Source organism: Oryctolagus cuniculus, chromosome 1, assembly GCF_051225735.1.
Source record: "Oryctolagus cuniculus isolate XC-2025 breed Fujian yellow rabbit chromosome 1, ASM5122573v1, whole genome shotgun sequence".
NCBI lineage: Eukaryota > Metazoa > Chordata > Mammalia > Lagomorpha > Leporidae > Oryctolagus > Oryctolagus cuniculus.
In genome coordinates this window covers 11,339,304-11,609,658 of record NC_142867.1, presented here as the reverse complement: position 1 = coordinate 11,609,658, position 270,355 = coordinate 11,339,304, and the positions used below count along the sequence as shown (strand labels likewise).

Here is a 270,355-nt window from a genome sequence, read left to right as displayed (position 1 = left end):
GTAAGAACATGTGAGTCAGGCCTGATGGGGACGATAACAAACCAAGCTTGCTGACCTGCGGCAGGAAGCAGAGCTGCTCAGGCTCCATAGGTTTTATCTCTTCCTGCCCCTTGAGCTACAGATACATGAGAGCCAAGGGGATACCTACCTCTGCACCCTCCACCCCCTACTCCCACACATTCACACATCAGATCAAGCTAAGTCTAGGTGCTGTGCCTCACATCAAGGGGGAAGTATACTTCTCAGCCTGTTACTTCGGCTTAAGCAAAACTTAACTCCTTAAAGTGTGGCTCCATATCCAAGTGTTTCTGAAAGAGCATTTCATTGCAGAAGTGCCACTTCCAATCTCCCAGCAGGAGGATTAGCTACTTGGATCAATCTTCTGAAACAATTCAAATACCAGATTATAAATCACAAAAGTATATTTAAATTATTGCTGAATGTGGGAGAGGAAGGGAGTGTGGGGAGCAACTCGGACTAGACTAAGTTACTGGAATTAAGACTTATTCTATGCATCTGCTCTCCCACAATATGGCGCTGGGAGAGGAGTAAACAACTTTTACACAGCTGCCTCCAGTTCAACCAATAACCTGCAGGAGCTGATCCTGCTCCTGATTGGAGGAGAGCAGCGTACTCGGCGTGTGGGTAGTAGAGTTGGGATTGGTGGAAGAGGACTATAAAGGAGGAGAGAGACAACATGCACCAGGAACATCCAGATAACATCTGAGCAGCCCCCGAGAGCCGGCAGGCGGTGTGCCGCTCCCCCGCGGAAGTGGGGAAAGTGGCAGGGGGAGCCGCCCTTCCACGGAGGTGGAAGGATCGGCAGCCAACCAGGGAAGGACCAGCAGCAAACCCGGGAAGGGCCGAGCAGACAAAAGAACAGCGCAGGGTCCTGTGTCGTTCCTCCGCGAATGGGGGAGCGACAAGGGAGAGGAATGCAGATAAGCCAAAAATGAAGTAAGAGCCAAAACTCTCAGGGGTTCTGGGAACTTCTATAGAATCCTGCAGCCCATGAGTTTCTGCTCCAATGAGTACAGGGCACTGCAAATCAAGCCCAGAGCATGCCAACGGCAGGAAGTCTAGATGCAGGCCTCCTAACAAGCCCGGGACCCAGAGGGCTCAGTCCTTGGTGTGAGGGTGAAGCACAAATAAACCCACTGTAGGAGACAGGCAGCAATGAATTCCGCCTCCCTTGATCTTGGATAAAGATCACCCCCGAGAACTCAAAGTGCAGTCCCTCTGTGTACTGTGTCCAACTTTGTAGACTAAGAGGAGGAAGAAAGAGGAACCCTCAAAAGCTCAATGTGGGAGAAAAATCTTCCAGGGCTGAATCTAACTGAAAGTAGCCCCCAGCTTAAGGCCAGAGCAGACACAAATCCTGTCTGAGAATGATTTCAGCCAAGGTCTCAAACAATTCTCACAGATAAAGTTACAACTAAAATGAGCACCTCACAGCCAGAAATCACAAAGGCAAGAACGGGGAGAATTACAACACATCACTGACAGAGAATTACACACACACACATGCACAAACACAAACACGTATTTAAAACTGCTAATAATCAGGAAAAAGACAGCATAAACAGAAAATCAAGCAAAGGCACAGACATGTCCCAAAAACTGCGATGGCCTGGAAGCGACTTCAACAGTAACCATGGATGTGAAGTCAGACTTCAGGATACTATTCTGTACCCACCAGATGGGCAAGAACTAAAAGGTCTGAAAACATGAAGTGTTGGCGAGGGGGCGGGGCCGGGAGCTCTCACCCAGTTCATCAGAAGGTAAACTGGGACACCCATGTTGAAGCACAGTATGCCACTGCCTGATACCATTACATAGGAAGTCCTGCTCTGGGCCAGCGCCCTAGGAAAACCTTTGCATCAGCACAGGTTATGTTCTTCAGTCATGAAAGTGGGCCGGCTTCTCCAAGGTCTGTTCCTCGCAGGGACGTCCCAGAAAAGCAGTCAGCCTCTTCAAAGGGCTCTATGGAACCCAGCCATAGTTCCAGGCTTGGGGCCTAGCCCCTAACTGTGTCTAGCAAGGGCTGGCGCTTCTGCAATCATGAACACATGGTGGAGGTGGACCCTGCTGCTGGCTGGCCCAGTTCCGGGATCACAGCAGGGGGCAGACAGGCTTCCCAATCTTGTAGCTTAAAAGCCCCACGGCCCCCTGGCAGGGATTCCCTTTCCCAGTATGCACTGCCCTGGAATGAGTGGGCTGTGCAGGACCAGCACATTGGTGACCGTGCCCACCCCTCACGAACACTGTCCCAGCAGCCTGGTGTGAGTTGTTTGGCCATTTGTTTTTGTTTATGTCAATTACAGGAAAACCTCAAGAAAAATACAGAAGGGACAAGCCTTTGGCACAGTGTTTAAAATGCTGCATGAGATGCCTGCATCTCCCACCAGAGTTCCTGGGTTTGAGTCCTGGCTCTGCTCTTAATTCCAACTTCCCACTAACAGAACCTGGGAGGAAGCAAGTGGTGGGTCAAGCACTTGGATCCCTGCCACACATGTGGGAGACCCGCACCAAGCTCACAACTCTTAGCTTCAGCCTGGCCCAGCACTGGCTGTTGCAGGCATTTGGGGAGAGAATAAACAGATGGAAATCTCTTTATCTGCCTTCCAAATAAGTAATTAAAAAAGGTAATTCATAAAAAAACCTAATATTGATCAAGTGAAGTCAAACAAAGCAGACTGAATTATTTCATCATTAAACAGAAAACAGTTCCAATGCAATACAAAAATTACATTAAAAAAAAAAAATGAAGGAATGACCATGCCCCAATTTCCCAGTTTTCTCTGTGTGGGAGAGGGAGGGATGCCTTTGTGGGAGACACAGAGACGACCCTACTCTCCTCTGTCTTCAGCTAACTGGTGGCTGGGATGGTTATCATTCTTCACATGGTACCATATGTTTAGACACTTCTGAGTGGTTATTTCACACAAAAAAATTTAAAATGCTGGTTAAGAGATCTGTCCCAGGCTAGTGCTGCGGCTCAATAGGCTAATCCTCCGCCTGCGCCGGCACACTGGGTTCTAGTCCCTGTCAGGGCGCTAGATTCTGTCCTGAATGCCCGGCTTCCAGTCCAGCTCTCTGCTGTGGCCCAAGAGTGCAGTGGAGGATGGCCCAAGTGCTTGGGCCCTGCACTCCATGGGAGACCAGGAGAAGCACCTGGCTCCTGCCTTCGGATCAACGTGGTGCGCCTGCTGCAGTAGCCATTGGAGGGTAAACCAACAGTAAAGGAAGACCTTTCTCTTTGTCTCTCTCTCACTGTCCACTCTGTCAAAAAAAAAAAAAAAAAAATAGAGAGAGAGAGAGAGAGAGAGATCTGTCCCAAACTTTGAGTCTAATTGTGAGAGCTTAGACTTCCTGCTCCTGGCCCGCTGCAGGTACTCTGCTGGGTGCTCCTCCACACACCTCACTGCCCTACTTCCTACAGAGCCCATGTGCCCCTGAACCTGCCCTCAGCCCTCTTACTGCGCCATGGGCTGTGGGACCGTCAGTAGCTCTTCTGGACACCATTCACCCTGTTCCATTTCTGTCTGGAGAACTTCTGCTGCTTCAAATGCTGTTGTCTCCTCTCCTGTCCCCTGATTTCCTCTATTTTCAAAGCACCTGCAAGACTGTCAACACTTGTCAGAACTCCAGACCTTTGCTGCATTTTATCTGCAGACTCCTGTTTCTCTGTCTAAATTAAGGTCCAGCCAATTTCTGTCATCAGAGCCCACTGACGAAGGCAGTCAGTCCAAACCTTTGTCATGGATGTCAAGCATTGCAGGCCACCAGGACCTCACAGTACTGGGGGCTACCAGGAGCCAGAAGCTGGGAGAACAGTAGTCAACATGTGCCAATAGCCTCTCTGCATCTGTTAGTTCATGCAGTCCTCAGCAGGCCTATGAAGCAGGCCCCTGAGCTCTTTTCCAGGTGTGGAGAGACACACATGATAGCGAGTTGCAGGGCAGGGCTTGTCCAGATCCCACGCATAACCCTGACACTCCTAGAAAGCTGTGGGGTGGCTCATCAGCGGCCCATGCTGGTCTTAGCAGATGATGGGGTAATCAGCTAGGTTTCAGAAACCAAACAGCTTAAAGCACCAGTCTGTGACTTACTGGGTGGCAATTAGCCACAGCACTTTTCTGAGCCCGTTTCCTCAACCACAGAATGCAGAGAGCACCCATGTGGCAGCATCATCCTGTGTACAGGGAAGAGCTTCACCACTGTGCCTCTATCGGGGAGACAAGTGTAACCACACTGCCCCCAAGGGACCTCCTGGGTTAGTGCTCCAAGGTCAAGCACAACAGTGTAGATGCCCTCTCGCCTTCAACAGTGGAGCAGCGACATGAAGTTGGCTCATCAGAAGGCCCGAGTTCACACAGGACGCCATTAACCCCTGGTTAAATCACCACCAAACACTTTGCCTTTGGACACCCAGGACTACTGACTGCTCTTGAACCCTAAATACAAAACTTATAAGCCTGACAATATAGATAAAAAAAAAAAGGTGAGCCTTTTAGAATCTACCAACCCGCCGGCGCTGCGGCTCACTAGACTAATCCTCTGCCTTATGGCGCCGGCACACCGGGTTCTAGTCCCGGTTGGGGCACCAGATTCTGTCCTGGTTGCCCCTCTTCCAGACCAGCTCTCTGCTGTGGCCAGGGAGTGCAGTAGAGGATGGCCCGAGTACTTGGGCCCTGTACCCCATGGGAGACCAGGAGAAGCACCTGGTTCCTGCCATCAGATCAGCGCGGTGCGCCGGCCGCAGCGCACCAGCCGCGGCGGCCATTGGAGGGTGAACCAACAGCAAAAGGAAGACCTTTCTCTCTGTCTCTCTCTCTCACTGTCCACTCTGCCTGTCGGGAAAAAAAAAAAAAAAATCTACCAACCCCAGGGGTCTGGGTTGTGGTACAGTGGGTTAAGCTGCCACCTGTGACAACAGCATCCTGCATGGATGAGAATTCCAGTCCTAGCTGCTCCAGTTGATTTGGCTCCCTGATAATGCACCTGGGAAAGACATGAAGATGCCCACATCCTTGGGCCCCTGCCACTTACACGGGAAACTGGGATGGAGTTCCAGGCTCCCAGCTTCGGTCCAGTCCAGCCCTGGCCCTTGAGGCCATTTGTGGAGTGAATCAGAAGTTGGAAGATCTCTCTCTCTCTCTCTAACTCTACCTTTCAAATAAGTAAATAAATATTTAATAATAAAAAACTACCAATTTCACCAAGAAATGGATACAACCTAAGTGTCCAATCACTGATGAATGACCAAAAAAAAAAAAAAAAAGTGGCATGTATACACAATGGAAACTTCTCGGTCATAAAAAGGATGAAATCTTGTCATTTGAACTGAAGGTCACTGAGTGAATAAGCCAAGCACAGAAAGACAAGTGTCACATGATCTCACTCACATGTGGAGTCTACAAAAACAGGTGCTCTCATAGAAGTTAAAAAATAATGGTTACTAGAGGCTAGGGAGTGAAGGGAGGAGAGAGGAGGATGGAGGGAAGGGGCAAGGTTGACTGACTGTAACTAGGTTAACAGCCAAGTTCTGGGGTTCTATTGCACAGCTGCACCACAGCACCGCAGGGTGACTACAGGTGCTGTTCAGGTACTGCGGACTTCTCTATTATGGGTGTTTTTACTACAAAGAAATGTTAAATGTTTGAAGTGATAAACACATTTATCATGACTGGACATTACACAATACATATGTACAACAACGTACTCTATCAATAGGTACAATGTTTATATCTGTTAAAATCTTTAAAAAAAAAAACCTCTGCCTCTAGAAAAACACGTTTATGTATGGACACATCATGTGCTTCACTCACCTTCAGGGAGACAACAGCGTCCCTAATCCAAATCACCCAAGAGCTTCGGTCCCTAAATATCTCCTTCCTAATTTTCCTGCAAAGGCAGATCTGAAAAATGCCTGCTAAAATGCACCCAATCGAGGCCGGCGCTGTGGCATAGTGGGTAAAGCCACTGCCTACGGTTCCAGCATCCCATATGGGTGCCAGTTCGAGTCCTGGCTGCCCAGTTCCCTGCTAATGTGCCTGGAAAAGCAGCAGAGGATGGCCCAAGTGCTTGGGTCCTTGCACCCACATGGGAGACCCAATGGGCTTCAGGCTGGCCCAGCTCTGGCCACTGTGGCCATCTGGGGATGGAAGGCCTCTCTCAGTCTCCCGCTCCCTCTCCCTCTGTTAACTCTGCCTTTCAAATAATCTTAAAAAAAAAAAAAATGGCACCTAACTCAGAGGCCATTAGATAATTTCAGTGCTCTGCTAGCCCTGGAGTCTGACAGTCCCCACATCATGCCCAGGCCTCCCCCACCTCTAATCACACCTCCCCCCACCCATAGAGTACCCTCAGCCCGCCTCTCCTCAGCAGGAGTCCCCACTCCTTTTCCTCCTGACTCGGAGGGACTGCATGACAGGTCTTTTCTTAAAACTAGTACTTTAGAAATATATCAGAATACCTAAAACTAGTTGAGATTATATAAACTAGTATAGTCATAAGGGGCGGGGGCCTAGGAAATAGTGTTGTGGCGAGGTGGATTGAGGCACTGCCAACACCAGCATTCAATACTGGAGTGTCAGTTTGAGTCCTCATTGCTCCACTTCTGATCCAGCTCCTTCCTAATGCACCTGGGACAGGAGCAGAAGATGGTCCAAGTACTTGGAGTTTCTGGCTCCTGGCTTCAGCCTGGCCCAGCCTCAGCCACTGCAGCCATGTGGGGAGTGAACCAGTAGATGAAAGATTTATATCACTTTGTCTTTCAAATAAATTAAATTTTTTTTCAAAAAAACAAAACTGTATAGTGTACCCTGAACCCTAGCTTCAAACTGGTAGAGTAGGCTGGTTGGAAATCTGTTAGTGTCCCAACAGCGCCTCGTAAGCCCACTCTGCGACAGTCGCCCATTGGCCCCAAGCCAAACAAGAGTTACGCACTCCATGCTGTTCAGTGAAGCAGTTTACGAATAAACCTGTGGCATGGAAAAAGGGTGCATTCCAGGGAAATGTGCACACACAAGGAAGGTTCGCCTGTTAAACAGCTGAGGAGACTGGGTTAACCAGCTGAGGAGACTGGGTTAAACAGCTGAGGAGACTGGGTTAAACAGTTAAATGGTTTCTTTACTGCAGGCTTCTCTAGGGCTTTGGATACTGAGCACCCTGACTCCCAAGGGAAACACCACCCAAACTTCCTTGACCACGGAACCCTGACCGGCACAACACCCTGTACCACACCCACAAATGCACGACACCTCACCCCAACCCCTCCCGAGCTCCCCTCCCAGTACTGCTTCCAACCTGTTATCACCAACTGCCTCTTTCTGACCTCGTTCTCTCAACCAACACCAAGCAGGCTTCCAGCTCCAGCATCCCACCAGCACAGCCTCGTCAGGTGTACTTTTTATCTCCCTGGGCAGCACCCAGTCACCCACCCTTGGCCAGCACTTTAGCTACTTGGGCCTCTCTGTTCCTCTCCACACCGTTCACCCTGGCCTTGGAACCTCCTGTGCCAGCAAGCCCCCTCCCCACTTGTTGTCTGACTGTTCACTGCCTGGGGCACCCGGGAGTCAGCTCTACTTCACATTTTCAGCAGCCAGTCAATAAAATCTTCCTGAGTTTGGTCAGCTGGGGACCAGTTTTCCAACAGCTACAGCTGAAGAACCCCACTGACAGGCCCACAGGTCCTCACAGCAAGGTGCAGTTCACCTTCCCTGCTCTCCTCCCTCTCACCCTCCCTCCCAGGCTGTGTGAGAAGCTAAGCCCACGAGGCGCGTGGCAGCACAAAGGACTTGAAGCCCTCTCTGGAGCACAGGATCGAGGCCGGTAGATGTGTTGTTTCTGCAGTGCAATTTAAAAAAAAAAAAAGTGAGAGCACTGTGAGGGGAAAGGAGTGATGGGCTTCCCGGCAGTGCCAATGCCCCCTGAGCACCGCACGCCCCGCCCCGACCTCAGAGAGACACAGGGAGGTGGTTCCATTTATTGTCGTCTTTTTTTAATGAAACTAGATCACCGTTTACAAAAACCTGTACGGGCCCTCATGCCCGTCCCCTTCACAGTTCCCTTGGGTCAGCCTCTCCCAGCTCACAGGAACCGAAACAAAGTATATGTGGAACGGCCACCACCTTGAGGGGAGAGGCTCTGGGCTCCGACCCTGAGCCTTCGCAGGGTGACAGTTCTTGCTCTCAGGTCCGTTCCGGTAGAGCCTGGAGGTTGCACGGCTGAGGGTGGTCCCTGCCACCATGGCCCTCGGGCCACCACCCAGACCAGAGTGAAATGATGTGAATGTCCCACCCCAGAGATGCCCCCCTCCCACAGCAGCCGCCCCCCACCCCCGATCCTAACTCTACCCCGCTACTGAGATGAGGCCACTTCCATCAGAAGGGACAGGGCCTACAGGCTGTAGAACTTGAGGCTCCTGTCCATGCCTGTAGAAGCGATGAACTTGGCGTGGTGCCCGAAGGCCACCCCTGTGGTCAGGCCGCTGTGCTCTGAGGAGGGAGACAAGAGGCAGCTGTGAGAAGGCTTCCCCTCCTGAACACCCAAACACTGACCCCTGACAACACGCTCACAGCGAAGCAGTTTGCCTTGCCCAGCAGTGTGGACCTGCTCATCTGTGTGCTTTCCCTGGGGGCTCACACCCACCGTCCTGCTCACCGTTCAGCCCCAGAGCCTTCCGCAGTGCCTGGCACACAGCAGGCACGCCATCACTCGTGGGCGGGATGAGCGAAGACAGGGCTGTCAGCCTCGCGTCTCACTTCAGCTTTCTGGGCAAACGCACTCCAGCTCAGCTGAAAACCTCAGTGGTCAGTTTGCTGGTCTGCTTGGTTCTCACTACTAGCTTGTAACTTAGTTCGTCCTAGCTCAAGGAGTCCTACCTCCAGGGCCCCTGGGCCCCTGACATGGTGCAGAGAAGACCAATGGCAGAGAGGTGAGACAACACTGTTCATGGGACTTGGGGAATCCATGAACGTCAAGGCACGCTGCTTCTCGAGTGAGGATCACACTGGCGCCAACCAGCTCCCCTGCTACAAGCTGCCCTGTGCTGCCAGGCGGCTACTCTACCCAACTCAGCTCCAAATCCAAACACCAGGTCCCATGCCGGGTAAAACCAGCGGACCTCGTGAGGAGGCTCAGGAGAAGAGGGGTGTGGGAGCAGTGTTCGCATCCCGCCCGCAACACTACGAGGACGGCAATTCAACAATTTCCCCAACACAGACCCAGCAGCCACCACTCCCTCAGCAGCTAAGTGAGAGCCAGGCACCCTGCCTGCTCCCTCCGCTCCTGGCCGGCACGCTCTGCTAAGCACTGCCGACAGTCCCACTTTGAAGATGAAGGAGCTAAGGCTCTGGAAAGGAAAGGAAGGTACCCAGGGCCACACAACACGAGGCAGCAGCCCTGCCGCCCACTGCCTTCTGCAGCTCACACTTTTCCTCTCTAGCCTGCTTAGCTGCAACTAAGGCAGCAGTCGAGAAGTCATCCCTCATGTGCCTTCCACTAGTGCAAAGACAGGGTGTGTCTTACCTGCTGAATGGGCTAAGATGTGGTACTGAATAGTAAAAGACTGCAAATGTCTGCTATGTGCTAGGCACCAATCTAATCTATAAATGCTGTCACCTGAATCTTACAACAATACCTCTAGGGATGTGCTATTATCATTCTCATTTTTCTGAACCACCAGAAAGGTTAGGTAATTTGCCCAATGTCACACAGCCTAGGAGTGGTAAAGTCAGTACTAACTAGCATTTACCGCCACACAGTCTAACTCCCAAGTCTGTTTCCTAAGTCACACATGCTCTTGCCCCTGGCAGTGACTAAATGCTGCCTACACAAATCCATGCCCAGCCCTGGAGATTCCTAAGCGGGTAGGCTTCCCCACTTCCCTCAGCCTGAGAGCCCAAAGACCTCAGGATCCAGGGCCAGCCTCTACCTGTGAAGTGAAGAATCTCTGTCCATTGTTTACAGATGTAGATCTGGACATCTGTGCCCCCTAGGGCCAGGTAGGTACCGCTCTGGTCGAAGATCAGCGACTTCACCTGCCAGAACCACAGAGTGGGTCACACGGGCACAGGAACTGTGGGGGCCCAGGGGAGAGGGATCCCACGAAGCAGCGGCCAGTGGGGAGGGGGAGCAGCTGCGAGGTGGGGAGGGGCACACCTCAAAGTTGTTATCCAGCTGCAGCGTCTTGAAGTTCTTCAGTTTGCGCAGATCCCAGAGCTTGACAGAAGAGTCGTCAGCTGCCGTAGCCAGGTAGTAGCCGTTCTCGGAGAAGGCGATGCTGGTGATGGGGCCTGAGTGGCCAGGGAAGTTGGCCACGTTGGTGCGCTCCTACAGGAGGGAGATGGGCAGTAAACTGCAACACCTACTGGTCAAGGGAGGAAAGAAAACGGGGCTCACCCAACTCCCACCTCTGAGATGCCCTCCTTTGTCCTCAGGGAAGGACAGCCAGCAGGAGCAGCAGGGATGGCAGGCCCAGGGGCCCCAGCCACACCAGAGCCAGGCTCTCTTTGGCCTTGGACACCCCAGGGACCAGGCCATCAGCATTGCAGCAGCACTGCGGAGTCATAGGAATGTACACCAACCCTGGGCCTCAGCTGGAGGTCATGTCCTCCTACCTTCAAGTCCCAGATCTTGATCTGAGAGTCCATAGTTCCTGTTCCAAAAATGAGTCCATCAGGGTGGAACTGCGCACAGGTGAGAGCTGTAGAGGAGGGAGATGGACCTAAGGCCAGCGCCCAGCAGCAAGGAGAGCTGCTCTGTTCCTCACCTTCCTCACTGAGCCCAGCACAAGGCCAGGCCCCAAGAGTGGCTGGTGCTAAATATTCTCTTTCACGTGGACAAACAAGCAAAGGACTTGAACGTGAACAAATAATAAACAGGAAACAGGAGCTCAGCAGCCCTGAGGCAACTCACAGCAGCCAGAGGTCTCATCCGTCACCTTGGTGAGCACGCGCCCCGTCTGGATGTCAGAGAAGGCCCAGTACTGAAGAAAGAAACAGAGCCAGTGAGAAAGTGGGTCCCCAGGCTCTGGCGGCCCTTCGAGAGGCAGAGAGCCTGGCTCAGCAAACCCCAGCAAGGCTGCCTCCCCAGGCATAACAGCCATTCTCCTGTGCTGGGGCACTGGCTGCACTTGGTAAGACGTCCCCTCCACCCCTGATGTTCATGCTTGGGGACCAGCAGGCCTCTTCAGGGCCCTGGCTTGGCCCGCACCTGGTCATCTGAAGAGCTCAGGAGGTAGTCCCCAGTGGCATGGAGGCTGAGGCCTGTCACAGCGCTCTCATGGGCCCGAACAACCTGGACACAAGAGGCGTTCGGGACCGACCAAATCCTGATAGTGGCATCTGGAGAGGCAGAAAACACCAAGTCCTGAAAGGAAAAGCAAAGAGGCCAAAGATCAGGGCCCAAGAAGACGAGAATGGCAATCTTACAAAAGCAGACAGGACGGGCCACGGCTAGTCACACTTGCTTCTGTCAGCCCTGCCCTGCCTGGAACTACCTACCCACCCAATGATACCTGAGACAGCCACCTGTAACTGCTGTTACAATGGTCAAAGCATCAGGAAGAGGAGGAAGAGAAAGAAGAGGAGGAGGAGGAGAAGGAGGAGGCAGCCTCGCCACCTCAGAGTAATAAGGATAACCGCAACAGCAACTATTTCCCACGCTATCTCCAGGACCAAAGAAAGAAGTAAATGCGGCTGGCCCGAATGAGGAACCAGATCTTTTAAATTCAAACTCAAAGAGCCACATGTAGTTAATGGCCATAAAATTGCATGAAGCAGGTCTAAACAGTACTGGGGCTGAAGTCATGTTCTAGTGCATCCCACACTGAGGAATTTCAGAGGCAAGTGAATTCTCCCAAAGCCTGGGCAGGGCAAGAATTCACACAGCATTGCCAACCAACGATTCTGGCTAAGCAGGACATTAAAAGCCATAAGCTAAAAATAATTGCCATCCATTTCTCATAAAAGACCTATTAACACCAAGTGAGAAGGAAAACAGTGCTTTTGAGTGTTGTGAAAAATTTTAAATGCATTTTATGAGAAAGTCCATGTTATTCTTAAGGTTCAAGGAAAAGGCTATCTCTCTGGAAAACGGATCCAGCCGCTGTCCTGCAGTCCCAGACACAAGCTGTCCTAGCCTGCTTAGAAGTCACAACTCATTAAAGCATTCATCTGGCCTACTGCGTTACCTTCTAGACCCACTATCTAATCCAACCCAAACTGCTTTCAAGAGTCAACATGCGGTTTTGACCCCCTCCCCCAGACAGTCACAGGAACGTAAACACTTCTGTCTCCATCAGGTATCTGTGGGTGAGGAAGGTGTGGTTCTGTACTGTCCATCATGAACACTGTAACATGCTTTGTCAAACTACACTTCCTTTCTCCCGCTGGGCTGAAGAACATAGTTTTGAAGGCCCTATGTAAAGGGTAATGCCCACGACACCCACTCTGCAGAGTCAGCTCTTTCTCAACCCGACCTTACCAAGGAGACCGGGGCTGGAGAGATTTATTCTAGGGTCCTAATCCACTGAAACAGGGCTCAGGAAAGAGGGTCAAGGGTGCTAGGAGGAACCCCTTACCTGGGAAGGGTGAAACACCACACTGGTGACCTTCTTGGTATGGCCTTTGAGGGTGGCCAGGATTTGCTCAGAACTCTTGTCAAAGACGACAACATTTTTATCCGCCCCACCTGGAGAAGACCCAAACCAAAACCAAAAAAAAAAAACAAGTCAGGCCTACCTGGGTCCCCATGCGCCCTCCCCTGCTTGCCCCCAGGCTGGGCCTGCTGGGCAGGCCCAGACTCTTACCAGTGAGGATCTTGTTGGTGTCGGAGGGACAGAGATCCAGGGCGAGGATCCCGGGAATGCTGGCACTGTGCAACCCCTTTGCAGAGAGAGCCACACCAAACCAGTCACGGTCAATTGAAGGCAGGCCACAAAGCCTGACAACGTCCCCAGTCACCCTCCCTCCATGCCCCAGGAGAACAAGGGTGACTTCTCCTCAACCATTCTGCTTGGCTTTCTGCCCGGATGCGGCAGCTCCCTCACTGTACTACTGGGAAACCCTGAGCTGGGCAGGAAGAACAGCTCCGATGAACTCTGTAGCCAGGGCAGGATACAAGGCCACAGGCACTTCCACCCCGGGAGGAAGGGGACCCAGCCACTTACCACGTGGGATGCCACCTGCCGGTATTTGCTGAGCTCTTCCGGCTTCACCAGCTCCTCAGGCACAGTCTTCCCTCTCTGAGCAAATGAACAAGGCCCAAAGGAAGGCAGCGATGAGTGCAAGATTCAGTCACCCAAAGCTCCTAGTGTCAGCCGCCTCACTCCAGCCCAACGCTCTCTCCTGGCTCTAGGACAGGACTCACCTTCTTACGCTCCGTGGTCAGCACAGTGGCCTTGTCTTGAAGCTGGGGAAGAGAGAGGGGAAACAGGCTCAGTGTGAGACAATCATCTTGCCAGGACAATGGCCCGCTGGACGCTGGCATGCCGAGTGAGCTTTCACAACCATCACTGAGAACTTGTTCCCTGCCAAGTTCCACGCTAAAGGCTACTGTGTACCATCTCTCATTAGTTTCACCCCAACCTTATAAGGTGGGTGTTGGTGACCTTACTTCACAGCTGAGCCTCAGAGAAGTGAAATCTCTTGCTCGAGTCACAGAGGTGACAAAGTGCAGGGCAAGGACACGAACCAGGTAGGCAGAGTTCCAGACCAAGCTATGACACTAAGAGGAGAGCTCAGATGCATGGTGACAAGCTAAGTCACTTGGGAAGACACCAACAAGCCCCCAAAACGAGGATTCCATGTGTAAAACAGAGCATTGAACTCGCAAGCGAAAGCCCAGCTTTGCTTCATGGGAGCTGGCTCTTTGAACCTGAGCCTCAAATCCTTCATCTATAAAATAATAACTCCTGTCCTACCTCCCTTATAGGAAAAAAAACATAAAAACATGGAGCAAAATGGCTTAACATCTGCAAAACATTCCAATAGCAAGAGCTCAGTTGTTCTTATCAGTAAAGAGATCTTTTAAAATCCTATGTGTCTAGGAAGTAGGTGCTACTATTCTCAGTTTAAACGCAAGGTGGATGCCAATAGAAAGGATTCCTAAGCCAAGGTCACAAAGCTTGTAAGTGATGGCAACAAAACACAAGCCCTGACAGTCTCGTTCTGGAGTTGACATTGTGCACCGCTCAGTTCCAGTCCCAAAAAGATGGAATTTTACACACACTGGACTCAAGGTGGCTTGTGACAGGTGAGGGGGCACGTATTCCTGCCATGTGAGGGAACAACTTACCTTCTGGATAATTTCGGGAGTCATTCCCACCAGCTCACCCAAATCCATGGGTTCGCCTGCACCCTAGAAAGAAAAGGTGAGGGTTACAGGCAAAGAATGGCAGCAATACTCGCAAGAGAGCTGGGCAGGCCACTGTACACAAATGCACCGCCGGCAAGGAACAGGGACACTCACCACCACACTTGGCTGTGAACTTGGCACAGCTTGGGGCACGATGAGACCAGCCTGTGGTTTCAGGGTAGCCAGAGCTGAGAGAGAAGATCACATTAGAAAAGGGCTGTGACACAGCAGCAGCAGCCACAAGTCGGGGAAGGCAGGCAGAGACTGTACCTTCTCGGGCGGCAGTGACTTCCTTGGTGAGACGGGCAATGACACGGCAGGCGGCATCGTGCTGGTACAGAGCGTGGGACAGCTCCTGGCGGGTTGTCTGCAGCTGCTGACGCAGAGTGAAGCTGTGCAGCATGACGGCATCCTGGGAGAGGGAAGCACCACCGTGAGGCTGGGCGGACGGGGAACACAGCACACCTGGCAGAGGGGGCCTTTGAGAAGGGACGCCGCCTCCAAGCCCCACAGCTACAACACCAATAGTGACCCTGAATGTGCTGGCAGCACTCCTGGGCTCCTGCCCTCTGCCAAGTGCTGGGCACACACACACGAGTGGCAGCCAGCTCTTTCCCATCACCATACTCTCTAATTTACTGGTCAGTCATGGACGTCACACTGTTGTCTCTCTAAAGGAGAAAATGCTACTGCTGTGGATTGACCACCTTCATCGTGTGAGACAACGTGCCCGTCCCAAGATGCACGCACGCATTCCTTCACTCACTGGGATTTACCGAGTACCTACCATGTCCCAGACACTGCTCTCGGTGCTGGCAAAACACTGATGAAAAAAAGTACTCCCCTGATGTCACTAAGTGGACACTCTAGTTTTATTCTACGCCTCAGAAACTCTAAGCCAGGCACCAATCTATGTGATACAGTCAGGAAAATCAGGGCTCAGAGCAATAAATCCAAAGTCACACTGCTCATGAGCGCGAGAGAGAAGCGTGGGATCCAGGTTGTGTGACTTCAGCACCAAGCTCCCCCTGTGCTGCCTTCCCCCACCCCACGTCCTAGTCCAGGGATATACTCTCTCTGAGTGGGGGAGACATCAGCTTTCTCCCAGGAACTTACCCACTCATCCTGCAAGGCTTTCAGGATGGCTGGGATGCTGGTGGCTGAGGGGGGCTTGGGCCGGATTGGGTGGGCAACTGCCAAGAGAGGAAAGTCAGGTGTGAAAACCTGTAACCCAGGCAACCCCCCTACCCCAACCTCAGGTTCTGAGCCAAGAGGCCCACACTGAGGCCGACCAACGGGCACCTTTGATGTCGATGAGCTGCTCCTCGGAGAGAGGCTGGTTGTTAATGGGGTCTGTACCATTCTCAGCAATGTACTTCTCTATGAGCCGCCGCTCGTAGACGTGATTAGAGACGGGGGACACGCACGGGTGCTCTGGCACTTCATTGGAGACTGCAGAGAAAGGCAGGCAGTAGGCTTGGGATGAAAGACAATCTGGGGCCGAGGGGATTCCTCACTGCCACCAGCCCAACAAGTCCCCACATCCACTCAACTCAGGGGAAGCACATGATGCCAAGGCAGCTTTAGGCTAGCCCCTAAATGTTCTCCAGCTACCTATCTAGCTTCTCCATTGGTCTCTTGAAAGTCTGGGTGGTCAAAAATTAACTACTACACAGCTCCTATGCACTGGGCACCCAGCATGCAGTCAATAAGCCCTGCCATCTCATTTTCAACAGGTAGTTGGGGACTCACACCAGAGAGTTACTCTCCACACCCTGGAGAGCGTGTGAAGCCATTCAGGCAGCTGCCATCCACCTCAGTCACAACCCTAACTGGATCAGGAGACACAGGGACTACACAGCAGCATGACAGACACCAGGGTACCAGAACCATTTACACGGTGCTCACTCCGTGCCGGCCAGGATGCTAAGCACTTCACACAGGCGCACCTGTCCCCCCAACATCCTCCAAGCAGTTCTCATACACATTCTTGCCCTGGGAGACAGTGCCCCCCTGAAGGGCAGTGAGCACAGCCCGTCTGGGACTTCAGTCCAACGCAGACGCCTGCAGCACCCAACAAATTGGGGGGATGAGCGCACGCGGGCCGGGGCTCAGGAGGGGGCACCTCCAGGTGTGGCAGTCCGGCATGGGCAACACTTTGGACTAACCAGAAGCAGGCTGAGGCTCAGTGTCTCTTGCCCCCTCTCTCTCTGCACCCCCAACCCAAGCGTGGTGGCAATGGAGGTATCGCTGAATTCCTTATCTATCCCAACACAGGCTCTCCAAGAGAAATACATGGATCACGGATGCGTCCTCTGGAATCTCATCACTCAGGGGAGACTGGCTCACGTCGGGAGAGGCCGAAGGTCTCCGGGCAGAGGAGGTCACTTAATCTCTTCAAGGCAGCTCTGCGACACTGTTCACTGTGACTACCTGGGCCTAGTCGTCTGCACCAGACAATAATCGGTCCGCTGTCAGTCTGGCCCCATCAACCAGCTCTCGCGGGCACTGGCTGTGCCCCTCCACAGGAGCCCCACTCCTCCCGAGCCCTACAGTCCCATTTGTACGCCTCCCGCAGGGAATTCCTGCGAGGACAAAACGAGATCGTGGGCTTGGAAGCGTGCTGTAAACCAATGTGTGTGCTCTTTTTATCAGTCATGCACAGCGCGCGGCTGGGAGTCGGACACCTGGCTTCCAGCCCCGTCGGCCTCTCGCTCCCTGCGTGACCTTCGCAAACTGCAGAGGCTCCAACTATCCGTGCGAGACCTCCGACGAGACCCAACGCAATGCTCTCAGTCTCGCAGACGGGGAAACTGAGGCCCAGCGTCTCGCGCCACATCGCAAGGCCGATCGAAGGCTGCTGCTGGACAAATCCTCAGGTTTCCTGGCTCCTACACCACGGCGGCTTCCCCTGCACCAGCTCCTCTGCCCAGGCCTGCCCAGTGGGCCCAAGTGACCCCTGCGACAATAAACCTGAGGTGATAAGTAAACTGCGCCAACACTGCGCCAAATACACGCCGCCGTAAGGGGCAGAGCACCCCGTGCTGACAGGCGGCCCGTTCCCGCCTCCGCCCGACCCCGGCGCCGCAGCGGCCTGCACACTCGCCCTCTCCTCTCTCCCGCCTCCTGCGACCTGAGATCGCCAGCGGCCAGTACTCACTAGAGCAGATCAGGGACATGGCGCCGACGCAGCGCTCTGAGGCGCCTTACTCCGGGCTCCGGGTCTACCTTCGGCGTCTCTGCGGGCTACTTCCGGTTCCCCCGCTGCTTCCGGACGCTCCGCGGTAAGCAGGGAGCTACCCCGCGGAGCGATGCCCGCGTAGCGTTTCACGTGGGAGTGTGGCCGGTCGCGCGCCTCAGCCTTCAGCACCTAACGGAAACTGCCCTTTCCCAGAATGCAACGGCACAGGAAAGAGCCCGCCCCGGGACAATCGGCTATCTCCGGATTCACTCGGCTTCTTCCGTGAAGCCTTCAGGGGCGGGGCAAGCAGCGTAGAGGCGATCCGAAACTACACTTCCCATAGTGCAATGGGAACTTAAAGGGCTAGTCGTTCTGTACTGAGCTATTGGAATGCAGTCTTTTCGAATCTCCTCATGTAGATTTCTCGGGTCTGCCTTAGAAAGTCTGAAAGTGCCTCACGTAATTCTGAGGCAGGTGTTTTCTGGGCTGCCCTTTGAGAGACACTGCTGGCCGACCTGGTGAAGAAAGCACAGGGAGAGGAACACTGTCCAAGAAATTGTCTGACCCTACTCCTACCACAGTTTGCTCGGTGGTCTTAGACAAGTTGCCGGCTTCACCGCCCCTTCGTCCTTGTAGGTCCCTTGCAGTTCGGATAGTGTCTGGTTCTTCGTGGGGATCAGTAAGATGGGATATTCTCGAGATTCACGTAGGGAAGCAGACAAAGGTGTAGGACGTAGGACGGACAGGTGTGGTCAGCGAAGACTTCTGCAGGTGGGCATTGTCAGAGAAGAAGGAGAATGGAGTATTCTAGAAGGGGCAACAGCGTGAGCACAGGCTTGGGGAGAAGAATTAATGGTGGAGGGGCCAAGAGCGTGGACTCGACAGTCAAACTGTGCCCAAATGCCAGCTCCACACAGGTGGTCCACGGTACGGACTCTACGCCTCTGTTTCTTCGGCTGTAAATAGAGGAAGTGATAACCAGGGTGTTTCTTTTCTTCCTGATTTTATATTTTTACTGAAAAGGGTATATTTAACATGAAGACCACAGAGGCTTCTGCTCTGCACCCTGACGGACCAGGTCAGATGGAAGCCCTTACGATGAGGCTGTTCATGTTGCCAAACCCAAACTGAATTGTTATCTGATCTTTCAAGCAGTTGCTAAACCGAGATAACAGCTATGTTCCCTAAACAACCCAGTGTGGTCCCTAAACAGGGCAAGTTCCCTAAGCAGGCATAATGACGGTTCTGATAAGCTCTCTGCTTTAGTCCTTACAAACAGTGACCTGAAGTCACCTGGTGCTGATGAATCCATCATTTTTTACCTTATTCAGTCTCCCTGTCCCCGCCCTCCAAGGAAAGTGGGTTACCAATTCACATTTTGTTCTTTCTGTTTTGTTTTCAACTCCATGAAGCCAACCTCCTCTGCCCAAACCCTTGGACACTTCCTTTGTTCTGTTGGTGGGAGTGTTGCCTGACTCTAATGGAAATCAAAGCCAATTAAGATCTTTAAGTGACATTGTACTTTTGTCCTTAGGCAGAACCAAATCCCTGGGTTTCCGATGAGTTAGTATAGGAAAAGTGCATCTCTTCCCTACACAAATGAAATAGCATCCTGATGAGTCTCCTTGCTTGCAGCCTGGTCTCCTTCTAATCCACTCAGAGAAAAATCTATTCACATCTTTCCCCAGACTTTTCATTCATTCAACACATATTGATTAGGGGCCACCTGTGTGCCAGGCCCTGTTTTGATAAATGGAGACAGAAAAGGTGAATCAACAAAGTTCCTCTCTCTTGAAGCTTACATGATACGGGGGGAAGAGGGGCCACCCAGACAATCAGAAAGTGTTGTGAATAAAACTGATTTGAGGAGGCAGCATTGTGGTGTAGCAGGTTAAGCTGCTTCTTGCGATACCACATTCCATATTGGAGGTCAGTTCGAGACCTGGCTGTTCCACTTCAGATCCAACTCCCTGCTAAACACACTTGGCAAGGCAGCAGAAGATGGCCAAATTGCTTGGGTCCCTGCCATCCATGTGAGGGACCCAGATGAAGATCCTGGCTTTAACCTTGGCCCAGACCTGGATGTTACAGCTACGTGGGGCGTCAGCCAGGAGAATTCTCTCTCTCTCTCTCTCTCTCTCTCTCTCTCTGTGTGTGTGTGTGTGTGTGTTGCTCTGCCTTTTAAATAAGTAAATCTTAAAACATAAATAATACTAATTAGAGTAAGGTAGGTAGGAAGTACTGGGATTGGCGCCTTTTTTTTTTTTTTTTTTTTTTTTTTTTTTTTTTTTTTGACAGGCAGAGTGGACAGTGAGAGAGAGACAGAGAGAAAGGTCTTCCTTTTTGCCGTTGGTTCACCCTCCATTGGCCGCCGCTGCCGGCGGGCTGCGGCCGGTGCATCGCGCTGATCCGATGGCAGGAGCCAGGTGCTTCTCCTGGTCTCCCATACGGGTGCAGGGCCCAAGCACTTGGGCCATCCTCCACTGCACTCCTGGGCCACAGCAGAGAGCTGGCCTGGAAGAAGGGCAACCGGGATAGCATCCGGCGCCCCGACGGGGACTAGAACCTGGTGTGCCGGTGCCGCATTAGCCTATTGAGCCGCAGCGCCAGCCGGTACTGGGATTGGAAGGATGGTTACTTTAGGCAGAGTGTTGAGGAGTTGCATCTCTGAGGAAGTAACGTTTTTGCTGAGACCCACATCAGAGACAGGAGTCAGTCCTGAAACCATGAGTGAGGGAGAGCGTTCCTGGAGAGGAAACCTGCCCCCAAGTCTGTCTGCATCTGGCTTATCTTACCTCTCTAGCCACATTAGCCTTTCAGGCCCCCACACATACCCCCTCTGGCGAATTCCAGAACTTTTGCCTGGAACACTTTCTTTAACTCCCTTTCTTTGCTCCCTACCCTGCTGAAGTGTCTGATGCCAATTTTGGTCTCACCTTAAATGTCACTTCCTAAGGAGCCCCTTTTTTGACCCCTGAGGTTTAGTTCTCATAACATCCTGTAATTCTCCTTCAAGCCAGTTTGAAAACAATGAGCAACCATTCAGTGATTTACTGACAAGTGTCTGTTCTGTGTCTGAGTTCTCAGCTAGACTATGAGTTCCACGGTGGCATGTTCTGGTCACTCTCACTCTCACTCTCACACAGAGCCTGGCACACAGCAGGAACTTCCTAATAGTGCTGCTTGTTGACAGACTGGCAGGCCAGGCATCTCAAGCCACTGGATGTGTGGCAGGAAATAAGATGAATTGGTTTAGGTGGAGCCTTGAACCTGACGTGGTTAGACTTGATTGGGCTGACAGCAGAACACTATTTGCTTTCACTGAAACTATGAAATGATAACCACACTTCCAGAAGTCTCCCCTGGAAGATGCTGGCTGGGTTAGAATGGTAGAATACAGTCCACAAAGCTGCGGTGTTGAGAGGTGGGACTTGGGGGGTTCTGTCCACATGAATAGATAAATCAGGTCATGGGTTAATGGATCAACAGGCTAATGTCATAAAAGCAGTCTTGTGCCCTCTTGCTCTTGCTGGCATGCTTACTCTGTCTTGCCATGTGATGACCTCTACCTTGTCATCATGCAGCCCTCATCAAGCTCTTGAACTTCCCAGCCTCAGAAAAAATCTCTGTAAGTTACCCAGTCTGTGTATTGTTATGGAAACAGAAAACACAGCTGCCCAGTAACTAGTTATTGGACAAGTCTTTACTGAGTAGCTTTGTATGCCAGGTAGCCACTAGGCATTGGTGAGACCACAGTGAGCAAAGCCAGGTGTGTCCCTATACTGGGGATCTTATGGCTATGACAGAAGAATACAAGAAAAAGAGGATCCTATCCAGGTTTTCAGTTTCCAGCCCCTCAGGGAATAGAAAGGTTTCAGGGTGTAGAGGAGAAAAAAACTTTCTCTGTATCCTCCGAAGGTAAAATAATTGAGTCTAAGAAATAAATCAACAGTAGATTAACAGGAGAAAAACCATGTTAATTACACAGAGCCCTGCACTGAGAGTGCCTCTACCATCCAGATGAAAAATAGAGTTGCAAAGAATTTGTCACAGAAAAAAGTGACATTTCTCACACAGAGAGTGTGTGACCTGAGATTGGAATCAGGAATGATGTCGTATGCAAATATAAAGTTGTGACTGTTAGAAAAGCTGGAAGGTGAGACCCAGGTTGCTACCCAAGCCAGTTCTGGAAGATTCTTAGCTTGTAGACAGGAAGTAGTAAGCCCAGATGAAGATGGATGAGCCTGAGAAACATCTGAAGGAAAGAAACAACTGGGAAAGGTGACAGACTGGGAGCTGCTAGAGTGTGTGCTCTGGGAGGAAGGCAGAATTAGAAGGCTGATGGGGTTGGGGGAGGCGAGTTTCCTTTTAGAGGGTTCAGTTTGAGGATGGCTCTTAAGATTAAAGGGAAGCTGTCCTGTGGCAGCCAGCAATGGTAATCAGAAAACATTCAGCATATTAGTCAATTTTCCATGGCTATAACAAAATACCTGAGGCATCATTAACTTTAAAAAAGAAAGGGGTTTGTTTGTTTTGGCTCACGGTTTTGTAGGTTCGCAGGCCAAGATCAGGCGGGCCCCATTGGTTCGGCCTCTGGGGATGTATTCTTTCTTGCGGGGTCCAGAAAGGGCACAGGGCATCAATGGCAGGAGACTGTGAGGGAGCATGTGTGCCTATCTCTCTGTCTCTATCCATATAAAGTCACCAGGACTAGCAATCATGGGTGCTGTGCCATGACCAAACACGCCACTTCCCAAAGGCCCTGCGAGCCCACTCTCTAAATGCCATTAACATATGACTTTGGGATTTAAAGACCCGCATGGGTTCTGGTACCAAATCAATTCAAACTAGAATAGACAACAAGTTAGTTTTTTTTTGTTGCTGTTGCCATTAGTCTCTGAAACGTCACATCTTAGCGTGAAAGTCGCTGCTGGTCTCTCGGACACGTCACATTTTAGTATGAAGTGGCATTTTTGGTGCCTGACAGCTCTTTAAAGCCCAGTAACTCGGGCCTATAGAGGTGAAGCGACGTGGCCAGGATCACAAAGAGGGCGAGTCATCAGCTTATTCCATATCCCTGGTGGGTCCCCCTTTATGGTGCTGCCCCTGTGGAGAAAACGGGGTGAAGGGCGCCAGTTCCCTTCCTTCTAAAACTCGGAGCACGCATTTCAGAGCCATCTGCAGAGTGATGGAGAGGGTCTGCGCTCTTGAGGTAGCACACGCGTTTTCCAGCTTCCTGTGCCTCTATCTGATCCTCCAACATCTTTTCCCTTTATGCTTTTAGCGCGAAAAGTTTCTAGGAAGACCGGGTGCCCCGGCGCGTCCTTGCTGAGAACTACATTTCCCACAGTGCCCTGGGGCGGGGGGCGGAGACCATCCGCAGCTCCGGAGGGCTCAAAATGACGAGCACTGGAAGAGGCGGAGTGGCTTCCACTCCATTTCAAAGATCCAGTTTACCCACTCTATAGGCCATAGTGGCCTCCTTTCCCTTTCCTGCCGGGGACTTCCGTCCCCACCTTAAACTTCCGATCGCATTCTTTTCTCTGTAGCTGTGCTTGGCGGGGGTGACGGGGCCGGCGCATGCGCCCACGACACCAGCTCAGGCTGCGAGGGAGGCCGGCCCGTCTCCTGGCTCATCCCGCCTTTTGCGCACGCGCAGACCGTAACCAACGCCCCGGAGTTGAGGCGCGGTTTTGGTGGCGCGTTGTAGCGAAGTCGCACGTGAAGGGTAGCGGTGGCCAGAGCCCGGTGAGTCCAGGCCGAGATTGGGACTGCGGGGGCTGCACGCGGGGCCGGGAGGCGGCAGCTGCTGCAGGCGTGGTCACGGTTGAGCAGCGAGGCCTGACGAGTCAGCTTGGGGAGGGGTCCGACGTCGCGCGGCGGGCCGAGAAAACTGGGGACCCGGATCTCGTTGCTACGCAACCGGGGGCGTCGTTACTAGGTAACCCGGGAAGCGCGCGTTTCCGAGGAGAAGAGGGTTCGGCCGCGGCTCGGAGGTCCAGTGCAGGCAGAGCAGCTGCCGGGCTGGGGCGAGGAGGTCGGCGGTGAACCTGAGCGTCTGCGGCCGCTGCCCCACGGCCGAGCCCCCCGCGGCTTTGGTTCGAGCCCCTCGGGGTACCCCAGACTCGCGGGCCGCGCCACGTCCCTGGCCAGCGACGACGCCACCCTGCAGCGCTTGGCAGGGGACGCGCTGTTGGAAATAGCACATGCGACTGACACCCTGTCTCGGGGAGGCCGCGGCGCGCCTGGGAAGCTGCCCCCTTTGCCGCCGCCCTGCCCCCAGACAGTTGCCGGGCGGCAGCTGTCAGGGGCTTAGCGGCGGCTGCCCCCGACCTGCCAGGGCGCTGACTTCGTTCTCCTCCGGGGCGGCTTCGCCCGGTTTAGGGGCTTCCTCTGCACTCAGCTGTGCTTCTCCAGTGACTGCTGGGTATTTGGATCAGCTGTTAAAATAACCGCCCCTCTCCCCGCCTCTTCATGTCTCTTTATTTTTTACTCTCGCAGCTTCTTGGCGGGCCTCGAATATTCATTTAACAAACATTTATTAGTCATCTTTCTGTGCTGGGCGCTGGGGATTGCAAGAAGAGTTAGCTGTCAAGTCTGGGAGGTGCTCAGTGCCAACAAACTGCTAAATTGTGCTACGCCATAGTGAGTGTGTTGCTGCGATGCCTCTGTAGATGTTTCCAGTTGACCAGGTGCCTGCGGGGACATCTTCACCTTGTAGCAATTCTTGCCTTGCCTGCGCCCCGTTTTACGGTCCAGGCGTCCCGGGTTGTCTAATAACAGGCAGCATAAAGGTAGTGGTTTGCCGTTTGTGGCAGAACTGAGCCTGGGACGGAAGTCTGGAGTCCTTTGTTCACTGCTGTGCTTTGGCGGCTTTGCCCAGAATAGACCCTCCCTGCCATGCTGATCATTTGTGGCAGCTGTCAGGTTATGCATTGGAAATCCCCGAGGTGCTTTAAAAATGGAAGGCCGAGCCCCTCTCTCTGGGACAGTGTGAGTGAGTCGCCCTGGGTGCAGCAGACACAGGCTCGTGTCTGCAGAGGCAGTTCTGGTGGGCATCTGGGATGAGAGCGCCGGCTGCACGGGAACAGCTGGGAGCAGCGGTGGGACCATCAGGTCCAGCAGAGGGCACTAGGTCATCGCCCCTCCTGCTGTGGGGTGATTCATAGCCAGAAAGCAAAGCGGAGGAAGGAGGCAGGCTGGGCGGGGGTGGTGTGGACTGCCCCACCCTAGCCTTGTAGCAAACCACAGCTAAACATATAGTGCCTTTTCGAAAGCAGCCGGTTCTTCTGGCCCTGCCTGAGCCATATTGCCACCCAGCAGGTGGGGCATCTCCTGGGATGTGTGGGCATCCTCCCACTTTGCACTTGTTGGTATTGAGCAGAATTTTAAGCTCCTCCAGGGTAGGGACTGTGTCTTAACCTGGGCAGTGTGCAGGTGCAGGATGAGCTAAAAGACAAGGTTCAGATCCTGGGAGTTCGGGAGTTAACTGGCTGACCTTGGTGAAGTCCCTTGGTCTCTCTGAGCCATACTTTTCTAGTAAAATAGAGTAATAATACCCTACACAATTGTTGTAAGAGTTCAAGAGAGGTGGTGAAGAAACAAGCACTTTGTTAATTAGAAAGCACCCCACCAAAATTACAACTTGCGTATATGAGGGTACTTCCAAAAATTCCTGGAAAATGGAGTTTAAAATATGAGTTTATTTTGCTGCAGGAACTCTTCTAAAATCCATATGTAGTTTTTTTTTTTCATAACACACATCCCCCCCCCTTTTTTTTTTTAAGAAAAAAGAGTTATTTATTTATTTGAAAGTCAGTTACACAGAGAGAAGGAAAGGCATAGAGAGAGAGAGGTTTGCCATCCTCTGGTTCACTCCCTAATTGGCAACAAAGGCCGGAGCTGTGTCTATCCAAAACCAGGAGCCAGGAGCTTCCGCCAGGTCTCCCACACAGGTGCAAGGACCTGAGGACTTGGGCAGTCTTCTGCTTTTCCAGGCCATAGTAGAGAGCTGGACAAGAAGTGGAGCAGCCAGGACTTGAACCGGCGCCCATATGGGATGCTGGCACTGCCGGCATATTTTTTTCCCTTGTAAATTTCCACATATTATTAAAAAACATTTTTCACCAAAAAGCTTTTTGCTTTAATTCCATTGCCTGTAAGGTTTTTGAAGTATCCGTGTGTGTGTGTGTGTGTGTTACTGGTTGTTGTTGAGTGTCCGTTGTTTGGGGCCAGGCATCACAGGAGGTGAGAAAGGGTGAGACATGCTTCCTCGGACTCTCACAAGTCAAAGCTGCTTTTGCTTGATTGCCACGGCCTCTTTTCTTTATTAAAAGCGATTGATGTGGCTCAGGTGCGGAGGCATCCGTGGTGGGTCGGATTTCACACTACATGGGATTAACCTGTAAGAAATGAGAAGGAGTCCTGCTAAGGGAAGTGATTTGAAGAAACAAACCAGCTGGTCATCCGCACGTGCCTTCTCCCCGCTCCTGAATCCTGCATTTGGTTTCTGATGCACTAAAGACAGTCAGCGGCTCCGCCCATGCCAGCCTCGCTGTGGAGGGTTTATTTCAAGGTCCCCCTGCCCCTTGGGAGTTGAAGCTGGCCCGGAATGCAGCAGGCTGCCGTGGGAGGAGGCGCACACGTCACCCTGACCTTCCAGGAGGGAGGACACGACACCCGATTCCTCCTGGTGGAGGTCCCTGGATGAGGGATCCAACCCAAGATAGCAGCCCTGCTCTTTAAGGCTCGGCGCGGTTGTGACCCAGATAGCTCAGGAACTGACCACGCCTTCACCCTTCTCCCACCACTGGCAGGCAAGAACCGTCTGGTTCTGCATTTGTGCCAGAAAGAGTGGCTGGCTGGCCCTGCCTGAGCTCTTTCCACCATGCACTGTATGTCTCACAGCCGTGCTCGGTCCCGTAGGCCTCAGGAGCGGCTGGAAGCAGCTGTTTCAGGGCCAGAAAGTAGCCCCAAAGTCGTATTTTTAGAACTCTTTCTTGGACCCTCCTCCTTTCCACTAAGCAAAAAGGAGAAGCTATTTCTCTTCCCTCTCCCTCTTCTGCCATCCCAATGGCTCTGGATTTCTGCCCAACTCCCTGTGTGCCTTGGAAACTGCAAAAACTTCGAGCACCTGGCGGCCCCTGCTTCAGAGGCGTGGCTTCAAGCTCCGGGTCTGAGTCGTGGGAACTCCTTGGAGCGAGCCTGGAGGAGGACAGGGATTTGCCGGTGCTGTATGATGTTTCTCAAGCGTGGAGGCAGATGGAGGTGGACCTGCAAACGCTGTTCTTGGCAGAGCCTCACCTCCTTCAATGGGTCGGTACTTGTCGGGTCTTAACTCACAGCTTCGCGTTGCCCAGGAGACCAGAACACAGGGTGGGGAGGTGACTTTCCACCAGTAAGTCGCTAGTTGTCAAGTTCATGTTATTTTTTTTTTTAAAGATTTATGTATTTGAAAGTCAGAGTTATACAGAGAGAGAGGGAGAGGCAGAGAGAGAGGTTTTCCATCCGCTGGTTCACTCCCCAGATGGCTGCAATGGCCAGAGCTGTGCCAATCCAAAGCCAGGATTCAGGAGCTTTTTCTGGGTCTCCCAGCAGGTGCAGGGGTCCAAGGACTTGGGCCATCTTCTACTGCTTTCCCAGGCCATAGCAGAGAACTGGATCAGAAGTGGAGCACCCAGGATTCAAATCGGCGCCCATATGGGATGCCGGTACTGCAGGCGGCGGCTTTATCTGCTATGCCACAGCACCAGCAGCAAGTGTTACCTTTCATAGCATCTTTTTTAAGCCTTTGCCTGCACTGGGAGTGGGCAGTTGAGAACATTTGTCTGTGGTTGTGATATTATATATATGTATGTACATACACAGACACACATATACACTCACAGCTTTTTGGATTTCATCCACAGTTCCTGGCTCACAGTTCCCATAGCCTATTTCCTAAGTGAATAAAACAATAAGGGTGTCTTTTGTTAAAATATTTGTTCTTTGTCCTTGTGGCTTGCAACAGCTGCAGAGCAGTGATGAAAGAGTCCAAAGCAAGCCCTTTCAAACACTCCTGAGCTTAGGTTAATGAGGCAATTTTTGGAACCAATCTGGGCTGGGGGTGGGGTGGGGATTGGAACTTCCAGCCCCACTCCCTAACCTCCAAGGTGAAGAGGTGGGTTCAGGGTCGAGTTGATTGCCAGTGGCCAATGACTTGGTTGATCATGCTTACACACAGCAGCTTCTATGCAAATCCAGACAGCACTGTATTCAGCAAGCTTCCAGAGGGCCAGTCCCATGGAGATTCCTGAAGGGTAGCCCTTTGGAGAGTCCCTTGTCCCACACTTCAGTATCCTTTGTACTATCTTCATAACAAACCGGTGAATGTAAGTACATGTTTGCCTAAGTTTGGTGAGCTGCTCTAGCAAACTAGTCCAATCCCAGGAGGGGACTGTGGGAACCCCAGCTTCCAGCCAGTGGGTCAGAAACACAGGCAAAGCAACCTGGGGAGCGGCGATTGGCATCTGAAGTTGGGGGGTGGTGTGTGTCGTCTTGGGCACCGAGTCTTCGGCTTGCCATCGGGATGTGACATTATCTCCAGGTGGATGGTGTCTGAAGTGAACTGAGAGGACTCCCAGCTGGTCTCCATGGCACACTGCCTGCTTGGTGTGTGCAGGAACCTCCCAACACATTTGGTCACACAAGTCTTCTGGGTTGTTGAGTGAGAGTGTAGGAGAAGCTGAGTTTGTTTTCCTGTGCCCTCAGAGTGGGTCTCGACTTTGTACAGTGGAAGCCCTGGAGAGTTTTTGCTGGGCTGAGCCTAGCCCACCCCCAGTCATGCCAACACCTCTGGGTTTGGGATGGAGACATCAGTACAGTTGGCCTCACGTTCATGGGTTTCACATCAGTGGATTCAACGAACTACTAATAAAAAGATTTGAGAAAACTGTGTCCGTACTGTCCAAGTATAAGCTTTTTTCTTGTCATTTGTCCCTAAACAACGCAGTATAACAACTATTTATGTAGCGTTTGCATTGCATTAGGCATTATAAGAAATGCGAAGATGATGTGAAGGAGCTAGGCGGATGTGCATAGGCTGTGTGTTAATTCTATGCCATTCTGTGCAAGAGACTTGAATGAATGTGGATTTTGGTATGGGGTCCGAGACCCAGTGCCTCGTAGACGCTGGGGAGTGGCTATCTGAGAACTTTGTGACGCTGCTAGGTGATCCCAGTGAGCAGCCCCTTGTACCTTGACTTCCAGTGAGTTTGGGATTTGGAAGCTAAAGCTTGGATTCCAATCTTGGCCTTTCTACTTCTTAGCCCAGTGACCTTAATGTCTAAGGCTCAGTTTTCTTATTTGGACCAATTGGGTGAGGAGGATAACAGCCACCTCGGGTGACGGTCCTGCGGGGGCCACCGGCACATGCCCAGTTATTCTCGTTTGAGCACACAGCCGAGCACTTTTCTTTACCCCATTGTACGGTGATAATCCTACCTTGTGCTGGTCCAAGTGGCTTTTTATATCAGCTTTATCTTAAGTAGATTATGCGCCTCCTTGGGAGAGAGTCTTAGAGGCTTATAAAATTCTTGCATGCCCATAGCACCTAACGCAGAGGCCTTCAGATTGTTAGAACTGGAATATGCCATAGAGAGATCTTAGCGTGCCTTTGAAGGCATTGACTAATGCCCCCTAGCTGCGTGAGTGGCAGGGAATGTGAAAGAGGAACCTGCGAATCAGATGACTGTGCCCCTCTGAAGCTAGAAGTCCCAGTGCTTCCTTTCTCAGCTAACAGCCCCTCCCTTCTAGCTTTAGCTTAGGTGCTTGCTGGGTAGGGGTGGAGGAGGGTGCGGGGGTGAATCGGAGCCAGGGGAGTGGGTGTGTTTGCCAGGTCTGGCTTCAGCTCCCCCTCTGTCTCTTTCCTGACAGACCCAGTATGGCAGGCTCGGGCAGCAGCGCGCCATGGGGCAAGCATCTGCTCCACGCCGTCCTGATGGTGCTAGTGGCCCTCGTCCTCCTTCACTCAGCACTGGCCCAGTCCCATCGAGACTTTGCACCTCCAGGTCAGCAGAGGAGGGAGGCCCCAGTTGACCTCCTGACCCAGATAGGTCGGTCTGTGCGGGAAACACTGGATACCTGGATTGGGCCAGAAACCATGCACCTGATTTCAGAGGTAAGGAAAGTAGTCCCTGCTGTGACTGCCCATTAGGGAAAGGTAGAGAGATGTGGTGAATGACCTCACAGCCTTCCTGCGTCATAATCCCTGCTACAGAGAGCCCCAGATTCACACTAGAGGCAGCCGACACCACCTGTCTTTCGCCTCCTTATTGTTTGATTCCTACCCTTGGGCCCATCTTTCTCTGGCTCCTGGCCTTTCTTTGTAAGCCCGTGTCCCTGGGTGACTGCAGGGTCTGACTTTGCTCTAAAGCTGTAGGTTTATTTATTTATTTGAAAGGCAGAGTCAGAGAGACAGGGAGAGGGAGAGAGAGATATCTTCCATCCTCTGGTTTACTCCCCACATGGCTGGGTCAGGCCGAAGCCAGAAGCCCAGAGCTCCATCCTGTCTCCTGTGTTGGTTGGCAGGGGCCCAAGTACATGGGCAACCAGCTGCTGCTTCCCCAGGTACATTATTAGGCGGCTGGATCAGAAGTGGAGCAGCCAGGACCAAATCCGCTCTCTCTACGGGATGCTGGCATCACAGACAGCAGCTGAACCTGCTGACTGCAGTGCCGGCGCCCTGTCCCTGTTCTGAGTCATGAGGAGGCAAAAATATCAAGAACTGAGTTCATTCCTTCACCTGTAGATGTGGGCTGATCAGGGCGTCACTCAGGGTTATCTCCTAACTAACGGCATCACAAACCTGGTGCCATGTCCTTTTGGTTGATCGTACTGAGGGACTGAGATAATCAACTGTAAAATCCTTAATAAGGGACTAACGAGAGACCCCTGTTTTATTGCAGTGTCTTAGCCCTTTGCAGATGCTTTTCTTTCTTTTAAGATTTTTTAAAATTTATTAAAAAGGCAGACTTACAGAGAGGCAGAGGTAGAGAGAGAGAGGTGTTCCATCTACTGGTTCACTCCCAAATAGCCGCAATGGCTGGAGCTGAGCAGATCTGAAGAAAGAAGCCTAGAGCTTTTTCTGGGTCTCCCATGTGGGTGCAGGGGTCCAAGCACTTGGACCATCTTCTACTGCTTTCCCCAGCCATAGCAGAGAGCTGGATCGGAAGTGGAACAGCCAGGACTCAAACCGGCACTCATATGGGATGCTGGCACTGCAGGCAGTGGCTTTACCCACTACGCCACAGTGCTGGCCCTGCAGATGTCTTTCACACTCCTTCCTGATTCCCTGGAAGACTAAGAGGACCCCAGTTTTGTAGGGTGACTCTTAAAGGGATTTGTTGACACCCCTTGGCCCTGTTTACACACAGGTGACACAAGTATACCTACTGCTACCTTCAAATTATCCAGCAGATTGGTTGTGTAGGTCCCACATGTCCTGTGATCTAGCTCAGGAAGAAGAAATGCCGGTTGTCCATCCCTGTGTACGGGAAGGTGGATGTGGAAGGGCCCCTTCAGCCAGGCCCAGGGCCTCCAAACCTCTGACCCAGGCCCATCACCACTGGTCACGAAACAGACCGGACACATTCCCGCAGCCTGGCCTGGGCAGTGGTGGCCTGGCTTGGAGGAAAGAAGTGTTGTTGGTTCTGGACTCGTCTCACCTGTGCTGTTTCCCCAGACCCTGTCTCAGGTGATGTGGGCCATCTCATCAGCCATCTCCGTGGCCTTCTTTGCCCTGTCTGGGATCGCTGCCCAGCTGCTGACTGCCCTGGGGCTCGACGGTGAGTGGCAGAGAACTGGCCGGCCAGCCAGGGCTTCCCTGCACTTTCTTGTTTGTGGGAGTTCATCTTTGCCAGGGCCTAGATCTTTGCCCCAGCTGCCTGACACCACCCAGGTTCCCCCAGAGGTGTGACTTAAGGGCTGGCCAACGACTACCACCATAGGGGTTTGTTTATTCATGGCAGACATCATGCGAAGCCATGGCAGCTCCTTTAGCTGTTACCACAGCCCAGGGGAACAGGTCGAATTGACCCCACTTAATGAATGAAACTGAGCCTCAACACAGAGAAATATTGTCCCCACAGAGAAATATTGTCCCCACAACCAGCAAGTAGCAGAGCTAAGATTCAAACCCAAGTCCCTGGGAGTCTGGGAGAACAAGATCATCCTTTGCCAGGGGCTCAGTGCCTCCTTCTTAGCCTCCTGCTCCCCTTCCCCCTGTCTCGCCTCTCCAGGTTGCCTGATGCTGTGATTCTCCTCTCTTCCAGGTGATCACCTCACTCAGGGCCTGAAGCTCAGCCCTAGCCAGGTCCAGACCTTCCTGCTGTGGGGAGCAGGGGCCCTGGTCGTCTACTGGCTGCTGTCCCTGCTCCTCGGCTTGGTCTTGGCCGTGCTGGGGCGCATCCTGGGGGGCCTGAAGCTTGTCATCTTCCTGGCCGGCTTTGTGGCCCTGGTGAGGTCAGTGCCCGATCCTTCCACCCGGGCCTTGCTCCTCCTGGCCTTGCTGACCCTGTACGCCTTGCTAAGCCGGCTCACCGGCAGCCGGGCTTCGGGGGCCCAACTGGAGGCCAAGGTGCGAGGGCTGGAGCGCCAGGTGGACGAGCTGCGCTGGAGGCAGCGGCGAGCTGCCAAGGGTGCCCGGAGCGTGGAGGAGGAATGAGACGGATGCCTCACAGCGCCACCTTCGTCATACCAAAGAGCAGAGCTGCTCCTGGCTCGCCTGCCTGCCCTCCGCCCTCTGCCCCATTCTGTCTCTGAGCCCCCTGAGAAGGGAAGAGCATTCCTGTGTCTTCCGAGGTTCTCTGTCTGGGGCTGGCTCTCTCCACCCCTTCTCTGCTTCCAGCCCGTCTCAGCCAGGGCAGGTTGTAGTGGCCTCCCCCTCTGGCTTCTGCATCTGCTCTCAGCTGACATCACTGCCATTAGTCTCTGGTGATTTAACCAGCTGCCCCTGCTGCTGCCTGGCTTCCTCCTTCCACTCTGGCTCCCGGGCCTTCTGCAGCTCCTCCTCTGCCAAGCCCCAGCCTGTTCCCATTGTTCTCTTCCTTCCAGCCCTGAACGTCCTGAAGGCCTGCTCCCGTCCTCCTCATTGCCCAGCTGTGGGGGAGAGGCAGAGGCCATGGGTAGAGGAAGGGGGAAACAGGCCCCCCGAGGCCTGTGGGACTCTGGGAGGACGCACAGGGAGTCTGTTACAAGTGCCTTAATCCGAGCCAGCAGGGCCCTCTTCTGCTTGCCTGCTCCATGCTGAGTGCAGGAGAGTGCACGGGGCTGCTCTGTGCTGAGAAGAGAGCAGCCCCTCAGCGTCGCGACTCCCCCTCAGCTGCTTCCCAGGCCTGTGTGCAGGAAGGAGGCCTGAGCTCCTGCTCCGAGGGCAGTCGCTGATCAGTGCCCACCCCAGCAGCCCGGGAAGAGCAGCAGGGCCAGCCTGCTGGCTGACACCTCTCCACCAGGGCCTTGCTGTCGTTAGAGCCCACTGCTTCCTTTGAGGCTCCTGTGGAGGGGGGTGTCCTCTGCCCAGCCTGGCACGCAGAGGGAAGAAGAAATGCCCCGTTCTGACTGTTAGGGTTTGATGCGGAATCACAGCTGCAGTGATGCATATTTTTTTCAGCGCTTGGTTGGTTTTAAATAAAGTGCACGCTATTTTATTATCTTGTTCTGAATAAAATGTATTTACTCAAAGTCTGGATTGCCCTGAGGTCTCCCTCTACTGCTGAATCCATTTCCGTAGTGCAGCTCTGCCTTCTGGCCCCGTGCCTGTAGAGGCAGTGTGAAGCCGGTAGACCTGGAGGGAGCCAGGAGCCCGAAGGGCAGGCAGGCCTGGGTACCTTCTCGCCAGGAGTGAGCAATCCTGCTTACAGCACTTCTGCTGTGTTTAGGGCTGGGGGAGGGTGCTGGAGTGCTGCAGCTCGGGCGAGGTTTCTCATACCAGGCTTCTCAACGGGCCCAGGGGTTGGAGCAGTTTTTCGGGCACGCACGCATGATTCTTGTCTCTACAGTACCACAGTGTGCCAGTGTGCAGCCACAGCCCTTGCTCAGGACTTCTCCCAGTGCTGCCTGGCAGGGCCCCTGCTGCAGGCCTTCCCGGGGGGGGGGGGGGGGGGGGCTGGACCAGCCCTCACTCTTGCAGAACCCCCAGGCCTCTTCCCCGCCTGGGTGCAGCTGGGAAACTGGAGTGGCTGCGCCTGGGGCCTTTCCTCCCAGAGGTGGCCCAGCGCTCTGTCTGGGCAGGCCCGGTGGTGTCATCTGGCCCTGTTTAACCCCCTCCCACCCCCCTTCTGCTCCCTTCCCATGGGTCTGAATTCTGGTAGTCAGATGCCTCTACAGGTGAGCTGCTTGTGGAGCGGCAGTGAGGCGGAGGAAGCGGCTTTTCCCTCCGTGGTCGAGAGCTTCCGAGAGGGAGCCCCCGCAGCAGGAGCACCCCGTGTCCCTCCTGGCTGAGGCGAGTCCGTCCCCTGGGAAGAGCGGCTTTCTTCCCGACCTCGGACCAGGTGGCGCTCTGGGGTTTGGGATCCGCAGGGCACTAGGACCCGGCGGGGCGGAGGGGGCAGCCCATGTGCTGCGCGGCGCTCCCTCCCTCCACACAGCTCCCGCTCCATTGTCTGGGAACTGCAGCCGCGGGGCGGGCGCGCGGGCGGGCGGCGGCAGGGACCCAGCTGGCCGCGCAGGGCCCGCGCGGAGCGGGCGTGAGAGATGCCCGGCAGGACCGCGGCCACCTGAGCCGCCCGCCCAGTCCCCGCCTTCCGTGGGAAGGATGTGCACCGCGATGGCGGGGCGCGCAGCAGCGGCCCCCCGGGGGCCCTACGGTCCCTGGCTCTGCCTCCTGGTGGCCCTGGCCCTGGACGTTCTGAGAGGTCAGCGGGAGGGGAGGAGGGGGGCGGGGCGAGGGGCGGCCGGGCCCGGGCCGAGGCCGGGCGGGAGTGCTGTCCGGGAGCCGGGCGCCTGCGGGGTCTCTGGCTGAACCGAGCGCGAAGTCACCTCGCAGCGTACCCCGAGGGCTGTCGAGGTCCGACCCCGGTAACTTGACCCGGGCCGCTTGCCTCTATGGCTTCCTTCACTTTGCACACCCCGACAACTCCTGACGGAGGCCAGCTTGGCTCAGGGGCTTTCCTCCGGTCCCCGCACCTTCCGCGAGCGCCCGCTCCAGCCGGGGCACCCAGCGGCGCGTCCCCTGTCCCGGGCGCGCCAGCGTCTCCACTGCCCGCTCGTCTGTGGTGTGCAGGACTCGCTTCCGTGGCCCCATCCCTCCTGCCCTCACTAGCCCACCCTCCTCCGGAATGGAACGCAGTCCCTGTGCGGGGGGACTTGCAAGAGAGGCAGCCCCCGCCCCCTGCCCCAAGAGCTCTCCGACCTTGGAGTCTCCAGGGACGGCCTCATTCTTGCCTTCCTCAGACCTGGCGGGGGTTCCTGTCACTGGGGGAAGGGGACACAGCACCTCCCCTGTGCCTGGGGGTGAGGGTCGGCCCTGGGGGTGGCATGGGTGGGAGCAAAGGGAATGATGCTAAGGAACAGGGGGGCTTGTGAGACGTGCTCTGCCGTCCTTCCCCCATCCGCCGGAGCTGAGCTCTGGGTGATGGGAGTCCGTGGGAGTCGCGCTGCAGAGCCTCTGGTAATTATAGAGGCAATGGAGTAGGAGGACGGGAGGCCAGGGGCTACCCCAGGGAGCAGGAGTCACTCACTTGTTAGGCTCTACGGGGACGGGGCAGAGGGAGCATCTCAGACGCAGACTCCTTGGGGGAGAGCCAGGGAGGAGATTGAAACCCAGTTCCCATCCCACCCGCAGTCCAGCTGTGGGGCCGGCTCTGGGGTTGCTTTCAGCCACCTGCTCTCCACCCCGGGGACCCGACGGGAGCCCTGATAACCCCTGCCATAAAGAGGAGGAGCGCCTGGGCACATCCATTAGGCAACTGCGGTAATCTCTCCTCCAGGCAGCCTGTGCAGAGCCCTCCCTGCCACAGGGTCTCCAGGGGCCTGTCCTACAGGTGAGGAGACAGGCTCCCAGGTGACAATGAGTGGCCAGAGCTAGGACTTAAACTCAGGTCCAGCCTGAGGAATTCCAGGATGAGTAAGCTGAGGTCCCTAGTTGATAGACAGGGAGATAATTAATCCAGAGGCGGCAACCTGAGTGGCAAGGACCCAGGGGACTGGGGTGGTGGGGGGTGGTGCATCACCAGAAGGGGCTTCCTGGAGGACAAAGACCCAGGGGACTGGGGAAGTGCATCACCAAGAGGGGCTTCCTGGAGGAGGCAGCATTCACTCTTGGACTTGAAGGAGGAGGGAGGCGCAGTAGAAGGGTGAAGCCTGCAGGGTGGAGAGAGAGGTGGTGGAGGAAGAGGCAGGGTAGTCTAGTGGTTAATTCCTGGCTCCCAGCCTCCATGCTCACAGCAGCTACCCTGTCTGACAGCCTCAGAGGGATTAACAGAAGTGGAACCTGGTTCACTGAGTTAATAGGAAAAAGAGAAGAGCCAACACATGTGAAATGTTTCAAATAGTACCTGCCTACAGTTAGTTTTCAAAAAAGGCCTGTTTTTATGATTAGGGCTAATGGTTAGTACTGACCAGTGCAGCCAGCTGTTCCTCTGGGGAGGGACTATTTTGACTCCCTCCTGGGACTGGCAGTTCCCACCCCAAACCCAGGACAGGCAAGTGACTTTGCAGACCTCTCCTGCACCCCTCCCATCCCACTCCTGGACTCCACTACCCAGTCAGGGCAGGGAAGAAGGGGTGGGTTGCTATGGTGATGCCATGGGGGGAGGAAGAGAGGATGCCCAGCCAAGTCAGATCGGGGACCCAGGTGCAGAGAAAGGGTGTCTGCTTCTACGAAGCCCACTTCCTCGCCATCTTTTCCTGCATAGACCCTGCCCCAGGGAGAGAACCAGAGACAGGTGGGAAGGGGGCAGGAATGGGGAGGAGCAGACGCCGAGAAGGCTCTGCTGGAGGGAGGAGGCCCAGGTCTGTGGATGGCAGAAGCAGTGGCTCGGAAGCTTGCATCCAGTCCTGGACTCAGATCCAAACCCTGACTGTGTCACATGCTAGCCACATGAGGCTCTGCGATCTTCAGTTACATCACCTGTGAAACGCGAGTGTCACCTCCCACCACCACCACATCCTGGGGGCTTGGGACACACGGTCCTTTTCCTCCGCCGTCCACCGTCACTGCCCCAGGACGAAGCTCAGTGCAGCCCCTGCCAGCTCTGGAACTGTCACCCTGTCTCTACCCCTTATCCCCCTCAGTGGGCTGTGACCAGGACCCCCCAGACCCAGTGTACCTGCCAGCAGCCCTGGAGCTCCTGGACGCCCCTGAGCACTTCCGTGTGCAGCAGCTGGGCCGCTACCCACCTGCCAACTCCTCTCTGGGCTCCCGATCTGAGACCTTTCTGCTCCTACAGCCCTGGCCCAGGGCCCAGCCACTTCTCCGGGCCTCCTACCCGCCGTTTGCCACTCAGCAGGTAAAAGGGGAGGGGCTCCCAGGGTCACCCGTGCTCCCACTACCCAGAAGGGGAAGCTGGCACCCATAGAGGTTCTCTCCTGCCCACCTGGGGTTAGAAGCCTGGCATCCCATTTTCCCAGATCTCACTCCTGTCTCCTGCTGCTTGGTCACGCCTCACTCTCCCTCCAGGTGGTCCCTCCTCGGGTCACTGAACCTCATCAACGGCCAGTTCCGTGGGACGTGCGGGCCATTTCAGTGGAAGCGGCCGTGACTCCAGCGCAGCCCTGTGCGCGGGTCCTGTTCCACCTCAGAGGGCAGGATTGGCCGCCGGGGCCTGGCAGCCTGCCCTGTGCCCGGCTGCATGCCACACACGTGGCAGGCACTGCCCACCGAGCCTGCCGCTTCCAGGTAAGTGGGCTGGCCCTGCTGCTGAGGGCAATTTCGGGGATGGAGAGGAGCAGGCACCCCACTCCTGGGAACTCCGGGGGTGCTGGGCCACCTGACTGCATTCCTGCTCCACCTGCTTTCAGTCCTGGGAAAGCCCACCTGTGTGATTTTGGGCAAGGAAAGTAATCTCTGAGACTCAGCTTCCTCATCTGCAAAATGGCCCAATAACGCTCCAATAACGGTGTTGGAATAAGGAGTGAAAGAGATGAATGTAAGAACAGTTTATAGCCGGGGAATCACTCCACAAGAGTTTGCTTTATTGTTAGTATTACTTCTACAATTGCTCTCCCCACTCTCTTGGAGCCCAGCACAGCAAGCCACAGGAGAGAAGTGTTTCTTGGGCTCTAGGACTCCAAGAAGCCTGAGTTCTTGCTAGGCCGGTCCTGGGTTCTAGCAGGGTTAGGGTGAGGCATTGAGCTGGCTTGCTGTGTCACCTGGTGTATGTTTCGGTCCTGCTTGTGCTGAGATTCCTGGAATTCTCCCGCTCCACTCTGTACCAACCCCGGGCACTGTGTCTTTGCAGCCATCCCTGGGCGCCTGCGTGGTGGAGTTGGAGCTCCCCTCGCACTGGTTCTCCCAGGGCTCCACCACGCGGGCCGAGCTGGCCTACACACTGGAGCCGGCCAGCGAGGGCCCCGGGGGCTGTGGTCCCGGTGGGGAGGAGGACACCCGGGAGCAGGCTCTCCCAGTGGGCGGCGTGGAGCTGCGGGCAGCAGACCCCCCACAGTACCAGGAGGTACCTCTGGATGAAGCGGTGACTCTGCGGGTGCCGGATGTGCCAGTGCGGCCCAACCAGCTCTTCAGGGCCACCGTCCTGCTTCGGCACAACTTCACAGCCAGCCTCCTGGCCCTGCGGTGAGCACCGGGCCCTGGGGCATGGGGAGGGCTGGGAACTTCTGCAGCAGGACCAAGCGGGCACCTCCTCTTCTTGGCAGCCTCGCTGGAGTCCTTGACCTCTGCAACACAGGCATCCACCAGACCCTGATGTGGGAAGCCTCCCCTCTCTCTGGCACCTCCATAAGACTCCTGTGTCCAATAGGGCTGCCCATTCTCTAGGGCCGCTGCTGGGCTCCAAGCAAGGGTAGCAGCAAAGGAAAAGGCTTGGAAAAGGGAAGATGCAGTATCTTGCTCTCATGCCCCCTAGAGGGATGTTTCTCCCTGTCATTCATCTGCAGGTCCTCCCCCCTTGCCACCCTTGCCACATTTGCCCAGCCTGTGGACAGAGCCCCTGCCTGCCCGCTAGGGAGGCCCTCATGCCGTGTGCACACTCCCCCACCTCCCATCTTCCTGGTCCAAATGACCAGGATTTGCAGTGTGATTTGCCCTTCCTGTGTGTGGGTTTGTGGGGTCCTGTCTCTGGGGGTCTCCCTGTCTCTCGTGCCCTCCTCTACTCACTGGCATACTCATGAACCAGATCTTTCCTGGACACTTACCTCATGTCCAGCCCTGGGTCCCCATTCTGAGTGTCTATACTCCGTGTAGGTGGGGCAGGCAGAGTTTTGGTGTGGCAAATGGACAGATGTCACAGCCCAAGGTGAGGTTGGACCAGAACCCGGAGGGCCTTGAATGCCAGCTTAGAGTTGACCTTGTGGGCAGTGGGGAGTCAGAAGTTGTCGCTGGATGGAGAAGATCTATCAGTATGAATGGCATTGAGGCAGGGTCCTCCTGTGTTGAAGGATAGCCAGGAGGGGCTCGGACCACAGCCACGGATCTATCCCACAGTTCAGCACCCCCCTTGACAAACTGGACCTGTCACCTCTCCCCAGGATCAAGGTGAAGAAGGGGCTGCATGTGACAGCTGCCCGCCCAGCCCAGCCCACCCTCTGGACTGCCAAGCTGGACCGTTTCAAGGGCTCTAAGCACCACACCACCCTGATCACCTGCCACCGCGTGGAGCCCACCGGGCCAGACTCCAGGTGGGCAGTTCCCTGGCCCTGGGGGCAGAGGAGGGACAGCTGGTTCTGTAGCACTAGTGGGCAGGGGCGGCAGGTGGCCATGCACACTGTATCCATATCCCCATGCGAAGCACAAGAACAAGCTCTTCTAAGGAAGCTGAATAAAGCAGGTGTAGCATTCATTCATTCATTCATTCAGCCACCATTTGTGCAGATCCCACCACATGCCAGGTACAAGTGCCTGTGAGTCTTGTAGGTGATGGCAGCCTATCCTAGCCACCCAGTTCCTGCCACACAGCTGCTACCTCCACCCCACCCCCCAACCTAATGAGCTACTTCCTCTGGGCCGTTAGTGGGTTCTTAACATTTACAAACTCTTCTTAGTCATGCCTTGTGCCTGGGTCAGGGTCGTGGATGTCACAACCCCCCATGATTCTGACACTTTTCTGATGAATAACCCTGGGCAAGCCAGACACCATGCCTGACCCCCAGCATTCAGCTCCCTCACTTGCAAAATGGGGACAATGATGCATCACATCCGGTTTGTGCAAATGAAGTCAGATGCTGCACATCAAGCACCCAGGGCAGCTCCTGCCACATAGTAGGTGCTTAATCAAAAGGCACTCCATGGGTTCCTATTCAGAGGGTCAAGTGCCCAGTCCTGGGACTTGGGAGTGAATTTCCCTCCTTGGTGGAAAGTGACACCAGGTGCTTTATGCCACCCCCATGGCTTGTGGAAAGCAGAGGTCTGAGGGGAGGGGACCAGCCAGACAGGGGAGCCAGCAAGAGCCCCTGGAGGTGGCTGAGTGACTGCATGGATCAGAGAGGGTCACCAGTGGATAAGGGCTTGGACTCTGGAGCCAGGATGCCTGACTTTAGATAATCACCCTGTCATTTTCTACTTGTGACCATAGGAGAGTTCCCCATCCTCTGGGCCTCAGTTTTGTCGTCTATAAAATGGGGATGATCATAGTGCCTACCTCATGATTCCAGGAAGTGCTTAGCACAGTGTCTGGCAGCTGCAAGCACTCAGTTCCTCTCTCTTCTGGCCAGCAGTCCCCTTGAACTGTCCGAGTTCCTGTGGGTAGAATTTGTGGTGGAGAATGGCACTGGTGGGGGCGTGGCGGTCACTCGCCCTGTCACGTGGCAGCTGGAGTACCCGGGCCAGGCCCCCGAGGCAGAGAAGGACAAAATGGTGTGGGAAGTCCTGGTTTCGGAGCGGGACATCAGAGCCCTTGTCCCACTGGCCAAGGTAAGGAGCCTCTGTCTCTGGCAGGCTGGGGGCCAACTCCCAGGGAGCTCTGTGAGCTGGGGGGCTTGGGGCTGAGTTTCTCCTGCCCCTCCACCCCAGGCTGAGGAGCTGGTGAACACGGCAGTGCTGACTGGGGTGCCCCGGCGTGTCCCTGTGCGCCTCGTCACCGTGGAAGCCGGGGGTGCCCTGGTGGAGGTGACGGAGCACATCGGCTGCGAGTCTGCCAACACACAGGTCTTGCAGGTGAGTGGCAGGTGCCCAGCGCGTGTGAGCACGTGTTTGCGAGTGCACAGCCATGCACCCTCGGTGCGTGGGCTGAAACTGAATTTCAGCTATAGCTCTTTCCTCCTGCCCTATCCGGGCCCAGGAGAAACAGCTTCTGGAGACCAGAAAGCTTAGGGGAGAGGGCGAGACCACAGCTTCAGCTTGCGCCCCAACCACCTCTCCATCGCAGTCAAGTGGGGGTCGTGGAAGCCCCGCCTCAGGCCCCTGCCTTGGCAAATGAGCTGAGCTAGGGGAGTTAACAGCATCTCCCTTGGGGTCAGCAAGTTCTAGTTTGAAGCCCATCTTTGTCCCCCAGCTAGTTGTGTGATCACGGGCAGGTCTCTAACTTCCCTGAGCCTAGGCATGCTAAATGTGAAAGAGGGATATGTCTTTGGGTTGTTGGAAGAATGACAAGCATCTAAGCCAGGATCCAGCAGAGAGCAGGAGGTGAGACCACAGCAGCTGCTGCTGTTAAGATAATAATATCATAATTACATGACGGTGAAAATTACTGTCATTATTGGAGCCTCATAATGACCTGTGAGGTTAGAATGGGGAGGGGGAGTGGCACAGCTTTCTCCCTGTTGAAGATCTAAGTGGGGAGGCACAGAGCCCGCACTTACACGAATCCTGGCCACCTGCATGGAGAAGGTGTCTTTCCCCAATTGTGGCAGCACTTGGCTCCCACTCCTGTGTTCTGCCTGAGGGCTCTTGTGTGGGGAGGTCTGTCCTGCCTCTCCCACCTCTGCCTACCTAGCTGGTTGTCAAAGGGCCCCAGCACCAGTGTCAGAGGCTGGCACGTGCCAACAGCCAGCTTTCCCAGATGAGCCCTAGGTGAACAAAAAAGTGGCCCAGTTCCTCCAGAGCGGGTAGATCTTGCATGTATGGTGAAAATCTTCAACCGAGGGCAGCTGGAGTAATTGGCGAGGTTACCACATTGAGCATTACAGAGAAATAACTGAATTTCAGCTATAGCCCTTTTTTGTTTATTTATTTTCATCTATTTAAAATGGAGAGAGAGAGAGAGAATCTTCCACCTGCTGGTTCACCCCCAAATGCTCACGACAGCCAGGACTGGGCCAGGCTGTAAGCTAGGAGCCTGGAACTCCATCCGGGTCTCCCACAGGGTGGCAGGGATCCAAGTACTTGAGCCACCACCTGCTGCTGATCAGAAGCAGAGGAGCCAGAAACTGATCCAGGCACTGGGATGTGGCATGCAGGCAGCCCAAGCTGTGGCTTAACCTGCCCCCAACCCGCGGTCCATCTTAAAGCTCACACCTGAGTCATAGCTTTGCCCACACCTGCGCTCCACTCTCCCACAGGTGTCTGAGGCCTGCGATGCTGTATTTGTGGCTGGCACAGAGAGCCGGGGAGCGCGGGGCGTGCGGGTGGACTTCTGGTGGCGCCGGCTCCGGGCCTCGCTGCAGCTGACGGTGTGGGCCCCGCTGCTGCCCCTGCGCATAGAGCTCAGCGACACCACCCTGGAGCAGGTCCGCGGCTGGAGGGTGCCCGGCCCGGCTGAAGGGTGAGTGGAGGCTTGCGGAAGCCATGGGACTGAGAGGGCCCCGGTGACCCAGCCAGGCGACCCAGCTGAGGTCTGAAGAACACCTGCCCAGGTGTTCCTGCCCCTCTGCACCGTCCAACCTCCAGCCACTTTGAGAATGGCCCCTCCAAGCTGTCCCTGGTGGCCTGCAGTCACCACACAGTGTCTCTGGCTCCTCCCCCGAGAATGGAAGTCCCTTGAGGTTTCTGTCCATTATCTTCACTGCTATATCCTCTTGAAGATTCTAGGGGACGGGGTGGAGGTGACGCCCTGGCCCCGGCCACCCCTCTGTAGGGATCCGGAGCCCGAGGCCGCGGTGGCCACGGAGGAGGCAGAGAGGCGCGCCCGCAGCTGCCGCCTGCAGTACCAGCGTGCCAGCGTGCGCTTCCTTGCCCCCTTCGCGGCCCACCCGCTGGACGGCGGCCGCCACCTCACGTACCTGCTCGGCCCGGACTGGCTGCTGGACGTGTCCCACCTCGTGGCGCCGCACGCCCGCGTGCAGGACCCACGTGTCGCCGCACTGGAGGGCGGCCGCATCCTGGTTGGCCGGGAACCCGGTGTCACCTCCATCGAGGTGAGCCAGCAGGGGGCGTTGGAGAGCATACCCTGCCCAGACCCCACTGCTGAGAAGGGTGTGGGTGGCCTCCAAAGGGTTCCTGCGTGAGTGGGAGAGGCCAGGGTGTCCCTGGGGAGAGGAGCTGTGAGCACAGTGGGGCTGGGGACTAGGTGAGAATGCTAGGTAGGAGGAGCTGGGCTGTGGGTATCTCAGGGCCATCTGGAGGGAGGAGGGAACGTTCCCCCCCAGGTGTGAGGTTGGGATCCAGGTGTGTCTGGATCATAGAGTCGGGGTGCAGAGGGTGGGTGGAGGAGGGCAAGCTGTGGGGACAGAAACTGAATGCCTTTGGGTGGGGGGCTGTGTGTATAGGAGCCCCCCCACTTCCAGCTCCTTCTCACACCCTCAGGTGCGCTCCCCGCTGTCTGACTCCATCCTGGGGGAGCAGGCACTGGCTGTGACAGATGACAAGGTCTCGGTGCTGGAGCTACGGGTGCAGCCGGTGATGGGCATCTCGCTGGCCCTGAGCCGGGGCACTGCCCATCCTGGGGAAGTCACAGCCACGTGCTGGGCACAGTCAGCCTTTCCCGCCCCAAAGCAGGTGACAGCTGGAGGGTCAGGGGGATGAGGTCAACACCTCCAGCTGGGGGACGATGGCCGAAGGGGATGGGAGGAAGGGGCCTGGGACCTTGACCCCTAACCTGGGGGCATTCAGAATGAGGACTGACTTCCCTGAGAGGTAGTGAGCTCTCTGTGGCTGGAGGTGATCAAGCAGTGGCTGGCTGGAGTGTGGCAGTGGGAGGTTGACTAGTTGGCTCTTACTGAGGCCCCTCCTGATGACTCAGACTCCAGGGCTAAGTGGCAGACAGGTGATTGACGCACGTCCCCTCTCTCCCTGTGTTTTGTCCACCTGCCTGTGTCTCTGTTTTCTCTCTGATCTCCTCCTCCGTGTGGCCTGTCTCTGTGGGAGTGGTCTGTGTGCATGCGTGCGTGCCCTCGCGTGTCTCTGCTTGTGTCCGTGTGCCCTGCAGGAGGTGGCCCTCTCCCTGTGGCTGGCCTTCTCCGACCACACACTGGCCCCTGCCGAGCTCTACGACCGCCGGGACCTGGGACTGTCCGTCTCAGCTGAGGAGCCCAGTGCCATCCTGCCAGCCGAGGAGCAGGGCGCCCGGCTCGGGGTGGTGGTGAGTGGGGCAGGCGCCGAGGGGCTGCCCCTGCACGTGGCTCTACACCCGCCCGAGCCCTGTCGGCGGGGCCGCCACCGTGTGCCCCTGGCCTCTGGCACTGCCTGGCTGGGGCTGCCCCCTGCCCCCACTCCGGCCCCAGCTCTCCCATCTGGCCCCATCCAGGGCCCACCAGCCACAAAGCCCAGCATAGGTAGTGAGCGGCGGGCAGCAGGCAGTGCAGGGGGCAGTATGGATGTGAGGGGCAAGTTTGAACGGGCAGAAGAGGGGGCCAGGGAGGAGGAGGAGGGGGAAGAGGAGGAAGAGGAAGAGATGGTCCCTGCGCCTCAGCGCGTCACAGACCTAGAGCTGGGCATGTACGCCCTGCTGGGAATTTTCTGCCTGGCCATCCTCATCTTCCTCGTCAATGGCATTGTCTTCGTGCTGCGCTATCAGCGCAAAGAGCCCCCCGACAACGCCACCGACCCCGCCTCCCCCCAGCCCCACAACTGGGTCTGGCTGGGCACTGACCAGGAGGAGCTGAGCCGCCAGCTGGACCGGCGGCCCCCTGGCCCGTCCAAGGCGGAGGGGAGCTGCCCCTGTGAGAGCGGGGGAGGAGGGGAGGCCCCAACCCCAGCCCCAGGCCCTCCCGGGGGCACTGCCAACTCCTCCAGCACCCTGGCCCGCAAGGAGGCTGGGGGGCGGCGGAAGCGCGTGGAGTTTGTGACGTTTGCACCAGTGCCCCCAGCCCAGCTGCCCGAGGAGCCCGTCGGGGCCCCTGCTGTGCAGTCCATCCTGGTGGCGGGCGAGGAGGACATCCGCTGGGTGTGTGAGGACATGGGGCTGAAGGACCCAGAGGAGCTTCGGAACTACATGGAGAGGATCCGGGGCAGCTCCTGACCCTGCCCAGCCTGCGAGGTCCAGCGAGGTCGGCCGCCAGCCGGGGCAGCAGGGACAGGGGTCCCGTCAAGGCCCTGGCTGCTCCTCCTGCTCCTTCTCTGGTGCTTGTTGATCCAAGTCCCCTGCCCGGTCCCCTCTGCCCTGCCCCTTGTCATGGACCAGATTGTGAGGAAGGGCTCAGACCCCTTATTTATGGAAACCATTTCATGCTAATGTTGGGTACAGAATAAACCGAGAGGGAAACCACAGCCGGGCCTGCTGCTGTCTGCATCCAGGAGAGATGCGCGGAGGGGAGGGAGGAGGGAGGGCCGCGGGTTCAGCCCCTGTCCCTGCTGGAGCCACTCTGGGAGGCTGGGCCCTGAGCTGCCCTCTCATAGCGGCCAGCGATCCAGATGAACAGGAGCGCTGTGACGGCCTGGATGGCGGCCAGCAGGAAGAAGTAGAGGTCCATCCGGCAGTTGTTGATGTTCCCTGGGGAAGGGGATCGGCACGGGTCAGGGGTGGGGTCTGAGGACACTGGGTGGCTCTCTCCAGCTCCCAAGGGTCCCCCGAGGTGTGTGCAATCCCCCATCAGGAAGCTGTGCATCCCAGATTCAAAACACACAAATGCCTCGTGCAAGATGATCCTCCAGCCAGAGGGGCAGAGTTCCAGCAGCAGGAAGGAACCTCTCGGAGGGCCACTGGGGAAACTGAGACCCAAGGAAGAGAGGCCATGCTGTGGGCAACTGGCTGAGCTTGGGCCAGCATCTCTTCTCCTCAAGGGTCCAGCCCACCACTTCACTCTGCCCATGGTCAAAGCAGGTAGCAGCTGCCCACCTCCGCTCCAAGCCTCCCTTCCACCGTGTCCCGCTCCTGGGGAGACCCCCACACTCACCAAAGTCCTCGGGGCAGTGCATCCAGCCCCCGGGCAAGGACAGCAGTGCCACCAGGCTGGAGCCCAGCAGGGAGCCCACCCCTGACAGGCAGAAGAAGATGCCCATGATGGCGCCCTGCATGGAGCGTGGGGCCTCCGAGTAGGCAAACTCCAAGCCTGTGGGGAACGAGGAGGAGGGGCCGCTGGAGGAGCAGATCAGGCCCCCGGCCCCGGACGCTTCCACTCCAGCTTCCCTGGATGACAGTCTGGGTAGCCACGGCCATGCCCCCCACCCCACCCCCCGCCTGCTTCTTTCTCCAGACACCTTTCTGGATGCTGCACACCTGGCCCCAGAGCTCTGTGTCCCCTCCCTGATTGCTCCTGGGCTCCCCATTTCAGCGACAGCTCCTCCAGGCCTGCACCACCCTCACTCCCACTCTCCAGGCCCCTTCCGCCCACCTTCAGCCTCATCCCCCAAATCTTTTGCATTCAGCCTCTTCCATCTCTTCTAAATGTGCCCAGCCCCCCGGGGGCTTCCTGCGTGGTCCCAGCGAATGCTGCTCCTCCTGCCCTCTTGGCACAGCCAGATGGGTCCATCTTTCCCCTGCCAAACTCCTTGAGCAGTATGGGTAGGGAGCACCGTTGCCCTCAGGAGAAACCCCAACTTCCAGGTCTAGCCCCCCCTCCACGCCTCCACCCTCCCTTCCCCCATCCTGAGGCCTGGGGCTTGGCTTATGCTGACCCCTCTGCCCCAAAGGTCCTTCCTGCCACCTGCTGAATTCGCCTCCCCTGAAACCCAGCTGTGGCCTGGGTGAAGGCCTCACCAGACTCTGTCCCTGATGATCGCAAGGGCGGGGGCGGGGATCCAGGGTACCTGGGATGCTGGCAAAGATCTCACTGATCCCGATGAGCAGGTACTGCGGGATCTGCCACCAGATGGACAGTGGTGCTGCGTAGTAGAGGTCCTTTCCGATCAGCTGGGACACTGTCTCGTTGTGGTGGATGTAGTTCAAGCGCTCTCTCTCCAGGCATCCTGCTCAGGAGCGAGTGGGGGGTGGGGAGAATTTGAGCCGGGCCCATCCCAGGCAGCTTAGCCCATGGCACAGCTTGCTTTGTGATGGGCATTATTAAGTAGCCAATGATGGACTGAAGAGCAGGCAAAGAAAAGAATACCAGCCTAGGCGGACCGCGGGTCAGGATTTCAGTGCCAACCCCTCCCTTTTTGCCCTGGCTGTTAGGAAGCTCAGAGTTAGGTTTTGAGCTCAGTAAGAAAAAGTCTCATCAATGACTCTTGTTCATTGAGGGTCTGTTATGTGCTAAGCGCTTAGTGTGCACGCTTGGAACTGAAGAAAGTGAAACAGGCCAGAGCCGCAGAACTGATAAGCAGATGGGACTGGGTTTGAGGCGCCGCATGTTTGGCTTCCCCGCCGGTTCCTTTCATGGCCTCACTGACGGTGAGGTGCCTCTAACCTGGCAGCCAAGTTTAGCCGTTTTATCTCCTTGTCTCCGTTGCTCAGGAGATAGTTGAACTCCCAGTGGAACAGAATGAACCTTCAGCGTGGAGTTAGAGGACTTGGGCTGCAGTCCTGCCCCAGCCACCGGCTAAGCTGTGTGACCTTGGACAAATCACTGCACTTCTCTGAGACCCAATTCCCTTATGCAAGAAGCGGGAAACAAAGTCCCAGGATTTTTTTTTTTTGACAGGCAGAGTTAGAGAGACAGAGGGAAAGGTCTTCCTTCCGTTGGTTCACCCCCCAGATGGCTGCCACAGCCAGCGCGCTGCGCTGATCCGAAGCCAGGAGCCAGGTGCTTCCTCCTGGTCTCCCATGCGGGTGCAGGGCCCAAGGACCTGGGCCATCCTCCACTGCCTTCCCGGGCCACAGCAGAGAGCTGGACTGGAAGAGGAGCAACCGGGACAGAACCCGGAGTGCCGGTGCTACAGGCAGAGGATTAGCCTAGTGATCCAGGGTGCCGGCCCCCAGGATTCTTGTAAGGATGAAATAGGGTGAAACACACAGCTGAAAAAGCATCTCGCTTGGTTTTCACACTTTAGGACAATGGTGTTTATTGAGCTTTCATTTCTGGCTCTGGGCATATTCCGGGTGCCTTACAGACCTCACTCACTTCCTTTAATCCTCACCTCGCCTCCTGTGAGGCTGAACTCCCTTGGGATCCTAAAGTCACTAAGTGAAAAACATGAGACTTAGTGAGCGGAGCCCTTTTGCCTTACAAATGACCTCAAATCCTTTTGAAATGAAAGAAGGGAGGACATTTTAAAAACAAAAAGCCCCAGAGCTCACACTGTGGCGCAGTGGGTTAAACCACTGTCTGCAGTGCCGGTATCCCACCTGGGCACCGGTTCAAGTCCCGGCTGCTCCACTTCCCATTCAGCTCCCTGCTGAATGTACATGGGAAAGCAGCGGAGAATGGCTCAAGTTCTTGGGTCTCTGCACCCACGTGGGAGACTCGGAGGAGGCTCCTGGCTCCTGGCTTCAGCCTGACCCAGCCCCAGCAGTTGTGGCCATTTGGGGGAGTGAACCAACAGATGCAAGACCTCTCTCCCTCTTTTCTCTCTCTCTGTAACTCTACCTCTCAAGTCAATAAATGATTAAATCTTTAAAAAGAAAAGAAAAAGTCCTCAGTTACCACTAAGTGGCTACTTGTCTTCTTTGGAAAGTTCATTCCACACATTTGTTGAGGGCCTGCTACTTACTGCAGTGACCAAGAAAGACAGAAATCCCTGCCTTCAAGGGGCTTACAGCCCACTGGGGGAAAGATGTGCCCCTACCCCTGCCAGCATTTTTCCCTGTCTGTCAAAAGAAAGGCTGGCCCCTCTGGGGAGCTTTCTGGAGCAGGGCAGCCCATGCCCCCTGGGGAAGCCGGGACTGACCTCACTGGTGCAGGGGCAGAGACATCAGCCTGGAGCAGAGCCGCCCCCGCTCCCCACCCCCCGCCCCGCATCCTGCACACACCTGCCACGATGACAGAGGTAAAACCAAAGAACATCCCCAGTGCCATCTTCTGCAGAGACGAGGGAAGCAGCTTGCACCGCAGCAGTAAGGGGTCGATCAGGTGGTCCTTCAGAGGGACCAGAATCAACACCACCACCACGTTGGCCAGAAGGAGCCAGGCTTCCGGGATCTGGGCAGGAGGGAGCCAAGAGGGGCAGGCTAGCAGAGGGGAAGGGGCTCTGGGCTGCAGTCAGGGGCCCTCCACTTCAGACTGACCCTCAGTGGCCCAGGGCCAGCCCATTCCCCTCTCTGGGACTACCCTCCTCAGCTGCATAACCAGGGGGGCGGGACCAGATCAGGGAGGATCTCGAATTCTAACTTTTGTCAACTGGTAGTAGCTGCTTGGAACACTTACAAGGCTCAGCATGAAAAAAAAAAATGGCTTGATTGATTAATGATGTCTGCCACTGTCAAGGACGGGGCGTTTAATGGCAACTATGTCATTTATCTGCCATTGCTGAAGAACACCAAGGAACTGGCTTTAGAAAGTTCTTGTGAAAAGTAAGGCTGTAGGTAGTCAAGGGCCTCAAGGGAAGAGGGAACAGGTGGAGTTGAAGGGGGACGTGGGGGTGTGCAGTGGGCAGTGGGGTCTGCTTCAGGGCAGCACTGTAGGGCAGTGATGCTGGCCCGAGTTCTTGGGGGTTGCGGAGCAGGGTATCTCACTGTAGCACATGTGGGCTCGCCTCCACGTGCTTTTCCTGTAGCTGAGGTCACCCTGCAGCAGGAGGCAGGACGTGGAGAAAAGAGGACGCCCATGGCCTGTTATGAACCCAGGGCTGAACGCACACTTGGTCTCTCACCCTGTAGCTGCTGTCCTGGGCTCTCAGAGCCGTGGAGCTGTTGGTGGGGCTGGACGGGAAAATGTTCGGGATGTGGAGGTGAAGACCTTGCAGGACGTACGTGGACTGCATCTGCCAGGACAGAGGGAGGTGAGGATGGAACAGAACCGGCATGGAGCTGGCCGCCTTGTCTCCAGTCCCAGGGGCTCCCAGCTCCCAGGAGCACAGGGCAGCTGGGCAGCTGTCCCCTCTCCAAGCTTTGGGCGACAGCCACCTTCCCACCCACCACCCTCCACCCGGCCAGGCAGGGTGTGGCCTTCACTCTGCTCTCAGCTGCTGCGTCATCCCAGAGCCCGGGCCCAGCAAGACTGACCCCTATGTGTCTCTGGAGTAGGCGTGGATAAACAGTTCTGAACCAGGGACGGGAATGACATGGCTGCACCCACAGGGAGTTCTCAGCTGACCCTGAAGCCAGGCTGAGTCCCACAGGTTGACACAGCCAGGAGCCAAACAGGCACTGCCACTCCAGCACGGCTCTTGACTTGGCTGCGAGACCAGGGCCTGGGGGCCCCCTGCCATACCAGTCATCGCCCTTGTAGTGATTACATAACAGAGAGGGTCTGGGACACTCCCACAAGAGGGGCCAGCCTAGGGGAGAACACTTGGGCCACTCAGAGCATTTAGCAACTGGATAGTGGGATGTCAATATTCCTACAACCAGCATGACAGAATTGACCATGGGGGCACCCACAGCCCCCATGTACCTGTCCCATCACGGACACCTTCTGTGCCACCCCTAAGAAGGTGGCAAGCTGGCAGCTCCAGCCAATGGGCCTATGGAGGGAGTGACCGTGACTTTCTCTTCCCACCCCCACCAAACACCCCCCCCCCCCCAACACACACACACACATACTGCAGTAACTTTTCCTTTGAGAAGTGGTATGGGGGGGTGGGAGGGAGCTCTCAAACCGGAGAAGTTTATTAAACTAGAGACTTCCCCAGCAATTCTGACTTGTAGTCTGCTGATTCTGAGGCACAGCCAGGCTGGGGAACCATGGTTGCAAAGTGCCCAGTGTACTGGGCTTGCCTCTGACCTGCTGTGGGGCCTTGGGCAACTAACACGCCCTTTCAGCCTCAGCTGCCAAGTTGGAGAGTCTGTACGCTGTGGACACATAAGGAAACTGAGGCCCAGACAGGTGGGATGACTTATTCAAGGAGCTGGGCCTCAGGCCTCTCTCCAGAATTCCTCCTGCTCTACCACCCAGGGGACTATAAAGGGATGGTGTGTGGCAGGTCCCACATAAGCTGGAACATAGCAGCAATTCCCTTTGCTCCTCCTCTTCCTGCATGCCCTGAGCTTCTATGGTGAGAATTGAGACCCATTCAGGGTTTGGGGAGCCAGGTGCCCCCAAGGCAAAAGGGCAGGTGTGGGGAGCAACTGAGACTAGACTAAATTACTGGAACTAGGACTAATTCTATGCATCTGATCTCCCACAATATGGCGCTGAGAGAGAGCAAACAACTTCTACGCAGCTGCCTCGCCAATTTGACTAACAAGTGGCAGGAGCTGATCCTGCTCCTGATTGGAGGAGAGCAGCGTGCTCGGCGTGTGGGCAGCAGAGCATGGGTTGGTGGAAGAGGACTATAAAGGAGGAGAGAGACAGTATGCACCAGGGAACATCTGAGGAACATCTGAGCAGCCCTCGAGAGAGCCGGCCGGCGGTGTGCCGCCCCTCCACGGAGGCGGGGGGGGGGGCTGGCAGCTAACCCGGGACGGCGTCGTCCCTCCGCGAGTGAGGGACCGGCAGCAAACCCAGGAAGGGCCGGGCAAAGAGAACAGCGCAGGGTCCAGTGTCGTTCCTCTGCGAGAGGGGGAGCGACAGGCAGGGTGCTTACCTGGAAGTACACCATCCAGTAGGGCACCAAGGTCACCAAGACCGGCAAGATCTTCACCAGCACCTGGAAGTTGGCAATGTCCTCTTCGTGGGAGGGACCAGGCTGGGGAAACCTCCGGTCAGGCACCAGGTGGGTGCTTTGGGAGTTTCTGTGAGGCCACAGTGACAGCAAATAAAATAGCAGCCACCATCATCATCATTCCCACCACCAGGGCCACCGTTTTCACCTCCACCACCGTCTTTTCAGTTATTCCTACTTCCACTGTCACCATTAATCACAGCCACCGTCGCTGCCCTCCTCACCTCATCTCCTCCAATGCTAATGTCACCATCACCACCACCAGCAAGGCCAGCACCCCTACTTTCATCACCTTCAGAGAGCAACCATCATCCTCTCCAGGGGTTTCCATCACTGCCCCATCACACATTTTCACTGCTGGCACCACCACTGTCGGTAGGATCATTATCCCCTCTTTCTTTGGTAGCAAAGGAGGCTGATGGAGAGCTATTCCACTCTAGAGCTGTGGCCCCATTGAGTCCTGGGGGAAGTAAGACCAGGGATTGTGGCAAGCAGTCTTAAGGGATTTTTTTGGACTCATGGCATCAGCTTCCCACAGAACCAGGGGAGTTCCAGCCCAGGCCCGACACAAGGAGAAGCTATCACAGATCTGATATGCCCAAACTCTCCAAGTCTGTCTTCCTCAACAGTCGACATCAGAGCCTCCTCCTCTGTGACAAGGAGGTCAGCCGTAGAGAAGCAGGGGTAGAGGAAACATCATTACGAGGCAGGATAGGTCAACCACTGCTATAACCTTTGCCCTTTGCCCTTCATTCTGAGGGGTCTCTGATCCCTTGTTGCCCAAGAGCCTTGCATTATCCTCTGAGATTTCAGAAGAAGCAACATTATGATCATCTCCAAAGAGAGCCACCGTCAACTCCTCCCCGCCCAGGATGTAATGTCATTTCTCCACCAACCAGTACATTTCTTTTCTCCTGCCACCGATTCCTGAACGGCCCTGTGATTGCTTTGACCAAGAGAAGGAGGCAGCGTGGTGCTCTGGGACTTCCAAGCCACTCACTTAAGAAGACCTGTGGCTTCTGCATCCTTCCCTCTGGGACAGTCCTTCTTGGAATGCCCCCTCCTCTTGCTACACGAACACCATGCTGAGAGAAGCTCAAGCCACAAGAAGGGGCACCAAGGAGCTCTGGCTGACCCTCCCAGTTGGGATTACACCAACTCCAGCCATGTGTGAGCCAACGTGGATGTTCTAGACCTTCCAAGCCCTCAAGTGATGGCAGTGACATAATGAATAGCAGAACTGCTCCGCTGAGCCCAGTCACACACAGAACCATGAGAGGGGATCAAAAGGTTGCCTAAGCCAGTCAGTTTGGGTGTGGTTTGTTAGGCAGCAGTATGTAATTAAAGTAACCAGACTACTTGGTACCTGATGACTCCTCACCAATTCTCCAGCAATATGTCAGGTTGGGGGAAGCATGTTCCACACCTTTTCCATCTAGATCCTGTTGTTAGTACTAACCAGCTACAAGGTCTGCAGACAAATGTGTTTAGCTTTAATAGTCAATTAAATAAGGAAGGAGAAGGCAGAAAGAACCTACTGCACATAGGCAAGGCCATTAAGAACCTCCCTCTTGGACATCAGCCTATGGTGGGCAGAGCAATGTTGGCTGATTTCTTAAGACTCTGTTATACTTAATAACAGGGAGTGTAGAATTGTGTTATATCTCAGTGACCTTTGTTGGTCCCATCATCTCCATCATTGCCATTGCCATTCCCATTACTAGTGTTTGCCTTTATCACAGACACCAACACCATCATCCCATCAATATCACCACCATCACTGTCAAGATCATGACCATGGGGCCAGCACCCTGGCACAGTAGGTAAAGTCACTGCCACTGCTTGCAGTGCTGGCGTCCCATATGGGCATTGGTTCGAGTCCCAGCTGCTCCACTTCTGTCCAGCTCTCTGCTTGGCCTGGGATGGCAGTGGAAGATGGCCTGAGTGTTTGGGCCCCTACACTCACGTGGGAGACCTGGAAGAAGCTACTGGCTCCTGGCTTCAGATTGGCACAGCTCCAGCTATTGTGGCCATCTGGAGAGTGAACCAGAAGATGGAAGACCAACCTCTCTCTCTCTATCTCTGCCTCTCTTTAACTCTGCCTTTAAAATAAATAAATTTTTTTTTTAAAAAAAGACTATGACCATTCTCACAGTTATTACAGCTAGAGAGTCACCAGCAATGACACCAACACCGGCACCACCTTGACTTCCACTGTTATCCTCAGTTGATCATGAAGGGCTGTCCACTGGGGCTGACCACAGTGTCTGCCGTCTGGACCAACCCTCCCAAGAGGAAGTACAGTGCTTCTCCAGGCCTGGGGTCCCCCTTCACCCAGAACCCACTCCTTGCCTGGCAGCATGTCGTTGCCACAGCCGAGGACAGCAGTTCTGGAGCGCCAGCTTAAGCATGGAGGACACTTGGCTGCCTGTGGGGGGCTTGGTGATGAAGACAGGCGTGGCAAAGAGGAAGATGAAGAAGGCCAGGCCCACACAGGCCACGGGGATGCTGTAGCCCAGCAGGAAGCTGATATTCTGCTGGACAAAGGCCACTACCAGCAGTGACAGCACAGCACCCAGGTTGATGCTCCAATAAAACCAGTTGAAGAAGCGGCGAGTGGCATCACGGCCGAGATCCATCACCTGCCAGCCAGATAGGGTTGAGAGTGAGGGCGATGCACGTCCAGGGGAACTCTCTGTCCTGCACCCCTCCCTCCCAGAGAGACACTTCTGGGGTCAGTGGATGGGCATTCTGGCATTTTCCTAGTCTCCGATCACTAAGTAGACGCTCAATAAACTGTTGAATGAGTGAGCAAACCCTTCCCTTGGGAGTCACTTGTTAATGAGCAGGACATTTGGGCACAGCTGTTTTTGCATGCTCATGACACACATTGCTTTTTTTATTGTCACCAAGTGGCGTGCACAACAGATGTCTCTGATGCCACTCTGTTCATTTCTGCTTGATTTATTCCTTTGTCTTTGACTGAGCAACCTGCACTCTACATTACTTTTATAGCCAGGAAAAAAGCCAATAAAGATCTCAGTTGTGTTCCACACTATTAAATATGAGGTATGCATATTACTGAAAGAACAGTTACAAGTCTCATTGAGAATTTTCTCTGCAGTTTGGAGATGCAAACATTGCATTGTACGGTGGCCCATCCCTTCTCCCAACTTGCCGCCCTCTGCTATATGCCCAGTCAGATAAGGTTGGCATAATCAGGGGACACAGAGGTGGCTTTGGACACTGCCTGAGAGCAAGTCTGGCCTGGTGAAAAAAAAAATGCCTCTTTGAAGCCCCCTAGCAAGGACAAATGGGGAGAAAATCTTTACCCAGGATTTGGATCAATCTGCAACAATCAGGCCCCAGGCCCCCTTCTGGTCTACTGGTGTGGGCCAGCTGCACTGGCTGTCCCCCTCCCCATGACCCTGGTCACAGTTTCCAACTCAGCAGACTGGGGTACGGCCCGGGCATCTGTATTTCTACAAAGCAGTGGAGACTCAGAGTCATTTCTCTAGATAAACAGTTCTGCACATTGTTAAACTGACCCCCCTTCCAATAACTCCCCAAATATCAGCACTCATTACCATCCCCCACACAGAGCACATATTCCCACTAGCTAAGAAGGTTTTATCAAGCTTTCTTTTCTGCAGTTGCGTTGATGAGAGAGATACATACTTCGCCCCCTTTGCCAAATGTAAAACTACAATCCATATGGATGTGTTTAAAATTGCTTTGCCTTGGAGACTCTGAGGATTCCTCTTGGTGATGGGAGACGGGGGGCATGCTGACATACCGCAAGTCCTTGCTCTAGACTTTCAAGCAGAAAATCGAAGGAGTCCCACTATGAGAAGCCCCTTCCATTTATTAATTGGAAGTAAATGAATATGACAGTTGTAAAGCCGAGGGGGAGGACAGGTAGCCCATGCAGGACATAAATGAGTTCTTCCAGAATGAGCAGACACACTTTGTTCAGAATGATGGATGGCCCTTTCTGAAATCAGCAAGTGTGTTAAACACACGGCTCCTGGGTACAGCAGTCTACCAGATGGTGCCAGCCCCTCACACCCTATCCGCTAACTGACTGCCCCTCCCCTGAATCTGCAGCACCCTCCTCTCTGTGCTGGTGCCCCCACTCCTGTTGGCTCATCTTTCTACACTGCAGTCAAGCCATTTTTAAGGAACTCAAATCCAGCAATGTCTATCCCTGCCTAAATTAACAATGTTTCCACAATGTGTAGGGGTCAGGTTCCCGACCTTCTAAGGCAGCTTGTGAACTCAGTTTTTCTCTGCCCAAAGTCCATTATCTCAATCAATGGAAGAATCTTGGGGTTCTATTAATGCTATGATAGGCTCTGCTCAGAGCCCTGGCTTCCAGTTCTGCCACCAGGAGGAGGGAGAGATGGGGGACACTGGATGGTTGACACTCCTCCTGATCAATGAGGTCAAGGGCACAGGTTAAGGGCACCACCCAGGGGGAAGGGTAGTGGGATGTCAATGAAAGACGAGAATTAAGGAAAGATGGGAGATGTCTATTGGAAAATATTGAGGAACTCCCAGTCTGGAAAAATGTCATCGTTGGTGGGTGAGAAACAGCCAGGGCTGGCCTGGCAGCACACAGACCGCCATCCTCAGAGGAATGAAACCAGGCTGGATCAGTGACTCCTTGGCAAGGACACTGGACACCGCTTGGTGCTGGACCATGGATGCCAGCTGGATGAAATGGTTCTTTAAAATACAAACCCAGGATGGCCATTTGGCCTAGCAGGTGTGCTGCTGGTGGGATGCCCACATCCCACATCAAAGTGCCTGGGTTTGATTCCTACCTCCACTTCCTGACTCCAGCTTTCTGTCAGTGCAGACCTTGGGAGGTAGTGGTGACGGCTCAAATAACTAGTTCCTGCTACCCACATGGGAGACCTGGATCGAGCACCCAGCTCCCGGCTTTGGCTACCCCAGCTGCTGCAGGCATTTAGAGAGTGATCCAGCTAATGGGAGCTCTCTCTATGTCATTAAATATTTGCATACATAAATACATGAACAAAAATTGTGAGTGTAATATGCCCAATTAAAGAAAAACAGAGACAGGGGCAAAGTGCAATTCGTCCAGTGACCTGGTCATACTACTGCTAGAAAGCTTTTCCCTGGAGCCAGCTTTGTGGTGCGGTGGGTTAAGCAGCCACTTGTGATACCCACATCCCATATTCAAGTCCCAGCTGTTCTGCTGCCACCCAGCTTCCTGTTAATGCACCTGGGAAAAGCAGTGCAAGATGACCCTAGCACTTGGGGGCCGCTGCCACCTACATGGGAGACCCAGTTGGAGTTCCTGGCTCCTGGCTTCAGCCTGGCTCAGCCTGGCAGTTGCAACCATTTGGGGAGTGAACCAAGAGATGGAAGACTAGCTCTTTCTCTCTGTCTCCCCCCCTTTCAGATAAACAAAATCCTTTTTCATGAAAAGGCATTTTTTCCCAGTTCCCCCTTTGGCTGGCGCCTGCTCTCTTGCCATGGCTGTGCTCATACTGTGCGTGCCATTCTGCCTCCTGTTTTTGCTCATCCACACCATCTGTGATTGCTTCAATAATATTCCACATTAGTTTTAATTATTGTCTAATATCCCACTGGGAAGAGCTATCAACATATAACCATGTTGGTAGGCATTCACTCATTCTTTTAGCAAATATTTACTGCATTTCTCCTGTGTGCCATGCTCTGGCCAAGGAAAATGGAAAAGTTCAGAGGTGAGGACACTTTCCCAAGGGCCCTCGGACCCTGATGGGCAGAGCTGGGTTCCAACAAGTCTCCCTGACAACCTGGTGAGAAGGAACTGGCTGGTCCTACCCCAACCCATCCCTATGCTACAGAGAGGTGGGGTTCTGGCGGGACCTACGACCCTGTTGCTCTTAGCAGGCTGTTTGACCTGCTCTTTTTGCCATCTTGGACAAGATGATGGAGGTCACGAAATTTCAGTGTCCTTATCTGTAAAACGGCCATAATACTACCCACCTCTTGGGTAGTTAAAACACTTGAAGTGCTTAGCATGGGGCTTGCACACAGACCAAAGGCATCCAACTGTGGCTTTCTCACTAGTCTGGGTTGGGCTAGCACCTCATCTTCTTTCAAATAAGGAAACTGGGTGCAAAGAGGGGAAGCGGTTTGTTCAAGGTCAGGCTTGGGGCCAGAGCCTCCTGACTCCTGGGTTTCAATGTTCTGTCCATTGCTTTCCATTCACAGCCCCTGGGCCTCCCATCATCCCGGCAGGCCCTCCCGCCACTCACCTGGTCGGCTCCGAAGGAGGTGAGGTTGCTCCTGACTGAGCTGGCCGCCAGCGCGAGGAGCAGCAGCCCCGCGTAGAGGGTGGGCGCGCAGTACGGGCTGGGCGAGGTGCGGCTGCACCCGGCCGAGGGGCAGGCGGGCCGCAGCTCGGGCGCGGGCATCTCGCCGCAGAAGGAACGGCGGCCATCGGGGAAGGCGGTGGCGGGCAGCAGGCCCGAGGCGATCAGATAGACCACCAGGCTGAGCGCCACGGCGCCGTGGCGCCCCAGGTACACGTCGGCCAGCCAGCCGCCCACTGGCGCCAGCAGGTAGGAGGCGCCCAGGAAGACGAGCGCAGCGCGGGACGCCTGCTCGCCGGCCCAGTTGAAGTTCTTGCTGTTGAGGTAGAGCACGAGGTTGGCGGCGACGCCGAAGAAGGCCGCGCGCTCCAGCATCTGCACCAGCAGCACCGCCGCTCCCGCTGCCCGCCGCCCCCGTCGGGGGCCCGGCGCTCCGCGAGCCAGCAGCGGCCGCCGCTCCTCCGGGGCGCGCGGCCCGGGCATGGTGGGCCGCCCGGAGCCCGCCCCCGAAGCTCTGCTCTACCCCCGACTTCCGGGTCCCCTCCTCTCCCCCTCCCCCAAACTGGCGGGCCCCCCTTGCTGCCCCCGATCACCCCGGTCACCCCGACCCCTCGCTCTTTCCTTCCCTGCGCTCGGTCGCTCTCTCACTCTACTCCTCCATCATCCTCAGCTCCCAGCTCGCCCCTCCTCCCACCTCCAAGTCTTCTCTCCGCGTCCCCCTTACCCCTTGCTCCCTGTCCCCTTTCCCTTCCTCTCTCTGCTGCGCCGGGCCCTTGACCCTTCCTCCCCCTCCCCCTTTCCCGCTGCCCACCCTTCCTCCCTGCCCTTCTCTGCCCCTCCCCCTCTCTCCTGGATGGTCCCCCTTTCTCAGCTGTTTTCCCCCTCTCCTGGTGACACCTAGGAGGGCAAGGGCCCAGTGGCCCTGCTGTCCCTAAGCCCCGACTGCCTGCTAGCCCCTGCCACTCCCTTCTCTGATCTGCCCCTCCCTCGGTCCCCCGGCTCAGCTTCTCTCCCTCTCTCTGTGTTTCTTGCGAAACTCTGGGCTCCCCTTGGCTTCCCCTTTCCCTGGCCCCCGTGGCCCGCTAAGTCACATGGTGTTTAGTGAGGAGAAGTGAAAGCCGGGGTCACAGGGCTCCTGCCTGCCCAGCTTTCTAAAAACCTCCCTTCCTCCTCTGTCTGCTACCTCCCTTCCCACCTCTGCCAGCCTCCCTGGAGCCTGTGGGAATCTTTCCTTTCACTTTCATTTCTCTCCAGGATCCCACTCGGGCTTAATCCTCTCCCAATCAGAATCCACGGCTAGACTGTCGGCTTGCAAAGGTCAGATGTGCCAAACGGTGGCACCGGCCCACTTGGCAGATGTGCAGACTGAGACCAGCGGAGCGTGGGGCAGCGGCAGGGGCGGGGACGGCTGGTTCTTGGTAACTGAACCAGGCTGAGCTAGAGGAAACCCCTACTCCGGCTCCTGAGTGACGGGGCAAGCTCTCGCAATGCAGCTGGGATTGTGCAAGTGCGACCCCAAGGAAGGAAGTGAGGGCACCTTCAAGAAGCCTGTGGCACAGCAGAGGACCCACAAGTGAGTTGAGATTGCGAGGGACGCAGACCTCAGACCAAATCACTGCTGGGTCCTAGCACGGCTCCACTCAGGGCCCTCTGAGCGGCTGAGATTTAGAGCCTGCCCTCACCCTGACCTCTACGCCCAGCGACATCTGGCCCCCACCCTCCTCTGACCTCATCTCAGCCCAAGGTCCCGCAGTCCAGCCCACTGGGCAAGTGTCCCCCTCGCCACTGAGCTCCTTCCTGCTTCAGGGCCGTGTGCTCTCCCAGAACCCCTCCCCCGGATCTCCGCATGGCTGCTGCCTTCTCAGTGTTTAGGGTTCAGCTGAAATGCCCCCTCTTCACAGGAACCTTCTCTGATCACTGTCTACGTAGTTGTCCACGGGGCTCGCAGCATCCTGTCACCTTGTCCTGTCTGCAGGTCACACCCCACTTGCTCAGTCACTGGCTTAGCATCCCCCTGGCCGAGCAGTGCAAACACGTGTCTAACACCGCCCCGGCTGATTTGCAGTAAATGCCCCCTGCTTGGGATAGCAGCAGACACTCTGCAAGTTTTAGTTGAATAAATGAATGGAGAAAATGCCGCAAGGCAGGACTGGTAAGAAAGAAAAAATGATTCTTTTTTTTTTTTTTGACAGGCAGAGTGGATAGTGAGAGAGAGAGAGAAAGGTCTTCCTTTGCCGTTGGTTCACCCTCCAATGGCCGCTGCGGCCAGCGCGCTGCAGCCGGCGCACCGCGCTGATCCGATGGCAGGAGCCAGGTGCCCCCTCCTGGTCTCCCATGGGGTGCAGGGCCCAAGCACTTGGGCCATCCTCCACTGCACTCCCTGGCCACAGCAGAGAGCTGGCCTGGAAGAGGGGCAACCAGGACAGAATCCGGCACCCTGACCGGGACTAGAACCCGTTGTGCCGGCGCCGCAAGGCGGAGGATTAGCCTAGTGAGCCGCGGCGCTGGCTCAAGAAAAAAATGAAAGCTAGAATAAACCAAGTCTTGCAAAAGCTGTAAGTATCAGGGCTGGCGCTGTGGTGTAGCAGGTAAAGCCACAGCCTGTAGTGCCAGCATCCCATATGGGCACCGGTTTGAGACCTGGCTGCTCCTCTTCATATCCAGCTCTCTGCTGTGACCTGGGGAGCAGTGAATGATGGCCCAAGTTGGGCCCCTGCACCCACGTGGGAGACCTGGAGGAGGCTCCTGGCTCTTGGCTGTTGTGGCCATTTGGGGAGTGAGTCAGCGGATGGAAGACTCTTTCTCTCTCTCTCTCTCTCCCTTTCTCCCTCTCTCCCTCTCTCCCTCTGCCTCTCTGTAACTCTGCCTTTCAAATAAAAAATAAATCTTTTTTTAAATGCAACTATATAGATAATAGACCATTTATAAATTTAGTAATTAACTTTAAAAATAAAGATTACAACTTAAGATTCCTAATAGATATAGGAAACCAAGTAACCATAATTAAAGACATAGATGCCAAAAGTAAAAAAAAAAAGCTGTAAATACTACCAATAACTTTTTTATACGATCTGAAGAGAAACCAGAGTATATACCAATAACTTTTTTTAAGCATCAAAAAGATTTTAATTTGTTTTCTTCTACTTGAAAGGCAGAGTGAGAGGGAGGGAGGGAGAGAGAGAAAGAGGGGGGATAGTCCGTGTACTGGTTTACTCCTCAAATGCCCACAACATGCAGGGCTGGACCAGGCTGAAGCCAGGAGTCCAGAATTCCATCTGGGTCTCCCGCGTGGATGCCAGGGGCCGAAGCACTTGAGCCATCATCTGCTGACTCTGAGGATACATTAGCAGGGAGCTGGATCAGAAGTGGAAGGGCCAGGACTCAAGCAAGCACTCGGATACAGGATGTGGACATTGCAAGAGGCTGCACCTCAGTGTCCTCCCCTTGTTAACATTTTACATCAGGAAAGGAGCCAAGCCATGATGGAGAAGACTAGCCCATGGCACTATGGGACTCGGATGTGATGGTGAAAAAACAGAGCTGTGCACCCCAGATTCTGTTTCAGTTCCGGTGTTCCAGACAGTGTGCTTTGGATGCAGCAGGCAGAGCCCGGAGGAGGGAAGGTACCTGGGCTCTGATTGGGCCACTGCTACAGAAGCCAGGATTGCCAGCCAGGGGGCTGCACTGATGACACACAGGTCACATCAGCACCAGCTCCTTCCTCTCTTGGCAAGGTCACTGGGCTGGCCGAAGTGACAGGTGCCATCCCAGAAGACGGAGCCTTACAAAGAAGAGTACTGACCTCCCCTCGGAGGTCTTCAGGGGCTGAGGGATGAAGGGAAAGGTTTCCCCAAACAGTGAGACCTGCAGAGGGAAACCAGCAAAGGACAGAGTCGCAGTTTCTTCTGCTCTGCCCAGTCTCTGTCCCCTAGGTGTGTAGGAGCCAGTGACCAGGGTGGACTCCCTGGAGCGAGCCCTGGGACGTGCTTAGCTGGGGAGATTTGCCCTTCACAGACAGGGGCAGCAGACGTGACTGTCACTCAGGGCATGCATGACTACACTAAATGTAGTGTAAGGAGCTGGAGAGGGAAGTTTTAGAACTGCAGAGACCCGGAACTGGGGCGGGGGTGCATAGCTGTATCCCACAAACCTGGGAGGCTTGGCCCACATAGTGTTTAGCCACTCAATATCAGGCTTTTGTTTTTTTTGTTTTTTAAATTTTTTTAAATTTATTTGACAGGCAGAGTTAGACAGTGTGAGAGAGAGAGACAGAGGGAAAGGTCTTCCTTCCATTGGTTCACCACACAAATGGCCGCTACGGCTGGCACGCTGCACCAACCCGAAGCCAGGAGCCAGGTGCCTCCTCCTGGTCTCCCATGCGGGTGCAGGGGCCCAGGCAGAGGATTAATTAGCCTTGTGAGCCGCGGCGCTGGCTTAACTAAAGTTTTTAAAACTTATTAAAAACCAAAAACCTGGGGCCAGCGCCATGGGGCACTAGGCTAATCCTCTGCCTGTGGCGCCGGTACCCCGGGTTCTAGTCCCTGTTGGGGCACCGGTTCTGTCCCGGTTGCTCCTCTTCCAGTCTAGCTCTCTGCTGTGGCCCCGGGAAGGCAGTGGAGGATGGCCCAAGTGCCTGGGCCCCTGCACCCACATGGGAGACCAGGAGGAGGCACCTGGCTCCTGGCTTCAGATTGGCGCAGCGTGCCGGCCGTAGCGGCCATTTGGGGGGTGAACCAACGGAAGGAAGACCTTTCCTTCTGTCTCTCTCACTGTCTAACTCTGCCTGTCAAAACAACAACAACAACAACAAAAACTTTAGTTAGCTCAACAGTTCAGAAGTATTCACATGAAAATTCAGATTTTTGGCTACTCTTGAAGTTGCCCAAGGTCTGGCAGTGCTGGGACTACGTGGCACAGACAGCTGAGTGGTAGCCGCCCAGTCCAGTGTGGGGACATACTTGAAGTGGCCTGGTAGATGCCTTGGTGACCTGGAGGCTGGTGATCTAAGGATGGGACCATCATTGTGCGGACACTGCAGTGTGTACACAAACCCAGATGGGATGGCTCTAGGTAGAGCCTGTCCCTCCTGTGCTACACACCTGTAAGGCGTGTGACTTAAACTAGACACTGTGGGAAGTTGTAACCAAATGGTAAGTACAGTCGAAACACTCAGTGGTGGGAAGTTTTCAGTTCCATTATAACCTTAAGGGACCACTGTTACCCGTGGGCCAAAATGAAGCACCTGACTGCACATCCAGCCACAGGTGCCCTGAGTGTGAGCCTTGCAGAAGCTGTGCTGACCATGAGCGTCCAGAGCAGGACCACACGGAGGATGGCAGGTGCGAATGCATTCTCCAGTCCCAGTTCCTCCTGATGGCTCTCGGCCAGGCCAGCGTGAAGATGTCAGGTTTGGGGAAGTTTAAATGTGGGATTTGGTCAACTTCTTAGGCAGCCCCAACTTGTTCCCACCTTCTAAAACCCAACACAACTATTTTATGTGGTTGCAAAAAATGAAGCAATAAAACTCCTCTCTAAGTTCAGTGCCAGGGTACAATTTTTTGGTAACACCTGTTGAGTGTCATTGCACTACCCAGAGGTTGCATAGTCCCAGGAGAGCATCAGGTAGGCAAATCCTCACTGTGACTCTGTAAAGACGCCCAGGAAGCAGCCACTGCAGCTGGAGGCAGTTATTTCCCAGGTCTATCCCACGCCTGCCTCATATATGCAGAACAATTTGGGTTTCTTTTATACCTGGCCAACCTGCACCCCTACCCACAGAGGATCCTGGGCTTGAGGATAGGCAGAAACCTCAAAACTGAGCCACCTGGATAAAAGCACAGTAGCCATGGAGCCAGAAAGGGCAGAGCAGAGGGAAGGACGGTGAAGTCCTTGGGAAGTCCTGGACTGCTCTGCAGGCGTCCGTCCACAGTAGCTTCATATGCTATGGGTAGTCCATCCCGACATGCCCTGGTGTGAAGCAGGTGCACTAGGAATTGCACTCACCCTGTGCAGAGTTGTCCACACAGCACTCCCACTTTTTTTTTTTTTTTTTTTGACAGGCAGAGTGGACAGTGAGAGAGAGAGACAGAGAGAAAGGTCTTCCTTTGCCGCTGGTTCACCCTCCAATGGCTGCCGCGGCCGGTGCGCTGCAGCCGGCGCACCGCACCTATCTGAAGGCAGGAGCCAGGTGCCCCCTCCTGGTCTCCCATGGGGTGCAGGGCCCAAGCACTCGGGCCATCCTCCATTGCACTCCCGGGCCACAGCAGAGAGCTGGCCTGGAAGAGGGGCAACCGGGAGAGAATCCGGCGCCCCGACCAAGACTAGAACCCGGTGTGCCGGCGCTGCAAGGTGGAGGATTAGCCTAGTGAGCCGTGGCGCCGGCCAGCACTCCCACTTTCAACGAAGGCACACAGCTGCTCACAGCACGCCATCACTTAATTGTGTCGGTGCCGGGTAAGGTGAGAACTGCCGTCTTACTCCATTTATGGGAGCATCAGGAGAGCCAAGCGCTTCTGAAGGAGTCAAACAGAGCGGAGCCTTGTCTAAGCCTACGGGGACAGACCAAGCAGGGCTTTCCCAGGGCTGCAGCTGAGAACGGGGCTCAGACTGTGGCCTGGCCCTGGAGGATGACAGCAAGGACACATCCTCTTGGTTCCTTCTCTGCCCCCTAGCATCCAGGCACGGACCATCCACAGAGAGCTTTGAAGGGAGCTGCAAGAGTTCACCAATGACTTTGTTTCCATTATAGCCTTTTATTGAACGTCCATGCTTGTCGCTCCCCCTCTTCACAGAGGAACGACACAGGACCCTGCGCTGTTCTTTTGTCTGCTCGGCCCTCCCCGGGTTTGCTGCTGGTTCTTCCCGGGTTGACTACCGACCCTTCCACCTCCGTGGAAGGGCGGTTCCCCCTGCCACTTTCCCCACTTCCGCGGGGGAGTGGCACACCGCCAGCCGGCTCTCTCGGGGGCTGCTCAGGTGTTCCTTCAGATAGGTGTTCCTGGTGCATGTTGTCTCTCTCCTCCTTTATAGTCCTCTTCCACCAATCCCAACTCTGCTACCCACACGCCGAGTACGCTGCTCTCCTCCAATCAGGAGCAGGATCAGCTCCTGCAGGTCATCACTCAAGTTGGTGAGAGGCAGCTGCGTAGAAGTTGTTACTCCCTTCTCAGCGCCATATTGTGGGAGAGCAGATGCATAGAATAAGTCTTAATTCCAGTAACAGTCTAGTCCGAGTTGCTCCCCACACATGCTCACTGACATTGTATTGTAGAAAACTGATTGGCTGTCATGCCTGTCCCCTGGGTCCTGCCCACCAGCTCCACTGACATGGTCGGTTTCCTGTCCACACACTTATCTGCCTGCTCCACAGTACTTGCCCCAGCGTGCCATGCTTGGACCACTGCAGTAACAGCTTTCCGTCCATGTCCAGCACTGTGGGCAGCCAGCATGCTTGGCACCCTGCAAGGGCTCTCTCATTCTCAGGATAAAGTCCCAACTCCATTGTCCAACTTTTTAGGATTATTCCTTAGGATTACTTCCTCATAGGCCATCACCCACATTCCGCCTGCTGCTGCTCTCTCTGCATGCCTCCTGCCTCGACTCTGCCCTTGAGTCATCTTCCATCACTTTCTCATCTGGGGTTTGGCACTTGCTACTCCTCCAGCTTAGAACACTCCATGACCATTCGTATTGGACTTGATTCCAGGTGTCACCTCTTTTGAGCAGTCTCCCCTGATTTTCTCTGCAATGACTGTTGTCATAATCACCTGCTTACTTGTCTGCTTCCTTCACCACACTAGAGACTCTCTGAAAACAAGGGTTGTGTTTTCTTCATTCTGCGCCAATGGGCAGTGGTGTGGGCACCAGGCCTGGTGCACGGTAAGCGCCTTCTCTCCAAGGGAACTGACTCCGGGCTTGGGCATCTGAGGGGACCTCTTAGCAGCTGTATGGTCTTCAGCAAATTGCTTAACCTCGTCAGTGTCTTCGTCTGAGAAATGGAGAATAGTAACAGCTTAGAGGTGATTTCGTGAGGATCCAAATGAGCTAGCCCAGCACTGTGACTCATATATATGAAATGTGGGGGAGTCTTCAAAAAGTTAATGGAAAATACATATCATGAAAAAGCTAAGCATGAATATAGAAATTTTTTGTACCAAAATAAACTTAGCTTTTAATTCCATATTTAATATCGCATCTCATAAAGGCTAGAATGAGAAATAAAGTTGGAGGAAGAACTGAAGGTGATAGTGGATACATTTTAAGGTAGATGGTCACACCATCGTCTGCTCGTGTAAACTGGAGCTCTTGGCACCTAGCAGCAGGTCAGTTTTGTTGGGGAGAGGGGCCGTCCTTCACGCTGTCGGCTGCTCACCATTATCTGTGGCCTGTATTCACACGATGCTACCTATATCCTCTTCCCCTTGGCTGCGACAACTGAAAATGTCTCCAGATGTTACCACATGTCCTCTGGAGGCAAATTCATCCCTGGATGAGACCTGCTGGTTTAAATAAATGTCTGCTGAGTGGTAACCCCCCACCATAGGTCCATATCCTAATCCCTGGAACCTATGAATATGGGGAGGGGGGAGAGATTACATTAAGAATCTTGAGGGGAGGAGCTTATCCTGGCTCATCAAGGGGTCCCTGACTGCACCCCAGGGTCCTGGTAGGAGAGAGAAGGAGGGGCATCACACAGACCATGCAGAAGGGCAGGTGCTGTGGAAATGCCCTGGCCACCAGCCCAGGAGTGCCAGGGACTCCCTGCTTCCACCAGAGGTGGATGAGGCAAGAGACAGATCTGCCCTGGGGACCCTGGAGGGAGGGCAGGCCTGCGACACGTTCACTGCGGACCCCTGGCCTCCAGGACTGCAAGAGAAGTCCCTGAGAGTTTGTGGTGATTTCTTAAGGCAGCCGAGCAAATCCACACAGAAGGAATACCTCCTCCATAGGCGTGGCTTCACTGCCGACAGGTGTAATCCAAAACTCTCATTCCCCCCACGCCGGAGGAGCCAACAGGCTGCAGCCCCTCTGTATTGATGTGCAGCTGTTTGTGGATAGAGTGGACAGATCTGAATATCAGGTACTCTGCCGGGGCCCTCTGACTCAAATGGGAGGGGCCGGGGTGATGTGGCTTAGAGGCAGAGCAGGCAAAAATAAAAAAATAAAAAGCCTCGGGAACTTCGATCAGAGATGAGTTGTTTGGAGCCAGCTTAGGCCACAGCCTAACAATAGCGGTCAAGGTGATGTGACTACAGAAGATTGCTTTCCTTTTCTGATTTCCCACAGTTCCTCCAGTGTGGTCCCCTAGCTTTGATTATGACACAAAGGTCAAGTTTCATATGGGGGTGGGGTTGGAGGAGGCATCTCTCTGTTGACCCCAGCCTGCTCAGGCCCTCCGTGGAGTGTTGGGTTCCGTGGGAACCACCTTACAGGTTCAATGGGAACTGACCAGGGGGAAGAATCCCACGCATGGGATGGAAGAGACGCCGGGCTGTCCTTGAAGAGAGTTTTCATGTCTCGGGCGGTGCTCAGGGAAGAAACAAGGGTATTGGAGACGCTGAGTTCTGGCTCTGAGCGCTGTGGTTCTTCCACAGAACCAGCAGTTCTCACTGCGAGGTTTCCGGGCTCCCTGAGACCCTTTCAGAATTCTCTTCATGATACCGTCCAGATGATGTGAGCTGCCTAGAACAAAAGCAGCAAAGGGCAAAATTGCCGGTGCCTGGCATGATTTATAGCTGGGGCACCCAACTGTGCTGGTAGCCAGTGGGTTCTTCAGCCCTATGCACTTGGAGAAAAACTAGGGGGAGCTACTGCTGGGGTACTCCACAATGCCCTCAGTGCAATACGATGAACTCACAATCCCTCAGCACACGTCTTTTTAATATTCTCTGTGTCAGGGAGAAATGGACACAGAACGCTTCTGCTTGCCTCCAGCAAAAGCACTTGTGCAAGTCTTTGATCTGCCAGCTGAACTCACTGGCTTTTTTTATTTTTCTTCATGAAACACCATTTGCACTTTGAAACGATGGTTATCAAGACTTAAGGATTTGGCAGACAATTTTTGAAAATGAACGAAGTGAGCCTTTTCCCTCAAGGAAAGCCACCGACAGTACTCATTGCCAGTGGTGAAATTGGAGCTTTCGAGTGAAAATTAGAATTTTAGGAAACCAGGCTCTGCCACCAGGGTCTTCGCATCTTTCCCACGCTGGAAGCTTCCTGATGGGATCACAGATGATGTCAATGACTGATTTCTTGATACCGTGAGTAAAATGTGTGACTGTGGGGAAGATGTGCCCACCTCTCTGTACGAGCGTGTTCCAGAATGAGTGCTGCATGTTATTGCAAAATCATGCCTCCCTAGGAGAGCCTTTCCAAGTGCAAACTAGACCGGTGGATTTCCGTTTCCCAGTGTAACAAAGGTCATTATAAGATTTCAGATTCCATATTGCAGCTAACCTTTAGAAACTCTCACTTGTCAAGTCTTGCTGTCATATGAGAGAAGAATATCTATAATTATCTTTAAAAGGCAATTACAATAGTCCTTTCTCCAACTGCATATGTGAGACCAGATTTTTCTATATTCTCCAACCAAAACAACAAGTTTCAACAGATTGAATGAAGAGGCAGCTATGAAGATTCAAGTATCCTCTATAAAGCCAGACATTCAAGAGCTGCCAAATTATGAAACAAAGCCACCGTTCCTCATAATCATGGGGTTTGGAATATATAGTAATTGTTCATAAAAACCATTATTTGTGTTGACATATAATCAGTTTATTTTTGCTCTTTTCAATGGATTAAAATATTTTGAATTTTTCAATTTTAATCTCTAATGTGGCAAATATCAATAGACAGAATCCACATCAACAGAAGCTCTTTGGAATCCTTCATGATTTTAAGAAAATAAAAGGGTCTTCTGATCAGAAAGCTTGAGAACTGCTACCCTCTGTTTTCTAAAAGGTGGGACATAAGCCCAGCAAACACGTGGTGGCTGCCATATTAGGGGTGATGTCAGGTGTTCCGGGGTCTAGGATGTGCTGGGACCTTGCCCCTGGGATACAGAATAAGCTTTTTCTTCACATCCCCTACCACTAAGAATGAGCCACAGAGCACGGTGGGCCTCTTCCAGTTGTAGAGCAGATACTAATCTGGGGATTCTGTCTGACTCGCTTGCCACGTGCCTTGAAGGGCTGCCAGTTCTCAGTGGGGATCCACAGCCAGAGAAGGAAGGCTCTGCAGCAGGTGCAGGCAGTGGTGCAAGCCGCTGCACTGCCCTGGCTATCAGACCCACAGATCCAGTCTGCCGGAGACACCCACGTGCAGCGAGTCTCTGGAAGTTTCCACAGGAAGAGCGTTTGCAGCATGAAGCTCTGGTGTGCAGGACCAAAGCTGCGTCTGCTGTAGCAGAGAACCTCTGGGCATTTGCAAACCATCAGCCAGGGTGCTATGGGCTCTGAGAGGCTGTGCTTGGGGATGAGCTGGCAATGACTGGGTAACCTGAGGGTCCACTGTAAACTGGCTAGTATCTTACACAGCAGGTTATGAGATCTGGGGAGAGGGGCAGCCACAATCCAGTGGACAGTATCCTGACTCAGGCCCAAATAGGTTCCAAAGGCACAAGTAGGTTACATGGACAGACGGCATCTTCTACTACAACCATATTTCTCTTTCAACTCATACCTATGACCTCTAGGAAGGTCCCCTTGACAGAGGAGGGGGACCTTGAGCTTAGTTCTCAAGTGGGGTAGCACAACAGAGTGGTGCCAGAAACAGACAGAAGCTGCGTTACAGCCTCACTGGGCCACTCTGAAGGACAATGACAAAAGGAAATCCTTGTAGTGGGTAGAGATGTGTGAGTGCATTTGGTCTTCCACTCTATATAGGACAAGTGGCTTGAGGTAGGGATACCTGTGGACTCTTGGGCAGAGGCCCAGAAGGAGCAAGACTAAGTAATCCAAGACAGGGACACCCAGGGTGGAGGCGTGGATGGCTACATGGAGGTGGGCACAAAGTGTGAGCCCAGCAGAGGAGCTCTACCCCAAGGCACGCCTACACCAACACAGTGAACAGGGTGCCCCTTCCTGTGGCTATGAGCCGGCCTCTCTCTCGGTCACGCCAGTGCACGTGCAGTGGGTGGCAGGAATGGAGGCTCATGGGGAGCAGACATTCCCAGGAATGTCAGGAGCTACTTCCTAAGTCTGTGGTGGGGAACTTGTTTCCCAGAGTGTGACCAGTTCCACGATGCATCCTTTAATTGACTTACCTTCTTTTCTTATTTCATGCGTCCTGTTCTTCACTTCTGTCCCCCTGGGATCACATTCCCAGAAAACCTAACTCTCGCCCCCAGGTTCTAGTTAGTGGAGAATCAGGCTAAGAGTCTCCCCTATTTAACATTGCAACCCCTTCCTACTGCTCTTAACCCCCTTCACTCTGCTCTCTTCTCCATGAGCTTTGCTCTTATGTCTGGTGTTCATAATGTCTGGTGTTCAGAGTCTGCCACTAAAAGGCAGACTCTGTGAGAATAGAAATGTTGGTCTGCTTGGGTCGATGTGGCTTCCCCAGTACCTAGGACAGGTGAATGAATGACTAAGTGGTTAAAGGCAATGCATTCACATTTAAGAATCGAATATTTGGACCATGATTGACAAACTCTGGGTGTCAGGAAAGACAAGGGTTGGCTGTCGCTGGTTTGGGGGTTGTGGTCAGGACTAAGGAGTTTCAAAACTCAAGAGACTGAGGAGTAGGCCTGCCTTTGGCTGAGGGCAGGACCAGTCTAGAGTCCCATAGCACCAGAGCCTTTCCTGGTAGGGGAGCCATGTATCAGCCTAAACCTTAGGCTTAGGCAGCCACCCCCATCTCCCACAAGGGCTGGATCACCTGTAGTTGAGATCTCAGGGTCTTGGGTCCAGCGGATTTCAATTTGGAGTGTGGCCTGGCTCCTTCTTGGCTGCGGGATGTTGAGCAAGCCACCCCTATCCTCAGCATCATTATCTGCAAGGATGTGCTAAGGAGAGCCCGGATTTAGCAGGGTTGCTGTGAGAACGGAGGGGGAGATTCCACGTCGGTGTTTGACACATCAGACGTGCTCACTGAGTATGAGTGCGACACTCGCCCCTCTGTCACGTGGTGGGGGTGGGATGCTGTTCTCTGGCCTTTCCTCCTTCCGGCCAGAGTCAGGCTTCTCTCAAGGATGCTGCTTATTGCATTTTTGGCCGGGTCAAGGTCAGGAGAAAACCGGGAAGAAAAATGCCTGAGTTCTTCAAGAACGGTGAGCTGCTAGGTATCTTCTGCAAATTGAGTTCAAAAGGTCCTGGTTGCAAGAATTATAAATGAATGTGAATTCAGCTGAGTGCATCTTCCAGCTCCTGTGCCAATGTGGGCTGTTGGGAAGGGGGCCAATCATTCAGTGCAGCCCCAGAAACACTCATCCTGCGCCCCCTGCCAGGAGCCCCTTCCCACCCCTGCACTGAGCTCCTTGGTGAAAACTGCCCATCCTCTCACCTGTCCTCTTCTTCCTGTTTCCTTTCTTTCTTTTCTTTTCTGTCTTCTTTTGGGTCTATAGAAGAATCCCCTCCCCCCTCCTCCATGCCATTTTGTTTCTCCTAGTTGTGCATGCACACTGAAGTTAACAAAGTCAAAACAGTCAGTGTTTGTCTTTCTCCCCAAATAATAACTTCCTTTTTAAAAATTTATTTATTTAAAAAATCAAAGTCACACAGAGAGAAGGAAAGGGAGGGAGGGAGAGAGAGAGAGAGAGAGAGAGAGAGAGAGAGAGAGAGAGAGAAAGTCTTCTATCTGCTGGTTCACTCCCCAATTGGCTGCAACAGCTGGAGCTGATCCTATCTGAAGCCAGGAGCTTCTTCCGGGTCTCCCACGTGGGTGCAGGGGCCCAAGGACTTGGGTCATCTTCTACTGCTTTCCCAGGTCATAGTAGAGAGCTGGATCAGAAGTGGAGCAGCTGGGACTCGAACCAGTGCCCATATGGGATGCCAGTGCTTCAGGCCAGGGCATTAACCCGCTGCATCACAGCACCGGCCCCTACTTGGGCCATCTTTCTCTGCCTTCCCAGGCACATTAGCAGGAGCTGAATCAGAAGTGGAGCTGCCAGGACCTGACAGGCACTCCATTATGGGATTCTGGCTCCATAAGTGGCAGCTTAAGATTGCCCCACAACACTGGCCCCCAGTTAGTGCTCTGTCACCTACTTCTGTGCTTATGTGTTTCTTTTCTGTCATTCCTATTTGAGTCTTAGACTTTCTTTCTGGGATTATTTTCCTTGTTCTTGAAGAACATCCGTTAGAATTCCCTTAGTGAGAGTCCATTCATTGTAATGGTCTCATTTTTTAAATCTTTTTTGTTTTAAAATTTATTTTATTTATTTGAAAGGCAGAGTTACAGAGAGAGAATGAGAGGGAGTGATAGAGAGAGATCTTTCATCCATTGGTTCACTCCCCAAATGGCCTCAGTGACTGGGCCAGGCCAGGCTAGAGTCAGGAGCCAGGAGCTTCATCCAGGTCTCCCATGTGGGTCAGGGGCCCAAACGCTTGGGCCATCCTCCATTGCTTTCCCAGGTGCATTAGCAGGGAGCTGGATCAGAAGTGGAGTGTCTGGGACTTGAACCAATGCCCATATGAGATGTTGGTGCTGCAGATGGCAGCTTAACCTGTTATGCCACAACACCAGCCCCTCACTTTTTTTTTTTATCTTGTGAAGGTGTCTGTCCTAGTCTTTTATATTTCTGTCACAAAAGACCACAGACAATATAACTTATAGAAACAATGTATTTATCAGATTTCTGAAGGCTTGAGATGTCCAGTGTCAAGCTGGCAGCACCTGGGGAGGCATCCTTTTCTGCTGTGTTAGAACCTAAGGGAGGACACCACGTGATGAGGGCCAGGGAGCGCAGGAACCTGCAACTCAGATCTTTCTTCTTTCTCCTCCTCCTCTTATTCTTCTGATTTACTTGTTTGAAAGGCAGAACAACAGAGAGAGAGAGAGAGAGAGAGAGAGAGGGAGAGGGAGAGGGAGAGGGAGAGGGAGAGGGAGAGGGAGAGGGAGAGGGAGAGGGAGAGGGAGAGGGAGAGAGGGAGAGAGAATCTTCCACCTGGTTGTTCATTCCCAAAATGTCTGCAATGGTCAGGGCTGGGCAGGCTGAAGCCAGGGGCCTGGAACTCCATCCAGATCTCCCACATGTAGCAAGGGCCCAAGTACCTGGGCCATCTCCACTGCCTTTTCAGGTACGTTAGCAGGGAGTCGGAATGGAACCAGAGCAGCTGGGACTCAAATTGGTGCTCCAGTATGGGATGCTGGCCTTGCAAGTGGCAGCCTAACCTGCTGTGCCACAACACCGGCTCCTCTCTTCCGCTTCTCACAAAACCACTAATCCTGATGTTGGGGTTCACCCCCATGGCATCATCTAACCCTGATGACCTCCCATAGGCCATGCCTCCATCAACATAAAGGAGATTAAGTTTCCAACACATGAACTTTGGGGAAGCCATTCTAACTATGGCTTCATCTTTTCAATCTCATTCTTGAAAACTATTCAAGGTAGACAGTCATAGTTCCTCAGCACTTCTTTATTTATTTGACACTTTTCCAGTGAATTTTTGCTAATAGTAAATCATGATTCAGGGTCTCAGAATGGATATCATCATGACTTGGGATCCTCTCCACCACCTGGGAGAAGGACGATCCTCTCCACCACTTGGGAGAAGGACAGAGGAGAGGTGGGAGCTCAGATCTTTCCAGGAAATGTGTCTTCTGTCTGGTGATTGGCCCAGGGACTCGGACACACAATGGCACCATTTGCACTGGCCATCGTCCCCTTTCATGGTCATTGCCTTCTTCAGAAGTGGAAGACCAGGTGGTTCTACCAGCAGTTCGTGGTCTGGTTTGGGTTTGAAGAAGTCTGTAGTTCTTGCTGTGGTCTTGAGATGTCTTCTGCCGTGGTGCCGACTCCTGGAGTGGGTATTGGCAGGGGTTCTCAGAGGCCTAGAAACTCCCCAGAAGTACCTTGCTGTTTGATGTGACCCTTGGCCTCTGAGCTGTCTTCTGGCTTCCATTGTTGGTATTGGGACAGTCACTACCAGCACCTTTAATAACTCATCTTCTCTCTACTGATCAGCAGTTTAGCTAAATACTTGGTAAAGGTTTTTTTCTCATTTTCTTGGGTTAGAGGAGCTTCCAGAATCTGAGGACTGCATATTTCACCAACATTGGAAATCTTCCATTTCCTCCTAGAACTCTACGTGAACATATTCAAGTCCTTGTTCCATCTTCTATGTCTCTTAACCTTTTACACATTTCCCATCTCTTTATCTCTGTGTGCTGTATTCTGAGTGAGTTCTCCAAACCTGTTGTCCAGGTCACTAATTCTCCCTTCAGCTATGTTAATCTGCTGTGTAATCTGTCCACTGAAATTCCAGTTTCAAAACATTATGTTTTTTATAAGTACTACTTGATTTTTTTCAAATCCTTCTGGTCATTTCTTGGTAGTCTCTTGTTATTACCAACTTTATCTCTTTAAACACATGAATCATCCTTATTTTATATTACATACACTATCTTTATAAGTCTAAAGTTTTTAAACATCTGACTCTATGGTTTACTGCTTTGTGCCACTCTCCAAAATTCCTTGTGACTTGACTTTTAGGATTTAATGCTTGCATGTGAGCTCATGTTCCTGGTGACTTTTTCTGTGGGAATCCTTCCAGGCCTGAGTTTAAGGTGAATTACACCAGGGGTGATTTGCATCTTCCTGCCATGTGCCTAGGGAAATGTCAGAAAAACACCTTCACTTTTTATATTGCTTGTTTATTGTTGTTGCTGTATGGCATATTGCTGCTTGGTTATTGATGCTGTAAATCCCACTTCCAGACCCATCATGGGCCAGCGAGCAGTTAGGAGCATTTGGAGCTGAAATGTTTTTTCCCTCACCTGCAAGTCATGGCTGAGCCAGGCCAGCTCTGTGTCCACTCCATTTGTGTTGCGTTGTGGTGGTCTTTGCTGTGGTGGCGGTGGGGGTTCTTCTGATTCTGTTTTTGATTTTTCTCGAGCTCTGGGTTTTGTCCAGGCCCGCTGAACTGGAGTTCTTGGCCAGCAGGCTCCTCAGGGAAGCCTTTGCTCCTGCTGTCTTTGGACTTGGACTTGTCACTTCCGACAGCTGATGATTCGTCCTCACTTCTCGCCGCCACAGCGGTGCGTTTTTAAGGATGACGTGAACTGGTTTTGTTGGACTCTCTTTCTCCGGTGTTTTGCATCAGAGACGCCTCAGCTTATGCTGTCTATCAAATTGTCAGCAACCATGTCTGGCCATCTTTCCCAGCCCCTCTTAATCACGTTTCGCTCAGGACCAGAAGACCGCGTATTGTGGTCGTCTCACCCTGGCTTGTGGTTTGGTCGCTGTTTGTGAATTGCATGCTCCTTGCCCACAGAATTCCACACACGGATGTCTGGGTAAATGCAAATGGAATTCCAGCAGGGAACCCAACACACCCGTGCACCGCCCTGTGCTGCTACACACCATCCACTAGGGGGCAGCCTCAGCTGATGGCAGAGACCATTCTGCCCCCTCCGCTCCACAGGGTCTCAGGGTGGGAGGAGCCTGGCTCCCTGTGGCCCCAAAACCTCTTGCATCAAACCACCCCTTGAGCAGGACTTGATGGAGGAGGACCCCCCCCCCAATAAGTGAGGAAACAAAGATGAGGATGTGGGGAGTGGACGGGGAGTGGCCGGCCAGGAGAGGTGACCTGAGAGGGGTCACAACCAACCCTCTTCTGGGCTAATTCAGGGTTCTGTTTGGACATCTAAAGAATTTATTGGTTCATTTACTCAGCAAAACTTTATTCAGCACCTACTGTATGCCCACAGGGGAATTAAACACTCTTAGTCCCTGTTTTCTTCCTTTGGTGCCCAGCTGCTGCCATCCACCTAGACAGCTCAGCATTCCCCAGCCTGCCCCGACCCTCTTCCTCCAGCCTTCTCCTTTTGCTGTTCCTTCCAGCCCTTAGCCTCCGCCATCACTGCCTGTTGAATCCCTCCTCATTCCTCCAGGGCTCATCGCCATGCTGGAATCCTGAACCCAGAGGTGAGGGGAGCTGGACCCCTCTGTACCATCTCAGGGGGCAGCCCCCACTTGGGCCAGGGCTCTTTCTCTGCAGAAGGAGGTGAGAGATGTCTCCTCCCAGGCTCACCCCAGTTTACGTTTCTCTGAGGAAGACTTGCGCTCTTGGCTCTCAAAGAAGTGCATCAAGGGGCAGGAACTGTGGTACAGAGGATCAAGCCACCACCTGCAATGCCAGCACCCTACGTGGGCGCCAGTTCAAGTCCCAGCTGCTCCACTTTGATCCAGCTCCCTGCTAATGAGCCTGGGAAAGCACTGGAAGATGGTCTAAGTACTTGGGCCCCTGCCACTCACATGACAGACCCAGATAGAGCTCCAGGCTCCCAGCTTCCACCTGGCCCAGCCCTGGCCATTGCAGACATTTGGAGAGTGAACCAGCAGATAGAAGATTTCTCTGCCTCTCTCTGTCTCTGTCGCTCTCTTCCTTTCAAATAAATGAAATCTGTAAATATGCCTTTCAAGTAAATGAAATCAGTCTTTAAAAAAAAGTGCATTGAGGGGCGGTGTCGCGGCATAGCAGGTTTAGCTGCCACTTGGGACACCTGCATCCCATATCAGAGGCCTGCCTCTGCTGCTGACCCAGCTTCCTCTGAGTGTGCCCAGGGAACAGTAGATGATGGCTTAGGCACTGAGTTTCTGCCGCCCACCCAGGAGACCTGGGTTAAGTTCTGGGCTCCTGGCTTTAAGCCTGGCTGTGATTGGCATCTGGGGACTGAAGCAATGATAGAAGATACCACTTTGCCTTGCCCTCTTTCTCTGTCATTCTGCCTTTCAAAAAAAAAAAGTGCTTCCTGTTTCCCAGCTACCTTTGAACTAAAGGACATGGTAAACTTGGGATGTGACCCTATGAGAGCAGAATCCATGGAATGGGACATACAATGGATCATTCATTCCCCTTCCAATGTGTGTTAATTGAACATCTACTATGTGCCATTGGACACAGTCCCTCCGTTTCCCTCTTCATTAGAGGATCCTGGGGAAGTGTGTGTCCACACGTGTGTGTCCATGTAGTCTGACTCCATGACTCTTGGGGTTCACTCAGGCCTGGGGCAGAGGCAGCTGCACCCACTCAGCTTGCAGCTGTACCAGCTTGGCTTCCTGGAGACCGAAACCACAAGCAGAAGAGAGAGGCGTGAGAGGCACTCACAGGCTGGGTTTGGTTGTCTGCGTGTCAGAGAGCAGCAGAGAGAAAGGCACACGTAGGACCAGCAAAGGGCAGGGCAGGCAAGAGGGGTGCACCTGCTGGCCCCAGGATGGCGCTTCCCACTGGTGGACACGCATAGTGACAAGATGGCCCCGGACATACGGCTCCTCGTCGTGATGGCTGGATTGCTGAGGGCAGCTTTCCCAGGTAACCAACGCCTTTGTTACCTCTGCTGCTTGTGCTAAGAACCTGGGTCTTGTCCTTGGAGCCCGCCTCCTGGTTGTTTCCCGGAGCCGTTTAGCCAAGACTGTATTCTCGTAGCAGGGGGGCCCTGGCCATGCCAACAGCAGCCAGGGCTGGGAGAGGCACCAGGGCTGTGCCTGGACAGTGTTCCAGTCCCGAGAGGTGCCGGGAGTGAGACGGTGTGAGCACAGTGCTGTGTGTCGCACCAAGGGCTCCCTGGTGCTGCTGCTCTCCAGGGGGAACAGGAACTCCCCCCACGTCTTTCTCGCCACCTTGCAGGAAGCAGCCATTCCCCTTCCCAAAGGCAGGGCCTCTGCTGGTCGGATTTTCAACACCAAAGCTGAGCTCAGGGCTCACCAGCCTTGTGCCAGAAACAGCTCTGGAAGGCCCAGGAGACTGAGTGACTGGCGGCCTCAGCTCCGCCAGCTGGGGTGGTCCAGGGCACATTTAAGTGGCAGGCTCTTGAGGGCCACCCTGCTCTCCCACACCGGGGGGTGGCCAGAGCACACTTGCGACCTGCGCAGGGTGAACAGGTGGCTACAGACCTGTGCTCACCACACATGCAGGCCCCTGTCAAAGAGTATGTAGAAGTCTAACTGGTCAGGGGTGGGCAGAGGTCCAGAGAGCCTGCCCCGGGGGCCAGGAGACTGGTATGGAGACAATACTGTGGACACAGGGAGCCTGGGTCCACCCTGCAGTGGGGAGCCAAGTGCTTTCAGTTTGTAGTGAGGGCAGCCTGGGAGGCCCCATCAGGACGGGACATGGGAAGCAGGTGCACACGCTCCTGCCCAGGGCTCCTCTCTGCCCCTCTCTGCAGGCACGTGCTCTGAGCCTCTGGGCTGCTCTGCTCATAGCTCTGGGAGTGTGAACTGGTGTGCCCCGGGCTCTGTGGGGTCGACCCTCGGCTTCACCTCCTTCCTTGCGCTACCAGAAGTTACCAACCCAGGAGCCCATGGGGACAGACAGACGGGCTCCCTCCCCATCTCCCTTCTCGCCACTCCCTCTGCTCTTCCCTAGGAGGCTCAGGGTTCAGCTGGAGTGGGCAGGCCCTCCAGCGGGAATGAGGGCTGAGCCGGGTGCCGGGCTCCAGGCTCTGCTGGCCTGTGCTGGACCCTGGGGAACCAGCCTTGAATGGCGCCCAAAGGGGAAGCAGGAACCCGGGAGCCCGGGCAGAGCCCCAGCCTGGCCTGCTTCGTTCCTAGCACAACACTCACTTCTTGTTTTTGAAACTGCATTTATAGTTGACTCACTTTTTGTTCCTAATATCAACTGAGTTTTGAAAGGAAACTGTACGTCACGATTGTAACTGGAAAGGTGGTATCATTTGTCCTAAGCAAAAGGGAAGGGATGCATAAAAATAAATGGTGGCAAAAAAAAAAAAAAAAAAAAAAAAGCCAGTCTATGTTCTGTCCGGCCCCTCGCTGGGCGCTGCACCGGCATTCAAGGCCCTTGCGGGGGTCGGCAGCTGTGTAAATGCGCCCCAGAAGGAAGGACTTTCCAGGCAGAAGGGGAATTGCACCCCAGGGAGGCTGGGCCCCTGTGCCCAGCCTGAGTCTTTCTTCCCCTGCACCTCGACCGCGCAGGCCCAAACCCCAGCAAGCCCCCAGAGGGGAAAGAAAGAAAAAAAGATGGAGGAGAGAGAGGGAGGAGAAGGAGCCCGGAGAATGAGGGCTGGGGTAGGGTTCCAAGGCCTCCGCCTGTGTCTGAAGCCTAGGTTGGGCTGCCTGGCCCTGCCCTGAGGAGCACGGTGTGGGGGAGCCTGGCCCACCTGGGGACTGGCAGACCTGGCCATGGCCCTCCGATGCCGGAGCAGACCTCCCCAAGGAGGTTCCCGGCTCTCTGCCCTGGACCTCACACGGCTACATCCTTGGCCAGGTGGGCCGGATCCTGGGCTGGCTTCTCCCCAGTGCCTGGTTTGTGTTGGTGAATGACCAGCACTTAGAGGATTGGGTCCAAGTTTCCCTTGGGCTCCCTGTAGGCCTGGGTCCAGGAGCCTCCGCTTCTGTGCCTCTGGGGACGAAGATGTAGGGAGAATGAACTAGAAGTCTTTGATGAGGGAGGGTCCTGCTCTGACTCCCATGTGGCTGTGCTCCTCTCCTTCTTCTGTCCTCAGTTTTCCTGTCAGTGGAATGGGGGTGCTTTGGGGAGATACAGGGGTGCCTCCGGGTCTGACCCTCCAACGCTGTAACAAGGGCTTTTGCACCGGGGCAGTGCCAAGGTCCTGACTCGAATCCCACTGGTGCTGCCATTTGGCGTGGAAACAGGGGCTTGTGGTTGCTTTGAAAGTATTTCAATTCTTTAACAAATTTAAAAACCTGTTTCTTCCTTAACTTGGAAGTTTAGCATACAAATCCCATTTTATTTATCAGCTCAGTAATTTTTAACAATGACTTTCAAGGGGCCTTTGATTAATATTTCAGCAAATCAGTTGGACAGTGTAAGCTTCCTTAAATAATAAATGTTCTCAACAAGGGAAGCCAATTAAGTTCCCTTAGATCTGTGCTGTTCAATGCTGTAGCCCCTGGAAACGTTCATTTAAAACGTCGCGGCTCAAATGGAGATATGTAAAGTGTAAAATGTACAATAGATTGTGAAGGTGAGTTCCAAAAAGAACATAATGTGTCTCATTAATAAACATTAAGTGAATTGCATGTTGAAATGATAATACCTGGGATATTTTATATTAAACAAATTTTATTATGTCCCCTTTTACTTTTTAACAATGTCACTATTGGAAAATTTTAAATTATGTATGAAAAGGCTTCAAAAAGTTCATTGAAAAAATGTGTATTTTGGAAACACCATGCAAGGATTTCTTTTTTTTTTTTTTTTGGCACCAAATTTGGTTTTCCATAAAACGTTTTGAAATCCCCTCGCATGTAGGTTGTGTTGTATTTATATGGGGTAGCACAACCTTTGGCATCCTAAACTCCAATTACAAGTATAATGGATTCCATTCTTGGGGAAACAACCTTCCCAAGGATTTCAGAGAATGCCTTCAGATCTAAAAACTCTGCTATTTAAAAATATGAACTGAAATCAATTACCACATCACATCACATACATGAGAAACTCCACTGGCCAAATATTCCGAAACATCCCAGGTAGGAGCTTGCAAATGTAAGGGGATACTTCAGTGTGCGGAAAATAGAATTAAAAGATAAGCTTATTTGGGTGTGAAAACAAGTTTGAAATTCACACGTAGTTTTGTCAGCACACACATTTTCCGCAGACTTCGGAAGCACCCTCGTAGAAGCATCAGGGGTTTTTGTTTCTTTAGTCATCTTTATTTTCTAAATTCTAATCTCCCTGTGCTGAAAAGTCACTGGCCCACGACCCCTGGATCCAAACTGTATAAACGTAGCCTTCGGTGCCTGCCCTCACCAAGGGGGCATCGCCACTGGCTTGCACTCCATCAAACACACGCGTCACCTTTCCTATTCTGATTTCTTTCCACGTTCTCCACGCCTGGCCAGCTCCATCTTGTAGATGTCTAAGTGACATAGGACTGGTGTCTACACTTTCTGCCTTAGTCTGTTCAAAAAGGTGGGTGACTAACACGCGGAGCCAGCAAGCTCATAGCAGAGGTGGTGGTGGTGGTGAGGATCGGGGCAGCTCCTAAGGTTCATTTAACCAACCACGGATGACTACGGAAGGATCTAGAATGAGTGAGAAACACCTCCACGGCCTCCCTCACTTGGTCTCCGTTCACTGGTGGCACCATCCCCATTTCCTTCCAGGAAAGCTGGGAACTCAGTTGGGCCCAGCTGTTGGGAGTCTGAGGTGAAGGAGCTGGCCTTCTCCTTGGGACAGGGAGGAACCAGCAGGTGACTCTGTCTGAGGCCCTGGGACAGTGGCTGGGAGAAACTCTGACTGCCTGCTAGGAAAAGGCACCTGTCCAGCCGTCCAGCCTCCCAGCCTGGGCCATAAACCTGAAACCGGCCACTTCACTGCCCAGGCCAGGTGCTTGGGCTGCACTGAGCAGACCTCACGGAGCTGGCGTCCCGAGCGCCACCCTTTCCCGCTCCCCAGCACCTGTCCCTCTGCCTAGGGTCTCTGGTACATTCTTTAGTGCTGGGTTTCCTGGGCCCCACATTCCAGTCCACCTTCCTGGGGTTTGCTAAAATCAGCCTGGCCATTGCCATTTGGTTTTCTCTTAATCAATGCCTTAAGGTGAAAATGAATTTCTTTTAGAAGAAAGCTTACAGCACTCCCTTAAAGGGAAAGCCACTGAAAATTGCTGTAATAATAACGGTGGAAATAAGACTCACGGAAACAAATGACATCATGAAATCCCAGCTGGTCCCATTACTGCTTTCCCCTGCTGAAAATGGAGGGCTGTGGGTATCAGAGAGGCAGGAGCCCTGGGTCCTGCCGGGAGCTTTCTCTTCCAAGTCATTGGAAAGGCTGACGGGGAAGCAGAGGGGCACAACCTCCTTAGCAGGTGACTTGGTGGCACACAGGGCCATGTCCGTGACCCCGAGTCATCGTGCAGACGTCTGGCTGCGTGCCCTGCTCTTTGGAAATGTGGACGCCCTCCTTACGGGCCCGAGCCAAGAGAGGCTGCATGCTCAGTTTCCTGCTCAGAAAGCCCCGGATCAGGTGGTCCTCTAGCCCCTTGGGCAGCCCCTGGATTTCCCTGGGGAACCTTGAAGTTGGGGAGTGACACCCAAACTCAAGTCGCCGACTCAGCTCTGGGAAACTCAGCACCTGCAGCATGGCTGGCGGAGGCTGGGGGAGAAGGAGCCTTTGACAGGGAGAGGTGGTGGTGCATGTTTGCAGCTCTGGCCCTGCCTTGCTGGGTCATCTCAGTCAAGTGGCCTCCTTTCTCTGGCCCTGGTTTCCTCCCTGGAAAAAGGGGCCCATTGAACACTGAGGACACAGCCTATCCGTTCTGGTACTTTCTGTTCACTCCTCCAGTAGGGCTGCAGCTGCCAGGAGCAGAGGTCCAGCCACCAGAAATTTAGCACCCTGTCACACCGGATCCTGTGCCATATGGGATACCGTGTTGCATGGACTAGCATCACAGCTCCAGCCAGCACCCTGCCATGTGGATTCAGAGACCCTGCAGTCAGGCAGACTCGGGCACCCCACTCCAGCTCAGCACAGGTTGTCCCTGTGCCTGCGTGCTAGAACTAAAAACATCTAGCTCACCAACACGTGGTACTTTACTTTATTTGTATAACATATCTGAAAATAAGCAAACAAAATACAGTGCTCAGAAACTTGAGAGTATAATGTCATGTGGCATGCCAAAGATAATCCCTTGTATTTAATATAGGATCTGATGGTTAACGTAGCAATGTTCGCACGATGAGCTCAGTTACCCACATGACAACCCCATTTCATAGATGAGGAAGTGGAGGTTTAGCGAGGCTCAAAGACTTGTCCTAAATCTCTACTAGACTTGGGCGGGCAGCCCAGGGGTCTTTCCTCCTTGAAAGAGTGACCCCACCTGGCTGCAGGCTGGCTTCCATCCTGGTCTGAGGTTTCTCCCTCAACGCCACCTCTCAGGGTTGCAGCCCCATCACTGCGTCCCAGGACAGCCTGGAGGTTCCTCTGAGTTCCTGGTGTCCCCCGGAAGGCATCTGAGTGACAGACACCTTCCTCCTTATGGCACAGCCTCATGGGGCTGCCCGGCAGGTGTTGTGCACATCAGGGCCAAGAATGAAGATAAAGTTGCAGTGGCACCGTGTTCCATGGGAAAGCTGGCAGGCTCTGTCAGCTCACATCTATTCAGCACCTGCTGTATGCCATGTCCTGTGCTGGCATTGAGCTACAAGATGTGGAGGCTTGCCCTTGAACACTTTCTAGTGTTGTCAGGAAGGTGCTGGAACACACCAGGGTCAGCCTGGGGTAGGTGTTACAGCAACAGGTATAATCCAACGATGACTGTTAACGACCATCTGGTGTACGGGACTTGCCATACTTGAAGCTCAGTGTGGAGCACACAGCCTGTCCCACTCTGACAACACTGGGAAAATCACCCCCACTTCACGGTCAGGGGAAACAGGCTCAGAAAGCATTGTCCATAGCGGAGGCTAATGCTTTTTTAAAGATTTGTTTATTTGAAAGGCAGAGTTATAGCAAGAAAGATGGAGACAGGGAAAGAAGGAGGGAGGCGTCAGGGAGAGCGAGAGTAATCTACCAGCCGGCTTGGGGCTCCATCCTAGCTGTGCCTGGCCAAAGCCAGGAGCTCAGGGCCCCATCTGGTTCTTCCTGGGGCCCTGGCACATTCTCCACTGCCTACCCAGGCACATTATCAGGGAGCTGGATTGAAAGTGGAGCAGCCAGGACTCAAACCAGAGCTCCGACACAGGATGCTGGCATCACAGGTGGCGGCCGGCCCACTGCACCGTAATGCTGTTTCGATGCTGACTTTAAATCCATGTTGTTAAGTCTCCAAAATCCATGGTCTTAACCACTCAGCTGGGAGGGTCAAGGGAGGAAGAGTGTGAGAAGGGGCGGCTTCCTAGAAAGGGGGCATCACTGTCTCAGAGGGACTGCCCAGTGGGGACAAGGAGGCCTTTGTGAATCAGGAAGAACGGCACAAGCATTGGAGGTGCCGTCATCTAGTGACTCGGCTGTGCCAGCACCAGCTTCCTGGTCTTGGTGATGCACTCTAGTTACAAAACACATCGCCCCGTCTGCCGAACTTCTCTGTGCCAATTCTGTTATTTTTTTTTAGTTTGTATTTTTTTAAATACTTTTAAAAATTATATATTTAATTGAAAGGCAGAGAGACAGAAAGAAAGGGAGCGCCTGAAACACAGACAGATCTTCCATCTGCTGGTTCACAGTGGCCCAGGGCTGGTCCAGGCTGAAGGCAGGAGCCTGGAATTCTATCCAGGTATCCCATGTGGGGGACAGGGGCCCAAGTCTTGGGCCATCATCCACTACCGTCCCAGGCTTACTAGCAGGGGAACAGCCAGGACACGAATCAACGCTACCAAACGGGATGCTGGCATGGCAAGAGGTGGCTTAACCCAATGTGCTACCATGCCCTGTTCAAAATGAAAAGTTAAGGGAACAAAAGGATCTCAGGCAGAAGGGCCCACTTGTGCAGAAACCTGCAGGTGAGGTGGCCACATGGAAGCTGCTGACCGCCTGCCCTGCTGGTCCCAGAGGCTCTGTTGGGTGGGAGTGGCCACAGTTCCCACAGGAGCAGAGGCCCAGGCTGGTAGCTTTCTCCTGGCTCATCCTGGTGTGTGGTGAGGACCCCATGAGTATAACAACATCAAGCACAGGGAGTGGCTGGCAGAAGGGGTACACACTACAAGCACCTGCCCCGCAGGCGAGGGCCTCCAGCGCAGTGCTCTCTCCATACTTGAAACCTGCCTGCCCAGCCCAGCGCTGTGAGGTGGGAGCTGCTGTCCTCACTTTGCTGATAAGTGGCTGAGGTCTGGAGAGGGGAAGAGACTATTCCCAGGTCGCACCACTCAGAGATGACCTATGCTCGTAGATGACTTGTCCTTATGACTTGTAAGTGGGAAATGGACCGAGTTGGGGAGAGGACTCCCACTCACCTCAAGGTTTCTGTCCATCCCTCGTTCGCTGGGACTTTGCATCAAAACCACCTCCATCCGGGTGGCCACAGGACCACGTGGAGTCTGAGCTCCGTCACTTTTGTCCATGCTGAACCTCAGTTTCCCCTGCGGAAAGGCAGGGTCCCAGCAACCCTCCCGGCCCAGGGCTGAGCTGGGGCTCCATGAGATGTTGACTGTGATGGACTTGGAGAAACAGCAGGCTTCAGGGATGCCAGGAGAGTCCTATGGCCACAACTGCTGCTGGGGCTGGGGACCAGCCAGGACCCAGGAGGACAGCAGAGGGAAGGCAGAGGGAATCCAAGTTTTCGCCCACCATTTCCTGGGCTCCTGCTGCCCCACTGACTTCTGCCCCACGGGAGAGGCTGTGCAGGAGATGCCCCCGGGTCTTCACCATGTGCCGGAGGTAGGGGCATGTTAGAAGGGCCAGCCTGTAAGTTTCCAAGCCACCCCGACCTCCATCATGACCCCGAGCTGTACTGGGGTGCCTGGGAGCTGCCAGCAGATGCCAGGGTGTCCGTGCTGGGGGCTGAAGTCAGGGCCAGGAAAGGGCCAGGCTGTGAGAGTGAGGAGGAGCCTCAGGGCTGGGAGTTTCTCGGGGTATCCTGGGGGCGTCTACTTCCAGTTGGAAGTCACTTGGTGAACCCTGTGCCAAAGAGGATGGGGAGGTGAAGCCCCTGTGTCCTTAGAGCCAGGTACGCAGCTGAGCATGGCTCTGTCCATTTTACAGAAGGGCAAACTGGGTGTCAGAGAGCTTGACCAATGCCCCCAGTTGCTGTCGGCACTGGGGCCAGGGCCATTCTCTGTTGCCAGTCCACCCCCATCCAAATGGGGCTTGGGGAAGGGATTTTATCTGGACGTCAGGATATTTTTTTTTTACCAGGGTAGTCACCTCTTCTGGGAGGGGTGCCTGGGAGCAGAGGTGGGAAGCATCCCTGGGCTAGGGGGAGGCCCAGTCTTCCCTCTGTTCTGTACGCTTTCTTTTCCCCCTTCCTTCCACGGCACTCAAGTATACACAGTTGCTGCGTGGATTGAGTGCTCCCTCAGGGTGCGCCTCTGATGGCCGCCATCTTGCCCAACCTCTCATTTTGGAGTTTGACTCAGATCCTGTCCACCCCAGCGTCAGTTCTTCCTGCAGCCTGACAATTTTTGTCATTCATTTGTTGCATTCCTACAACTGGGGTACTGGTCACTGGGTTCAGTCACTGAAGATACATAACAAAGCCCTTGTCTTCAAAGAGCTTATAGTCTAGCAGACTGAACAGACAAGCAAGTAAACGCAGTTTTCAAACAGTATCATTTCAGAAAGGTATTTCAAACCATTTGCGGGGAAAAAATGGAATTAAAACATAAACTTGGGTGCAGTTTTGAAAGCCATGCATAACTTTTACATACTACCCGTTTTCCACAAATCTATTGAAGACCCCTTGTTTGCACGGATTTCAAGACTTTTCGCATTGAAAGGAACTTATCTTTTACTTTCATTTTCCACAAACATTTTGAAGGACCTTTGTATGTGCAACAAGGGAAACAAGGCAAGTTAAAAGGACCAACAATGACAAGAGCTCCAGGGAAGGCTCCTGAGGGCCTCAGAGCAGAGACCTCAATGATGAGACAGGTGGAAAGCCAAGATCAGGGAGAAGGCCACTGCAGACAGCAGGTGCAACAGCCCGAAGGCAAAAATGCAGCTGACATTCCGGGGATTTCAGAGAGGTAGGGAGTGAAGAAGCTGCAATTGGAGAGGCAGGGCTTGGGGCACATAGCGAGGGATATGGGAAATCACAGGAGAATTCTAAGCATGGGAGGATCAGATCTGATATATCCTTTATCCCTATACAATTAAGACTTTTTTTTTTAACATCAAATCCCTTTTAAAAACTAAGTTAATTTAAACCTAGAAATCGTCTATCACCACCATTTATTTTGAACCAGTGTTACTTCAGTAAATAGAATATATCCATAGGAGCCCATAAAACATAGAGAACAGGGGCAGGGGTTGGCCTGGCAGTATAGACGTGGCTTGGGATACCTGCATCCCATATCCCAGTACCGTGGGTTTGAGTCCCAGCCTCCTGCTAATTCAGACCCTGGGAGGCAGCAGTGGGACTTTCCCCTTGTGTCGTGAGAAGGCTGCCGGATTGGAAAAGGAATACTTGGCTTACGATGAGCCTCGTACTATTCGATCCACTATCTCCCATCCCCTTCTGAACCATGCCTGGTTGGGGAAACATTTCCCTACCTGGTGGAAGAACTCAGTGGGTGGGGGGAGTGGGGACCGTGGGAGGCTGCGTTGGAGGGAGGGAAACACAACTTACAACAGAGGGGACAAGCCAGAGGGTGCCCCCAGGCTCTTGCCGTCAGACCCTCCCTGGCCCAACACACACCTTTGACCATCCAGGGGGCAGGGACGAACCCAAGGTCCTGATACCACCTGGTCTCAGCTCCACCCGGTGCTAGATGACTATTCCCACAGGACAGTTCTCACGGACTCATGTGACAGCAGCCACATTAGATGACATGCACAGGGAGGAAAGACGTTTCCAAAAGTCCCCAGGCCAAAGCCGGAAGCCCAGGGACTCAATCCAGGTCCCTCACGGTGGGGCACCAGGGACCGGGCGACTTACTGAGCTGTCACCACTGCCTGCCAGCACCCTGCTCCTCACACAGCACAGCCTTTCATTCTTGAAAGAGGTTTTTAGGGCTCTGCAGTCTTGAAGGCGTTTAGTCAGAACAGAGGTGGGCGTGCTGCTGGGCGTCACGTCCACCATGTCCGGGGCTGTGAGGCCAGCTTTGACTCCGGGGCCCGCCACTTCCGCTGTGGGCGTAGGCGAGTTCCTCCACCCCTCTGCGGTAAAGTGGGTCAGCTCCTACGCTCGGGGCCTCCAGAGAGACCCAGGCCCGCCCTGGAGCCCGGCGGGGATAAGTTTTAGTCACCTGCGAATGCGGGGGTTTTGTCGGCCCTCGCCCCGTCAAGTGCAGTCTCAAAGCTGAGTCTCATGAAGCCCTTGTGGGCCGGAAGTGAATGAGGGCTCATCCTCCAACTTGCGGCCTCCTCTCTGCTCCCGGAATCCCTCGGAAGCAACTGCGCTCCCCACCAGAAGCCAACCCCCTCACAGGTCTGGAGTCCAAGGTCAAGGCGTCAGCAGGGCTGTTTCCCTCTGTTCCTGTCTGTTTCCTGGCTCCTGGTGGGGCCCTGGCACCGTCGTACACGCTTCCCCCAGACCTCAGTCTTCGTCCTAATTGGGGAGGAGGGGGGGTCTTCCCAGGCGTGCGCAGGCACAGTGGCCTCTGCCTGTCACCTTTGCAGGCGGAGGTCAGGCCTGTTGCGTTAAGGCCCGCCCTCCTGACTGCATTGGAACTTGGTGACTTCCAAAACCTTCAAATCAGGCACTGGGAGTCAGGAGTTCATTTATTTGCAGCTCACAGCAGTGGGGTGTGGGTGTGTCCTGTAGTGGATCATTTGTTAACACGCAGTCAGAAAGAAAGCCCTGGATTACTTGGGTGATACGGCGTCTCTGTCTGTGGTCTTTGCATCTCTCCTCTCGCTACGGGGACGTCTCGTGTTTGTGGGTCCCTCTCATTTCCTCAGTGGGCCATGCCGGTTTCTGAGGGCTGCTATTTTGTTTGCCTTTCCCCAGTTCGTTTACAGAAGAAATCCTCTTCCCAGGAAGGGGTCGGTTTGGGGCTGGTGAAGGGAGAGGCAGTGGAAGGGAAGTTGGGCCAGCTTTTCCAGCCTGGTGTTTTTACTGAGAACTGAGCGTCCTGGCTGGTCCTCTGGGGAAGAGACAGGAAACCATTCATGGTCCACCATCACTTCCTGGAATCTCTAGGGCTGAGCAGCTCAGAGCTGATAAAGGTTTGCGTTTTTGGAAGGTGAGATGGGGTATGCACAAATGCACTTGAAAGAGTTGGGAAAATGGTATTCAAATATAAGCTTAATTTGATGCAAAACCAGTTTTGAAATCCATATGTAGTTTGTTCAAAAGTCACATTTTCCATGAACTTTTTGAAGACTCGCTGTGCTGTCCATTACGTGAAGGATTGAAATCGCCTGTCTTTACATCTCTGCAGCAAAGCACGTGGTCCTTTTCACACCACGTGGAATAAGTGAGCAGCCGCGTGTGAGCTCAGGTCACGTCTTGCCTTTGGCAGAGTCTCTGGGCGTCAAGAGTCACGAGGGGTTGTGCGAAGGTGGTACTAGAAAGACTACAGAGATTTAGCCCGGAGAGCCCATTCCTCTCTTACTCTCCTGACAGCCCGAGGAGGTTGGGGCTAACACCACCATTGAGGTTGGCAAGGATCACTAAGGCCTCAAGAGGCTAAGGAATCCACGTTCTGGTATTAAGAGGAAGAGCTGGGATTTGAACACACAGGATCCTGGCTTCAAAACCCACACACATCCAACTCTCCCGTGTCCTGTGCTCTGCCTTGTCTTGAGGAGGCTGGCTTCTCTGCTCCCCCGGACTGCAGAGTTTGGAAATAAAATTACCAGCTGGTGGAGTAGAATGAAGGGCACACCAGGAGTGAGTAGGTGGGAAGCCACCTGGCTGAGCCAGGCTCTCACCCCAATGCAGTAGGTGCCAGTTGCGGGAACCTGGGATGCCAACTCTAACTCCTTGGAAGTTCCAAACATCCGTCCAACTTTGGCATTGGCCAGGCCTCTTCTTGCCCGGGTTGGAAGGTCTGAAGACTTTGTGGCAGTGAGGGTTGATGGGAAGAGGCATTGACAATGACGTTAGTCATCACTGAGATTCAAGGGTGAGAAGCAGCCAGGTATCCCCAGCATTAAGGTCAGGGCTTGCATCGCTTTGCGTAAAAGGATGGAGGATCCCTGGTGCCAGGTCACTGGCAGGAGGAGGAGGTGTGCTGAGACCGGAAGGCCACTGCCCTGTGTAATTCTCCTCCCAGCCCGCTCGCTTCTGGGAAGATGCGAATCCAGTATCACAGGTCCTCTGGCCAAGACCCAGATATCCACTCCTCTCAGTGAGTTTTCCATCCTCGAGAAATCCTGCTCTTCCATGGAGGTCCCTCCCAAGTGTCCCCTGCTCTTTGGAGTCACAGTTATTCCCTCCCACTTCTGAGTCTCCCCCAGTGCACTTTCTGAACCCTGAGACAGCACGTACATGGGGCCAGAATCAGCCGCAAGTACTGGTGCATCCTGCACTGGAGTGTGGGCCTGGCACACAGCCCAGCTGAGAGTAATGAAACAAGAAAGGAAAGAAGGAATGGTGCCTCCCTGACCAAGGGTTGAGAGAGGTGAGAGATCAGGGCAGGCACTAGACCTGGAAGTTAGAGGCCATTTGGGACGCCTGCATCCCATTTGGAGTGCCTGGGTTTGAGTGTCGGCTCTGCTTCAGATCCAGCTTCCTGCTAATGCACATCCTGGGAGGCAGCAGGTGGAGTCACTGCTGGGAGGTCTGGGTTGAATTCCTGGCTCTCAGCTTTGGCCTGACCCAGCCCCAGCTGTTGCTGAACCAGTGGATGAAACAGGCGCCTTTCTCTCTCTCTCTCTCTGCTCCCTCCCCCCAAATAAAAGCAAATGAATTAATAGAGCTGAGAGCCCAAGAGAACCTCAGGGCAATTGTGTGGCCTGACAACCAAGAGTGTGGGTCCTGCTATGGAGCAACCTGAAGTCAGTCCCCACTCCACCCCTTAGTTACTGCAACCCTGGGCAAGTCCATTTCATGCCCCCTGAGCCTCCATTTTCTCATGGGGGAAACTCGTGGGCCTCCGTGGAGATAAATAAGAGCATGTGCTATATATGCAGATCAGGGTACACATGGTGAGCCTCAGATGCTACCTCCCACCTTTATGTCATGAACTTGAATCCCGGGACCAGTTGGAACCTGAGACACGTAGATTCCCATGGCCACTGGCTGCTGCCAGCCCCCAGCTGTTAATGACAGAAGGTGGCCACAGGACATTGGTCTGAACATCCCCAGTGCTGTCCCAGCTTCTCTTTGTACTTGCTTCTGAACCTGGATTTATTGAAAGAGAGCAGGGGGGCAGTGGATGGGAAGATGACTGTGGGCCCATGGGGCGTGCCAGGTGTCCCTAAGAGCCACTCTGGTCCCAGCCCTGCCTGCTTGAGAAAGGCTGGGTCCTTCCTACGATGCCTTAGCACCAGGGCACCTTCTCTTGGGGGTCTTTAGGGCCCCAGAAAGGTCTCAGCACCCTCCTGAGTTGGGGGACTTTTGTCCCTCACCCACGCTCAACTTAATTCACCAAAAACTGCTGGTCCAGCAGCTCAGGAGATGGTGAACAGGGCCCCTCTTGAGAGCCAGTGGGTGGGGCAAAACCTCCGGGAAATCCTGCACAACCCAGCACTTTCGGCCGCCACTCCTGCCGAGACCCAGGTCAACCTTTGCACAAAGGGCCAGACTCCCCGGGGCTTTCATTCGTCGATTTTCTATCTTGAGCCTGGAGCCCAGCACGCCAGGTCCTGCCCAGGCTCCAAGCCTCTGCCCAGGTTCTCCTGTGCTTTGTCTCGCCTGCTGAGCCTGCCTGATAAAATGGAAAGAGTAAATTAGGGAACAAACCTGGATTCAAATTCTGGTTCTGTCCACTCCAAAGCTGGTGACCTTGGGCTAGTAACTTCCCTTCTCTGAACCTCTTTGTGCAACGGGTTTTATAGGAAAAGCAAGGAAGTCCTCGGACATTCCAGATCCTCTCTCTGGGCCCCAGTGACATGCTCCTTGACCTTCAAGTCCTGACCCAAAGGTCACCTCCTGAGGTAACTTCCTAGACTCACCAGCCACCCCCACCAGTCTTTGTCCTCTGCATTCTTGGAGCAGGTTATTTGTGCCTCTGTGTGTGAGCAGGTTATTTGTGCCTTGAAGAGACAGGATTTGAGGCAGCTCCTGACACCTGGGCCTCCCTCACCTCTCCACCTTCCCCCAGCAGAGCCCAGCGTGGGCCTGGCCCCGGGCATGGCTCCCGGGCATGCTGGAGGAGGTGACAATGCTGTGTAGAGTCCCCCTTGATAGGAAGGGCAGCCAGAACTGGTTGAGCCCAGGAGAGCCTCTGTCTGGAAGCAAATCCCTGCTCTGTCTCTTACGAGCTCTTTGGTCTCAGGAACTTCTGATTTCTTAGCCCCTGAGTGCCCCCTGTGAAGGGGCAGTAATGGGGGTGCCCACCTGCGGCACTGTCAAGATCAGAGACACACAGCTTTGGTACCCACAGAAGAGCAGGGCACGTGGCTGTGACTCGGACAGTTCACAAAGGATTTTCACATATGCTTTCTTTGTTGGTTATTTTTAAATTTTAGAGATTTTATTTATTTGAAAGTCAAAATTACAGACAGGGAGAAAGAGATCTGTTCACTGGTTCACTCCTGAATGGCTACCAGAAGCCAGGAACTTTGTCCAGGTCTCCCACGTGCATAGCGGGGTCCCAGGCACTTGGGCCATCCTCCACTGCTTTTCCCAGGCTATTAGCAGGGCACTGGATCAGAAGTGGAGCAGCCGGGACACAAACTGGCACCCATGTGGGATGCCAGTGTTGCAGATGACGGCTTTACCTATACGTCACAATGCCAGCCCCTAAATTTTTTTAAAGAATTTATTTATTTGAAAGGCAGAGTTACAGATGGAGAGAGACAGAGGGAGAGAGAGAGAGAGCGCTCTTCCATTTGCTGGTTCACCCCCCAAATATCCACAAGAGCCAGGGCTGGAGCAGGCTGAGGCCAGAAGCCAGGAATTCCATCCTAGTCTCCCACATTGATAGAAGCGGCCCAAGCACTTGAGCCATCTTCCACTGCTTTCCAAGGCACTTTAGCAGGCAGCTGGATCAGAAATGGAGCAGCCAGAACTTGGATGGAATGCCGGTGTTGCAGGTGGTGGCTTCACCTGCTGTGCCACAATGCTGGCCCCTGCTTTCATTTTTTTTTTTTAAAGTTTTTGTTTTTATTTTGATCACTAAAGTTGTATACAGTAAAAATGTTACAGACTTTAGAAAATACAGAAAAAAATAAGCTTACCAGTATGCCTACTTTCAAAGAAAACTGTTACGGAATCTTCTAGGCATTTTGTTAGAAACACTGCAAGCAGAGAAAATGTTCTAACAAACCCCAGGCATTGCCATCACTCAGATTTAAGAAATGTTTACATTTTTGCCATGTTTGTTCAGAGCCACAGCCATCAAACAGAAGCCAAGATGCTGTAGAAATACTCCCGTTCCTACCCTCCCAGACACTCACTGTCTACAGCATAGCCTGAGCCGCCTTTCCTTCTACCTTTCATTACACAGTAATGCACCCACAATGCGAGCAGGGTCCTGGGACGTGTGTCACATCATATATAAACAATATCCCGGCTGGCGCCGCGGCTCACTAGGCTAATCCTCCGCCTAGCGGCGCCGGCACACCGGGTTCTAGTCCCGGTTGGGGCACCGGATTCTGTCCTGGTTGCCCCTCTTCCAGGCCAGCCCTCTGCTGTGGCCAGGGAGTGCAGTGGAGGATGGCCCAGGTGCTTGGGCCCTGCACCCCAAGGGAGACCAGGAAAAGCACCTGGCTCCTGGCTCCTGCCATCGGATCAGCGCGGTGCGCCGGCCGCAGCGCGCCAGCCGCGGCGGCCATTGGAGGGTGAATCAACGGCAAAAGGAAGACCTTTCTGTCTCTCTCTCTCTCTCACTGTCCACTCTGCCTGTCAAAAAAAATAATAATAATAAAAAAAAAAAACAATATCCCACCGGAAAGATTGCACTACACCTCACTTTCTCTTTGTTTTCAAGCCCCATCCAAGTGGAGACTGTGGACCTGGCTCATTCATCTACCTGAGTCATCCAGGCTGGGACACAGCACAGCATCTCTGCTTCCACTGGTGGGCTGTTGTCTCATGTTTGTTCCCCCTGATTTCTTTCCTATCACGAGCAAGAATGCCTGCAACAGCAAGACTGAGCCAGGCTGCAGCTAGGAGCTAAAGCCAGGAACTCAGTCCAGGTCTCCCATATGGGTGGCAGGCACCCTACTATTTCAGCCATCACTGCTGCCTGCTGAGGTCTGCATCAACAGGAAGCTGGAATTGGGTGTGAAGCTGGGACTTGAATCCAAGTTCTCTGATATGGGACACAAGTGTCCTAACCGCCACAGCAAGTGCCCACGCCTAGGCACTATATTTAAAAGAGTACGCTCATTCTGCTCACTTTGTAGTCTGCTTTGCCAGCTATGCAGACGCACACACACATCCATCACACTGACGCAGCTGCATTCCCTTGTGACCTTATGTCAGTCCTGGGAGGTCTTCGCAGCTGTGAGGTGAGAGAGGCAGGCTGGGATAGGAAGGGGACCTGCCCAAGGTCACGTGATAGGAAAGAACAAGCTGGGTCTCCACCCAGGCACGTTGGGAGCCTAACACCTGGCAGATGGTTTGCCCCGGACCTGATGAGCGGCTCCTTCCAAGACCCACAGAATGGGAGCTCCAGAGTCAGGGAGTGGACGTCCTCCTCTCCCACTCAGCGGCCTGAAATTCTACAGGGGACTGAGAAGAAGGGGCACGCGAAAGGCCAGTATCTCTGGAGCCAGTTCCTTGCTGTTGTTCCCTGGGGTGTTTCCTGCACTGCTTCCCTGCCTGTGTGCTCACTGTGTCTGCTCTTACATCCCGAGCTGCAGAGAAGGTGTTGTCTGGCCTGGGAGCCTGAGCGAGCCTGAGACCTTGAGGCCAAGACCACAAGTGCCTTTTCTTTTAGAGGAACTCCTGTTACTATGGCAACTGCAGCCTGCCTCCCCTCTCCAGGAAAGTGGATGCCAGGTTTGCAGAGCCAAGGCTGGGAGCAACCAAATTGTGGATTTGAGGGAGCTCAGATAAGGGTCAGCAGAAAATTAGGGAGAGAGGAGCAAAGACCGCAGCCTGGGGGGACCTGGAATCGCCTCTTTGGAGAGAAGGCTGCAGGGCCCTTGGTCATCCGGCTGCCTGGGGCAGAAGCACAGGGGTCTTCTGAAAGTTCATGGAAAATGGAAGTAAACATGTTTATTTGGGGACCAATTTTTTTTTTTAAATCTGTGCATGCAAGGAGACTTCAGAAGTTTATAAAAATGTGCATTATACATTTCAAAACATTTGGCACCAAAATGAACGCACCTGTTAGCTCCATTTCCCGGGAGCTTTAGGAAGTGGCCTGGTATGCTTATGGCCAGCTGCCTTCCCACATCCACAGTGGTCCTGTGTGGCCAGGGTGTTGGGTCCAGGGCCAGGTTACAGCTGGCACCAGCTGGGCTTAGTGGCTTCCTCAGGGTCACAAAGCAGCTTCCCTCAGGGTCAGCAGTGATGGGTTCAGCCCACTGGTCTGTCTGTCCCCGAAGTCCCTGTCCTACACTGTGGACAAAGAATTTCCCAAGAGTGGACGCTGTGACGCAGGTGAATCGGTGCCTGTCCTGCTGCCTCCATCACCCCCTTTCCACTTCTCTCCCTGCCCAGGTCCCCTGCACGGGCAACAAGCTCAGCAAATGCTAGTGGAACTGAGTGCAGGCTGGCAACACAGTTCTCAGCCTTCAGAGGAATGGGGCCACCTGCTTTCACTTTCAGGAGCAAGAGAGAAAGAGGGGGAAATGGCGCCTACCCCAAGGCCAGGCGTGCCTCATTGCTCTCAGCTGTCAAATTCCTTTCAGCAGAGACCACGGATTACCCTTCACTTCTCCTTGGATTCAGGGCTGGGAGAGGAGAGGATTTAAAATCGGGGCATGCACAGAGGGTGTCACGCACGGCCACATCCTCTGTGCTGTGACATGGTGACAAAGGAGAGATAAAAAGACTGCATTTCTTTGACCTGAGTGACTGCAGCCCCTTGGGTCCCGGACTCTTTGAGACTTTGCTGTCCATCTCTCTTTGTCAATCAAGTGGGCAGAGTTGTCTTTGCATCCCCAAGCCCTCCCTGGGTGTGATGGGGCAATGGGAGGACAAAGGAACAAAAACCTTGTAAAGTGATAATCAACACATCAAACCAAGGGGGAACCAAGGGAGAGAAGCAGCTGTAACCTTTCTGGGCATGGAGTGCTGCCTTGGGGACATTCCGGTCTTTCTGCTGCAGGCTGTCACCTGGGCTGGCGAGGAAGACACTGTCCCAAGGAGCCTCTGCACAGCTTTGGTTTCTAGAAATAAAGGGAACTCCAAGTCCCCCTCTCCCAGTCAGATGCTGCTGCTTGTGTGACCCAGGGCTGTGCTTTCCGATGGTAATAGATTCCCATCCCTTTCTGGAATGTTCTCCCTTAACAGCACCCAGGGAACTCTGGCAAGAAAAGTCCACCACAACCCCAGGACACTCCCACTCGGGGACCCTCCGCGACTCCGCTGGTTGTGGGTTCCCCTTTGCCTCCTGGCCTCTGGAACAAGGGGGTTTCTGACAGTGAAGGAGCCAGCGGGGCAGGGGCGGGTGGCTCCCAGCTGAAAGGCCAGACTTGATCCTGTCCATGCTATGAGGACTGTGGGACAACAGTCACCTCTGACCCCTGCCCCAGGAGAGGACGGGCTGCTCCCTGCTGCTCATCTTTGGAGTCAGGGGCCCTTTTGGAAGTTAGTCCCTGGGGCTTGAATCGTGTCCCTGTTAGGAGTCCATGCTTGATCATTTCCAAGTTCAGGGCTGAGTTGGGTATAGTTTGAAAATCCCCCAGGTTGTAAGCCTCTTACCCTCTATGTTGTCACTGACATGTCCCAACCTGGTGGAGAAGAGTGGTTAAAAATGTGGCCTCTTGCCACCAGTGTTGTGACACAGCAGGTTAAACCGCCCCTTGCGACACCAGTATCCCCTATCAGAGCACCAGTTCAAGTCCTGGCTGCTCTGCTTCCCATCTGGCTTCCTGTTAATGTGCCCCGGAAAGCAGCAGAGAAGAGTCAGAGTGCTGGGTACCTGCCACCCACGTGGGAGACCAGGATGGAGTTCCTGGCTCCTGGTTTCGGCTTGGCCCAGCTCTGAGCATTTCAGCCATTTGGATGTGAACTAGCAGTTGGAAGATTCTGTCTCTCTTCTTGTCTCTGATAAATTAATTAATTAATTTTTGAAAAAAGAATGTGGGTTTTGAAATCAGGACAAGCTGGATTCGAATCTCTAGGCTGCCATTTTCTTTTCCATTTTTTTAAAGATTTATTTATTTATTTGAAAGTCAGAGTTACACAGAGAGAGAGAGAGGTCTTCCATCTGCTGGTTCACTCCCCAGACGGCCGCAACGGCCGGAGCTGCGCCAATCCGAAGCCAGGAGCCAGGAGCTTCTTCCGGGTCTCCTACATGGGCACAGGGGCCCAAGCACTTGGGCCATCTTCTACTGCTTTCCCAGGCCATAGTAGGGAGCTGGATTGGAAGTGGAGCAGCCGGACCTTGAACCGGCGCCCATATGGGATGCCGGCGCTTCAGGCCAGGGCATTAACCTGCTGTGCCACAGCACCGGCCCCTAGGCTGCTGTTCTCAAGCTGTATAATCTTGGAGAAATTACTAAGCACCTCTGTGTTTCAATTTCCCCACTTCGTGTGAGAATTAAAGCAGCTAATTCATCTGCAGTACTTTGGTGCAGGGCCTGTGTGTAGAACGCGTGGAGGGCGCTTTCTCAGCTTTTATCACTGAGCTGCTCCGGGAGCTTTGGGATGGGAGCCTGGTGGGTCCCCGTCAGAGCCATGGGAAGCATCCGTGCCCTTCCCTCATCTGTCTGCATCCTGCACTCAGGATACCTGAGATCCTAACCGCTCCCGCCGGGGTGGGTGGAAAGAATATTAGGTGCCCACATGGCTGCCTCTCCACCTGCAAACCGGAGCCACCTGTGCTGCCGCCCATGGAGTTTCCGGACAGTCCTCTGACAGTGCTGTTCCTTTTAAACACTGGAGCCTGAGCCAGGGCCTGGGAGGCAGCCAGGCAACCTCACTTAGGGCACAAAAGGCTGCTGCGTGTAAACTAGGATGTGTTGTGATCTCCTGAGGCTCAGGGACCACGTGCCAGTGCCTCCGAGGGACACGCCCAAGCCGTGCCCCAGCAGTGCCCCAGGGCAGCGGCCGGGAGGACCTCCTGGGTCCCAGGAGATCACTGCCTCCCTGAGGCTTCGGGGTCTGCTTCCCCGGGTCTCCAATTTTGTGATTATTCAGCAAGATCATTAGCCTGGGCGGTGACCATCACCACATTTGCCTGGTCTCAACAGTTGACAGCACAGTGGTTCACAAACAGCCTTCCAAAAGAAGCATCGTGCACTCCAGCTTGTGGATCAGAGGCTGCAGGGCCCAGGCTGGCAGGGTGCTCGGCTGCCAGTCACCCAGCTCAGAAGAGAGCGAGGGCTCCAGCCCAAGCCTGCGGGTACAAGGCCCCTGTTCTCTTCCCCCAGGCAATGCTATTTTCTACAAACATGATGTAAGCCACAGTGTGATGTTAAATTTTCTAGTAGCCGTATTAAAAAAGGAAAACGAAACAGGTGAAGTCAATTAATTTATTCATTCATGTAAATTTCTAATTATTTATTTGAAAGGCAGAGATATACAGATGGGCAAGACAGAAAGACAGATCCCCATTTCTTGGTTCACTTCCCAAATGCCTGCAACAGTCAGGGCTGGGCCAGGCAAAGCCAGGAGCCCAGAACTCAACCTCAGTCTTGCACAGGACCCCAAGTACCTGAGCCATCACCTGCTGCCGACCAGGGTTCACATTAGCAGGAAGTGGGAGCAGAGCCAATACTTGAACCTGGTTGCTGTAGTATGGGATTGCAGGCATCACAAGCAGAGTCCAAATTGCCTTGCCAAACACCGCCCCTGAAGTTAATTTAATAATGTTTCATTAATCCAATATATCCAAAATATTATCATTTCAATTTGCTATCACCATAAAATTATTAATGAGACGTCTCATGTCTTTTTTTCTCAGTACATCTTCAAAACACAGTGTACACTTTACATTTAAAGCACATGTCAACTTGGAACCTAAAATTCCTCCAGAAATAGTCATCCGTGGAAAAAAGGAAACTCATGTAATCCAAGTTGTTCAAAACATTTTTTAAAGTTTTCGAATGATGGAGCTGAGCATCAGTCTTTAAACCGAAGTGAACTGAATGAAGTGGAATGGAATGTTCAGTTCTTCATTTACTGCTGGCTCCCGCGTTGGGCAGCACAGCACCTCTGCGTTAGCAGGATGATCTCCCCCATTCCGAGCTTCATGCTGCTCTGTTGCCTGACCTGTTGGTCTATGATGACAATGGCCCAACCCCTGCACTGATAGACAAGAGGCAGCAGCTAATTTTCTGTCTGTAACAGCAGAATGTTGGAAGCCATGCACTGTAGTGCTCGAAAGAGTAGCTTTTAGAGCTGGACGGCCCAGGTTCAGATCTGGCCTCTCTAATCGATCGGCTCATGGGGTAGTTGTGAGGATTCAAACCAGTCCTACATGTAAAGCACACAGATAACGGTTGTCATCTAGGGGGCAGACAGCACGTGCTCAAGTGATGTTGCCTTTCACTCTCTATGTTGTCTAATTATGATCAAAGAAGGTAAGGGTTGGAAGAGGTCAAAAGCTCATTAATCTGTTGTTATGCAAGTGAGAAAACTGGTCCAGAGAAGGCCAAGGTCTCATCCAAGGTCACACAGCAAGTTAAACACCTGCTAATGCTCTATCCAGCAGTCCCTCCACTGGGTCAGCCACGTGATGTTTTCAGAAGTACCTTGAACCCTCCAGCCACATGACATCTTCATTTTCTCCCTAGTGTTGAGAGTGACTTTGGCCAACAGGGCCATGTTGTCTGCCAGGCCCTCTCCGTAGCTCAGGTGAGCAGAATGGTGGGGTAGTTGGGAAAACTCACTGAGTGAGTCCTGCAGCCCAGCCACCCTTCCCAGGGGTTGTGCATTTATCTGGAGGCCTTTAACGTTCACTTTAATGTAGAATATTTGGAATAACACAAAGCAGAAGGGAAACAGGAGGAGACTTGCCTATCAGAGACATGTCGTATTGTTCCTACGATCTTCTTGAAGTAGAGGTTGAGGTTATTTATGTTCTTTTAGCTCCTCTTCTGGGTGAGGCATTGTATCAGGGACCAGGTACACAGCGGTGAACAGAGCAAATGCAATAGCCTGCCCGTGTGACACTCGGAACCTGGTGGGACTGATGGCTACTCAGCAGCCGTGATCAGAAGGACTGTGTGATTGCACACGGCTGGGCCCACAAAGGAAACTCCAGGGCACAGTGAGGGGCTTGCACTTGACCTCTCCCTGGGTCCTTGAAGTGGTGGACGGCAGGGGCTGGATGGGAGAGCACAGACCCTCTATATAACTCCGCATTTTGCTCCTACCACTTGCCATTGTGTTGGTCACTGCCTCCTCCTACATCCTGCAAAACTCATTGTAAAGAAAAAAACTTTTTTGGCAAATACTTCTGCTATGCTGCCTTTTCTTAATCAGTGCCTCAATCACTTTGAGGTGATTCAGCTGCCTCCAGTTTGGGGGTTTTGCTTCTTTTTCTTTTCTTGTTGGGGTTTTTGTTTGTTTTCTATCAGAAGCGGAAGCTTTTTGTCTCTAACAGCTCTGCACCGCAGAGCACTCTGGAGGGCCTCGGTGGAGCGGCTTATTCAGTCCTCATGACAGGCCGGCAACATGGGCACATCTTGTTCCCATTGTAGAGAGGAGAAACCCGAGGCTCAGAGAGGTTAATGATTTGTCTGAGCCATGCAGTTCGAAAGGCTGGGCCTGGGCCAGGCCAAAGCCAAGAGCCAGGAACTCCATCCAGATCTCCCACGTGAGTGCCAGGGGCCGAAGTACCTGGGCCATTGTCCACTGCTTTCCCAGGCCATTGGCAGACAGCTGGATCAGAAGCAGCCAGGACTCAAATAGGACTCTTGGCAGGAGATGCCAGCATCAGAGTTGGCAGCTTAACCTGCTGCACCACCACGCCGGCCCCCAGGATGTGTTCTTTCAAGGGCCCAGAGGACCCTTAACAACAACTTTTGGTGTAAAGACTGCTGACATTTGTGCTTGCAAACACTTTTCCACTAATTTTTTTTTTTTTGAGTGTGCCACACTTCCCACACTGGTTCTTCTTGTAGATTCCTCCTGCAGAGTTCTGTAGTCCACGGCATTTCATCATCTGTCATCCACTCAGCTGTGTTCCCACGCATTTCTCAGCACGTGTGATGGAGCCACGGGGCAGCAGGTGCACCCACTTGTAGCCGGCATATACCCATCACCTGCAGCTGAGGCCGATGTTCTGGTGAACCTTGAGGGGGCCAATGCTCAGAGTCTCCCTGGCTGTGCTTCCCTGCAGTCTTCCCTGGGGGCCTGTCCCATGTTGGGGCTTCCGTGTGAAACTGGCCTGAAAAGGCCACCTGCCTCCTTCCTGTGCTGTGCGGAGCTCTCTCAGCCTCTCTGTTCACCTCTGCTGAAACTGCTCCTGTCCATTCCTTCCCCATCTTGCTCCATGGCCTTCCAGAATTTGGGGCCCAACTCAATATGACAATGGGGAGTACACAGATAATTCCAGGTGGCAACTGACCTGAGTGTAACGGTGAGTCACACGGCAATAAAAGTTTAAATAATTATTCTATTTCAATGTTCTGTCATTCTTTCTGATAGAAGCAGCCCCTTTTTTATTTTTTTAACTTTTATTTAATGAATATAAATTTCCAAAGTACGGCTTATGGATTACAATGGCTTCCCCCCCATAACGTCCCTCCCACCCGCAACCCTCCCCTTTCCCACTCCCTCTCCCCTTCCATTCACATCAAGATTCATTTTCTATTCTCTTTATATACAGAAGATCAGTTTAGCATACATTAAGTAAAGATTTCAACAGTTGAAGCAGTCCCTTTTTAAAGATAATTTTATGTATTTAATTTATTTGAAAAACAGAGAGAGAGAGAAAGAATCTCCCATTTGCTGGTTCATTCCCCAAATGCCCACAATGGCTGGGGCTGGGTCAGGCCAAAACTAGGAGCTGGGAACTCAATCCAGGTCTACCCTGTGGGTGCTAGGGACTCAACACTTGTGCCATTGCCTGCTGCTTCCCAGGGTCACATTAGCAGGAAGCTGGAGTTGGAGATGGAGCTGGAACTCACGCACAGGTGCTCTGATTCGGGTTGCAGACTTCCCAAATGACACCTGAACCACTCGGCCGAACGCCTCCCCAAAGAGACAGCCTATTTGATGATGATGCATCTTTTAACGTGTCTAATATGGTTTCATTGTTAGTATACCTATTGTTATAATGACCTTCTATTTCAAGCAAGCAATATAAAAGTCCCCTTATATGTTTTAATGCTTTCTCAGTTTTTTGTATGTCAACACATGTGCCTAACTTTGTTAGTGGGGATGGTGGAATGGAGGTTCTTGTCTTCCCATAAGAATTTCAGACACGAGACGAAGCAGTGGTAAGCAAGGTGGCAAGATATCACGAGTTAGAACATCCTTCAGAATGAATGGCTATCTCTTCAGACGAGCTGCAGAGACTGCCAGCAATTCAGGCTGGGGTGAGCAAGGTTACACGGTTTTATGGAGAGAGCACACAGGATAGGCCAGGCGGGTGGCCTGAGAGCTGGGGGTGCAGTCTGCATTCAGACTGGGGTTTCTAAGGGTATAGGGCCCAATTCTTCCCACCGTTTCCCCCTCCCCCTCCTCCAGACAAAAGGTTTGCTGGGTGTGAAATGGGTGAAATTTCTCCCAAGTTTTTATTACCCAGCGCAATCAGACTGGGCAGAGAGGATTCTCCTGGGAAGGTTTCCTGATGGGGAAGACCAGGGGGCCCCCTGTAAAGTTACTGGGGTGTGGGCAGGACTTTGTAGTGTAAAATACTGGGCTGTGCCTTCTCACGGGTGCTTTGTTTTCCCAGGCCCCTTTCACACACCTGGGCTAATTTCTACCTGCCTGCCTGCCTAAGGACTTCACATAAATGCGATTCTATCCTACCGGAGCTTTATACATACAGCCTTTAAAAATCGCTCTCTTTCATTGCGTCTTGCTTTTCTGACTCAGCGCAGCATGGCAATCCTCCAGCCAGGGTGGGTCTCTTTCCTTCTTAAGGGCTGTGCAAGGTGCCCCCCTGAATGGGTGTGATTTACTCCGCGGTTCTCCCACGGATGGCCGTTCACTCTATTTCCAATTTTTTGTTGTTTGACAAACTACAGTGAACGTTTTTTTATGTTCAGACATCTGGGGGCTATAAAGTGAACTCACAGGAAAAGGCTAACGGTTCCTTTTCAAATGGATTTTGTTGCAACAAAAGAGAGGACCGATTTAAAGGAAATGTGAAACACAGGGCCAGGCAAAGTGGTAGCTGCGTGTGCTAACACGGATCCTGCTCTGGGGCCGCTGTGAACCCAGGCCTGGCTGCAAGGGGGCAGGGAGGGGCCTGCTACCAGTTTCTGCTTTTGGCCCTGCAGTTCGGAAGTCAGAATACAAGGGTCGGGCTCTCTTCTTGGGATAGGGGATGGGAGATCCAGAGGGAGCTAACGCAGAGCTGAGCTGGAGCCCTCCACATGCACACGCACACACCCACACCCACACCCACGCAGTCACAATCACCTCCTAACACACGCAGTCACTCCCACGCACACTCACCTACACCCTGCCGCCCGCCTCCCAATCCTGCCTCCTCCCCCTCCCCCTCCCCCCAGCACTGAAAACGACAGCGGAGCCCTGGGACCGTTGCTGTGGGAACCAGGATTCTGAAATCCTAACTTGTGGGCATCTGAATTCTTGCTCTGAATATTCCATTAGCTGCAGAGTTTGTGCTCGGAATCCTGAGTGATCTCCCCTCCAGGGGGTCAGGCTGGGCAGCGGACCAGGGAGCTGCTGAGGATGGGCAATTACAGCCCTCGTTCCTTGCTGTCTGGGTGATGGAGTGGCCCAGATGGAAGCGCGGAGGAGGGCAGCGCCTGCAGGGGCCGTGTGCATGTGTGCGTGCGTGCGTGGGTGCGTGCTCATCTGGGTGTGAGTCTACGGAACCTTCTCGGGTGAAGCTGTGAGAATGCTTAGCATTGGTGCTTGGGTCTTCAGCCTCTGTCAGTCAAGCCAGGTCAGGTGAGGCTGTGATAACAAGTGCGCCCCCAAGTCTTCCTGGCAAAGCCCAAGGCAGGTCGGCACCTCCCTCCGTCTTCTGGTTGCTTCTGGATGTCAGGGCCTCTGACATCTTGCAACAGGCAAGACACCAATGGGGGTGGGGCGCTGGCTCTCTCCTCCCTGCCTTGGCCAGGAGCAAATGTGCATTCTTCTGTGTGGACTTCAACAGCCCCGGCATCACCGCAGGAGAGACCAGGAAAGGCAGAGAAGTCAGGCCCTGCCGCAGCCCTCCCTTTGCACTTGGCAAACCAGAACAGCTCAGTGCAGCGCGGGGTCCATTCCGTGGGGACAGTTCAAAGCCTGGCTCTGCTGCTCGCTAGCTGGTGGCCTCGGGCCACTCATCAGTCAGGCTTCCCACAGGAAACAGGCGGCACACTCAGGAGTTTGAAGGAGGCTTATTCTCCAAAGCACTACTTGAAAAGGAAAATGCAGTCACCAGGGGCACAGCTGGGCTGATTCCACTCTGGGCCCGAAGAGACAGGCCCAGGGGTCAGTAGGACCCTGAAGAAGGTCAAGGGAAGGACAAGGGACAGCCTCTGCAAGGGACCTCACGGGCAGGAGGCAGGCAGAAGCACCCCAGCTTCACTCTCCTGTCTCCTTCCTGTCTCTGCTGGGGCTCCCCACTGGCTGAACTCAATGAAAGCATTAAAAGGCCTAAGAAGATTTCATCCGAATAGCTCAAACTCATGGGGCAGAGTGGACGGTGATTCTGCAGGGACAAACGGATGTTGTCTGGCATGGGCAAGCGATGTACTAACTAGACCTCCCTTTCCCGCCGTGTAGAATGGGAGTGCTAACGCTTGCCTCACTGTGTGTGCAATACATTGCACTTGGGTTTGCATGCACAAGGACTTGACTCTTAGCGAACGTTCGTTTCTCAGGGTCTGAAAGCACTTAGTCCGCCATGTGCTAGTTAGCCTCAAGCCGGGCAGAGATGTCTCAGAACAAGTCCTCCACACAAAAGTTGTTCCTAAACCACTCCCGTTTTTGAGCTTCTTCCATATGGCAAGGGTTTCACAGGTGTTATCTCATTTCAATCTCACAGCATTTTCCTAAGTGTCGCAAACAATGAACTGGAGTAGGCAGGGAGAGAGGGGCTAAGCCACCTATCCATGGTCACCCGGTCAGGAGGTGGGCCTGCCTCAATGCCCACTGTCATTCCTCCCTGCTCTGTTTTTGTTTGTTTGTTTGTTTGTTTGATAGAGTGGACAGTGAGAGAGAGAGACAGACAGAGAGAAAGGTCTTCCTTTTGCCGTTGGTTCACCCTCCAATGGCCGCCGTGGCCAGTGCGCTGCAGCCGGCATACTGCGCTGATCCGAAGCCAGGAGCCAGGTGCTTCTCCTGGTCTCCCATGGGGTGCAGGGCCCAAGCACTTGGTCCCTCCTCCACTGCCCTCCTGGGCCACAGCAGAGAGCTGGCCTGGAAGAGGGGCAACCGGGACAGAATCCGGCACCCTGACTGGGACTAGAACCTGGTGTGCCGGCGCCGCAAGGCAGAGGATTAGCCTAGTGAGCCGTGGCGCCGGCCTCCTGCTCTGTTTTGATTTCTGAGATGTGTATGTGGTTCCTAGATAAAGCAGAGGACGCAGCAGTGTGGCCAAGGTCAAGGACCATGTCCTTCCAAAGGCTTCCAGGACATGGCCATGGCGGGTTCCAGCACATGCCCCCTGTGCTTCTGGCTATCCCCATGCCCTCCCTGCACATCTGGCCTCACTCACCCACCACGGCTGTTGCTGGTTCATTTCAGGTCCTTTTACAGCCCCGTCTGGCCAGCCCGATGCCAGCCACACACAGAGCAAGCTCTCGGAGCCAGGTGAGCCAACCACCTCTCTGGGGCTTCCCAGGTCAGCTCCCGGAGACGGAGCTGCTGGAAGAGGGAAAGGGACTTTTCAGGCACCCAGGAGGCTCCCTGACCCCAGACAATGCTTCTTCCCCCCTCGACGGTCAAAGCGTTGCCATTATAGATCCACTCTCAAAAGCCACGTGTCTGAGAGACCACCAAGAGGTCACACACACGTGGGCAAGGTTGCCACAGAGCAGTCTCAAGGGATTTGTGGAGAACAGTTGAAGAGCTCTTGGTGGCATGGCAGACGCCACCAGACCACTCTTCATTTACTCAGCAGAGAGGTTCATTAAGAACTTGCCTCCTCGGAGCAAAGCTACAAGCTAGTGCTGGAGGCCCAGTCCCATGCAAAAATGGAGGATGGCTCCCCAGGAGGGACCCTGGCGGAGGGAGGAGCCCACCTTCGAGCCCACAGCCAACCCCAAGTCTGTCCTCCAGTGCAACACTGTGGAAGCCCCCAGGACAGGACCCCCAGAGCCGCAGAGGCAGCCCCTGAACCAGGGCCCCTGAGCCCAGAACTCTGCCCTGGAGTTAGGGACAAGGGGAGGGGGGCCAGCTTGTGGGGACAGGATCTCTGGTCCTCTGTTGCCCTAAGCCTAACTCGCCCTCATCTCTAGGGTCCCTGCTGAGCCCCACCTCCTCCTGACTCTAAGGAGAACCACCGGATCAGGCCCTCGAGCGGCCTTGGGATGGGCCAGCTCAGCCGCATGTTGCAGACTGGAAAGCGGAGGCTCCCAGTAGCAGGGCAGGGATCAGGGGTGGCGGTCCAGGCGACCACGCCTGCGATAGCCACAGTCGGATTCCGGCGATCTCAGCTCGTGTCCTGCACTTCCAGGGCTCCGCCTGGTGAGCGGGAGCAGTCGCTGCAGCGGGACCGTGGAGGTCTGGTTCGGCGAGGCCTGGAAGGCGGCATGCGGGGCGCTGTGGGATGGCCGCGCTGCCGAGGCCGCGTGCCGCGTGCTGGGCTGTGGCGGGGCAGAGGCGGCTGTGCAACCGGCCCCGTCTTCCCCGACGCTGCCCCCGAGACCTGCCGTGGGAAACTCCAGCCAGACTGCGAACGCCACTTTGCCGGTCGTCCAGTGCTCCGGCGCCGAGTGGCGGCTCTGCGAGGTGGTGAGCCAGGCGTGCAGCAGCGACGGGAGGCCGGCCCAGGTCACCTGTGCAGGTACGGAGCACCCTGCAGCCTCGGCTTCTCGCTCGGGTCCCCATCCCGGCGGCTCTGCACTCTTCCATGCCCCCTTCCCCAGGGCAAACACCGGTGGTGCCCACGCCGGAGGGCCTTTCCCGCCCCGCCCACAACTCTCCCGCCAGACCCCCAGGCTCCCGCTCCGCCCCCCACAAAGTCCTCCCTCCCCCAGAGCACCGTGCGCTGCGCTTGGTGGACGGCGGCAGCCCCTGTGCAGGGCGCGTGGAGATGCTGGAGTACGGCAGGTGGGGGTCCGTGTGCGATGACACCTGGGACCTGGAGGACGCCCACGTGGTGTGCAGGCAACTGGGCTGCGGCTGGGCAGTCCAGGCCCTACCCGGCCTGCACTTCGCTCCTGGCCAAGGGCCCATCCACCGCGACCAGGTGAATTGCTCCGGCGACGAGACCTACCTGTGGGACTGCCCGGGGACGCCAGGAGAGCACTATTGCGGCCACAAGGAGGACGCGGGCGTCGTGTGCTCAGGTCAGTGGGAGCCCGGCCCAAGTGTCTCAGCCGCCAATGCTTCTCCACCTGTTGGGTGCTCGGCCTGGGGTTGGTGCTTCAGAGAGCATCCCTGCCCTTGGATGATCACAGCCCGGACAGCGAGATGAGACCTGGGGGGGTCATAATTCAGGGGCAGGAAGTAGTGGATGCCCCAAGGAAGTCGGGTGGAGTTTAGAGGGGGCACATAACCCAGGAGGGGTAAGCCTGTCCACTTGCTGAGGGAGGGGACGCTGGAGGTGAGCCTTTTTCCAAGAGGGAGTCTCCCCTGGTTTCCAACTGCAAGAGGAGACCAAAGCCATTAGGCCGTCCAGGCTCTTGTCCCACGAGACTCAGGGGGGTGGGGTGGGTATTAAGGCAGATTCTGATTCTGCAGGTCTGAGCAAGGCTCTGTGTTCTGCATCTTTGTAAGATCCCAGGTACTGCTGATGCTGCTGGTCGTTGGACCACACATTGAGCAGCCGGGATCTAGGGTCAGCCAGAAGAGATGAGAGGGTACAGAAGCAGGAGGGAGACCCTGTGAAGTCTGGGGACTGACTGGCTGCAGTGGTCTCTGCGTGGGTGCTGTACCGGGGTGTGAGGGAACGTGGCCACAAAGGACCTCCTTCTCCTCCCCACAGAGCACCAGTCCTGGCGCCTGACTGGAGGCGCTGACCGCTGCGAGGGGCAGGTGGAAGTGCATTTCCGAGGGGTGTGGAGCACGGTGTGTGACAGTGAGTGGTACTCACCGGAAGCCAGCGTGCTGTGCCGGGCCTTGGGCTGCGGAACCCTTGTGGACAGGCCCAGGGGGCGGCCGCACTCGCTCTCGGGCAGGATGTACTACTCCTGCGAGGGAGGGGAGCCCACCCTCTCCAACTGCTCCTGGCGATTCAACAACTCCAACCTCTGCAGCCAGTCCCACGCCGCCAGGGTCCTCTGCTCAGGTATCTCGACCCCCAGCCACCCCTCTCTACCTCCTGAGTTGACCCAGGAATTTCACCTGAATCTGTCCTAAGCTTGAAGCCCGAGGGCTCCGCTGGAATGGATAGTGAGAGAGAGAGACAGAGAGAAAGGTCTTCCTTTTGCAGTTGGTTCACCCTCCAATGGCCGCCATGGCGGGGGCACTGCGCTGATCCGAAGGCAGGAGCCAGGTGCTTCTCCTGGTCTCCCATGGGGTGCAGGGCCCAAGCACTTGGGCCATCCTCTACTGCCTTCCTGGGCCATAGCAGAGACCTGGCCTGGAAGAGGGGCAACCGGGACAGAATCCGGCACCCTGACCGGGACTAGAACCCGGTGTGCTGGCGCCGCTAGGTGGAGGATTAGCCTAGTGAGCCGCGGCGCCGGCCTGCTCCGCTGGAATTGATCAACATGAAAGGAATCTTGGCCTTTGCTGTGCTGAGCTGAGGAATCAAGGCGATCTTTGCTATAGATGCTCAACTCAGCCCCAGTCACAAATCCAATATTGCCGAAGGCACTGTAGTGTGCTAAGAAGTGGTCTGCGCTCCCGGGAATTGGCTCAGGAGGTGGTATCAGTTTGCCATCCCAGGGCTGGTGATCACAGTACAAATTAAACTAAGAGACACTGATAACAGCAGCAGCGGCAGCTTCGGGCCTCATAGTGGCCAGGCATTGCCAAGCACTCAGGGGCACTTGCTGCAGCTGGGTCCTCTGCCCCCCATGATTTGGGTTCTAGTGTATGGCACTGATGGTAATCACACCACTAGTATTGCACAAAGCATAAAGGAAAACAGATGCTGGCAAAGTGAACTCCTCAGACGCCAGCCAACCTTTCCATTGAGCGCATTTTCCCCACTTCAGAGGTGTCAAAGAGTGAACAAGTAGGTTAGACCCGAAGACACGTGGTGTGCTGGCATCCCTGTGGAGTGTAGATACCTGGTCATGAGCTCCAGCCCTGCCTTGGACCAGCTGGGTGGCTTCACACAGCCCCGCCCCCTACCCCAGGCGTTAGTTTCGTGAACATGTGCATGCTGGTGCGAGGCACCTCCCAGGGTACCTAGGAAGCCAGTCAACATCTGCTGAGAGACTTTGTAAGCTCATCTCTCTGTAAGCACGCCTGTCAAATGGGGATGCTGATTATGATAATGAAGACAATAGATGAATAAAACCAAAGCCCAACCAGCAAAGGGATTTGTGGTCTGTAGCAGATGATACAGAAATGAGGATAATTCTTCTGTTAAGCCTCTTTTTCTAACCAAAGAACCTCCCAGCATTGAACCCCTGACCTCCTCCTTTTTGAGAGGGGTGGGAAAGGAGAGACTCCTTAGCTCTGTGCCCCAGCTCCGGGTCACGGGTCTGCCTTGTTCAGTGTCTAGCACGAGGCCCAGCACACAGTAGGTGCTCAGTGGAGTGAAGAGGCGGTGCTTTCTGCAGGTTCCCGGAGTTTGCACAATCTGTCCACTCCCGAGGTCCCTGCGAGTGTCCAGCCGGCCTCTGTAGGTGAGTGTTGCCGGGGCATAGTCGCTCTGGCACACAGGGGCTGTGTGCACGTGCAAGCTTGCTTGTGTGCTGTGTGTGTGCCTGTCTGGGGTGGACGATGGCTCCCAGCCCCAGCCCAAGCCCCAGCCAGCGGACTCCCTGGGCTCTTTGTGCTGCTTCCCTCTCTGCCCCGGCAGGCGTCTCCTTTCCTGCTCTCCTGTGCGTTCCTATAGGCTACTGCTGGAGAGAGGCTGGGTGGTCCTGGGTTGCTGCTGGCTCCTGGGGACCAGCTGGTGTTTCTGGGAACTGGGCCTTGTGCTCTTCAGCCACTATTCCCAGCCCTTTCCTCCTGAGACCTGGGGCAGAAGTGACAGCCAGCGGGGCTTGGCCAGAGTTAGCACCCAAAGCCTTACCTCCAGACCCACATTTGCTCGTCTGCCAGCATCAAGGCAGATTCCTGGGGCTTGGGTCCTTGTTGTGCCTCTTGCTAGCTGTGTGATAGTGGGCACCCCTGAACCTCTCTGGGCCTCCGATTTCTCAGCTATAAAATGGGGATGATGATCCTAGCATTGCGGCAGATTTTTGGGTTATCTGATCCAGGCATAGAGTCCCTCACAGCCCTGGCACAGCCATGGGGCTGGCCCCAGTTCCTTTGTCCTGCCTCCTGACTCCCTCTCACCTGTCTCAGCCACTCCAGAGGGGGGAGGGCACAGAGAGGGACTAAACCCCAGGCAACTGCACAGGTTGTAGGGTGGGCTCCTGCCTAGACCCACAGGCAAGCCTTGAACACTGTCCCTTGCTGAGGTTGGGATGGGGAGCCCCACCCTTCCAGGACAGCAAAGAGGGACCTGGCCTCCCAGCTCTTGGTCTATGAAGCCCTGCCTCGGCCCAGCCCCGCAGAGCCCACACTCACTGGGCTCTCTGTAACCCCATCACCTGTCCTCTTCCTTACTCCTGCTTCCCTCAGCCAAATCCAGCTTCCCACCCCTGCGTAGGGAAAGGAGAGGGGAAATTGAGAACAGGAAGAAGGCAGGCGGGGGGAAGGGCTAGCCCCCTCCTGTCCCTGTCCCTGTGATCTGCACACGGCAGGGCCTCTGCACCCAGCCAGGTGGACGTGGGTCTTTCAAGCAGGGGTGAGGCTGCAAGGGCAGTGCATTGTCGCAGCAGAGCAGGGGCTGCGGGGTGGGGAGGCCTCTACCCACAGACCACACTCCCTCCCCCATGGAGGGTTTGTGTGGCAGGGAGGAGTGTCTTGGCACAGACCAGAGACCCACCCTCCTGATGTTGGCTTCACAGCCAGGGTGGCTCAGGGTCACCTTCGCTGGAACACCAGCCGTGTTCCTCATCTGTGGAGAGTAAGATGCCCCTTGAAGGCCTCAGGTCCCCAAGTCCCTGTGAAACGACCCATCAGCGGGTGTCTCCCACACTGCTTGTCTGCCCCTGAGGCCCCTGATACTGCTGTCATAGTTGTGTTTCCAGGGTGCCCGGCATACAGTCGGTGCTCAATAATTGCCTGTGGAACAGAGACCAAGTATTGAAGGGCTAGCAGAGGTCCCAGTGGGCTTATAGCCATGGGGAAGTTTCAAGCAATCACCCTTTCACTAGATATGCATTTATTGAGCACCTGCTGTATTCCAGGTACCCAAAAGCAGATGTGGAAATCTTTTTAAAGAAAAGGAGAGAATAAGTTAAAAAGGGAAGGGATTCAGCTCTAAAGAGAATGGCAAATCAGAAAGAAAAGTGAGAATTCTGTCCATTCTTCTTTCTCTCTAAATTGAGGTTCTTGTTTCCAGAACCTTCTGTGACAGTGAAAATGGAGGACAAGGAATCCCGGGAGCTGGCACTCCTCATCCCCTGCATCGTCCTGGGAGTTCTCCTCCTTGCCTCTCTCATCTCCATAGCCTTCATCCTCTTCAGAATCAAAGGAAAATATGGTAAGTGCAGGGTTTGGTGAGGCACTGGGAAGGCACAGGGACGGGAGGCCGCAGATGCAGGGTGCAGCCCTCCCCAGGCGATGTGAGCCTCCGAGGAATCCCAGCAGGAGTGGCATGATCCAGCAACACCCCTCAGCCCCGGGGACACCCAAAGTGAAGGGAAGGACTTTCCCAGCATGGCCAGCAGAGGCGGACCCAATGATGTGGGTCCCACAGGAAGAGCAGCCGGTGTCTGTGTGTGTGTGTGTCTGTGTGTGTGTCTGTGTGTGTGTGTTTGGGAGTGAGGAAGCAGGTGGCTGGATGACAGCAGCCAGGTAGACTGGGCAGGGCAAAATGATGACCTGTAGACTCTCTGCCTCCCCTCCTTCAGCCCTCCCTGTTACCATGAACCACCAGCACCTGCCCACCACCATCCCAGCAGGGACCAATAGCTACAAAGCGGTCCCCATCACCATCCCCAAAGAAGAAGGTAGGACGTCCCCTACCCTGGGTGAGGGGGGTGGGGAGGACAGCAAGGGTAGGCTTTCTGCTTAGGTCAGAGCAGTGCCAGCCCCCCGGAGGTGAGACCCCAGCCGGCTCTGGGACCTGGAGCAGCCAAGTCCCTCTTGAGCTTGATGGGCAAATGACCTCCAAGTTCAATCACCCCTGGACCCTGGGCTCGTGAGGTCCCCACAAATACAGGCCAAGGGCATTGTGGATCTTGGTTCTCATGGAAAGCTGCCCACCCTGTTCATAGAACATAGTTTTAGTTCATATTTTCCAAGTTAAAAAGAAACTGGGTCAGTCATCCATCTCTTATAAGAACTAAAAGCTCTTGGAAGTCATGCCTAAGAGTTGGAGTTTAATCAGCTTGTATTATGAATATATTTAATCACCTTTATCAAAGAGTCCAAAGACGTGAAAACCAATGCAGTACTCGGCCAGATTTTACATATATTCTTTGCACTCCATATCTATATATTTGAGAAGAGAATAGGAATCTAGCATCCAGAGCAAGGCCACACACCACGAAGTCACGGAAGGGTCTAGGGGTTTAGAGCCGGGCCACCTGCCTCTGGGCAAGGTGAGAACCTCTGTGGACCTCGGCTGTAAAGTGGGGATAAGAATGAACCTACTTCACAGAGTGAGTGAAGGTCAGATGGGGCCAGATAGTGCCTGGCACCTAGAAAAAGCTCCATGAAGTGTTTGCTAAGTAAATAAAGAAATGGCTATTGTTAAGCTGTTTAGAATGGACGAGGCGAGTTAGGAAAACCCACACTGGATGGTCCTGCACAAGACGGGCTACCTGGTGCTCTCCTGCCTTGTCTGCTGTCCCCACTACCCTCTCTCTTTTCACCTCTCCCTATACCTTTCTGTCCTCCACTTTGCCATATTCCCCTCCTCTCCTCTCTCCCCAGTTCCCAAGCTGCCCATCCAGGTCCGGGCCCAGCCTGCCGAGGACTCAGATTCCAGCTCGGACTCAGACTATGAGCACTATGACTTCAGCGCCCAGCCTCCTGTGGCCCTGACCACCTTCTACAGTGAGTGCCTGGGCCGGGCTCCCCAGGACTCAACTGCCCCCATCACAAGTCCCACCTGGGACCCCTGCAGGGTATAGGCAGAATCCCCCCTTGTCACCTACTGCATTGGCTGAAATGGGCCGACACTGAAGTTTCAAAGCTCTCTGTGACCCAGGAGCCAGCTCCATGTCTTGAGGTGTTTCCGCTCTGACCCTTATCTTGTTTCTGGCCAGGTAGGGTCTGATGGCCTGCATGAGCCAGCTTTTCTGTATTGTAACAGAATGCCTGGTGAAGCTCCCTGGGAAGGAAAGAAGTTTTTTCTGGCTCACAGTTGTGGAGGTTCACAGTCCAAGATCAGGCAGGCCCCATGGTTGAACCACTGGGTAAGGCTGGAGAATGGTAACAACAGGAGCAGAGGGAGAATGGCTGGGCCTACCTCGGGCCTCTTTTTTTCTTTTCAATTTGAAAAGCAGAGAGAGAGAGAGAGAGAGAGAGAGAGAGCTCCCATCTGCTGGTTCACTCCCCATGTACCTGCAGCTGTTCAGTTAGGGCCAGACCAAAGCCAGGAGCCAGGAATTTCATTGTGGTCTCCCGTGTGGGTGGCAGGGATCCAAGTCTTGAGCCATCATTGAGTCTGCAGGACTCACTCATGTTTTGTTTTTAAAATTCATTCATTTAGGCTGGTGCCGTGGCTCACTAGGCTAATCCTCCGCCTTGTGGCACCAGCACACCGGGTTCTAGTCCCGGTCGGGGCGCCGGATTCTCTCCCGGTTGCCCCTCTTCCAGGCCAGCTCTCTGCTGTGGCCCGGGAAGGCAGTGGAGGATGGCCCAAGTGCTTGGGCCCTGCACCCCATGGGAGACCAGTAGAAGCACCTGGCTCCTGCCTTCGAATCAGCACGGTGCGCCGGCCACAGCAGCCATTGGAGGGTGAACCAATGGCAAAAAAGGAAGACCTTTCTCTCTGTCTCTCTCTCTCTCTCACTGTCCACTCTGCCTGTCCAAAAAAAAAAAAAAAAAAGATTCATTCATTTATTTATTTGAAAGGCAAAATTACAAAGAGAGAGGAAGAGACAGAGAAGAGAGATCTTCCATCCCGTGGTTTATTTCCCAAATGACCAGAGCAGCCACGTGTGGGCCATCATCCACCGCCTTTCCAAGTGCATTAGCAGGAAGCTGGATCAGAAGTGGAGTAGCCATGGGATGCCGTGCCAGTATCCCAAGTGGCGGCTTAACCTGCTGCACCATAACGCTGGCCTCCTCACCCCAACTCAGGGTTTTAGAACTCTCTGGGGGGAGGTGCCTTCCAAAGACACGCTCCCAGTAGCTGAAGGCCCACCCACTGGGCCCACTTCCTAAACGCTTAAGTTTAAGATACGAGGGATCCAGGCAAGAGACACAGTTGGGATGGTCTGGGATGGTTTCTTGTGCAGCCACACCTCTGTGTCCCATGTGGACCTCCCCACGCACCTCCCCCCCACCTCTGCTCCCCACCGTTACATAGCTCAGACCTGTGCGCCGCTTCCCTCTGCCTGCCAGGGGTAGGGAAGGGTAGATGGAGCTTCCAGTGGGGGCCTGGGCTGTGCTGGGAGGCTGGAGCAGGCCAGAGAAGCCCCCACCTGTGTGGAACCAATTCTCTAGCCTCTCCCACACCCACTGTGTGTGTCAGGATGTGTGTGGCAAACACCCCTGGAATGCCTGGAGCTTTGTCCACGTGATCTGGAGTGGCTCACACATACCTCCCCTCCATTGGCCCCACTGGCCCCCAACCACAACCCCGTCCACGTCCCAGACAGCAGGGAAGACAGGACGCTGGAGCTGCCGGCATCAGCCCCACTCCCGGGCCGCCACCCAGGAAGACAAAGCCCGTGGCCTAGGCAGCTCCGTGTCCAGCACAGGCTGGGGCTGACACCAACATCCTGGACCCTCAGGTCCTGCAGACTCTAGGAATCTCCGTCTCTCTGATTCTCAAACTCGAAGGAGCCACGGAGGCTGTGATGCAATGATCCTAGACCCCTTGCGCGAGTCTCCTCGGAGGGGCAGGCACCAGCGCTGTGCCTGCCCTGAGCTGCTAGCACACAGGGAGAGACGCCAGGCCTCTTGCTAGGTCCTTAGGTCTCAGGAGGCTCAGCTGGGGCGCAGGGCACCAGGGTTCCCGGCCCGAAGCAGCCGTGCTGGTGTCAGGGTAAACCGCAGTCAGCCCCAGTTTGAAGTCCAGGGTCTGCCTGGGTGAGGGGGAAAGGCCAAGCCCCCTCTACCTCTTGGGGTGTCCCCCTGCCCTGGGCTCCTGGGACCAGGAGGCAGGGACTTCGCCTTCCCCACCGCCTGCTCTGCCTGCAGATTCCCAGCGGCACCGGGTCACAGAGGACGAGGCCCAGCAGAGAAGGTTCCAGATGCCCCCGCTAGAGGAAGGTGAGTCAGGCTGGGGAGGGAGACAAGATGACAGCTTTGCCTCCAGCTCAGCTCCCCTGGAGACACAGCAGTCACCGCCCGCCGTGGGTCCTCCCCGATGTTAACCGTCCCCGTAGGCAGCAAGTTCTTCCCAGAGTCTGACTGGAAGCCCTCTTGCTGCATTGCTTCCTGTTTCCTCAGGACTTGAAGAGCTGCATACCTCCCCCATCCCGGCTGCCAACCCCATCGCAGACGCCCCCTCCCTGGGCCCTCAGCGTCAGCACAGGAGCCAGAGCGAGTCCAGCACCTCCTCCGGGGAGGACTACTGCAACAGCCCCAGCAGCAAGCCCCCCGCCTGGAGTCTCCAGGGCTTTCCTTCAGAGAGGAGTCCGCTCCTGGAGCAGCCCCCAAACCTGGAGCTGGCGGGCCCCCAGGCGGCTTGCCCGGGTAAGCCGTGCAACCCCGAAACCTCCCCTGCTCCATCCTGATGCACCCCAGCCTGGTTGGAGCCAGGCTGAGTTCAGGGTTCTAGTCCCAGCCCCGCGGCCCCTGGCTGTGGCACCTGGGGCAAGTCTGCCGCCTCTCCGGGTGTCACTTTTTACTTTGTGAAGCCCAGGCCTGGGCTGCCCTGAGTGGCGAGGGCCTCCCGGCTCCGGCAGAGGCTGACTGGCCCCACGGGTCTCCAGCAGGACCCCTGGCTGACGACAGCTCCAGCACCTCGTCCGGGGAGTGGTACCAGAACTTCCAGCCGCCGCCCCAGCCGCCTCCGGTGGAGCAGTTTGGGTGTCCAGGTGCCAAGGGCAGGGCGGGGGGAACCGGGGACGGACTGGGGTGTGGAGGAGCGGGGAGGCTCTGGATCCACTGGATGCATCAGCTCAAGGCAAAAACAGAGACAGGAACGGGAACAGAGGAGGGAAGGGTTCGTTTTTAAAACAAAGCAAGCGTAAGAGGGGGTGAGGAAAATGAGTTGGACTGGATGGGGAAATAGTCAGATGTGGCTTTGAGAGGGAGTGAGCTCCCCGTCCATGAAGGCATGCAAGCAGAAGCAGCTGGTTGGCCCCTTTGGGGGAGGTTGTGGCAGCAGGGGGGCTCCCAGCACTCAGTCATCCACCAGGCACCCTGTGCCAGCACGGTGACCTGAGCCAGCCAGGCGAGGCCTTGGCGGTGAGCAAGGGGCTTTCACACAGCACAGCAGGGGAGGGGAGGGGGACTCAGGCCTGCTCTGCTCTGTCCCCTGGGGCAGCAGGAGCTGTGACTGGGCCTCCTGCTGACCTGAGCCTCCCGGCCCCCCACAGGGCCCCCCAGCCCCCAGGCTGACTCCACCTCCGAGGACGACTATGATGACATCGGAGCAGCCTAGACCGGGTCCAGTCCGGGCTCCTGAGTGGCTCTCCAGCGCTGGCCGCCTGCTCTGCCTACTCCTGCCCCGCCCCGCCCTCCCAACCCAAGTCCCGCAGGGCTGAGATACCCACCCCCCCTTCCCCGGTCCCACCTCCCGGCCCGACCCCCAACCCTTGGCCCGAGAGCAGGAAGGGAATTCCCAAGGCAGCCCCAGGGTGGGGAGACCCTGCAAGCCGTGGCTCAGGCATGAGCTTGCAGAGTCCGGGCCGCCTCCCGCAGCTGCTGGGGGTTCCGGGGGACGACGCCTAGGCCCCTTCCCGTCCTCACTGGAGTCCCTGAGTCTCAGACAGCTCAGCACCCAGAGGTCCCGAGAAGGGCAGCCGTGTGCTCGGGGCTGCTGGCTGGTGTCACTCTGTAGGGGGTCCTGGGGAACGCTGGTCCAGGTCTTTGTCCAGGGTGCCAACGGCACAGGCAGCTGACAGCGAGCAGGGTGACTGCAGGCCCCCACGCAGGAGCTGGGGTCTGAGGGCAGTCTCGTCTCTAGGGACCTTCTGAATCCACAGGCCTGTACCCTGGGAATGGTCCCGGACAGCCAATCCTTATTTTAAGCTTCCTACAGTTTACAAAGATTAACCCAGCCCAGAGCCCCCATAGACCTCAGGGTCAGGGGCCCAGGCCCTGCAGGGGACAGGAAGGACGGAGACATCTGCCAGAGAGCAGCCCTGGGGCTGCACTGGTCCCCTGGGTCTCCCTGCATTGCTCCTGGGTGAGCACGCAGGGCTGCCCGGAGAGCTGAGGCCCAGTGAGGCCCGAGGATTTCCATCCTGAATAGCTGGGATTAAACTGCTGAGTGAAACCAGGACGCGGAGTGACAAGTCCTTGAATTATCATCGAACCCAGGCATGAGTGCAAGTGTGTGTGCGTGCAAGTCACACGTGTGTGCCTGTGTGTGAGGCGTGCCTTGGGTTCCCTCAGCAGCAGATGGGACAAGCAGTTGAGCTCAAGTCCTTTGTTTGGGAATCGATCCCAGGGAGCACTGGTGAGAAAATGAGGAAGAGTGGGGGAGGGAAGACAGGACGGGAGCTGGTGAGCCGGCTGTGACCTTGGGCCACTGGGGCTCCATCCTGCTGCGGGCTCTGGGAGGCGCGCCTGACGGCTGTCCCACTAAGTAAGGGACAAGGGGACGGGAGGTGGATGGGCCGACCTCTGCCTGACACTGGTTGAGACCATGACCCCCAACCCCAGTGCCATGGAGTTGCTTTGTGAGTGGCTGATCACTCACAGAGATTGACACGTGGAGAGCCACAGGCATTGTCAAGGGGATAGGTCCAGGCGGAGTGTGGCCAGGGCCTGCTCTGTGTGTCTGTGTACATGCGTGTGTGCGTGTACTCATGTGGGCCAGGGTTGCTGCACTGGATGAGCTCCTGCCTGGACCCCAGACAAAGCTTCCAAGACAGGACAAGTGCGGAGGGGCTTTCTGTCCAGTCCAGGAGCATCAGAGAGGGAGGGGGCCGTGGCGCGGACTCACGTGGAAGAATTGGGGCCCTTCCTCCGGGGCTCTGCCCGCCCAGGAGCTGCAATGGCCGGTGCCCAGCTCTGCCTGCCTGCCTGCAGGGTCAGGTGTCCCAGCCCTCCTGGGAAGGGGATGGAGGGGGAGGTGGGTTCTGGATGCCACCCTCTGGGGCAGGACGGGCCTGTTTTCTGTTCACCTGTCCCAGGGGTGGAGAAAAAGCAGGCGCTCCCCAGGGCAACCGTCACAGGATGTGGTTGCCTCGCGTTGGTGGTGGGGCCCCCTCCTCGGCCCTCCTGAGCTCCTTCCTCCAGGGTCTGCGGGGGATTCCTAGGGGAGGAGCCACTGCGGGGGTGGGTGGGGCACGCTCCCAGGACCAGCCCAGGGAGGGGGAGCGGGGGGTGTGGTCTATGAAAGCCTTTTTTGATGGACATCAGGCCTTCACCTCCCAGCTCCCTCCATCCTGGCTGTGTGGCCTCAGACAAGGCGCTCAGCGTCTCTGAGCCCTTGCCATAAGGTTGCCTGGAGAGTGGGCGTGGCAGTGGGGGGCACCTAGGAGGTGGTGGGGAGGGGCCAAGGCTTGGCGAGGAAAGCTCCCTCATTGGTAGGTTAATGACTGCAGGCAGAGATCTCTGGAAACCAGGAAGGGCTGGGGAAGAGAAGGGCCCTGCCACTCACACAGTGCTGGGGGAGGGGCGTGGGTTCGTCTATGCCACTCTCGCTTGGTCACTGACACTTGGGGTCAGAAAGATCAAGTCCCACGTCAGGGAGCTAGGAGTGCAGTCCCAGAGAGGGTGACACATTCTGAGTCCTTTCAACTCCCCACCCCCACCCCTCCCCCTGCTCGGCTCTTGCCTCCGACAAACACGCCACAGAGGACAACTGCCCCGGAAAGCCCAGGACACGCCGTCCTGCCTTCCCCCAGCCCCGGGAAGCCTGCCTGATGTCCAGAGATGACCATACTGCCCAGGGAAGGTGCTGGGAGCTGGTCACAGAGGCCCTCCTCCTGAAGTCTCCCAGAGCTTTGGGTTAAAGTCAAGTGGACGGTGCACAGTGGACGTGGCAGCTGAATCCTGACTCCAGAAACTGTGGGGGAGGGGCCGCTGAGGATGAGGCGCAGGGCGGCGGTGGGGTGGGGGCTCAGCAGGGGAGGCGGCCGGGAAGGCTTCCTGGAGACTGTGTCTGCGCTGAGTGGGATGAGTAGGCGTGTCCTCGGGTGGGGTCAAGTCGGTGGAACGGCCCCAGGAGACCCAGCAAGGAACTGCACCGCTGTCTAAGGAAGAGTCGAGTCTCACACCAAACCCACCTTGTGGACCAGCAAACTGAGCCCCAGAGAGGTCAATGCCCAAGGTCACAGCCCTGAGAGGTGACGGCACTGGGATTCAAATATGAGGCGGCTACGATGGTGCTCCCCAGGGGTTGGGGGAGACTCATTCAGTCCCTGCGACTCCGGAGCCCCCGCCCGGCTTTGGGATCAGCCCAGGCACCGGCTGTGTGCAGAGATGTGAACTATTCACGGCCTGGGCACCCATTTAGAGCCAGGCTCTGTGCCGGGCGCAGGGGCAGAGGGGAGTGAGACCTGGTCCTGGCCTCTGGGGAGGTTGCAGTCTCTGGAGCTCTGCCCTGCGGTGCACAGCCGTGGGTGGGCGGTGCTGATGGCGATAATGGTGAGCAGCATTTCCTGGGTGGCAAGCAGATGTTATTTCATAGAATCCTCACACGGGCACACTGAGATATCCTTCCTGATTTTTAAATAAAATTAAGGCCCAGAGAGGTTAAGCGACTAGCCAGAAGTCACACAGCGTGTCGTGGCACACAACACCAAAGCCCCAGTGTGAAACCGCCACCCTGCACAGAGGGGCCAGATCACGGGTGCCTGTAGCCCACGTGAAGTGGAGCGCATCTGTTCAGCAGCAACCAGGACAGAAAACCCCCCCTGAGCCCACCAACGTCCTCCGTGACGAACATCCAGGAGAGAGGCGGGAGCCCGCGCCTGTTCCCTCGGACTCCGAGACCGTTTGCCATGTGGGCATCTTGCCACACTGGGTGGCATTTGGGTTATTAAACAGTCCCACTTTTCACAGAGACAGACCCGCCAGGGCTGGGGCAGACGAGGCTCAGATCCAGGTGCCTTCCTAAGGGGGCGCTCTCCTCCCTCCCTCCCTCCCTCCCTCCCTCCCTCCCTCCCCCTCTTGCCTTCAGCAATTTTAAATTATGCATCTACTTTATTTAAAATGGACAGAGGGACAGAGCTGCTATCCACTGGTTCACTCGCCAAATGCCCAGAACAGCCAGTGCTGGGCCAGACGGGAGCCAAGAGCCTGGAACTAAATCGGGTTGTCCCACGGGGGCAGCAGGGACTCAAGCACTTGAGCCGTCACCTGCAGCCTCTCAGAGTGAGCATGAGCAGCAAGCTGGACCCCAAAGCAGATCCAGGCACTTCTGCACGGAATGTAGGTGACCCAAGCGGCAGCTTAACTCCTGCACCAAAAGCCTGCCTCTGCCCTTCTTTTCTTAGTCTTTCTTTTAAATGGGGAATATTTTTTCTTAAAGATTTATTGATTTATTTAAAAGACAGAGTTACAAAGAGGCAGAGGCAGAGAGAGAGAGAGAGACAGAGAGACAGAGACAGAGAGAAGGAGTCTTCCATCCACTGGTTCACTCCCCAAATGGCTGCAACAGTAGGAGCTGGGCCAATCCGAACCCAGGAGCTTCTTCCGTAACTCCCAGGTGGGTGCCGGGGCCCAAGCACTTGGGCTGTCTCCCACTGCTTTTCCAGGTCATAGGAGAGAGCTAGATTGAAAGTGGAGTAGCTGGGACTCCAACCGGTGACCATATGGGATGCCAGCCCTGCAGGCGGCAGCTTTACCCACTCTGCCACAGTGCCAGCTAAATAAGGAATATTTTTACATTGTTTGAAACTCCCGCCACATAAATTCATGTCAGTAAGACCTCGTCCATCCTGTCCTGCCCCACTGCAAGTGAACAGTGTTGCTCAGATGTGAATTCCACCTGCTGTGCACCTCCCTTCTCATACAGAGAGCGTCTTCTCTCTTCCAGCCTGGGCGCCTGGCTCATTTCACTTCTTACGGGATTCCAGAGAAATTCCCAAGACAGTAACGTTTCTCCCCACACGCTGCCCCTCCGTAACCCCCACGTCCTGTGAGACCCACACAAGCTGCGCAGGAAGAGGTGAAGACGCCACTGACTCTGCCCGGGTTTGTTGGGAGAAAGGATGACAAAGAGGGGACAACAGAATGGGCCTTTGAAGCATGTGCAGGAGTTGGCTGGACAGGGAGCGAAGGGCATTCTTACTGGTGACAAGTGTGATGCTTGCTGCCTGGAGCTGGGGTGGGGCGGGGGTTTGGTCATTGTCCTAGGGCACTGGGGAGTCGGAGCAGTGTCTAAGGCAGGGAGGTGCACTGGTGCCTAGGTTGCTCTAGAAAGACAGGTGGCCACAGGCCTGTGACTGGGCGTGGAGCAGGACTCCGGGGTTTGCAAAGCAAACGCAGACCTGGAAGAGGACTTTCCAGCCCAGCAGCCTCCGGGCGCAGCGATGATGACGACAGTGACACTGATGACATCAGCTTCCATTCCCGAGCTCTCGGCTCCCCCCGGGCGGCCCTGTTCTGGGCGCATCTGTGCCCCACGAGGCACTAGCATTGCCCGTCTTACTCAGGAGGAAGAAACGGGCTCAGGAAGGTTCAGGGCTTTTCCCAGAGCCATCAGCACCTCACAGTGTGGCCAGGCCTTGGCTGCCTCTCCCCGAGGCCTCCCAGGGTGCTGAAGTCCACACCAAAGGCTCCTGTCCCTGCCTGTTGATCTTCCTGCCCCGGGAGCACCACACCCACTCTGCATCCTCCAGAGGACTGCAAAGACAGAGGGGAGGAGGCCAGGGCAGGGTTCTGGCAGGATGACCCCCACCCCAGGGTCCAGGGACAGGGCTCCGAGGCTCCCAGGCCACCCCCAGGGAGCACGGCCTTGAGCCTCCCTTCACTGGCGGGGCACTGCCTGGTGGTCCCCAGCCTTCCCCACTGGAGACCTGGCTTGGCAGGTACACCTGCTGCTCAGCCTCTCCATCCCTCCCTATCACCCCCATCTGTGGTTTCCACTTCCGTCCCCCCCGGAAGAGACCCTCTCGGCAGGGCCGGAGATGGGCAGATAGGATTGGAGCCCATGTGGCCCCTCGTGGACCCCTGTGGCTGTGGGGGCCGCGTCCTGGCTTCTCGCAGATGGGCTAGGGTCTCCACAGCAGGAGGAGCAGGGGAGACCCAATAAGGAAGGGACAAGTTCAAAGCCGCCTCAATGGAAAGTTCATCTCCCGCCACATCCTTCAGCTGTTTACCAGTTTGACGGGGTTCAGGCATCCGGAGATGAAAAGAGGCTCACCCCTATCGTCGAGGAAGGACCGAAATAGCAACAGAGGAAGACAACGGGCAGGGGGCAACGAGGCAGAGGGAAAGAGGAAGACGGGGCGGGGAACGGCGGGACGGGAGCAGACTGCAGGAGAGGCAGCAAAGCCAGGCAACACCGCTTACCCTGCCCCGAAGCCACCATGGGGCTCCGTCCGCCCGCCCACCACCACCCAGGGCCACAGGGGCATCTTAATCTCCACGGACTTCCATGAAAGAGATGTGAAGTCCCAAGAAATCATGGAACTAGTTCAAGGCCACCAGGCTAGGATGTTGGAGGAAAAGAAAAAAAAATGGAAAGCTACAAGGATCCGGAGCAAGAGGGTTGGACTGGGGGCTGAGGGAGGGCATTGATCCCCCATCCCAAAGACCCCAGCCTCTTCCTGGCCCCCTTTCCCCAGGCCCGCCTCCCTCCAGCCCCTGCCTGGGCCACCCACAGTGCAAGGGCAGGCAAGGAGTGGTCCCCCGGGACCATGAGATTCATTTTCCTTCTGGGTGAGCAGCTCACAGACCAGACGCCTCCCCCTCGCTACCTGGGGGTACCCTGCCTTCTCTGCCACCCCTGATGCCAGGCTAGGCCCACCCATGCCTCCCCTCCACTCTCCTGCACAGCAGAGAGAGAAAAATGACCCAGTCCACACACTCACAGTCACGTTCCTCCTCTGGCCTTCAGGCCACCCGGCACTTCTCCCTGGAGATGGCAGCGTCCCTCTCAGCCTCCCCGGCATGGGCCCGGCTCTGCCCCCCAGTCCAGCACCGAGGCAGAGGGAGGCTGCTCTGGTCTGAGACTCTCATGTAAGAGGGCTCTGTCACCCCCAACATGTCTGCATGGCTGAGACCCGGCACTGCTCTGGGTCACGTGACTGCCCGCCACCCTCTTCTCCCCCAAACCCGTGGTCCTTCTGTGGCCGGTGCCGCAGTTTTGAAAGTCCACTCCCTACTCTTGCCCTCATTCCTCCTACCTTCTTGGTAACCTGAGAGGCAGGCAGGTGCAGGAGAGGCTGAGTCCCAGTTAGAGGCAAACAGCAGCCCCAACAGAGGGGTCTGTCTCTGGGAAGGACCCCCAGCTCAGCCCACCCTCACCCTCAGACAGGAAGGAACCAACGCTCTGGGGTCTAGGGTCAGATGAAGCCACCCAGATGGCCTTCTGTCCCCAGGCCTTCTACCCCGAGGGTAGCTGATGCAGGGCCATTAGTGGCCAGCCAGGTCACCTGCTAATGTCGAGCACCCTTCCTCTCACCGGTTCTGGGGAGCCCTGAGGAGAACGGGGGTGATGACAGCAGCACTAACTCTGGCCACTGCCCCCTGAAGTCCCTGGGATCCCCGTCCCCTGTTCTGGCTCCAGCAGCCTCACCTCGTGGGCTGCCCATGCTCGAGTCTTGCTCCAGCTGAGCCAGGCTTCCTGCTCCGTTCCTGGACTCGATGCCCCTCCCCCCTTTTTTGCTGACCCACACTGGGATCTGCATGCACCATGCACCCACCTAGAAGCCTGCCTTCGACCCTACCCCTCACTAGCAGCCAGGACGGGACGCAGCACTAGACGCCCTGGCCCCAGAGGGTGAGCACCCTGCTCCACGTCTGGGACGACCTGTGTGTCACCCCTTTATCCTCAGTCCTCAGCCCAGTGTCCCCAGTGTCCCCAACCACACCAGTGGGGTGGAGACCCAGGGGTAGAGTGAAGCGGATTTAAAGCAACATTCCTCACACTGTCAAACTGCACATTTATTGGGAAAGGAACCTTCGGACATTTACGCACTCTCTTGCAGGGACTTTTCAAAAATGCCAGCGTCACAAAGCACAGAGACTCAGGACCCGCTCCGCAGGAAAGCAGCCCAAGACAGGAGCGTGAGGCACGCCTGGGCTGTCTTTAGCGCTGACGGACGTCACGGGGGACAGGTGGAGAAGTGGGACTGAGGTATGAGGAGTTGGCAGTGTTCCACGCGTGCTGACTCCCTCACGTGGAAAGCGTGCTTTAGTAGGGTGAGAGAATATCCTTGCTCTTCAGTGAATGAAGCCTGACATGTTTAGGGGTAGGAGGCAGCAGACTTGTAAATGGCTCTGAAAAAACTGATCTGTTTGTGGTGTGTGTGTGTGTGTGTGTGGTGTGGTATGTGTGTGATATGTGTGTGTGTGTGGTATGGTGTGTGTGTGTGGTGTGTGTGTGTGTAATGTGTGTGTGTGGTGTGTATGTGTATGTGTGTGGTGTGTGTGTGTGTATGATGTGTGGTGTGATGCATGTGCTGCGTGTGGTGTGTGTGGTGTGTGTGTGTATGTGGAGTGGTGTGTGTGTGATGTGTGTGTGTGATGTGTGTGTGGTGTGTGTGATATGTGTGTGTGATGCGTGTGCTGTGTGTGTGCTGAGTGTGGTGTGTGTGTGGTGTGGTGTGTGTGTGCTGTGTATGTGTGTGATGTGTATGTGGTGTGGTGTGTGTGTGGTGTGTGTGTGTGATGTGTGTGTGGTGTGGTGTGTGTGTGGTGTGTGTGATGTGGTGTGTGTGGTGTGTGTGTGGTGTGTTTGTGTGGTGTGTGTGGTGTGGTGTGTGTGTGTGATGTGTGTGGTGTGGTTTGTATGTGTGTGGTGTGGTGTGTATGTGTGTGGTGTGTGTGTGGTGTGTGTGTGGTGTGGTGTGTGTGATGTGTGTGTGCATGTGTGGTGTGTATGTGTGTGATGTGTGTGTGGTGTGTGTGTGGTGTGGTGTGTGTGTGATGTGTGTGTGTGGTGTGTATGTGTGTGATGTGTGTGTGGTGTATGTGTGTGTGGTGTGGTGTGTGTATGTGATGTGTGTGTGTGGTGTGTATGTGTGTGATGTGTGTGCATGTGATGTGTGTGTGGTGTGTATATGTGTGATGTGTGTGTGGTGTGTGTGGAGTGTATGTGGTATGTGTGTGTGATGTGTGTGGTGTGTGTGATGTGTGTGTGATGCGTGTGCTGTGTGTGTGCTGTGTGTGGTGTGGCGTGTATGTATGATGTGTGTGTGTGTGGTGTGTGTGGTATGGTGTGTGTATGGTGTATGTGTGTGCAATGTGTGTGTGGTGTGTGTGGTGTGGTGTGTGTGTGTGATGTGTGTGGTGTGGTGTGTGTGTGTGTGGTGTGTGTGTGGTGTGTATGTGTGTGGTGTGTGTGGTGTGGTGTGTGTGTGGTGTGTATGTGTGTGATGTGTGTGTATGTGATGTGTGTGTGGTGTGTGGTGTATGTGTGTGATGTTTATGTGGTATGTGTGTGGTGTGTATATGTGTGTGGTGTGGTGTGTGTGGTGTATGTGTGTGTGGTGTGGTGTGTGTGATGTGTGTGTATATGATGTGTGTGTGGTGTGTGTGTGTGGTGTATGTGTGTGATGTGTATGTGGTATGTGTGGTGTGTATGTGTGTGCATGTGTGGTGTGTGTGGTGTGTGCGTGTGTGGTGTGGTGTGTGTGTGGTGTGTGTGTGGTGTGTGTGGTGTATGTGTGTGATGTGTGTGTGTGGTGTGTGTGTGTGGTGTGTGGTATGTGTGTGGTGTGTGTGGTTTGTGTGTGTGGTGTGTTGTGTGTGTGTGATGTGTATGTGGTATGTGTGTGGTGTGTGTGTTTGTGGTGTGTGTGTGTGTGGTGTGTGTGGTGTGTATGTGTGTGATATATGTGGGGTATGGTGTGTGGTGTGTGGTGTGGTGTGTGTGTGGTGTGTGTGTGGTGTGTGTGGTGTATGTGTGTGATGTGTGTGTGTGGTGTGTGTGTGTGGTGTGTGGTATGTGTGTGGTGTGTGTGTGATGTGTGTGTGGTTTGTGTGTGTGGTGTGTTGTGTGTGTGTGATGTGTATGTGGTATGTGTGTGGTGTGTGTGTTTGTGGTGTGTGTGTGTGTGGTGTGTGTGGTGTGTATGTGTGTGATATATGTGGGGTATGGTGTGTGGTGTGTGGCGTGGTGTGTGTGTGATGTGTGTGTGGTTTGTGTGTGTGGTGTGTTGTATGTGTGGTGTGTGTGTGGTGTGTGTGGTGTGTGTGGTGTGGTGTGTGTGATGTGTGTGTGGTTTGTGTGTGTGGTGTGTATGTGTGGTGTGTATGTGTGTGATGTGTGTGTGGTGTGTGTGTGGTGTGTGTGTGTGATATATGTGGAGTGTGGGGTGTGTTTGTGGTGTGTGTGGTGTGTGTGTGTGGTGTGTGTGTGGTGTGTGTGTGTGTAGGCAGGTGGGGTGGTAGATGGGTAGCAGTTTGGGGGAAAGAAAATTATCACATGGGAAACCTCGGTGAGGAGCATCCAGGAATTCTTTGTATTATCTTTGCAACTTTCTCTATGTCTGAAATTGTATTAAAATTTAAAACAAATTCAAAGGAAACTTTGTGTTGCTGTTATAAGTGAAAAGTCTGGCTCCCTTGCTATAAATGAGGGTAATTCTAGAACAAAGCCATGCTATCCATCTCATGTGCTGCCTCAGCACATGGGTGTCCTTGGTCATGTGCAGAGATGGGCAAGAGTGAGAGAGACACTAGGGTCCTTGCGCCCACCAGGGACCACCTTGCAGTCATGAGAAGGCTTGGTGGAGGTGCAGAGGGAGGCACCTTCTCGCGACGTGATTGGTGGTATTTGGAGTCCTGTGGCTCTGAATCCTGCAGCATTCATGGCGTGAAAGTTGAGGGAATGCCCTTAGGAGCCTGGCACCCACACAACAGGGCCCTGCTCTCAGGACGCTCACTTCCGTGCAGTCCAGGGCCGTACTGGGATGGAGGAGGGGCCAGGGCAGAGCTGGCTTCTCTGGGTCCAACGTTCCTGGGGTCCCCCGAGTCCGAGGTGGTGGCCCTGAGGCTAGCACATGCCGCAGGTGCAGACGCAGAGCCGGGGCAGGTCAAGGCTGCGGCAGAAAGGAGAACTCCATCAGTGGTGAGCGAGAGTGGGGCAGGACTGCGCACCGCGACTCCTGTCCCTTCAGGGTCTGTGCCCTTCCTCGTGCCCCTGCCCACTCTGCTCCCTCTGACTGGCAGTGAGCTCTTCTCCCCATCTTTCTGAGGACACATTTCATTTCTAAAAAGGCCTCTTTAACAGGAACATCACGTCGCTAGGCCAGAGTCCCCTGCCACCCCACGGTTGGCGCCGTTAGTGAGCCAATGTTGATCCTTTATTAACTAAACTCCAGATGTTATTCTGATTTCTTTAGTTTTACCTAATCTCCCACATTAATCCTCCTGCCTCCCCAGACTCCTCTTGGCTGTGCTAGATTCTCACTCTTTATTTTTGGCAACAATGATAGCTTTTTAAAACTTTTTTCTTTTTATTTGAAAGGCAGAGAGACACAGAGAGATCTTCCATCTGCAGATGCACTCCCCAAATGCCTGCAACAGCCAGGTCTGGACCAAGCTTCAGCCAGGGAGCTTGGAACTCCATGCTGGTCTCCCACACAGGTGACAGGGGCCCTGGTACCTGAGCCATCATCTGCTGCCTCCCAGGGTGGGCATTAGCGGGGCCTCGAGAGGAGACGGAACTCAAAACAGGTGCTCCAACAGGGGGTGGGGCCATCCCCAGCAGCTACTTCTCCACTGCATCCACACTCACCCGACGATGGTTTTGAGAAGCATTTGGGCAGGTGTTTCGTCAAATGGCCCTCACCTGCGGTTTGCCAGCTGTTTGTCTCATGCTCACACGGGGGCTAAAGGTGTAGAGGAGGATGGCCAGAGAGGTGAAGTGCCATTGTCTCAGATCATCCAGATCACGTACTTGTTGTTACCACGACCCATGGCGCCAGTGTCGCCCCTGAGTGGCTCCTGGTTTTCCCCTCTTTCGCATGCTGTGTGGCCAGAAGGGAGTCACTAGGTACAGCCCCAATTTCAGGAGCAGGGAATTCCGCCCCATCGCAAATCACCTGGAAGTTTTCTTCGTGGGAGGTTTGCTCATCATCATTTACTGATATCAGCACGAGCTCATGGGCTGTCTGCTTCGGGTTCTGGCCCAATACTACCCTCTGCCGTTGCTCCAGCTGTTCCAGCTGCTCCAGCTTCGGCCGTCAGGAGCTCCTTCCATGGACCTCCATGACAGTTCCACATACCCCTACCAAGGCAGGCTCATCTGAGCCCTTCCTGACCCTTCTCGCACTGCAAGGTGCTCCAAGCATCACAAAGGAAGGAGATTCTGACGTGCGCCATAATGTGGATGAGCCTGGAAGACGTCAGGCTTTTATCACAGCGACAAAGTGCAGGGGGCTGGTGTTGTGGGGCAGCTAGTTAAGCCCATGTGTGGGAGTGCTGGTTCAAATCCTGGCCGCTCCACTTCTGATCCAGCTCCTTGGTAATGCACCTGGGAAAACAGCACATGATGGCCCAAATACGTGGGCCCCTGCCACCCATGTGGGAGACCCAGATGGAGTTCCTGGCTCCTGACTTCAGCCTGGCCCAGCCCCAGACATTGTGGGCATTTGTGGACTAAACCAGTGAATAGAAGATAACTTTCTCTCCCTCTCCCTCTCCCTCTCCCTCTCCCTCTCCCTCTCCCTCTCCCTCTCCCTCTCCCTCTCCCTCTCCCTCTCCCTCTCCCTCTCCCTCTCCCTCTTTCCCTCTCTCTCCCTCTGCCACTCTGCCTTTTAAATAAATAAATAACATTTCTTAAAAAAGTTGAAAAAGGGGCTAGTGTTGTGGCATAGAAGGTTAAGTTGCTACTTGGGACACCGGCATCCCATATGGGCACCAGTCTGTGTCCTGGTTGCTCCACTTCTGATCCAGCTCCCTGCTAATGGCCTGGGAAAAGCAGTACAAGACAGCCCAAGTGTTTGGGCCCCTGCTACCCATGTGGGAGACCCAGATGAAGCTCTTGGCCCCTGGTTTTGGTCTGACCCAGCCCCGGCCATTGTGGCCACCTGGGGAGTGAACCAGTGGATGAAAACTCTCTCTGTCTCTCCTTCTCTCTGTAGAAGTCTGACTTTCAAATACACAAATAAATATATTTTTTAAAAAGCTGAAAAAAAGATGCTATGGACTCCTCTGGTCTATTCCCAGCTCTGATCTTAAAATCAGTCATTTCTCAGGGGAGTCCTGGCTTTTCATAATATTTGAAAACAAGATCCAGGTGCTACGTGACCTTGCCCTTACTGGGGTGTGGTTGTTTCCGAGCCGTCTCAGTTGACGTGGCCAGGAGCTGTAAGTGTGCACAGTAACCTGTGTACATGGGCAAATCCATAAACACTTCTCCATCTGGTGCATGAATGCCTCCCGCTCCACATGGGTCCTAACAGCCTTCTCTCGCCCACCAATAGCCCCCCACTCCAACTGTGAGAAACCTGTCTCCCACCAGCCCCCAACCATGTACTGAAGTTTCCAGCCTAGACGCCGTTTCTCTGTCTCATAGTTTTCCTGTCTTCTCCATCAAGGTTCTAAGTTCCTCAAAGCCAAGGTCTGAGCTTGTTTTTCTCTTTTGGTCTCCGCCCTCTCCCCCACCGACATCTAGAAGAATGTTTTGTAACATGAGTCACGTTTGCATTCTATTTTTCCATGACTTTTTTAAAAAAGATTTATCTTATTTATTTGAAAGTCAAAGTTATAGAGAGAGAGAGAGAGGAAGAGAGAGAGAGCTTCTGTCTGTTGGTTCACTCTCCCAAAAGGCTGTATCGGCCAGGGCAGGGCCAGGCCCAAGCCAGGATCCAGGAACTTCATTCTGTCTTTCAAACCCCTTGTGATTTGCTTCTCACACCGTCAGCCCTGAATGCCCTTCTGCAGTACATGTCAGGCACATCCACTGGTGGAGAAACGAAACGCGGAGCTGCTGCTGCAAGGCCCCTCCTTCCTAGCTGCGTTTGCTTGTGCATCGTTCCGAGACCTCGCGAGGCAGAGATGAATGGGAATGGAAACCCCAAAGGGCCAGCTCCAGTGAGAACAAGGACTCACGAAGCTAACTCCATTAGGGCCCAGCGCAATCTCTCCGGCCTGCTCTCCGGAGAGCTCTCAGGAAAATCTCTGAGCCTGGCTCTGAGCTCCACCTTGCTACCCTCTGTACAGGGCCGGGAAGCCCCACTTGGCTTCCACTGGCTCGCGCACCCTGCCAGGAGTGGATTGCACAGCCCAGCGCAGGCAGGTCTCTGGTTAATTGCCTCTCTCTCTCTCTTTGAGAAGCAGGCTTGCTGGCGCCTTTGATGAGTGTTTCTATAAATAGGTTATGCTGTAACCTGAACATCTGTGTCCCACAAAGGCTTTAAAAGTTGTAAATCGTTGCCACTGTCGTCATCCGGCACTCTGCTCCGATTTCTTTCATTATGCTTTTAAAAAGCCGATGCTAACAATTTTCTGGCTTATTTTTTACAAAGAAATTACTCACTGATTTATTTGAAAGGCACAGTGACAGAGACAGAAGAATCTTGCATCTGCTGGTTCATCCCCTAAATGGCTGCAACAGCCAGGACTGGGTCACGCTGAAGCCAGGAGCCAGGAACTCCATCCTGGTCTCCCACGTGGGTGGCAGAGGTCCAAGCACTTGGGTCATCATCTGCTGCCTCCCAGGCACATCAGCAGGGAGCTGGATGGGAAGCAGAGTAGCCAGACTCAAGGAGCACTCAGACAGGGGATGTGGGTGCTACATCACCCCCAGCCCCGATTACAACAATGGCAGGACTCAGCTTCACTCCTGCCGCTCCACCCTCACCGCAGGACAGTTCCAGGTTTTCTGGAGGCTTCAGATACGACTGTGGGAAGCTTTCCAGTGCCCAGCTGTGGGAGCCCAGGCCCTGCCGCAGGAGAGTGGAAGACCCCCTGCTCCCAGCACAGAGTCCTGCCAGAGACACGTGTGCCCCTTCTCAACACCAAAGCTCAACAATTAGGCCAAATGCAAAGATGAAAGGCAATTAGCAAGCCGGCTTTTCAAGCGTGGTGAGAATCCCAATGTTACCCAAAGGCAGAGGGCTAGTTGGCTCCCATGAGTCCCTTCACTTGTTTCTGTTTCGGTTCCAATTATGCACATTCCTCGTGCTCCTACTGGGCGGCGCCTCCACTTTTCCTACTGTGCACTTGCTCAGCGCCGGGAGCTTTGCAGGCACCATGACCATGGCTTTAACTCCAGCCACCCTCCGTGCCGGCTACTAGTGTTATACTCATAGACATACACATGATTCAAACGCCTGCCGTCCCAGGTCTGCCCTGCACCACGTCGCACTGGTCTCCGGGATCTGGCCAGTGCCACGGTGTGAACTGGAGGGAGGAGACAATGGACTCCGCTCCTACATCAACAAAAGGACATCTGAATTTCCTCTACGAGGAAAACGCCCACACGAAGCCCTGAGAGAAGCCTCACAGGACGAGCGACAAGTTTATCGGCGCCATCTCAGCAGCCACCCCCTCCCCAGGGTCTCCTTCCGTGGGGTGTGGGGCACCTCCGGTCTGAGCAGCTTCCTCGGGTGGGTGGAGGGGCTGCAGGATGGGCCTCTGGCAGCACCGTCAAGGACAAATGAGGGCACTGGCTGGCATGGGAGCCAGGGAAGCCTCGTCCCGCCTTCCGGAAGGAACTGAGCGCACCAGCTAACCGCTCCACCTGCTCGTCTCTTACCAGAAATCACTCCCCAGTTGTCAAACGAGGAAAGGGGTGACACCTGTGAGGACTCCCGTGGGGACAGGCGCTCGGCCTCAGGACTGCCAGACAAGTCCACGGCCATACCCTGACTTTGCAGACATCGAGGCTCAGGGGCCATCAGCGACAAGTTCATGGGCCACACAGTCAGTGCCAGGGCTGACACACAACTGCCACCTCCCAGGTCCAAAGTTCACGCTTTTCCCTCTCCGACTGGCAGCCAGGGCACCAAAGATGATAAGTTGTTTTTTTTTTTTTTTTTTTTTTTTGTTTTTTTTTTTTTTTTTTTTTTTGACGAATCACCATTATTTGATCCAGAGAGTTCACATAGAATTGCAGATTCTTAATTTTTTTTTTTAATTAGAAACTTTGGGGGCAGGCATTTGGTCCAGTGGTTAAGAGGCCACGTAGGATGCCTGTTAGTATTGGAGTGTCTGGGTTCAGGTCCTGGATCCACTTCTAATTCCAGCTTCCTGCTAACCCCTGGGAGGCAGCAGGTGATGGTTCAAATATTTGGATCCCCATCACCCATGTGGGAGATCTGGGTTGAGTTCTGGGCTCCTGGACACCGCCTGGCCCAGCTGTGACTGTTGCAGGCATTTGAGGAATAAGCTAGCACATCTTGGAAGATCTCTATTTCCGTCCCTCTGTCAAATAAACAAAAAAAAGCTTCAAAACAGGAAAATTGGAGCCCTTGGCAACCCCAGATCTGGAGCCTCAGCAGTCGGCTACAATGGGCTGAGATGGGCTTGGGATCCTGTCGGCACTGGGCTTACCACACCGTCCCCTGCTCACAGCCTCTCCCGTCACAAAACCCAGCTCAGGCACACTGGGCTCACGGAGAAGCCGAGCAGGGCAGCACCCGCCCGGAATAAGCAGGAGGAGGGCACAGGAGACCACGAACACCCAGCCTCCTCCCCCACAGCACAGCCCAGCGGAGTGGGTGGCAGGTTGCGGGGGCTCCTCCCAGAGGGCCCAGGGCAGCAGGGACGCAGGGTGTGGCCTGTCGCTGGTCTGCCTGGCACTCACGTGACACCTCCCACCGCACCTTGCAAGCCCTGCCTGAGAAGCGAGCATTTCCCAGGCTAAGACCAGGGGCGTGAACGCCGCCCCCGTCCTGCGGGGCTGAGCAGGCACCAGCGGTGCGACGCATGCGCACGGAGAGCAGGGCGGTTTTCCGGTGATCTCCATGCCTGGCCTTCTCCAAGGCTACTACAGAGCCTGGGAATGTTGTGTGCTTGGAATGGTTAGCCTCTAGGGTTGGCCTCTAGGGCCCACTGATGGATGCCTGTTTTAGGACAGATTAACTCCTCCGACGTTCATCTGCTCACTGCAGACTGTGAAACTGACGGCTGCTGCAGAGCCCATCACCAAATTTGCCACCGCCAACCCATGCGAGTGTCTGAGATTCTGCTCCTCGCACCTCGCTCCTTTGCGTGGGGTCACTTGTAAAGCGGGTGTACCTGGGAGGTAGCGGCCAGGAACACCTGAATATGAATTGCTTCCTAGACCACTCAACATTTGGAGAGAGCTCAGAGGTCACTTCGTCCAAACGGCATTGTTATTTTTTAGATTTCTCCACGGTCAAGCGCAGAGGCGGAGCCTCTCAGGGTTTCCTGGGCTTGGCCAAACTGTGACTATTATAGGATCTCCTGGCCTTTGGATTGCTGTCCGAGCTCTCGGCTATGCCGCTGTCCCACAAAACACAGCCCCTGGCTATATCCAAAAGGTGAGTGTCACTGTGTCCTAGCCAAACTTCATCTCTGGAGGCGGAAACTTGAACTTCACATAATTTGTGTGTGTCATGAAATATTCTTCTTTTTCCCTATCCCCCCTCCCCAGCCATTTATACATGTAAAAACCACTGATCGTTCCAGCAATGCAAAACCAAGCACTGGGTCCCTTTGGGCTGCTGTGGTGGTCATGGTTTGCTTATTCTGGGTCTAGAGGAATAGTTTTAAGAAAGCTGGTTTAGGGGCCAGCGTTGTGGCATAGTGGGGCTAAGCCTCAACCTGCAGCGCTGGCATCCCATATGGGCACCAATCTGTATCCCGGCTGCTCCTCTTCCAATCCAACTCTCTGGGGAAGCAGTAGAAGGTGGCCCAAGAGCATGGGCCCCTGCACCCGCTTGGGAGACCCGGAAGAAGCTCCTGGCTCCTGGCTTTGGATTGGCCCAACTCTGGCCATTTGTGGCCATTTAGGGAGTTAATGAGCAGATGGAAGATCTGTGTGTGTGTGTGTGTGTGTGTAACTCTACCTCTGAAATAAATAAATAAATCTAAAAAAAAAAAAAAAAAAGCTGCCTTAGAGGCCCTCACACGTTTTGAAGTTGTTTTCTGAAATATTTCATCAAAGGTTTGATGAGGCAGGATATGATTCATGTCATATTTTCAATGCTGACATTTGCAAAGAAAACTCACAGCATCCTTTTAAATAAAGTCGAGTGATATCGATATCACCACCACCCGTCGTCGAAACACACGAGTGAGCCGTTCTTCACAGCAGGTGCCCTCCCACTATCCCGTGGTCTCCTTGACCTCCTGGTCCACTCTTTCCACACAATTTTATGCTAATGCGTTCTCATGCCTTTACGTCTTTGGCTTATAGAAATCATCTTAAGAGTCTCTGAAGCCGGCGCCGTGACTCAATAGGCTAATCCTCTGCCTTGCGGTGCCAGCACAACGGGTTCTAGTCCCGGTCGGGGTGCCGGATTCTGTCCCGGTTGCCCCTCTTCCAGGCCAGCTCTCTGCTGTGGCCCGGGAGTGCAGTGGAGGATGGCCCTAGTCCTTGGGCCCTGCACCCCATGGGAGACCAGAAGCACCTGGCTCCTGCCATCAGATCAGCGCGTTATGCCGGCCGCAGTGCGCCAGCCGTGGCGGCCATTGGAGGGTGAACCAACGGCAAAAGGAAGACCTTTCTCTCTGTCTCTCTCTCACTGTCCACTCTGCCTGTCAAAAAAAAAAAAAAAGTCTCTGAAACAAAGCTGTACACAAATCAAAAATCCCAACACTTCATCATTCCCTGTGATCATCAGGCTCTGATAAAATATTGCCCAGAGATTATACTGTTGTTACAATCATGATTAGTACACAAAGTGAAATAACATGGACACTATGAATTTTGAATCAATTTATAATATCCCTATACATGATTTTCAGCCACAAAAACTTGTGTACTGTAAGTGTATCTAACAAGATGTTTACACTGTCCCCCCATTCATGGCGGAATCCATAGGTGGATATTTATGTATTTCTAGAATGAGGCAGGAATTAGCATCACGTTTTCCATTTTTATAGCTGTGAGCACTGAGGACATGGAACTAGAAATTCTATGGTGATGTCACTCAATTTTTTTCAGCCTTGTCCAAGTTAGATGCCAAAAAAAAATCACGATGTATACTAGAATAGATGATTTTTTAATTTTTGAAATGTCATGTTGAAAATAAAAATTGGAAGCCATCTGCCTTGCCAGAGGCCCTGGGCCCCTCCCTGTCTGAAGACCGCCAGCAAAGGTGAAGAGAGTCGAACACTCTGCATTGAGAACTGCAAAACTCTTAGCAAGAAAACAGCGGCCAGCCTCCTGCAGGGAGACACCACCGAGCCCCAGTCAAGCTTCTAGCCGCCTCGTGCTGTCCCTGGGATCACCCAGGCCCCCTGAGGTCCTGTCTGGAAAAGCTCAGGGCTGCCTGGTCTGAAGACAGGCCCCCAACCTTCTTTTTCGTGGAGCAATTATTCTACTAAAATTTTTTAAATTGTAATTTTAGTTGTACGTGTTTATGGGGAACGTGTGATAATTCGGTACGTGCACACAGTGTGTGAGGACCACATCTGGTGAGTTAGTGTTTCCATCTCCTTCAACATTTTTTATAAAATTTTATTTATTTATTCGAAAGGCAGAGAGACAGAGATCTCTCCTCTGCTGGTTCACTCCCTCAGTGTGCTCTACAGGAGCTGAATCCCTCCCATGTGGTGGCAGGGACCCAACTGACCGGGCCACCACCTGCTGCCTGTGCACATTAGGAGGAAGCTGGCATCAGAGGCAGAGCTGGGACTTGAACCCAGGTCCTCGAATAGGAGATACCAGAGTTCCAAGTGGCGTCTAAACTGCTGCGCCCAGCACCCACCCCTTTTTTCTTTCTCTTTTGCTTATCTGAAAGGCAGAGAGAGCGAGGAGAGATAACATTTTGATTGACACTTAACAGCTATACGTATTTGCAGGGTACAGCAGTGTGTGCAGCCCAATGGGAGCTGATCAGCTCAGAGTACTGAGCGCGTCTCTCACTGTGTTCACCTTGAAACCCTTGCGTTGTTGATCCTCCGGGACGCTCGCGTAGCTCTGTGCACCAAGCTGTCTTCTCTGGGAGCCCAGAGCCCCTCTGGAATGTCACCATCTGGGAGGTCAGGGCCTGGGTCTCAGCCCCCACGGGAGGCAGGAGCCTCCCAGGGACGAGTGTGAGGCAGCCACCACTGGGCCTGCAGCCCCTCCCCGCTCCCCCACCCTCCCTCTAAAACTCCTCATCCCCTCTGTGAAAACTGAAAACCTCGCGCTGGCCTCTCCTCCCTGCGAAGTCTGCCCCTGTCCCTGGCAGAACCACTGAGGATGAGGCCCCGGGGAGCCAAGCGGGGCAGTCACAGCACAGATCACAGAGGCTCAGGGAGGCCCCCAGCTGCCTGCCCAGCAGCCGCCATTGCTGCTCCTCCCCGCCCTGTCCCCTCCCCCTCCCTCTCCTCCTCTCCCCCTCCCCTTCCTCAGCCAGTCCTCTCTACGGGGGATCCATTTGCTGGGTTCAGGTATGCCCAGGTTGGCGGTGGAGGACGAGGAGCCAGGGCTGGAAGAAACCTTCCAGACCCCTGATGCCCTGCAAAGGTGGAAGGGGCGGGGGCCCACAGAGCTGGACAGAGGCCCTTGTTCTCACTTCTCATGAGCCTGCGTGGCCTGACGGGTGACTGATGTGGCGAAAGAAACGTCTGATTGACAGAGGGTCAATCCCAAGTCCCTTGTACTGCACACATCACTTTTCACCTCTGCAGGTCCTAAAAGCCAGTGGCAGGAGGCCCAAGAGTCCATGCTGGGTGTGGGACACCAACATCAAGCTGCGCTGAAGCCGACCAAAGTGCAGAGGGAGAGTTCCGTCTGGAAAGTGGCAGTGTCCCTGCCCGTCCCATCCCTTTGGCAGGGTACAAAGGTGGCCTCATGGTGGACACAGTCCTGAGGCTGGGAGCCCTCCGCAGGGTGCGGCAGAGCTTCACAGGGATCCCACCCTGCTGCAGCAGGGGCATGGACTCCTTGACCCCCATCCAGCCCCGGGAGCAGCCTGTGCATAATTCTATGTGAGAGGTCAGGTCCCACCGGCCCCGGAGGGAGGGTGCTGGCAGCACAAGGCATATGCTCCTAGAGCTTCATCACCGGAAAGGCAGGTGGGCAGGAAACCTGCAGGCCACCGCCTCTGAGCCACGCTGGGAGTGGCAGCTGCCAGGACCCAGGACGGGGTGGGGGTGAGTGCTGCTCGCTGTGGGGGGCTCTGTGCAGCGGGAGGGGAGCAGGCTCACTGCCTGGAGAGGAGCCCCAGCTAGGACTGAGCGAAAAACACACTTGAAGACAGCTTCTATAGTAAAACCCCATTTACGTAAAGTAGTCTGCCCCCAGCGTCTTACACACACACACACACACACACACACATAGCTGAAGGTACCGGAGAAGTGAGGAGGTAACCACAGGACCAGCTCCCAGGGCACAGCACCCTCTGCCTCTTAATTCCTAGTTAGGAGTTGACGCCAAATGGAGCAACGCTCTTAAAAAAAATCCACTTCCCTGAGATATAATTTATAGACAATAAAATGCATTCATTTCAAGTGGACAAATAAATGTACCTGTGCAACCACCACAGTCAAGTTCTGGAACACCTCCTTCACCCCACAGTTCTTCACGCCCCCAACCCTACAACTGGCCATCAGCTTTTCCCCTGTAGCTTAGTTTTGTTGTGTTCAGGATTTGCTAAATCTGTAATAACATACACACACACACACATACACAAACAGTCACTTCTCTGGTACCTTCAGTTACGTGTGTGTGTGTGTGTGTGTGTGTGTATGAGGATTCTTCCCAAAAGTTCATGGAAAAATAGGATTAAAAGATAAATTTAGAGGCCAGCATTGTGGCAAAGTGGGTTATGCCGCCACCTGCAGTGCTGGCATCCCATACTGGAGTGCTGGCTCAAGTCCCCGTTACATCCCATGTGGGAAACCCAGATGGAGTTCCTGGCTCCAGGCTTTAGCCTGGCCCAGCCCTGGCCATTGAGGCCATTTAGAGAGTGAATCAGCAGATGGAAGCTCTCTTTCTTTCTCTCTGTCATTTTGCCTTTCGAATAAATAAATCTCCAAAATAATTTTATTTTGGTGCAAAATGTGTTTGAAATCCATACAAAGTTTTTTTCATAATACACACTTTCTGTGAACTTGAAGATGTGTGTGTGTGTGTGTGTGACCTTGTCCTTTTCCCATTACTGAACATTTGGGTGGTTTCCAATTTGAGGCTGTTTTGAAAAATGCTGTCAGGATCATCCAGGTTCAAGCCACGTAGGGACTTGCTTTCATTTCTCTGAGGCAAAAATCCAGGAGTGGATTGATAGCGGTGTGGGTAGGTGTAGGTTTAATTACATAAGAAAACTGTCAAACCAGTTTCCAACGTGGTTGGACCACATTTACACAAATGGGACATTGCATTTTCAAAGATTCTGCCTAGTGTTTGTCTTTGACTTCCAGTGCAATTACGGAGTATCCAGAAGGCCTGGAAACAAAAATTAAATCGTGATTGTTAACAACTGGGCCACTTGCTTGGTATTTAAAGGCAATTCACGTGAAACAGGTTGAAGAAAATATATTGAGCCTAGTATTTAGAAGCATAACCAATAAAATGTTTTCAAATAAATGCAACCCCTGTTTAGTGGGTTTGGGGCTACCCTCAGCATGGGAAGAGCAGGGTCACCTCAATATTTTAGGCATTTATAATAATAGGGGTGCTTTGCTTTCCAGCTATAACAGCTGCATTGTTTGCAGAAGAGAGCTTAGACCAAGCAAAGGAGGAAGATACCGTTTAAAGTCCTAATCACCACAATGCTACTTTCCCCCGTGTGTGCTCATTGGTATTAACTGTACTTTTTTTTAATCTTATGTTGACTTCCTACAGTATCACCTAATAAGGGAACTTCACAAAAGTGTGTGGCAATGGAATTAAATGATAGATTTATTTTAATGCAAGAAATTTTAAATCCATGCATGTTTTTATCATAACATGTGTTCTCCACGAACTTTTTGAAGTAGCCTGCATTTGTAAAAGCAGTATTTCCTCAGAGCAAATCGTTTTTGAGTCACATGTAATAATCGTACATATTTGTGGGGTACTGGGTGATTTTTTAAGGATTTACTTATTTATTTGAAAGGCAGAATTACAGAGAGGCAAAGGCAGAGAGAGAGAGAGAGGTCTTCCATCCACTGGTTCACTCCCCAAATGGCTGCAAAGACCGAAGCTAGGCTGATCTGAAACTAGGAACAAGGAGCTTCTTCTGGGTCTCCTACGCGGGTGCAGGGCCCAAGCACTTGGGCCATCTTCCACTGCTTTCCCAGGCCACAGCAGAGAGCTGGATCAGAAGTGGAGCAGCCGGGACATGAACTGGTGCCCATATGGGATGCCGGCACTGCAGGTGGCGGCTTTACCATCTACACCACAGCACCATCCCCCCCCACGCCCCCCCCACCCCGTGATATTTTAACACAGGTACACAGCACGTGCTGATCCAGTCAGGGTGAGTAACGTGTCTGTCTTCTAATTTCATTGTTTGGAAGCTTCAAGCGCTTCCGTTATTCATAAGCTGTAGATTGGTTATGGTGGACTGCAGCCTCCCACGGAGCTGGCCGGCTGGAACTGACCCTTCTGCCTGTGTTTTGGTGCTATTGTCCAACTCCCGCCCCCACGGCAAACATTTAAAAACCAAATGTTAATCATTACAAATCGAAAACAGGAATAGGAAGCCCCTCCCCCAAGTGAGCATCCTTCCAGACAAGTTCACGTCTGTCCAGGCCTCTCTGCACATGCGCAGGGTGGACGCTGGGGGCTTAGGAGCACATTTCCTTCTTTCACCTGGTAATACGGCGTTTCACATTCTTGAAAGAACAAGGCTTCTCACGTCCACCTAATAGTCTGTTGCACAAGCGGACCTTAGTTCATTTAACTATCATCCGAGAGTAGGTGTTGAGCCTCGTGGATAAGACACCCATTTCCCACGTCGGAGTCCCTGAGTTTGATTCCGGGCTCCAGTTCCTGATCCTGGAGTCCTGCCAACGTGCACTCTGGGAGTAATAGCTCAAGTGATTGGGTTCCTGCCACCCGGGAGAGAGACTTGCCTTGCACTCCTGGCTCCAGGCGTTTGCGGAATGAACAATGCATGGACGTGAGCCCTCCTTTTCCCTTGTTTGTGTCTCAAAGAAACAAAATTAAAAAAATTTTTTTTTCAAACTGTTACTTGAATGTTGAACACTTCACCTGAGTCTCTGTGTGTGTGTGTGTGTGTGTGTGTGTGTGAATGAGAGAGGGGAGAGAGAGAGAGAGAGAGAGAGAGAGAGAGAGAATATACCATGAAAGATATCCTTGCTGATAAAGCTTACCTGCATCTCTGACCCCATGTTTAGGATAAAGTCTTAGAGCTAATAATTATTTAAAATCATTACACATCGTCTCTAAAATGTTTTAATTTATTTACCATTCAATGGGTCAAAATTCAGTTGAACTTCTCTCAATTTTTAAAGCCATTTTAGAATGACAGAATACTTCTCATGGAAGCATCAATTTGTATGGCCACGATTGTAAGAGAGTTTTTTTTTTTTTAATATGCTTGTTGACCATTTCTATCTTTTCTTTTGGAAACTGCTTCTATCTTCACCTATTTTTCTTTTGGGTTCTATAATTTTCCTATGAAAGTGTAAACATATTTGGTTTCGCTTTAAACATATTTAATTTAGTTTTGAATCCCTGGCACTTATTACAGTGCCTCAACCTTTGTAAACACTCAATAAATAGTCACTGAATGGAGAAATGCCAGTGGTGTTAATGTGTTTTCCTGAATGTTGCTAATATGTGTCCCTGGTTCTCAAGTGGCTTAAACTTTTGCTTATGGTGCTTTGTGATCTACGGAACTTAAAAATCTGTTTGTGTTTTCCTTCTTTCTGGGATTTCTTCATTATTTAGTAAATCTTTGCTTCATTTTTTTTTAAAGATTTATTTATTTATTTGAAAGGCAGAGTGACAGAGAGGCAAAGAGAGAGAGAGAGGTCTTCCATCCACTGGTTCACTCCCCAAATGGCTGCAATGGTCAGAGCAGGGCCAATCCGAAGCCAGGAGCCAGGAGGTTCTTTCTGGGTCTCCCACGTGGGTGCAGGGGCCCAAGGACTTGGGCCAACTTCTACTGTTTTCCTAGGCCATAGCAGAGAGCTGGATCAGAAGAGGAACAGCCAGGACTTGAACCAACACCCATATGGGATGCCGGCACTGCAGGCAGTGGCTTTACCAGCTATGCCACAGTGCCAGCCCCTTTCTTTCATTAAATCAGATCAACACTGGCCTGCAAGATTATCTTCTGACTCTATCGTTATAAAGCACTTAATATCTGGAAGGGCAAATGCCATTGTTGTACCTGAGCAAGTGTGAACAAAGGAGCACCACACGTTGATAAAATCTGATGGTCCTTTATTGCCGGCGGTGGAGAGTGGGCTCATGCCCTAAAGAACTGCCAACCCTGAAGCCCAAAGCAACAGGGTTTATAAAGGCAAAAACCACAAAATCAGGAGGGGAATACATGGTTGCTAGGATCGGGGGAATACATGGTTACTGGGGTCAAGCTGACCTAAAACCTATGCAAAACTAGTATCAATTATAATCTTGACAATACCAGTTACAGTCTTAAAAATCTTAATTATAATCCTGACATTAATCCAGGTATTGTTTTTTTTGTTTTTTGTTTTTTTTGGTTTTTTTTTTTTTTTGACAGGCAGAGTGGACAGTGAGAGAGAGAGAGAGAAAGAGAGAAAGGTCTTCCTCCAATGGCCGCCGCGGCTGGCTTGCTGTGGCTGGCGCACTGCGCTGATCCGAAGGCAGGAGCCAGGTGCTTCTCCTGGTCTCCCATGGGGTGCAGGGCCCAAGGACTTGGGCCATCCTCCACTGCACTCCCTGGCCACAGCAGAGAGCTGGCCTGGAAGAGGGGCAACCGGGACAGAATCCGGCGCCCCGACCGGGACTAGAACCCAGTGTGCCGGCGCTACAAGGCAGAGGATAGCCTGTTGAGCCGCGGCGCCGGCCAGGTATTGGTTTTAATCATATGTAGGACATAGACAAATTACATTTTTATCACTAACCCAGGTGCAGCCTATCCACTTCCAAACTTGAGCTATCATGCTAGGGGGTTTCTATGCTCTGCCAAGTGTGGTGTAGTGGACTGCTATTGCCCGACTGTTTTAGATCATAGTTTCAGACCAGAGTCTCACAGTGTAGGGGGGCACCTTCCCAGAATGGAGTCTTAGGTTCTCCAAAATGGAGTCCCTACTGTCAAGGTGTTACTTCACCATTTCACCACTCCTATTGTTCAAGACTTCTTGCTGCTTTCTCCAGTAGTTGAACTTTAAAATGACTTAAACACATCATCATCACAACCCTTCCCCCAACACACACACACACACACACACACACTCACCCACGAATGGTCTGGGTTCAGGAGGAGCTGCCTCTAACCTGTACGTGTTACCATCCTTACTCTTTCCATCAAGGTGGTCAGGTGCCCTCGCTCCAAACCTCTGCTCACAGCCCCAGTTTCTCTGTTGGAGGGAGGTGGAGGGGACACGAGAGAATGTGAAGCCAGCGCTGATGCCACCCATAGCCCCCCCAGAGCTCTGTGCCAGCCTCCCGGTTTTCAGCCAGATGTGCTCAGAGATGCTTAATTGGAAATATTTGTGAAAGGCAGGCGCCAAGCGGATGAGATGGGGGTCAGAGAGGCTGGAAGGCAAACTGCCCGTCTTTCACGGCGACTGGGAACTGTGTGCCGAGGGCTGCAGCACGGCCTGACTCAGGAGTCCCACACTTCAGATCCGCGAAGGAAACAGTATGGACCCACAGATGCGTCATAAGGAAAAACTAGAACTCGATGTCTAACATCTAGAAACCCATTTAGTAAATTCTGGTGTGCACTGCAGAGAAATTTACCCCGTGTTCAGAAGGGCTGCTTTTCTGTAAATCCCGGTGAGACGTACAGCAAACAAAACTCAACGGTTGCTTGCGCGGGTGGAAGTTGGTTGGGACTTTTTGGTTTCTTTCTAGTTTTTAAAAATCGTTTTCCAAGGTCTGCATCACGAGTATACACTTCCTTGATAACTGTTTGAAGCCTGTTTTTAAGTGGACAATTAACATTGTTTTCAAACTAATTAATCAATGTGTTGTTTTTTTTTTTTTTAAGATTTTATTTTATTTGAGAGGTAGAGTCACAGAAAGTGAGAGGGAAAGACAGAGAGAAAGGTCTTCTGTTAGTTCACGCCCCAAATGGCCACAATGGCCAGAGCTGCGCCGATCAGAAGCCAGGAGCCCGGAGCTTCTTCCCAGTCTCCCACGCAGGTGCAGGACTTGGGCCATCTTCTACTGCTTTTCCAAGCCATAGCAGAGAGCTGGATTGGAAGACGAGCAGCTGGGACTAGAACCGGTGCCCAAATGGGATGGTGGCACCGCAGGTGGAAGATTAACCTACTGCGCCACCGTGCCAGCCCCAATGTGTTATATTATTTATTTATTAATTATGACAAACCCACTTTCACTGAGAGGAAAAAGGAAAAAGACTAAACACTAAACACAGCACAATACCTAAAGGAGAAAGTAAACATAATCTAAAACCCTGCCACTTCTAACATTTTGCTTTGCAACAAATAATAAGGAACTTCAAAAAGTTTATAGAAAAATTGAATTAAGGGGCCACCGCTGTGGCACAGCAGGTTAAAGACCCAGCCTGCAACCCCAGTATTTCATATCGGCACAAGTTTAAGTCCCGGCTGCTCTACTTCTGATCCAGCTCCCTGATAATGAGCCTGGGGAAGCAGTGGAAGATGCCCAAGGACTTGCACCCACGTGGGAGACACAGAAGAAGCTCCTGGCTCCTGGCTTCGATCATTCCAGCTCCAGCCGTTGAGGCCATTTGGAGAGTGAACCAGCGATTGGAAGACCTTTCTCTCTGCCTGTAACTCTACCTCTCAAATAAATAAAAAATGTTTTAAAAAATGGAATTAAAAGATAACTTTATTGTGGTGCAAAAATCTTTGAAATCTATGAATAGCTTTTTCATAATAGGCATTTTCCAAGAACTTTTTCACAACCCCTCACGTGCATGGATTTCAAAACGTTTTGTGCCAAAAGAATCTTTGGTTTTAATTTCGTGTTTTTCTGCAAACCTTTTGAGGTGCCTTTGTGTATACCCGTGTGCGGAGACACAGGCACACTGTTCTGCAAAGTGCCTCTTCCACTCATCATTGTCAGTTTCCTTTCACATCAGTACAAGGCCATCCACCCCGCTCTTTTTAATGGTCTGCATTAAAATATCTCCACCCATACATCTTGTTGTATGATGTACTGCTGCTTACTGTGCTGATGTCTGGCTGATGCACACGGAGGGAATGTGTAGGATTCCACTTAGTCGTTAAGGTGACAGCAAGTGAGCTAGACCAGGAGCCCCCCTCTATGGTAATGTCCTATCTCCTGTTAATTCACCCGCCAGGTTGGAGCCTCAGTTTCCCTCTTTGTAAGGTGAGGACCTGGGGAACATCGGGTGGTTCCTGAGATGCCTCTGGCTGTAGCATTCTCTGATTTCTTTTCTTTCTTTTCTTTTCTTTTTGGGTTTTTTTTTTTTTTTTTGGTTGCTTTTATTTACTTGAAAAGAAAAGGTGAGAGAGAGAGAGAGAGAGACCTTCCTCTGGTTCACTCCCCAAATGCTGGCAACAGCCAGGGCTGGAACTCCACATAGGTTGGCAGATTCCCAAGTGCTTGGGCCATCCCCTGCTGCCTCCCAGGGTGCACATTAGCAGGAAGCTGGAATCGGGACCAGAGCCAGGGCGCAAACCCAGGTGCTCCCGTATGGATATCTTAACTGCTGCACCAAACACTCGCCCCTCTGATTCCGACGTGGCAGCCGAGTTCTCAAGACTATAAAGTGCACAGTGTAATTTTAACAGCACAGCCCTGACTAGTGCTCCCTGTGAATGACACTGTGGAAGCCCTCAGATACCTGTGTTTATTTTCCAGTTAGGAAATACACAGGTGGCCAGAGGGTGACTTCCAACGCTGTGATCACACCAGGGTACAGGTCTGTCCTCCGCCAGGCCAGCATCGTGCACAGGCTGAGCCGCCTGCCCGTCTCCCAGGCACCGACTTCTTTTCTGGAGCTACTCTGAGTCCCGCCTGTTGTCTTGACGGGCATTGCTTTGAATCCCCCCCACCCCCGACACACACACACACACACACACACACACACACAGATGCCTTGAGCTCTGTGTGTAACTGGAATGAATCTGTCTTCCTTCCCTTCCACACTCTGATTGACAGCAGCTAGCTGCTGATTTTGTGACTGCCTGGAGTGTCTGTTCAGCCCAACAGGCACCTAGTGCTTGCTTGAGAATTACAAAAAGTGGCCTTGAGCCAGCCAGCTGAGGCTGCGCAGTGATCAGACCCAGGACCAGAGGACTGGATTTGTCACTGCAGGGTGACAGTAGCCACTGTGACCCGGACGAGCCCCCTACCGCCTGGCCAGAGGCCAGTGTGCCGCTGGCCCTGTCCTTTGTTCCCCTTGTTCCTGACGGCCCCCCTCCTTTCTGCTCCCTTCAACAGCACACATATGCTAACTGGAAAGCAGTTTTAAGCCTGGGAAGAGCTGTCTTGTCCTCAAGATTGCACACCCGTGTTTTCTTGCATCAGCTCTCATCGCAGGTGAATTGGGCATCCAGCCTCCAGCAAGCCCGGCCCACTTCTAACATCTTTAACATCGCGGTTTGTTCTGAAGCAAGTATCTCAGTGATCTGCCTGCCTCCGACACTCCCACCCCCGCAAATGCTTCTGCAGGGGGGCCTCTGCTCAGCCCAGTGCTTTCGATACTGTGTAGCAAGCCCAGGGGTGGGGAGCAGGTCCTAAGCTGGTCCTAATTCGACATCAAGGGAGCACCTGCTGTGTGCCCCTGACACTGAGCCAAGCGCATTTCATGCATCACTGCACCTGTGAGGGCTGGGCAGTAGCTGACAGCAGCCATGGAACACTCGTCAAGAACCTCAGCTTTAACCAGCGTCTGGTTCCAGAAGCCTGGCTTAGGAAGACCCAGTCCTCTGATGCTCACATAGCTCCCTGCTTTGACAGGAGTCATGTTTACCAGTTTCTAAATCTCTCTCACAAGCATTAACCTGCTTTAGTCCCTGAAGAACTCTTGTCTTTGAACTGTGCTTTTGGACAGACCTGGCAGTGAGAGGTTTTATAAGAAAAAGCCCCCATAAGACTTGCTACTTATTGCTTACAAAGATGCACACTGTCTTTTGAGACAGTGGAGAGTGCTCCGGTTTCTGAGTTTGCCTCTTTGCTTTGGCCACATGGAAGCCCAGAAGCAAACCAGCGTCCCACCACCTGTGAGATGGACAGATGCTTTGGTGGGATGAAGCATACAGGTTCTCTTCAGACCAAATTCAACTATGAGTTTTTCCCATCACCCAGATTTTTCTTTTTCTTTTTTAAAATCCTGTTCCATTTGACCCACTGTTGCCTCGTATCCATGTAGGAATCAGAGGGGAGTAGATAAATGTTAGAAGTCAGATACAGGGGCCGGCACTGTGGCACAGCAGGTAAAGCCACCACCTGCAGTGCCGGCATCCCTTATGGGTACCGGTTCAAGACCTGGCTGCTCCACTTCCGATCCAGCTCTCTGCTATGGCCTGGGAAAGCAGTAGAAGATGGCCCAAGTCCTTGGGCCCTTGTACCCATGTGGGAGACTGGGAAGAAGCTCCTGGCTCCTGGCTTCGGATCGGTGCAGCTCTGGCCATTGCAGCCAACTGGGGAGTGAACCAACGGATGGAAGATCTCTCTCTCTCTCTGCCTCTCTAACTCTACCCTTCAAATAAAATAAAATAAAATAAAATAAAATAAAATAAAATATTTTTTTAAAAAAGCCAGAAGACAGGACAGAGAGCTGCCTCGGGGGCCCTATCCCCTTCCTCAGCTTTGATGGCTGGGTCCCTCGGGTGGGCTGATACCAGCGACTCCTGCCAGGGGCTGCCACTTCAGAACAACCTGCACTGTGGTCCCTCCCTGCGTCCTCTCTAGCCTCGCCAGTGAAACCGACCTATTCTCCTGCTGGCCCACCAGGTGATGGTAGCAAAGTCAACTAAAGTTACCCTTGAAAGGTTGTCCCGTGGAGCTAGAACTCCAGGAAGCAGCAGCCTGCCAGGTTCTAAGATGACCAAGAAGAAGCTTGAAGTTTTTGAAAAACAAAACAGAAACCCAAGAAGCCCTCACCGTTAAAAGTCCTACAACGTGGCACAGGCACTAGGAAGATGCCTGCACCAGGTGTCCCTGCACACCAGACTGCAGCAACGGCACCCTCCTCCCAGCAGCCCACCAAGCCTGCGTGCTCGTCCTCTCCCACTGCCTGGCCTCCTTCCCTCCTCCGGTCCATCTCCCAAGTGCCACAGAGTGCCCCCCCACCCAGGCCCCGGAGGGATCCATTCGAAACGCTGAAACACGGGCCTGCTTTCAAGTGGGAGCACAGAAAGCTGCCTGCTTGGTCACTGTCCTTGTTAACGAAGTCAGCCAAAGCTGCATTTAAGACCCAGTCTCAGTTAGAGAGTGATGGGATGGGCCGGCGCCGTGGCTCACTTGGTTAATCCTCCGCCTGCGGCACCAGCATCCCATGTGGGCACCGGGTTCTAGTCCCGGTTGCTCCTCTTCCAGTCTGGCTTTCTGCTGTGGCCCAGGAAGGCAGTGGAGGATGGTCCAAGTGCTTGGGCCCCTGCACCAGCATGGGAGACCAGGAGGAGGCACCTGGTTCCTGGCTTTGGATCAGCGTAGCTCCAGCCGTAGCGGCCATCTGGGGGATGAACCAATGGAAGGAAGACCTCTTTCTCACTGTCTAACTCTGTCAAATAAATAAATAAAAGAGTGATGGGAAATCTCCATGTTACGAGGCTCAAATTAAGTCCCAGTACTCGGCCAGCGCGTGAGACAAAGGTTCTAAAGACACATTCACTGTATCGGCATTAGTGTGTGTGAATTAGTGGCTTTGTCGCCCTTTAATGTCTTTGGGGCAGTCTGCAGAACGGTGCTGTCCACCCCACAGGTGTAGGGACTCCAGTTCTTTACTTCCCTTCTCTGTGTCTCAGCTCCCTCCTCTGTGGGCTGTTGTGAGGGTAAGTGAGCTAAGACAAGAAAGGCGCTTAGCAGCTGAGCACACGCGTGCCAGGCACTCATGGGGATGCTGCCATCACATCGCTGTGACACCGTGACACTGCCAGCACGTTGCCTGGCACACGGCAGGTGCTCAGCAAAGCCTAGCTGACAACGCTGTGTGGTTATTCTTACTTCTCGGTTTTCAGAGCCCTTCGCACCCGTTTCGCACACACTGTCACAGCACATTCTGCCAAAGTCTGTTCTCTTCGTAGGCCACCAAAGTTTCACTACTGTGGGAAGAGATTGCTTTTTCTTTTCCTTTCTGTTCTGTTTTGCAATGAAACAATGCTTTGTGATGGCAAATCATTCATGCAGCTTGGTTTTCTGTTCTTAAAATGAATTGCCCTTTTTTTCCCTCTTTGACTGCTCCAAGTTTTTTTTTTTTTTTTTTAGATTTAGTTTTATTTATTTGAAAGACAGAGTTACACAGAGAGAGCAAGCCTCCATCAGCTGGTTCACTCCCCAAATGGCTGCAACGGCCGGAGCTGAGCTGATACAAAACCAGGAGCCAGGAACTTACTCTGGATCTCCCACTTGGGTGCAGGGGCCCAAGGACTTGGGCCATCCTCTGCTGCTCTCCCAGGCCATAACAGAGAGCTGGATGTGAAGAGGAGCAGCTGGGACTCGAACTGGCGTACATATGGAAAGCCAGCGCTTTAACCCACTGTGCCACAGTGACGGCCCCATCCTCCAAGTTTTAAATTGGCACAAATGAGACATCCACCACCAGAGTCCAAAGGAGAGCAAAGCTACCCACACCCCCACACTGGCCCTCACCACCGTACCCCGACCTGGGCCCCTCTAGCCTACCCCATGTGACTCTGCGTACCCGTGACCTCACAGGTTCCGTCTCAGGACTTCCCAGGGCTGCTCTGTCAACTCCCAGCCTGTCATCTCTGTGGCTGTCTGATCAGAACGGCTTTCTAGTCCTTTCCTTAGTCACATCTTTAGCGGCACATTGGCTTGCTGCTCGAGAGAGAGAGAGAGAAGCCTGCAGAAGATATTTTAATCGCACAGATCTTTCTCCTGCAAACCGAATCCATAAAATTGGTACATTTAAAGCAAGAAATGTAATCACATTTTTCCTGCTTTAAAAGTAGCGTACAGTTGAAGGGGATCAGAGCATGATACCTGCAGACAAGTCACTTTGGCGGGAGAATTGTTTGGAGCAGAAAGCAATAAGCTTCCTACCCCTTCCCTTCCTGTCGAGAACCAGGCCATGCAGTTCCCTTTGTGAAAGTTACATAAACTTCCATTTGTAAAGCATCTTCTCCTGGACTAGGACAACTCTTAATCCCTGGAGATGTGAATGACTCTTTTTAAAAAAAGATTTATCGGCCAGCAACGCGGCTCAATAGGCTAATCCTCTGCCTGCGGCGCCAGCACACCGGGTTCTAGTCCCGGTCAGGGCACCGGATTCTGTCCCGGTTGCCCCTCTTCCAGGCCAGCTCTCTGCTGTGGCCAGGGAGTGCAGTGGAGGATGGCCCAAGTGCTTGGGCCCTGCACCCCATGGGAGACCAGGAGAAGCACCTGGCTCCTGCCTTCGGATCAGCGCGGTGTGCCGGCCGCGGCGGCCATTGGAGGGTGAACCAACAGCAAAAGGAAGACCTTTCTCTCTGTCTCTCTCTCTCACTGTCCACTCTGCCTGTCAAAAAATAAAATAAAATAAATGTATCTATTTATTTGAAAGACAGAGGTATGGTGAGAGAGCTACACACACACAGAGGTCTTCCATCTGCTGGTTCCCTCTCCAAATGGCCACAGTGTGCAGGCCTGGGGCCAGGCTGAAGCCAGGAGCCAGGAGCTTCATCCACATGGGTCCGGGGGCCCAAGCACTTGAGCCATCCTTCCCTGCTTCCCAGGCACACTAGCAGGGAGCTGGATTGGAAGTAGAGTAGCCAGGACTTGAACCGGCACACACAGGCAGCAGCTTAACCCCACCATTCCAAACGCCGTCCCGGTGAGTGACTCTTAGCAACAGAGAAGGCACCACCTGAGTCTGCATAACCAAGCTTACCTCAAGATCCTGTCTCCCACTAGTTTCTGCCACATATTTGCCTTCTCACACAATCTGCTGTCTGTAGAAGCCCTAACTGCCTCCTCTTTCTTTGTCTAGTTACTTCTCCACAATTGATCACCCCTTGTTTGGATGGTATATAAGCCCTCGGTTCTGACCCACTTCTTGCTTGTGAAGCTCCCATTTGCATGTAAAATAAGCCTTTCCTCCTGTGACTTCTGTCGGTTTGATTCATGGGCCACAGCCACTGAGCCAAAAGGGTAAAAGGAAAGTCTTGCTACCTCCCCTATGCAGCATAAACAGCTGAAGAAAGCATTTAAATTGCCATGAACAACTTCTCCATGCCTGTGACATGAATACCTTCATTCAGGCATCAGTTTTCGGGGCTCCCACCACCTTTCTGCAAAGACAGGTGTGAAGTGTGTGTCTGCACTCAGCCTGAAGAGCAGGACTCACAGAGACCTGGGCGGAGCTGCAGCTGCTTCACCTCCCAGTCCTGTGACCTTGGGCATATCCTTTGACCTTCCTCAGCCTTGCTTCTTCACCTGTGAAATGGGGAGAAGACGGTGATCTGTGTCACAAGGTTGTTGTGAGGATTCTATAAGACACACAAAGGCTGTCTGCAGCACCTAGCGTGGTCAGTGCTTGCAAGGTGGTAACTATTGAAGTTGAAGCTTTGGGGCAGGCATTTAGCCTAGCAGTTAAGGTGCCAGCTGGGGGCCGGCGCTGTGGCATAGTAGGTAAAGCCACCGTCTGCAATGCTGGCATCCCATATGGGCACCAGTTTGAATCCTGGCTGCTCCACTTCTGATTCAACTCTCTGCTTTGGCTTGGAAAAGCAATGGAAGATGGCCCAAGTCCTTAGGTCCCTGCACTCCCGTGGGAGACCTGGAAGAAGCTCCTAGCTCCTGGCTTCAGATCGGCACAGCTCTGGCCATTGCAGCATTTGGGGAGTGACCCAGTGCATGGAAGACTTCCCTTTCTCTCCCTCTCTCCCTCTGCCTTTCAAATACATACATACATAAATGCCAGCTGGGACAGCATGTCCTATATCGGAACACCCGAGTTTGATGCTTGGCTCCGGCCCCCGCCTGCAGCTTCCTGCTATTGCACACTTAGGAGGCAGCAGTGATGGCTCAAGTTGGTTGGGTTCCTGCCACCCAGATGGGAGATGCTGACTGAATTCCTGACTCCCAGCTTCAGCCCAGCCCAGTCCTGGCCTTCACAGGCAGTTAGGGATTAAACCAGCGGATGGGATGGGAACACACACATACACACACACACACACACTCTCTCTCTATCTCTCTCTCTTTCTAAAGATAAAAAGAAAATACATAAACTTACATCAAATATTAGTAATCAATATTTTATACATTAAATTATATTTATGCATGACATATTCACTGCTTTACAAATTCAGAACTACAAAGCTACACATCACAAGCTAAAATAAATATAAATAAAAAATACTCTGCTGTAAATCGCAGAGTACGCTGATGGCTATACTTCACACCCTATTAGCAGCATTTCCTGTCATTACAAGCCGTGCTATCATCTTCAATGGCTGCACAATACTCACTCTGCTCTCTCTTTTACTTTTAACAAAACCAGCTACTCATCTCCGTGCTGTAAGGCACAGCCGGAGTAGGAGCATCAAGAAGATTCCCTATTCCAGGCCTCCCTTGGGCATCATTACCAACCCTGTAAAAGCGTCTTCCTGTGCTTTCGGCTTTTGATTTACAACTAATACGAGCACGTCCGCTCTGGAGAAAAGAAACGGCCAACGATTCAAGTCCTCGTGCTCCAACAAAGCTCTTCTCTCGCTTGTGTGCAGGAGCCAGCAGTTCCTGCTGCCTGGGGGCTGGGACAGAAGCCAGACACACCAGGGACCTTTGCACCCAGAGCAGGTCACGCTGAGACCACGGGACCGCTAAAGCCTGGGCTCAGGTCACAGAGCATTTTCCTCTGGCTTTCGAATTCTTGAAACACACCCGGTAGAAGGAGGGCAGGACTCAGGGCCTCCCTGCTGCAGGTGCGCACACTGGGGTTCGGAAAGGTTGTTGGGGTCCCCACTGCCCCCACCCCCAGCCTTCCTCTCTGAGTTCTGACTGAAAATCACAGCACCTCCAGCACTTGCAGACTCGAGCCCATGGCAGGGCGCCGATGAAGGTGTTTAGGTTGTGGCCCAAAGCACCGGGAGAAACTGGCCCTGGTCTTGAACCACATCGCGTACAGCCTCAGGAAGCCCCCACGCCGACCTCCTCGCTGTGACAACCCCAGCTGGCAGAGCATCCCTGCCCACGGCAAGGATGTGCTCCCTCTGTGAGTCCCCCCAGGAAACCCACCGGGCTCCTGGGATCTGTGCTGGAATCCCAGCCTCCCATCTCGGGCAGTTTGGGGCGCTCCCTTGCGGAAACCCCCCTGCCACTACTTCAGGGTGACTGCAGCAGGAGGCCTGAACACGCTGTCTGTGTGCCCGCAGCGGCTCATTTCTGGGTCCAGATGCTCAGCACCCAGGAGCCCCGTTAATTAACAGCAAAGGGGCCCGGTGTTCTGTGCGCTCCCAGCTCCCCTACCCGAGGGAGCCGGGCCAAATCACTCATCGCTGTCTTCCCTCCTGCGGCAGGAAATCAGCCGTGTCCCTCGGCACGGAGGGAGCTGCCATTCCATTTAAATTGATTTCCAGGCCTCTGCAGCCTCAGGAAGTTCTCCCTGGCTGGCTGGCGGCTGCATCTCTCCAGGGAAGTGGCCTGGTCTGCGTTCTGGGCTCCAGGCTTCATTCTGGCCCAGCCCCGGGGCCAATGCAGACCTTTGGGGAACGAACAGTGGATGGAAGACCTCTCTTTGTCTCTTGTCTCTCTGTCTTTCAAATAAATTTAAAAAAAATTTTTTTTAGGTAGCTGGGAAGATAGCTGCTGAGGTCTGCTGCTAAAGCCTGCAGGGGGTCGTGGGAGGGGCCCGAGGGAGGGGCTCGAGGGAGGGGCTCGAGGGGCTCGGGTCTGGCTCTGGTGCTTCATGACAGGGAAACCAGCAAGGGATATCAGCAATAAAATGGGAGCAGTAGTCATTTTCAGGCCTCAATTTCTTCAGCTGTAAAATGGAGAGAATCTGGTAGGGAAAAACTAGAAATGACTAAAATGTCCATCAACAGGTGAGCTGAAGACCCAAAAGCGGTATATCCACAAGATGAGATACTATCCAGCAATGTTTGAAAATTTGCTGCAGGGGCCAGTGTGGTGGCGCAGTGGGTTAACTGCCACCGGCAACACTGACATTCAACATGAGCACCAGTTCATGTTCTGGCTGCTCCACTTCTGATCCAGCTCCCTGCTAATGCACCTTGGGAAGCAGAGGAAGATGGATGGGTTCCTGGCTCCTGGCTTCTGTCTGGCCCAGTTCTGGCCATTGCAACCATTTGGGGGAGTAAACCAGCAGATGGATGTGTCTCCCTTGCTTTCTGTCACTCTGCTTTCCAAATAAATACAAAAATTAATTGGGGCTGGCACTGTGGCATAGTAGGTTAAGCATCCGTCTGCAGTGCCAGCATCCCATAGGGCACAGGTTCAAGTCCTGGCTGCTTCACTTCCAATCCAGCTCTCTGCTGTGCCTGGGAAAGCAGTAGAAGATGGTCCAGGTCCTTGGGCCTCTGAACCCGAGTGTGAGAACCGAAAGAAGCTCCTGCCTCCTGGCTTCATATTGGCACAGCTTTGACCATTGTGGCTACTTGGGGAGTGAAACAGTGGTTAGAAGACCTGTTTTTCTCTTTCTAACTCTGCCTCTCTGTCACTCTGCCCTTCAAATAAATAATTATGTTAAAAAAAGATGTTCACCAGCATTGTGGCATAGTGGGTAAAAGCACTGCCTGTGATGCCAGCATCCCATATGGGCACCAGTTGGAGTCCTGGCTGCATCCAGCTCCCTGCTAATGCTCTTGGGAAACCAACAAGAGATGGCCGAGGTGCTTGGGCCCCTGCACCCACATGGGGGACCCAGAGGAAGTTCTTGGCTCCTAGCTTTAGATCGTCCCACCTCTGGCCGCTGCAGCCATTTGGGGAGTGAACCCAGGGATGGAAATCTCTCTCTGCCTCCTTCTCTCTCTGTAACTCTGCCTTTCAAAAAAAAAAAAAAAAAAAAAAAAAGATCTGGGGCCTTGGGACTGTACAACATCTGGAACATACATTTGGGGCAAGTTTCAGATTCACCCCATCCTCATCCCACCTGCCTCCCACCAGAGCTCCTGGATATTACAAACACTCTGCCAGGACCCCACACAGAGAAAGTCCCAGGTCATAGCTGTGTTAGAGTAATGGAAAGTGAAAGATGGAAACGCCTCCATCGCTCCAGCCAGGCCTCGCCAGGACTTCACTGTGCTCCCACGGAGGGAGGCAGCTTCCGGCAAGCGCCTGTCGGTACACCCAGCGAGAAACAGCACTGGTGCGGATCTCAATGTCCTAACCACACTCGATCAGTTCTCTTATGACGCTGGGCAGCTCAGCTGAGTTTCACAGCATCCCCAAAACGTGCCGGAGTGGGCTGGGTGCGACTCTCGGGGCACAGAGTCTGTCATCACATCTTTTGTCGCAACCACACAGGGTTTTTTTTTTTTTTTTTTTTTTCTTCAGGGCAGATGAATCAGCCGGGGCTCAGAGGTTCCAGGTCGATACTGTACGGGACCATAACATCACTGTACGGCCCCCACAGCCCAGCCACCAACCTCACTCGGATCAGAGAAAACTCCCAGGTACTTTACCAGACACAGACAGCGCCGTCTGGCTCGGGACACAGTCATTCTACGCTCCACGTCCTCAACCCATAGCAACAGTGCTTCATGCTTTTGAAAGTGAGAAACGCATCCAAAACATCTCGATGACACATAGTGACTCACATCCCTGCCAAACCCCCGGGACCGTGCAGGGGAACTCATCCCCTCTCACACACCTGACCTGAAACCAGCTCACTTCCTGTCCCTGCTTGCAGCAGAGAGGGGAGCGGTGGGAGAAGGCATGTCGGATTCCCATGGGAACAGCCCAGCTCACTCTGCTGTGCCTTCAGGACAAGCACACCCTCAGCCTTCCTGGTAAAAGTAAAAATCGCATTGAGATAACCAGTGGTGAGGCCAACGCTGTGGTGTGGTGGGCTAAGCCTCCACCTGCAGCGCTGGCATCCTATATGGGAGCCGGTTCATGTCCCAGCTGCTCCTCTTCCAATCCAGCTCCCTGCTATAGCCTGGGAAAGCAGTAGAAGATGGCCCAAGTGTTTTGGCTTCTGCACCTGCATGGGAGACCTGGAAGAAGCTCCTGGCTCCTGACTTCAGATTGGCTCATCTCCAGCCATTGAGGCCATCTGGAGAGTGAACCAGCGGAGAGAAGAACTCTCTGCCTCTGCCTCTCTCTGTAACTCTACCTCTCAAATAAATAAATAAAAATCTTTAAAAAAATCCATCCAGTGGTCCCAGGCTCACAGGCCAGCATCCATTCAAAACCCATTTGCTCCGTTAGCCCCTACAGAGGCTGAGTGCCTGCGGGGAGTTGGGCATCAGAAGAAAGACACAGGTGCTTCACCCAGGGCACCCACAGTCAACACAATCCACATAGTGAGGAGGGCACTGGGGATCAGGGTCCTCAAGGGGTCTAGGCAGGCTTCTCAGAGGAGGTGACAGCCAAGCCCAGAAGGATGACAACAATGATGGTGACGATGAGGACGGCAATGATGTCAGCACACTGGCTTGGCACCTGCGACACTTCCCATTAATCTGCCCCTATAACGTTCCTAGACACACTTGGAAGTGGGCACCGTTGTCATTCCCACTGGACAGGGGAGGGAGAAGAGGGAAGAGATGGCCAGTATCTGGCCCCAAGTCCCCCAGCAGGCGTGAGCAGCACTGAGGCCGAGCTGAGCTGCCCAGTACAGTGAAGGGGCCAGGAAGGAGGGGAGCATCATGGCTGCGGAGGAGGCTGGCGGTTGCAGAGCCAGTGTCTCCGAGCACACAGCGTAGGGCTGGGGTGGTCACATGTGTGGGGGTGACGCCCACAGAAAGGCTATGTGGGTGGTTCAAGTGGTGTTTTGTAAAAAATATACACCAGCATTGGGAAATTGGATGATTCCATATAAAATCCAATTTCTAGGAGAGTGTGGAACACTCAAGTTCTGAAAACATGGAGCCCACGTTATTCCATTGCAACCAGGCGAGTCTGGATGGTTCTTGTCTGATTGGCACAGCTCTCGCCTGGCTCACTGTAGCTCCCCACACTCCCTGCTGCCCCCTCTGCCCTGTCCAGCAGGTTCTCTGCCTGGCGTGTGTGATGGGGACAGCACAGAGCGGGAGATGTGGACCCACAGCAATGGAGGACAGTGGGAACAGGAGCAGATTTCTGTCTGACTTGGAAAGCTCCCAAGCTGCGGTATAGAGGGATGGGGGCGGGGTCAGGGCATAAGATTGGCAGTGGGAAAATGATGGACACACAGTCCTGTCCACTGCGGGAAACAGAGACCTCCTCCGTGGGTGCTGGTTTTATGGGAAACATTTTCTGTATTCCATTGCTGGGGTGCAGAACATAAAAGGACACGTAGCAAGCAGTATGTGTCTCCTGAAAGTTCAAGGCCGTGGAACCTCTGTTAAGATAATTTACCAAGAGCAACACAGAAAATAAGGAAGCTGCTCTCAGGGGGTTAACTTGGCACCGCAGCATTTCCTACACTGATTCCGCTTCACTGTTGAACCAAACCAGCCTCAGGATTGTAAAAACCTGGGGCCAGTTGCGGCGCCGGCACCCCGGGTTCTAGTCCCGGTCGGGGCACCAGTTTCTGTCCCGGTTGCCCCTCTTCCAGGCCAGCTCTCTGCTGTGGCCAGGGAGTGCAGTGGAGGATGGCCCAAGTACTTGGGCCCTGTACCCCATGGGAGACCAGGAGAAGCACCTGGCTCCTGGCTTCAGATCAGTGCGGTGCGCTGGCTGCAGTGTGCTGGCCGCGGCAGCCATTGGAGGGTGAACCAACGGCAAAAGGAAGACCTTTCTCTCTTTCTCTCTCTCTCTCTCTCTCTCACTGTCTACTCTGCCTGTCAAAAAAAAAAAAAAAAAAAAAAAAAAAAGAAAGAAAGAAAAAAAAAAGAAACCTGGGGCCAGACTGACAGCGTGCCCAACCACCTGCCTCTGCTCCCTGCCCAAAACCTCTTCTGCCTGCCCGGTGTTCAGCTGGAAGCCCTGTAAGGAAGCCTGGAGTGGGTAAGCGCCAGATCATGTTCCACGAGGAGCTGGGGGAGATGGGGCGGAACCCCACGAGACACAGATCATGTCTCCTTTTTACCTGTGCAGTTCATGAGCTTGATTCGGGGACACAGCCAGCAGACGGGGCAGCGGGCAAAGGTGTGCCGATGGCAGGAGTGGATAGCACACAGGAAAGGAGTTTGAGAACCGGGAGATGGATGAGGACCCCTCACTGGTGCTGGGGTGGCCCAGCATGGTTTGGCACGTTAGCTGTGTGGCGCTGCGTTTGTCACTGACCTTCTCTGTATCCATCGCCCTGGGTTTATTTATTTATTTATTTTATTTTTTGACAGGCAGAGTTAGACAGTGAGAGAGAGACAGAGACAGAGAGACAGAGAGAAAGGTCTTCCTTTTTCCGTTGGTTCACCCCCCCAAGTGGCCACTACGGCCAGTGCATTTCGGCCGCTGATAGGAAGCCAGGAGCCAGGTGCTTCTCCTGGTCTCCCATGCGGGTGCACGGCCCAAGCACTTGGGCCATCCTCCACTGTACTCCTGGGCCACAGCAGAGAGCTGGACTGGAAAAGGAGCAACTGGGACAGAATCCGGCGCCCTGACCAGGACTAGAACCCGGGGTGCCGGTGCCACAGGCGGAGGATTAGCCTACTAAGCCTCGGCGCAGGCCCCGCCCTGGGTTTAAAATGTGGATAACATCCGCCTGCGGCACCAGCACACCGGGTTCTAGTCCCGGTTGGGGCGCCGGATTCTGTCCTGGTTGCCCCTCTTCCAGGCCAGCTCTCTGCTGTGGCCAGGGAGTGCAGTGGAGGATGGCCCAAGTGCTTGGGCCCTGCACCCCATGGGAGACCAGGATAAGTACCTGGCTCCTGCCGGATCAGCGCGGTGTGCCGGCCGCAGCGCGCCGGCCGTGGCAGCCATTGGAGGGTGAACCAACGGCAAAAGGAAGACCTTTCTCTCTGTCTCTCTCTCTCACTGTCCACTCTGCCTGTCAAAAAAAAAAATGTGGATAACAATACGTACGTCCAAGGGCAGGAGGGTGAAAGGCGTGAATGTTTGTGAGGAAAGGTGGGACATGGCCTGCAGCTGTGAGATGCCTTGTTGCTGTTCTGCTATTGATATCGTTTTTGAACCTAGGGCCACTTCCGACCCAAAAGAAAATAAGCCAAAGAGCCAGGTCCCCTATCTCTCTCTTTCTCCTGCCCAAAGCTCCCAGCTCTCATGCTCTCCCCAGACCCTGCCCAGCTATGAAGCCCACGCAGAGGCGCTCTGCGGAGCCCCGCCCACTCCCTCCCTCCCGGGGGTGCTGCTCGGAAGGACCCAGCAGTGCTATTTTGGGCCACGTTTGGTGGCCCTTTCTCGAGCTCTCAGAATCCACCATGTGAGCCTCTGGGTTAAGGGGAGCCAAAGACCTGGATAAAAGCTAAAGAACCCAGGCCCCACGCAAACATCCGCAGCTTTTCATACTGCTCTGCTCTGGGTGGACCAGAGTTAACATCCAGGTTTCAATCCACATACCAGATCCGGAGGTATTAAAACACCAACTGCATTGAGAATGACTCTGAGCTGTGTCTGAACTCAGCAGAAAAGACTGCTGGTATTGATTAGTGATGTCTGTCGAGAGCACAGGCGTGCAGTGGTCATCTGCGTGCTATTCATTTGTTACTAAACATGCAGACCCTCTGCCTCATTTCATTGGTTTCACTCAGATGTTTAGTCAGGTGCATGAAGGCAGAAGAGCCAGGTTTTCACATTCCCATCACCCATCTCTCACTGTTTTCTATTGAAAGCACCTGGTCACATGCACTCAGGAAACACCAACCATGGTCAGAAGAAAGATCAAGATCTCCTTTGCCTTGATGGACTCATTTTGATACAACTTCACTCAACAGCCAGCCGCTTCCTGATTTCACACTTTACCATCAAAGACCAGGCCTAGGCGGAGCTGGGGGCGGGGCCTTAGCAGCAGCACATGGAGCTGAGCCACTGCTTTGTGCCTGGAGCAGCAGCAGTTCTAGGGTGGCAGCTCGGGGGCCCCCGGAGCCCAGCCCAGCGGCCAACAGAGGAGAGACATCCTGAATCCTGGCACGCCTGCTCCAGCCCACAGGCTCCCACGGTTTACCAAAGCCCCGAGAGAGCCTGAAAGGAGCCAGAGCCAAACGCTGTGGACAGATGAGGGGAGCAAGGGCCAGAAGGGCCGTGGTGTGGCCGCTGTCACGCAGCAAGGCTCCGGGTCCTGGCTCCCCACCCTGGCTGGAGCTCTTCAGCTCTGCAGTTTGCACTGCCTAGGGTGTGTCCCCACCTCTTTCACCAGCAGGGGTCGGGGCAGGGGGTGGGCAATGAGGGGATCACATCGGGGCTCAGGCAACCCTGGAACCAGCACTGGAGCCAGTTGCTGGTCTGGGGGCTGGTGCTGTGATGCAGCAGGTTAAACCACACCCTGCAATGCCAGCATCCTACATGGGCGCTGGCTCAAATCCTAGCTGCTCCACTTCCAATCCAGCTCCCTGCTAATGCACCTGGGAAAGCAGCAGAGGGTAGCCCAACGCCCTGAATCCCTGCACCCACGTGGGAGACCTGGATGGAGTTCCAGGCTCCTGGCTTTGGCCTGGCCCAGCCCCAGCTATTGTGGCCATTTGGGCATGACTTAGAGGGTAGAAGATCTTGCTAGCTCTCCCTCTCTGTGCAACTCTGTCTTTCACATAAATAAATCTTTTAAAAAATAAAAAAGATGCTGGTCTGCTCTGAACCTGTGGACTCTGGGTCTTTGCTGGAAAACCCCAGAACTTGATGTGGTGACCACTGTGTGAACAGAATCCAGCCCCGACTGCAGGCCACTGAAGGTCAGAACAACGATCACTCATTCATTCAACAAACTGTGCCGGCTCCAGGCCCGGCTCTGGGGTGCCACCCTGAAGGATGTGCGGCCCCTCTGGTGCCATGTTGCTTTGAGACAGCATGAGACACAACGCGATAGTCACGCAACAGATCTGGGTCAGCAATCCAAAAGTGCAAACCGCGGCTACTGTGCAACCTGCAGGTGGATGCCGTGGCCTGATGATGACCCAAGGGGCAGGCGCAGAAGAGAGCACACCTATAGGTGCTCTTGAGCCAGGTGTCAGTTATATGGGTGCGCATATGCACGGGCGTGTGTGTGTGTGTGAGACCCGAAAAAATGTTTGCTTTTTGAAATCATTGGCAGTGTCTGTCAACACATCTGTTTTCAGAGCTAACTTTGTATTCACTGGAGGAAAGGAAGCAGTCTCAGCCAGAGAGTTCTGCTTGGGTTGTGAGTCCTTCCTGTGAAACACGTGGCCGGGGACCCTGCACAACCATGCATAGATCCTTGATCCTGGTGGACAGGCTGGTAACGGGAGTGCAGGAGCAAGCAAGGCCCCTTTCTGTGGTCATGCTTGGAACCAGCACAGGAGACGGCTCAGAGGGGCCTTGGGGGGACATAGCCGTGTGCTGCCCAGACGGTGCCCCCCGCCCCGAGGTGCAGGGACACATGAGTCACAGATCCATGCAAGACTTGGCCGGAGCTGGGGCCTGGAAGACCTGGGCTTCAGGGTGACCTGTTTTTCGAGCCAGTTAGGGCTGGCGTCAATGGCCTCTGGGCTCTTTCTCTGTCACGGCATGATTATCGAGTTGTGTCTCAGTGGGGTGGGGGCGGGGGTCCAGAATAGCAGCCCCTCTTCCAACAGGCACATGGACCACAGCAAAGACTGGAGGGGAGGACAGTGGCTGGGCTGCAGGAGATAGCATGCAAAGTCTTTAAAAAAAAAACTCCTACAAAATATGCTTTATGAAAAAACTACACATGCATTTCAAACTTTTTTTTAAAAATACCAAAAATAGACTTCTCATTCCATTTTCCACGGCCTTTTCACCTGGGGCAGGGACCTCTCATACTCCCTCCCCCGCTCCCACTTCCACCCCCATCTCAGATCCTGTCTGTGTGTGCTGCCCCCTGACATGCAGCAGACATCTTTACTTGTTTATTTTATCGACCGCAAGAAACAGGAGAGCAGGGATGTGTTGGTCCTGCTTTATTGATGGCATTAAGTCCTCCACGCCAAGAACAGTGCCTGCCATGAGTTAGTAACTCAGTAAGTGCCAGAACACAGCAGATGGGTTCACGATGCGCTGCCCCACCCCCACTCTGGCCCACACCTCAGCAAGGCTCGGCCCCTTCCTCCCGGCCCCCCCGGGACAAGGGATTATGCTGTGCCGATGCCTCAGGATGCCTTCATCTCTTTGGTGGCTCCTGTGCTGTCTGTGGCAATGTACAAGGAGCTTTGTCATCACGGCCTCAGCTGGACCCTCCCTCAGCCCTGCTGGAGGCCTCAGCACCCTTGCTGCACAGACCGGAGACCCAGGCAAAGGCTCCAAGTCACAAAGCCCAGACAGAAAGACAGCAAGCCTGGGACTCCCTGGCCCTGCTTCCTCCAGACCAGCGCTGGAGGCGCAGTGATGGTGACGATGAGCCGCCCACAGACACGGGCAGAATCTAAGAGGCTCGCATCTCAGGGGAGTGCGAATCAGGTGGAAACTGGGACACTGGGACACTGGGACTGGGGAGGGCCTGCCTGAAGGATGGAGGGAGACCCCCAAGGAAGGGCGTTGGGCATTCTCTCCCCCCCCCCCCCCAGCTAAAGCAGATCCTGCTCAAAACCCAGGAGGCAACTTTGCCCACAGCCCTACACCTGGTGATCTTGCTGCGGAGCCGCGTGGAGGCTGTGCTTGTGGGAACTCCACAGAGGCGCCCATCAGAGCTGCAGTGTGCAGAGAACAGTGGGGACAATCTGAGCGTTCACAGACAAGGAGCGGGACTTCCTCGCGACAGTGAACGTGCGTCAGCATCTCCTCACATAAAGTCAGCTTCGCCTTCAAGCAGAAAACGGTGCACTGCTCTAACCCATTGTTTTAAAATAACATTGATTTATTTATTTGAAAGTCATTGTGACAGCAAGCAGGAGAGAGAGAGCTTCCATCTGCTGGTTCACTCCCCAGATGGCCATAACGGCCGAGGCTGAGCCAGGCAGGAGCCAGGAGCCTGGAACTCGGTGCAGTTCTCACACACGGGTGCAAGACTCAGGCACTTGGGCCACCTTCTGCTGCTTTCCCAGGCACGGTAGCCGGGAGCTGGATGGGAAGAGGAGCAGCTGGGACTTGAACTGCTGCCTATAAGGGATGCTGGCATTAACCCACTTGACCCACTGGCATTAGCCCGGCTAAACCCACTATGCCACAGCACCGGCTCCTCAACACCATTCTTGTGGCTTCACAGAAGTCTATGAGCTGGCACTGAGAAGTGCATACGCAGGTTCCCATCGGCAGCACTCACAGGGGTTGTCTGTGGCCACAGCACCTAGAAGCAACTCTGCTTTCTTCCTTTCCCCAGCCTACAAGCAAATTCCCAGCCACCGATCGATGCACTTAGTAAATGAGACCGCAGAGGTGCCGCCCCAGGGCAGCCTCCTGGGATCCCGCAGCCAGACCTCCGCCCTGCCCGTTGAGAACGTTGTTGGCCTCTGAAGCTGACAGCCTGGCACCTCCGGCCAAGCTCCCATGCACGCGTGTGACTGAGGGGGAGAGACAGAGAGAACAGAACCACTTCCTGCGGAGCTGGTGGGGTGGCAGCTCTGGAGGAGAGACGCCCACCTGAGCAAACACCCAGGGGCTCCCGGGCAGAATGCGACCTCCACAGTACACAGGGCTTGGCAGCACTGTCCCTGCCACTGACCGAGGGCCAGGGACTGCAGGCCGACCAGGCCTGCAGGTGAGTTATGCCAGCCACATGCTGGGCCCGTGGGAATGTGGTTTGCCCCGGGGAGCAGACGCTGGCACAAGAGTGAGCCCAAGGCCTCAGGCCGTGGACCCCGGGTGGCCTCCAGAGCCACCTCCATGCCAGGGCCTTGGGGTCAGGATCTGGTCCCTTGTGTCCCTGCGATGTTAGCCAAGCAGTCCCCAGGGGAAAGCTGTACAGCCAGGCAGACTCAGAATCCCTAAATTAGACTGGGTCCCCTTTGTACGCGGGCTACTGAGCCAGGCCAAGCACTCACAAGATGAAGGGATGAATGAGTGAATGAGCCATCTACAGGGCGGCCACCTCACTGCTCTGAAAAGATACATCCCAGGGCCTGCGCGTGGTGCAGACAGCTCAGAAGTCACTTGCGGGGCCCGCACTTGTGGTGTGGGAGACCCGGAAGAAGCTCCTGGCTCCTGGCTTTGGACTGGCCCAGTTCCAGCCATTTTGGCCATTTGGAGAGTGAACCAGCCATGGAAGACCTTTCTGTCTCTCCCTCTCTCTGTCTGCAACTCCAACTCTCAAATAAATAAAATCTTAAAAGAAAAAAAAAAAGTCACTTGCAACGCCATGTCCAAGCTGCTCTACTTCTGATCCAGCTCCCTGCTAATGCCCCTGGGAAAGCAGCAGATGGTGGCCTGACAGCTTGGGCCCCTGCACCCGTGTGGGAGACCCAGAAGAAGCTGCTGGCTCCTGGCTTCAGCCTGGCCCAGCCCTGGCTGTTGGGGCCATTTGGGGAATGGACCAGCAGTGGAAGATCTCTCTCCCCCTCTCTCTGTCACTCTGCCTTTCAAATAAATAAATAAATCTTTTTTAAAATAGAAAAGAGACCTCTGGGTGAGCAGCTTCACCCCGAAGAAAGATGCTGTTTGTAAAGAGAGCAAAGGGAAGCCCAGGGCAGGAGGGCAGGGGGCCTGGTTACGGGAATGGGGCGGAGGACCCCACCCTGTTGCACAGAGGAGGGGGGGTCGGCTTCTGGGAAGAAGCGAGGCCTCGCCGGGGGGGCAGCCCCACGGGACGGAGGTGACGGTGACACTGCAGGGCCTCAGTTTCCTGCCTTTAGCTGGGTGGGGAGCCTTTTTTCTGCCAAGGGCCATTTGGAAGTTTGTATCATCATTCACAGGCCATACAAAATTGTCAGTTTAAACACTAAGCTGCTACAGGTTTATTGGATTTCAAAGCCTGCCTGTGGTTGCCCCAGCAGGCCCAGAACACAATGGCTTTGTGGAGCACATATGGCCCGCGGGCCAGACATTCCCCACCCCTGCTTTGGAGGGTGGGGACCAGTCCAAGCAGGGTTGGGGGTCCTGAGACCCCCATCCCTCTGTCAGCTTCCTGCTGACCTGATGAGGATGCCAGCCAGGTGACGTGGGGGGGGGGTTTCAGGCTTTCAGTGGGGCTGTGTCCAGGGTCATGGGCATGGGCACAGACAGACGCCTGGTGCTGGGGCACAGGCTGACCCTAGGGGCCTGGTGCTGGCAGAGAGGTGGGCCATGCTGTGAGTCAAGATGGCCTCGCAGTGAGCGGGTGTGAGCGTGACACCGTTGCACCCCTCCACCGGCTCTCCCACCGCCTTGGGGACCCACGTCGGCCACTGCCGCCCACCATCACCCCAACCTGCTCTGCACATCTAGCTGCACGGGTGCACAGGCCCACAGACCCAACCTACAGATCACACGCTATGAAGCACACACGAGCCAGCTGTGGCTGGTGGGGGGTCCCCAGAGGGACTTGGAAACCACCAGCTCTGCTCTACTCCCTCTTTGGGCCCCAAAGCCCCTTGCCATGCACCGCAGGCAGTTCTCCAGATGGAAGCCGGGCCTTCCCAAGGGGCCTGAATCACAGGATGTGATACCCACCTACCCCCCGGAGGGCAGTCCCCAGACTCCACCCGCAGTGGTGGTAGGGGTCGGGTCTCATAGGGTGGACAGGGTTGCGATGGCCCCCACTGAGGAGAGTTGAGTTCCCAATCCCCAGAAGGCCAGAGGGAAGCAGGAAGAACCCCGAGGCACCCACAGAGCCTGCTGGAATTCTCGGGGGCTCTAATCCGCGGTGTGACTTCGGGCAAGTGCCCGCCCCCTCCCGTCCTGTACAATCATTTGGTGTGAGAGTCCAGCACTGTAGTGGTCCCACCCGGGCCGCGTTCTAACCGTGTTGGAGACAAGCTATCACAGCCGGCTGGTTACTAAAAGGGCTTGTCTGGGAATTTAGATATGGGCACCATTGTTATTTTTACATTTGCTAAATTTATTTTCCTTCTTAAAACTATTTTTGGTCAGCTAAAGTGAGTGAAAAATTGTGCCATCAGCCAAGCGTTCCTGCTGATGCTGGCTAGGCTGACGGCTGCCGCTCCATTTATTTGTGTATTTATTTATTTTTCTCACCCAGGAATCTGGGATGCATCAAGCAGACATTTTGGCCATAAATTCTTGTATGTGTTCCGTCCCCTCTTCGATGGGAAGTCCCTGGAGGATGGGGATGGTGTCCTCTGTGTCATTGTCCCTTGTGCCCAGCTTACTGCATTAGGCCCCGGCACAGTGAAGACAGTTTCTGGGAACGGTGGTGTTTTCAATTACAGAGCTTCGACCCGAATCTCCTACACACACACACACACACACACACACAGGGTACCTGTGGCATAATACACACATTAATCTGCTTCACTGTAGGAACCATTTTACTATCTACAGCAATCCTATGACATTAGACATAATAGTAAAATATTATTTGAAAGATTTATTTATTTATTAAAGAGGAGAGTGACAAAGAGAGAGGGAGAGGGAGGGAGATAATCTTTCATCCATTGGCTCAACGGCCAGGGCTGGTCCAGACCAAAGCCAGGAGCCAGGATCTGCATTTGGGTCTCCTGTGTGGGTGGCAGAGTGAGGATAACTAAGGAATGTTTTTAGAAAGGGAACAATGTCTCTCCACATATTGAGAGTATAAATAAATCTAAATACTTTTGGAAATTAAAACTGGGTGGACCATTTTAATAATAGATGAGTTAATGGAAATTAAGGTAGGATCTGAAGAAAGGAAATTTATATAATTGATAAGGAAATTCAATAATGCCAGTAATGAGATATTCCTAATCAGAGACAAAAACACTGAATTTTCAAAAGGTAGTAGTTTTTCTCAAAGAGTTTTTTTTTCCTTTCTTTTTGGAGAAAAATAATTGAAAAGTAGACATTTTAAAGAAGACTCTTAAATAATTAAAAGAAAAAGTCACATTTCAAAAAAAGTCACATTAAAAGTCACATTTCATATCATCCTCAAAATAAAATCAGCCGGATGGAAGATTTCTGTACAATAAAAAAATAACAAATGTACTATAAAAATGGTAGGGAAAGCAAAATTTACAACCTCAGTGTGGCAAAGGTTTTCCTAAGCACAATACAAAATTGAGAGCCCACAAACAGAAAGAGAATTTTAACCACATAAAAATCTAAAACTTATGAACAGTGAAAGACATCATAAAATAAATAGTAACAAACAAATGACAGGCTGAGAAAATATTTGTCACATGGGACAAGGAATTACTCTCCCTCACATAGGGGCCCCGATGTGACACGGCAGGTGCAGTTGCTTCACACGACACTTGCGTCCCATGGAAGAGCACGGATTCGAGGCCCGGCTGCTCCTCTCCCCACCCAGCTCCCCACTACTGTGCCTAGGGAAGCAGCAGACGATGGCTCAAGTACTCGGAGGACCTCTGCCACCCACGGGGGAGACCTGGATGGACTTCCAAGCTCCTGGCTTCGGCCTGGCCCAGCCCAAGCCATTCTGGCTATTTAGGGAGTGAACCAACAGATGGAAGATCTCTTTTTCTCTCTGCCTCTCCCTCTCTCTGTCACTCTGCCTTCCAAACAAATAAATAAACTTTTTTTTAAATCTGGTATACATAAAGAGTTTCTATAAATCAACCAGGAAGGAACAGACAACCCAAAAGAAAAACACACAAACAATACGAGCAGATAATTAACCAATAAAGAAATACATAAATGTCCACAAAAGATATGAAAAGTGTTCAATCGCCTTGAAACACGATTAGATATCTGATACCTCTTATGTCGGAAAATGTTAGAGATGCTGGGGACATCTGGATTTGAGAAGATGGCGGTAACCAGAGACTTCCTACCCTGACAGCAGGAATGACAGCTGGCTCTACTGTTGTCAGAGAACCCCTTACAAATCCTCTCTCAAATTTTGTAAAGCTCAAATGCACACAGCCACTCACATCAGGATGGTCATCCCAGGAGACACTGAACACCGGAGCCCAAAGGGACGGCCCCGAGCCGAGCCGAGCCGTTCTCACAATGAGGGGAGCGGCCCCGTCCCTGCCGGGCCGATAGATAAAATCAGCCACGGCACAGTCCTAGGATGCCCAACTGTGCAGGCTGAAGAAGGAGAAATGGCACGAATCCCCGGGGACTACCACCGACAGATGTGCAGCGATTTATGGAAGGTGGCGGTGAGGGGAGGGAGGCCACGGTAAAACACTAAGCATAGCAGGGTTCCGTTTTGTAAAATAAACAAGTAGTAAATAAAGGTTCAGACCGACTGTTTATGGAGGTGACATCTGAGGAGTGGGGTTGGCGGGGAGTGGTAGGGACAAGGGAACGCTACTTTTTAAAACTGTCAGGCCGGTGTTCCCTGAATGCATTTTGTTGATCCATGCAATTCTGCACATCAAACAGTTCATGGGAAATCCGATTAAACATAAGTTCATTTGATCTGATAAATTTGGAAACCCAAGTGTGTTTTTTTAATAATATGAATTTCCCCTGAACTGTCTGAATGCCGCTTGTACACATGAGTTTCAGCTTGTTTTTTTTTGCACAAAAATCAATTTATCTTTCCTTCAATTTTTCCGTGACCAATGCCCCCTCCTATATTCTGTGTGTGTGTGTGTGTGTGTGTGTACTTGTGTTATAAACACCAAAGTAATATATCCTCACTGGCCCTATGCAAAGTCGTTTTATTTTTTGTTAACTTGCTTGCTGGAGAGACTCACGCTGTGCGTGACTAAGAAGGAACTCCAGGCCCAGCCCCAACCTAAAGGCAGGGAGGACCCTCCCCCACAGCCCGCTGGTCTGGGGCGCTGAGCACAGAGCCTGCAGGCCCAGTACATGAAAGCGGTGGGCAGACAGCAGTTGGAACCGGTGACGAGTTGTGTCCCCCAGTTCTGCAATATGGCTGAGCATGAAAGGACTGTGTAGTCGGCCGGGGAAGTGTAGGAGAAAAATCCCAGCCACCTGCAGACAATTGCTACAGATATTTTAGAAAATCCCTCCCAATGCTTTCGTTGTGTTTTAAACCTGGTGGCTACTACATTGTAGGCATGATTTTGTGTCTTCCTTTGGAAGCATTATCTGGGTGTCATGTTCTTTTGTCATTAAAATCTCCATAAACATAAAAACGTTCAAACCTCTGTTTCTTAGAAGTATATTTTACCTACTATGTAATCCCATGCTGCATACCCACCGCCCGACTCAGGCTAACGGGCAGGGCCTGAGACACAAGGCATTGAGTCGGACGCCAGCACAGCAATGACTAAGAAATGTCACACTTCACACCACACAGCAAAATTAATTCTGGGTGGATTAAAGGGTTAAAGGAGAAAAAAAAATCACAGAGAGATTCAAATAAAGTTGATGAGAGAATTTATCAGACCTCAGTGTGGGGGAGGACCTTGTAACCCTAAAACTATGGGAGAAACCACAAAAAAAAAAAGAAAGAAAAGAAAAAAGAAGAGAGAGATCACTAGACGTGGCTCCCTAACATTTTGATGCTCTGTAAACAACATGAAAGAAGAAGTAAAGGTCAAATGGCAGGCTGGAGAACATATCAGCACCGAGTATGACAAAGAGATTGAGAGCCTTCATAAATAAAGAGCTTGTACAAATCAATTCAAATTAACCACTGAGATTCCAGGTAGAAAGTCTTAGGAATACACTATCTGATATAGTAGCTGCTAGTGACTCATTGCACATGTCTACTTAAGTTAATTTAGATCTAAATGAAAACTTTAATGAAGTCAAATCCAAACGTAAATATGATTAAATTACCAGTTGAGTTACTCAGTGCTCAGTAGCAACATGTGGTGGGTGTGCAGATGGAGGGTACTTCTATCATGGAAGAAGGTTTGATGGCAAAGCAGTTTATACACAAAAAGGTCACACAGGTGCCTGATAAAAATTTAACTTCAATAGAAATAAAAGGAATGCAAATCAAAACAAGGTAATAGTTCATAGCCCTCTAATCAGCCATAAACAGGATGCTGCTTATTGAAGAATGGAGTCATTGACCACCTGGAAAATCTTCTGGCAATATAAATTAAAAGCTACAAAAACCCTAGGCCCAGGAGTTCAGTCTCTGGGACAATATCCTACTCAGAAATCAGAAGCAGCTGGGTGTGGAAACGTATTTGTCCCGGAATCATTTTCAGACTCAGAAAGAGAGCCCTGCTGGAGCAGTCCAGCCTCGGGACCTTGACATCGCCCACTGCATGCACAGCTAAACCATCAATAAAGACTGTGTTTCCCCAAGGGGGTCTAATGATGTGGATGACGACCTCCGAGTATGAGATCAGCCATAAAACACCACGAGCTCATTCAAAACCGAACAGGACAACGTGAACAAAAAATACCGGTGCTCTCTGCAGGGGCTTCAGATGGAATTCAAAGACGGGCTTGTTTCGGTGCAAAGGGAATTTGAAATCCAAGCATCTTCCCCATAGCATGTATTTTCCACGAATGTTTTGAACACCCTGTATAGGAGTGGATTTTTTCTTTTTTCTTTTTTTTTTTTTTTTTTGCACCAAAATAAACTCACCTTTTAACCCCATTTTCCACTAAAGTTTTGAAGTCCCCCAGCATACGCACAAAATGTTGTCGGGCATCAGGATAAACACCATTGGCGAATAGGATCCAACGGTCATTTGCTGTTGTTACATAAAACCAGGAGATCATTAAGCACACGGAAGAGACGTAAGGTGAGGAGGAGGAGCAGGGACCTTGGAGGCCGGCGGGCTGAGGCCACCGCACCGCTAGTCTGTTGCTGCTCTGGGGCTCGTGGCTCTCAGACCTCGGCCAAGCTCAGGCCACTTCCTCTGTGTGCAAAATTAATAACAGCACCTGTCCCATACGGTTGCAAGAAAATAAATGCACAGCTCAGTGTGCACAGAACAGACCACACGGTGGGCTGGGGGCTTTTATTAACGTGGGGAATGCCTACGCTGCACCGCTGCATAGCAAACCACAGCCCAGGGTCCCCTAAATAGCAGGCTCTCAGCCGCCGAAAGACAGCTTTTGCAAAAGCTCACAAAGGAGCCGAAGCCGGCGACCACGGTGACAGCACGGTGACAGCACGGGGGTCGCCTGGAGGAGGTGGGGGCATGGGGCCTGTCTTGGCTTGAAGAAGCAAGAAAATGTCTTCCTGTGCTTCCCAGATGTTCTGCACTGAGCCTGCTACTTTTGCAAAGAGCAAACACAATGTTTTCAAAAGAAAGAGCAAAACTGAAATAAATAAACATTGAACTGTGGGGCTAAAGAGGTGAGGAATAAGACCAGGAAGTAGTCAGCACACAGAGTGGCCACTGCCAGAGGCTGGCTGTGGGGGCCTCCAGGTGGGGATTTCTGGGGGTGATTTATGTTTTCCCATAAACAAGGGCATGCCAACAAATTTACAACAACGGCGTTAAAAGATAGGATTGGGAGCACACATTTGGCTTAGTGGTTAGGACACCCTGCATCTCAGAGAGCCTGGGTTTGGTGCCCACGCCTGCTGCTACCTCCACCTTCCTGCTAACACAGACCCTGACAGGTGGCAGACAACGGCTCAGGTATCTGGGGTCCTGCCACCCACGCGGGAGACCTGGGTTGGGTTCCCAGCCCGGCCCTGCCCACTGTCATCTGAACGAGTAGGAGAGGAACTGGCATGGGTGACAACAGGTCTCTCACGCCTCTGCTACTTAGGGAGTCTATTTTTCTTCCAAGAACCTGGGGTGGTCATTTCCCATCCTGGCCCGATGGAGCTCCCAGGCCGGTCCTGGTCAGAACAAACATCCCCAAACTCACAGCTGGAGGCCAGGGCTTCATCCAGCCTTGGGACAGAAGGGCAGGGCCCAACATCCACGAGGCCACCACCTCCTGGGGTGCGGCTGGGCAGGCCAGGCCTCCTTGTGTGCATTTCTGCGCCTGACCTCCGAGCTCCTCGAGCTCCCCAGGACCTACAGCAGAACCGGACGGCATGACGCCTCCTTGTCAACCACAAGCCAGGACCACCGGGGTCAGCATCAGCCCGGCAGGCCCACTGCTGCCAAGCTGCTGGGTTGGCGATTTTCTGCAGGAAACGCAGGGGCTGTGCCTAGACTGTGAGAGGCCCAGAGTGATGCAGAAAGAAACCATGAAAAATCGAGAAAATGGGACAATGTGGTGGGACATAAAGGGACTTTGGGGTCAGCCAACAGAACCACGGCCCGGTGACTCATCCCCTCGGGGCTGCAGCCAGAGAGAGAATGGGCAAGGCTCCTGCAATCGCACCGTGGCTGCGAACAGTGGACTAAACGCCAGGGAACCTGCTGGCGCAGGTGAACTCCTCGGGCTCCTACGGCAGGGAGGGTCCTGAGGTTGGGGACTCACGGGATGAAAGGGCCCAGGATTGGGACTGGAAGTCGCAGACATCACTCAGGACAGCCATGGGGACCTGCTCGGGTCCCTTGAGTTTCGGGGGCCTCCGTTTGCTTCTCTGTACGATCTATGAATGGGACAGACCCCAGCAGCCAGAGCAGGGACCTCCTTATCACAGAACGTGGGGAGACCATGGACACACAAATGAGCCTGAAGCTATGGCAGGTCACACGGAGCTGGCTGTACAAAGATCGAAAGCCCAGGTCCGGCCAGCGCCACGGCTCAATAGGCTAATCCTCCACCTTGCGGCGCCGGCACACCGGGTTCTAGTCCCAGTTGGGGCACCGGATTCTGTCCCGGTTGCCCCTCTTCCAGGCCAGCTCTCTGCTGTGGCCCACGAGTGCAGTGGAGGATGGCCCAGGTCCTTGGGCCCTGCACCCCATGGGAGACCAGGAGAAGCACCTGGCTCCTGCCTTTGGATCAGCGCGGTGCACCAGCCGTGGCGGCTATTGGAGGGTGAACCAACGGCAAAGGAAGACCTTTCTCTCTGTCTCTCTCACTGTCCACTCTGCCTGTCAAAAAAAAAAAAAAAAAAAAAGCCCAGGTCGCCCCACAGTGGTTTTCTAGGTGGTGAGAAGTTGCATTCTCCGCAGTAAGACCCAGCAAGCCAACAGTGCACGAAGCCACACTGCCAGCTTGTTCGGCCTCGTCCTGTGGGGGCCGGGAGGGAACGGCTGGCTAGAACCCTCTGCAGGTGCCAAGGAGACCTTGAGACCCGGACTCAAAGGCTGGGCACAAAGGCACAGCCCTGGCCCCAGGGTCAGCATGCTTGTTCCACCCTGGGCTCAGGCTGCCTGCAGACGTTTTCGTGGGCCAGGAGCAGCCCTGGGAAGGAGCAGCAGCTGCCCGGGAGACCTGGCAGCTCCACGGCCAGCTCTGGGGCCCCACTGCCCGTCCTGGGTGCTGTCATTCTGGCTGGGGCTAGGATGCCTCATCCCTACCCCTGGGGGGTCCCCAAGCCCTGATCAGATCAAGCAAGAGCCTTAGCTGGGCCCCAAAGGCCACCCAATGGATAACAAGAAGTGAGAAAAATGCAGCCATACCCAAGACCTTTGCACATCCCTTGGCTGGAAGATAATCAGGCAGAGTTAGACAGTGAGAGAGAGAGACAGAGAGAAAGGTCTTCCTTCCGTAGGTTCACCCCCCCACAAATGGCCACTACAGCCAGCGCGCTGCTGCTCCTGGTCTCCCATGGGGTGCAGGGCCCAAGCACTTGGGCCATCCTCCACTGCACTCCCTGGCCACAGCAGAGAGCTGGCCTGGAAGAGGGGCAACCAGGACAGAATCCAGTGCCCCGACTGGGACTAGAACCCGGGATGCCGGCACCGCAGGTGGAGGATTAGCCTAGTGAGCTGTGGGGCCAGCCTGATGCTGGCCTGGAAGATTCTGCTCCTAGACGTGCCCTGCACCATTCTGGGCCTCACCCAGGTGGGGGCACCCTGTGACCCCTGACATCAGCCCTCTCTCTTCAGTCATCCAGGCCCTGGAAAGGCTTCTAGCAAAGCGGCAGGCCCTGCATGAGAAACCCTCCCTCAGGTGATAAACACCCTGTCCTCCCCAGAGATCTGAACTCAGAATTTGCTCCAGAACCTCTTTGTACAACCTATGGCCACACTGGCTTTTAGCAGAGGAATAGCCCAGGAGCACAGAATTCTAGACTTTTTGCTTTTCTGTCCAGCTGCTTTGTCAGAGATGGGGTGCCAGAAGGGAGCAGAGAGGAGAGAGAAAATGGGGGAAAAATTGATGCAGAGTGGAACCCAGGAGAGCTACCTGGGGGAGGAAGTCTCCTGGCTGAGAGTGAAGGCAGGACCACCTCCAACTTCCTTCCAGCCCACACTCTCCTTCCCATGCCCCACCCAGACCTCACCACTGAGTGCACTGCCCTGGCATCAAGCCCAGGACTTCCTGCCATGCCCATCTCATCAAGGGACCTGTGGTTGGACTACACTCCAAGGAGCATGGAGCGGGAGCAGTCCCCCTGGACACCAGAGCCCACAGAGGGGCTTCCCTGCCTCCCCTGCCCCCAGCAGTGTGGAGATGAATGCCCTGAGGGGCAGGGTTTGCTGCCCAGCTGTGAACGCCTGGCAGGGTGGTCTTGCTACAGAATCAAGGGAACAGCAAAGCTTCCACGGTTGCCACGTTGCATGCTCTAGCTCCCTCTGCTCTGACAGCTGGCTTGTGTTTCTCTGTTACAAACACCTTTCTCTCGGGAATCACATGTGCATGTGCGTGTGTGTGTGTGCGCGTGTGTGTTCAGTTCCCTGCCCTAACACAAGGCAGTGCCATTCCTAAGCTGTCCTCATTAGCAGGGCTTGTGGGGTGGCAGGCGGTGGGCTCCAGGCACTGGGGTCATGTCGACCTGCCTCATCTCAGTTACTGCTCCTGACCAGAGAGAGAGCAGGTGCTGGGATCACTCCCACAGCACCAGGGAAGTGAGTGCTGGAGTTCTGGGGATAAAGGGGTCTCTCTGTCCCCGGGGAGAAAGCCCCCTTGGGACCAGTCTGTCGGGGGGGTCCTCTGCAGACCCCCACATCCAGCCCCGACTGTGGAAGGTGGGACGTGGGAGTCGTGGGCTTCTGACCCTTCTTGCTCTGTCCCGGGTAAGCCCCCAACTGTGCTGGGCCTCCGTGTCCCTGCCTTGTAGTTCCCAAGCCCTCGGAGTGGGGTGTGTCCTGGCCTTAGGCCTCCCCTAGTGGACACCATGCAGTGGAGCCTGGGGTGCCTGGGGTGCCTTCACCTGCAGCGTGGCCACGGGCGGTCACTCCGCCTCTCTGGGGCACTCGCTACCAGCACCGTCTGCCTCCAGCTGCTGCGGGAAGATGACCACGCTGCCACACAGTCGGGGTGGTTCACAATAACCAGACCACGCCCCCATTTTGCAAATAAACACAGTGCAGCTCAAGGGAAGGTAGGTTTTCACTTCCCCAAACCCAGAGACATGTGTTGCTTAAAATCCTGCTCGGAAGGGGGCTCAGAATCCCAGCCCACAGCATCCTCACAGGGACAGCAAGGGTCGCCTAGGCCCTGCAGCCCCAGCCCCTGGATTTTACCAAGCAGCTGGAACAAAATACAAACAGCCCAGAACGTGGTATCAGGAGACGTGATTCAGATCCTGTTTCTGTTTCTGTTTCATTTCACCATGGGGGACTGGAGTGACGTCCCCTATCCCCAGTTTCCTCCTGATGGTACGGGGAAGGCACCCGTGCCCTGATGGAGCCGTCAGGGATATGAGCTGCGGTGCTTCTGGGTGGGGGGCACTCTATAAAGTGTCAGCCCCCAGGGGAGCATCCAGTCGGCCCCGCCTCCCCCCACCTCAAGGCCACTCTGCAGCTAGGAAAGCACCTGTCTCTGAAGTTGTGGCTTTGAGTGTTTCACACCCTCCCTGGCCTCCGGCTCTTTGAAAGCCCTGTTCACCCTGTGACGTGCAGATATCTGTGGGTGGCAGTAGAGCTTCAAGGTTAAAAAACATAGGCTCTGTACAACCAAATCAATCGCAGCACAGTTGTACATGGAATACTATGCAGCAAGGAAAAAGAGCGGACCCCTGCTGGGCACAATGGCATGGATGAATCTCCCAAGCACAATGGAGAGAGAGAGAGAGAGAGAGAGAGAGAGAGAGAGAGAGAAGCATGAACTGTATGATATCACATCCATACAATTCAAGAATAGGCAAAAGCAAGCTACGCCCATAAACGTCAGAAGGGTAGGCAGTTGGGTTGGGAGCAGCAAGAGGAAAGAGGAACAAGAAGGGATTTATGGGTTCTGTTTATGAAAAGTGTGCTCAGTTTGGGAAAGCACTGAGGCTATGAATGTATATACGTTTTGGTGTGTGTCCTATACTTAACTGAAATGGTTTCTTTAGAATTACATTTAATGGGGCCAGTACTGGGGACTAAGCCTCCGCCTGCAGTGCCAGCATCCCTCATGGGTGCCAGTTCAAGTCCCGGCTGCTCCACTTCTGATCCAGCTCTCTGCTGTAGCCCGGGAGGGCAGTGGAGGATGGCCCTTGCACCCAGCATGGGAGACCCAGAGGAGGCTCCTGGCTCCTGGCTTTGGATCAGCCTGGCTCCAGCTGTTGTGGCCATTTGGGAAGTGAACCAATGAATAGAAGACCACCTCCCCCATGACTCTGCCTCTTGCTGTGACTCTGCCTCTCAAATAAATAAAAAATAAATAAATATAAAATTAAATTTGTGAGTTCAAGTCCCAGTTCTGCCACTTGCACATTGTGTAATCACAGCCATTAAATTCTCTGAGCTTCTGTTCTGTCTTTTGCAAAGTAGGGATAATAACGGAATCTGCCTCAAACGGCCCTGAAAGTCAGCTGCTTAGAGTTCCCCTCCTGATGTCTCTCTGGTCCAAGTATCAGATTGTTGTTCACCTCACGTCTTCCCTTCAAGCCAGCTCAGTGGTTTTCCTTAAACAATCTAAAAGTGACACATTATATCATTCTCATAAATCATGGGTTTGGTTTGCTAATTATGTATGTCTTAGTACACAGATTAATATAAATGAAAGCAAACATGTAATTATTAAGAAAAATGTTCATCTGTGAACCACCTCGTGTCATCACCCATATCTGTGAAGGCAGCATGCTAACTGGAGCAATAGAGTCATGCCGTTACCTAGAGCCCCTCACACTGTGTGTTAGCAAGGGGAAACCACTGTCATCAACACCACCACCATCATCACTGCTGTCATCCTCATCATCGTTACTGACATCACTGCCAACATCACCACCATCATCATCACTGTTGTCGCCACCATCATCATTACTGACATCATCATCACCATCACTGTTGTCATCACCACCATCATTATTGATGTCATCACCATCATCGTCATCATTAGTGACATCATCATCACCATCACTGTTGTCATCACCACCATCATTATTGATGTCATCACTGTCATCGTCATCACTGTTGTCATCATCATTATCAATGTCATCACCACCATCGTCATCACTGTTGTCATCACCACCATCATTATTGATGTCATCACCATCATCGTCATCATTAGTGACATCATCATCACCATCACTGTTGTCATCACCACCATCATTATTGATGTCATCACTGTCATCATCATCACTGTTGTCATCATCATTATCAATGTCATCACCACCATCGTCATCACTGTTGTCATCACCACCATCATTATTGATGTCATCACCATCATCATCATCATTACTGACATCATCATCATCACGATTGTCATCAACATTGTTACTGATGTCATCACCATCAGCATCATTACTGACATCATCATCACCATCACTATTGTCATCACCACCGTCATTATTGATGTCATCACTGTCATCGTCATCACTGTTGTCATCACCACCATCATTATTGATGTCATCACCATCATCGTCATCATTAGTGACATCATCATCACCATCACTGTTGTCATCACCACCGTCATTATTGATGTCATCACTGTCATCGTCATCACTGTTGTCATCATCATTACCGATGTTATCACCATCATCGTCATCATGACTGGCATCATCATCAACATCACCATCATCATCATTACTGACATCATCACCACCATCATTATCAATGTCATCACCACCATCGTCATCACTGTTGTCATCACCACCATCATTATTGATGTCATCACCATCATCATCATCATTACTGACATCATCATCATCACGATTGTCATCAACATTGTTACTGATGTCATCACCATCAGCATCATTACTGACATCATCATCATCTCCATCATCATCATCATCACTGTTGTCATCACCACCATCATTATTGATGCCATCACCATCATCATCGCTGTTGTCATCACCATCGTCATTACTGACATCATCATCACCATCATCATCATCACTGTTGTCATCACCATCATCACTGATGTCATCACCATCATTACTGATGTCATCACCATCATCGTCATTACTGACATCATCATCACCATCATCATCATTACTGCTGTCATCACCATCAGCATCATTACTGACATCATCATCACCATCATCATCATCACTGTTGTCATCATCATCATTTCTGACATCATCATCATCACCGCCATCACTGTTATCACCACACACAAAGCCAATACTTGCTTCCAGGCCATCCCATGGGGTCAACTCCACATGGCCCTGCCCTCAGCAGAAATTAAAGGATTAAGAGCATGGGACCCATTCCTGGACGTTTCAAGGTGCACCTCCCCTTCTCCACCTCAGACAGAGAGAGACCCGTCTCCAGACTGTCTGTGTGGACCTGCCCTTCCCCTAGACCATGCTGATTGTACCGGGGCCTGTCCCCTGGAACCTCAGCCTGATCTCTAATACAGCCTTGAACTTGAACTTCAACCTGATCTCTAACAGCGCTGGTGGCCTTGGTTTCTCAGAACCTCCACCAGGGGCCCAGCATACACAAATTAAAGACAGACACAAGTCAGAAGGAGAGCCCTGGATACTCAGTAAATCATTAAGTATGTGTCCTATCTCAGATCTCCCCCTTGGGGTGGCCTGGGACCCTCCCTCCCTGGCTGCCCCAGGTACCTGGAATGCCTGTCACAAGAAAGGAAAAGCCGGTCCCTAAGGTGGTCATACATCTCTTCAGGGGCACCTCTCTAAGCAACCTCAGTGTCTCAGCATTTACATCTGCACAGCTGAACGGGGTGAGGATTACTCATTCAGTGTTTATAAAGGACTTCGGCGTCAGGCAGACATTTGGCCTTGTGGTTAAGATGCTGGTGCGGCTCCCTTGTCCCCTCTCAGAGTGCGTGGGTTCAATGCCCAGCCCTGCTCTTGACTCCGGCTTCCTGCCAGTGCAGACCCTGGGAGGCAGCAGGTGGCCATGACTTGAGTGAGTGAGCTCCTGCCTCCCACAAAGGAGATCTGCACTGGGTTCTGGCTCTGGCCTCGGCCTCAGTCAGGGCTGCGCTATGGAGGGCGCTTGGAGAGTGAATCAGCAGGTGACAGCTTTTTCTCTCTCTGCCTTCTGCCTCTCAAATAAAAAAATAAGGAGAAGTAAAGAAAATGATTTATTAAAAAAGAAAACAAAAATTCTACTTAAAGGAAATAAGGTAATAGAGAAAAGACTATATAAAAATATTCATCACCCATCTTTTTAACTAGCAAAAAAAGTAAATAACAACAATGTTCAATACTGGGGATTAAAGAAATATCCAGATGTTTATGTATTAGTTATTATGGAGTCACTTTTTTTAAAGATTTATTTTATTTATTTGAAATACCGAGTTACAGAGAGAGGTAGAGACAGAGAGAGAGGTCTTCCATCCTCTGGTTCACTCCCACAATGGCCAGAGCTGTGCTGATCCAAAGCCAGGAGCCAGGAACTTCCTCCTGGTCTCCCACGTGGGTGCAGGGGCCAAAGCACTTGGGCCATCTTTTACTGCTTTCCCAGGCCATAGCAGAGAGCTGGATCGGAGGAGGAACAGCCAGGACTTAAACCAGCGCCCTTATGGGATGGTGGCACTGCAGGCCAGGGCTCTAACCCACTGCGCCACAGCGCCGGCCCCATGGAGTCAATTTTTAAGCAATGTCATATAAGCCTGTGACATGAGAAGATTCTCAAGATATGTTTTAAGAGAGAAAAAGGCAGTTTTCAAAGATTATACATACACATATATTTGTGTATATTTATATCTTTATCATTTATAGGTATACACAGACATAGATAAATGTTAGATCTCATATAAATATACATCTTAAATATATACTAATTTTGAAACAGTATAATTAGTGTGATTATAAACAGAAAAAAAATAAAAGAACACCTGCTAATATGTCAACAGTAGCCATGTTGGAAGGGAGGAGTGAAGGTGGCAGAACTTTTCTCATTACTCTGCTGTACGCATGGATTTTTCTCAATAAATATGTATTATTTTTATTCTTAAGAAAAATCGTACTATAAAAATGTTCTATGTTACACATAACAACACAAATACATAGGACATTTTTCCTAAAAAGATTTTCTGCACACCTTTTCCATGTTATTTTAAACTTAGTCGTAAGATCATAATACACACTTTGTGAAAACAATTAATGCAATAGAGCATAAATAAAAAGCAAAGCCCAGGCAACCTCACTCTGCATCCCTGCCGAATGCCACCCCCATTATCACTCGGGTGAACATTCTGAAAAATCGCCTCTGGAAGTGTAGAAACATCTTACCCACCTATTCAAGTCACCCATTTTTATTTTAGAAAAATAAAGTTGCAATATATAAATGTTCTGAAATTCAGTTTTTTTCATTGAGCAGGCTGCCATGAGCACTGGGACCTAGCTCCTCCTCCTCCTCCTTGACTGCATAGTGTTCTACCGTGCAGCTGGCTTGGAACTCACCTGCCCTTAGCCCTGTCTGTTCATTTTCTCTACCCTCCCCAGGTGAATGCCCTCTGTGTATACCACCTCTCAGCCTGGTGAGCATCGGACAGCTCTCAAAACGTGATTTTGTGTGTGAGCATTAAAAAAAGAAGCTATAGTTTTTGCCATCTCATTCTTTAAAAAACGCTGCATGTTGTGGCCAGTGCTGTAACATAGCAGCCTCTGCGTGTGGCACTGGCATCCCATAGGAACGCTGATTCGAATCCCGGCTGCTCCACTTCCAATCCAGCTCTCTGCTGTGGCCTGGGAAAGCAGTGGGAGATGGCCTGAGTGCTTGGGCCCCTGCACCCACGTGGGAGACCTGGAGGAAGCTTCTGGCTCCTGGATTCGGACTGGTTCAGCCCAGGCTGTTGCGGCCATTTGGGAGTGAACCAGTGGATGGAAGACATCTCTCTCTCTCTCTCTCTCTCTCTCTCTCTCTCTCTCTGCTTTGTTTCTTTGTAGCTCTGCCTTTCAAATAAATAAAATAACATTTTTAAAAAAAGACTGTGTCAAGTGTTCGGGCTCTGGTCAATAGTATTCTTTTTAAAAGACCCCAAGCCTCACATTAGCGATTGAGGACTGCCAGATAAACCAAGTCCTTGGGGGAGACCCAGGATGGCCGTGCCAGGACTCACGCCAGGTCCCCCAACTTCTAGACCCTCTCACGGTAGCAGCACAGCTTCGGCCTTCACAGGACCCGGGAGCCTGGGCCCTGCCTCTTCCCTCAGCCTGGAAACCCATCCCACTACCCAGCTGGCACACTCCCATCCATGCTTCAGGCCTCTGCCTGGCTGTCACCCCCACCAGGACGCCTTCCCAGATTGTCTCAGAGGTGGGAACGGGCACACTTCCTCCCCCCGGCTCCCTCAGGCCTAACTATAGACGGGAAACTCGGGGCAGGGGTGGGGGTGCCAGCCTGTTTCCTGTGCCCACGCTGAAAGTTTCTCTGTCATTTACGCGTTCGTTTGTTCATGAGATGGCTTTGTGCTGGGTGCTGAGTGCTGGGAGAAGGCTTGGGTGGCATAATAAAAGAAAAGGGGAGGGGGTGATTTCTGACTAGCGTTGTGGGTCTCAGAAACACGGCCCCTTCTCTGACGGGCTGGGGGGCAGTCGCTGGTCTCCCCACCCTGCTGACGCCCACTGTGTATGCTCAGGACACCCTGCAAAACAGGCTCTGCTCCCCTCCCCTTCCAGAGAGAGCTGGGGCTCCGGAGCCGAGGCAACCTGACTGGGAACAGAGCTGGGTCTGCTGTCCCCCGCGGCTGACCCGGTACAACCCCGTCAAGGCCAGAGGGGCCTCTGCCTGAGACGAGAGGGGGCTGTGCCTTGGGAATTCACCTACCCTCTCTGTTCCTCACGTGCTACCTTGGAAACAGGGGCTTGGCTACCACCCGTCTATACTACTAGGTGGCCTCACTTTCTCAGCCAAAACCTATGCCCTGTGGCTGACCAAGTCCAATCTCACTTACAGGAACAACAGTGGGGAGACCCCCGAGGCTGAGGCCTCAGGGCCGTGGGCTATGGGACATGTGATTGGCATACACTGGCTGGGGAGCCGGCTGGGGCCTGGTGGGCGTGGGAGTGGAGAGGGTCTCAAGGCACAAGGCACCTGCTAGGGAAAGGTGAGTAGGGCCCACGAGGCCGGGGGGCGCGGGGGGGGGGCAGGCCTTCACACTCAGGTGTGCTAGGGTTTACCAGTCTGTCACATTGTTGTCATAGAACCTTCCAGAAGCCCTGCAGTTCAGTACAGGAAGATGATGACTGTCAGCACGAGGAAGTGACTTGCCCACGGTCACCCAGCTAGTCGGGATGTAAAGCCAGCTTCTGGACCCCCAAATCCTACACTCCTCCTTCCCCCACCCTGAAAACCATCATCACACGCCGAGAGCCACGGCTCCCCAAGGCAGGGCCGGGCCTCATGCTGCCCACAGCTCGCTCTGCTTCAGTGTCAACAACCAGCTCACTGGCGAGCGACTGAGCAGATCCGCAGAGGAACTTACTCACGGCTTCACCCCCCGGACCTGAAACCAGGCTTGTTAGGGACGGCTTGGTCCCTGACCTGTCCCTGTGGCTGGGACGGCCACCCTGAGCCGCCGCCTGAGCCAGCTCACGCCCTCCGCCCTTCCCGCAGAGCCCCGCCCTTGACACCTTCTCACGCAAGCCCAGGAGTCAGACCAGCCAGGTCCCAGGAATCCCCCACCCCGGCCGACTTGGCCTGCACCCCACCCCCCACAGCCACCGGCCGGTTCCTAAGATGACAGAGCTGGCCCCAGATTGCTCGACTGCCCCATCCTATAGAGGGACCAACTGAGGTCCAGGGTCTCTGTCGACAATGCTGGACAGTGGTGGGACTCGCCTACAGGTACCTGTGGCTACTATCAGCACCCCCGTCAGCTGCCAATCCAGAACCAGAACCTCCTACCCCTGCTAATGACCCGGCTCCTACCACTTCCTGAGCCAGGGTGGTTGTGCGCCCCCAATGGGGCTGCGATGTAGAAGCTTTCAAGGGCTCAGGTCACCGAGTCATTCAACAAACAACCACTTGGAAGGCTCTCCAAGCCCTCCTTCTCTGGCTGCCAGGCCATCCCCCTGTCTTTGGGAATTGTCCCAAAGACTCCCTCGCTCATCCACTCAGCAAACATTGAGGTCCTACTACGCACCAGCCCCGTTTCTCAGCCTCCTTCCTCCCCTCCCACCGCCCCTCCCTCTCACTCTCAGTTCCCCCTCTTCCCCACATCCCCTGTGGCCCTCTCATCCCTGCGTGGAGGGCAAACTCCCGGGGGTGCTGGGAGTGACCGAGTCCCGAGGGTCTGACAGACACACACGCACACCAAACCCGTTACCTGCTGTGGCCAGGCAGCACCGGCAGGTATCTCTCCAGCACAGAGACCAACGAGCTTCTGACAGCCAGCCCTGGGGGCGCGCCATGCCCTCCCCCCCACCTCGGCCTCCACCCTGCCCGGCTGCATGGAAAACCCAGCCCCGCACTCAGCTGACTTCCTCTTGTGTCATGGAAAGTGCAGCCGCGAGGACAGGAAACTTCGCCAGGGGTCTGAGCGGGCACAGGACCTGGGCCCCCAGGTGGGGGTGACAGGGAAGGGGACCACAGGGGTAACAATGAGAGTGGGCGGCAGGGAGGGAGCGGCGAGGGCAGGCAGAGTGGGGAGGAGGCTCCCGGAGCCCAGGGTCCCCTCCGTGGGGATCTGGGAGGCACCAAGCCCCGGGCACAGGGACGGGAAGGCAGCAACCTCCGGCACTGGGCTACTTTCAGTTTCCCAAAAACCAAGCCACCAAAGAAGAGGAGCAACCATCCCTCGCCCACCCTCACGCCAACATGCTTGGTCTGCTTGCTTTGTGTTGAATAAGAAGGTGGGTGGAGAGCCGTGGAAAGGCTTTGTGGAGTGAAAAACGTGGGTTCCAATCTCACTTGTGATCTCCAGGGGCCAAATAGGCTACTTTCAGAGCCTCAGTTTTCTTATCTGTGAAATGGGAAGTTAAGGAGGTCACGCCTCTGGCTGCAGGGGGCACCCTCAACGTACACCCCTCTCCCCTTTGGGCTGCGGTTATGTAAACTGTCGGGGACAGGGGCCTGGAGGACCACTGACCACACGCAGCTGGTGTGACCCCCTGCAGCTTCTGAAACCCCGTGGCTCCAGAGCAAGAACCCTCCGGAGGGGTCCTTGGATTGCCTGCTTCACCTCTGCAACCCTGGTGCTCAGCACGGAGAAAATGTTGGCTTCATCAATAGGTGGACGAATGAATGAAGAGGCGGGGGAGGCTGCACAGCCCAGAGCTGAGGCAGGGCCCACTCCAGGCGGGGAGGAGGGAGCTCCGGGGGCCAGGTGAGGGCTGGGGGCGGCTCCCGGCACAGCTCCCCTAGGAGTCGTCATTCTGTATGTTCTCTCTGCTAAGTGAGCAGACGTGGGGAAGCTGAGGGGCTGCAGCCCCAGAGCCAACCCCAGCCCTGGAGGACCTGGAGCTGTGGGGAAGGCAAGCCAGGGGGGACACCAGGGAGGGCTAATGGGCCAGGCTCAGACCCTTCCATCCCACACCTCACAGGCAGCCAGCCCAGCCTACACCTGCTTCCACCTCCCTGGCTCAGAGGACCCAGGTCTCCTGGTGCTGGAGCAGAAGAGGAGTGGGGCTGGGGGCTAGAGCCTCCTCCTGCCCCAGGCCTCCCCCGGCTACTCCATAGAACCCCAGAGACCCCGCCTCTTCTTCAACAGCCCCCAGGTTGACTAAGAGCGTCAGTGTGGGACCCCCTCAACATGGAGACCTCACACACATGCACACACTGGGGCGAGCCCAGCATTCTTGGGGGCCCAACAGCTGTGCCTGCTGATGAATGACACTTGTAGGGTCACCTCACATCCAGCCTCACCCCTCCTAAAGAAGTGGAGGCGTTCACCTCAGTTCTTCCCCAGAGTCCTTGGCGAGAGCCGGGGTCAGGTCCTCCTTCCCACCTCCCACCCTCCCCCCACCTCCCCGTCACAGCTCAAAGCCCACTGGGTGGGATTCCTGCCTCAGGGACCTCGCCCTTGTCAACCCTGCACGCTTCGGGCCTGCCGTCAGCTAGAGCCAGGCTACTTCTTCCGTGTGCTCAGCCTGGTTACCAGGCTACCTGGCCCGGTCCTGGTGTGCGGGTGGCCATGGGGCACCACGCTGGCCCTGGGCTCCTCGGGCAGGATGCTAGCAGAGGCCGGGGCCACCATATGAACTGGGGCAGGCGGTTTTGCCAGGAGGAAGTTGACAGTTCAACTTCAAACGTGGGTGACGCAGGCCCCCGCTGCCTGCTCCCCCGTCCCACCCCTACCCGCGCCTGCCTGCCCCACCCCCTCCTCCCTGAGAGCGAGACGCAGGGCCGCGGGTGCCGAGCTTGCCAGGCCTAAGGCAGGAGGAGGCCGCGCCCATGGGCTCTCAGCCACCGCCGCTGGCCGCCGTGTCCTTGCTGGGGATGCTGGGTGAGTTCTTGCCCTGGCTTTGCCAGGGCACCCGGGCTCCAGGGTATGTGACCCCGATTCTCCCCACGCCTGACTTTGGGCCCCCTGCATCGTTTATCTGGAGTGCTGTGCAGATTTGGGGGCACCCAGTCTGCTTCCCCAAGCTTGTGTCTCTCTGTGCTGTTGGGAGCTTCCTGGGACCCTTCCAGGCAGCACCTGTGCCAAAACCAGACTCACCCAGCCATCCTCCAGGCTCCCCGCGGCACTGATGCGTGGTTGTCCCCGGGCATAGTGAGCGAGCTCCTCCTGAGGCAGCGCTAATGGTGTCGGGGCAGAGACTGGGTCGCAGCAGGTGGGGAGGCTGCCCCTGAGAACTCAGCTGAGCAGATCCGGGTCCTTGGTCCTCTCCAGAGGGACCCCATCCAGACTGGCCAGGGCGTGCACATCCTGGGTCTGCCCGCACTCTGGGCCCAGAGCCCTGCTGTTGGGGAGCCAGCGACACAAGCTAGTGGGCGGTCCTGGGCACGCTGAGGGGCAGTGGGCACTGTGGACTGGGAGGCCCCCGCACCGGCTTCTCAGCTGGGCCATGTGTGACCTCGGGGAGGCCCCCGAGCCTCTCCAGGCCTCGGCTCCCCAGTTATGAACTGCAGGGCCGGTGGAGTAGCAGGTGTGACCTGGAGATCTGAGTGCTTCCCTGGGATTGGAAAGAGCAGGGGAAGAGGTGCTGGACTCCTGAGTGGGAGCCCGGGAAGAAGCAAGTGGCTTCCCAGTTGGAAGGGAGGAGATCCGGGAGCTTTGCTGGGAGAAGCCGGGGGTCAGGGGTGAGCGCATGTGGGAACGGGGAGTCTGTGTGCACACCTGGGGGAGAACTCCGTGTGTGCTTTTGGGGACATGGCTTGGTCCCCCAGTGTAGGCGTCCCTGCCCTCTGCATGGACAAAGGCACAGTAACACACATGTTTACATGGCCGCTGGCACAGGGAACAGTGAGAACTACCCAGGGCCTCTGTCCTCAGGCCCGAGGACTGGAGATGGGTCCCTGGTAGGCTTCGGCAATCTTGCCTGGGAGTGTCGGCGGCCTCCTGGCCCTGGGGATCCCTGGGGTCAGGCCCTTAAACTGCCTACACACCCCACTGCGAAAGGGAAGCTGGACCCAGCCAAGCTCCCAGCTCAGGATGGGAGTGAGGGTCCTGCTCTGCGGGTCCTCCGTCCTGGATCCCCAGGACTCCACACAAGCCAGAGTCAGGAAGACTGGCAGGCAGGGAGACCATGGGCAGCCCCCGAGCACGTGGGTCCCGGCGTGCATGCCCCGTGAGCTGTGGGCCACGACTTACGACGTGCTTTGGGAGGCATTTTCTTCCGTGAGCTTCACCGCAAGCCCATGAAGTAGGCAGGCGCTGCCCCCGCTGTGCAGTGGGGAGATGGAGGCCAGGGCGGGGCAGCAGAGCTGACCTCTGAGCCCACTCTGCACCCTCAGCTAAGAGCAAAGACCCACCAGTGCCTCTCCCGTGAGTCGGAAAATGGCCACGGGACAGAGCTTCGGCCCGAGCACAGCATGTGGCCACCAAGGGCCGGCAAACAGCACAGGCACCCCTGGAGCCAGTCCACAGAAGATGTGTCCCTGCCAGGGCCCTCCCGGCTGGCACTGAACCTTGGGGACTGATGTTCCCTGAGGTCACAGTGTGCCTGGATTGAGAGCCACAGGCCAGGGCTTCCCACAGCTGCTCCCCTCTCAGTCCCAACCCACCTGAGGCTCGCTCGTGTGCCAGGGTGGGACGTGGAAGGGTCCCTGCCCAGTGCACAGCCCCACCCAGCCCGACCAGGCCCAGCCCCGGGACTCCTGAAGCCAGCCATGGGATGTGGGAGAGTCACGGGTTCTGCAGCTTGAATCCTGCTGCTGGCTGGCTGGGTGACGTTGGACTGGTTCTGTACTGCCTCGGTTTTCTCACCTGTGAACTGGGAATAACTATGATAGCTCGCAGGATCAAACGGATCCATGCGCAGAGGGCTTTAGCGCAAGGCCTGGTGTGTACATTACCGAAACCGCTGCTCTCATTAGGATCACTGCCAGGCTTAGGGCCGCACGGGGGCGTCTCGCTGGACGCTGCCCTCGCTGTAGCTCTCTCTCTGCCATCTCACACAGGCCATTCGTTCATTCACGTACTCATTCACTCCATCTGCAAATATTCGCTGGTGTCCAGCTCTGCACAAAGCACTGTGGGCGCAGTGGCAGCCGAGAGATGAGCCCCTGCCCCCATGGCCCCAGGGCGGCTCCCCAAGGAGACTCCCACCGAGCACGCATAAAAGTGCGCGCCAATATTTAGGAATTGTGGGCCCTGAGCAGTGCGGGGGAGGCAAGGACGCAATGCGGCACCCCGGCTGCATGCTCTTGGGACCACCCTGTGGCTGGGCAGCCAGGGGGCCTCCCAGGAGGTCAGGTCTCATCTGAGACCTGAGACCCAAAGGATGGGAGAGATCAGCCAGGCAGGGCAAAGCAGAGAAGATGGTGGCGGCAGTGGGGGAGGAAGGCCCTGAGAAGGGTAGGGCGTCCATAGCAGAGAGAGCGATGCAGCCCTGGCTGGGAGAAGGCTGTGGCCTCTGTCCCAGGCTGCAGAGCTGAGGCCCTCATGGCTCTGGGTACAAAGGGCCAGGTCCCTAGCAGGTGCAGAGTTCCCCAACCAGACAGAATTGCCTGGACATCTACTACACATTGTGCATGTGTGTGCCTGCGTGCCTTTGAGCCTGTGCGTGCAGCCCTGTGCAGGGGGCTTTGGTGCAATGTAGAGTGGCCACCTGCAAGTGATAAGAACACCTCTCAGAGTCTCTCTCTTCTCTCTAGAAAAACGGGCGCTAATGGCTGCACCCATCTGAAGGGCAATTGCATCAGTTAAGCTGGATTCATTCAGACGGCAAGCGTGGACTGAGCGCCGGCTTTGTGCCCGGCGCTGCTCTCGGCGCTGAGGACGCAGCCCTGAGCAGAGCCGTCTGGATCCCTGCCTGGGTGGGCCCCACACAGCAGTCATGGTGACATGGGGAGACGGTGGGGGGCAAGGCTCGTGAGTGCTGGAGGTCATGCGTGGACGCGGGGGACAGACAAGCAGAGGAAGGCCAGGGGATTGGGAGTGCTGGGGAGGCCACTGTCCTGTGGAGGGCTCAGTGGGTCTCACCGAGAGATCGTGTTCGGGTAAAAACCTGGAGGAGGTGAGTGAGCCCCCCTGGCACACAGGCCGGTGGGAGGGAGCTGGGGGCCAACATCCAGACTTGAGCTCCACCCACCCACCCCTATTTTTAAGATTTATTTATTTAGTTGAGAGGAAGAGTTACAGAGAGAGGGAGAGACAGAGAGGAAGGTTTTCTTTCTTTCTTTCTTTTTTAAAGATTTTATTTATTTATTTATTTGAGAGGTAGAGTTTCGGACAGTGAGAGAGGTCTTCATTCTGTTGGTTCACCCCCTAAATGGCCACAACGGCCGGAGCTGCGTCGATCCGAAGCCAGGAGTCAGGAGCTTCTTCCTGGTCTCCCACTTGAGTGCAGGGGCCCAAGCACCTGGGCCATCTTCCACTGCTTTCCCAGGCCATAGCAGAGACTGGATTGGAAGAGGAGCAGCCGGGACTAGAACCGGCTCCCATATGGGATGGTGGCGCCGCAGGCTGAGGATTAACTTACTGCGCCATGGCGCTGGCCCCAAGAGAAAGGTTTTCTATCAGCTGGTTTGCTCCCCAAATGGCTACAATGACTGGAGCTGGGCCAACCTGAAGCCAGGAGCCAGGAGCTTCTTCCAGGTCTCCCATGCAAGTGCAGGGGCTCACTTAGGCCATCTTCTACCGCTTTCCCAGGCCATAGCAGAAAGCTGGATCGGAAGTGGAGCAGACAGGACTCGAACCCGTGCCCATATGGGATGCTGGCGCTGCAGATGCTACAGCACTGGCTCCACCCCCTGCCCTCTCCCCCTTTTTAAGATTTTTTTTAAAAAGATTCTATTTATTTATTTGAGAGGTAGAGTTACAGACAGTGAGAAGAGAGACAGAGAGAAAGGTCTTCCACCCACTGGGTCACTCCCCAAATGGCCGCAACAGCCAGAGCTGAGCCAATCTAAAGCCAGGAGCCAGGAGCTTCCTCCAGGTCTCCCACGTGGGTGCCGGGGCCCAGCACTTGGACCAACTTCTACTGCTTTCTCAGGCCATAGCAGAAAGCTGGATGGGAAGAGGAGCAGCCGGGACTCAAACCTGCGCCCTTAGGGGATGCCGGTGCCAGAGGCTGGGGCTTTAACCCACTGCACCACAGCGCCAGCCGCTTTGTAAAAATGTTTAATTAATTTCTTTATTTGAAAGGCAGAGTGACAGAGAGAGAGGGAAGGGCAGAGAGAGAGAATCTTTCATCCACTGGTTCACTCCCCATACGGTCACAACAGCCAGGGCTGGGCCAAGCCAGGAGCCAAGAGCTCCTTCCTGTGTTCCCCACGGCCCTGGATTGGAAGAGGAACAGCTGGGACTCTGACCGGCACCCATATGGGATGCTGGCCCGGCAGACCACAGCTTAACCTGCTGTGCTACAGCACCGCACCCTGCTTTCTAAAACAATAGTTTATTTATTTAAAAAGCAGAGGGACAGGGAAGGGCAGAGAGAAGCAGAAGCTCCAGCCCGTGTCCCATGTGATGCTGGATTAGAACAGCAGCTGGGACTCAACCCGTGCCCCCACGCAGGCCGTCAGCAAGGCAAGTGGCGGCTTAATGCCTCTCGGCCACAGCACCCACCCTTGAGCTTCCTTTCCTGGGAGCTGGAAAAGCCGCCGAAGCAGAGGAAAACCCACGCCCTCATCCCTCCGGGTCCTCAGGGCCTGCCTTGCGCTCTGGAGCAGAGGCACGTGGGCATGACGGCTTCAGATTATAGAAGATGATTCTGTGTACCCGCCGTGTGCTCACAGCAACGCAGCTGAGGCCTGGGGCAATGGCCCAAGATGGAACACATGCCCGTTTCTGTGAGTGAGAATTTGGACTGTTAACATTCCAAACAGCCTGCTGCTTTTGGATTTGGAATTGCAATAAGGGAGGATAGCCTGGGTCCCTTCCTCTGGAGCTACCACTGTCACTACTGTCACCTCCTCCTCCTCCTCCACACTTGGAGACTGAAGTCATGGTTCCCACGGGAACCTCAAGTCTCCCCTCTCCCTGGGGGCACAGCTGGGACAAGTGTGGTAGGAACAGCATAGGAAATGGAAGGTGGCCATCGGCAGAGCGGGCCAGAGTCCCATGCACCACCAGAGACCCCCCTCCCCGGTGCCCTCTCTTTGGCCTCAGTTTCCCCCACCAGTGCCATGGGGCAAGAAGGCTGTGGGTGTCTCCGTGGTGGATTCCCACAGGGGACTGTCACGCCATGGAGATGGAGTTTCTATCCTGGTTCTGCCACCTGCTCACTGTGTGGCCTTGGGCAAGTCACTCAACCTCTCTGAGCCTATCTCACCATTGGAGAATGAAGGTGTGCACAGTGTCTGCTTCACAGGGCTGTGAGTGAAAGGTGGAACCCCAGATTTGAATGAGATTCGGGATATGTGAAACTGAGCAAGGGGAGTTCACGTCACCATCACAGTGGAGCCAGGATACAGTGTGGAACCCATGCAGATTGGTGAGGTCACTGGGAAAGGAGAGAAGTAGCAACTGGAAGGCCAAGGCCGAGCGCGGGATCCACCTGCAGGCCAAGGCTGAGCACGGGATCCACCCGCAGGCCAAAGCCAAGCACGGGATCCACCCGCAGGCCAAGGCTGAGCACGGGACCCACCCACAGGCCAAGGCTGAGCACGGGATCCACCCGCAGGTCCCAGCTGAGCGTGGGATCCACCCGAGGCCAAGGCCGAGCACAGGATCCACCCGCAGGCCAAGGCTGAGCGCGGATCCACCCGAGGCCAAGGCCGAGCACAGGATCCACCCGCAGGCCAAGGCTGAGCGCGGGATCCACCCGCAGGTCCCAGCTGAGCATGGGATCCACCCGCAGGCCCCAGCTGAGCGCGGGATCCACCGGAGGCCAAGGCCGAGCACAGGATCCACCCGCAGGCCAAGGCTGAGCGCGGGATCCACCCGCAGGTCCCAGCTGAGCATGGGATCCACCCGCAGGCCCCAGCTGAGCGCGGGATCCACCGGAGGCCAAGGCCGAGCACAGGATCCACCCGCAGGCCAAGGCTGAGCAGGGATCCACCCAAGGCTGAGCACGGGATCCGCCCTTAGGCCCCTCGGGGCGCGAGCCCAGGCAGCGCTCCACGTTTCACAGAGAGCCCGACCTGAGACACAGGATCTCGGCCCTTTGCTTCCTGAAGCCCCAGGGCAGCCTCAAGGCAGACCCCTCCACCAGTGACAGGGTGTTTGGCTCTCCAGGTCAGCAACACGGGGGAGTTCCGGACCCTCCCGCAAAGCAGGGCAGGTGCCATGCTGGCTGCCGATGGCGGCGGCAGTCAGCGAGAAGTTTCTGGCCTGTCGGAGGGCACCGTGCTTTGGGAAGACAGGGCCACGTCTGGCGTCCACCCCACACCTCATCAGCCTGCAGTGGTGCCAGCCCCCTCCCACGAGGCTTCTGGGAGAAACAGGGTCTGCCGTGCAAAACCTTCCCCTGGGCTCTGCACCCGGTGGGAGTACTGCTGCTGTCATGATCACCCACCACGTCCCGGGCCCTCCCTGGGGTCCTGGGTGCTCACTGGCCCCTGAGTCAGCCACCTGCTCATCCCCATCTCCTGCACTGCACAGGGGCTCCAAGTGCCGAGGGAGGGTCCAGGCAGGAGCCCAGCTCTGCCGCCAGCTGGCCTGGGTACATAGGGCTGTGCTCTGTTCTCATCCCCATGTACCGTAGCAGCCTCATCGCCTGTAAGGTGGAGTCAGCCCCGCAGGTCCACGAATGTTCACCTGTGAGTCCCAAGTCCAAAACACACCTGTGCGTTTCCAGATGCTGCACTGGGCACAAATCCTGACCTGAACAAACGGGAGGCTGCTTACAGTACCGGTGGGAACACAGGTTCCATTGCAGACACAGATACGTGTTCAACACCAGGGCTTAAGGTGCGAGTGACAGTGTGGGGCCACCAGGGTACAGCCCATTGCCTGGGGCTCCGAGCGACGCTCCCCGGTGTGGCAGGGCGTCCTATTTTCCTGGACATTAGAATCCATTTGAAAAGTAGAACCACGGTAAGAAGAAACCTCTTTAAACATTGGCTCTAAGAAAATGTAAAACGCAGTACAGAGCAAATAAAACTCATTGGCAGCCGGATACAGCCCTGGGGCTGCCGTGGAGGGAGCCCAAGCCAGGCCCGTCCTAGTGTTGCGGGCCAGGTTGTGGGGAGGGTACCTGTCAGCGGCTGGCAGGAATTCGTCTAATCCTCACTAAGAGCTCCTCAGAGCAGGCAGGGTCAAAATGAGTCCATCTCCGCCAGTGCAGGGACAAGGTACAGGGGGCTTGGGGACAGGGACGAAGCCACCTGATATTGTCCTGCTTTTTGTGCCCTGAGTCTTGCGAGGTCTGGCCCAGTCCAAGCCTCATTTTAGACAGAGGAGGGTGTGGGGGCTCAAAAGGGAGGGAGCCTCCTCTCCTGCCCCAGCTGCCCGGGACTTGGTTTTGGATGGTGGATAATCAGAGGTGGTGGCAGCAGAACCTAGGGCCTCAGGCTACAGGATTCCAGAAAGATCAGGGAGTCCGCCTGCAGCCCCAGAGCAGGCCGAGGGGCCGCAGGGTGTTGGTCCTAGCCCCGTGAGAAGCAGATAAGAATGGAAAGGGGTTGTGGATGACCCAAAGCTGAATGTACGCTTGGACAGGCAGGAAGAAGAAGTACCAGGAGACTCCAAGCCCACGGCAGATCCCCCCACCCACCTCCTCCGTACCCCTAGCCCGTTGGGTCACAGAACCCCAGCGCCGGGGAGGGATCCGGAGTTTCACTTCCCAGAGGGGTGACTTCCCATGGTCCCACAGCTGGCTGGTGGCTATGACTCCCCTCGGCACTGACGCAACAGAATCACGGTGCCTTTGCTTCCAGGGAAATCCATGAGACCCCGGGCAGAGCCTCACCCATTTCCTGCTAATGGTCAGGGCGGCAGCAGGGCAGGGAGAGAGTCCCGGCTCCAGCCCTCACCAGCTGCTTGGGTGAGTGACTGAATCTCTGTTTCCTCATCTACGGCGTGGGGACCAAATACAAACAAACAAGACAGCAGTTCCTTTTCATCTGTGGTTTTGCTTTCCAAGGTTGGCTACCTGAGGTCAACCACCCCAGGTAGTTGAAAGTAGGAGATGGAAAATTCCAGAAGTAAGCAGGTTGTCTGTTTCAAACTGCACGCCCTTCTGAGTAGAGTGATGGTATCTGTGCCATGGTGCTTGGTGAGTCATCTTCTGTCTGGCCAGCACCCACCCAGGCTTGCGCCCTCCCCACCGCGAGTCCCTCAGTAGCCAAGCAGGTCATCAGGTCAGCTACGTTGCAGCTTCGCACAGCTTGTGTCCAAGTCACCCTTATTTTACATTAACGATGGCTCCAGAATGCAAACGAGTGGCGCAGTAGAGACCTCAGGGCATAAAAGCCGGGAGGAAGTTGAACTCCGGCACCGTGTGGCAATGCCGCAGCGTGCGCGGGAAACAGAGTCTGCGTAGGGCCCGGGGCTGTCCACGGCTTCAGGTATCACCAGGGGGGTCTGGGATGGGGGACACTGCTGAACCCACTTCATCGCGTGCTGCCGAGGGCTGACAAAACTCACGTGGGGTGTGGCCTGGGAGAGGGAAAACTTCCAAAGTGCTAGTGGCGCGTTTTCTTCCTGGAAGGTCACTTGGTTCTCCAGCTTGTTCCTGGCTGGGAACGTTCTCCAAGCACAGCAAGGCCGTGCAGTGCTCCATGGGGAGCTTGGTCGCTGCTCTTAGGGCTGTCAAGGTCAGGATTTAGGTTGTGGTCCTCTCTGCATCTCCAAACTTGACCCTCTGAGTGCATCGGGTGGGGGGAGCAGAGGGAATCTAGGTCCGTCCCTTGCCAGCTGGGCCACCTTGGTCGGGTTGCTGGCCGTCTGCCGACACGTGCACCCTGGGCTTGCTGTGGGGGCTGTGGAAGATGAGCAGGGACGTGTGTGAGGGACCACCCGAGCGCGGAGGGGCAGCAGGTGCTCCCCCAGCGCTAGCTGAGGTTCCTGAGGAATGTTGACTCTGCTGGTTAGTTTCCACATCTGGGCCTCTGTGCTTCCCGGACCAGGGAGCCCTCCCACCTGGAAGGCTCCCCAGGGACCTGGAGTCCCGGCCACACTCGCCCCAGCTCTGAGTATTGAGTGTGGGCCAGGAGGGTGCTGGGCTAAGTCCTGTACGCAGATTGCCTCACGTCATCCTCATAACAGCCAGGAAGCTGCTCTTGCACTCATCCCCACGCCGCGAATGAGGAAAACGAGGTTCACAGGGGCTCAGACTTGCTCCCTGGGCCCCACCGGCAGGAAGTGGGAGAGCCGGTGCTCAGACCCAGAGCGGCAGAAAGGTGTCAGCGCCTCCAACCACCTTGTGTCGCACAGCAGCAAAGGGCGGATCGCGGCCCCCAAGCTGCCTCAGCCCTTCCGACTCAGCCAAAGGAGTGAATCTCTAAAGGTGGATTGCCCGGGGCCTGGGGCCAGAAAGAGGTGGGAGTGAGAGGTCAGGGGTGAGAGGTGAACATCTCGTCCACGTTCTCTGGGGCTGCCCCGCCCTCTGCCCTGGGCCAGACGATTGGACGATCCCTCTCTACCGGGCCAGAGCCCCCAGGGCTGACGCTCCCTGTTTGTATCACTTTCCTTTCTTTCTTTTTCTTTTCTTTTCTTTTTTTTTTTTTTTGACAGGCAGAGTGGACAGTGAGAGAGAGAGACAGAGAGAAAGGTCTTCCTTTGCCATTGGTTCACCCTCCAATGGCCACCGCGCACCGCGCTGATCCGATGGCAGGAGCCAGGTGTTTCTCCTGGTCTCCCATGCGGGTGCAGGGCCCAAGCACTTGGGCCATCCTCCACTGCACTCCCGGGCCACAGCAGAGAGCTGGCCTGGAAGAGGGGCAACCAGGACAGAATCCGGCACCCCGACCGGGACTAGAACCCAGTGTGCTGGCGCCGCAAGGCAGAGGATTAGCCTAGTGAGCCACAGCACCGGCCAACTTTCCCTTCCAAGGTCAAAGACTCCCAGGGCAGCCAAGTTGGGATCTCAGGAAGACGGCAGTGCTGGTCACAGGGCCGTGATGACGTCATCACGCTGTCTCCGCTGGCGGGGGCTCACATCAGACCAGCTTGAGAACTCTGTGGCAGGAACGGGCTTTTTAAGACACATCTGCTTTTCTACACGCAGTAACAATTTCCCCAGGCAATTCTCACTGCTTCTGATTTAAGCATTCTCCCTGGCCCAGTGCTGGCCCCAGCCGCCAAACCACGAGTCAGACAGATGGAAATCTAAAAGGCTGCTCTTTAAGTGATAAAGCTCACCCAGCACACACACGGGAGCCCCGAGGCCCCCACACCCCATCCCCACCCAGACAGGGCAGCAGCTGGGAGTCCCGCACCATGGGCCACTCTGGCCCCACTCCATGTCCCAAAGGGCCCACACTGGGCTAAACTGAGTCCCTATGAATCCACAACCACTGGGCCTGAGTCCTTCTGTCGCCTGGAGCTTGGGCCTCCACCTCCAGACCTGTGAGCGGCTAACTGCCTTGGGAATCCTAGAAAGCAGCTGACAAGTCAAAAAGCGATGCCTGTTCTGAGTCTTCCTTCCATTCCATTTCTTAAGAAAAAAAAATGATGGTTGCATTGCTACCAAGGGGTGGCACATGGAACTGTGTGCACTCTGAGGGTGATGCGTTTGCACACATCGTGTATGTGTAACACTCCTAGAATCGTGCCCTGAAGAAAAATCCATTTCACTGCCTGCTCACTTTAAAAGGAAAGTTTTTTTTTAAGATTTTTAATTTATTTTTTTATTTGAGAAGTAGAATTATAGACAGTGAGAGGGAGAGACAGAGAGAAAGGTCTTCCTTCCGTTGGTTCACTCCCCAGATGGCCGCAACGGCTGGAACTGTGCTGATCCGAAGCCAGGAGCCAGGGGCTTCTTCCGAGTCTCCCACGCAGGTGCAGGGGCCCAAGGACTTGGGCCATCTTCTACCACTTTCCCAGGCCACAGCAGAGAGCTGGATTGGAAGAGGGGCAGCTGGGACTCGAGCCGGTGCCCCTACGGGATGCCGGTGCCGCAGGTGGAGGATTAACCTGCCACACCACAGCGCCGGCCCCTAAAATGAAAGTTTTTAAGATGGAGGAAAGCTCAATAGCTGCAGCCACTCATTTAATCCCATGATCACTTAGGGGTGCCAACCTGACCACTAAAAGAAACTCCCTGTCCCTGTGATCTTGGGGTGGGTAGGCAGAAGGGGCCCTCCCTCAAGCTGTGGGTGGGTGTGAGCTGGGCACAGGGCTGAGGGTGGCAGCCTCCACTTCCTGACCCTTGCTCTCTCCTCTCTGCAGTCACTTCCTGCCTCGGATGGTCCAGCTGGGATGAGCCAGGTAAGGAAGAACCTGTGGAGAGAGACCGGGAGCAGGGGACAGTCAGGCCAAAGTTCCATCAGACTGCAAAGCCATCGTCTCCGCCAGGGTGAGCCCCACCCTGCCCAGAGAGGGCGAACCCCACCACTTACACACACACACACGCCCACATTTAAGATGCCCCGGGGAGGGGGCAGGTGGATGCCAGTGACGGCCACGGCGCACCCCACGTGTGCTGGTTGTCATGGTCTTTATGAGCCACTCACCAGGCACAGAAAACGGACTGGCTCCCAGGTGCAGCTTGCAGAGTTGCGCGTCCTCTCAGTCCGGCTCCGCAATCCAGAGTCGAGGCCACTTGCAGCTGAGGCTTGTGCACGGGTACACTTTATTGAGTACCTTGCTTTTGATGCTAGACTGTCCTCCTAGGCCAGCGTTTCCCAAACAGGGTTCCGTGGCACACGTGGGACCCTCACTGGAGATCGACAGTATACACTGGCCTAGCTAAGGCTCTGAGAAGTCCTGCAACAAAGAAATCCATTAAACCTCTTTATTCATTTTTTTAAGGTTTATTTATTTATTTGAAAGAGTTACAGAGAGGCAGAGTCAGAGAGAGAGAGATGTCTTCCATCTGCTGGTTCACTCCCCAGATGGCTGCAATGGCTGGAGCTGGGCCGATCCGAAGCCAGGAGCCAGGGGCTTCTTCCAGGTCTCCCACATGGGTGCAGGGGCCCAAGGACTTGGGCCATCTTCCACTGCTTTCCCAGGCCATAGCAGAGAGCTGGATCGGAAGTAGAGCAGCCGGGACTTGAACCAGTGCCCACATGGGATGCCGGCACTGCAGGCAGCGGTTTTACTCGCTACACCACAGTGCAGGCCCCTGCACCTCTTTAAAAGCAGCAACACCACACACATTATGCCCCAGCCTCTTTCCTGCACGTTAACTGGGATAAGACCACGCTGAATGTGTTTGGGAGAAATGATCATGGCTGGAGGCTTTCATGAAGTCACCATGGGGCCTCAGAGGCACAAGGCAGGGGCCCGGATCCCGCATCCATGTCCTGGTTCTGTGCTGTGACAATGCAGACCCCTCAGAGCCCCAGACTCCCCACCTGAGAAATGGGGACCAAGTCTCCCGGTGAGGAGTCAGTGAGTCTGTTGTGAGTCTGTTCTGGGGGCAGAAAGCCTGCAACAGGTGACCAGCCAGTGACCTTGGCAGATCCTGCCCCACACTCAGGGGCCCAAGTGCCCTCATCTGCATGAGGGAAAAGGCAGCCTGACCCGCAGTTCCCAGCCAGGAGAAACCCACACCTGGAGATCACCAGGAACCACCTGGCTCAGCAGTTTAGAAAGTCTCACTCCCTGTGCCCTAACTGCGCAGCCCCGTGTCCTCCCGACACCACCAGGTAATGGCCATGTTTATTCCTCTCCTGCACATATGCCTAGAAGCTCTGTGCAAATACGCATGCATACACACACACATATATACACACACAGTCGGCCATTCACACCCAGGGAGCCACCATCTGTGGATCAAATGTAGTTAGGGCCTGGGCGTTTAGCCTAGAAGGTACGCTGCTGGTTCATTCACCCACTTTCCATATCAGAATGCCTGGGTTCAAGTCCTGGCTCTGCCTGATTCTAGCTTCCTGCTGGTGCACACCCTGGGAGACACCAGGCGGGCAGTCCTGCCACCCACATGGGAGGCCTGGATTGGGTTTCCAGCTTGCAGCTTTGGCCTGGCCCAGTCTTGGCCATTGCCTGCATCTGGGGAGTGAATCAGTGAATGAATGAATCTCTCTCTGTTGGTCTCTCTGTGTCTATCTCTCTCCCCAGGAAAAAAAAGTTAGACCTATGATGTCCATGTCTGTATTGAACTTTGAACATGTTCAGGTTCTTTTTTTTTAAAGATTTATTTATTTGAATGGCAGTTATAGGATGGGGGTGGGGGAGAGAGAGAACCATCTGCTAACTAACTCCCCAAATGGCCAGGCTGAAACCAAGAGCCAGAACCTCCATCTGGGTCTCCCATGTAGGTGGCACAGGCCCAAGCACTTGGACCATCTTCCTCTGCCTTCCCAGGCACATTATCACGGAGCTGGATCGGAAGAGGAACAGCCAAGACTGATCACATGCACACATATACACTCATACATCGGATGCTGGCACTGCAGGTGGCAGCTTAACCTGCTGTGCCACAATGTCAGCCCCATGAACAGACTTTTTTCTTGAATGCTAAAACAGCTATTTACATACATTTACATTGTGCTAGGTATTACAAGTAATCTGGAGATGGTCTAGTATATGGGAGCATCGTGCGGGTTATGCGCAAATACTGTACTATTTTATGTGAGGAATTGGAGCATCTCTAGATTTTAGAATCTTTGTAGAGGTCCTGGAACCAATCCCCCATGCACAACAAGGGACAATGGCGTATGTGTATGTGTGTGCAAACATATATGTGTGTGCACACATGCATGTATGTGTACACATGCATGTGTCTCTGTGTATGCATGTGTTTATGCGTTGTGTGCATGTTTACATGTGTGAGTGTACGTGTGCACGCATGTGTGTATGTGTACACACGAGCATCTATGTGTATATGCATTCATGCATGTCTATGCATGCACGTGGGCATGTGTTTATGTGTGTGCGTGTGTACATATGTTGCCTATGTGTATGCATGTGTATACATGTATGTCTAATGCATGCATGCACGTGTATACAAGGGAATGCATCTGTATGCATGCACGTGCACATGTGTACATCATGTATTGTGCATGCATGTGTATATGTGTCTATGTGTGTGCATGTATGGTTTATTGTACGTGTGTGTGCATGTGTCTTCTTGTGAGTGTATGTGTGTACACATGTGCACACGTTTATGTGTGTTTTCTCTCCCCTTGTGGAGCTTTACAAAATTCTATGACCCACATTCCTACCTATGACCCAGCAATTTCACTCTTAGTTTATTCCCAAGAAAGCAGGAAATATGTTCACACAAAGACCCGTACGAAGGGACTTCAATGAGTTCATAGAAAATGCATGTTGTCTTTTATTCAATTTTTTCATTATCTTTAAAGAAATTTACTTACTTATTTGAAAGTCAGAGTGACAGAGAGAGCAGGAGAGACAGAGAGCTTCCATCCTCTGGTTCACGCCTCAGATGGCAGCAACGGCTGGGGCTGGGCCAGGCTGAAACCAGGAGACAAGAGCTTCATCCGGGTCACTCATGTGGATGGCAGTGGCCCAAGCACTTGGGTCATCTTCCACCACTTTCCCAGAAGAATTATCCGGGAGTTGTATTCTAAATGGAGCAGCTCGATCTCCAATTGGTGCCCCCACCCCCCGTAGTGCTGCGGCTTAACCCTCTCCGCCACAACACTGTCCCCTAAACGTTGTGTGTGTGTTTTTTTAAATAATAGGCCTCAGCCCACCCCCCACCCCCCCCCCCCAGACCTCTGATATATCCAGGAATGGAGATTCTGATGGTGGTGTGACATGAGCACATCTTGTCCCCTGCTCAAAATGCCCTCCCTTGTGACTCTGAACTCAAGGCCCTATTCAGGTCGCCTGGGTCGGGCGGCCAAGCCTGCAGGGCCCCAGGAAGTTCAAGGCTCACAGAGAGCCCAGGAAAGCATCTGGGGGGGGGGGCAGGGATGGGATCTTCCCAGTCTGACTGCCCCCACCTCTTTGACCCCTAGGTTTCCTGGCCAATCTCACCAACTCCCACTCACCGTGCCAGGGCCAGCTGGAGGTCTACACCACGGGCTCATGGCACACCGTGTGCAGCCGCAGCTGGGGCATGAACTCAGAGGGCTGGAAGGACCCCTGGAAGGCCTCAAAGCTCTGTCAGCAGCTGCACTGTGGGGAGGCCCTGGCGGTCGGCCCCTTCCCTCACTTCAACAAACCCCGCAACCAGCTGTTCTGCATGGGACTCCCAGGGTCCTTTGCCAACTGCAGCAGGATCAGCCAGTGCCACTCGCTGGGCCTGGTCTGCTTAGGTGGGTAAGCCGCCAGCCCCACGGGCACCCTTGGCTCGGGCATTGGCCCAGAGGAGGCCACCCAGGGCTTGGGATCTGGGGCCTGAGCAGCAGGTGGAGGGGGGAGGCACTCCTAATTTATGATCACCCCTCCCGACCAGGTACACACACTGGTGGGAGAGCAGGAGGGGGAGGTCACAGGGGAACTGACACCTGTCTAGCAAGGTGAAAAAGCAGGACCTGATTCTGTCGACTGCTAACGTGAAAGTCTCCTCCAAGCCTCTATTTTCCCATCTGTAAAGTGGGGTAGTGCTACCCGCCTCACAGGAGGATGAGAAACAGCATGCGAGTCAAGTGGGCTTACCTAGCTGGCAGCATCCACGCCACGAGCTCCTAGTTGTTCTCGACACTCCAGGCTGCCCCCAGCCCTCTCCCCCCACCCCAAATCCTTCCCTTCTCCTCCTCATTCCCCACTGCACTCTCACTGCAGAGCCCAGGAAAACAACACCTCCGCCCACAAGTCCCCCGCCGGAAACCACTCCGCAGCCCACGGGTAAGAGTGTGCTGAGACCCTGGGGGCTCCCCAGGTTGGGGGGAGCAGACCCAGATGTCCAGGGGGCTCTGAGCTCAGATAAACATGCGCATTTCAGTAGAAGCTTGCCTGGTACCAGTAGAAGCAGCCGTACCAGGGACTGCGCCCCTTCCCAGAGCCGACTGTCGGTCAGCTTTTGCCCACCTGTTGGGGCCCAATAGCTCTCTCCTCTTCCAGCTCCCCCCAGGCTGCAGCTGGTGCCAGGGCCCCGGGGCCTGCACTGCGCCGGCGTGGTGGAATTCTACAGGGGCAGCCTGGGGGGCACCATCTGCGCTGAGGCTCAGGACAAGAACGAGGACTTGGGGAAGTTCGTCTGTGCCACCCTCCAGTGCGGTTCCTTGAAGGAAGTGACAGCGGTCGAGGCTGCGGGGGAGCTGGGAGGACGCAGGCCTCTGCCAATCCGATGGGGCATCCAGAACGCGAGCTGCACCTCCCTGGAGCAGTGCTTCAGGAGAATCCGACCTCAGGACGGCCGCCGGGCTCTGGCCCTCGTCTGCTCGGGTAAGTGGGTGCGGGTTCGAGGAGGGGAGACCCTGGGCTGACGGAACCGCTGGCTCAGTGGTGGCTGCCTGGGGAAGTGGAAGCAGCAGACTCCTGGAGGGTTTGGTGGCACAAGGAGGGAAGAGGGTTTTATAGATGGCTGGGTGGGGCGGGGCTTGCAGGAGGGGTGTTTGTAAATCCAGGGGGAGGGGTGGCCAGAGCGCAGAAGGCAAAGAGGGAAATGGGGTGGGGGGTGGAGCAGAGGGGTCCTGAGCCACAGAGCCAGGAGGTGATGTGGTTGAGGGGAGGCGACAGAGGGATGAAACTGCAGGACAGGCCCCCAGGTGCAAAAGAGGAAGGTAAACAGCAGTAGGCCCCGCCGGGTGAGAAGTGGGGCGGGGGTCTCCATCCCTAGATGAGAGCCTCAGAGAGCTTACATGTCCTGCCCAGGCTCACAGAGCACGGCTTGAGGATTGCCACTCTGGTATCTGAGCCTTGGCTGCTTAACGTGCTGCCCCACCCTGCAGGTTCAGCACCGCCTGGGAGCTGGTGACGAACACAGGCTCTGGCCCCCACCCCCACCCCAGACCCACACAATCAGAATCAGGAGTCCTGTGAGGGCCCAGGGCGCCCTCTGCACAGCCTAGAAACCACGACTCCCAGTCCCCTGGCTTCTTACAAGCAGGGCCACCCCCACCCAAGCTGCTGGGCAGTAAAACACAGCATCCCCCCACCCCCACCCCAGACAGAAGCAGCCCCCCAGGCCCTTGGCCCCACTTGCCTGGCAGGTGACTTGCAAAACCATGCCCAGGGGTCTTGCCTCTGAAGTTTCTTCTAAAGAAGATTTACTAAGGCTTTGAAGGTCGACGTTGCTATGGAAACCAGCCAAAGCTCGTGAGATCACAGCTCAATGGGCACTGAGCCGAGCGGGCCTCAGCCGGGGACTCCCGGGCCCCACCCTGACAAGTACAAGTGAACCTGAGTCTCTGCTGGACCAGGCTCCAGCAGCTGAAAGCGTGGCCCTCGGGGCCCAGGGCCCGGGCAGCAGGATTCCTGGGTTCTGTTCCACCTGTGAGTTCTCCAGGACTTGGAACAAGTCTTCCCCCACCCTAGGCCTCAGTTTCCCCCTTTCCAAGCAGCAGCAAGAGAAGGAGAGGGCATTTCTACCAGGCCGGGTTGGTTTCCCATGCTCTTCTCTTCCCACCACCTGGCATAAGAGCCAGCTCTGTGCTGGCGGCTGCCCATGGGCACTGCCACCTCGCCAACTTCTCTACAGGAAGTGCAACTCAGAATAGCTGCTGGCAGGTGCCCAGAGGCACAGGGACAGAGTTTGGTCAGGAGAAGTGAGAGAGAGGATGCGCAGGAGGCAGGAAGGCAGCCTGCCTGGCTCCTGCTCACTGCCAGCCCCGGCTTTGCCAGTGGCATGGGCACCGGGGGTCAGCCTGCGGGCTGGGACCCAGGCTTCACCTCCTCTCCCATTGTGTCTTCCTCAGATTTCCAGCCCAAGGTGCAGAGCCGCCTTGTGGGGGGCAGCAGCATATGCGAGGGCACCGCGGAGGTGCGCCAGGGCCCGCGGTGGGCAGCTCTGTGCCACAACTCTTCAGCCAAGGGCACGGCGCGGTGGGAGGAGCTGTGCCAGGAACAGCAATGCGGCATCGTCAACTCCTACTACGTGCTGGATACTGGCAAGAAGGCTGCCTGGGGGTTCTCATGTCCCCAGGAGAAGCTGTCCCAGTGCCACGAGCTTCGGGAGAAAAAAGCCAACTGCAAGAGGGTGTTTGTCACATGTAAGTTGGTCACAGCGAGGGAGGGTGGAGCTGTTTGACTCTCCTTCTGGGACCTGGTCAGTGAGCAAGTCTCTGCAGGACAGGCCCTAGGAGCCAGACAGAGCCCCAGCGCCCACAGAAGCATGGAGAGAGGGCGCTGGGGCACGGGGAGCAACCATGCTTAGCCAGGTGTGTGACGGATACAGAGGAGCCAGCAAGGCACTGTTAGGCAGCTGGTGAATGGTAGCACCCTTCATTCTGTCCTCCACTTTCCCAGGCTGGGAGCTAGGAGGTCAAGGGGTAGAGGGTACATATTTGTTACATGATTGGCAGATAAAGGGAGGGGGGAGTGGCTGGCTGGATGGCTACTGATAGACAATCACACCAGAGTCCTTCAAAAAGTTTGTGGACACTGGAATTAAGAGAAGAAATCTATGCACATTTCCATGAATTCCCTTATTTGAGAGACATAGAGAGGCACACAGAGGCACACAGAGAGGAGTCGGGGGAGAGCGAGAACGCTCCCATCTGCTGGTTTCCTCCCCAGATGCCTGCAGCGGCCGTGGCTGGGCCGGAGCTGGGGATTGAACACTCAATCCAGATCTTCCACGGCGGGGGTGGGGGTGGGGGTGGCGCTGTGTGGCAGGGACCCAGCTACGAGCGCCGTCATGGCCACCCCCCAGGGTCTGCACTAGCAGGAAGCTGAAGTCAGGAGCCAGAGCTGGGAATTGAACTCAGTGACTCTGATATGGGATACGGGCGTCTTAACCAGCATCCTATCTGGGCGGCTGAGCCCCCGCCCACCCTGGGAACTTCCTGGAGGCTCCAGGGATACTGGTCTAAGATGGGAAGGTGAGCAGTTGAAACTAGGCAATGGAAGAAAGCTAAATGGTGGATAAGGTAGTGGCCAGTGGCAGCTGGGGGATGGACTATGGACTGGGTGGGGGCGAGGACAAGTGGCAGAGCCTTCCAGAGATGGATGTGGGTGGGGCCAGCCTTCCAAACAAGCTGGTGATTTGTGGAAGGAGCAGAAGTGACCTCGGGGAAGCTGGGGCGGCAGCAGCAAGCAGCACTTACCCCCCAGGGCTGTGACTGACCTAAGCCCTACCCCTTCTCCAGGCCAGGACCCAAACCCTGCAGGCCCAGCCGCAGGCACCGTGGCGAGCATCATCCTGGCCCTGGTGCTCCTGGCAGTGCTGCTGGTGGTGTGCGGCCCTCTCGCCTACAGGAAGCTGGTGAAGAAATGTAGGTGCCGGTGCCTGGGGCCCCCTCCCCACCACCCCCCAACCCGCACCCTCAGCACTAGCCTTCTCCTGCCCCGAGTAACAGAAACAGAAAGCAGGAAAACCATCGCCTCCGATTGGCCCCCATCAGCCAGAGAGAGGCTGTGGCCATTCTTTCAGGTTGTGGCGGGCTCGCAGGGTCATTAGCAGGGATTATATGACACAGACACACAACGCAGGCCTGGCTCCACCGCTCACCTGCTGCCAGCCACGCCAACAGAGCCGCTTCCTGTCTCTGAGCCTCAGTTTCCTTCTTGGCCACATGGGCACTCTGAGCCCTTGTGAACACAGAGGGTCAGTGTCCTTGCCTTAGGGAACTCCTGGGAGGCCAGAAGTGACACTCAGGAGGCTGGAAGCCGAGAGTCCAGAGCGGGGACAGTGTTGGGTCCCTAGTGCCTGCCCGGTTCGAAATGCCTGTGGTGCTTCCTCTGGGAAGCCGGGCAGCCTGGCACACTCCTTTGGCACTAGATGGCTCTGGTTTCCCTGGAGGCCCGGAGAGACTTCAGGGAGCCAGACCCTAGCTGTCCGTCCTGCCTTCAGCGACACCTGCCAGCTCTCCCTCCTAACCCCTCCCCGCGTTGCTCTCCCCTGCCCGGCCCCCACCCTGACGTGCTTTCCTACTTGTCGCCCAGTCCGACAGAAGAAGCAGCGCCAGTGGATCGGCCCCACGGAAATGAGCCAGAACAGTAAGTGTCCCGGAGGTGGGCCGCAGAGGTAGGGCAAGGTTCTGCCCCATCACAGAGCCAGCGGCTGCCTCTGGTCCCCGCCAGGCTCCTGTAGGGGCTGACTGTCGCCAGCGGATGTCTCCGCACCGGCAGGGCCATGGCTTCTTGTCGGGACAGAGGGCTGAGTGGGTTTTACCTTGAAGCCTCAGCAACCGTGGCCTCCCCTCTGTCATGAGGTCCCAGTGGCAGCCACCTCCTTGGGCAGCATCCCCAACACAGTGGCCAATGGTTGCTCCCAAAAGGGGACCCTGCGATCGAGTCTGGAGAACCATGAATTGAGCAAAGCTAAACATGGTTCTGTATTTCAGGCCTTACTGGACCCTTCGTGGGCATCTCTGAAGCACCAAGCTGCTTCTATCACCAGCTAGCCCATCCCCCACCCCGTCTCCATCCCCTCTCTTCCAGCCGGGACTAGGGACTAGCGTCAGCCCAGCAGATGGAAGCAAAAACGCCCCCTGCACTCTTCTTCCCAAGTCCAGGGCCAAAGCGTTCAGGAAGTCCTTTAGACAATCCAAAGGCCTTCAGCTCCTGGAGGGCGGGGTGTCTATCTGTCCGATCAGTGTAGGCAAATGTGTGACTGACTGACTGACTGCAGGCCCCCAACCCCCCAATCAGATTGCTGGCCGAGCCCAACCTGCTCTTAAAGTCTGCCTCTGACCTTGGTAGCATGACTTCTCCAGGAAGAGAGGAAAGTGGGGGTGCACGGAAGAGACTGTGGGTGGCTGGCCTTTTCCCTATGACATCCTCAACAGCGCATTAGGGCCCCAGGGGACCCCTGGGAAGGCGTGGGAGGACAGAGCACCCCGACTAACACCGTCTCCCACACCTGCTCAGTGTCCTTCCACCGCAACCACACGGCCACCACCGTGCGCTCCCAGGCGGGGAACCCCACAGCCTCCTCCCACGTGGATAACGAGTACAGCCAGCCTCCCAGGAACTCCCGCCTGTCCGCTTATCCGGGTAAGTAGCAGGGGTGCTCCCAGGCGGGCAGGGCCCAGCCTGGTCACGTGATGTCCTTGAAGCTCACATGACTGCCCAAAGAGAGCAGGGAGGCTCCAGGGGACCAGGGCTCAAGCTGTGTACTTGACAGCAGGCAGAGGCCGAGCGTGGAAGGGGTGGAGCCCTCCCAGGCCTCAGCGGGCCCTGTGGGGCTGTGAGCCACTCATCTACAGAGCAGAATGCACTTATTCGGGCAGGTGGGCGCTGTTAACCCCGGCCTCGCTGTGACCTAATGCGCCTGTTTCCTGCAGGGCCTTTAAGGGGTCGATGGTAAATGAGGCCCCTTGGATTCCTGGGAGGCCAAAGACAGCCATTAAGTGGCCTGCAGGAGCCCTGTGCCCCCTTGCTAGTGTGAACAAGCATGCCCCAGGGGCCCGGAGTTCAGCATCATTAGTGAGCACTTGGCTGATCTGATCAAAACAGACACAGGGGCTGTCATCAGCTCAGAAAGTCCCTGTGATCTCTCCGCCCATGTGGGCAGCAGCCCTTGGCTCTGAGGTAGCCCCTGAGCCCTCTGCAAATGACCTCCTTTCTTTCCCCAGCCCTGGAAGGGGCCCTGCATCGCTCCTCCACGCAGCCCGACAATTCCTCCGACAGCGACTACGACCTGCACGCAGCGCAGAGGCTGTGAAAGGTGCATGTGACCCCGGCCAGAGGCCCAGCACCCCAGTGTCCCCACAGCCCTAGGGACCAGCGCCAGCCACCCTACTCCTCTCCTCGTCCCCTCCTGCCCGCACCTGAGTGCCTGGGTTCTTGCAAAGGCAAACAGCAAGTGCCAGCAATGTAGGTGTTGGCGCTGACTCGAAGCAGAGGAATCCTCCACCTGAGCCCACCTGGAAGCCCTCCCACAAGGCCCTGGGGCACCAGCAGCGGGACAAGCAGCTGTGCCGTCGGAGCCCAGGGCTGGGCCTGTCCCGCACCTCCCCAAGTCACCTGCGGGGACTGGGGTTTCCCCCTCCAACAGGTTTCCGTCTCACCCCACAGAACTGGCAACCCAGAGCTGGACTCATCTGTCCGGAGAAAGCACGCAACCTCTTTTCCCTAGTTCAGCAACAGCGGATTTCTACCCCAGCCAGAGCTGGACAGAGACCAGGGTGCCTTCGCACACATCCTGCTACCCACAGGGGCAGGCCAGCTCTTACCTTCCCCGCCCAGACAGACCCTGACCCAGGCGAGGACCATCACAGTGGCAGGCCCAGCCCCTCCAGGTGTGGCGCCTCTCAGTAGAGACTTGGGGGTGTCCAGAAGCTGGCCCCCTTTCCTAACAGGGGCAGAATTGGCCTTTCTCCTTGGACCGTGACCCCGGTGAGGAATGACAAGGAAGCTCAGAGCTGTTGGGGGTGATTCCCTGGTGTATGGTTGGTGTGTTCTTTGTAAACCATGCTTCTCCTACTACCCAAGGACGGGAGTGCTCGAGCCTCTTCTAAGGATACCTGCAAGGAGGGAAACTGTAGCCGTCACACTCAGAGGGCTGCACACCTGAACACAGACAGCTGCACCTGCCCACAAGGGAGGCAGTGGGTACCTGGGCTCAAACAGCCACCTGACCCAACGCCTCATCCCAATGCAGTATACCCTCAGGGGCCACTGGCAGGCAAGGGCACAGGTGCTACCCCAGGGCCTGGCAGGGGGCACACCTGGTAAATCCATCCCAAGCCAATCAGTTAACTTTCTAACTGGAGAGTCAGAGAATGGGGCTGGTATGCGCCTTGGGTTGGAATAATTCCTTTAACCAGTCTGCACACTAAGATCCCAGCCACACAGGCAGTCCTGCGATGCCAATGTCCTCAACTGCAGGCGAGGAGTGGGAACCTAACTCGGAACCTGGGATCTAATGAAGGGAGAGGCTGTGCCCGGATCCCCAAGCCCTCGGGCATCAGGAGGCTCTGTCAGGTGATGAAGTAGCACGATGGATAGCACGTTTTGGGTTTGGGGGTCTTTCTCCACTCGATTTGGCTTTCTAGCTACTGGGAGCACTGATATCAACAGTCAGAGCCAGTCACAGAGTCGTGGGTGGGGAGCGGTGCTAGCACGCCAGGAGTCTGGTCAGCACCCTGGACCCCAGCCAACAGCCTCCCATCAGGCCTCCCTCTGAGCCCAGGGGGCCAGGCCTGGGTCATACACTTGCCCCAGACATGCTGGATATCCATCCTTAGGGTCACCCATTTACCTGCCCATACCTGGGGTGGGGGTAGGTGAGAGGCTACTCTTAGAGGAAGTGAGACCCCAAACATTTCCTATATAGGTCTTTCTTGATAAAGGCTCTTTGATGTATTTGACCACCATATGGTGACCTCAAAGCAACTATGGTCTATTTAAAAAAAAAAAAAAAAAAAAACCACCCCACCAAAACCCAATTTAGTAGAGGAGAAAAATGTCTTTAGAAGACTGTTTTTCGGGCTGTGGTAGGCTTGGGTGATATACTCCAAAGGCATCGGTCTGGTCATGCAGCTGAATGGGAACCATTTGAGTCTTCAAGTCTTTGACAAGTTCCGGCCTTGGCTGGACTGAGCCTGAGGGCCATCAGGTAGGCAGTGACCCACACAGCCAGTCTTCCGCAGCTGCTGGACCCCCTGCTGTGTGACCTGGGCAACCTCAGAGTCCCCATTGCTGCTTCACAGCCACCTACTACAGAACAGGGGCTGCTCCTCCCACTCACCTGTGTTCCCAGCACCCCAAGCCTCTCCCCTACATGTTACCTGGATGGCCTGTGGAAGGCTTTGGGCATGCAACCCGATTCTAGCACATTCTCTTTATCTCTAGGAAACTGAGGATCCCAAGGGAAGCTCCCCTAGACTGGAGAGCCGTTAAGTTTAAAGTTGAGGTGTGGTTTGAGTGTTGTAACACTCCCAAGCCGATGCTTGGGACACCTGCATCCCAGATCAGGGTGCCAGTTTGAGTCCTGGCTACGCCGCCACCTCCGTCCTGCTCCCTAACATGCCTGGGAAGCAGCAGGTGGCAGCTCAAGCTTGAGTTCCTGTCACCCACGTGTCACCCAGAGTCCTGGGCTCCTGGCTGCAGCCAGGCTGTGGTGGTCATTTGGGGAGTAAACCAGAGGATGGACGTGCTCTCTCTCTACCTTTCAAGTAAATAAATACTTTTTTTAAAGTTATTATGCATCCGGGGATGTGGGAGTATGGAATGAACTAACATTCCATACTGTACATACATTTGGCCTTGCCCCAGGCAGCAGTGCCAGGTCTGCCCTGAGCCTGGAACCTAGTAGAGGCTCTAAACTGGACAAGGAGGGCCCGTCCCAAGTAGCAGGCTCTGCAGGAAGGGGTCCGCCATGGCCTGGCCAAGTGTACCCAGTGATTTCATAGGAGGCAGGCCTGGGGAGCACCCGTGCCCCAGTGGGGCTGCCACCCTCACGTGACCAGCCAGCACCGCTCATGACATCATCCTGTCCTGGGAAGCCTGTCCCTCCACTGTCGCTCCCCCTCTTCGTGGAGGAACGACACAGGACCCTGCACTGTTCTTTTGTCTGCTCGGCCCTCCCCGGGTTTGCTGCTGGTTCTTCCCGGGTTGGCTACCGACCCTTCCACCTCCGTGGAAGGGCGGTTCCCCCTGCCACTTTCCCCACTTCCGCGGGGGAGCGGCACACCGCCGGCCGGCTCTCTCGGGGGCTGCTCAGATGTTATTCGGATGTTCCCGGTGCATGTTGTCTCTCTCCTCCTTTATAGTCCTCTTCCACCAATCCCAACTCTGCTACCCACACGCCGAGTATGCTGCTCTCCTCCAATCAGGAGCAGGTCCTGCTGTTTATTGGTTGAACTGGAGGCAGCTGTGTAGAAGCTGTTTCCTCCTCTCCCAGCGCCATATTGTGGGAGAGCAGATGCATAGAATAAGTCTTAATTCCAGTAACAGTCTAGTCTGAGTTGCTCCCCAGACTCCACCTCCTGCTGCCACTCGGAACAACCTGTGGCAAGAGATTTCACTGTGCTCCCGGAGACACCTGAAGCTTCTTCCTACAAAGCCAAGAGAGCAAGGCAAGGCCAGGGTTTGGTCAGGGGCGGAGGGCAGTAGATGCTGGAGCCCTGTGACCCAGCTGGGTCCTGGGGACAGCGTTCTGGTGCCAGACTGGCCTCCTGCCTGCAGGAGATCTGGTCCCGCCTCCACCCCACCCCACCCCACCCCCCAGGCTGTGCCACCTGGTCTCTGAGCCGGCCACCCTGTGTCTTCTCCCCATTTGAAATTGGGGCCCAAAGGGCAACTGAGAGGACACAAGGAGATGACGCACATGACATGGAGGCACGGCCCGGCGTGTTGATCTGGCAATTCTCCACGTCTCTGAGCAGTCTGCAGGGAAGCAACAGTAGGGCTGACTTGCCAGACCAGGAGAAACCAGGTCTTGCCATCCCTGGAAGCTGCCGGTACTGCTGAAAGCAGAGGACGGCCGCCCAGGCCGCCTGACAACCGGTGCAGCAGCAGAGCTCCGGGACGCTGGACGGGGGCAGGCTGCTGGCTGCACAGCCTGTTCGGCTGCCCCTGCCCCTCTGAACACTCCCCGCAGTCCCGCTCAGAAGCTGGGTAGGTCAGGGAACACACTGGCAGGCCGCATTCTGGCCAGCTCAGCAGGTGCCAGGAAAAAAAAAAAAAAAAAAAAAAGGGCATTCCTGGCACAGCTGAGGCTTGGGTGCCACCTAGTGGGATCCTGAGGCCTCGCAGGCCACAACTCTCCAAGGCAAAAAGGCAGACTCTGAGCAGAAAAAGGCTGAGAAGCAAAATCAAAGTGCAAGAGAGGAAAGGAAACTGCTAGAAGGGCCAGGCCCTGCACCCCAGAGGAAACCAAGGCCCCCACCCACGGCCACGTCGTCGTCTTGCAAACCCACCCCGAGCCACGACACTACATGTGACTCTTCAAAGTTTATTACGGAAATTAATTATACAAACATCCCGGCGATCGTTCCTCCAGTTCAGAAACACTCAAACAAATAGAGTCCATTAGTGATTTCTCTTTATAAATAACTTATGAGAAGCAAGCACAAGTGGTGAGGAACCAGCAGGCTAACCCAGCATCACGCACACCCACCGACGGCACGCAGGCCGGGGAGGGGGCAGGCACCAGAAGGCGGGGTTTCCTCCTCGGCCCCCAGCACCCCCAGGCCCGGCAGAGGTGGACAATTCAAGGCACATACGACTTCCCGACCGATAGCAGCTCCAGGGTCTGCCCTGAGACCTGGTTCACATCTGAAATAAGCGAGTTAATGCTTCACTCTCACACCCCCTTTGGTCTAGTGTAGTCTCCGTGGTTACTGAGCACGCCGGAAGCCCCGTGTGTAGGGGCTGCCTGTGGCGCAGGGTCACCATCCCTGCCCTGGACATCCTCACGAGAGAGGTGCAGAGACCGACCCCACGGTAGTGGCGGTGTTTCCAGAAGCACCGTTTGGGAGGTTACTGTTAGGGCGTCTTTTGATGTCTGTCTTGGGAGGGGTCTGGGGCGGGGAGAATTACACGGAGCGAGCCAGAGGGAGGACGGAGGGACTGAAGGGGGCTGCTTCTGAGTGAGAGTCAAGGCACTAAAGGAGAGGATGGATGGGTGGACCGCAGAAAAAGTCAGCCTCAGAGAACAGAGGGCAGCTGGGAGGGGACCTGGCCCTGCAGGCAGAGATGAGCCCTGCACAACCACAACCTCCGGCCTCCAGCTGCTCTCTTTCTCCCCAGCCAGGGGACCACCTTGGACTCTGGAACCAGCGCAAGCAGGGGTGGGGTCCGCTTTCACAGCCTCCAGCCCCTCCCTGCAGTTCTGCCGTGCAAAGTAGCACACAGGACCAGCTGATCAGTCCACCGGGGTTACATTATGGCTTCATAGGATTTAAGAAGTGCTGTTTCTCCCGTCTTCTGGCTCCAACCTCACCCTGGCCAAGGAGTAGGAGTTGGGGCCATCCTAGAGCAGACTAGACAGACATCAAGAGCGGCATCCCTGGGCAGGGGGCTCCATGTCGAATACCCCAGGGTGGGGAGGGGGCAGGGGCCAGAGACGGGAGGCCACCCCATCACTGAGATAACCCTGTGCTGGGTTCAAGGTCCACGATGCATGCATATGCCCAGCCACATGGACACCCACAGGGGTCCCGGGTCTGCAGCCTGGCCAGCACCAGAAAAGCTGAAGCCAGTCACCGAGACAACAGGGCCCCAGGAGGACCCACAGCCAGAGGGCCAGCAGGTGCCGTTACTGCTGCCACTGCCAACCTGGTCACGTTGCCCACACTGCCTTCTAAGGGCCTGCACACTCCCAGCCAGGCCCCTCCAAGGCCCGCATGTGTCCACTCAAGTCCACAGGGAGCACGGACTCCACTTCCAATTTAACCTGGAATCTCAGTGATGGCTGGGCCAGAGGTTGTGGCACTGGTGGAAGTAGGGACGGGCAAGGGCCAGGGCTGCAATCAATAGCCAGGCCAGGCGGGCCCCGGGGGAGGTGGAAACCCATAGGGAGGGGCAGGCCCTGGGGGATATGGGGGCTGAGGGGGCACTGATGGCTGGGGTTGTCCTGGGAAGCCCGGAAGCTGGGGCTGTGTTGGGTAGGGGGGTTTTCCTGCTGTTGGGAGGTAGGGGGACTGTTGAGGATAACCAGGACTGGGGGTCCGGCCCCCCACCGCGGGGTAGCCAGGGCCAGAGGCACCAGCTGGGGCCATGGGATAGCCTGGCCGGGGCGGTATACTCCTCTGTGGGGACCAAGAGTAGCCAGCTGCAGCCCTGGGTCCCGGCTGGGCTGATGGGTAAGTGGGGCCCAGAGGCCCCCCGTAGGAGAAGGAGGGCTGGGATACCACTGGGAATGGGGCTGGCTGCAGGGCTCCTTGGGCAGTGGGGCCCACAGGCAGGCCAGGCGATGGGCTGTAGGGCAGAGGGTAGGGAGGCACGGCTGAAGCGACTGACAGCGGTGGCGGCTGCTCTTCGGCCGCAGGGGGCGTCGCCGGGGGGGCCGGGCGAGGTGGGGGTGGTGGTCGGGGTGGAGGGGCATCACCGCCGGGCTCCTGGGAAGCTCTGGGCTTCCTCACCACATCCTGCAGCTTCTCCACGCGTACCCGGCGCAGGTGGGACAGCGTCCTCATGGAGGAAAAGTTCTCCAGGAAGGTCTCCAAGGGCACCTCGCCCTCCAGGAACTTCTCAGCCATGGCCTGGAAGACATAGGGTCTGCTGACACCGGGGCCTGCTGGGAGGCTGGCCGCCTGCTTTCCCCAGGTAGGAGTCCTGCTGAGGCTTCCTGCCTCGGGCCCGCCCCAGCCACCCCCTACTCCTTCGTGGCCTCTCCCTACTGACACACGTACATGTGTTTACCTGCCCTGTCTCCCCCACTACACTGCCAGCGCCTCGAGGTCATGGTCACCACTGTCCCCCGCCCCTTGGCATCGTGCCAGGCCCAGGTGGCCGTTACATGGATGTGAGACCAGCTGAATGGGTGCACGCTAGGCCATGCACTCAGCGTATGGAGCAGGGAGAGTGAAGCGATGCCCAGAGGGAAGCAGAAAGCGGAGGGAGGGGGCGAGGAGTGGGGCAGGGGTCCTGGCCTCAGTCCAGAGAGGACTCCCTGCGCTGCCCACTGTCACCCATTTCTGCTTCACCCAGGGAGATGGGGTTCCTCTTAGAGCAGACCCCTGAGGCTCTGCAGTTTCAGTCACCCACAGTCAATCACATTCTGAAAACACTGGAAAATTCTAGAAATAAGCAGTTCATAAGTTTTCGGTTACCTTCACTACAATATCTTTTTGTGGAATGCTATAAATTGGTCGGTTTTGTTATTAGGTATCACTGTTCATCTCTTCCTGTGCCTAATTTATGAATTCATCTTTATCACTGTGTGTATGGATGGGGGAAATAGCCCAAGTAGGGTTCGATACATCTGCAGTTGTGGGCACCCAGTGGGGGTCTTGGTAGGCCTCCCCGTGGATAAGGAGGTTACTCTATCTGTATCCACTGGGCCCCGCCAAGGCCCTTGCCAGCTCAGCGCTCCGTGCCCCACGCTTTGCGGACACCGGGTGCTCATGACACGGCCCCTGCTCCGGCCGGTGCAGCGCTGTGTCTCACCTCGGACTCCTCCTCTATCTTCATGCCCTCGATCTGCAGGAGGTCTAACAGGGCGCCCGGCTGCAGCGCTGAAGCAAATGTCTCTGGAAAGAAAGGCCGAGATCAGTATTTCAAAATGTTGCCTTTCGGGAAAGGCAACACCCTGGGGTCTCCTGCAGAGCCCCACTGGGTGGGTCTGGAGGACCCTTTCGGTCCAGTTCCCTTACAGCACCGTCCTCTCCTTCCTGAGCAGAGAGGAGCCCGACCGAGCCCAGGCCAGACCTCCCCAGCCTGGGAAGGGGAAGGGCGCAGGCTTCGCAGCCCAGCAGGCTGATGCGGCCCGGTGCCACCTCTGAGGGAGAGCCACCCACCCTGCCTGAGAGCCGAGGCCAAGGTGGGCCCTGCCACCCTCACAGCCCACAGGCCCTGGGGCACGGAGAGCCCCGCTCAGCTCTGGAAAGCGCAGAATCGGCACCAACTGAGTGACAGCAAGGATACAGGCGCTCTGGCTCAAATCCCAGCCCCGCCCACTGCCGGCTGTGTAACCTGAGCAAGTTGCCGGCTCTCTGAGCCTTGGTTTCCTCATCTGCAAGCTGAGAGCAGCAGTGCCTGCCCCGTGTGGCTGCTGTGCAAAAACGTGCATAAGCCACCCGCCCACCCGGAAGGCCGCAAGCCTCGCCCGCCTCCGTCCTGGGAGATGGCAGCAATCCGCTGCTGCGCCCCTCGGGGCAGCCTTGACCGGGGACACTGGGGAGCAGAGCAGCCGGCCAGGGCCCCTACCCAGCTTCGCCTTCTGCTCCTGGCACCGCTCCACGAGCTTCCGCAGCTCCTGGTATTTGTCCGAGAGGTTGGAACGGCTGATCTCCAGGGGGCCCTGGAACTCCAGGTTCCGCTCGGCCAGGCTCCGGTTGGTGGCCAGTGCCATCTCCCGCTCCAGCTGCAGGTCCTGGACCTGAAAGAGCAGGACAGGCGAGCATGAGCACCACCGTCACCCTCCCTCACATCCACGGACTGCGCCCCTCGCTCACCTTGGGGAACCCGCGACGAGGCCAGCCCAGGAGCACAGATGGACCAAGGCTCAAACCCCAAGTGGGGCACCTTGTCCCAAGTGTCTCTCTGGACCCCGAACCCAGGGGGAGACCCAGGTCAGGTAACAGCCTGCCCAAGGCCACGTGATGGACAAGTACCAGGTCCACAATGAGGTGTACAGAGCTGGGGAAGGAGAAGGGAGGGGACAGGACCAATGTCCATGAGGAAGTCACGGCCTCCTAAGAGGGAAGGCACCAAAAGTCCCATCCACTTGTCCTAACTCAGAGGTCCAGAGATGCTAAGGTGGACTGAGGTGACCCAGGCCAGACCATGGGCTGGACACGCCACGAGTCCTCCTAACAAACGATCCTGAGGGGACCAGAACACGGAACACGGGGTCAGGAGTGACTTCTTCCCACCTCTAGGCCACACGTGTGTTTGCAGAGAGGCTGCCCAAGAACTGGCAAGAGGCCACTTCCTCCAGCCAAGCAGCATGCTGCCCCTCAGCCAGGCCCTCGTGGCTGCCAGCCCAAGGTGCCCATGACCTGAAGCCCTGCCCATCTGCCAAGCAGTGTCCTTTACCGTGAGGAGGGCTGGAGGCCAGACCCACCAGCCTGAGAGAGCAGGCCACGGACAGCACCACTGGCACCAGGGGAGAGGACCCCGTACCTGCCACAGGGTTCAGGGCCTGGCTCGGGGTGACCAGCCTCCACACAGGAGCCAGGGCACTTGCACGGTATACCATGATTGGTCAGCACGAGATGACTAGGCAGATGGACTCACTCCCCTCACCCTGAAGAGGGGGTTTCTGGGAGGTCTGCCCTCCTGCTGATCCCCAGCCATGGGGCTGGAGAGAGGGAGGGCACAGCTACCCTCCCCCCCCAACACACGCACACGTGGCTGCACAGCTCTGGGGCTGCAGGGCCCATCATGGCAAGCTGCCCCTACAACTGGGCTATCTGGTCTGCTGCCCCAAACATCCTCTTCAGCCACTGGACAAGCACATGACTTAGGGACGCAGCCACTAGCCCTGTTCCACCTGTGTGGCTGACACAAGAAGTGACACAGAGCAGGAAGCCTGAAGCCCCCCACTCAGCCGCCTCTTGCAGGGTCCTGCAGATTCTCTGGTCCTCACAGACCAGCCTCGGCCTTCTCCCTAGGTCTTAGCCAGCCAAGTCTGCACAATGGCACCTTGCTCTATGCATTTCTGCCCCCCTCTGCAGGGGCCTCAGCTCGTCCTCCCTCTGGGGTTTACCATGAAGCCCTCCACCGCTCGTACATAAGAGGACAGGAAGAAAGCTCTGGAGTCTGCTCCCCACCCCTGTCCCTGGCAGAGGTGCTCCCCACGGCCCCCGCCCCACCCGAAGGCTCACACCCTTGTACACCCAGCAAATCCCTACCACTCTGTGCTCCAAGCATGTCTACAGCCCAGCTCCAGTTTCCTCCCACAAGCCCACGCTTCTGAGTCAGAGGTCTTCTGAACGCTAAGCAGCTGCCCCGCTTCATCGCCACGAGATCCACAGGAGCAGTTCTTCCCTGGGAGATTTCAGACCGACTGGCCAGGCACAACCGCTGTCCACCACGAAGTGCAGGTGCCTTTGCCCAAGAGGCTGCTTCTGCTTACATCTGTGCTTCACCACGGATCCTATCAGCTTGTTCAACTTGGAAGTCAACTACTGATAACCACAGAAGGTTTGCTTCTGCCAAGCTCAGCACTTCAACAGCAGAACACTGCTCAGGCGGACTCAACGAACGCTGTGTAATACAGATGGAGCCCCCGACCTGCAAGTCCCAACCCCAAATGCTCTGAAAGCTCAAAGCTTAAAAGTTTCGGATTTGGGGAGCGGGCATCTGGTGCAGCAGTAAGGTGTGCCTGGGACACCTGCACCCCTTGCTGGAGTACCCAGTTTGAGTCCCAGCTACTCCACTTCTGTTCCAGCTCCCCTCACCTGGGGAGGCTCAAGTATTGGGTCTCTGCTACCTGCGTGGGCAATCTGAATGTTCCAGGCCCTTGCCTTCAGCCTGGCTCAGCCCCGCTGGTGTGGATATTTGGGGAGTGAACCAGCAGAAGGAAGATCTCCCACAGTGCATCTCTCTGTGTCTCGGCCTTTCAAATACAATGAAAATAAATTTTTAAAAAATTGGATTGGGGTTGTTTCACTGGGAAAATCTAGGCAAAACTCAACACCTCTGAAATACTTCTGGTCTCAAGTATTTCAGATCCGGGAGAGTCAAGGTTGTCTGTGACAAATGTATAGACGAGGAAGGAATGAGGCCCTGCACTGTGTCCGGCACCTGTGCCAGGGAAGGCAAGGCCCCGGCGTGGCTCACAGACTAATTATCCCCAGCTGGCCCTGGAGCGTAACCAAAACAAGCGTGGCTTCCCGTCCTGGCTGAACAAGCTCAGCTGAGGACAGACACAGCCTCAGGGTGGCAGGAGGTGCTGCACGGAGTCCCCAGACCTCTCCTCACACTCTGCCCACCGAGAGACCTTTACAGCCCAGCACTCAGCCCCTCCAACCCCAGCGAAGCTTCCTCTCTCGGGTGGAGGGCAGGTGGTGGGCAGACAGCGCAGTGAGGACAGGAGCAGGGGGCACAGCGCACGGGGCATCCTCTACAGCAAGGGATGTTCTGGGGAGGGGAAGCAGGAGAAGCTGGACGGAGTGGCTTCATTTTTATTTATTCATTTTTTTTAAAAAAAAGATTTATTTATTTATTTGAAAGGCAGAGTTACAGAGAGGCAGAGAGAGAGAGAGAGAGAAAGTTCTTCCATCCGCTGGTTCACTCTCCAGATGGTTGCAATGGACGGAGCTGTGCCGATCCAAAGCCAGGAGCCAAGAACTTCTTCCAGGTCTCTCATGCGGATGCAGGGGCCCAAGGACTTGGGCCGTCTTCCACTGCATTCCCTGGCCACAGCAGAGAGCTGGATCGGAAGTGGAGCAGCTGGGACTCGAATCGGCGCCCACATGGGATTCCAGCACTGCACTCCACGGCACCAGTCCCCTGTTTATTCATTCTTAAGACAGTGAATCCAGACAAGACAAGCCATGCCTGTTCATCAGTGAAGATGAAGCCATGTTTATGCTGATCAACCGAGGCTGGCGGTACCTGTGCCGTCATCTCTCCCCAGGGGCAGGAGGCAGCCGTTTCCAGGGCAGGCGCTCATGGGTGACTGTGGATATCCCCAGCTGTGGGGCCACAGGCGGTGTGGACAGGGAGGGCAGGGAAAGCCCCCCTTTACGGAGTGAAGCTCTGTACAGGCAGAGGAGATGGGATGATTCCAACGAGGACTCTGTGATAAGCGGCTGAGTGGACTGGGTGCCACTTTGACAGGAAGCAGGATCAGGAGGAGACGAGCAGCCCAAGAATGGCTACTGGGACCCTTAGACTCACAGAGGAGCTGCTCTCGGATCCAGGAGACCCAGGGACTGGGCTGACGCCTCAGGGCTCCTCTGGCTGGGCACAAACCAAAGCGAAGTCCACAGAAAAAAGAGATGAGTTTGTCTAGAAAGCCCAATACCTCAGTATCCTTAAAAAGAGCCCTTCAGGCGTCCTACGTGGAGGCTGGCGTTCTGGCACAGTGGATGAGGCCCCCACCTGTGACGCCGCCATCCCTCGTGAGTGCTGGAGTCCCAGCTGCTCCTCTTTCCATCCATCTCCCTGTTCATACTTCCGGGAAGGCAGCAGAAGAAGCCCACGTCCCTGGGCCCCTGCCACCCACAGGGGAGACCCAGATGGAGTTCCAGGTGCCTGGCCTCTGTCTGGCTCAGTCCCGGACAACAGAACCATTTGAGGAGTGAATCAGCAGACAGAAGATCTCTCTCTTTCTTTGTAACTCTGCCTTTCAAATAAATAAATAAACCTAAAAACAAACAAACACCAACCAACCCAGAGCCCCGTGTGCTGGCCTTCTGTGACATCCCCTCCGTACCTCAGGGGACTCCAGGGCCAGCCGGGCGATCACCTCTGGGTCATTCTGCATCTCCTCCAGCTCCTGCAGGGTCTTGTCTTTCAGGGTCTCCATCGTTCCCTGTAAACACGACACCAAAGTGAGTTAGCGGCAGTCAGGGAGCAGGCCCCAAGCCTGCACATACCATCAGTGGAAAAGCAATGGGGAGTTCTGCCTCCATGATACCACTCTACAGGGAGGCCGAGGGGTGCAAAGGCCCCAGTAAGTGCATCCCCGGGGACTAGGGAGCTGGGATGTGACAGCACTTGGCAGCTGGAAGGTGGAACCATGACTCCCCCGAGTGCTAGATGGAGCTCCCCGAGGAATGGACAGGAAGAGGCAGTAGGAGGCAGCCAGGCAGCAGGGACGATGCGGTCCTGACGTCATCATGCCCTCTGGTGCGTGTCTATTTCTGTCTGAACCAGAAATACACAGGCCCCACGCACAGGGCTCTGCTGGCTCCAACATCACAGGCTCAACTGTCACTGTTATATTTAGTGCATCAACAACCTCAGGGTTCCCTCAAGTATCCCCAGCAAGGTAGCCCTCTGTGTGGCACTAAAGTGAACGGTCTGCTCTCATCGAAGCAGAAAACCGAAATCACCTCGTTGGCCTCTTGGGCAATCGGGAAGAAAATCGACTGACCCAGACAGGACGTCTGCTCTGACAGGGAGCTGGTGGCAGCGGTGCGCCCCCTGTCCCCCGCCGGGGGCCGCTGAGTACATATGTGACGGATGGGTCACTGCACGCCCTGGGGGAGCTCAGGGATGGAAGGGAGGAAGCACAAAGCAACTGGCACGCCCTCCTCTTCTGCCGACAGATCACCCATCCGTATCCAGTTTTCACCTTTTCCACAAAGATGTGCATTTCATCACTTTCATGTTGGGGTTTCTCATTATAAGGGCCATATTTGTTTTCTCAACATCCCAGCACTGCAGAGGTCATGGGTCCTCCACAGGCCTCCAGTACTGGCTGCCAGCCCGGGGGAGCCATGCTGCTGACACAGCTGAGGCGGCGGCTGGGAATCAGGACCGGAGTGAGTGTCGTGTGGACAGAAGCAACCTAGTTTCTATTTGCATAATACGAAGGGAAAACCTCAAAGCTTGTCAGAGTGACCATGCATCCCCACCTGCCAGGAAAGTCCCAGTTCACTCCCCGCAGCTATGAATGCTCCAAGTGTGCTGGCTTAGACGACAAACTATGAGGACTCCCTACAGACGGACAGGGGTCCCACCAGGGGCATCGCCACTGCCTGATATCTACTGAGGCTGAGCACAACAGGGATGGCCAAACTCCCGTGTGCACCTGAGTCCCGGGAGACGCTCAGCGCCAATGAGCGTGGCCCATCCCACCTGTGGCACCCTGCTGGAGGGAGCTGCTCCCAGGGACACCCATGCAGCTGCACCATGGTTAGATTTAAGGCAGAGGACAGCTCCGTGACAGACACATCACAATGGAGGCCACCGGTTTCTGAGCGAGCACCTGCCACGTGAGTTTCACCTGCACAGTCTCCCCAAGTAATGCCCGGTAGCAGCAACTGTCGCATGTGCAGTCAGAGGATGGATCAGAAAGATCAGGGAGGCTACAGCGAGCGAATGGCAGAGTCCAGACTGAAACCTGCACTCTGCGCACACCTCGCCCCGCTGCTCTCCAAACCCTGGTCAAAGACTGCAGCAGCGACAGCAGAGCAGAGACCGGTGACGGAGCAGAACCCGGGGAGGCACACTGCTATCCTGCACCAGGCCAAGGGCCTGCCACGAACAGGAGTGACAGATGGAAGACATGAAACTCACGGGGACCCAGGCTCCAGGGAGAGCCACTCGCCAGCGGTAAGGCCTCGCACCCGTGGGAGCGCCCAAGCCTCAAGTTCTTCACCTGCAGAATGAGCCGAACAATGACCCCTCTGTCCCAGGACAGGAAGCAAGGGTCACTGAGGTAACTCAGGCCAAGTGGCCTGGTGCAGGACCAAGAGCAAATGCTGGCAGAAGAGTCCCATGCCACTGAACTGTGCGGTGTGACAAGACAGGTATCTAACACTAGAAACCAGAAGGGAGAGATTTTAAACTCAAGAATGCGCACACACACGTTCTCATCAGCTGTCAGAAGGACGACACGATCTTGGGTTGTGTAGGCTCCAAAATACCACTGTCTAGTCAAGTGAGAAAGGAAATCGCATTTAGACTCATGACGAGAACTGCTCTGACCTGAAACGGCCTTGCAGACATCCGTGGGTTCCTGGAACGCCTTCTGAGAACCGCCGGCCTAGGGCTTCCAGGTCAGACTCGGCAAGCCGACCGCCAGGGTTCTGAGTCTCAGCTCTGTTACCTCTTTAGGCCTCAGTTTTCCCCAGCGGGAGGACAGAGGATCTGGACCACAGTAAGCACTGAGGAAGGATCTGGGGACCACACAACCATCTCGCACAGTAGGCATAGTTATAACCCCAAGGCGGGGCAGGCATCGTGGGGATGGGGAAGCCTTCCACGGGACTCTCCTATCCCCTGTCAGGGCACCAGTTCGAGTCCTGGCTACTCTGCTAATACAGTTTCCAGTTACTGCGCCTGGGAAGGCAGCACACAACGGTCCAAGTGCCTGGGCCCCTGCCTCCCATGTGGGAAACCTGGATGGAGGTCCTGGCTCCTGGCTTCAGTCTGGCCCAGTCCCGGCTGTTGCAGGCATTTGGAGGTGAAACAGTGGATGGAAGATCTTTGTTTCCCGTCTCTCTCTGTCACTCTGCCTCTCAAATAAACCAATCTTTTTAAAAAAGAAGACAAAAAGTATCGCCCCATAGAGGCATAGAGAGGTGAGGTCACTTGTCCAGGGTCAAAGAGCGTGGACGTGGCAGTGCCTTCCAGGTCGTCCAGGTCTCTCCACACCTGCATCAGAGTCCCGGGAGCTCCCGTTAAAGCCAAGTCCTAAATCCTCCTCCAGACTTGAAAGTTCAACTTTGAACGTCTTCCTTGTAATAGAGCCAGCCGGGTCCTCCTGGTTGGGCATAGATTGTCTTCCTTTTCCCTTCCTCCAACCCTCTGAGGGAACAGGGAGGACAAGCAAGACCCCCAGGAGAAGCGGTCTGTCCCCCAGGACACAGCACAGGTGGGGGAGCACACAGGCTGGGCTCTGCTGCTTCCACTCGGCAGGGCGATGGGCGACATCCACAGGGAGGGGGGCTCGCACATCAGGGTGCCGGCTCTAGTCGGGAAGTCCCAGGACAAGGAGCGTCAGCACGCGAGGCAGCGTCAGCGTGGCCACCACACTCTCAGAACCAACAGGCAGAACGTCGTGGATACAGCTCGCAGGAAAAGAGCAGAACTCTAGCCAGCTCTGCAGGGAGATTCAAACGAAGACCAGGGCTGCCACAAGATGGGCTTCCAAGAGGCCAGGAGACGCCACACTGCGTGAGAGCCAGTGCAGGGAAGGCAAGGTGGCTCCTCCAGCCAACACTGCCCACCCTGCTCTCTGGCCTCTCTGCTTCTGCAGGTATCCCAGGCCTGTGTATGAGGCACCTGTCCCCACTGCTTCCGGAATGGAGTGTGCCTAGGACTCTATTTCCCAAGCTGCCAAATGGCTGCAGGTCGAACATTCTCTTTTTAGGGATCTAATTTTCCTCGCCTGTAACATGGGTAAGTAAATCCTCACACTGCTTCTTTCTCCCGGGATCAAAGCCTCTGCAAACTCTCCCATTAGTTTATAACCACACTAGTGAGTAAGCAGAGGGTGTGCCTGCCCTTAATCCAAGGATGAAATGAAGCCCAGACAGAAACAGGAAGGGTATTACCCCAAGGCCTTATGGGAACCTGGGGGCCACCTCACAGAGGCCCAGTCCTGTCCCTGCTCTGTGCTTCCACTTCTCCACCACCTCTGCCTCCTCTGTGCCCAGCAATGGGTGTGAGGAGGATAGTGCGGTTCCTTAGAAGGCCCAGGGATCACAAGCCCCACCCCAAGCCACGCCCTCACACAGCAGGTCAGGCAGGGCAGAGAGGGCCATCCTGTGCATTTATCACAGCACCACCCGCCCCTGGAAGTTACTGGGGCCTTTCCTGCACAAGTCACTTGCCTGCTCCCCAGAGCCAACAAGGACAGCCAAAAGCAGCAAGCTCTTGTCTTTTCCATCAACTGGAAAAGACAAGAGCAGGAAAATCTTCCATCCAAGGCTCCCAAGCAGCTAAGAGGTGGCCCTGAAGCCCAGGCATCCAGGATGGCAGCATCCTGACTCCCAGTTGCCCGTGCGGCAGAAAAGGCCCAACCAGCACTTCTTGGAGTGGCACAAGTAGCAGGGGTCACCGGAGAGAACTGGGGTGTTGCTGAGCTGTTACTTGGGAATCCATGGGCTCACCTGTGATACCCAATTTCCTCACACCAGGGTTCTGACCCAGCCCCTTCCCCCACCTCCACCAGAGGTCACACCCCAGCCACCTGCAAGGGCCAGGCTGTCCCCAGGAGGGAGTGTGGCCCTCTGCAAAGCAGCACAAGTCCTGTCCAGGCTCCAGACACTTCCTGTGGGGAGGAGGGCAGGCCCAACTTGCCAGACCCGCCAGTTCTCCAGTGAGGCTGGGAACCCAGATCCAGCTGCACTTCCCCATGTATAAATTTCAGTAGCCAACTCAAGGCTGTAAAAAACTGGCTGCAGTTTGTAATTGGACCGTCTGTGGGCAGCATGTGCAGGGTACAGGAAGGACAAGGCAGTGGGCAGAGAAGAGAGGTGGCAGACACACTCCATATCTACCTCTTGCCAGAGTGGGGCAGAGGCCTGGCCCTTGCAGTCCACCCCACGTGGAGGGGATCGGGGATCTCTGGCCACTGGCCCCTGCTGCTCGGATCTCTGGTCTCAACTTCGTTTCATGCCTTCCTGCCTTGACTCAATGATCCCACAAGCCTTGATCAGGGGAACAAGATCTAGTGGGAGACAGCAGGCTCCAAGGCAGATTACGGGCCACCTGTAGCTCTGTTTCCGGCTACTCAGCAGTGGTTATGGCACAACCTTGGGGCAGAGAGGTGCGGGGGCACTCAGGGCAGCCTTCCAGATCTTAGGGACACATGAAGTGAACATATTGGTAGTTCTTGCTCAGCGAGGACCTTTGCCATAACTTTTTACCTCAAAGATAAAAATATGAGGAGACTTCCAGAAGTGCATGGAAAAATGGAATTAAAAGCCTGAGTTTATTTGGGGGCAAAAAAAAATGTCTTAGACTGCATGGAACAGAATATGTGTTTCAGAAAAAAAATCATGGGTTTCATTTTTTTTTTTTTTTTGCACCCAAATCAACCCGTACTATTAGTTTTATTGTCCAGACTTTGGGAAGAAGCTTTCTAGCCTCAACTGACCAGAGATCGTTTGCAGGAAAAAGCTGGGGATAAAAGTAAAGCAGGAAGCACAATGCAGCATTTTCTAGACAGCAAGCTACCAGTGTGGGGACTGGTTCAGAGATGGCTTGTGGGACCCCTACCTCGCTCTGCCAACATGGCTAAAGCCAGCTCTCCCTCCACAGGATGGGGGGAAGAACAGCACAGAATGTGGGTCTCAGCTCTTTAACTACGTGACCTTGAGTGAGTCCTTCCGCCTCAGGTTCCTTAGCTGGAAAATGGGGCGCCATGGCAACTGCACCCCGAGAGTGCTGCTTGCTGAGTTAATCGTTTGAGCAAACACCCCTGAGGGGGCTTAGCCGACTGCTGTGTGCTGAACGAACACTAGGGAGCCTGCCTCTTGGGAGTAACCTGAGGATTAAGGGTGGCTCCTGAAATCCTGGGTGTGACACTGAGTCAAATGGAGTGATATCACTGAATCGTTAGGCCTGGAGCGGGCAGGGCAGGCTCCAGCCTCTGCCAGCTCTAGCCCTGTTACCAGCCAATGCCTACTTGCCAGCAACTTCCAAGTCTGAAATCCCACTGCATGGAGTATTATAAAGTCCCTCAGTTATTTGCAAATTTCCCACATCTAACTATGGTATTGGAAGAAGCCGTAGCCATGGCAACCTGCAAAGTTCAATCTGCACGTGTTACACAGGGAAGTGGCCCCATTCCACCCCTCACCCTGCTGTTGTCTCAGAAACACTGCTCAGAACCCTGCTGCTTCCTGAGGGAGCACTGGCCGACTTCATCTAGCTGTCCTTCTCCAAAATGCTTTAAGTCTCCTGACTTCCCGTGAGAGGTTAAACAAACAAGTAAAATCCCCCTGCTGCTCTCCCTGAGCCAAAGCTCCTCCAGTGTGCTGAGCCGGAGGGCAGGAGACAGAAGGGGACTCTGTGCTTCCCAGTCTTCCCAAGGAATTGCTAGGGCCGGGGCTGCAGATCCTTCCCCGCCGTCCAGCGCGCTAAATAGCAAAGCCAGCGGGAAGGGCAAGCGTCCACGGCTTTAGAGCCAAATGCTCTTAGATTGAAATCCCGGCTTGACCTTTTACCAGCTATGGAATCCAGAGCAAAATACTCAGCTCCTTTTTTTTTCTTTTCTTTTTTTTTTTCTTTTTTTTTTTTTTGACAGGCAGAGTGGACAGTGAGAGAAAGAGACAGAGAGAAAGGTCTTCCTTTTGCCGTTGGTTCACCCTCCAATGGCCGCCGCAGCCGGCGCACCACGCTGATCCGAAGGCAGGAGCCAGGTGCTTCTCCTGGTCTCCCATGCGGGTGCAGGGCCCAAGCACTTGGGCCATCCTCCACTGCACTCCTGGGCCACAGCAGAGAGCTGGCCTGGAAGAGGGGCAACCGGGACAGAATCCGGTGCCCTGACCGGCACTAGAACCCGGTGTGCCGGCGCCACTAGGTGGAGGATTAGCCTATTGAGCCACGGCACCGGCCAATACTCAGCTCTTTTCATTCTGTTTCTCACCTGTAAAACGGGGCTACTACTACCATGGTTGTAAAGATTCATTAAGAAAGAAAAGACAGTCTCTATGAGTCCAGAGAGCCCATCAAGCCACAGGTCTGCCAGTGCAGGCTCCAGGCAGTATTAACTCCCACCCCCTCACCCTCCTGGTCATAAAACGCCACCTGGCAGCCTTGCCAGGCAGTCCACGAGGCACGCCTCAGAGGACTAAGAGAGAGCTGGTCCCAGACAGAAGGAAAGTGAGCAGTTTTCTGAAGCAGACTCCAAACCAATGAGAATAAAGGTCTGCAAACAAGAGCGGACGCACAGCTACGGGGCGCCCGGCCTCTTACCAGACGGCCGCAGGAAGGCCCGTGCCAGCACATCCCCGAGCTCCTCGGGTCCCCTGGGACCCTCCCTCTGGCCCCAGTGCCCCCAAGTGAGAAGACCCAGCAGCAACGCCCATTCACTGTGCCAGACGCAGGCGCTCTCGGGAGTGGCAGACTTGGCTTCTCAGCGGCATGGCCGCCCTTCTGGCTGCTGGGTGCTCCGGCAGCAGAGGGCAGGCCTGAGCCCCTGGCAGCCCCTGGAGCCTCACTTCCTCTGACCACCCAGTCCGTTCGCTCAAGGGTCCCTTCCCAAACCTGAGGAGCCCCTCACCTGCACTCCAAATGCCTGCATTCCCACTCTTCCTCACTCGTTGTTTTCAAAGCCCATAGCCAGACGCCCCTCCCAGCCTCAATGGCCTCAGCTTCCCACTTTCACTTCCAGTCCTCCAGGCCAGCTCAGGTCCCCTCGCTCTGACATCAAATCTAGGCCGCGTCTCATCAGCACCCTGAGTCTCTTAAGCACGTCTCCTTGCCCTTCTGCAAGCTCCAAAGTGGCATGCCCACAGCTGTCCTGTGGCACTTGGGCATGAGGATTTCCTTTATATATTTTTTAAAGATTTATTTATTTATGGGGCCATGGCCGTGGCTCACTTGGTTAATCCTCCGCCTGCAATGCCGGCATCCGATATGGGTGCCGGGTTCTAGTCCTGGTTGCCCCTCTTCCAGTCCAGCTCTCTGCTGTGGCCCAGGAGGGCAGTGGGGGATGGCCCAAGTGCTTGGGCCCTGAACCCGCATGTGAGACCAGGAGAAGCACCTGGCTCCTGGCTTTGCATCAACGTAGCTCTGGCCGTGGCAGCCATTTGAGGGGTGAACCAACAGAAGGAAGACCTTTCTCTCTCTCTCTCTCACTATCTGTCAAATAAATAAATTTTTAAAAAGATTTATTTATTTATATAAGGGGTGGAGTCAAAGAGAGAGAGACAGAGACACAGAGAGAATCTTCCACCTGTAGATTCATTCCTCAATTGGCCACAACAGCCAGGCCTGGGCCAGCCCAAAGCCAAGAGCCTGGAACTCCACATAGGTGGAGGCGCCCAAGCACTTGGGCCATCTTCTGCTGCTTTCCCAGGTGCATTAGCAGGGAGCTGGATTGGAGGCGGAGCAGCTGGGACTCCAACTGGCACTCCTACAAGATGCCAGCATTGTAGGCAGTGGCTGAACCTGCGGCAACACACCACCAGCTCCAGGGTGAGTATTTCTTAAAGAGGCCTCCAGCCTCTTCTGCCTCCCCTGAGGCTTGCCAATCCCCTCCCGCCCCACCTCCTAACCGTCAGGATGGGATACCCCTGTCCCTTCATGCCTGCTGTGCCCTGCCCTGCCTGCTCCTGTCATTTTTCAAATCTGTCTTGGAAAAGAGGTTTCCTTCCTCCCCACCCAGACATATTATCCCATCCCCCACTGCACAGAACAGAACACAGAAGATGCTCTGGCGAAGGGGTCAGTGGGAGGAGCAGGGGACAGGGACCGTACTCTCCCAGCTCAGTTTCCCCTCCACCTCAAGAGGGAACCTGAGACCCGCTCCCAGAACATCTGAAAACCCCTGTCCTAACCCGTCACCTCCGGCGACCCAACCCTTGCCATCCACATGCCACCATTCCTGCTCCTCGTCAGCTGTGACCGCTCAGCAGAGGAAGCTGGGGAGGGGTTCTGCAGCAGCGAAGAGGGGTCAAACCAGGCTTTCCCACCTCCTGCTGGGATCGGCTCCGGGGCCTCCCCATCCCATCAGCAAACAGAAGCAAGCACAGCGCTCGCAGCCGATGGGCAGAGTGCTCTCCAGGCACAGGGCACTGTTCCAGGCACTTCGTATGCAGAAATTCACGCAGTCCTCACTGCAAGCCCAGACCACTGTTTGCCCCTGGCTTTCTCCATTAGCGGAGCAGAAAACCGGGCTTAAGAGAAGTTTCCTGCACACCCAGTCTCACGAGGAGGACACACCAGAGCCTAAGTTTCAACCAAGGTGGCCCAGCCTGGGGCCCACGCTCTCCACCACTAGACAAGGCCACCTCTCGATCAAGGCCACGTCCACAAAACGCAGTGCCCAGCTCTGGGGACAAACTTAACAGACGGTTGTCACTACTGAGCTGTCAGCTGCTTCCTAAAGAGTAGTTCTGTCAGATTAAGTATACGCCGCCCAGCAAACACCGGCATGGTGGTTGGTCTCCTTCACCAGGCCTCAGCCAGGCACACAGGGGCCCCGACTACCCAGGGGCACCAGGAGCCGCTGTGCCTCCCTGGAGCTCAGCTCGGCTGGGAGACCAACAACGAGAGGCCTGGCGTCTGTCAGGCAGCTGGCCCTGCACGCTCAGTCACTTCCTGGGTAACCTAACCTCTCCAGGCCTCAGTTTCTCCTCTGAGACGAGCCTCTGGTGAACAGGAACTGAGTTGGTGCCCAAGGGGGGGGGGGGGTGATCTTTGTGACTGTGGCCGGGCTCATGCACCCAGCCCCTTCTTACCTCCTGCCTTGCAAGCACTTCCTATGTGGACTCTGAGGACAGAAAATGCAAGGTCGCTCCGGAGAAGGCATCCACAACCGAGCGACCTAGCAGCCGGATACACTTTGATCAGTGAGAGGGCCAAGAACTAGGGACTGAACAAGCAGGCCTCCTGCCAGTACAACCCAGCCACCCGGTGAGGCCTCTTCCTTCTCCAGCGAGCAGCTCTGACTTGAAAAGACAAACAGCCTCCAGGACTTCACACCAGGCTTCCAAGCGTTCCTTGGTTCTCCCCACCGTTCAGATGGCTCGGAGAGGGTTTCGGTCTGTAGCTGGCAGCCTCCCGTCCTCACACGTCTAATCTGCACTGCGCAAGCTGAGCAGATTCCCTCATCCCTTAGGAAGGATCAAGACGAAGGGCAAGGCAAAGACACACGGGACAAACACCTCACAGGTGCGTCTGTCCAAAGTCCCAGAAGGCGAGACACTGTTCTCACTGACTTCTGGCCAGCCTTGGTGGGTGTAAGGTGGGTGGCTGCCTGTGATAGGCCTGACCTTAGGAACCTCTAGGTCCATGTGCTTTATGACTCCATGGGATCATAAACAAGCAGACAGCTTGAAGCACCCCGAGAAACCGAGCCAGAAGCTCCTCATATCTACCCCTGACTCACACGGGAGTCCACCAAGGCCATAAGCACACAGGCCAAAGGTGGCAATGCTGCAGCAGCAGCTGACTGAGTGCCAGGCTCACTGCGGTCCTTGTGCCGAGGTCGACCCTGAGCCTCTGTGGCAGCTGCCTGCTGGCTCTCACACCCTCTTCCACAGGAGCCCCTGGAAAACAGTCAGAGCTCCCTCAGCCCTGCTGCACACCGCCTGTGGCTCCCCGGGGCTCTGGCATGAAGTCCAAAATCCAGTGCTGCTTGGCTTGGCAAACAAGGCCCTGTTTCAGCTGACCCCAACCTTCCTCACTGGCAAGCTCTCCCTCCACACCCCGGGCTGCTCGGCTCTCCCAGCTCTTTCTGCTCTACTGAGCTCAGAACACGAATTGTACTTCCAGTCACGACACAGACCCGCAGGACCGGGGTCCCTGCGCCAAGGATCCCTGTGCACAGCGCCCTACCTTTGTTCCCACCCTTCCCGCTGCCTGGGGGACTGTCCTACATCTACAAAGCACCCGCCCATCCCTCAACTGCCAGCGCCTCCCACAGAGCTCAGGCCGCCTTCCAGCAGTACGCTGGAGGCACCATATGCAGGAACCAGCAGGTGCCCTCAGCAGGAATGGGAGTGCTCCAGGCACAGCCCCTGTCTGGTTCATCTCTGCCCCCCAGCACCCAGGTCAATGCTGAGCACACACCAGGCACCCAGTGAGAGCTTACTTTCAGCCAATATCAAAGAACTTGAAAGAGTTATTCTCCCACCTCAAGTAACTAAAAAGCCAGACGAAAGAAATAAAACAACAGTTTTCAAACACTGGGCATCAGGCAGCCCAGAAGAGTGACCTTGAGTGGGAACAAGGTGAGCACTAACGCTGCCCCAGCTTGCTGACCAGAGAGGCCCCGGCCACCCCGGGAGCTGGGGAGAGGGACGACGCAGGCCAGGGAGGCCAAAGCAGCCAGAGCTCGCTGGGCAGAATATGGGGAGGAGTTACACAGAGTGAGAACCCCAGCGGGGAGTTAAGCTGCTGCTTGGGATACTCACAGTCTGTCTCACAGTGCACGGGTTCGAGTCCTGCTAATGCACTCCCTGGGAAGCAGCAGTGACAGCTCAAGTACGTGGGTCCCCGCCACCCTCAAACCTGACCAGACGGAGTCATGGCATCTGGGGACTGAACCAGTGGATGAAAGATCTCTCTCTCTCACCTCAACTAAATAAATAAATTTAGTAAATATTATTTTCTAATAAAGAAAGAGAACCCTAAAAACCCACCCAGGGTCCCCTCCAGTTTTCAGGGACCAGCAGCAGAGGGAACAACCCTTGATCTCCAGCTGAGCCGGGAACAGCTGGGGTCCCCACCAGCCACAGAGGGAAAACCTCAGGACGCTCAGGACATGGATACACTGGAGGACCCTGCCTCTGGAGAGGGGAAGAACTAGCCCTGGTCTAACGGCTATTCTGACCCCAGCAAACAGTTGAAGAGCAGCCTTTACAAGATCAAACTATTTCCAAGTAACTTAACTGTCCAAAAGCAGAGCTAAGAATATTTACAGAAATACAAAAATATCCAGTGCCCAACAAGGTGAAAATAACAACTGAAATCCAATAAAAAATTAATGGAAATACAAAGAAGCAAGACAACATGCAGCACAGTGAGGAAAACAATGAACAGAAACAATGCCAGAAATTACACAGATAATAGGTCATGAGGGCAGTTACTACAACCACGTATGTTCAAGAAGCCTAAAGAAAGACAGGACACGGTAAACAAAGACATGGATATAGAGACATAAAAAAGACCCAAGTCAAACCTCCTAGAGGTGACGGGGCCAGCACCGTGGTAAAGCGAGTTAAATCACTGCTTGCCACACCAGCATCAACACCCCACACTGCGGTGCCAGCTACTCTGCTTCCAATCCTTTCCTGTTACTGAACCTGAAAAGATGACAGACGACGGCCCCTGTCACCCACAGGAAGAGCAGGCTGGAGGTCCTGGCTCCTGGTTGGCTTGGCCCAGTCCTGGCTGCTGTGGTCATCTGGGAAGTGAACCAACAGATGGAATATTTCTCTGTCTCTCCCTCTCTCCCTGTCACTTTGCCTTTCAAATAAATAAAATCTTAAACAAACAAAACAAACAAACAAAAAAACTCCCAGAGGTAAAAACTACAATATAGTATAGTGGGTGAGAATACTAGCAGATTAGACACTGCAGAAGAAAAGATCAGTGAATGTAAAGACAGCAGTAGAATAAACTAAAAGAAACCATTAAAAGGAAAAACGACGAGGGAAAATTCATCAGAGAACTGTGGAACATCTTCAAGCATCCTTATACACATGAAACTCGAGTCTCTGAGGGAGAGGAGACAGACCAGGAAATGTAAAAACAGATGAAGGATTCCTGGCTGAAAATTTCCCAAATCTGATAAAAGCTATAAACCCACAGGTCTGAAAACACTCAATTAACTCCAACCTAAGAAACATGAAGAAAACGACACTAAAAGACATCATAATTAAGTTAAACCCAGTGATAAACAGAATAAATGAACAAAAACAGAATAACAGCAGGTTATGCACCTGAAACAACACAGGTAGAATACATTGGACAACATTTATGAACCAGTGAAAGAACAGTCAACTTAAAATTCCATACACAGGAAAAATATCTTTCAAACACAAAGCCAAAATCAAGTACCTTCTCATACGTCCAAAAGCTGGAAGGACTCCCCACCAGACCAACACTGCAAAAAGTGTTCAAAGGAAGTCCTCAAGACAGAGGACCAGGAAGGAGGGGAAATCTCAACTGGAGCAATGAATGGAGAGCACCAGAAATGACAGACAAGTGAGCAAATACAAAAGACCTTCCTTTTCTCTTTGGTCTCCTTGAAAGTAACTACTTAAAGCAAACACATAGTAACAATCCATTGTGGAACACTCAACATCGGTAGAACTGAAACATGTGACTACAGTACATACAACAGGCCAGAGGGAGGAAATCAGCCGACTATCACCAGAGTCTCACTCACACACTCTATAGTGATGGAGTATCTGAGGATAGACTGTGATGAACTAGAGGTCCATATGATCTACCTTAAAGCAACCACCGAAAGAGGGGCTGCCGGGGGTGGGGTGGGGGGTAACAAACCAACAAAGGAAACAGAAGGGAATCACAGAAATTACTCAATCCCAAAGAAATTAGGAAAAAGAAAAGACAAAGGAGAATAAACAACACAGGACAGACTGAAGCTAAATAACAAGATGGTAGATATAAACCCAACCATATCAATAATCACATTAAAAGAGCTTTTTTTTTTTAAGAAGAATCACATAATATTTTTATTTTGTGACTGGCTTATTTCACTTAACATAATTCCTTTAAGGTTCACTCATGTGGCTCGTGTCAAATTTTCCTTCCTTTTTAAAGACTGAATAATATTTTATTAATGGATATACTATACATTGTATATTTATCTGTTAGATAATGCACAGTTATTGGCTATGGTAAATAATGCTGCAATTAAAACAGGTATGCAAATATCTGTTTAAGTTCTTATTTTTTTTAAGATTATTTATTTATTTAAAAGGCAGAGTGAGAGAGAGAGAGAGAGAGAGAGAGAGAGAGAGAGAGAGAGAAAGACACAGAGAGGGGGGAATCTTCCATCTGCAGGTTCACTTTCCAAATGGTCACAACAGCCAAGGCTGGGCCAGGCTGAAGTCAGAAGCCAGGAACTGCATCCTAGTCTCCCACGTGGGTGGCAAGTGTCCAGGGAGTTGGGCGGTCCTCTGCTGCCTTCCCAGGAGCAGTAGCAGGAAGTCAGATCAGAAGTAGAGCAGCTGGGACCTGAACTGGCGCTCTGCTGTGGGAGATGTGGCTGAACTCGCCAAGCCACAATGTCAGACCCTGCTTTCACTTCTATTAAGTATATACCCGGAACTGGAACTGCTGGATCATGTGGTAGGCTACGTCTAATTTTCGTTTTAAGATTTATTTATTTATTTGAAAGTCAGAGTTACAGAGAGAGAGGGAGACACAGAAAGAGATTCTCCATCTACTGATTCACTCCCTGGATGGTCACAATGGCCAGCGCTGGGCCAGGCTGAAGCCAGGAGCTTCTCCCAGGTCTTCCACAAGGGTTAAAGGGGCCCCAGCACTTCGGCCATCTTCCAGTGCTCTTCTCAGTCCACTAGCAGGGAGCTGGATCAGAACTGGAGCAGCTAGGACAGGAACTGGCGCCCACAGGGGATGCTGGCATTGCAAGTGGTGGCTTTATCAGCTACACCACAACGCCAGCCCCAGTGTTTGATTTTTTGAGGAGCTACCATATTGTTTTCCACAGTGGTTGCATTTTATGTTCCCAGAAAAAAAAATGCAGAAGGGTTTCAATTTCTCCACACTCTCACTAATACTTAATACTTCCTGAGATTTAAAAACAAACAAAAACCAACAACAGCAACAATAAAATCAGCCATCCTGGGGCCAGCACTGTAGTGTGGTGACCGCCTGCAGTGCTGGCATCCCATATGGGTGCTGGTTCGAGTCCCGGCTGCTCCACTTGCGATCCGTGTCTCTGCTATGGCCTGGGAAGGCAGTGGAAGATGGCCCAAATCCTTGGGCCTCTGTACCCATGTGGGAGACCCGGAAGAAGCTCCTGGCTCCAGACTGGCACAGCTCCAGCTGTTGCGGCCATTTGGGGAGTGAATCAGCGGATGGAGGACCTCTCTCCCTCTCTCCCACTCTGGCTCTGCTTCTCTGTAACTGGCTAGCATATTATGGCTTTGATTTGTTTTTCGCTGATAATTAGTAATGGTGAGCATCTTCTCATTGGCTTTTTGCCCATCTGCCATCTTCTCTGGATCAACATTTGCTCAAGTCTTTTGCTCAGTTTTGAACTGAGTTATCTGCTTCCTTGTTGCTGAGTTATAGGAGTTCTTTATACATTCTCTGTATCAATCCACTAACACTGATTTTTAGAACTAGATTCCTATATTAGTATCAGGCAAAGTGGATTTCAGGGCAAAAGAACATTTACAGGGATCAAAAGGGGCATTTCATTATAAGAGGTAAATGCATCCAGGGAAATGTTTACCCACTTAACAACAGCGCTTCAAGACACATGAATAACAACTGATAAAACTACCAGGCGAGGGTGGGCATCTGGCTCAGCAGTTACGTCACCACTTAAGACGTCACATTCCACATTGAACTGCCTGGTTCCTGCTAATGCACACCCTGGGTCCCTGCATACCAGATGGAGAGACCCAGATTGAATTCCAGGCCCCTGGCCTTGACCTGGCCCAGCCTTCGCTGCTGTGGGCATTTGGTGGTGAACCACTGGATGGAAGAGCTCTCTCCATCTGCTTCTTTGTCTCTGTCCTTCTGCCCTTCAAATAAAATGAAAATAAAGAACTAAATTCTTAAATAAATATACAAAACTACCAGGGGAAATGGTCAAACCCACAATTACAGTCAAAAGTTTCAATGCCGCTCTCTCAATAACTGATGGAACAGTACACAGAAAATCAGACAGGACACAAGGCTTGGACAACACTACCCACTGAATTAGTCAGCTTCTAGTTCTCATAATGAAATACCTAACATGGGTGACTTAGAAAGAAAAGATGTTCATTTACCTCACAGTTTTGGAAGTCAAGGGCATGGTACCTGTAACCACTCGGTTCTGGTGAGGGCCTTATGGCGGATGGGAGACAGCGGATGGCCTATGGCAACAGCAGCAGTGCACACTGGAACAAGTGGTCACATCTCAAACCGGAAGAGCAGAGAGGGAGGGAAGGGCCAGGCTCGCTTCCACTGTAACCACCGTCTCACAAGACTACCAAGGGGGCTGAACGGGAACTATCTGATACCCCAGTGACCCAAGGACCTCACCGTAGGCCCCACCTCCTAAAGGTACCATCACCTTCCAGCAGCACCGCCTGCGGACCAAGGCTTTAAACACGGTCCCTGGGCTCACCCGAACCATACCGAATCCATAGCCCCGACCAGCTGGCTCTACAGAAATGCACAGAGGATGCCACCCAACAGCAGGACACACATTCTTCCCACAACCTCACAGCACATTAACCAACACAGACACACCCTGGGCCAGAAAACAAGTCTCAGTAGATCTGAAACAATTCCAGTCACACCAAGTATGAGGTCAAGGTTTCTTGGACCAGGGAATAAAAGGGTACTGTGGATTTCCCCCTTTAGCTCATGTAATCCTGCTGAGGAAGGACCAGGTAAGTCCGCAGTGAGACTCAGTATTTTCCAGTCTGCAGCGCTAGGCCTACCTGACCTGAGTTATCTGAAGCGCATGGTTCCTCACCGGCCCAGCCTAAACCCTGAGGGCCCCACTTGTCAGACTCAAGCAAGACAAACCTGTTTGGAATTTGCTCAGTCTCTCACATAAACCAATGAAAGCAAACAAAGAAGTGAAGCTGAGGGGGTACCTGCTAAGTAAACAGGACTTTAAAGTCAGCACAACCCAAGAGACTGTTGCCACTACAGAGACTCCTTTGTCATGGGGCAATCATCCAGGAACACACCAGAACCTTCTGAAAACCACAGATCCTGCGAGGAAACCTGCCACAGAATTTCCACAGGACACACTGAAACAAGGTCTCCAATGACCGGATTAGGTCAGCCTGGAAAAACCCTACTACTGCTGGCCAACGGCGTCCAGAAATGATGACAAGGCTACTTATCCCCACGTCCCTTCATTACCACACTGCAAAGCAAGAAGCAAACAGGAATCCTTAGTAACCACCTCTCTCCCAGGCTCCCAGAGCCCAGCAAATCAACAGAGTTCCTGGGGCAGGGCTTCCCACACCTCCTTACAGCAAGGATCGCCCACAGCACTTGCCAAAGGCGATACCTGGGGTCCCCTCCAGACACAATCTCCAGGGGCAGGGCTCTGTACCCTGAGCAGGCATCACAGAGTCGTCCCCAGGCCCAGCAAATTTAGGAAACTGAGGACTTTGAGAGGCAAAATCAGCAAGTCAGCAGCACACTCCGGGCAGGCACTGTGGACCTGGGGTTTAAGCCACTGCTTGGGATGCCTGCATCCCATACCGGAGTGCCGGGTTCAAGTCCCACCTCTGCTTCCAATCCAGCTTCCTTTTTAGGTGAAGGCAGCAGATGATGGCCCAAGTCCTTGAGCCCCTGCTACCCACACAGGAGACCCTGATGGAATTCCTGGCTCCTGGCTTTGGCCTGGCCCAGCACCAGCTGTTGTGAGTATCTGGGAATAAACAGATGGGAAGGTCTCTCTCTCTCTCTTCCTCTCTGTAGATCTGTCTCTCAAATAAAAATAAATTAATAGACTTTTTTTTTTAAACAATCACATTTATGGGGCCAGTGTTGTGGTGCAGCAGCTTAAGCCGCAGCCTGTAACCCTGCATCCTGTATGCACGCCAGTTCAACTTTTGGCTGCTCCACTTCTGATCCAGCTCCCTTTAATGTCCCTGGGAAAGCAGCTGAAGATGGCCCAAATGCTTGGAACCCCTGCCACCCACCTGGAAGACCCAGACGAAGCCCCTGTACTCCTGGCTTTGGCCTGGCCCAGCCCTGGCTGTTGTGGCCATCTGAGAAGAGAATCAGTGGACGGAAAATCTTTCCCTCCCTGTAACTCTGACTTTCAAAGCAAATAAATCTTGCTGTAAAAATCACATTTACCGTGGAGGTGAGACTGATGGGTTAGAAACTGCAACGCAGGCGCTCATAGGCTGTGTGACACTGGCCAGGTTCCCTAACATCTCGGGGCTCACCGCACCTGTAAAAGGGGCTCACCACCCACCTGGAAGTGTTGCAGAATCCAGTGTGGCCCCCACCCAGCAACACATCAGAGTTATCGCGACTGCACCTGCCAAGCAGCCACCAGAGGCTGCCAGGAGGAAGGAGTCAGCAAGGAGCATTTTCTGACTAATGGATCACACAGGCACAGGGCCAGAGTTCCAGGATAATCTAGGAAAAATCCTGGGCGCTGCGGCCACCAAGAGCAAACACTCCCTCAGCATCCAGTCCTGCACCCCAACAACAGGCGGTCCTCAGACCCACCCACCAGCCAGAGCCCCAGCTTGGAACCAGCCAAAGTCTTTCCTCCCCAAGTCCGGGGTCACCTCCACTTCCAGCTCTGGGCCCGAGTCGCAGACCCGGTGCCCCCGTAGGAAAACAGCACTCCTGGGCAAGAGGCACGGAACCAGGGAAGGCAGTGGCCAGGGTCTGAGGCAGACAGAACTGGGACAGTGCAGAGGAGGAGGGGCCGGGTCCCTGAAGTGTGCTGGGACGAAGACGGGCATTCCCAGGAGGGTGACAGGTGTCGCTGAGAAGGCGAGCCCGCAGTGCGGGGCGTGGAGGCCAGCTGGGCGGGCCCTGACACCCGGCCCCCGCCCCCTTCTCCCCAGCCACAGTGGGAAAGCACCTGGCCAGATGTGAGGAGGAAACGGAACGAAGACAGGCAGACACCACTTCCCCTTGAACCCTGAAGGCCCAGGCGTAAGGGCTGACCCGGTCTGGCTCCAGAACAAAGGACAAGGGCAGAGTCAAGGCTGGAAGCTCCATCCTCTCCTGGCCTGAGAAAAACACACAGGCCGGGAAATCAAACATGAGTGCCCTCCACCCCACTCTGCCACCGGCCTGTGGCGAGTCGGACCCCGCCGGCCTCAGTCTCTCCATCTGTACAATGGGCAGACTGGCTCTAAGGTCACCAGCACCGTAACTGCAAGATGCTCACTTCCAGGAACCAGGGGCTGCAGAGAAGCAGGGGCCGGAGAGGGGTGGGGCGCGACCCGCGGGAGGGGCCGGGGCGGCCCCTCGAGCTCTCCCCTCCCTCCCATCGCCAAGGGTAGGGGTGCCAGCCCCGGCGCGAGTCACGCGGCCCTCGCGCCCAATCACCGGCCTCTGCCAGGACGAGGCGGGCGAGCGGGGGCGAGCCGGGAGCCGGCGCCGGCGCCGGCGCCACCCCCGCCCCCCGCCCTCGGCCCCGCCCGCGTGGCCGGGAAGGGACCCTCCCCAGGCCCCGCTCACCTGCCGGGGCCGCCGCCGCCACCGCGGGTTAAGCCACAGCCGCGCCCACACTTCCGGAATCCACGAGGCCCGCCCCCCCCGCCGGATGTGACCCCCCCGCCAACGTCCGGGCGCCGCAGCCGGCCCCCGTCGCTATCCCGCGGCCGCGCAGGGCGGCCTCCTCGCGGGCCTCTGGGTTACCCCGAGACACCGTCCCCGTCCCACACGAGCCACACCCACGGGACGGCCCACGAGACCCTGGCCCCGCGCGCGCTGGGCGCCCGGCCCCGCCCCCGCAGCCCTCTGGCCACGCCCCTCCGCCTCTGGCCACGCCCACTGGGCCGGCCTGCGCCGCGCGTCCCGGGGCGAGTGCGCCTGCGCAGACGCCTCGCGGCGGCTCCGGCGGGCGAGCGGGCGTGGCTGTGCTGGGTGACCTGGCTGGACGTGCACGAGGCTTCTCAGGGCGCCCCGAGCGCGGACTCCCAGGACTGGGGCCGAGCTGGAAGGGCCGAGCTCGGGCTGCGGCCTCGCCCAAGGCCGGGCACGCGTTTCCATGGCACGGGTTAGCGCCGGGACTGCAGCGCCCGTGGACCGAGTCCCTGGGCGGACAGCAGCGCCTTTGGGTCCGGAGGCGCCGGGGGCGCTGCCCCAAGGGCTCTGTGTAGTTTCCCCAAAAGCGCCCCGTGCTCCGAGGCGCAGGCCACCCCGGTCCCTCCTGTGCGGGCGCGCAGCGCTGTCTAAACCACAGACATCCTCGCGTGCCCGGGGTTTGCACGCTGCCCAGCGGAGAGGCCGGGCCCTGGTGCCGGCCCTGCGGGGCAGCCGGGCCCGGGGGAGAGCCCTTCGCTGTGAGCCACGTTTGGTGGAAACGGGGTCGCAGGAGGCGAACCCCCGAGACCCAGGGAGCCGTGCCGCCCCGGGCTCAGCGCCTCGTTAGCTGTTCAGCGGTCATCGCTGGTGACGGCCACCGGCTGGGACGGAATGGGAAGGACGGGGTCACAGGACCAGAGGCCTGGGCACGCGGCGGGGCTCTGTGTGTGTGTGTGTGTGTGTGTGTGTGTGTGTGCTGGCGCTCTGCCACTCCGCGGACTCGGGTTTCTGTGGAAGATTCTGGGGGTCGTGGGGGTGAATCCCGCTGGCCAAGACCTCACTGCCCCTGCGGGACGCAGGTTCCTCCTCCTACGGGCGCCCCATGGATGACCGAGCCTCGTCAGGGATTGCCCTTGTCCGTCCCTCCGACCCCAGCCCCGGCGGTCTGGGAGGTCTGGGAGGTCTGGGCGGGAGGCGGCCTCAGCCACCTGCCCCCAGGCAGCACCTGGTGACCCCCGTCGGAGGCCCGTTCCGCAGGCATCTCTCACGTTGGACGAAGTCAGCCGACTGAGTGACCGCAGCTGCCAGGAAGCCAGGCCGAAACTGTCTGAAGGCTTGGCAGGGCCAGCGCAGCTGCCTTAGCTCTTTGTCCTGTGGTTTTTTAACTTTGCACATGGATGAATATTGCTTTCGAGGGGAGACTATAGAACACTACTTACGGCTTAATTTGAGTCTAATCCCTTCGTTCACTAGTACCATCTTGGAGTTGGAATGTGGATGTAATGGCTGGAGCTACAGTAGTCATCTTGAACCATGAGGCAACCAAAGGGGCCACACTTGGCAGCCATAATGGGGAGATAAGCCACTTTATGTAAGCTGCTGTTGTTACAGGGTGTTTTGTCTCTCATCTCTCCTAGAAAACCCCTGGTGTACCCCCCAAGTGGGGTAAATATGTTACTGAAGCATTCCATACTGCTCCCTTTCTTAGCACTTACTCCACTTTTTTGTGTGTTCTGTAAGGGACAGAGACTCTGTTTTACATATCATTTTATGCAGATGCTAGAAACTGCTTCAGCTGGAACAATCAGAACCTGAGAACGTGACAGACACGATGGATGATTCCACCCAGGGTGCTGGGGGCGGGATGATGACAAACTCCTGATACTCTCTGCAGGTCCTGGGTCTATGCCAACTCTCCTTAAGGGGGCTGGGGGAGGGTGAGCAACCTGAGACAGAGAAGGAGGGCAGAGGAGGGAGGTGGGGACAGTTGCAGGAAATTCAGGTCGTGGAGAGCGCGGGCAGTGGGAAGCGCTGCTCTTGCTGCCTCGTGTCCTGCTGCTGTCCTCCGGCTCCCCCCAGGGTCCCCGGGCTCCAGCCTCATCCCCTCTGGTCCTGGAGTCTCAGTGCAGGCTCCTTTATCTCCACATCTCATGCCCCAGTTACACCCAATGTTATTCATGCGCAGAGTGCCCTTCAGACATACAAAAACCAGAAGGGTATAGGCAGGGCCACCACTGTGGTGCGGCGGGTTTGGCAGCGGCCAAAGTTCCGAGCTGTTCCACTTCCAGTCCAGCTGCCTGCTAATGCCCCCGGGAAAGCAGCCGATGATGAGCCAAGTCTTTGGGCTCCTGCCACCCACGTGGGAGACCTGGTTGGAGTTTCTGGCTCCTGACTTTGACCTGGCCCAGCCCCAGACGTTGCAGCCATTTGGGGAGTAAGCTAGCAGACAGGAAATCTCCCTCCATCTCTTCCTGTGTAACTCTGCCTTTCAAATAAATAAACATTTTGTGAATAGAAAACCAGTTCTAGGCACAAGCAGCCCCCTCAGAGAAGCGGTGCCTGGTTCTCCTCTCATTCCTTCGTTTGCTCATTCGTTCCACGTGCTGTCACCGGACACCCACACCGCGAAGGCCTGAAGACACGCAGCTGACCAGGCGTCACCTCCAGCCTCCAGAAAGACACATTCTTGATTGGATTTGAGAGGAAACAAGGAGAGCTCCCTGCCCCAAGACATGAGCTATCCACCTCCAGATTTGTTTAAATCAGAGGGAGTTAAAGAAAAAATCAAGCTTTATCTGGATTACGTTATAGTTATTTCAGGTTTTCTATAATGTAAACCTAAACTCAAACCTGATATACTACCCTAATATGTATCTTAGCAGACTCAGGCTGCCATTACAAAACATGGGTGGGGCCAGCACTGTGGCGCAGCAGGTTAAAGCCCTGGCCTGAAGCGCTGGCATCCCATATGGGCGCCGGTTCTAGTCCTGGCTGTTCCACTTCTGATCCAGCTCTCTGCTGTGGCCTGGGAAGGCAGTGGAGGATGGCCCAAGTCCTTGGGCCCCTGCACCCGCATGGGAGACCCAGAGGAAGCTCCTGGCCCCTGGCTTCAGATTGGCACAGCTCTGGCTGTTGCGGCCATCTGAGGAGTGAACCAGTGGATGGAAGACCTCTCTTTCTGCCTCTACCTCTCTCTGTAACTCTGTCTTTCAAATAAATAAAATAAATATTAAAAAAAAAAAGCAACAACAACAAAAACACCACCTGTGGCACCAGTGTCTGTACTGGAGTGCTGGTTTGTGTTCCCCCTGCAATTCCAGTTCCCACTAATGCTCCTGGGAAGGCAGTGGAAGATGACCCGAGTACTTGGGCTCCTGCCACTCACGTGGGAGACCTGGATGGAGTTCCTGGCTGCTGGTGTCGGTCTGGCCCAGACCTGGCTATTGTGACCATTTGAGAAGTGAGTCAATGGGTGGACAGTCTCTTTGCCTCTGTCTCTCTGTCTCTCTCTGATTTTCTGCCCTTCTCATAAATACATTTTTTACAAAGTGCCATAGACTGGGTGACTGAAACAACAAAAACGCATTTTCTCACAGTTTTGCAGGTGAGGAGTCCAGCATGAGGTAGCGGCATGGCCAGGCTCCGGTGAGGGCTTTCTTCCTGGCTTGCACAGGCCACCTTCTCACCGAGTACTCGGCAAACAAGCACTCTCTCTGGCATCTCTTCCCACAAGAGCCCCACCCTGTGACCTCATCAGTGTGCGTGTGTGTGTGTGGGGGGGGGGGTTTACTCTGTCCATAACAATGTGGCGCAGCTTTACTATAATTATTTTGTTAGGCAAGTGAATTTAGGTTTTATACCTCTCTTTTATGAGTTTATTAAATTTATGCATGAAACACACAGACCCGTAATCTTGCCTAAAGGCAAATTGTGGTTAAAGTAAAAGTTTTTTTCTTTTTTTTTTCCTTTCATTCGATTTGCTTGGTTCTCCTGTTTGCTAACAGGCCAGTGTAGGTCTTACCCATGTTCTCTTACCCAAATCTGCAGGTACTGACCAAAGAGGCTGAGGAGCAGGCGAGAAGAACCAAAGAGCAGAGGACCAGCGCCTCCATGGCGCGGGGGCCATCGTTGCTGTTCCTAACTATTCTGAGCAGGACCTCGCTGCCCCCCCCCCCCCCCCGTCTACCCTGCAGCCCAGGGCTGCCATGACCTTGGAGTTCACTTTGACCAGGGGCAAGCGACAGGAGGTGTCCTGTGGCACTCGCACCAGAGTCCAGTCTGCCGCGTGTCCCCTTCCCCTGCGTCGAGACGGGGCGTCCAGTGGCCGTGATGGGAGCTCCTGCCAATCACGCTGGCTGTGAGTGAGAAACCAGCCTTGGCTGCACTGAGACTCTGAGATTTGGGTGCTGGGCGTCTTGACGGTGAAACCCAGCTCATCCTCACTGTAGCAGGAGGGTGAAGCAGGGGCTTCTCACCACCCCCTGCCTCCTTTAGCAATCAGACACCAACTTTTAGCCGCCCAGCTAAAGACTACATTTCCCAGCTTCCCTTTCACCTAGACGTGCTGCCTGTAACTTCACTGTGGTCCAGGAGAAGTGAGAAGTGACATGTGCAACTTCTGGGTTGTGCCCTTTAAGGAAAGGGGTGTATCCTGCTCCCCCTTCTCTATTTGCTGCTAGCTGGAATTCACATGTGATGTCAGGAGCTGGAGAAGCCATAATGGACCAAGAGACAGACACCAGATGTTGAGGATGGCAAAGCAACGAGAAAGAATTTGGGTCTCCACTACTGTGGAGCTGTCGGGACTGTTTGGGATTGGACTTTATTGAAGCCTCTTGCTAGCTGGGCTTTGGTTACATCCTAATACAGAGGGGTTTCCCAGGTGTTCGCGCTGTCTGCACAGAGTCCGGTACCCAGAGCCCACATCTGCTCACGCTCCTTGCTTGCTGAAACTGAACCCTCTGCAGGGCTTCTCATGCAGGTGCCAGACACCGCCAGGGCCCAGCCTCCCACGGCCTCCTCCCTCCCTCCCTTAGCTCCGAGTCTCCTTGTCCTGCTTTTCCGATTGCCAATCAACCTCTTCCTAAAATTAACTCTCTAATTGAGGGAGCGCTGCAGCTGGCCCTGCAGGGACCCTGACCACCAGACTCCTGAGGCCACGTAGCTCCCCTATAAATAACAGCTTGAGGTTCAGTCTTGTTTCAAGAGGTTTCTTTTCCAGGAAGCCCAGGCCCTGGGCAAACAGTAACCACCACCTGCACGCAGCCCCAGACTGACTGCAGCCCATTTTGCCATCATCACACTTCCCAAGAGGACTCAGTATCACCAACCCATCAAAGGAGAGCCACGGGCACACCACAGGCCAAACGGGGACCTGGACCCGAGCTGGACAAGCCCATGCAACCCCAACTTCAGTCCTGAAGGAAGTTCGCCCCAACACCCTGGAGAGCCTAGGGGCTGGGTGACAGCTGCCTGGCTCCCTGCACCATGTCACTCACTGACTTGCTATACATCTGAGTGAAACCAGTTTGGGGGGAGGTGTGGGGAGCAACTTGGACTAGACTAAGTTACTGGAATTAAGACTTATTCTATGCATCTGCTCTCCCACAATATGGCGCTGGGAGAGGAGTAAACAGCTTCTACGCAGCTGCCTCTCACCAACTTGAATGAGCTGCAGGAGCTGATCCTGCTCCTGATTGGAGGACAGCAGCGTACTCGGCGTGTGGGTAGCAGAGTTGGGATCGGTGGAAGAGGACTATAAAGGAGGAGAGAGACAACATGCACCGGGAACATCCGAATAACATCTGAGCAGCCCCCGAGAGAGCCGGCCGGCGGTGTGCCGCTCCCCCGCGGAAGTGGGGAAAGTGGCAGGGGGAACCGCCCTTCCACGGAGGTGGAAGGACGGCAGCCAACCTGGGAAGGACCAGCAGCAAACCTGGGAAGGACCGAGCAGACAAAAGAACAGCTCAGGGTCCAGTGTCGTTCCTCCGTGAAGAGGGGGAGCGACAGGGAGGGTTCTAGAGCAATCCCTCCTGCCATTTCTGGGGGGTCCTATAACATTGTGACCGACTCAGGAGAGGTCCCTCTTTCCCAGGAACATGATGGTTCGCAGGGACATCAGAACATCTGCCCAGGATAAAACCCCATGGCTGGGAAAGTCCCCAGGAACACCCAGAAGCAAAGGGGCCCTAACCGGGTTGGGGTCTCAGTGGACTGCATGAAGAAGGGGGTCTTAGGTCAGATTCCCTAGAAGCTCTCCGTGAGATGAGGTTTTGGGGCAGTGGTTCGTTTCAAAGGTGCTCCCAGGAGAAGCCCATGAGGGAGGGGAAGAGGGTGTAATGGGGTGTGGGTGGCTCAGGGCACAGTAAACCTTGCTGGTCCTGGGCTTTAGGGGGATGCACCCTGTTGTAGTTAAGGAAACACCAGACTCTCCTAACACAGCGCTGTGCGTCTTTCGGATGCCAGCCTAGTGTTTTACAGCTGCTTGCCGGGCACAACATTCTATTGTGACCCCTCCGTGTTGAGATGAAGCCATCAAGTCTCCTTTGGTGCTTTTCTCAAGAAACTGCACTGATGTTTAAGATTTATGTATTTAAAAAATCCTCTTACTGAGCTGGCGCCGTGGCTCACTAGGCTAATCCTCCACCTTGTGGCGCCGGCACACCGGGTTCTAGTCCCGGTCGGGGCGCCGCATTCTGTCCCGGTTGCCCCTCTTCCAGTCCAGCTCTCTGCTGTGGCCGGGGAGTGCAGTAGAGGATGGCCCAAGTGCTTGGGCCCTGCACCCCATGGTAGACCAGGAGAAGCACCTGGCTCCTGCCTTCGGATCAGCGCGGTGCGCCGGCCGCGGCGGCCATTGGAGGGTGAACCAACGGCAAAGGAAGACCTTTCTCTCTGTCTCTCTCTCTCACTGTCCACTCTGCCTGTCAAAAAAAAAAAAAAAAAGATTTATGTATTTTAAAAATCCTCTTACTGGACCCGTACGCTTTGGCGGTCAGCTCCTGACTCCTGAGCCCGTCTCTAGGCCTGCTGTGTTATCAGCCACATCCCCCCAGGCACAGCTTTCCCTCCAACTCCTTGAAACTCCAGAACCATCCTCACTTGAGGATGGAGGACGGCAGATCCCTGGGACATCGCTGACTACCTCTTCACTCTTCACTTTAGCAACAGAATGAACGTCCTCTTTCCTTGATGCTCAGACCTTGTCCTCCTTCTGATCCAGCACCATCGATAAGACCTGGACTTTCTGTAGCAGGAGCAGGGCAGGGGCCAGAGCCACAGCACAGTGAGGTTTCACGCCCGTGCTGGCAAGGAAGCTTAAGCTCCGGAATATTCCAGGGGACTCTGCTTTCTATAAAGGCTTAAAACTGCCCCGAGCTAAGGCAAGGGAGCCGGGCTTCCGTACCTCCTCAGGCATCTCTCAGCCACTGGCTGCGGGCGAAGGTGCAACCTCGGGTGATGTTTGGGTGATGTTTGGGTATACCACATCGCCTCTGCTGACTCCAGCATCATCTCAGGAATCCTGCCAAGACCTCAGGGCAGAGCTCTTCTGGTCCCCAGAGGCCAAAATGCCCTCAATGGAGGGTGTAAGGCATTTCCGATAGACACATCCATACGTGGTAGAGAAGCCACCCGCTGCAGCAAGTGTGCACTGACCCTGGCGGGGCGGGCAGGGGAGGGGGGAGAGGCATGCGTTTACGGCCCCACTTGTCCAACACACAAAGGTTGTTAAGAGAAAGAGGGGTGTGATTGTTGGCATGTACTCAAGCCAAGACTGGCCAGGCCCCGCCTCTCTAACTTGGGCCTCCAGGAATGGTGTGAAAGTTTGCCAGTCTCTGCATCAGTCTCTGTATCAGTCTCTTGTATCAGCTGTGATAAGGCCACAGGAAGTCAAACAGAGCTCCCCGACCCCCAGGGCCTGCTGGATATCAAAATGGAAGGTCTGCCTCTTTTCTGGCTGGGCGGCAGCCCCAAGCAGCTGGAGGCCAGACAGCCTGCACTTGACCCTGCCGCCCTGGAGGCTCACAAAACAGTCCTTTCTTTCCGAAGTTGAAAAGCCCAGTTCCTGGCTATCGCATAGCCTGGGGAGAGCCCGATTCAGCACTCAACCTTGGAGCTCCTGAATTCCAGTCCCTGTTTTGTCACTAAATCACCTTGGTCCAGGAGGACCTCATCCAAGTCCCTTCTGTTCTCTGGGCCTCAGTTCCTCCTTTGTGAAGCTAGGAGCTGAACCAGTGGGACCCAAAGCATCCCCTCACACAAAGAGGCAGCTCCCACTTCACCCCTGATAGTGTAGAATAGCCCCAGACTGGTGGAGGACTCGCTGTAGAATCCCTGCCGCTGGGTCTGCTCGCCCAGTGGGCAGTGAGCCAATCCTGGACACCTGCCAGGTGGGAGAAAGCGGGAGATTCATTACAATGCACAGAGCAAGGCGCCAGGCAGCTCCCGAGGGATGAAACACAGTGACTCTTACAGCTCAAAGCTGCTGCGTATGAGCAGCGGGTGCTCAGCTCACGGGTGAGCTCCCGTCAGTGGACAGCGCTTGTGGCCTTCCTTTGATTGACCAGTGGTGGGGGCCGCTGTGTTTCTCCTGACATGGCCAGGCGGGGCTGTGGTCTGTCTGGGTGTAAGGGCAGACCGGGTGTTACTTTGACCAGGGCCTGGGAGTTCCTGTGGAGCTCCCGGAACAGACGCCAGCCCTGAGATGCCCACCGTGCTAAGTCCAGGGGGCAGCGTAAACCTTTGTGATTTCAGGGTCTCGGCTCTGCCTGTACCTTTGTGTCTCTCCTGAATTTCTTTTCTTTTCTTTTCTTTTTTTTATAAGATTTTATTTAAGAGGTAGAGTTAGAGAGAGAGAGAGAGAGAGAGAGAGAGAGAGAGGTCTTTCATCCATTGGTTCATTCTCCAAATGGCCACAATGTCCGGAGCTGGGCCAATCTGAAGCCAGGAGCCAGGAGCTTCTTCCAGGTCTCCCATGGGGTGCAGGGGCCCAAGCACCTGGGCCATCTTCCACTGCCTTCCCAGGCTATAGCAGAGAGCTGGATCGGAAGTGGAGCAGCCAGGATTCGAACCAGTGTCCATAAGGGTTGCTGGCGCCACAGGTGGAGGTTTAACCTACTATGCTATAGCGCCAGCCCCACTCTTGAATTTCATACGGGACTCTGTTCAGAGGTGCTGCAAGCCAAGGAGGAGCTACCAGGGCCTGGTCAAGTTTACAGCAAAGGCACTGGGGTAGGGGCTCAGCTTCACTAAGTCCCAGACAAGCCCCCTACATACAGGAGGTGTACACAGCAGGCAGGAATGTGAATCCAAAATGCATAATTAATTTTCTGTAATGCTTATGGAGAACTTGAGTGACTCAAAGCTCTACACTTGGGGCTGGCACTGTGGTGTAGCAGGTAAAGCCGCCTCTTATGCCAGCATCCCATACAGGCACTGGTTCCCGTCCCAGCTGCTCTGCTTCTGACCCAGCTCCCTGCTGATGCACCTGGGGAGGCAGTGGAGAATGGCCCACGTGCTCGGGCCCCTGCATGCACGTGGGACACCCGGATGAAGCTCCTGGCTCCTGGCTTTGGCCTGGCCCAGTGCTGCCCATTGTGGCCACCTGGGGAGTGAACTTGTGGATGGAAGACCCCTCTCTCTCTCTGGCCCTCCTTCTCTCTCTGGAACTCTGCCTTTCAAAATAAATAAATAATCTTTAAAAAAAATATGCACTATACACATAGTAGGTCCTTAGGTTCTGTTACTAGTCTCTGCTTAAAGAGGGGGAAAGTGAGGCTCACAGCAAGAGTGGGAGCCCAGCCCAGGGACCCAGCCAGCTCCTCTGGAGACCACAGGCTCAGCAGGCGGAGCCCAGCCCCCAGCCCCCCGACCAGAGGCTCAGCTCCTTCCTGCTCTGGCACCAGAGAGGACCTGCCTCAGCCGTGTGTGGAAGCCATCAGCACCCTTTCCCTTGGAAGGGGCACCCTCCTCCCTGCGTCCTGGCCTTGACCTCTCTCTCACCTCCCCGACCCCCTCACTTTACTTTCTCGACACCGGCTTGGGGGGCAGTTTTGTTCAACGCGGTCCTAGATCGCATCAGCTCCTAGATCGCATCAGCGCCACTCACCACACCCCCCCCCCCGCCCCCCGAGAGCAGCCGCAGCCCACAGGGTGAAGCTCTCGCTCTCTGTCTCCTACCTCGTGAGAACAGGAAGGAAGCGAGCCTTTCCACACGTTGCGCACAGCCCCCATCCCGGCGAGGGGCTTGGCAAACAGTTGCGGTGACAACGCCAGGTTGGTGACAGACGTTGCTGTCACAGTTACAGCTGCCTCCTGCAAGTCCCAGCCTTTGTCCTTGCTTCACTCTGAAAATTCCCCATGGAACAAGTCTAGTCCCTTATTTATGTGAAAACACATCTAGATATTCGAGCTCCTGCAGTCTCATTTTCCAGTCAACACAGCACCCCAGAATGTCTGGGGGGCCCTCTGTCACCCCCACTATGCTCTCTCCACACTCGCTCCCCTTCCTGTGAAGGGGAGGCGGGAAGCAGAAGACCCCAGCTTTCACCCAGGGCCCAGCGTTCCCCACCTGCTTCTGCTCCTGGCTCTCTCTGGTTTATGCACCTGCTTCCTCTCCACTCCCCTTGGCTCATGCACCTGTTGGCGGGGGTGGCCGGCATAGAGGCCCTTGTCTTCGCCTAAGAAAAGAATTTCACCGCGAGACTGTGAGTAGTGAGTAGTGGTAAGAAGGCAGCAAGGTTAAATGGCGTAGGACATCCATTGGAAGGGGTGGATGCTGCGACCAGCAGATCTGAGACAGGGCCCCGCGTTCAGACTGACGGAAGCAGGGTTACGTAGCTGTGCGGAGAGAACACACCTGCCAGGCCGGGCGGGCGGCTCAGCAAAGGGCTGAGAACTGACAGCACAGTCTGCATTCAGACTGGGGTTCACAAGGGTAAGGGCTCCAGGTCGTCGGCCTCCCCTTCTTCCTCCCACCCTCTTCTCTTGGACAAAGGGTTTGCCGGGTGTGAAACGGGTGGAATTCCTCCCAGGGTTTCATTACGCAGTGTTATCAGGCTGGCTGGGCAGAGAGGATTCTCCGGGGGGCTGTGCTTCGGGGGGAAGCCGGGACGGCCTCTCAGGTTCCTGGGGAGTGGGCAGGACTCTAGTGGGAGAGCAGGCCTGCTTCCAGGCTGCCACGTTCCTTTCACTCATCTTGGGGCTGGTTTCTTTCTTTCTTTCTTTCTTTTTTATTTGACAGTGAGAGAGAGAGAGAGAGAGAGAGAGAGAGAGAGAGAGAGAAAGGTCTTCCTTCCATTGGTTCACCCCCAAAATGGCCGCTACAGCCGGTGCTGTGCCGATCCAAAGCCAGGAGCCAGGTGCTTCCTCCTGGTCTCCCATGCAGGTGCAGTGGCCCAAGCACTTGGGCCATCCTCCACTGCCTTCCTGGGCCACAGCAGAGAGCTGGACTGGAAGAGGAGCAGCCAGGACTAGAACCTGGCGCCCATATGGGATGCTGGTGCCACAGGTGGAGGATTAACCAAGTGAGCTACGGCATCGATCCCTGGGCCTGGTTTCTACCTTCCTACCTCACATCACTGCCTCGCATTTTGACTCACTTTCTTCTTTCCTCCTCCGTTTTCTGCAGTCCAGCATCTCACTCCCCTGCTCCAAGGTGCCCACAGGGTGGGCTCCAAGCTCCTGGCCATGACCTTCAAGGCCCAGTGTGATCTAGGCCTGGTTCTCCCTTTCCACACCATCCCAGACATCAGGTGCTGTCCTGAGCGGATCATGCTTCCATAGTCACTTGGGATGCATGTGATTTGCTCAGTCCCATGAGATGCGAGTAGGGACGGTACACGTCGCTCCCGGCAGACACTGCTGGCATGGTGAGCCAAATAATGCTTTCTGGCTACTGGCTCACGCAGAACGAGCTGTTAGGTTCCAGCCAAGTCAAAATCAAGCCGTGCATTCTCCGTCAGCGCGTTTCTCTGGCCTGCCTCCCAAGTGCAGCGTCCCCTTCTGAATCCCTTAAAGACTCCGGACGCCTTATTCAGCCTGGTGGTTCTCCAGATGTCCATCGCTACCTCCTCATCTGTTGAAAGATGAGACTTTCTCTTTCCCTTGTCCTCAAACCTTGTCCCCTTGTTCTGTTGACAAGCTGGACTTCAGTAACAAGCAGGTGGGAGTCCTCTGTGTCTCTCTGTCTCTGTCTCTGTCTCTGTCTCTGTCTCTCTTGCTTGCTTTCTACCTCGCAAATACATAAAATAAACAGCGAGCAGCAGAGTGATCAAGGGCATGGAATTCTTAGGCAGACCTGGGTTCAAGTCTTGACTACCAATTATTTGCCATAAATCCTGGGGGTGGGGGGCTCCTTATCTCTTCTAAGCCTCAGTTTCCTCATCTGTAAACTGGGGACACTGTCAGCCTCACAGGGTGTCCATAAAGAGCGCATGGGAAAATGCATTCAGCAAGTGCGGAGCTCCCCCAACGAGTCAGGCCCTGTGTGGCCAGGGAAAGCTTCCTGGAGGAAGAGGCAGCTGAGATGGCCGCTGAAGGCTGAGAAGGAGACAGAGCCACAGAGAGAGCTGGGAGAACTTTCCAGGTAGGGGGCCGCTGCACTGGCCCAAGGCGACGTGTCCATCTCTAACCATGCCGCTGTCAACCAGGAACACCAAGACCACAGGTTACCCCCCGCCAAGACCCCCTTTTCTCACTTATACTTAGTTCACCAGAGTGAGCTGTCTGGGATGAGCCATTAACCCTCTCTCCAGACGGTAAGCACTGGGCTGCGTGCAACCAGAGACGGGAAAATCAGAGATGTCAACAGAGCCAAGTTTACTCTGGGCTCAGGGCCACCTGGGTAAGCTGATTAAAGACACCGCTTATTGCTGCCACCAGGGACTGCAGCCCTCTGGGTTTGCTTGTCCTCCTGGGCGGAACCTGGGCAGCAGATAGCGCCAGGAGGAAAGTAAACGGGCGGGTCTAATTTTCCCCAGGGTGACTGTGGGGCCCCAGCGGTGGCCGCTCCCTTGGCAGAGTCAGGTCCCTCCATTCCTGGAAAGCACCTGTGGAACAGCAGTGTCAACACTGACCCCGAGGCCTGGTGGCTGGAACTCAACTCACCATTAGCTGGGACCCAGGGCATGCTCAGTCTTTCCTGCCAGGTCTGTCTTGGTCTGTCCTTGCCTCCCTTGAGATCCGCAGAGCCATGTCCTGCAAATTTCAGCCCCCAGCAGGGCCTCCAGAGGGCTTCCTTGAGCAGCAGAGAAGCAACACACCCCAGAATCCAGCCTCGTCAGAGCCTCCCCACTCGGTCAGGTGTCCCCTAATAAAGGAATGAGAAGCGAGTTTCGGTCGGAGAACCCACAGGCTTCCCCGCTGTGCCTTAGAGCCATGGGCTTTCAGCCCACAGAACCCGAGTGCTGGAATGTTCCACAGGGGCACGGAAGCTCTCTGTGATGGCAGTTAACACAGCACCGGGTCTGCCTGCCTCCATTCTGAGTCCAAGGCAGACGTCGCCCCTGACCACTGGCTGTGTTTCAGTGCCAAAGTCTGACCAGGAAATGACAGATATTCTAAATACAAGAGTATTTCCAAAAGGTTTTGTAAAAATGGAATAAAAAGATAAGCTTTTAGAGAAAAAAATAGTAATAATTAAAATGCATGCACCGTTTTTTCGGGATATGCATTTTCCCCTGAACTCTGCGAAGATCCTTTGGACAAGTTCATGCTGTGCTTACAAGGAAGGGTCAGTGTGGTCTGAAAGAACAAGGGAACCTGTGGGGCTGCCCGGCTGGGCACCCTGCTTCCTGGTGCCATCCTGGCTGGCACTGCGCCTGTGCCCAACATGCTGGAGAGCCGGCTCCCAGTATGGCCTCCCTGCCACTACAAGACAACGGGAAAAGGGGGACACCTGAGCTTCTGGCACTTGTAGACTTCTGAGAGTCACCAGGGGTGGCCCCCAGCCGTGGATGCCACTGAACATTCTCTGATCTTTCCCTCCTCAGATCTCATGCCCCAGGGGGACGAGGATTCCCTGGGAACCAGAAGCCCCAGGCCAGGTCCCTCCACTCATTTACCTCGTAACCTTTTGGTAAGTCACCCCCTATCCCAGCTCTCAGTTTCCCCATCTGCAGAGTGGGGAGATTGGACTTGCTCAAGGACAGCTGTCATCTGGGACTGAGTGCTGAATAGAGGAACATGTGGCTAGGGGTATGCGTGTTGCTCAGGATTCTGGGGCCACAGCCAGTGGTCAGGGGCGACGTCTGCCTTGGACTCAGAATGGAGGCAGGCAGACCAGGTGCTGTGTTAACTGCCATCACAGAGAGCTTCCGTGCCCCTGTGGAACATTCCAGCACTCGGGTTCTGTGGGCTGAAAGCCCATGGCTCTAAGGCACAGCGGGGAAGCCTGTGGGTTCTCCGACCGAGACTCAGTTCTGCGGGTCACCTTTCCTAAAGGAATGAGTGACAGGAACAGGACCCCGGGTCCAAGAAGTGCCAAGAAGGATGAGCTAAGTGGGGTGATGTTTCTAACCTGGAGGTGTTCGGCAGACCTGCTCCTTTTCTGCCCAGCCTGAGATACTGCCGACAGCCAGACAAACCGGAGGGTGTGGGTGAGGCTGGTCCTCTTTCCCCAGCAGTGGGCTCAGCAGCAGCGAGTGCTGTCCAGGGCAGGAAGGACGCCGCCTCCAACCTCAGTTCACCAGAAGAGCCAAGTGGGCCTGGGCAGTGGAGGGGGGGGGTGTCCCTCTGAAGCCCTGCACTCTGCCCCCACAGCCAGCTGTTCTCGGCTTTAGTCCTTGCTCACCCACCCCTGCGGCCAAGGAGTCCCTTCTCTGATCTCTTCTCTTCTGCAGCCCCTGCAGGGCTTCTTCTCCATCCCAGTCCTTCTTGGGTCCAGCACAAGCTGTCCTCCCCAGTTACTGAGCTAAGAATCCCTCCCTCCTTCCCTTCCAAATAGCCCCACTGTTTCAGCCCTCGGCTCCTCCCCTACCCAGGTTCCAGTCCCTGAGCCTGCAGATGTCATGCGAGAAGAGGAAGCCGGGGAGGGAAGTTCCCGACTTGGTCACGGATACTTCCTCATCCCTTCTGCTTCCAGGCCCTGACATGGCTCTTGGTATCAACAACAACAGCATAGCATAAATCTTTATCTTAGCTACAAGTAACACCTTGACAGTAGGGACTCCATTTTAGAGCGCTGAGACTCCATCTTGAGAGAGCACCCCCCAACACACACACACACCATGAGACTCTGGTCTGAAACTATGATCTGAAAAATCCCAGTCAAGGCTGGCGCCGCGGCTCACTAGGCTAATCCTCCACCTTGCAGCGCCGGCACACCGGGTTCTAGTCCCGGTTGGGGCGCCGGATTCTGTCCCGGTTGCCCCTCTTCCAGGCCAGCTCTCTGCTGTGGCCAGGGAGTGCAGTGGAGGATGGCCCAAATGCTTGGGCCCTGCACCCCATGGGAGACCAGGAGAAGCACCTGGCTCCTGCCATCGGATCAGCGCGGTGCGCCGGCCGCATGGGCCGCGGCGGCCATTGAGGGGTGAACCAACGGCAAAGGAAGACCTTTCTCTCTGTCTCTCTCTCCCTCACTGTCCACTCTGCCTGTCAAAAAATAAAAAAATAAAAAACATCCCAGTCAATAGCAGTCCCCTACATCACACTTGGCAGAGCATAGAAACCTCCTAGCATGATCGCTCAAGCTTAAAAGCAGATAGGCTGCACCTGGGTTAATGATAAGATTGTAATTTGTCTATGTCCCACATATGATTTAGGCCAATACCTGGATTCATGTCAAAATTAGAATTGGAATTGTTAAGATTGTAATTGTAATTGTAATTGGTATTGCCAAGATTATAATTGATATTAGTTTTGCATAGGCCTTAGGTCAGCTTGACCCCAGTAACCATGTACTCCTACCTGATCCTAGCAACCATGTATTCCCTCCTCCTGTTTATGTGGTTTTTGCTTTTTATAAACCCTGTTGCTTTCGGCTTTGGGGTCAAGAATTCTTGGGGGCCTGAGCCTGCTCTTGGCCGCTGGCAATAAAGGTCTCCAAAATTTATCAGTGTGTGGCGGTCCTCTGTCAGTACTCACTAAGGCACAACAATACCTGTACTTTAATTTTTAAAAGATTTTATTTATTTTATTTGAGAGGTATGGTTACAGATATTGAGAGGGACAGACAGAGAGAAAGGTCTTCTTCCGTTGGTTCACTCCCCAAATGGCTGCAACAGATGGAGCTGCACCAATCTGAAGCCAGGAGCCAGGCACTTCTTCCCAGTCTCCTACACGGGTGCAGGGGACCAAGCACTTGGGCCATCTTCTACTGTATTTCCAGGCCACAGCAGAGAGCTGGATGGAAAGAGGAGTAGCCGGGACTAGAATTGGTGCCCATATGGGATGCCGGCACCGCAGGAAGAGGATTAACCTACTGCACCATGGTGCCGGCCCCTACCCATGCTTTTAAAATCTGTAGTATGTATGGATTATTATGTAATGTGCTTGTTTTTGCTGGAGTATTTTGAGGGAAACATCTTACCACTTCACTATCAATACTTCATGTGTATCTTTGGGAGATAGGAGATAAGGATTGTTCCTGACAAAGTGCAGCCACAATGCTCTTTTATGCCAAACAAAATTGTTAGCTTCAATATTGCCTAAAATGTATTTCACGATCAGAGTTCCTTGACTCTCTTGACAATGCCTGTAACAGTGTATATGTTCAGGGACCAGGGTCTAGAGAACACTCACTTATGTTGTATTTGGTTGCGGTCTCTTGAGACTTTTGGTAGAAATAATCCTCGTTTTATGCCGTTTCTTTGTTTAACAAGTGCATGATGCTTGGGTCGGGCATTTGTGATGACATCATGGTTACGACGCCACATCCCATATGTGAGTGCTTGGCTCAAGTCCCAGTTCTTCTGCTTCCAGTCCAGCTTCCTGCTAATATGCATTCTGGAAGGCGGCAGGTACTTGGGTCCTTGCCACCCACGTGGGAGACCCGGATGGAGTTCTAGGCTCTTTGGCTTGGCTGGATCCTGGCCTCGCTGCTGTAGACATCTGGGGAGGAAACCATTAGATTAAAGATCTGTCTTCCTCTCTCTGTCTCTCTGCCTTTGAGATAAAGTAAAAATAAATAATTTTTTTGTTAAAAAATTCAATATATGAGGCTTGTTAGAATGGCCCAAACCCAGCACATGGACAGCAGTGAACCATGACAAGGCTGTAGAGCAACAGGAGCTCCCATTCATTGCTGACTGGAATGCAGAGTGGACACTTTGGAGTGGAGTTTGGCCGTTTCTTAGCAAGCTAAACATACCCGTACTGTGTGATCCAGCAATCGCACTTCTTGCATTTGCCCCAAGGAGTTGGCACTTACGCCCACGTGACAGCAACGTTCTTCATAACTGTCGGACATGGAAGCAGCTGGGCAGGCTGTCTTTTGGTAGGTGGCTGGATAAATCAACATAGGCACAATGGAGTATGTATTTGTCACAAATAAATTAAGAAATTTATCACAAAGAAATTAAGCTATCCAGCCAGAAAAAGACGTGGAGGAAGCTTAAATGGATATAACGAAGGGAAAGCAGCCAATCTGAAAAGGCTACAGCTCTCAGACAGGCTGGGAAAGGCAAAACCGGGAAGGCCGTGAGAAGATGAGGGGTTGCCAGGGGTTGGAGGAGGGAGGGATGGATGAGTGGGCAGAGACAGAGGACTGTCAGGCACGGAAACTACCCCATATGTTGCTGTAATGGCAGGTGCATGGCATTGTGCTTGTCTACACCCACAGCATGTTCAGCACCAAGAGAGAAGCCGAATGGGAACTCTGTGCAGGGCACTGATTGGTGGGGGAGGGATGCGCACGTCGCGGCAGGAGCCACGTGGGGAATCTGGTACCTTCTACTCAATCTTGCTGGGACTCTAAAGCTGCTCTGCAAAATGAAGTCAGTTTTTAAGGGGCTGGGACTTGGAGGAAGCCATTCGCCCTGTAGAGTGTTCCACATACCAGATTCGGATGACTGTTGCCTCGCTGCTTTATTTCCTGAAAACTGGTAGGCAGCGCCAGACTCGCTTTCAAGCTGTTTTATTGGAATAGTTCCTGGGAAAGCTCCATTTGTTGCTTACTGCATCACATCAAGAGGCGCGTCATTTCCGGGTGTCCCACAGTTAATCGACTCATGCTCAGGTTAACCAGTGTGTGCCAATGCTGTCAGCCGAATCCATCCATGATGAACTTCCCCGCTGACCTTGCATCCTAGTGATTTCAGCTCTGTCCTGATCTATCGTTTTAAAGACAAACTTCATAGGAGTTGCAAAACAGTGAGTTCTCAATTCTACCACTCCTTCTGTATTTAATCACTGGATTTTTTTTTTAATCAAAGAGAATTTTTCATCAACAATCTGTGGTTACCTGAAAGACAAGGACCTTTCAACAAGGTCGTGGAGAATGTGTGTTGTGAAAAATCATGTATGGGGTTTCAAGAGTTTTTGCACCAAAACAAATGCCTTTTAATTCCATTTTCCATGGGCCTCTTAAAATACTCCCATATACTTCATACAGAAAAGTAAAAAGCATAGATACTCATCATTATTTCCCTTTGCCTGCCAGTGACCTCCCATGGCGATGGGTCAGATCTTCTTTTTAAAGATTTGTGTATTTGACAGGTAGAGTTACAGGGCAGGGGGAGAGAGGTCTTCTGTCTGCTGGTTCACTCCCCAAATGGCCGCAATGGCCAGAGCTGGGCCAATCCAAAGCCAGGAGCCAGGAGCTTCTTCCAGGTCTCCCATGTGGGTGCAGGGGCCAAAGCACTTGGGCCATTTTCCACTGCTATTCCAAGCCAAAGCAGAGAGCTGGATTGGAAGAGGAGCAGCCAGGACTTGAATCGGTGCACATACAAGATGCTGGGGCCACAGACGGAGGCTTAGCCCTCTACGCCACAGATGTTTTATGATATATTAAATGGATCTTGATAGGTTTGACTTGCTTCCATCGCTGTGAGGCGCTGGTTAAATTGTCCATGTGTGGATGGACATGGATGCCTGAGCCTTTCACAGCCCCCAGTGGTGTTTCAAGTTATCAACTTTCTAGGCCTTCAACAGGTCCTGGGCTCTCGTCTTGTGCATTTCTTGGCTTAGTCCTGGAATCAGCACTTCTCCAAGGATCCTTGGATCCTCTAAGAGGAAAACAGCACGTAAAGGCCAGAGGTGGGGCCAGCACAGTGGCATGGCAAGTTAAACCACTGCCCACAATGCCTGTATCAGAGTGTCAGTTCCAGTCTCAGCTGCTCTGCTCCTGATCCAGCTCCCTACTAATGCACCTGGGAAAGCAGCAGATGGTGGTCTAAGTGCTTGGGCCCCTGCCACCCACATGGGAGACCTGGATGGCGTTCCAGGCTCCCGGCTTCAGCTTGGCCCAGCCCTAGCCACCATCTGGGGAGTGAGCCAGCAGATGGAAGATCTCTGTCTGTCTCTCCCTCTCTTGTCACTCTGCCTTTCAAATAAACAAAATAGATCCTTACAAAACAAACAGAAAATGGCCACTTGCTAGGCTTGGAGTTCTGCTATTAGCTCATCAGTGCTTCTAGGCTTTCCAATGGAAAAAAACAGTAATTAGCACAAACATATACTTTCAAGTTGTAAGATTAATCTTTTCTGTTTTATACTTATATCTTGTATCTCTTCCACTGAAAATCCTGCTTCATGCCAGTATTATGATTTATTTACTTTAACGAGTAACACTTATGTCATAGTTTCAAAATCACAGTGGCAGTGCTACCCACAGGAGGCTATGGAATGTGGTTTCGGATTCCTTTGGGCTGTTTTTTGTTGTTTTGTCCTTCCTTTTCTATTTTGCCCTTAGGAAACGGCTCACTGCGGAATGTGGATTTAAATATCACTTAACAGGATATTTCTACTCTGTGTTGCTGTCACCGAATTAACAATTAGTCTTATTTGTTTCCATTCCTTTTCAATTTTGAGGATTTTTTAAAAAAATTCTGTAAAATCTGTACGTAGTTGCAAAGTCAAACTGTAAAACAAGAAAAACCTCAGTCTATCCCTACCTTCTTAGCAAGTAGCAATCTTTATCAGTTTTTGCTTTATCCTTTCACTGTTGTTGGGAATGTAAACAAGGACATGCCAATATGTGTATATAAAAACAGCAAACTATAAACACGGCTCTCCATGCCTCCTCTTAAGTAAATATTTCCTTTTCACTTACTTGAAAGGCAGAGTGACAGAGACAGACCGTCATCCAGCCACTGGTTCACTCCCCAAATGACCACAACAGAAGCCAAGAGCCCAAAACTCCATCCAAGTCTACCATGTGGGTGGCAGGGACCCAAGTACTAAGTCATCACCCACTGACTCCCAGGGGCAGTAGCTGGAAGCCCTAAAGGAACTGGAGGAGCCCCGAGCTGACATCTAAGATGGGATTCAGGGTCTCGAGCAGAGGCTTAACCTGCTGCACAAAACCTACCCCCCCCCCCCGCCGCCTTTTATAAAAAAAAGTTTTATTTATTTGAAAGTCAGAGTTACAGAGAAGGAGGAAGAGAGAGATAGAAAGATACAGAAATATCGATCTTTCATCTGTTGGTTCACTCCCCGAATGGCCTCAATGGAGCCAGGAGCTTCTTCCAGGTCTCCCACGTGGGTAGCAGGGGCCCAAGCACTTGGGCCATCTTCTACTGCCTTCCCAGGCCTTTCGCAGGGAGTTGGATTGGAAATAGAGCAGCTGGGACATGAACCGGTGCTCATAAGGGAGACCAGCATCGCAGGTGGAAACTAACCTGCTATGCCACAGCGCTGGCCCCACCACTCCTCCTTTTTAACTAAACAATATACCGTGGAGATCTCACCCATCCCACTCCATTTTCCACCTGTATTACACTCCCTTGTGTATCCACCATTTGCTCTAATATTATTTATTTATTTATTTGACAGGTAGAGTTATAGATAGTGAGAGAGAGAGAGACAGAGAGAAAGGTCTTCCTTCCGTTGGTTCACTCCCAAATGGCTGCCATGGTCGGTGCTGCGCTGTCTGAAGCCAGGAGCCAGGTGCCTCCTCCTGGTCTCCCATGTGGGTACAGGGGCCAACCACTTGGGCCATCCTCCACTGCCCTCCCGGGCCACAGCAGAGAGCTGGACTGGAAGAGGAGCAGCCGGGACTAGAACCCGGCGCCCATATGGGATGCCGACGTCACAGGCAGAGAATTAACCAAGTGAGCCACGGCGCTGGCCCTCTACTCTTTATTTGAAAGTCACTGTTGAGGGGTATTGCTGGTATATTTTCTAATCTTTGTCCACCCAAACAATGTTGTAACGAGTTGCTTGTGCACACATCTTTTTGGTACTTTGCCAGTGTACCTTTGGTCTAGATTCCTAGAAATAGAATTATCAAGTTAAAAGGTGAATGTATGTGTGATTTGCTAGGTGTTGTCAAATCCCCCCCCACAGCGGCAAAAATGAATTGTATCATCTTGCAAAAGTGAAGACTGAAACACAGAGCCCCCTACTCCTTCCACCACCCACGCCTGGGGATTGGATCAGCCTCCCAGGTGCTCTGCCCAGCACAGGCCTGGACTGGATCCCACCCATGAATAGTGAGCCCCAGCAGTCCTAGAAGGAGTGTGGAATGCCACGTTCTTGCCTTGGGAGGTTGCCTTGCTCACACCAGGCTGAGCCAAAGTTGTGGGTGGCCCTTCTGTGTCGCCTTTGATCGATAAGGCACTTAATAAATAATCACTCCTTTACATGTCTGCTTCAGCAGACAAATGTTTCAAGGCCTGGATCCTGACGGGAGTTATAGCAGGTGCTCAGCCCGTGGGAGCTGTGTTGAAGTTCGTTGGTTTATCTGATCCTGATGGGCTTTCCGTGAAAATGGAAGGAAAGGGGTCGCCGAGCAGCCCGAGGATGAAGTCGGCAGGGCCTGGTGACTGGGGTTTGCTGTTGGTGTTAGGAGTTCGTACATCCTACACGGGTGCGAAAACTCCTGGTAGTGGGACAGATTCAGCACATTCATTGTCTCCAGACTCTGGGAAGTGCTACCCACATGCCGAGAGGAGACATCCAGGAGAAACATTAATCCTTCCTCTGTGTTGCTGGATACGCAGGTGTCTCCAGGGGCCCTTACGTGGATCAGCTAAGTAGAGATGATACGAAAGCAGAACTCATCAAATCCAAAAAAACCTTAAAGTCACGCCTGCCTGCCTTGGTGATTTTTCTGTTTTGTTGTTGTTGTTGTTTTTTGTTGTTTTTTAAGATTTTATTTATGTATTACAGACAGAGGGAGAGACAGAGGTCTTCCATCCTCTGGTTCACTCCCCAAATGGCTGCAATGGCTGGAACTGGGTGGATCCGAAGCCAGGAGCCAGGAGCTTCTTTTGGGTCTCCCACACAGGTGCAGGGGCCCAAGCAAGCACTTGGGCCATCTTCTGCTGCTTTTCCAGGCACATTAGCAGGGAGCTAGATGGGAAGTGGAGCAGTCGGGACTCGAACAGGTGCCCATATGGGATGCTGGCGCTGCAGGCAGAAGCTTAGCTTACTATGCTACAGTGCTGGCCCCTCTGTTTTTTGTTTTTGTTTTTTTTTTTCTTCTTTTTATCACCTTGTTCAACTCAAAGGAACACTTAGAAGTCATACAATTGTATCATTTTATAATGTTTTGCAGTAAAATATAATATTATCTTCTCTGCTAACACACAATTTCTTTAAGTTTCTTGTAAACTATAATAATATATTTACAGTATATGGTTTCTATGGAAATAACATTCACCACGCAGTATATGGTCCCAGGTAAAGGAAAATTTACCCTTGTAAAACCTTAAAAGTTGATACTTGGAAGCTTATGACAAAAGTACTTGTACATGAAGAAAAGGAATCTAGACTTTCTTGTATACATTTTTCTTTTCTCCGGTAATGAATGTTTACCTTTCACTTAAAAAAAAAGGAGAAAAGTGGTGATGATGCATTTGGTATCTCATTCACACCACTGGGCCGGAATTAAAGAACTTGCACAGCCCAAGGCCAAATGCAACTCACACTGGCAGACGGGTTGGCCAACACCACAGTTCTTTAAAAGCTGAGTAATTCATTACTCTGAAAATATAGAAGGAAAATCCAGCCCGAACTCAGTTTCTCTTACAGGCCTCTCACCTCATGGATCTCAGAAAAGGTGTGGGAAGGCCACATGTAGTGTGGTCTAGGCGTCTTCAAGGTTCACAAGGTACAGGTGCCAACTAGATGTTGGTGATTCTCTGTGCCAGGAAGCAAATGCACCCATCCTGTGCTCCTCCAGCTCCCGCATCTGTCGTTAGGTACCCCAGGATGTCTGCTGGAGACGAGGGCCCGAGGGCTGGCACCAGCCTCCAGGGATAGTTAGGTTTAGCTCTACCACGCAGCAAAACCCACGTCTCCCAGTGGCAGTCTCATCCTCGCCACCCATTTAGCACAGCTGCACAATCTTTTTTTATTTTATTTTATTTTTTTGACAGGCAGAGTGGACAGTATGAGAGAGAGAGAGAGACAGAAAGAAAGGTCTTCCTTTTTTCCGTTGGTTCGCCTCTCAATGGCCGCTGTGGCCGGCGCACCTCACTGATCTGAAGCCAGGAGCCAGGTGCTTCTCCTGGTCTCCCATGCAGGTGCAGGGCCCAAGCACTTGGGCCATCCTCCACTGCCTTCCCAGGCCACAGCAGAGAGCTGGCCTGGAAGAGGAGCAACCGGGACAGAATCTGGCACCCTGACCGGGACTAGAACCTGGGGTGCCGGAGCCACAGGCGGAGGATTAGCCTATTGAGCCGTGGCGCCGGCCTGCACAATCTTTTGAAACATAAATTTGATCCTCTCCTTCCCTTCCTTAAAACTCCAATGAGGGGGCTGGCACTATGGCATAGTGGGTAAAGCCACCGCCTGCAGTACCAACATCCCACATGGGCGCCGGTTCGAATCCTGGCTGCCCCATTTCTGTTCAAGCTCCCTGCTGATGTGCCTGGGAAAGCAGAGAAAGATGATTCAAGTGCTTGGGCTCCTGCACCCATGTGGGAATTCCTGAAGAACCTCCAGGCTTCAGTCTGGCCCAGTCCTGACCGTTGCAGCCATTTAGGGAGAGAACCAGTAGATGGAATCTCCCTCCCTCCCTCCCTCCCTCCCTCTCTCTCTCTCTCTGGAATCTCTCGCCGCCAGCAATGGATTCTACAGCAGGGTGCTCTCTGATTCAAGGTGGTTCGGACACTACCTACCCAGCAGTAATGCCAGATCCCACAGGCCGAGGGCTCAGCTCCCAAGCCGGCCTTCTTCCTCTGCTTCAGATACCTTGGGGGCGTCCCCTGGGCTTCCACCCTGCCTGCTGTAAACTGGCAGCCCCCTTCTCTGGTTGGATGAAGAACCTCACAGAACTCGGGAAAACACTCAAGTTTACTGATTTCCTACGAAGGATCATACTAAGGAGCCAGTTAACGAGGTGCCCAGGGCCAGGTAGGGGAGAAGGGCACCGGCCCCACCCTCTAGGAAGCCCTGCACGCTCTCAGCTGTCAGGAAGCTCTGGGAATCCCGTCCTGGGATTTAGTAGAGACGGCAGTGCCAGGCACGACTGAAGCGAGGACAGCCGCGTAGAAGCAGCCCTGAAGGGTCTGAGCCAATGCGAAAGGGCTGGGTTGGAGAAGCCAGGAGGCCTGTCTGCCTGGACTCTCCTTGGCCTCCCTGCGCACCTTCCTTCCTCCCAGGCATGGGTCAGGAACCTTCTAGAACAGGAGAGGTTTAGAGCTCACAGGCAGACAACAGTAGTCGGAGGGTTTCTTCGTGGCCAGCCCCAGGACAGAAAGTCAGGGGAGAACCAGAGCTTTGGTGACCTGCCTTGGAGAGAGAGATTCTGGCATCTGCGGCCTGCCTTCGGTTGGGGGAGGGAGATGCTCCATACTGTAGGGGAGGGCATAGCAAACAATTATGTACATAATGTCACAGCTGCTAGCACTCAAAGATCAGGAATTTCACAGAAATATCCAGACTTCTGATTTTTCTTTTTTTTTTCTTTTTTTTTTGACAGGCAGAGTGGACAGTGAGAGAGAGAGACAGAGAGAAAGGTCTTCCTTTGCCGTTGGTTCATCCTCCAATGGCTGCCGTGGCCGGCGCACAGCACTGATCTGATGGCAGGAGCCAGGTGCTTATCCTGGTCTCCCGTGGGGTGCAGGGCCGAAGTGCTTGGGCCATCCTCCACTGCACTCCCTGGCCACAGCAGAGAGCTGGCCTGGAAGAGGGGCAACCGGGACAGAATCTGGCGCCCCGACCAGGACTAGAACCCGGTGTGCTGGCGCTGCAAGGCAGAGGCTTAGCCTAGTGAGCCGCGGCGCCAGCTCTGATTTTTCTTGATAACTTGGCCAACCTGGCATCACGGCTGCCTTCCAACGTGGCAATGGCTGTGGAGTCGAGTACAGGCTGCCCCCTGGTGGTGGGACTGTGCTGCCCCATGTCCACAACGCCCACTCAGGCCTTTGTTCATCCCTTTGCCTTCCAGGTCCTGAGCGTGTGAGCTCCCTGCCCTAGGCTAGAAGCTCCCGGAAGGCAAGGACTGCCTGTCGCACTGGACTTAGGTGTCCTAGCATCTTGCCTAGTGCTAGGCTCACAGTGGGTCCTCAAGAACATTTGTTGGGGGGTGGACACTTGGCCTGGCATTTAAGCCACCACGTGAGATGCCCACATCCCATATTGGAGGGTCTGGTTCAAGTTCTGGCTCTGTTCCTGATTCCAGCTTCCTGCCAATGTGCACCCTAGAAAGCAGGTGATGGCGTGAGTACTTGGGTCCCTGCAACCCATATGGATTGAGTTCCCAGCTGCCAGCCTCAGCTGCCAGCTTCAACAGCTGCTGGCTGTTGCAGGCATTTGGAGGAGTGAACCAGCAGATGGGAGTCTCTCTCTCTTTCTCTCTCTCTCTCTCTCTGCCTCTCAAATAAATAAATAATTATCTTTCAAAATGTTTATTGAGTACAGGCAGTCTCCTTGGGATGCACGCATCCCACTTCTTCTAGCATTTAAATGGTGCAAGTGTCACACTGCTTTAGTCTGGCTCTCCAAAGCCAATCAGCTCGGGTCATCTCACCACATCAGCCCACTTCCATCCCCAGCATCTTCACTCTGCGATTTGACCTCTCCTCCTCCCAGCAGTCTCCTCTCAAGGGAGGCCGGCGAGGTACCACTCACAAGGCCACTGGGAAGACCAAGGACCACCAGTGTCAGGCACTGAATGTGGTCCTTGTTTTTGTCACTAACCTGCAGTGCCCTTATCTCCAAGATAGCCGGTCTCCCCCTCTTTGCTGGATGTGTGACTGGGGTTGTTTTCTCAGCCAAGCCCCAGGAAAGAGATTACGCCAGAAATCTCTCTTTTCTGAGAATTTTCTGGGCCCCCTCCTCAGGAACACTGAGAGGGGTGAGCTCTTATCAGGAAGGTTTGCACTTCTTATCAAGCCCATTAGTGGCCCTCCAGGGGACGACTGTATTTAACAAGCCGCTCTGGATGGCCACTGCATGCTCCGCTCGCCTGAGTGCTCTGAACCCAGGAAGGAAGCATGAAGTGGCTTGGGCTCCTCGGGCTGGTAGCCCTCTCGGAGTGCTTGGTCACGTGAGTAAGGGACAAGCAGCAGCAGTAGCAGCAGCTCTTTCTGGCCCCTTTCTTGCTCTTATTCTTTAGCCCGTCCAAGGGTGGAGAAGCAAGTGTAATCTTCCTTACCTCCCATGTGGTTCAAGTCTCCACTTAGTGATGTGTAGCTTGCCGTGTGTGCCGGGGCAGCCGGGGACCCAGTCCTGCTGCAGGACTGCAGGGATGCACAACCCCAGGAGCCCCTGTCACATCATGGGCTATGCGAGTGGTGCTCCCCAGAACTGTTCAGTGGACAACCTGTGCAGCGGTAGCTGCGGTCCCACACACTTCCTCCTCATTGGCTTAGAGATCTCCTTGCTGCTCTCCCTCAGCTGCCAGATGCATGTCTCTGGGTCTGTGTCTCTACCCTTCATCTCCCCATCTCTTTAGATCTCTCTCTGTCGCTTTTTGCTTCGACTCTTTCTTGCTTTTCTGTCCTCCTCATCCCCCACCTCTGCCTCCTTGAGTTTCCGCATTTCTGGCTTCCTCGCTCACCCGTCTCTTCTGGTTGAACCCTGGAGTGATCAGGAGGACAACTTGCAAGCCCAGCTTTGCCACCATCAATCACAGACTCCCTGCAGTTCAGGATAATGACCCTCACGCTAACCTGCCCAGGGCTGCTTTGAGATTGCCACACGGGTAGGAATGGCTATCACCGTGGGCACCTACTAGGTGGCAGGTGTATTCTCGCCCTCCCTTACTTAGTACCCCCAAACATCCTATGTGACAAGGCTGCTATCGTCCCACTTTTTGTTAAAGAGAGGAAACGAAAGGTCACACAGCTTGCCCAAGGTGACCTAACAGAAGCTGAATACAAGCCTAGGTTCACAGCCATGGTCCTTCTGTGTTGGGTGCCTCCCCCGATCGCAAGCTCACGCTCAGAAGCACGTTCGGGAAAGGCTCTGCGCAACTGGGATGCAGGCATGGTAGCCCAGGGAAAGGCACTGCGCAACTGGGATGGAGGCATGGCAGCCCATCGCAGCGCCGCGCCGCGCCTTGACCGCTTCCTGTCTGTTTTCCCTCCCACACTTGGTCACAGAATCCCTCTGATGAAGGTGAAGTCCATGCGAGAAAATCTCCGGGAAAACGACATTCTTCTAGACTACCTGGAGAAGCATCCTTACCGCCCGACCTACAAGTTGCTTAGCGGACAGCAGGACCCAGACGTCTCTTTTGAACCCCTGAGGAACTACCTGGATGTGAGTGTGGGGATCCTGCGGCTCCAGAGCGCCCCCTCGTGCCCATGCCAGGCACTGCTGCTCAGCTCGGGTGGGAGCCAGTCTGTTAGGTCTGGGGCTCCTGCAGGCAGACATGGTAGGCGATGGGGCCTCAGTTGTCGCTGGAGGGGGGATTGGGCCAATCAATGGCCAGGCGCCAGGCAGACATCCTTTTCTGTGCCCTTGACACGTGGCCACTTAGTTCAAGGGTCTTTGTTGTAACTAAACGAACCACTGAACCACATCGAAGGGTGAGCCCCGTCTGATGAAATGACAGCAAAGCCACCTGCAAACCGAGCGTGATCCCCCAGGTAGAGGAAGTTCAGCCACTCCTGCCCCAAGAACACCACCAGCAAAAACGACTGAGGGGCTGGGAGGTGGGGCGGTGACTGGTAACCAAAGGCCTCAGAGCTTCTTCCGGAACTTGGAGCATAGCCAGAGAAACAGGCAGAGTCAGTGTGAGCCCAAGGAGAGACCACCTGTGTGGTATTGACATCACATGCACTGAGTTGAGAGGAAAGAGAGGGAGAGCTCTGTGGCTTGGGGTAACCCCGAAGGACTGCCTGGAGGAGGAGGCACTCAAGCTGCTCCTTGAAGGGTTGAAAGGACTTGGAGAGGTGCAGGAGAGACTGGAGAGCTGCTCCAATGAAGGCCTGCCTGGAGCAGGGGCTGGGAGGTGGGGTGATAGGAGAGTGGTTTGGGGAAACCCCAATGAAGGCAAGTACCTGGGAGCCAGGGAGAGGCTGGGGCAGCCAGGCCCACCCTAACCACTGCCTTCCGGGCCTCGCAGCTGGCCTACATCGGCATCATCAGCATCGGAACGCCCCCCCAGGAGTTCAAGGTCGTCCTTGACACGGGCTCTGCTGACTTGTGGGTGCCCTCCATCTACTGCTCCAGCCCGGCCTGTGGTAGGTGCCCCCTTGCCTCCCCTGGCCCCCTCTCCGATCCCCAGTGGGCCTGAGCAACGCTCCCCTCTGCCTGTGCAGGTAAACACAACACCTTCAACCCTCTGCTGTCCTCCACCTTCCTGGTCTCGGGCCGGCCCATTAACATCGTCTATGGCTCCGGGAGGATGTCGGGATTTCTTGCCTACGACACCGTTCAGGTAACCCACAGGCTGAGGCGGGGCCGGCCCCTGGGGAGACCGCCACTTCTGGGATCAGATACAGGGTCAGCTACAAGTGCCTGTCTTCCCCCAGAGTCCCTCCGTGGCTGGCTGCGTGCCCTGTGGGGCTGTGTCCGCAGGCAAGGCTGCCCCAGAGAGTGGGGTCACCCAGGTGCAGGTGCTTGCAACGGGGTGGGGGCGGGGATTGGCAGCCGCTCTCCTCACCGTGAGTAGAGGCCGGCTGTGCGGGGAGCAGGGAGACAGGTGGGGGAAATCGTCCCACCGTGCCAGGCGATCTAATTGTAGTAACTGGTTCACTCCTCACAACAGCCCCACGCGGCAGGCACCGTTATGGTCTCCATTAGACAGAAGGGAGAACAGAGAGAGTGAGTGCCTGGCCCCAGGTCCGGGGCAGCTGGTGAGCCGCAGAGCTGGGATGGGGACCAGGACTTGTTTGGAGTGGGTGCTTCCCGGGCCTCTCGGGCCAGCCAGCGTTCCTGGCACAAGGCAGGGAAACGGAGCCACATACGCAGGAAGCCTGACTCATAGCTGGAATCTTGCCCGGTGGGGAGGGGACTCGGGAGCCTTTGAGAATCCAATAAAAGCTACAGATGGCCTCCCCAGGGTGCCTGAGCACCCTCATCCCATATCAGAGTCCTTTGTTCAAGTCCCAGCTTCTCCGCCTCTGCTCTAGCTTCCTACTGCTGTGCGCCCTGGGCGGAGCACGTGCTGGCTCCAGTACTGGGCCCCTGCCACCCACGTGGGAGACCTGGATGGAGTTCCAGGCCCTTGGCTTCAGGGTCAACCCTGGCTGCTGCAGCTCTCTCTCTCCCTCTCTCCCTCTATCTATCCTCTATCTCTATCCTCCCTCTCCATTTCCATCTCTCTCTCTCTCTCTCTCTCTCTCTTTTCCTCTCTCTCTCTCTCTCTCTTTTCCTCTCTCTCTCTCTCCCTCTCCCTCTCTCCCTCTTCCTTTCAAACAAAATGGGAAAGAAAATGTTTCCTTGGGGAGTGTCGTCCAAGTAGGTTTTCGCTAAGACTGGCAGCTGCATGGAAGGATGGGCTCGTCTCTCGGGGGCACACAGGAACGAGCACCTCTGGAACTGACAATGAATTCCCTCCATTTCTGTCACCACCCACAAGGCAGCCACCTTGCTCTCTGCCCACCTGCCCTCCAGTGGGCGCCCTCTGGTCCCCACTGGAGTCTCAGTTTCCCCTCCTGTGGAAAGAGGACGAGGCCTGTTTGAGTTCAGAGGACGTGAGGGAGGCGCAGGTGCTGGTTCTGACCCACAGCACCGCCCTGCAGAGCCCGCACACCTGTCCTGGCCAGAGACGAGCACCTGGCGAGCAGCCCGCGCCCCAGCAGCCTCAGTTCTCCTTGGTGCTGGTGGTCCGCCGCCCTGCCCTGCCCCCACCTGCAGCCCGGACCCCACTTCCCAGGCTTCTGCTCAGAGACACCCTCCCTTCCCCATAGATTGCGGGCCTCGTGGACGTAGCCCAGGCCTTTGGCCTGAGCCTGCAGGAGCCTGGCAAGTTCATGGAGTATGCAGTCTTCGATGGCATCCTGGGCCTGAGCTACCCTAGCCTTAGCTTTGAGGGCATCACCCCTGTCTTCGACAACCTGTGGGCGCAGGGCCTCATTTCTCAGAACCTCTTTGCCTTCTACTTGAGCAGGTGAGTCTTGGCTGCC

The 270,355-nt window shown here is 54.4% G+C and overlaps 8 protein-coding genes and 4 long non-coding RNA genes across 29 annotated transcripts in view; 6 read left to right on the top strand and 6 right to left on the bottom strand.

The window, feature by feature from the left end:
- Positions 1–7,983: 7,983 nt before the first annotated feature.
- On the bottom strand, positions 7,984–17,761 carry PRPF19 (pre-mRNA processing factor 19). Its single transcript, XM_008272046.5, has 16 exons — positions 17,525–17,761; positions 15,667–15,816; positions 15,481–15,557; positions 14,635–14,776; positions 14,479–14,552; positions 14,305–14,367; positions 13,378–13,419; positions 13,178–13,252; positions 12,818–12,893; positions 12,590–12,699; positions 11,221–11,376; positions 10,924–10,993; positions 10,626–10,711; positions 10,168–10,338; positions 9,941–10,046; positions 7,984–8,501 (listed from the first exon to the last, which is right to left on the bottom strand). The coding sequence occupies exons 1-16, from the start codon at positions 17,541–17,543 to the stop codon at positions 8,404–8,406; spliced, it is 1,515 nt and encodes a 504-aa protein (XP_008270268.1). The 5' UTR covers positions 17,544–17,761; the 3' UTR covers positions 7,984–8,403.
- A 5,441-nt stretch (positions 17,762–23,202) lies between these two features.
- Positions 23,203–33,262, top strand: TMEM109 (transmembrane protein 109). 2 transcript variants are annotated; one of them, XM_008268482.5, is made up of 4 exons: positions 23,203–23,486; positions 29,459–29,702; positions 31,266–31,368; positions 31,855–33,262. In XM_008268482.5, exons 2-4 carry the CDS (start codon positions 29,466–29,468, stop codon positions 32,244–32,246), a joined length of 732 nt encoding a protein of 243 aa, XP_008266704.4. In that variant the 5' UTR covers positions 23,203–23,486; positions 29,459–29,465; the 3' UTR covers positions 32,247–33,262. The 2 variants fall into 2 exon arrangements, with proteins under 2 accessions (XP_008266704.4, NP_001075462.1); NM_001081993.1 differs by having other exon boundaries at positions 23,257–23,293; positions 31,855–33,259.
- A 904-nt stretch (positions 33,263–34,166) lies between these two features.
- On the top strand, positions 34,167–45,275 carry TMEM132A (transmembrane protein 132A). Of its 2 annotated transcripts, none has more exons than XM_051854739.3 (11): positions 34,167–34,434; positions 36,815–37,029; positions 37,200–37,418; positions 37,981–38,312; positions 39,224–39,373; positions 40,409–40,604; positions 40,704–40,847; positions 42,191–42,393; positions 42,706–42,985; positions 43,374–43,565; positions 43,996–45,275. In XM_051854739.3, exons 1-11 carry the CDS (start codon positions 34,335–34,337, stop codon positions 45,025–45,027), a joined length of 3,063 nt encoding a protein of 1,020 aa, XP_051710699.3. In that variant the 5' UTR covers positions 34,167–34,334; the 3' UTR covers positions 45,028–45,275. The 2 variants fall into 2 exon arrangements, with proteins under 2 accessions (XP_051710699.3, XP_002709237.4); XM_002709191.6 differs by having other exon boundaries at positions 34,169–34,434; positions 40,406–40,604.
- On the bottom strand, positions 38,278–40,470 carry LOC149128290 (uncharacterized). The gene is made up of 3 exons (XR_016216709.1): positions 40,333–40,470; positions 38,891–39,122; positions 38,278–38,413 (listed from the first exon to the last, which is right to left on the bottom strand). It is a non-coding gene; the product is annotated as an uncharacterized LOC149128290 (long non-coding RNA).
- Positions 45,191–58,530, bottom strand: SLC15A3 (solute carrier family 15 member 3). Its single transcript, XM_002709017.6, has 8 exons — positions 57,920–58,530; positions 53,997–54,286; positions 51,567–51,714; positions 49,692–49,802; positions 48,853–49,021; positions 46,755–46,913; positions 45,902–46,057; positions 45,191–45,498 (listed from the first exon to the last, which is right to left on the bottom strand). The coding sequence occupies exons 1-8, from the start codon at positions 58,457–58,459 to the stop codon at positions 45,344–45,346; spliced, it is 1,728 nt and encodes a 575-aa protein (XP_002709063.1). The 5' UTR covers positions 58,460–58,530; the 3' UTR covers positions 45,191–45,343.
- An 18,715-nt stretch (positions 58,531–77,245) lies between these two features.
- Positions 77,246–117,995, top strand: CD6 (CD6 molecule). 5 transcript variants are annotated; one of them, XM_008272075.5, is made up of 13 exons: positions 77,246–77,451; positions 105,773–105,838; positions 106,704–107,033; positions 107,227–107,538; positions 108,177–108,479; positions 109,927–109,992; positions 111,765–111,905; positions 112,276–112,374; positions 113,303–113,425; positions 115,742–115,813; positions 115,994–116,239; positions 116,482–116,583; positions 117,088–117,995. In XM_008272075.5, the coding sequence occupies exons 1-13, from the start codon at positions 77,391–77,393 to the stop codon at positions 117,150–117,152; spliced, it is 1,986 nt and encodes a 661-aa protein (XP_008270297.3). In that variant the 5' UTR covers positions 77,246–77,390; the 3' UTR covers positions 117,153–117,995. The 5 variants fall into 5 exon arrangements, with proteins under 5 accessions (XP_008270297.3, XP_008270292.3, XP_008270299.3 ...); XM_008272070.5 differs by having other exon boundaries at positions 116,479–116,583; positions 117,088–117,294; XM_008272077.5 differs by lacking the exon at positions 112,276–112,374 and having other exon boundaries at positions 116,479–116,583.
- Positions 117,996–127,276: 9,281 nt separating this feature from the next.
- On the bottom strand, positions 127,277–184,736 carry LOC149128289 (uncharacterized). Its single transcript, XR_016216696.1, has 2 exons — positions 183,993–184,736; positions 127,277–127,878 (listed from the first exon to the last, which is right to left on the bottom strand). It is a non-coding gene; the product is annotated as an uncharacterized LOC149128289 (long non-coding RNA).
- A 1,282-nt stretch (positions 184,737–186,018) lies between these two features.
- CD5 (CD5 molecule) lies at positions 186,019–208,768 on the top strand. The gene is given in 10 exon segments (NM_001082177.1): positions 186,019–186,110; positions 197,550–197,588; positions 201,269–201,568; positions 202,038–202,100; positions 202,317–202,640; positions 204,113–204,406; positions 205,505–205,630; positions 206,301–206,354; positions 207,228–207,353; positions 207,935–208,768. Coding segments are annotated over 10 exon segments (1,467 nt in total). The 5' UTR covers positions 186,019–186,058; the 3' UTR covers positions 208,024–208,768.
- Positions 196,980–202,416, bottom strand: LOC127487479 (uncharacterized). Its single transcript, XR_016216692.1, has 5 exons — positions 202,284–202,416; positions 200,660–200,759; positions 197,834–198,086; positions 197,528–197,600; positions 196,980–197,218 (listed from the first exon to the last, which is right to left on the bottom strand). It is a non-coding gene; the product is annotated as an uncharacterized LOC127487479 (long non-coding RNA).
- A 3,477-nt stretch (positions 208,769–212,245) lies between the features above and the next one.
- VPS37C (VPS37C subunit of ESCRT-I) lies at positions 212,246–239,940 on the bottom strand. Of its 5 annotated transcripts, XM_089308220.1 has the most exons (6): positions 239,664–239,725; positions 230,009–230,094; positions 220,357–220,455; positions 216,177–216,348; positions 215,418–215,500; positions 212,246–214,510 (listed from the first exon to the last, which is right to left on the bottom strand). In XM_089308220.1, exons 3-6 carry the CDS (start codon positions 220,447–220,449, stop codon positions 213,779–213,781), a joined length of 1,080 nt encoding a protein of 359 aa, XP_089164346.1. In that variant the 5' UTR covers positions 220,450–220,455; positions 230,009–230,094; positions 239,664–239,725; the 3' UTR covers positions 212,246–213,778. The 5 variants fall into 5 exon arrangements, with proteins under 5 accessions (XP_089164346.1, XP_008272649.1, XP_008272650.1 ...); XM_008274427.5 differs by lacking the exon at positions 230,009–230,094 and having other exon boundaries at positions 239,664–239,940; XM_008274428.5 differs by lacking the exons at positions 230,009–230,094; positions 239,664–239,725 and adding an exon at positions 239,059–239,113.
- A 10,087-nt stretch (positions 239,941–250,027) lies between these two features.
- Positions 250,028–255,607, top strand: LOC149128288 (uncharacterized). The gene is made up of 4 exons (XR_016216674.1): positions 250,028–250,665; positions 252,138–252,315; positions 253,721–253,806; positions 254,711–255,607. It is a non-coding gene; the product is annotated as an uncharacterized LOC149128288 (long non-coding RNA).
- A 10,646-nt stretch (positions 255,608–266,253) lies between these two features.
- The window catches only part of PEPF (pepsinogen F), a 10,413-nt gene continuing 6,311 nt past the window's right edge, over positions 266,254–270,355 (top strand). The window contains 5 exon segments of one of the 8 annotated variants that reach the window (NM_001082696.1): positions 266,254–266,325; positions 267,383–267,542; positions 268,351–268,468; positions 268,547–268,665; positions 270,140–270,339. In NM_001082696.1, coding sequence (NP_001076165.1) covers positions 266,273–266,325; positions 267,383–267,542; positions 268,351–268,468; positions 268,547–268,665; positions 270,140–270,339 — 650 coding nt within the window. In that variant the 5' untranslated portion in view covers positions 266,254–266,272. 8 annotated transcript variants of the gene reach the window in all.

Excerpts from the sequence above, each read along its gene's own strand:
- PRPF19 (XM_008272046.5), bottom strand. Across the intron at positions 12,894-13,177 it reads GGCAGGTGGCATCCCACGTG|GGGTTGCACAGTGCCAGCAT; the intron begins GTAAGTGGCTGG and ends CTCTCTGCAAAG. Across the intron at positions 8,502-9,940 it reads AGAGATTCTTCACTTCACAG|AGCACAGCGGCCTGACCACA; the intron begins GTAGAGGCTGGC and ends CTCCCTCCTCAG.
- TMEM109 (XM_008268482.5), top strand. The coding sequence starts at position 29,466 with ATGGCAGGCTCGGGCAGCAGCGCGCCATGGGGCAAGCATCTGCTCCAC. Across the intron at positions 29,703-31,265 it reads CCATGCACCTGATTTCAGAG|ACCCTGTCTCAGGTGATGTG; the intron begins GTAAGGAAAGTA and ends CTGTTTCCCCAG. Across the intron at positions 31,369-31,854 it reads GACTGCCCTGGGGCTCGACG|GTGATCACCTCACTCAGGGC; the intron begins GTGAGTGGCAGA and ends CCTCTCTTCCAG.
- SLC15A3 (XM_002709017.6), bottom strand. The coding sequence starts at position 58,459 with ATGCCCGGGCCGCGCGCCCCGGAGGAGCGGCGGCCGCTGCTGGCTCGC. Across the intron at positions 51,715-53,996 it reads TGGCAACGACATGCTGCCAG|AAACTCCCAAAGCACCCACC; the intron begins GCAAGGAGTGGG and ends GTGGCCTCACAG. Across the intron at positions 49,803-51,566 it reads ACTGGATGGTGTACTTCCAG|ATGCAGTCCACGTACGTCCT; the intron begins GTAAGCACCCTG and ends CTGTCCTGGCAG.
- CD6 (XM_008272070.5), top strand. The coding sequence starts at position 77,391 with ATGGCCCCGGACATACGGCTCCTCGTCGTGATGGCTGGATTGCTGAGG. Across the intron at positions 77,452-105,772 it reads GCTGAGGGCAGCTTTCCCAG|GTCCTTTTACAGCCCCGTCT; the intron begins GTAACCAACGCC and ends GGTTCATTTCAG. Across the intron at positions 109,993-111,764 it reads TGTCCAGCCGGCCTCTGTAG|AACCTTCTGTGACAGTGAAA; the intron begins GTGAGTGTTGCC and ends TCTTGTTTCCAG.
- VPS37C (XM_089308213.1), bottom strand. The coding sequence starts at position 220,764 with ATGATGACGTCAGGACCGCATCGTCCCTGCTGCCTGGCTGCCTCCTAC. Across the intron at positions 216,349-220,356 it reads TGGCCCTGGAGTCCCCTGAG|GTCCAGGACCTGCAGCTGGA; the intron begins GTACGGAGGGGA and ends CTGCTCTTTCAG. Across the intron at positions 214,511-215,417 it reads AGATAGAGGAGGAGTCCGAG|GCCATGGCTGAGAAGTTCCT; the intron begins GTGAGACACAGC and ends TATGTCTTCCAG.
- TMEM132A (XM_002709191.6), top strand. The coding sequence starts at position 34,335 with ATGTGCACCGCGATGGCGGGGCGCGCAGCAGCGGCCCCCCGGGGGCCC. Across the intron at positions 38,313-39,223 it reads GCCAGCCTCCTGGCCCTGCG|GATCAAGGTGAAGAAGGGGC; the intron begins GTGAGCACCGGG and ends ACCTCTCCCCAG. Across the intron at positions 39,374-40,405 it reads CCCACCGGGCCAGACTCCAG|CAGTCCCCTTGAACTGTCCG; the intron begins GTGGGCAGTTCC and ends TCTTCTGGCCAG.